The sequence below is a fragment of the Diorhabda carinulata genome, chromosome 1, assembly GCF_026250575.1.
Source record: "Diorhabda carinulata isolate Delta chromosome 1, icDioCari1.1, whole genome shotgun sequence".
Lineage (NCBI taxonomy): Eukaryota > Metazoa > Arthropoda > Insecta > Coleoptera > Chrysomelidae > Diorhabda > Diorhabda carinulata.
In genome coordinates this window covers 8,198,266-8,486,623 of record NC_079460.1, presented here as the reverse complement: position 1 = coordinate 8,486,623, position 288,358 = coordinate 8,198,266, and the positions used below count along the sequence as shown (strand labels likewise).

General features: G+C 30.0%; 3 protein-coding genes across 4 annotated transcripts; 1 reads left to right on the top strand and 2 right to left on the bottom strand.

Moving 5' to 3' along the window:
• Positions 1-28,803: 28,803 nt before the first annotated feature.
• LOC130904096 (transcriptional adapter 3) lies at positions 28,804-32,441 on the top strand. 2 transcript variants are annotated; one of them, XM_057816668.1, is made up of 8 exons: positions 28,804-28,820; positions 28,883-29,088; positions 29,400-29,569; positions 29,891-30,028; positions 30,091-30,269; positions 31,078-31,199; positions 31,389-31,510; positions 32,018-32,441. In XM_057816668.1, the coding sequence occupies exons 2-8, from the start codon at positions 28,896-28,898 to the stop codon at positions 32,375-32,377; spliced, it is 1,284 nt and encodes a 427-aa protein (XP_057672651.1). In that variant the 5' UTR covers positions 28,804-28,820; positions 28,883-28,895; the 3' UTR covers positions 32,378-32,441. The 2 variants fall into 2 exon arrangements, with proteins under 2 accessions (XP_057672651.1, XP_057672642.1); XM_057816659.1 differs by lacking the exon at positions 28,804-28,820 and having other exon boundaries at positions 28,841-29,088.
• Positions 32,442-37,745: 5,304 nt separating this feature from the next.
• LOC130895282 (arfaptin-2) lies at positions 37,746-44,768 on the bottom strand. The gene is made up of 4 exons (XM_057802508.1): positions 44,238-44,768; positions 43,491-43,600; positions 42,814-43,191; positions 37,746-42,440 (listed from the first exon to the last, which is right to left on the bottom strand). The coding sequence occupies exons 1-4, from the start codon at positions 44,566-44,568 to the stop codon at positions 42,288-42,290; spliced, it is 972 nt and encodes a 323-aa protein (XP_057658491.1). The 5' UTR covers positions 44,569-44,768; the 3' UTR covers positions 37,746-42,287.
• A 2,712-nt stretch (positions 44,769-47,480) lies between these two features.
• LOC130897629 (uncharacterized) lies at positions 47,481-240,970 on the bottom strand. Its single transcript, XM_057806581.1, has 3 exons — positions 240,380-240,970; positions 59,576-59,679; positions 47,481-48,448 (listed from the first exon to the last, which is right to left on the bottom strand). Exons 1-3 carry the CDS (start codon positions 240,672-240,674, stop codon positions 47,663-47,665), a joined length of 1,185 nt encoding a protein of 394 aa, XP_057662564.1. The 5' UTR covers positions 240,675-240,970; the 3' UTR covers positions 47,481-47,662.
• Positions 240,971-288,358: the final 47,388 nt, after the last annotated feature.

Genomic DNA, 288,358 nt, shown 5'->3' with positions numbered 1-288,358 from the left:
TAAAATTCTTATTACTTGTGGACAATTTTTTGAAATGGGAGTTACATATTGCGACATACATATTTAAAAAATTAAGTTTCTCCTGTTTTCCGCTGACATCAGTTTCCAACGAACTGGATCCACCTTCTTAACAGTTTATTATGCCCTTATTGAGCCGCATCTCTGATATGCCCTTCCCTTCTGGGATATGTGCGACTTCAAACTACAAAAGAGAGTTGTTAGATATTTACTCGAACTAAATAGCAGGGGTCACTGCAGGAACTTCTTTAATAGCTTAAAACTTCTGACTCTTCCTTCCTTATTCATCTTTGAATCCGTTTCTCCAATTCGTAAACACGCTACTCCAATTTCAAAGAGGTCGTTGCACGGCTATGTACTTAGGAACGTGGATCATGACCTTGACCTACCTACTCCACGTTCAGAATACGTTTATAAATCCACCAATATATCAAAACAATTGTTGGGTAATTCTAAGGATAAAATACCATATATGGAAAAGAGTGATATATATGAAATTAGCTGTGATTATTGTGACGGAAAGTATATTGGTCAGACTAAGAGATCCGTTATTGTGCGGTTTAAAGAGCACATAGCCCATTTAAAATATGGAAGGACAGAAAAATCGTGTATTGTAAAATTGTTAAAAAATGAATCCAATAATAAATTGTTGGATGCGTTTGAAAGCATTGAAATTGCTAAATGTAAAAAAAGCTTGAATGGGAACATACAGCCCACTCTATAGTTTAGTAGTCAAGGAATAAATGTGAATAAATTTTCTTGGGAGAAGGTTTATCGGTGAGAAAATTCAGTATAGAACAGGTAAGTCAAGTTATTAGGTTTTAATTTACTTTCAGGCTCTGAAGACGATTGCTTGGTTGTCAAAACGTGTGTCAGATAGTGTAATTATGAGTGTACTAGTAGTGTAAACAGTGTGTTCAGTATGAGTGTCACCAATGGTTCCAGAAATTCAAAATTAGTTATTAATCTTAATGCAAAACAATTCAACCAGCAGTATAAATGACAAACCTCGTATATTAGTCCTTTTCCATCATGGTATTATTGGTTACCATTTTATGATCATAATAAGATGAAATAGACAAGGGAAAATTTTCCTAATATTTAATAATCTATATGCTATATAAAACATTGATTCATGTAGAAGAATTTTAATTTCGTATTTTTGAATAGTTTTTCATGTATGATATATCTTAGTGATTTATATGATAACAATATGAAATTATGATATAATAAAATTAGAGTAGAATTTTGTGGCGAAACCGACATAAAATGTTCTTTAGAAGGTATTGACCGCTAAAAACTTGTCTCAAAACACTTTTAATTAAATTATTTATTAAATGAAACTGTAAAAAGTTGTTTCTTTAATTTAATACAGCTCTGTTTTATCAATGAACGCAGTACAATTGAAATGGGTTATTGCCCTCGAACACAATATTTATCACCCATTCCGTAAGTGCATTTTCACAGACACCCAATAATTTTATTTTCCGACGAAGGTAATTAATATCACATTATATAATTGCTTTTTTTGACATGTTTCTGAAAATAAAAATTTTACGTGTTGTAGTTTGCTGTGTGGGTTCCAATTATACACTCCATTTAATGCTATGAATATTTTCCTAAACCTAATATTCATACTGCCACCAACTAATTTTGACTCAAAATAGGGCCCGCCTTAAAGTGTTTTCTTATTTGATTAATCATCAACAAATACCTATTTGTAAAGTAAATATTAACTCGCAATGCTATGTCAGACCTTGTCATTTGATATTTTTCTTATCTTTGTTGAATAGACCATAGGAATAGAAAATTTTTAATATTCTGTGTTAGAAATATTCCTGATTTCTTTCAAATGATAGAGGGTGGTTCATAATTAATGGTGGTTTCAAATGTTTACAATAATCACACAGAAAGGGAGCCTTCAGATTCGAAGTATAACCCTCGTAATCTATGTTTCAGCAAGTTCTTCAAGACATTGGAAAAACCATTTTTAGATTTAGATTCAAAGACTTGTCGCAGTGCATTTTCAATACCATTGGATTCAAATTTATCCTACGCAAGAATCTCGCCATGGATCTGAATCAACTGTAATTTGGCGAGCAATTGTGTGTGTGTGTGTGTGTGTGTGGTTAAGCATTATCTTGTTGTTAAAGAACCATATTTCGGTTAACTAAACCTGGATAAAACCTCATACATTCTAATCAGCTGTCCACTATATACCCCAGCTCGATCATAAGCAAAGATTACAAAGTACAATAAATCTTCATAATTGCAGATTTTCCAACCGAATCGACCTCTCTTTGCGACGGGTGGCTCTAGTAACTTCCTTTGTCTGAGCACTGATTTTCCATGTTCGGTTTGTTTAGATAAATCCATTTTTCATCGCAAGTAATATTGCGTCTAATAAAATAATCATCTTTTGTCAGCACAAGGAGCTATTTATATATTTCTTCACGACGATTCGCTTGAATCTCGGTTAATTCGTATGGAACTATTTTTTTTAAGATTTAAATGGCAAATATTGATATCTTTAAAAGGCCCAAGGGAGTCCAATAATCAGCGAGTGTTGGTGTTAGGTTGGTACTGCTTCTCCACTATTAAAACGATTAAAACAACGTTGTACTGATTGCTCATTAATTGGGTCGTTTCCTCCAATTTCCCATATGTTCCTTGCTGGCTGCTTTGACTTTTGTTTCAAATAATGTCTTAACAATACACGAATTTCATATTTATCTTATTCCACACTATTTATTATAAAAACGTACTGCATCATCAATAAACAAAAAGAAAATTATTAAAGTAAAGCACTTTCACTCTTTATAGGATTAGAGACTAGTCTTAACAAGTTACAACATGTTTAAATTGAGGCGTACGAATTTTCACATATAAAAACTGATATTACTTATGTACACCCTCTTTATTTACTGATTTCTCACTATTTCTACTATTAGATATGAGACTCTGAAATTCAATAATTTTCGTTCTATTTGTTACTTTTGAATTTATTCCAATGGGATTATCATTTTCACTTCGTTTTGTAGGTTTTTCTAGTTCTTCTATCGGGTCTTTTTTTTCGTAAATTCTCCCTGTAAGTCTTTTGTTTGCTATTCTGTGTTTATCTACTAATTTTCTTTTTCAAGACTTTATTAATACTGATTTTGTTTTCATTAAAGAATGTTAATTTCTCAATTTTCACCAATAATCTGTTTTCTTTCAATTTAGTTCTTTAAGAAAAATCATGAATCCAAATAATTTAAGTTTATGAATAAATGGAGATTCTTCATATTTCGCACTTTTTACTTAATGATTGCATAGAAATTCTTTCATATCTAGATTTTACACCTAAATAATTTCAATTGTATACGTATCCCTACTATGTAGAAAGGAGGAGCTTTATTTTTATATGCAGAGAAGCTGAAATCTACGTACTTCTATTCTTTTTAATAGAACTAGTTGTATCCAATCATAAAACCGGCATTTGTTTACTTTTTAACTGCCGATGAAAGGTGAAAATAATTAGTTATACAAATAAGAAATGAGATTTTAAGCGTTTCTCAACTGTTGATGGTACTCTCGCCGTTAAAAGGAATAAAAGATTCAATGTGTGTTTAAGGGTGTTCAACTAGTGGCAAGTTAAGATAGTTTGAATAATAATTATTCTAATTAACAAGTTCAACACAAACTAAGCATATTATTGTAAACGAAGGGTGAATAAATTTTCTTAATTTGAGGAAAACCGAGATTTTGACTTCTCTGCACAATTTAGCAATACGGGAATTTTTTGTTCATAGGAAATTCTTCCTACAATTTCATTAATCGTGATATCGTGCTAGTTATTAAAAAGTCATGCAATTTTTAGTTAACATGAAGGGTGCACTAGTTTGTTACAAATAGTTCAATCAACCTGGCACGGAAATCAAAAAATGATCGAAATACTAAGTGTATTTTCGCACTGAATTTGAATTTCTGCAAGCAAAATGTTTCCAGAGTAGTGAAAACTGCACAAAATACCGTGAAATTTTGCGCATTTCGAAAACAACGAGGTATTTTAAAGAAATGAAAGTTTTAGATCGTTAATTCGACCAAAAAGCAGAAAATGGATGGAGATGTGCAAGATTCGGTAGACTCTACTTAGTCTGTCTTAAAATTAAAAAAATGTGTGTTTTTTTTGAAAAAATTATTTTTTTAAATGTATATAATAAAAAGAATAACAAAAAATTTATCTTTTTTTATGTCATCTTAGCATATTTTATGCTACAGAACGAATTATTTTTTTTAACATGTATTGTTATGGGAAAACGCGTTTCACATAACAAACTTGCTCCTGGAACGAATTAAGTTCGTTGTGTGAGGTACCACTGTATAGTATAATGATATTGCTCAAAAAATTAATATCTGAAACAGTTTGTTTCAATATTTCAAGAAAAATCAAGACTGGAAATGATTTATATCTAGTTACTGAGAAAAATGTGAAAGTTCTATATAGCTATAATTATTCACAATCAGTGATTATTTGGGTTAAAGAATCAGCTTTATAATCAAATGCATTCATGGTTAAGAAATGAAGAGATACAGCCTACAGAATCGGGTGTATATCGAGTAATTCAAATTCGTAAGCAAAAATTTACGTAATGGAATATAGCTCTATACCTCTGTAACACATCTCAATATAGCTCTAAGAAAATGTTATGATAATGCTCATATTTTTGCATAAATTGCAATGATAGTAGTCGCATCAATATAGTTAGAACTAGAGATGATTCCAACGATGGCGTCTTCAATTATAACGAATTCTATGTGGAGACCCAAAATTCTCATTGAACCTAAAATGTTGCTGGTAACGAAAATGTTGCTTAAACCGAAAATGCCACCATGAACAATGAGGACGATATCGATGTTTTGACTTCGCTGATGAATAATTAAATTGTATTAATCTAATTGCTTGAATTAAAAAAAATCTGGAATTATTCAAAATAATTACATATCAAATGATTATTTAATAAAATAACTGCAAAATCAGTCAATGATAGATCATTTAAATATAGAAATTGACGATTTATAACTTTCATGTAAAACTTTTTGAGATTACGCATAATTTTCGGGATAAACATGAAAACTTTCACATTTTATGGCAATTTTACGACTACATTTGAAAGTGAAATTTACAGTTCCAGGTTGAACGATTTCTGAGCCAGACTGATTGGACTAATTTATCAAACGAGGAAGCATCGATCGAGGATATTGAATAATATATATTTCTAGACATTTCTAAATACGTGAGAACATGCTTTCGAGATGACAAGGATGCCAGACATCTTCTGAAAGTATGGGATCTGCTATGAGTTTGATAGGAAAGAAAATGATAAATGAAAAATTTCACTTGCCAAGGAATACGAAATTCGGATAATGAATTTGACTAGCATTGAACCACCAACGATTGGATGCAATTTAGTCGATTGGGACTATTACTAAGCTGTAAGACTGCTTTTTGATAGTGATTCTAAAATATTTTCCCATGTATTTGCACGATGTAAACAGTATTACTTAAATGAAAATATATTGATAGTGTTTTCATCAAACATCAATTTTTATCATCTCGTTTTGTGGTTATTAATTTTATTTTGTGTGTATTTAATAAGTAATATGGAAACAACACCAGTTTCAATTTTTTGAAATGAATGATTTAGTTTAAAGTTCAACATTACATTGGATGCACTGATTTCTCACATTTTAAGCGGAAGTCCAATTAGGTACTAATAATTAATTTTGAGTAACATACAAATTATATTTTTGAGTTTTCCGATACACTGGACGACTCTGTAAATTAGACAGTTATTGCAAGACGGTAGTTTGTTTATAAATATACCTACTAGTCAATAACACAATTTAACGACGGTAAAAACCGTGGGAATTGCGCGATTATGCAGTACTGTCACTGATGTCATTCCCATAAAAATATCACGTATATATCTGTGGTTGTATAAATGATTTTAAATTTCGTTAATGAGACCAATGTACACAGAAAAAATATTTTGTTATATATGTGGAAGTTCAATACATGGTTGTAATGCTGTAATGTAGAATACAAGGTTACATAAAGCTAAAAAAAATGTTTTGCCCCAAGCGTATAATAACTCTAATTACCGTAATTCAGATCATAGAAATATTATATTATCCAAATACGCCATCCAAGAATTCTTGGTTTCAATCAGTAAATAAAGTGCGTCCGCAAAAATATTTATGCACGTGTCAGTCTTAACAAACTTCACATAAAGTCTCAGCTTGCTGCTTAGATTTTATTATAGTAGAGCTCAAACGACCATTGGGTCAAAGTTTTTACAAAAATGTCTCAAATTGAGTTGCGCGCTATTATGACATTCTGGACTTACGAAGGAACACTGACACAAATCAAAAACAGAATGGAGGCTATTTACAGTAACTCGTATCTATTCAACAAATAAAATTACAAAAGTAGCAGGTAGAATGTAAGCGATTTTTAGCGCTTTGCCGCGTGCACCAAAGATGTTTAATCTAATTAATTAGTAGCAGGTGATGAACCTATGGTTTTTTACTTTAATTCGACATTGAAAAGAGATTCATTCCATCCAGTTGTGTCTAAACATAATCAAAAAAGTGCGGCAAAGTCAGACGAGGTGTTCGCTTGCTTCATGACAATGCAACAGCACACTGCTTCGCTTTCCAAAGCATACAAGAATGTGGTTTCACAGAGATGGAGCACCCAGCATATAGCTCTGATGTGGCCCACTATTTTTTATTAACAAAACTGAAGGCCAAGTTAAGATTTAACACTGACGATGAAATTAAACAGGCGGTGTAGGAACATTTTGTCTTCAAAAATGCGTCATATTTTTATAGTGGCATAGAAGTTAGTCAGAAGTTCTGAAAAGTGTGTGAAAATAAAGGGAGAATATATTGAAAAATAATATTCACATTTTTTTATTAACGACCTTTCTTTCTGTGTTTGGCTAAGAACTAATGGACCGCACGTATATTAATATATAAATTTTTTTCTTCATATTACAATACATCATAAGTGCCTTCTACTCCTTCCAATATGATTTGCTTCAAAATACTCATTTAAGAGATACCATATCGTAGACGTTTAGCCAAGAAGAACTTGTCTGCCTATTTCAATAACGATCTTCATACGAATTGCTTCCAAGGGCTTACAAAATATTGAGATCATTGCCCAATTGAAATTTTGTTATATTTTTATCTTTTTACGAGAGAGCTCTTTCCAAAAAATTCAATAAATAATATCCAATTTCCCATAGTTATTCCAAAGGATAAAATTAAAACTTTTAATCTATAGATCTCTTTTTTATTACAGACAAGTTTTCTACTGGAGCTCTTAATCATGAAAAATCAAGTGTGATATCTTGTTTTTAATGACTAATTATAGAGAAATGGGGCGTCATTTCATTTGATCAAGTTGGTGTCAATTTATGTTCAAATTACTAAGCTTCAGTTGTTAATTTTTCAATTTACATTGACAAGTATCAATAAACTGTCAAACAACTATCTTGATAATATACTTTAAAACTATGAATATGTTAAATGCATCTGAAAAATTTAAAGTTGATGTTTGTTTAATTCAAAATGCATTTCTATTACAAAATATCGTATAACACAATGTTGAATAATTTCAAAACCTTGACTCTCCATTAGTATAAGAATCCATTATTTTTATTGTGAAAAAAATTATAGAACAAATATTTAGTATTGAGAAATGTTGACAACGCCATTGGAGTCACTAATTCATTTCTCACAATTATTAATTTTACGAATCCCATTTCATGGTGACCGGTACTTTCTTGATGTGTTTTATTGGCAATCACGCCATTACTGTTTCCTCTTAATTACTGGCAGAGTGAAGATATCACAACAAACGAATAACGATGCTAATGGTTGAAAGAGTAGAGACGTAACTAACATGGGTACTTGAGATATTACACCTCTAACAGTTTAACAGGGTAATTAAATTAATATGAGAATATCTGTTTTCCCTTTTTGTATTCTTACAAACATAGCCGTCGCATTAGTAATTTAGAAGATACTTTCTGAATAAAAAAAATTTGGCCAATTTTAACTTCAAGAAATAAAAGATGAATTTATTATTTCTCCCGATGGAACCGTAGCATGATTTAAAAATTTTGAGTTTTTAAGTCCAATTCTTTAGTTCTACCATCATAAAAATTCACACATACATGTTATATCATTTTCGGTGCTGTATTTCTTCATATTTTTTCAACTCCTACTTCTTAAAAATCCAAATCACGGAATCAGGAGATGAGCTGTCGCAACCAATATTTACATGGTGGCTCGATCATTTCTTCAGTAATATTATCCAATTTACACATTTTCTCTTCTTATTCTAACCACCGTCATTCCACGATTTTTTTGCAATTTCATCAATTTCTTATTGTTTTAATTTCTCTTTAGGAAGGGAACACAAAGAATACCGAACTTTTCTAACAGAACCGGAATGGAACTTAATATTCTTTGAATTTAGCCATTTCTGTAAATATTTTTTGACTACTTTAACAGAACAGCTTGAACTCTCGATGCGTACCATTGTTAATCTACACACCTTTTCTGATGGTGGATTTAAACCAGTACATAAATTATTTAAGAAAGCCTACCTTCGTCTTATAACAGTTTCATCTTGCCAAAATATATTTGTATGTCCCTCGTTGATCCATGTTTCATCTAAATGAAATATATTTTATATATTACAATATCGCTTCTTTCAATTGAAATACCCTTAAATGCTTTTTTCAAAGAAAAAATATGTTTTTTACAGTTTTTGTAGTGTGCTTGGATTCATTTCAGGATAATCCTTATCTCGAACCGAGGTAGGAAATCTGTCTACTGTCGGAAATTCTTTTCTATTTGAAATTTTGGTTTTCCTGGATATTTACGTTCTGTTTGGATCTCGCCACATTTCTCTTCTTCAATAACTTCTTAAATCGTAAATTTTCGAACATCAAACGTACTACTGTACACTGTGTTATCAATACTTTTCCATAAATGTTGGTATAAAAAATTAAATCATTGCTAATTGGTGAGAAGGCTTACCAGGGAACTGAGATGGTCAAATTCGGTAATTACTATAGATTATATACCTCTTATACTTGAAAGTTTAAGATTTTTGAAAACAAAAAACAAGGAATTCAATTGTCTAAGATATTGAAACAATTTTCTTGTGTTGTTATTGTTTAAACTACCGTTATATGTGAAGTTGTTAAGACATTTCTGTACCAACGTGATCAAGATAATAAAAGTCAAAATCGTCTTTGGTCCAGTGCCGGGGTGAAATAATTTCTTATTTATTAGCTTGTTAACTAAAAGCAAAAAGCAGTTACAGTTGAAATCGCACAGCTAATCTTTAAATCCGTCATTGCAATCACTTAATATTTCAATTTTAGTACTTTAGGATAAATATCATTGAAAATTGTATTATAGAAACACAAATTCATTCAATCCAATTCAATAAATTTTCTATTCCTGTTCATCTACATCTACTGATTATGACGTTAACATCAACACTTTGTCCAACTTATAATGTATACATACTAAATTCATATGACACAAGCAACTATTTTCGGCTTTTACAGTTTTATGTTGTAATCTATCTGTATTGAGCGCATCGACTTAAGTTTTAAATAGGTAACTATCGTTAAACAGGCTCGTCGGAGTTACAGGTTTCCCTGTAATTTGGTAAACTTTTTCATCGGTCAAGTGGCTGACGAGCGCGAATAAAGCGACAGCTGCTGTATCTGGCCTTCTATCTACTCACTATGTAATTTGTATATCAAACTTTATAAGATCCCTTAAATACACGAAAGCGAAACATCCCCACTGAAAATTTCCCAATCGAAAAAAAAAATATTTCTATATCAACTCATCCCGTTTAATATATTCCTTTCCTGCTAAAAAAGTCCACCTCAAGCATGTCGTTCTTTGTAAGGACTGCATACCTAGGATATGTACACAACTGCCTTTCTGGGTACTTACAAATTTGTTTTAGTTTGAAGATTAGCGTAAATGCTTAAAATAAAAAACATATTGTGATTTTGAAATACATCGTATATACTGTGGAAGTGAAAAACTGACTTCATTTGTGTGTTTGTCTCCGAATAATAAATATAGTACAGTACCTATCGATATTCCTAGAAATATTCAGTAAAATATATTAAAATTTCTTATTTTTCGAGCAAATGAGCTTCAAAATTGAAAGTCATAGTTAAAGTCTTCACTTTGAATCCCCACGTGTAACTGCTGAATGAATATTCAAATATATTAAAAAATCTGCTCTCTCATGCTCAGGATCCAATGTATGATATAGACTATGAAATGAATACATTTGAAAATTATTCAAACAAACCCACTAAATAAATTTTAAACTTTAAATTCCAAGTGATCCTAGTTGCGGTACTTTCTTAAGAAAATCAAATTGATGCATGTTTCACCATATGGAATTAGTGATTTATTTCAGTATTGTGGTTATATAAGTTGGTTCGAAATGGGTGTTCTCAATCAAAAACAGATTTATAGTTTAACCAAAAGATGGCGATATTAAGTCCAAATATATATATATATATATATATATATATATATATATATATATATATATATATATATATATATAATATGGAAACAATGGAAAAATTAGTTATACCAATGGCATTGGAGTTTTGATCTCATTTATTATATTATATCATTAATTTAATATACATAATTATGTATATGAATTTTATCGCTTAATAATTTATGAAAAAATGCGGTGATGATCACGTGATTACTGTTATTAGGCTAAAAAATGTGAAATTTTGCAACTTTGTCATTATATAATATTTCTAATTAAAAAAACTTTATTTTCCGAATTTCGGATTTTTTGAAAAATAAATTATTTATAAGAGCCTTTAGCCGAATGAGGTTTCAAATTGTGAAATAGCTTCGATATCTCCATGAATCGTTAACGCGGCATACAACCCAATAGCTAGTAGATCGAATATAATTAGGGACTAAATAGTCAACTCAATTTTTCTCGAAAAATAGATGCTGATGGTGACAATGTTGAAAAGTATTGGCTACATATATGGACAGAAATGTAGAGAAAAGCAGTTCCTATAGGAACTATTACTTATTATCAATTATTAGCTGAAAAAGCCACTATTAAATAATATTGAAACTAATTGTCATAGATGTTAACAAACAATGTGATGAAATTGAAATTATTAAAAATAAAATTTGGTTCGACAAAAAACATTTCAGTTAGTTATCCCATTACATTTCAATTTAAACATCTGCTTTTCATGAATGAACCAATCATATTTGCGTTTTTGTTTTCAATAAGTGTCTTTTAGTTTCAGTCTCAATGTTATGAAGTCATTATCATTCATACGAAACTATTGTACAGTATTAATGTTCCATCTACAATATATTCGGGCTATGTTTTCAAAATCAATTGTGCTGGACCCTGATCTGTCCGGTCGTGTGATATTGAATAAGAAAATAAAATCCATCATTCCACTTCTGTAAATGTACAAGTTTGATTTCAGTAATTTCAGTAGTTATTGTGTTGAGTCTTTAGCGGTAAGAGAAAAATGTTAAATAGTTGAAGAAGTTGACATATCAGCAAATTATCCAATTAGCTAAATAACAATTCGGAATTTATTTATCGGTTGCCTTCACAATACCACTAAAAATCCATTCATTCTCTATCTCGTGGCCTCAAAAGTTGACGTCTCGGGTATCCGATTAAATATTTTTATAAGTATCCATTACATATATTATGAGAATACCTCATTTATGCTGGATCGACCTCCAAAGTATACAAATTTTTTTTTATTCATACAATTTATCACCGGACGTTAGTAAACATAATTTGAAAATAATTGACAAATATCGACAGATCAGTGCCCTTTTTATAAATGTCAATAACGTTAAATAGGAGATTCATGGCGATTATACAGAGTGATTCCTATGGAGTAAGTGATGTTTTATTAAGACACTCGGTATGTATGTAACGGAATGTTTGAACTTGATTTTTGAGTACTCAAAATATCGGATCTATTTCAAATTTCGCGCCCTTTTTAAAACCGATGACTATATAATAAATTAACTGATTCTGAAATTAAATAAATCCCAAGCTGTATTTATCGGAATCTCAAAACTCGATCTTGGTCTATTCTTTTGAAATAATTTGGAATTTCAGACAGTCATAAAATATATATACAAAAATATAATAATTTCTCGAATATATTGTAAAAAATGATAGTTTAAAAAACACGCTTCAATAGTAAACCAAACTAAAACTAACAAATATTGGTAGAGTGATTAATAAAAGATATCATTTCAATGTAAAAATGCGTGGGTACATTGATATAAATATTTTATGTTAATTGTTACTGATATGAGTAGAATCATCATAAAATTATCTCAGAAAGCACCCCAAGCTTCTCTACTTTAAAATGATATCTTTCTCTAATTATTCTACCCTTATATGAAGTGTTAAATATATTTTCCAATTTGTAGTTTGGTTTCCTAAAAAAAGTTTATTTTTAGTTTTCGAAACTATTTTTTTTTTGACCTAAACAGAAATTGATTAACAATTTTAAATGGTAAATATTATTGATTGTCATTTGTCATTTAGTTTGTTGAGAGTGTTCTCATTCAACTCTTGTGAATTTTGCGATGTCTGTAATAGGTAAAATTATGGATTGGAGCTATCCTTGAGAAAATAAGTAACATAATAAAAGTCAAATAAATGTGATAACGCTAAAATGAAAAATCAATTCAAACAGCACGGGTACAAAATGGACATCAAGGAGTATAGGCTCGTCAAAACAATATTGGAAACTAAGAGGAAATATATTTTCAACTAAAAAAAAATACGTGAGGAAACAGCTTTGTCCGACGGTTGTAATGTCTTTAACTATTAGTAACAATTCCATTGAAGTGAGTAATTGTAGTTAGTTCTCTCAAACGCCTAATTGAGATGATATTGGTAACTGTTTGTATTTTAAAGTTCTCCATATCGTTGTCGGAAATATTTTCATTCTTTGTTTGTTAAAATATTTTTAAGCATTTCAATAATCTTTTTCAAAAGAATGCTCATTGAACAACTAATCGTCGTGAAATTGTGACAATTAGGGAAATAAATTTTACATGAGAAATAATCAAAATTAATAGTTGGAAAGAGTTTGGATGACAATTTATTTTAGATAAATTTAACTCAGATTTTTGAAAATATATAGATATTATCACAATCTTAAAAAATCAATGAGTATTTTTTTTCTTCCAATTTTTGAAATTCAAATACATGTTTCTGGCTCTGAACTATTATCAAAATAAATTGTTAATCTTTTAGGAACAATTATTATAAATACATATTTTGGGAATTTACTATTAGTTATTAATTATACACACTCTATTTATTCTACCTTTTATCATCCTGTACAAATAAATGTTACAGGAGAATCTAACATATTGTTTTTAATGGTAAACGTTATAAACATCATTAAATTGTATAGAAGCCAAAATGAATACTTATCTTATATCTTCTACTTCAATACTAATTTCATTACTTTCTGCTTAAAAACAAGTTTTTGATTGAAAATTTCATCCGCTTGTTTAAATAAATATCTGACCTCCTTCAAACTTTCATATAATGTTGATTTTTAGTACATAAGAGTATAGGAAACATCTTATATATCCTTAATTAACCCATACACTGAGAATATTAGTTTCATATGCTACGGTTTTTTTAGAAATGTATTTTTTACAAATTCGTTAGTTTGCCAACAATTTATTCTTGATAAAAATCCTGAAATATCTCGAATTTTAATTTCGATATTTTTTGTGCGACAAAATTATAACGTAACCATTTTGAATACGGTGACGTAATTGTTGATTTATTTAAATTTAATAGTAGACTTTGATACTCAGGTTAAAAAGAAATTAAATCCACTCAAATGGTTATTAAACTGCAATAAGAAATAAATTAATACATACAAAAGCTAAATTGAATAATCAATTTCCATCCGCCGCGCCGGTTTGTTATCAATGAGCAAATCGACATATTCTTTCACATTATCATAACATCTATTCTATGAACTTCGTCTCTAATTTGGTCTTATCTAAAACTTAGAGTTCTGATTTATCTAAATAACTTTCCATGGAAAAAAATCTAGAAACCACTCTATTGGTTCACGTCCACAAATCCACCTCCAAGTAAAGTTTAGAAACCCCTGATCTTATCATTCACCTCCAAGTAAAATTTAGAAACTCCTGATCTAATCATCTATCTCCAAGAAAAGCGCCGGATCAACAACTCAACGTAACCATATACTATCAGCGACAAATCAGGATTGTTGGCGTTTGGAAATATATTGGCGAGGACTGATATAACTTGATACCCTCAAAATGTCATAGAACTGCATTTGTTCAGGATTCAAATAAATTTTATACCAGTTGTAGTTTTCGTTTTTTAGAATGCGTAATACAGTTGAAATATGCTTGTGTTCGTTGCAATTTGACACGAAATATTATGACTCCCCCTGAAATTGTATAAATAACCGCACAAATCTGTTAGAATTTCATTGCCATCGATGTCAAGGGAACGATATCCTATTTTGAGATTGTGCTATTTTGATGAGCTCTGTATCAAATAAAAATCCAGTTGCGTGTAGTCCATATCATCGCTTACGTTCTAACACCTTATCGATTTTTGAATCATTCGATAGAGAATCGAAAGAAGCCCCTCTGGACAAAGAATCAGTTAATGTCCTAATCAGTGACAACATTGAAACATTTCTTCAAACAGCTTCTGATGAATTCTATTTGTTAACAAGGGTTTGTAAACATAATGTGCAACTTTAATCATTCTATCTAAAACTTACATTTTTAGATAGCTCTTATTTTTGGAATTGGTGGATGTATGCGGAAAGGTGAAAAAACTATGACACTGATATCACTAAAAATTTTTATATGATTTGTATAAAATATATCAATCTACGACCTAGAGTATTGCCTGACAAAGATGATAGATTCGGTGGTTGTCGGAAAAATATCGTGTTCAACACGTGTTGAAAATTCGATTTCACACTTGTTTGCTTAAAACTCTCGTCTACGAGTCGGGGCTCAATTCTGCAAAATCGTGTGAAATCTTCCATTTTCAACACTTTTTATACAATAAACTATTAAACAATATTCATGCATTAAACTATGGTCAGATTGAAAAAATGCTACATAAGAAAAATGGACTTGTAATGGTTCATATGTATAGAAGTTATAAATGATAAAAAAACCCAATACTATTTAAGCAAACTTTATAATATTATCTTATGAATTTCAATGCGATTAATTTGAGATTAACATTGCTTGATATAATTATACAGTTATCAATGTCATAGTTTATATCAAAACAGACATTATTTTACTTATTGTGCGTTAAAAAATCGTAATTTCACTTCTCTGGTATGTAGACCATATTAACAATTTTAGGTTAAATATGCCGAACACTCAACACATCAAACATATGTTTAATAAAAAACACTTATCGACATCAAACACTTGAAACCTCACAAAATTGTGATGAAAATATCCGATTTTGTGTGCTGTTTTATTGAAAATGGAATAATATTTTAGTATTAAAGTGTACCATTTGATTCAATTTTAGATATGAATATTATTTGTTAATTTAATATAAATGTGAAGTTGTTACGTTGCGTGTGAGAATAATTCAATTTGACAGTGATATAAAATAATGTAATATTGATGTATAAAATTCCTCTATGCACAAAGATATCCAGAAAATTAGTTTGTTTCAGCACATAGAGTTAATCATCCAATCTATGGGTTGTTGTTTGGAGCTGCGTAGATGCTAGCGCCTCTACGATTTAATTTGTTATAAGTTAATACCAAATATAAACAGTACAGAAGTTTTGTGGGTAACTCTAAAGGACAGATTTGTATTAAAATTATTTTAAAAATATCAGTTTTAGTAAGAAATCGTGAAGCTTTAACTCTGATTTAAATTATTCAACAGAAGCTCAGGTTATTGCCGGCCGATTGAAGTGAAATTGCAATCTTTTAAAGGGTACTTGTTTTCTTTGTATGCAAAGTAGATGACAGAGTAAAAATGCAAAGGATGGCTTGTTCTTGTGATCACAAGAAGGTGGGAAGTGTACACATATCTCAGCAATTCTAATAAAATCATATAGATGTAAAATTGTTTCATTGCTGTAAGGAGTAAGCTTGCTAGATTAATGGAACTGGGGATTCAACAAAAACCTTTTTTCTGTCAATTTGTTTCTTTTGGAATTTACAATCTCGAATGAATATTCCATTGTAATGCACCATCATGAAAAGAATCATATTCAGAGAAATGCAGAAAACTCTGATGTATTACGACTGCTAGGAACGTAAGGTCCTACGATAAGATTTTTGGCCCTGTTTGCGAGAACGGTTCATGGAGAATACGGAGTAATGCTGAGCCAAGACAGATGTATAGCGAGCCAGATTTGATGGCGTTCATCTGGGAGGCGTATTTGAGGTGGCTCGGGCACGGGAAGAGGACATTCTGATCGATACTTCCGACTTCGACAAAGAGATTTATGAAAAATAATAAACATAAAATTACATATCGGAACATCCAATTTGCATAAATACCCGTACCTCCCAGCAGTAATATTACACATCCAATGCTTATTAACAGCGAGTATCAGCAAGTAGTCAATCGAGTACCTCCTCTGTTTTTTGACTTTTGTCCAGGTACCTAATAAAACCTCATCTTACTCATTCTCATTTAAATCATCCTGTTATGTATTCGGAACTCTCAAAAACAATGGAAATTGTTTAAAGAAAATACGAGAGTTTTTCATTAAAAGCTGACCACGAAGAGCAGCTTTGAAACTTAAAAGTTAAAAATAGTAAATAAAAAACGGTTGGTTCAAAGTGAAAAATTTTTTTTCATAAGGCCCAGCTTTATAAGCGCTGGTGTCTTATGAAAATTTTTATCAAAGCCATGAATAAGGATGGAGATGGCTTTCATTACCTAAAAACACAAAATCCTCGAATCCGCGATGCGAAATTGAGAGGAGTTACCTTTATAGGTCCCGAAATACGAGAGTTAGAAAAAACTCAAATTTTGAAATTAAGCTGGATGAAGTTAAAAAGGGGCATGGACCGTTTTCATAGAAGTTTGTCATTTTCTTGGAAACCAGAAAAGTAAAAATTAGAAGGAAATTATCCAAGAATTTATGTCTTTTTATAAAGGTTTAAAATGTAACATTTCACTTAAAATTTATTTTGTGGACTCTCAATTACAATTAGATTTCTTGCCAGAAAATTTTGAGGGTGTATCTGATTAACACGTGAAAGATTTTATCAAGAGCATATCGCAAATTTAGAGGCGTTACAACGGAAAATGGTCGGGATCAGTGCTTCCGATGTTTCTTGGTCCATTAGAACATATAACATGAGAAAAACTACGGAGTGAAATGATATAAATCATATGTAATTACATTGTCTTGCGGTTTTTAACACTTTTATTTAATTTTTAGAACAAAAAATTAACCCAAAACAAACCAGTTGCTTTAGAAAATGTATGGAATATTTATAGAAAAGAATTATAGATTGAAACGTACAATAGATGTTATTAAATCCTATCCAAGGGACGCTATAATTCTTCTATAAATCAATTTTGACATTTACGATTGGAATTCCGTAAACTAAATTCTATTATCAATATTATATGACAAATTACCAATTCCACTATTTATGTAACAATTTAAATCCAATCTGGTAAATATTTATATCATAACAATTTACATTTCTAATAGTTATTTCTTATAAATACGATTGTAAATATCTACAAGCAGTGAATTAAGTAACATATTCAATGAATTATTTCTATTCTAGTAAATTCAGCGAAATTTTGTTTAATTTATTTCCTCAATAAATGAAATTTAAATTTTTTGATATTATCCCCGAGATGGTATTTTTGTTTTATAAGTAAACTAACACAGACCTACAAAACTTTCATCACAGAACTGTTTCAATTGAATCAACAATACGGATAAAAAGTTGACATCAAAGTGCCAACAGTAACCGCAAATAAAAATCCAAGATCCACAGTAATTCAATATTGGTCAGGTAGAGAAATCTGATGGATAGACACTCTTGTCACTCTGTTGTAAAGTTTCGAAATTCACTGTTCCCACACTATAAAAAATATTAGGTCTAGACGGGGTATATTGATTTGAGATTAACTCTTTTTTATTAACTGTGTGATTTATTAAGGTGGTTTGAGGGTTAGGTGATTTGTTAATCAGATTCGGTTATAGATACACTAACTCAGTATACGTGAGAAGGAAAAAGTACATCTTGCCATTAAAATTTTAATAAGACATTAATTAAAGACAGATTTCAAACTAAGATAATCTAAAGGGCACCTGCTTTGTTGTAAATTTTATTAGCTTCGTTATTACTGTAGACAGTTATAAAAAGTTGATCGAACGATGTTTGATATATACTTTAAACATCTAACTACATTCATATTATGTAATAATAGACAAGTGAATAGATTGAATTTATTGTTCCAATGATTGAATATTCTCAATTAAAGATATGGGAATCGATAATATTAAAAACTACATTAATATCATCACACACAAACAACAACTCAAGATTTATATATTTTTTCTACTATATAAATGTGAGGGATGAAAAGAGAAACAGTATATTAAAAATATTACACTTCAGGCCATTTTGTATTATAAAAACAAATTCCAAAAAAATTCTGCGTGTTTGTCAATAGCAAAAAGAGTCAACTGATATTTCTGCAGAATAACGTCACCGACCAAACACTTCTCCAACTGACTAAACCTTTAGTTAATACAATCTTTGTGTCCTAAAATGATTTAGTAATGCCACAATTTATTATTATCGTCTTTCACTGAAGTTCTTATAATTTTAGAACAAGTTAAGAATAAATATAAAATCACAACAAGACCTGCTTTCAATTTAAAAAATTGTAATGCTGTAATGCCTTAAGATTTGCATTTTGACTAATATGTAGAAATCGCCTAAATTTATCTACAAATATATCATTAAAATTTATATTAGTTGATTATATAAGCATTGAAGTAACTGTATAACCTTAAATCAACATTATTTCTTAAAGGGCTGCTCTAATATCACCATTTTGGCAAATATAACTCAATTTATTACCGGTCGCAGACTAACGTTGCGGACTAGTTTGTCGTTTAAATGCTTACAGATCCATCGAATAGCTAGGAATATCTCGAGCTGGAAAGTAATATGGTAATATTATTATTTAATATCCTTATCAATGATATAGTTGATGATCTTAAAGTTAATTATTAACTATATGTTTTCGATTGTTGTGTAAAATTGAGGATATAACTTTTTATATCTGATCTTTAACTTACCAAAGACGTATTAAGAAATTGAGAAACTGTTTTTGAACGCCAAATGATGTTTTCTTAGAGACATTCTGACATTCATGTGGTATCACTCCCATATAGCTCAGATTTGGCACTCAGTTTCTATTTCCTGCTTCCTAAGCTGAAGTAGCAGGCGGTGCTCTTTAGACAAAAATGTGAAAACAATCCCCGAAACATATTTAATAAACAAGGACAAAATTTCTTCCAATATGGATTAGAATAGTTGATTCTGCATTCTGAGACATTTCTAAATGGATTTGGTGATTATGTCGGAAAGTGATGCCTTTTCATTTTTTTCTATATTTTATCGTAAGACCTCAACATTACATCAAAAAAAAATCTGTGAAACCTTACGTAATATTTGGTTGGATGCATCTACCGGATCAATAAATTTATCTACCGATTTCTAAAAAGACAACTTGATTATATAAATCACTACTATATTTAAACAGATTAAAATAATTAATAGTTTGTCCCTCCATTCGCAATCTAACAGCGTTGTGGGTCACATAATCTGACAACTTCCCCTGTATTCTGTGTATAAATATTGGCAAACTCATAATTTGTATTAAAAACGCAATTTTATTTAAATCAAGTCTATGAACCGTTTTATGAGAGAATAAGTTCATCAAATTTCAAAGAAAAGCTAATCCTCAATTAATTTACTATATTTCCCTCGATCTGCTCGACATATAATTCAAGAGATCCTTCGATTAGAATGTAACCAGAAACGTTTTTGCTTGATTTATTTGGTGAATTCCTTTGCAGCTGCTAATATTTTCATAAAAGTTGTAAATTAAGATAATGTCATGAATTTAAATTTCAATTACATAAAATATTACAACATATATACACATAGAATAAATACTTACTACCAGTCACATACCTACGTGCCTACTTGCAACATTACTTTCACAAGTGGAAACATCTTCGGATAAGTTAAGAGATGGAGAATAAATGTCTCTAATAACATAAGATATCCTCGATTCCAATCAACAATTTACAATAAATATATTCAAAGGATTTTTTAGGTGTGTTAGTACATAGTTAAATTTTAACAAACCTAAAAACGATATCGTTGTTTTGGAAATCAGGATTAAAATCAACAGACTCTTCTCAAGATCGTATGTTCCTGGTTTGTAAAAGACATAACTGTAGCATTTGTGCCCAAAGTCTCAATGTATATTTTATTACCTAACCATTAATTCCATTTCTCTACTAGGTATCGTTGAAAATGAATTTTTCTTTCTTTATGATACAAATGTGATATTTTGTTAATTTATTCTACTGGATCTTTATGCAGAAAATTTCTCATTTCAATTAATATCAGTAGCCTCTCTATTCAATATAAATATTGTATGATAGAAAACGGCTGTTTATGAACATTAACGATTTAATTATAATGAACCAATACTGGACAAATAATTCCAAGTTACTACTCGGTTGAGTCCACAGAAACTCAACCACCTGAACAATCAACCAAGCAAGAAATAACACTTAGACCCATCTCTAATGAGACCATCATATTGTATCTTCTACTACGCCATAGTACCGGTAAGTGTCTTCCTCCTGCCTCGCTGATGATCTAATACGTTTAGCGGTAAACTTCAGCTATTCATATCGACATACATTCCAGCGAACATTCTTTGTTTTTATTACATGTAAAATCAACTGATATTCATAGGTAAGACTTCTTACGATACAAATGAATCATAGTGCTGTTAAGTTCTTTCCAATACAGGGTGATTTATTTAAGAATGAATTATCCACTCTTGATAATCCTTAGATGTGTAAATGATGATCCGCAGTTGCCAAATTTCAAGAGAATCAAATTTTACACATTATCAACATCATTAAATTATAAATACTCAATACGCGTGGTAGGAATATGCTATTTAGACAAAAACGAAATAGTGATAGGACGAAGGGAATATCTCAAAAAGTCGAAGTCATATAGAAAACAGTACTGGATATACGAGACAAGCTTTCTTGGTCTATTACACTATTACCTAGTTGTACAAAATTCATCAGGTAGATGTTGTTGTAAATTATTATATTTTACCACTCAAGCTTATTTTTATATTCTTTATGCTAAATAATATATATAAAAATGATATACAGTTTGACAGTTTATCGATTCAGTATCCCAAAGCAAATTATTATATGGAAAATGCAATCTATCATTTCCATAGTTTAATTTCAATAGTTTTAGTATTGGGATTCATCTCAGACGACTTGCTCATAGAAAACATCCTTATATAATGAGAACAGTTACCGAATGTAAACTGGATCAAACCCAAATCAATCTCAAAAAATTTATTTACATACAAAACGATAAAATTTGTATTTTTTATTTTTGTATCATTATACAAATATTAATAGTTTCCTTATACCTACCCTTTTTCAGTATTTTCCGTTTTGGGCTCTGTTCTATTTATTTTGCTTATCTTATTTTCTCGCTATGATGGTTAGGGCCTAACAAAATTAACTGTTATCAGTCAATTCCATTTATTTACCATTCAAAATATATTTTATTTTCTAATACTTTCTGTTTTTATGAGATGTATTAGCGCACACATTTCTATAAATTTCTTCATTCTCGTGATCCTTTCAATTCTGTTGTTATATTCATCTATACACTTTATTGTACAATTTTCGTATCTTTATTTATTATTATATGCTATTTGAGAAAGTTCCCGTTGGATGGAGAAGTATTTAGTGCAGAAATCTTGGCACAATCGAATTTTTTTGTTGTAAAACAGTCTTTTGAAGGACCTATCCAGTGAATTTCCATACCATAGCTTTTCTGAAAACTCACTATAATACATCAAGGTATTAATCTCATTCTAAGCTTTTTTCCTGAATGAACTTCCAAGGTAGTAAAATCTGATGTGAATGCAGATAACAATGCCTTTCCCCAAATAGTTCATTTAGCCTTCCAGAACGACTGTGTTGCTATTTGTGGTCTCTCTTTGTGGTAGACACTGCAATATGATTAATTTTATTTTTGAATTTTCAACATTTTCTGTCGAAATGTTTTTTTATGAAACGTCTATCTTCACAACAGAAAACTATAATTTATATTATTGTGAGTTTCCTATCGTACCATTCAAATAAAGCAGATTATTTACCGTCCAAAACAATGAATTTCCTCAAGTTTACTTAGTCAAAGTGAAGCTTGCTTTATAATAAAAAGAATAATATTAATGATAAACGAAAAAAATACGTTTCTCTACATACAGGTATAATGTGATTATTCTTACATACCATATATATTTAACAATATCAGCTCTGCTCCAACAACCATTGTTTCTAGTGATTGAACATATTAAAGCTAATCAATATAATAAATATCTGACTATTTTTCAACAATATCCCCTAAAGAAAGGAGCACTTCCTTGACCAGTGTCAATCGTAATAATAATGGAAATATTTGATAACGAAATATGAATATTTTCAGACAAAATTTTTAGAGGAAATATTCATTTGATAGTATTACACTGAATTTATCCCAAGATGCGCTTTATCACGAGAATAATCTTCCCTTGAAAAAGTCAAAGTTCTAACGAGCTAATTATTATATGCCTATAAATAACAATAAAATAATAAGACATCGGTTTTGCAGAACGTAGCTTGTGTTTACGACTAATCGTTTTATATTCATAGCCAGAGTACAGAGGTATCCTTTAAAGTAGAGAGTAAGTAAAGCCTCAATTTAAATTTTTATACAATTCAGTTTCCCGGATACTACAATTTCGATATAATTTTTCAATGATAACTACTTCAAGGGTTTAAAACTGTTCGATAGATAGAAATTGTTAATCGACGTTAATTTGAAGTTCTTACAGATAATCGAAACTATTATAATATGAATTTTTTCGAATGGGAGTTGTTTTCACCCCTAATAAATAGAAATCACAAGCTTTTTTTTACCGTCATTGACTGGACAACAATTAATGGGCGTCGATACACAAAACTCTTCTTCGTTCACTCTGTATTATATATCAAGAGAGTAATTTGATGTATGTGAATTACGTCTATGAAATAAATTAAATATTTTGATTATTATTGATAAAGCTTTTTCTTTGAAAATCGAGTTACACAATATTTAATTTGTATTGTGACACTTTAGAAAAATATACTTTCTACGACTGATAATAAACACTTTCATCCATACTCTCGCAAATATTTGTCAACCAAATGAATTTTCAATACATATTAAACAGAGGAATTAAACAGTGTTCCGGATCCACACACAGGTATGGACTAATACCAAGAGGCATATAAGGATGTCTGAAGATTTTATTAATTATAACAATTTACTTCATAACAGGTGTTTTTTGGAAATATGGTTTAACATGGAAGAAAAGCATGCACAGATGAAGTAAACTATAACAATTTATGTAACAATTTATTCCAACTTTTTCGATTCGACATCTAAGATACAATAATAGGAAAAAATCTAGTTACTCTTGGTTTAACAACAAACGAAACATCGCTCAGTTCAACTGATTGATTGTAAAACTTTCGAATAATATTTTCGTTTTTTTTTTAGTAAATCTAACAACTTATATATAATCTTATTAATTCGTGATTTTTGTTCCCACCATTTATTCGTATTGAAGTTTTTTATTTCTCTTTATTCATTGCAGTCATGATGTACTGGCAACAGCCTTGCATAATGATAAACAATATGCAAGATTTATCAGAATATGGAATATTTGCACCTTGCAATAAGTTCAATACATTCTAGATGTTGTTTTCTAAATTCACTTACAAGTATTTGAATTGAAATTTTGGGATGTTTATTCTATTGTATACATGATATAATTATAAGTAACTTATGCTTATGTTCTATAGTGGAAAAGAATCTTTTTCGAAAGAAACGTATAATAAAATATAGTATATAGATATAGTATCCTACAATTTTTGCAAAATTTCCCAATATTTTTTAATACTTCATATACGATCAACTAATACGAGCACACTTCATTAAATTTTCTATTCTTTCTATTCGACACTGATTCGTCGGTGAGGTGTGGTTATATATGTCGTAACCTTAACGCCTTTATCAACACAGCATTTGTTTTTTAATGACTTTTAGTACAAACAACATTATAATAAAAAATAACCCCATGATGATGATGATGAGAGTCGTCAAAAATTCTTACGAAAAGTGTTACTACTCTAGTTAGTCATAACAAAGGATATTCGCGAATATCCGAGAATGGCAATGGAAGTAAGATATTTCCGATAAATTCAGAGTGCCGTCTAGTCGTTTCCAGTTAGTCTTGAGAATTAATTCTATATGAGGAAAAGTTGCAAATCCAAACCCGCTAAAAAGGAATAAAAAGGAAATTTAAAATTAAAACTTTATTGCCAAAAACCTTTGATTTTAATTGCTTTTTTCGTGCCTTGTATAATAGATTCCAGATGTTCAATAATTGTTATTGAACATTTATCAACGATTTGCCCGTTCACACGAATTTTAGACTAAAGTTTATTACCAATAAGCTATTGATATGTTAAAATGCCGAAAAGTATAACCGCAAGGCTGAATAACCGTATTAGGGAAATTTACCATTTACCCACTGGTCTACCAGGGTAGAAAGGATCTTATCATTACTTTCGAGTAGCTCTAGTGGTGCTTGCCATCTGAAGATGCCTGTGGATCTACCGTGGTAGAATCGGTAAAATTCAGGTCAGCGACCTTTCTTCTATGCCCTGGATTGTGTATAAGTCAAATTGCTCTCTTCTGTATTGAATCCATCATCTTCTGAGTAAGCTTGGGAACCGAGCTCCAAATGTACGAGCAATACTCCAAAGATGGACGAATCTGGGCTTTGTAGAGAATTAGAAGCTGTTGCAGGTTGTATAGTTTTTTGGTATTAAAGAGGGTTAACCCGATAATAGTATCCGAAAATTCCAATAGTAAATTATTTTGTTTCAAATACGGCTCTGTTATGTTGTTCAAATAAATCACATATTCAAATATTGTACATGTCTGTGTATGATTAACCGTTATCAATTTGAGATCAAATTTGAAGCTAGTTCTTTTAAATTCAGAATAGTTTTCTCTAATCGCACGGTATTTAGATACACGCATTTTAAATAACAGAAAATATGCAAAGATCATTATATGTTAATAACTGGCTGCCAGGATCTATAATTTGTAATTTAAATTAAGTAGGTTTATACCTTTCATTAACTAAATTTGGTCTTTATATACAGCATCAATACAATAAGTAGTTCCTTAGCTTCGGTAATTTTCGCACCCTTGGAAATTTAGCTGCGAATATAAGAGACACATTTATCACAACAGAATAAAAAATAAATGGCTCTATCTACCTTTTATCACTACAAATAAAATTAGTGACTAAATGAGATACTCATCAGTACTCATCATGTTTTTTAAAAAATTCAACTATATATCAAAAATCTATATATCAAAACTTTGAAAAATTAATCAATTAGTAATATACAACAATTATGTTTTAAAAATCTATTTATAATTATTTCTCTAAATAATATCATAGGAAAAATCATATAGCAAAAAATATTTCTATGCATTATAAACATGTTAGAATAGTGCATCAAAATACAACTAACAGGGGATTTCTCATTCCAGCAAGAGTTCCAAATTCGGATAAGAGCGCGTAGCATAGTGGCCTAAGATATGAATGCTGGAAAGGCCTTCTGTTACGAGTGCTTCATCCTTTTTTCGCTGTTTCGGCTCCTATTCACAATATTTATTCATAGAAAAATTGTTAAAAATATGCATTAGGGAAATTACACCGTATCGTAGGCGGTCGGTTGGTAGCACTGATTCATATTTGACAGTTGACTTTGAAAATATTATTTGAATCATATATGCAATACTACACAGTATAAGCCAGTAGCGACACTTCCCAATGACCTGCGCCATTTTAGTGGTTGTTTTCAGAGCGAAATTTAAACGCACGGGTATTAAATATAAGAAATGTAGTAAAGGTTTTGTAAAAAGCAACATGTATCTAATTTTACTTGTATTTATGATAAGTATTCCAATAGAAGGTAAAGAATAAAACAATTGTAATTGGATAAACGATAATTTTGGTAATTTAGATAGATAGTTATTCCAAATTTAATAGGAATTGTGAAATTCCAAAAATAAGTACGTTGATATTTGTTATACAGAAAATGTGAGATAAATTATTAAATAATAATTCAGAGGAAAATAGGAGCATTAAAGTAATAATGTAAGTAGATATAATAATAAGAATTCTCCTCGTACTTTAGCAATATAATCAATAAACACAATTTTTAAAGTCTGTGTTAACTTCTTACACATTAACTTATTTATTCAATCTTAACACTAAACCCTAACTACTATAAAATAATTAAAACAAAACAGTTTCAGCTAACAAATCACCTTATGCCACACTTTTTGTTTACAAACATCGCCATTATGCTGGATGTGCAAATTCTCACATACGTGCAAATCTTTTTCTCGAGTGTCGCTAATGGATATTTCTATGCTGTGACTTCTATGTGGAATAGGAAAGAATGTTCCACTATTAACATTCTGATATATACTATTTTCTCTTTTGTTCCAGATACCTCGTTCAGGTTGCACATGCTTGAGAATGCGCAGAACCGAGCTGGACCCTCGGAAGATAGAGAAAGCGTTATCATTCTGTCTTCCTTAAACGGAACAGCTTCCACTTACGGAAACTGTCCATATAGAAGAATTACATATATGATTTGAATTCAAAATTTTGCTTTAGTCAGAAAAAAACTCATCATGAAGCGGAATGTAGGGCGAAGAACTTCAATTTACGTCACCAAAATTGCGAAGCGTGGTCTCCATTCATTTTATGGGATTTTCAGGTTAGGTCATTCCAAGAAATTTCTTCACTGTAAATATGTATGTTATCCCATATTTCACGACTAAAAAACATTAATGTCAATGGAGGAGATGTTCAAAAGTGGCTGATCCAATCGCAAGCATGATTCGTTCTTTCAAGCCAACTGTGTTGAGGGGTTTAGTTTGGAAAAATTTTGGCCAGGTACTGCTGGACATTGATTTGGTAATGGGGCTGTGCTTCATCTTGATTAAACTATTGTATTCACAGGATCAGGATTCAAGTTTGCCAAAGTTGATATAAAATTATTTTGGAGCAGTTCTAAATATTTATCTGCCCTCAAATTGCCATCAATAAAAAATGGGGCTAACAAATTCTGCTACATTAATTTTTTCAGAATATTTCCCAAAACGCTCTCAATTATTTATTAACGAATTTATTCTACTTGGCCGTTCCATACTGTATTATTTCAATATCTGTATGATTTCAAAACTTTGTGGAATAATTAAAAAACTTCAAATATACAACAATTATGTTTGAAAAATCTATTCATTCCTCTGAAAATGTCTTAGAAAAAATTATTCTATAAACAAATATTTCTAGTCAATAGAACATGGTTAAAAGTAATTTCTATAGTTCAGAGAGTGACATCTGTTAGCCACGGATCGAATTGGTAATAAACTACTGTTGCGATATAATATTACAGATGTTTGTCGTCTTAGTATTAGTTCAAACAAATATTTAGTAACTAGATGGTATACTTTATGGATTAGTGAATTATATTTTACGCATAATATTCTGGTTTGTGAATGAACCAATTATAAAATGCACTTGACAATTAGTTCAAATTATAGGTTGGTTATTTTATATTTTAACTTCACGATTCTGTTAACAAAATAAGACATTTCAGACAATAGATAGTAGAAAATCTTAGAATTGTGTTAGAATTGCACAGTTTGGTCTCCCAGAAACTTGTTACATATTATGATCGCTTCATTATAAATATGTGAATTGTCAAGTGTTATATTGATCAAATTTCAAATATTAGTTTGCGCTTTTTTCTTCCCAATGGGTTGTTAATAGTTGTTCACATATTGATAGTTCCTGAGAAAAATCAAATATTTAAAGCATATAGTACATCTGGGAAACTTTTATTGCAGTTGATCGCTCTAATTTCGAAGGTTACATCTAATTTTTCTGTGTGTTTTGATTCCAAATATCAGATGGTTGTAGAGTCCTTACAAACATAAATGGATTGAACCATGTATCACATAATCACACACAAATAAAAATATGAATCATTCTAAAAGCACAGAACTGTGGTAAACCTCTATGAATATAACTTATCTATATGTAAAACTCTCGAATGCACAGTTTGTTCAGAGAGAAACTTTTTACATAACGTAACATCATAATTTGTCATATGTCAATTGATAGTTGGTTACACTGCTTATACTTAAAGGTTTGGTTTGGGTTTTTCTTTTTTAGCGATTTGGTTTTAAATAGTTGTTCACATGGTTTTAGGATCCTAAGGAAGATGAATGGATCAAAGCGTGTAGCACATACGACACCAAAGAATAATGTCCGATACAGTGGGAAGTTGAAAGATATACTACAGTCTTCAACATCAAGACATAAATCTGAAGGAAAAGTTGTGGAACCTGACCTATTGAATATTCCAGTTATTAAACAAAGTGAAAATGCAAAACTGCTACCAAAATATACTTCAAGTAAAAGATTCATTTATGTAGCTTGCAATTTATACATTTTAAAAATTACAGAATTAATTGAAACTTTTGTTCTTTTGTCAGTGTATACAAACAAATGAATGGTAAAATTGAAGTTTTAATACAAAATAAGTGGCATATTTGTTTTGCATTTGTGATAAATTAGTGTTTGAACATTTAGAAGGATTATTAATTTAAACTGAACGTTTACATTATTCATGTTTGAAAAGTAGAAATAGGAATAACAAAAAATGAACTGATATATTTTCAAATGCAATAATTTGTTTTTATTCAGTACATAAATTGTTTTTCAGTTTTGGCTAAAACAGGAGAAGACAGTGTTTCTATGGATGATTTGGATTTATTACAACAAGATTTAGAAAAACTTTTGTCTACTAGTGCAGTTAGAATTAGATATTTACTTGCTGAAATAGGGGAAATTGATAAAAATGATGAAAGTCATGAGAGAAAAGCACATGTTAAAGTAGGTAATTGAAATATACGGAAGGTCATCTCATAAATAACATAGTTATATTTTTTCTTAATCTCATTAATTCTTTTCAAGCAAATGAAGATACATTGGATAATCTTGTACTATGAAGAGCTTATGTCATTGGATAAACTTAATGTATAATATAATGTATATTCACAAGATTAGGGCACCAAAACTAACATCAAAACATTCATAGACTCCAATTTATTATGTGACTTTTTGGTTATCTTTTGTGGTATTGACATTCTAACAAAATATCTACATATCAATTTTTAAGTATTCTGCAAGTATGCTAATTCTAGTTTTTTTCAGACTTCCTTAAAAAGGAAAAGGATAGATGAAAAACCTAAGTTCAAGGATTTTAAAGTTACTTTACCAAAAAATAATTCAGATAAATTCTGGGCTTCAATTGAACCTTTCTGTGTCAGTGTCACCAAAGATGATGTTGCTGTAAGTTGATGCTATTTATGGTATTTACATTAATAAGAAATTTAATATATCTTCCATTGTAGTTTTTAGATTGTATAATTAAAGAATTCTCTAGAGAAATTGATATAAAAATTCCCGAAATTGGTGAGCATTATGCGAATGGATGGTCAGAAGATATAATGAATGATGAGCAAAACCTAGGAAAATCACATAATAAGAAGACTGCTACCACAAATGAAATCAAGAAAAGTGGATTGAACGCGTAAGCATTCTAATTTGTTTTAAGATCCATCATTTTTATATTGAATATTGTCCTTATCTATAGTACAGAAGTGTTTATGTTCAAATTAGATGTATGTATTAGAATAATCCACAATTTTTTTCCAGGTTTTTAAAGAAGTTATTTCTCAAGTATTGATATTGTTTAATTAGTTGATAGAATATAGCATTTTGTTTCTTAAATAATTATTAAAAAATATTCTTTATCTATATACTCCTAGGTTGGCACATCCCCATAAGTTTATATTGTATGTAAGGTACCTATTACCTTTGCTTAAACTGGTGTTTTTAAGTCAATTTTTTAAAACTAAATTGATGGGTTGAGTGAAGTTTTCTCTGTTCACTTATTCAAGACACCAAATTATATTTAAAACCCGGCATAATGGATTTTTATTTTGTCCATGAAATATTTATCAATTCCTATTACCCAATCAGTTACTATTCACTTAATTACTCAAACCTTCTGTTCATAGCTGCTGTTTATTTTGAGAACATTGACATTTTTTGGCATTTTAAGAAAATTCTTTTGAAATTATTTGAAATGTTGTTGATATCATCATTTTTATTATTGAGTATATTCAATACAAATTGAATATTGGTTTTCTAATTCTTGCACTTTCTATAAATGCTATAGTTTATAGACAACCATGTTTTGGACATTAATGGTAGAGAAAGTCAAATATACCCAAATATATTGAATGAAATATATAAAAAATGATAAGTATCTTGATGTATAACTTATTCATTATTTTCATTCTGCTTTTATCAAATTTTTGTTAATTTTGTTTTAGGTTGGTAGAAACTTTTTCCATTCCACAAACTCAAAGGCTTTTAGCAGGTCTTTTAGAAGAAAAAGTATTGACAAATCACCCAAAAAATGGAGAAAATGGTATTAAGATCCATAAACTGAGATGTAAGTTTGAAAATTTTTGTGTTGATATATTTTTCTTTTGGGTATAATTTGATGAAATGTGTGTTTATATAGAAATATTTCATTTTGGTCTGAGGGATATAAATTTTTCCAAACAATATGCAATAGTCATGTAGTCAAAATAATAAGAAGTACAGGTATTTATATTAAACAAATGTATTTGCTTTTTAGCATCCGATTTTTCAAAATTGAAATCTTCAACAGGTGGCCAAAAAATAGGCACATGTTTAGATAGGAGATTGAAAAAGGAACTCGTGGAACAAGGTATTCTTACTATAGAAGATTTAACTATGGTAAGCAATCTATGATGACTGAAGTTAAGACCAAAATTTTAAGTCCACAGCTAACTTTGATGTTTCACTGAGAAAGTTCCTGATTTGATGATGGCAAATGAGCTAAGAAGCATACATTTCTTTGGTTACTTAGTGTATTGTTTTTCCCCTTGGATAGTATTTATTACAGTCTAATAATTACAAAATTTTAAGAGTGGCTTCTTATATTTGTTAATTTCTTCCATTTCCTATTAGTTATTCATTTTTAATAGAATTTAACTATAAGGAAATGAAATAAATTAACAATTGTGTAAGAAACTTGACTTAGTTTAGTATGAAATTATGGAGCATCTTCATAAAGATTGTGGACACAAAGGAAGACAATATTTGCTAAGTGAATAATGGGTGGTAATAAGGTTGTGAATGAAGGAAATAGGGGAGATTTCTATGACAAATATAATGTTTAGTAATGACAAAGTTGAAAGCTCACTTCTATAATCCTCAATATATACTCATTATTTTTTGTAGAATGCACCAGAAGATGAAATATTGAGTGAAATTAAGAAATGCCAACAAGAACTGACCACTGTAAATGAGTATAACTTAGAAGAATTGAACAAATTAAGGTCCCTCGTATTAAATGATTTACATTCCAATGAAGTAAAGGAACAACTAGAAGAAGTAGACAAAGAAGTATTGGATTTGTACAACCAAATTGTAGTAACGCGGAAAACAGCACAGCAAGAAGAAGGGGATGATTTTGATAAAACAATATTTTCTGAACAAATAAAGAAAGAGTTTGAAACTCAAACTGATGCCTTATTAAAACAACAAATAGAACTTAATAAAAATATTAACGGTCTTACAGATATGCAACTGATTTATTGATGGTTGAATTCAATATAATTCGGTAATATTTCAATTTTTGATTTGTAGATTCCCTGATTAAAAAGTACACTTTTCATATGTGATAATTTGAAGTCTCTCCGTGTTATTGGGTTTCATATATTCTTGCTGTTGTCTTTGCATGCAACTAATGTAGTTTCACTCATTAAGAATATTTCTATTGATATTTTCTATTCTCTCCTACTACTTTAATGGAAGATTTGTTTTAAGCATTTTCATATTTGCTTATATAAATCTTAGGTGTTCTCGTTTTAGTACAAAGAAAAGTTTTCAGAATTGGTTTCTGGATATAATGAAGCTATCTGCACATTTATTCATTATGATAGAATCTGGTGGGAAATGCTGTGTGTACAAAATTGCACTTAGTAGAAACTAGTTTTGTATTGAACATCCCACATTATCCAACTGAAGTTTTCTATTCTTGCCAATTGTACTTATGTAAAGGAAATTGAAAAATATTCAACAATCTATTTTGAACATTTTTCTGCTTCTAAAATTAAAAGAAACATTTCATTCACATTATGCCCATTGCACTAGAGCTAAAAGATTAATAATAGTCCTGAATTATTGTTTTAAAATATTTATTAATAGGGAATTTACAAAACATAGTGTTACAGAGTAGATTGTCAAATTATATTGAAGATATGATTTTCTCAATTTATAACATAATCTTGCATGCATTATTTAATTATTATATCAAGCTGTTCTCCGGTATTGGTTGGAAATTTTTTTGCATTTTGATATTATCAAAGATTGTTGATAGTGACTTATCTAGCACGAAATCAATTTGACAGTCTTTTAAGAATATTCATAGCCTTTATAGTGTATTGTATAAAGTATATTAGATTTTTTAGACTATTGATTATTTCTACATCGATAGTTTACCTACAATCAAGGAAAATTATATTTTTTTAATTATTAATCTTATTTAGAATGTAAGGCATTCATAATTTTGCTGAATATGTCCAAAGAGAGCACAACTGCACTTTATATTATTATTATTTTATTACCAAGCAGTGGAATGTTTAGAAGGAAAAGTATTTTTTTATTCTTGATTTAGCAATAGGCATTATTATACACTTTTTTTTTAATTCTATTGAGACAAATTCTATTTGTCCGAATAAACTATTTATGTATGTAGTAAAATAAATAATGAACTGGATTTGTGAACTTTTAAAAAAGTTTTCCAAATACTTTGGATATAATTTTAAAAAGGATGGATGCTTGGATATTAAATGTTCACATAATCTAAGATATGATTTTCATTCTTATTTTTTTCAGTATTTATATATCTTTATTTACACTATACTTGAATTATATTATTTCATTTCACAAATTTATGATATTGATAAATTTGACGAACTACTCAATTTATCAAATTAAAAATATATATATTCATATATTTGAAAGGCTACAAATATAAATTCTGTGATATTTTGTTGACTGTTCTCAGAAAGAATATAGAGAATGTTTTACTGTAGATCACTTTTTTATCTAATCCAGACTACTATAGATTATTTTGTTGCACCTCTACAGCATTTTACTTTGTAGGTAACAAATTTTGAAACAGTGAGTCGTATCTATAAATAGGCATGAATTGTATGTGTACTTTAAATTATAATTTTGTCCAAAAGCTCTCTGAAACAGAAAACAATTTTTGGAAGTTCTTTCAGTACTAAGAATAGTATAACAAAGAACTTTTCCGAATTTTACATTGTTTTTATAGTGAGCAGTGGACAATTGACACCAATTTATATATATAATATATATATATATATATATATATATATATATATATATATATATATATATATATATATACATACAATCAGTAACCATACACGTAATCAAAAGGGCAGTTTTATGAATTTATGGATAGTCTATGAATCAAAATAGTTGATATATTGAATTATAGAATTTACACCTTGTCTATTCACACCATTATAATGTAACTTTTTAATTAAGCCTGCTATTATTTATTTACATAATTAATAGTTTTGATCGCGGATAAATCACAAGTGAAATTAGTATTTTAATCTTGTGGCCATTTACAAACTATTCATTTTATTAAATTAGGTAGTCATTCTTCATGTGGAGTGGTTATTGTGACGAAAAAATGGTTTATATTATAAGTAATTTGATGACAATTATGTTTATTAAATTTAGATTGTTATCAATCTATTTATTGATTTTAGAAAAATATATATACCAAGGGACAGCTTGAATCAATATATATATATATATATATATATATATATATATATATATATATATATATATATATAGATTATTTATAAACTTTTTACATATTTTTTCTATTTACAATCCAAAATCTTTATATCCATGGAAAATATTTTAAAAAGTCACAAAACTTGTTTAATTAATATTGATGTTTTTTACGTATTATATGTATTAATTAGATCAATTTTTAAAGTGAGCAAAATGTTAATCTAAGGTACTATCATACTCTCATATTTTTTTTAGTATTGGGGAAAAATAATAATAAATTATTGATTAATAAATTTAGTTGTTGAAAAAACAAATAAAAATCAACATTTTGTGTTTTTTTTTGAATGTTTAGCTACTACATAAAAGTAGAATTGAAAATTTTGTTTGACTTAAAAAAATTGCCGACTTACTATATTTTATTTCATTTTTTTATATGTAATTACACTTTCAAAATAATCTTTACATCAAACGATGACAATACTAAATGAATATGAATGTGATTGCCTTTTTGAAAGACTTGAAATTATTTTTTCACTGAATTTGTTTTTGAGATTCAACTTGTATATTTGTTAAAACACAATATGCTACAGGTAAAGATAGATTTATGGTAAAAATTAGGTTTACCCGAATAAACTAGATAATACGTAGAAAACGTGGGTAAAGTAAGAAATATAAACGAAATACAGACTATTTAGGATATTTTAGACATTATCCGGGAAAGACGCGTTCCAGTCATTTTCATTTGGTTAAAGTTGGTAACAAAAACAACAATGTTTGAAAATTACTCATTTATATATATATATATATATATATATATATATATATATATATATATATATATATTTGATTCTCAAAACGCTTAATATTTCTATCAAGCGTCAATTTGAAGTTGATGAATCTATCACACCGCAATTTTCTGATTGTTTCTAATTTCTAAACTAATTGATACCCAGATGATGAATACTCAAGTATTCAAAAGCTCGGAAAATATATTAATTTTAGTCCCACTTTAGTGTTTAATATTGCCAATGTTGAACCGCGTTGGAATTTTGAAAATTCTCGACGTTACGGCTCTCACTTTGGAGCCATTACGAAGAGAAGGGTGGGGATAGGGTGGTTATTCGTTCATTGGTAAAAAATGAACCGATTATGAGCGTTTTCCTACTGGTATTGTGGTAGAATTAAACGCCAAACTAACTTTAATATATTCCGGGCTTTCGAATACTTATATATTCATAGATTGGGACTGAAATTATGGTTAAGTTCATTCAGAAATAATAAGAATTCTCAACTTTTATACTGTACTTGACCATAATTTCAGTCCCAGATGATTAATAAATAAGTATTCAAAAGTTCAGAAATTTATTAGAGTACACAAATAATAGTAATAAAGATAATTATTGTGGGGTTGTAGCAATAATCAAATCTATAATTATGTCGGCTATAATGTTGAAAGGTGTTTTCTGAACAATATGAATTTTATATTATAGAACTTTTCACAACGAATTCCAATTAATCAAATCCCGATTATTAATACATAGTTGATAGATAGGAATACACTTCGATATTTTGCCACAACCCACAATAATCAAATGTATATATATATTTATATATAATTGTTTCTTGAATTGGGTTTCAATAATCCTAAATGCACTTAATCATAGATTTGATGGAAATCTGTATATAAATATATAATTATTTATATAATTTATTTTATATAGTACGTCCATATGGCAAGAAATTAATTTATTATTTAAATAAACAATAATCTGTTTATTTGAAACCGATTTCAATAAAACATGATTATTTTGAGTGATGTCTATAGTTGTTTGAGCATACACCTCTTCTTTCGATTTGCCAATGTGTCATAAGTTGGTGTAAATTAGTAGAGAGTGAACATAAATACAAGAGTTAGTTATGCTAATTAATTGATGATGAATACAAATATTCTTGAACCAAACCAAAATAAAGAAAATTCACATAATTCGAATCATTTTCCATTCTCGACTTAACTATGGCTGATTCTGGTGTTTAGATCGCTGATATTTTCAAATCTGTTAAACGTTAGATTTCAAATAACCTCATAAAAAGAAGTCTAATGACTTAAGATCGGGTGGGTCGTTCCACAATTCCCATTTGTTCTGATCATAGATTTGGAAATGTTCTGTCCACAAACTGCCACATTTATATAAATAATGAAGGGGTACTCCAAGTGTTAAGACCATATTTCTATAAATTTCTTGTAATTTGAATCAGGATAAGTTTGATATAATTGGGAATTTGGAAAAAATCCGGATACAAAATTCCTTTGTTGTTTTCGAGAAAACATGGACCAATAATTGTTATTTATCACTATACAAAATCAAATATTGTGTTTTGCTTATTAAATGTCCGTTTTACTATTAAAAGATATGGTCATTATCTGGGTGTATTCCCTGAAATAGTATGTTTCCCATTTGGTGGGTTGCTGTCTAGAGCCAACACCAATTTATTTATTTTTTTTAGTCTAGGGTATTTCAACGAAACAATTTAATAGGGACATATAAATAAACCAAACTAAATTTTACTTTGATATTTGAAAGTTTCACATCAAATTTTAGAAAAATGACATGAAATACTTTTAAACTGTTTCGCCCGATATAGTTAGGATTAGTTATAAAAATGAATTCACCTTTCATTGTTTATTCAGCTAATAATAAACTTTTGAGATACTTTAAGGACGCACTATATAAAGTTATTTATAACTTGCAAACTGCGGATTAGGTAAACTTTGAATAAAATGAAGTTTTTCATATAATGTTGATGTTTTATTGCCTATAAGTATTCTGTATACGAAATACTTCCCAAATAAAGAAAACTGGGAAATATTCGAACTATATACTATAATGACACAAGTACTTATTCAGTTCCATATATCATTGTTTTTTTTCTGATGCATGTAGTCTTCGTTTATCCTATTTAGTACCCGTTTACTCCATTTACCTAACAGCTGTTCTCTGCAGATATTTATATACGTGCTTCTACCCATTATCATTCTAAATTTGTATATTTTCCATTATCCACTGGTTATAGTTGTCTCGTTATTGATTTCAAATTTGAATAATGAATTAAGACAACGAAAAATTGCAAATTATATATTATAAAAAACATTTTACATTGCTGGTGAATATTTTAACATAAAATTATTAAACATTAACGTTAAGTTTAATGACTAGATAGTTAATGCTTATATGGTTTTACAATGGCGTAACCAAAGGTTTTTTGAAAGAAACTAAAACAGTATATTAATTTACTAAGTGTTAACAGATACATATTTTACATAACTACTTATTTTCATAACGTTCATATTTAAAACTTTAAGAATGAAAAATGTCCACTATCTCTAAATTTGTTTCAATTATAAAAAAGCTATGATTTGATTCAAATAAAAATGAAGAGAGTGGGATTTCTTTTTTTATTTTCTTAAAGTAAAACTTTTTCCTTATGGCAGCTAATAAATAATTGCACACACATTGTGAAGAATGAAGTTAACGAAATAGATGTCATCACATGTTTATACAAGATTAACTAAAGTGCGGATACATTAACAAGAAAGGAATAATTTGATACTATTGGATGATCCTTGTATTAGGTATTGGAGACCATCGTATGGTGATTCTTGGCAAGAAAAAAATATATCTTATTCTTAAAAGGAAACACAAAAAACTCAATGTATATAGCAGAGCAACAATTTTTTCTTTGTAAAATTGTAGAACGAATTTAACCACTTATGATCTAATATTTCTCACACATTATTATAACCACAGTATATTAATAGGTACTCTCACAAGGCATTATGCTTATGATCGCAATTTTATATTTAATAATTAGCATTTCTTAGTAAAACTTGATTGAGGTTCATCAATTTAAAGTGAAAACTGCCACAATTGGACTTTTTAACTATGTAGAATACTTTCATATTTACAAATATTTATAATAATATCGCACTCCTACTTCAATAGTGCCATAGCCTAAAAAAATTTAAAATTGACATGTTCCGTACATTGTGTACTTTAAGGATGTCTACAGGATTTAATAGTGCCATGTTATTAGTACTAACAGATTCGGCGTGAGGCGCTAAGTGTCACTATTACAATAAGTTACTGTATCAACCATGAACAAAAATAAAAAATCAAAGATGTAGTGCAATATTCCACACTGTTTTTATAATAAAAAGGATCTTCAGACGCAGATCAGCATAAAAGGAATACAAGTTTTATTTTCAAATATAAAAATTGTAAGATACGAAAAGGTAAAACCTTTTTCTTTTCAAGTGAATACCTCATATGATAGTGAAGACTTCCAAGAGGTGATTATAAAAAAGAGGAAGAAAAAATGATTAATTTGGTTCTGATCCCGGCCTAAAAAGCCAAAGGTTGAGGCAAACAAAAAGAAAAACTTATTATCTTTATTTGAAGCCAGTCTGATTCCCAAGTCGTACTTTCCTATTTTTAAGAAATTAATTTTAATCTAAAATCCTCGTTCCGTGTTGCTCAATATTATTTTGTTTTTTGATTACGGAGTTTAAAAACAACCTTTGTGGGCGAGTTTTAGCTTAAACATTTTTGGGTTTGTTATTTTCTTACATTAAATTAAATTACAAATAGAGTCATATTTCGTTCTATTCGCCGTAAGTCCTAACTCAACAAGTTTAAATAAAACATATAGTCTTTTCAAAACTATAATTACTTTCATCAAACAAAAATATGTGGTTAAATTTGGTTCTATAAATTTGAATGGTCCCTAGTATGTAGGTTTCAAATTTTCTTGTTGAGTTTTTATATTACATTCATTGTAACAAGGGAAAGTTAAACAGCAAATGATTTCCATATTTCAGTTGGATATGTTCTGTATGAACTCATTATAATACAAAATTTACAAATTAACAAGCAATTTACATAAAATACACTCTCAAAAAAATAATTTATTTAACTAAAGCTTCAATGAATTTAAGGAATTAAGGTTAATTTTGTTTCTGTCCAATATTTCTACTTAAAGTCTATGAATACACATACTTTTTGCTATTGTGAAAGACATTTAAATTTACTAATGTTGGGCAAAACCACAATTTTTCCACAGAAGAGTGTGCTGTTATTGTAATTGTAGAAGGCTTCTCGTAAGTACTAATGCAAATCAAGACCAATTTCAAGGATTAGAAAAAACGTTCATATTTACTTTGTTTAATAATATTCTGAGGCGCTATCATAAAAAAAAATAATATGAAATGGATCTAAGAGTTCGATTTGAGGTCTGTTAACCCCAGGCACACCAAATACCTCAACTACAATTTACTTGGAGTAGAAAAACCACTAGTAGTTTAATTTAATGTTTTCAAATGAAACCAAATTTTGTCTATTTGGTAATGATATACAAAGGTTCTGTACCATATGGTCATGGTGAAGAAATTGTCTTCATACTCTTTAGTATATTGTTGATGTATTAGAACCAGCTGTATCTATCATTTTCAATGCGAGAAAATTGTTTTTGTGCTTAAAATTACCTCAAGAGATTGAAATCGGCTCCGATCTCAATGTAATAGATTCTTTTTGGGATATAATTGATAGTCTCTTATGGCTTTATTAAATCCGCCATAAAATTTACAAGACCTATCTTTTAGATCGCAATATGGAATTCGTTTCCAATAAAATGAAAGTAGAAATGAAATTCGATTAACATTTTTGTTCCAAATTCCTTTTTGTCATTTTTTGGTTAAATCAATGTATTTCCTACAATATTAGTTGAAGTTAAAAAATATATTTCTATATATATATTTTAATTCCACCTTCATAGTAATTTTTTGCTCATATTAAAAGCAATATTTAATTGTTTTATGGTTAAATTCATCAGGGCCGGTATTCTCGGGTCCTCGCTTGGAGCGATATTGATGTCATTGAATGCAAGGGGATCAAAATTTATTGTTGTTTCGATTCTCTTGCCCTCTCCTCGCAATAGGAACGCTTTCCCCAAAGAGAAGAGCTTTATTTCACTCTCATTCGCATGTAAATAGAAAATTCTAATTTATCATTTTAATGAAACAGTATCCTAATAATGTTATAATTGTATATAAATCATTTATAATTGGAGTCATAAGGAATTGTAGTAATGTATATTGGACTAAGAACTAAAAGAAGCTAAAGAAATTGTTGCAGAGCCCCATTGAATTGTTTTAAGAGACCCTCTACCAATACAATTCAGTGATGACCAATTTAAAAAAATATTTTGGCTAACCAAAGACACTTTCAAATGTTTTGACACAATAAGAATATATCTGGCCGAACATATAAAAACTACCATAGGAAGAACTGTTTTACATTTTATTTGGTTTTAATTTATATAAACTTATTACCAATATGTAGCTGCTAGGTATTTAACATAATATTGATATACCATTAAAAGTTGTTAATGCTTTATAAATGTTAAAAAATGAAATGATTTCATTTAGTTATTGGCAGCATTGAAGTTTTTTGGTACTAACAACTACCAGCAAGATGTAGGTAATAATTATTGTTTGGGTCTCTCCCAATCATCAGTGAGTCTATGCTTTCACAAAATTATTGAGGTATTCAATAGACATGTATCTGGGATAATTAGATGAATTGACTGCACTCATGTTGCTCTATTTCACAGCTCAAAAACTGCTACTATAAAAAATGGTTGTAGATTAGAATAGAATTATTTGCGTTTAATTGGCAGCACAAGTACCGAACTAGAAACTATTTTGACAAAATATGCTTATATCCGGTGTTGCCATAACTAGTCGCTCGTGTTACAAATTTGCTAGCAGATGGGCACATGAGAATATAAAGATTCCATATCGCTACCAATTAAATCACTCCTTTTGGTAATTGCTAGCTTGTGACAGGGGTGACTTAAGAATACTGGCCCAGGAAGTGTATGTATACATATATAAAATAATAAAATATTGCTTATTAATAATTTTGTAGATCACACAAGCACTTCTTTCTATAGCATTTTTCAACCTATAGATATTACTGATGCTGCTATTTAAATATTGAATTTTGTTAAAAATCTGCATTTCATATTTAATAATGTTGAAAAAATGAATTGTATACAAAGTGAAATATAAATTAATCAAGTAAGGAAAAGTGATAGAGTAAAAATGCATCCCAGTTGTTTGAGATACATTTTTATTTAAATATTGTTGCTACGATTTTTTCATTATTCAATGAATCCGAAAGTTTTTATTTTCAAATTTCCTGTATTAACTATTGTATATATAATTTAGAATGATTATTGTGAGGAAAATATTTAAACCTAGTAGAGAGTCATATGAAAGTATAGTAAAGGATGTACAATTGTCTAAGAAAAGTGTTCCTCTTAAACTTTCTTTAATCCAATGTATATAGCAAGTACAATGTCCACTGCTTGATAGACAAAAATGGCATTTGTCTGAAATTCTGCATATTCTTACACATTCACTAGCTATACCTCAGTCTTTTATATAATGAAGTTTTTCAATATTACATAATTTCTATATGTTGTACTTTACCTACAAAAGGGTTCTTTAGTAAAAAAGCATTGTCAGTAATTTGATTAAATAATTATGAGTGAAATATTCAAAACGACTGAGGTTACGCCTATTGTTTCTGTTATTAAAATAAATCTACTGTTCTAGCCATGAAGGAAATGTCGAGTTAGGAGTCTTAACTTTGATATTGAACTGTTTCAATGTCGCTTCCAAGGCTTGCTGGTTTCCAGAAAAATATGCTGAGATGGCATTGTGGAAAAGTAGCAACTGCTTGTGCATCACTTTAATCTAAAAAAAAGTTGTATGTAACTCAAGTATCAAATGCTTGTCAGCAATTAGTTTGCAAAATAATTTACTTCAAGAGTAAGGAGACATTGATGGGTCCACAGTCCCACTATAGAAACAAAAATAATGTCACATGATGGATAATGAGAGTTAGAATGTCATTTCCCCTTTATAAGACAGTGACTTGATTACAGAATATTTTAAGTTTTGCATTTAGAACAATTAGACAAGGTAACTATTATGATTTTCAAATTAAAACTCAAATAATATATTATTCCAAAAGTTCTTAAGAGGTATAGTTTTTACACTGTAAATGTTATTTTGGATTTCATATTATATGAATTTATTATTATAAGAGAAAATAATCACTACATACTCTATTCTCATCCAAAAATTTCAGTTTAATTGTAACTTCGGCTCTGAGTTTCATGAACTGTTGTCTATGTACTTCATAATTTTGTTGAGCCTCTTCCAGTCCTATTGTTCCATCTGGTTTAGTGGAAAGAGATTCTAAATCTGTGCGATAAGCATCATATTCAATTCTTGAAGCTTCATATTGTCTTATACTTTGAAGGGTATCTTCGATAGTTTTGTTACATAATGTGTTTACTGAAGATATAAAAAAATTGAGAGCACCTAGGAGAGTTTCACCATTTTTTGTGAGATTCCTTTGAGTTTCACAGTTATATAAAAATTCTTCTTGAAGCTCTGGGGACTTCTGAGCAAGATCAGAAAATGCTTCACCCAAGGCATGCTGCAAAATAAATGAGAAATATTTAAAGCATTTAAATAGATTGATTCCATTCACACTGAAAATTACAGAATAAGAATTAATTATGAAGTCAGTAGAAATGGTTACTAGATTAGCCAATTGAAAATTGTTTTGAGTGACAGTCAATAAGCTTCTAATAGGTATGTTGTTTTGTAATGACAAATTGAAACTTCACAATACCAAAAAGAAATTTATAATTTTTAATTATTTCCAAAGGAAATCTTGATGGAATTGATAAAATTAATTATATAAATTTACTTATTTGTAAGCAAGTACTTTACCTGAGTTTGCACAACATGATAAAAATGGTTAGTTAATATTCTTGTTAATCGAAGAATATTAATATATTTTTTCTGAGTGTCTTTCAATTGTTCTATTCGATTTTCCAATTCTGAAACAATAAGAATGTCAATTATTTTTATGTATCACAAAAAATAGTTATATTATATGGGAGACAATGTTATTTTTATCATTATATGTTAATTTAATCGTTTTTGGTCAGAATAAATTTTTTTAATTGAAAATATCTATTTAAATAATGTGAACAATGCATTGGTAGACAAAAATACACTAAAAGTTGTTATATGTGGCTGCTTAATTTTACTTAGTACTGAATTTCATTTTATCAATTACACTATCATATCTTTATATGAGTAGATAAATGAAAATATAAATAAAATAAAATATAAATGTAAACCAACTTCCTGTTTTCTTTAATAACTGATATTTTAGTAGGCATTTGAAAAAAAAAGTAATATTAAAAATGGAACAAATGATGTTATTGAATTGAAGATATTTGATTAACAAATCACATACCTATGAAACATTTATGAATCATGAAATGAAATTTTTGTACTGTACAAAAATTGATTACTAAATATATATTATTTATATATTAGTATATAAATAACAAATCTCAAATAAATATCAATTATCAAAAAGTAACCAGCTAAAGGCTTGAAACTGAAGATAGTTAGATATAATTAATAACTTAATTTTGGCTCCCTTTTAAGGAAATATATAATTACCTGCATCAACTGTTCTAGAAGATTTTCCTAATTTTTCAAACATGATCTGTTTTGTACATTTGTAAGTAGATATGGACCAGTTTTTCAGGTTTTCTATCCGTGATGAATTGTTTCTGAACAAAGTTGAATCATCATTTGATATAGGAGAATTGAGTATTGATGGAGGATTGCTACCAGTAGATAAGCTCGTTGGGGCAGATCGAGGTAAATTAGAGTTACTTGAAGATGATGGCAATGTATTTGTTTTGTTCTCATTTGGTGGCGTATCTTTTAACATATCATGAATACTGGTTCTTTCACCATTTGCTATTGGGCTACTAATTTGCGACATTTCTATAAAACGCTTACCGCTTCTAATCTATATTATAATTATAGATAGATGCAATGTTATACTATAAATCACATTTGATCACAACACTTCGTTTTATAGAGGTATCAGTCTAATTTTTCACATTAACCTTGTATTTTCATTACAACTTCCAGCTACAATTCAAGTGATAACAATGACATTTGATGTTTCCAATAAACTTCGAATATAACTACGTGCTCCCATCTATTGTCGGATTTCTACATTATGTGAACATTTATAAGATATTTAATTACCTGAACAGTTTTTAAATTAATTTTAAATAAAAGTTTCTACTCACCTCAATATTCTAAGTATGTATATAAATCCAAGTTATTTAATAATTTAACGAATAATAAATAGTAAGACGTAGAAATCTAATTTATCTGAAAACTAGTTTTAATGTATCTAACACAGATGACTCTGGTAGATATTTATATATTTTAAAATTAAAAACTGGCATCAGAGATACGAAGATTATAGATTTTTGTTTTCAACATAATATAAAATAATGTATATTTATTCTCTCCCTATCTGCTTTTTTAATAAAAATTATCGATTTTCGCAGGGCTAATGTTTCCAAAAGTTCTTAAAATCTTCGTAGGCTGCTTAATTGATTCTGAATTGATTATTATACTGGTGACCATAATATGGAGCAGTCTATATCGGTTGTTGGTGGGTAGAAGTAAGGAGAACAACCTCTGTTATATGAAAAAGTGCCCATCGAAATGTTTTCAATAAGGGCAACGCCATATTTTCATCAGGGTAAATTTTAAAGGAAGCGCCAAATAATATTTATGCTATGGACAACTTTTTGTATACCGCAATTTTTTGAAATTTCCAATATTGTACTATAATATTAAATTTTTTAAGTCGGTATACTTCAATTCATCTACAATTGCTACATTCATACCAAACCTCTTTTTTACACCAGCACCATTTTGGAAGGCTTTTGAGCGTATCACTTTTTGAACATTTCTCCCATATGAAATATTTATCCTCCATAATCGGTAGAAATAAAACTATAAATTACTAGATTCTTCTAAGTACTTCAGTTCATACAAATGTGGTGGTACTGAGTAAAGAAATTAAATGAAGGACGAAGATACAGGAAAATCAAAAACTAAATATATGGATAAAACGAAAGATGAAATGAAGAACTGAATAAAATAGTATGTTAATTATAAATAATGTACAAATATTCAAACCAGTAATAAATCGACATTAAACTGAAACACGGGCAATTTAGTTTTATAATATACTGGTAAATTCCTATTTACCCTTATTTCTGATCGAAACCAATATAATAGAAATTATACAGGATGTTATTAATGTATAAAGTTATTTTATATTCCACTGCTATTAGCATATAAAACTTTTCAAACGATTACGGCTTAACATGCACAAGAAATTGTTAGACGGTCTATAAATCTATTTGTGGTTTTGTTCAATGTAGTTCTGTATCATGTGTAAATCGAGATCTTCTATACAATAAAATCTCAATAAAATTCAGTTAATTGAATTGCGTATTCTTGTTTTTGTTTATTGGCTTTGGAAGCCATCAATCAGTTAAATTCTTTTTTTGTGGCTGTTGAGGTAACACATCAACTAAGAACCTCCCTTTAACATGATTTCCAATTGAAGTTAGTGATATTTTATTTGTTATTGTTACTCATTTGCTACTTATTTTTCACCTTTTACGTTTGAGTATATATACAATTATTCAAAAGCTATTTTGTCGGACAAATTTTTTTCGGATTTCTAGTCATATTACCTACCGAATGCAAAAGCAGCAGTTTCGGAAAAAGTCATAGATAAAAAGTTTGTTGGGCTCACCGAAAGGGAGCTATATATGTGTAAAGTTTCAAGTATTATTAATCATTAAGTAGGAAGGTTTTTCTATTGTGAACTATAATTATTGGTGAAAGTGAAACTAATTTTCATACGACGGAAAGCATTTTTGAAGAGAGATATTTCAATCGCCCTATTTCGAGAGAGATTTTAGATAAGTTTCAACAAACAGGTAGTGGACATGATGCCAAACGATAGGGTCGACCAAATATAGGTATTGATAAACCAATTGATATAGTTGCAGAAATTGTACTAAGCCCTTCTTTTTTCACACTACAAGTAAGATCTACCTGTGTCAGTCATAGCAGAGTACCCAGGGTGTTGACCAAAACCAAATTTCACCCATACAAATTAAAAATAGTGCATCAATTTTCAGGTGACGACCCCGACTGGATTCTGTAATTCTGTGAAAATAATATGTCCACTACAATTCTCCAACAGACAATTTGTTTTAGTTTCGAAAGTAACTTTCTCCTTATTAGAAATGTTAATAATCAAAAACCACATAGTCGTGTCTCTTTTTTTGAATTTTAATTTAATCGGTGAAGTATATCTCGAGATGTTGGAAAATACAATTGAAACGTCAATTTTTCAAATTCTGGAAGATGGTGCATACTATTACTTTGCGGTAAGACATTATCTAGATGAGGAATATCCCTTTAGATGGATTGGACGACGCGGTTCAATAGATTCAGTCACTGTACCTAACACCTTAAGACTTTTTTGTTTTTGGTTTTAGTTGCTTGGTGACCGATGCCTATTACTTCACCTGTTGCCACTAGTAGAAAAGCTTACAATAGTACATTTTCGCGCTACAAATTTCATCAGTCTAAGTATCTCCGTTCAAAAGAAAATAGGGGACTTAGAAGCACTGTATATTCTCCACGTGTATAACAAATTTCTTTAAATTCAGTTTTGTTAAGCTTGAAAAAATTGTATCTTTTGTCATTTAATAATGTTCTTTGAAAAAACCTAATTTCATATTTTCAAATTCTCTACAGAGAGGATGAGTCTATTACCTAGGAAAGAATCTAGTAAAACTCCAATTGAATATTTTATCTCTTACTTTAATAGAAACATGTGACTCAGTCTTCATTAACACAGAAGGAAAATTAAAATGAGAAAAGTCAAAGCTCTATACAATGAGGTATATTGACTTACAGATAATTATTTACATTTACGTACAATAAATAAGAGAATAAATAAAAAAAAGAGAAAGAAGCGCGAGTCAGTCAGATTCTATATTGGGATGATTGATGTGTTTAGCATCGGAGACAGCCATAGATATGTCAGGAAGTGCAGTGGAGTCGTCCCATTCCCCGTGAGTATATCCATCTAATGCGTAGTCCTCATCATTAGTGGTATCTTCAGACGGTGTGGTAGTTGGTGTGGTGGTAGGAGTAGTAGTAGTAGGTGTGGTAGTAGGTGTCATAGTTGTGGTGGTTGTCTCAGTATCGATTCTTTTTCTAACGCCTTTTTTCATCTTCTTTTTCCTTTTCGGATCACTCACTAAAGGTTTGTCACTATTTAACTTATTTTGTTTCTTTTTATTGTTCACATTTCTTTGGCACAGTTCACTGTCTTTATCATCGTCACACTTATGAATATTTCGATTTTGCGCCTTATGTTTCGAAACATTTAGTCTTTTTTGACAAAATTCGGGGTCGTTTTCGTCATTCGAACATTTTCGTTTCTTCTTACGTTTCCTTTTTTTCGGACAACGCTGGTGAGAAGGATGTATTTTTTGGTTTGTATGTGTTATGGGGGGACACACATGGCCGTGGTGCCTCATTGGATGCAGTTCTGGGGCTACATTTCTTGTGAGTACTAGAGTATATGATGATAGTTTTCCCAGCGGTTTTCGAGCTCGTAGGACCACCTTCCTGGATTGACCCCGTTGGTTCAGGGCCAGATAAAAAGTCCTCTTTTCATTTGAGTATTTACTGGAAGAGTATGTATTGTAGTTAGATTGTTCGATGGTCTCATTGAAAACGCATTCGTCTCCAAACTCTCTCTGAAACAAATAAATAGAATAGGTTAGTTTCAAAAAACTTTCAAACATAATTTGTAAAATATTCTAAAAGCAGTAAACTTGAAGAAAGGCCTCTAGGTAATAGTAAATTGTGAGAATACTTAGACACCTATATTCTGACCCATCAAACCTTTTAAAAAAATTGAACATTTAGAGTATTTTTGAGAAGATGCAAAGAAAATAGGTCAATGCAAAAGAGAATTTATAGGATATTTATTGGAAAATGCGCCTATTTGCTAAAAGTCCTGGAATAAAGTAATTTTTTATTCCTTCAAACCGCCCACGTATATTTCTTTTCTTCCAAGTTTTATTAATAACGAATTAATTTATGTAACTCTGAACATATTGTTGACCCTCTCTCTTGTAGGTCACCAGCCAAGTCTCTTAGATATAGTTACTCATATCCCTTAAAAATATGGCTGAACGATTGTTAGGGTTAGAGGACTCTATCGGATATATTACCGCCTAAAGTATTCAGTGCCAATTCAGTAACAATAACTTTAATTTTCAAAGCCGAATTGCATTGAAATTAGCTGTAACTCATTCGATTAAAAATGTTCCAAGTCCGTATTGTTATTTAACTTTCTGAGGATACGTATCCTGTAGTTTTAAATATGTAGGCGTTTAAGGAGGTACATACTCGTATTTTCTTGGTTAATTTAAAAGGTGTCACGTCACTATTATGACATGGTATGTACGTGTAAAATAAACTTTTATTAGGTACCGACTGAGAAGGGGTCCGGTATCTCAAATTGGTTGCCCTTATAAGGTATAAAATACCTCCTCAAGTATTTTGACGTAGGTACATTGTCTCCTTACATACAGCGGGACCGACTTACTATTGGGAATGATTTCGTTTTATGTGGTACACATAATTTGAAAGTTTTGTCTATACCTAATAAAAAATTTTATATATGATGCTGTTTTTTAAATCACCACTTTTGGAATAAGGAATCATATTACTAAATTAAAATTATGCGTTTTCTCTACTACTACTATTCAAACTAGTAGTAATTGGCGCTTCATTTTATTAATAGGTATGATATCGTTTCTGTAAAACTCATAGATTAGATAAAAAGTGTTATTATTCTAATGTAAACATTGAGCACAATAAGCTGTTACGATGAGAGGTTGGCTTATAAAACACTTCTTCCAAATGATGTATTATTCACTCCTAGATATGCGAAAAGTGTTGATAGTAACTCATGAGATTATGCATATTTCTAGAAACAAATTAAATGACTTTTGTACCGCCATTTGGAAGAATCTTTATAGCTTTTTGCATATTTTTTATAGCTTCTGATGTATGTATTATCATTTCGAAGAATTATACTGTCAAAACTTGGAAAGTATGAGGCCTTTCTTCTGGTCAAAATTTGTATTTGAATTTGGATGCTGATCATTGGAATCACATATTGATTGGTTAATGGTTTAATTGATTCAAATTGTGAGATAATGTTAATGTCAAAGGAGAACTCGTTTTGCCTTTGATTCTTGCCGTTAACTATTAAGGAGGAATTTCTCGATCTGTTGGTGATATTCATATTGAACACACGTTACAGTTAGACCAACACTTACAATTACACTGTCTGTCGTACGTTTTGATAACCAAGTTATCGTCTTCAGAGAGAGTTTACCTTATGGGATGCGCGTCAGATAGTGTAATTGTGATTGTTGGTGTTGTGGTATTGTATAAAGTGGGTTCAGTATTGTTACCTATAGTAAATATAATTGATCAACTAAATGCAAATTTCCGAATATAATGACAATAACCAATTACCAATTCACTAAGTTCACTTTCGGTTTCCACGTAGTAATCAAAACGTGTCGCAGATATTGAAAAATATAATGTTGGTGTAATGACGCGAAGTGTGCTCGGTTAAATTCTATTCTACAATTTTTTTGGAGTAGTTTTCTCCAAATGATTGTCGAATTCTTTCCGAAAAATGAGTTTATTTAATGAAACTCAAGTATGCATCGTCGATATCCTATTATGACGCGGTTAATGAAACAGAAAATATGTGAAACTCTTTTATAGCTTTTAGAATATATTTGCCCAACTTATAATTAATTTATTATAAAATTTTCAAAGAATTGTTGCATTTCCGTGGTACTCTGATGCTTAAACAATCGTTTACAGTTTCGTGACAGGTAGACATGAACGACGAGTTTAAGTCATTGTTTTCATTTCAAAAAAATTTCGATACCCCTTTAAACGGGGTTTTAAATGAACAATTCCTGATAACTAAAGGAATGTACGTTTGTATATGAAATTAATTTCAGGTCGCCCTGTATATTTAAAGACAACTGTTTTTATTTTTTGTAAATCGGCGTGGAGATAGCCTTTTAGAAACGTAAGTAGATGTAATTGTCCATATTACTACTAGCATTAGATATTCATATTCATGCTGAATTGAAACATCGGGTTCTCATTTATGGCGTTATGTTATTCTTATCTGGGAATCTGCAATAGCACTAAAAATAAAACTTGTCAAAGAAAATCACTATCCCGCTGTCTGTAAATTACAAGGAGGAATGTATAATGGGGGTTGAATCTTTGATCTTATCTATATGTATGTATGTATATAGATATGTTCTCTTTGTGCGACATGGTATAACTTTATCCACTATAGGAGGCGATACTGATATCTATCACAAATCTCATTCTACAACAGATTGTGTACAAAAAGATAGTTGAGTGTGGTAACTTTATTTATTAGAATTCAAATCGACTGTGAAGAAGATAATTCTTTCTCACTTACTCTTTAAATGTTATAGTTAATTATTTGTTAATAGGTAGTTTAGTAGAATGAAGATTGGAAAAAAATTAATCAAGTTAACTGAGCAAAATAGAATAGTTCTTTTGGATTCTCTCTTTTATTGGAAACAAAAGTATTGAAGAGAAATAAGAAATAATATTCTCTTATTACATCACCTACCAATAAGTTGTTGTTAATTTTTATTTAGTATGAAAATTAATAAAGACTGACCCAAATGAAGAGGAAGGAGAAAGCGGTAAGGACATTAAATGTATTAACAACGATGATAATCAACTAATTGTAAGTAATTTTTCGATATTTAATTTATTTATTTACTAGTTGTTGCTCGTGGCTTGCTCGTATAATCTAGTATAATCCTCAGAGACAATATTAAAAAAATTACTGGAGTACAGGTAATCTTAGTTTATGTATAGTTTAGAAAAATAATATGTATCTAATAATTATTCTTAAATATTTCACTCCTTTTAATGAGTAGTGTCGAAAAATTATAAAGTATATTACATATTTTTTCGCAATAATAAATTAATAAATTTTTTGAAATCGCTACTAACAAAAGTCACGAAGTTTTATATAAATTTCTATACCCTGTTTTGCACGGTTTGGTTAACTTTTCCACAAATATTTCTTAATGCGTACTTACATTTGTAACGACACATTGGAGCAGTAAATGTTGCTAAATTATTTGGAGAAGAATAGTACTGACCGCGGGAACAGATTTTACTAAGATGTTGATGTTCTTCATACCCGTAAGTTATACAGGCCTGACTATAAAATAAAATTCGATAGTATCAATCTTGAGCCCATTTACTACATTGGGTTATAAATTGAAATTGATGAAGTTTTCATAAACAACTTTATCTATTTTCTCCACAAAGGGGGTAGAATTATAAAAATACTAATAAATGTGTTTATTATTTTTCAATTTCTAGCCTAGACATAAAAATGTAAGTATCTACCCTCCGATGGTTGAATTTTTAAAAGAGCTGAAATACTTATTATTTTGTGATCTTAAACCTAAAATTCTAAGATCTTAATTTAAAAACTGACGGATTTCCTAGTGTAAAAGGAACCCACAATTTTCATGATTGTATCTTTATTATTTTAGTCGGTGTGACGACAAATCAGTCAGTTAGTTAGTTAGGATATGTTCTTTTATATATTTAGAAAAAAAATATATTTTAAATATTACGTTTTTTTGTGCAGTTTGAATAACATTAAAATCTCATGAATGAAAACTACACGACTTTTTTTGTTATAGCTAATATCTCGATTCTTTTGATATAGATTGTATTACATTGATAATAACTTTGGAGGCAAAGAACTTTATAAACTCCTTTAGATAAATTTGGGAAATCATCTAGCCAGGATAGTGTTGTGAATTTTCGAATTCAGCTGCAGAATTTTCCAGTTCAAATTTCATTTTGTTCTTATAAATTCTTTGTTGTCAGACAGTTGTTGGTTTAAATTTATTTTGTGGTGCATAAACTATCAACGGCATCGGTATAATTTCTTGCATTTCATCCAGTTCGTTAAACAAACTGAAGAAATAATTAATAATCAAATATTTCAATATTTCATGTAATACCTACCATAAATTAACAAAATCATTAGTTTGTAGCCAGATACCTCTGATATTACTAATATTTAATTCAATTTGCATACAAATCAGTGAATCTTGTGAAAAATATTCTCTTTATATTCTTCAACTATATAGAATTAACTTTATTTAATAAAACGAAATGGATAATTTTTATTTGCTCATCAAAACTGAGAGTGTAACAAGTTGGTAATAGAGCTTCAAGATAAAAACAGTATAATGCAAATAACATTGTGTAAAAAAGGTAAAAATAATCTTCAAAATCTTTACAATCTTAAAGCGAAACACTCTGAGTTAAAAATATGAAATATCCCAATTATCTCGGAAGCTCATTATGTTCTAGAATAAAGAGGCAACAATGTAAATACCACCATAATACTGGTCCTTGTTACGAAACCTTTTTAGATCAAAATTTATAAAAATCGTACCACCGGTTAAATTGGACCAAAAAATAAGAGTGAAGTTACATAAATTCCCACCAAGCTGAAAATCAGTGAAATTGTCTAAAATATAATTAAAAATAAAATATTTCCCTATCCACCCCATGTATGGGAAAATTTTTATTCAAGGTCAAGGTCAAAAAATGGGTTTTTCGCGATTTTCACGGTAAGTTTTAACATAAAAATACCTTAGACGTATCAATACTTTTTTTCCTACGAGGCACCGTTTCTGAGATATAACGATTCAAAAAGTTGTAAAAGTTATAATCGTCATATGCATGAGTACGCCACGTAACTGAAAAAACTATTTTCTTTCTTTCTCAAAACCAGGAAAAGCTCAACATCAATCGGAAATCTATTTATCTAATTATGCAATGTGTCAAAATCATGTACTATTTTTACAGTCAATAACTGGCTGTGAAACGACATCTGCATTTTACAGGAAGGGTAAATAACAGTTTTCAAGATGTTAAAAAAAAGATTTAGTTCAATATGCTAAGTTTTTGTAAACAATAATTCTAATCGACTAGAAGTTATTACCAACGGCATTCGGTTTCTTCTTTCTATGTACAGAACTCCTAATAAAACTACCTACTTAGATAAGTATCGATGTGTGTGTATGTTATGACGATTACAACTTTTACAACTTTTTGAATCAATTATATCTCAGAAACAGTGGCTCGTACGAAAAAAAAAAGTATTCATACACTTTTTGTAGATAATTTTATGATCTATAATTTTTGTCAAAGGTATTTTTATGATAAAACTCACCGTTTTGCTGGAAATTGCGAATATACTAATTTTTTTGACGTTTGACTTGAATAAAATGTTTTCCATACACGGAAATAATGGGGAACTTTCAAGTTTCACAGTTGATTATATCAGTGAACACCTTCACTGATTTTCAGCTTAGGAAAAATTTATATAACTTCTAATGTCTAAATTGACCGGACTACAAGCCGTTTTCGAGAGAGTTTGAGGCATTCCGTACTGTGTATATTATTCCCTTCATATATTCATATATTCCCTTATGTTGGCTAACTTCATTTAATCCAAATTACAACTGACCCATATATTTTGTTATTTCAGTTCCAAAAAAACTACATTTAATCAACTTATTATAATGCGTTATTTCACTTTGATATATATGTTTTATTTTAATTCAGTTTAGTATATTTATATTTATCAAATTTCGCAAAAAAATTGAGCAATAAGGATTTGAATCCTATATAAGTGAGAGAAGGGCAAGGCAAGGAAATGAGAGATTTTTATCTTTCCAGCGAGACCAATTTATGAGATAATTCTGATAATCTTAAGCTCTGTGGATCTTTATTGTTGGTTTATGTGACAGTTCGGTCTCGATATAAGAGGATTGAGTCTCGAATGGGAATGATACGGCCTAAAGAAGAATCGACGAAAGACAACGGACAATTTACATGAAACAAGCGTTAGGCGGTATCGTTCTATTTTTTTCATGGAAGTGTTTGAGGGCAAGCCGGTCATGAGGATTTCTGATCATTAATTACTATATCAGACAAGAATTTCATTGTTTCTAACATCCTGAACACATTTCGGATCTAGAATAATATATTTCAACATTGTTTTCCTTTAAGAATAAATGAAGGTAGTAAACATTTTACTTTTTATTGAGATAATTATGTGTTAATTTTATTAGTCAACCACCGATAACACCACACATTTTTGGAATGCACAATGATTAAATATCGCACGTGAAAAGTTTTCGGTCAAACTTATTGTAGGTCAAATAAAGTGTTAATCGAAAATCGCGAACTTGTGATTACCTAATATACTCAATAAGGAAAAAATATTATTACTAAAAAGTGCAAAATAATTTTTGTCATTAGACAAATTACTGATGTGAAAATAAATTATTATTATAGCGTGGGGTGCTATGTGTGTCAGTTTTGAACAACTTTGTGTTTGGTAACCAATAGATCTGAATCTGAATCAGAGTTCGGAGTTGTCCGAACGATTTTTTCGATTAATGAAATTAAATTATTCTCACTTTTTAGTTTGATTATTCCAAAAAGTTTTAATTTTTCCAAACTATAATTTATTCATTACTTTTTAGTGTAACCAGCTATAAAAGCATGTTATAAAATCTATTCTTTAGTTTGATTATTGCTAGAAGTACAGTTTTTATTTTTTTTAAACTATAATTTATTTTTGTGTTTTTAGTATAACTCTAAAAGCGACCTGGTCTGGACCAATCAACAGATCAAACTTCAATCATTCTCAGAATAAAATTTTTCGGTAGATGTAAAGATTGAGATCTTGACACTATAAAAGTTTTTTCGAAAGGTTAATAAAAATCGGAAATAACTTCTAGTTTTTCGCGTATTATCCTTTTCCTGTTAGTACAAATTTCACAAATGCAGCGTCACCCACCATTTTTTAACCCTGAAATGAACAATCCATGGTCGCAAGTTAATGCAAGGCTTCCCTGCCTTCTGCCGGGAAAATTCTCATACTGTTTTTGTTCTTCTGGATTCATGAATAATTATTTTTTTCAAATTAATTCCCATTAGATCGATGGTTTATTTTGTCTAAAAATCTATCAAATTTTCCTCGATTTTCCCATAAAAGAATATATTTTTTTTGTCATTCCACTCAGTTTTATTAGATTATTACTTAGTTTGGTGGATTCATGGTTATTTTCATTAATGTCTTATAAATCATTTCATTATATTAATTGAACAAATCTGAGCCCGTTAAATTGTTCAATTAAACGGTAATTATTATTATTTGAATTGATCTATGTATAAATATTTCTCCATAACGTCTATTTTAACAGAAACAAAGGCGGGTGGCCCTTTTAATGTCTCATATTTCATCCTCACCTTTCTTGCAGTCGTAATATATGTTAAATTATCTAATTGCCCTTCACGTTCCATGACTAAAAACTATTTATACGCTCGAGCTATTAAAAATATGTAAATGTAGGTACTAGTAAATATAATCTTATGAAATAATGTCTATAGTCAGTAGTTACAATGTATTTTTTATAATAACCAAAAATATCTTTTGATTTTGGGCTATATACAGGTTGTTAAAAATATTTCTACGGACGATTAATATAAATTTATTCTGTAAATTCTATTAATGACATTCATACGAGAATTAGCAATATTGTAACTGCTAAATACTTGGAACTAACACACTTTGTGTTTCAAATGCGTAAATAGAAACTTTCGAACGAACTTTATTGAGTTTCAGGATACGTTTCGAAATAGTATGAAAGTTGTGGATAACTAAACAACTATGATTTTTTCTTAAGCCTCACTCAGTACCTTTCAACAATAAATACCGAAAGTCTCAAGAAGAATTAGAATTTTTGTAGAGTATGTCAAGTGGAAATTGAAATAATCGAGTTTGTAACCCTTTAAACCCAAAAAATGGAATATTTAATAAAATTAGGGTGCAACCTATTAGTGTTTATAGGCAATTCGATTAAATGGAATGAGGTAGTACATGACAAGCTCTCTCAAGATATACTTAAATATTTGAGTAATTATCGATAATTATTTTTTATTATAGATACCAGAGCCACTCTGTATATTATGAGATGTCATCAAACTGAAGGAATTAGGAATTTATCAAGAGAAAATCTGCGCGCTATGATCATCTAAGATTCCTTTGTACAAGTGAACAAAAGTTTATTGAACGATTGCAAGGCGAATTTGGTAAAGAAAGTCCTTCATGAGTCACTGTGTTCCGCTGATTAATGTGAATTAAAAAGTGGATAGATATCTCCTGGTAATGAGACACGTGCTGGTATGTTCTGTTCTTCAATTACTGTTTAAAACATTCAGAAAAGTATGATCGAAGAAGACCTAATATTTACCTATAACATGATTGAGGCAACTCTTGATTTTTTTATCCATAACAGTAAATTCAATTTTACATGGTAATCTTCATGTGAAATAAAATGATACTTGTTGCGTGTCACGTATGCTCAACGATTTTCAAAACGTAAAGCTAGTAAGAATCGCGCGAGAAACGTTAGAAATGTTAATTAATGGTGGAAACCGAATTTTTTTTAATAGTAACAGGTGACGACACATACATACACCACCAAATTTAACATGCAGTTCTTGGAACAGTTAATATTCACGGGTTAATGTTGCATCACGATAATGCATCGTCCCACACTGCACAGCAGGCAATTGAATTTTCGCATGAAAATAATATATAAGCCTAATTTTGCCAAGTGTGATTTCTGCTTATTCTTTAAACTAAGAAACATTTACGTGGTCGACATTTCACGGCGTAAAATTAGATAGATTAAAGAAGAAGCATTTAAGCTGTGGCTACAAAAGTTCGTTAACGTTGGTGGTGAGTATGGACATAAATAAAATCATTTTCCTAAAAAGTTTTGTTTTATCCTCAAAATAGCGTCACATGTGTCTAAAAAAATCTATTTTATAACCCCCAAATGTATTCATCAACTTACGCCAGCACAAAAATAAAAACTATACTACTATTTTATTTGGATGGAAACAGTTGTAAGAAATATCTAAAAACTATCGTCTCAATATCTCAATAAAGTGGAACATGGTCGCAGACCCATGAATCATCCCTTATAATCCCCTATAATACCCCAATTAATAACAGTCACAACAGATCGGTAGATATTTAATGGGATCTTTTAAAAGGTGGCGACAGCCAAATTAATCGCACAAGGACTTGTATAATTATTAACAATTTTTCAAATGATTTATAGAACAAAGCGTTCAGAAATTTTTTCACACCCAAAAGAAAATAATAAAAAGAATTTAAAAGCTCTATATATTAGAAAAAAAAAACAAATTATGGAAAATATACTTATTACATCAGAAAGCTAGAAGGAAAAAAACTAACAAACATATATAATGCTCCGATGACAGGAAACAAGAAAGGAAAGAAGGAAACAAGACACGAAGGAAACGTTGAACAAATTGAGCTGGGAAATACTGAAACACCGAGCTCAACAAGAGAATTTGAAGTATTTCGAAGAAAAGCGATGAGATTAAGCATATAGAAAAAATATACTAGAGGAATTAAAAAAGAACAAAAAAAGTTAAATGGGATAGCTGATGAAGATATTGAAATGGATGTTAGTGATTACTCCATAGCTAACACGTTTTGCGTTGTCATAGATAGACTCAGATTCGAATTAGCAATTCGATATCGATTTTAGCTTGAAATTTTTATTTCGTATGAAATTGAGTGACTATTAACTATCGACTTTAAGTGAAGAAATGCTTCATACTTTAGTTGATTTATGTGCGGAGTCAGACCTAAAGAACCATTTTTCATATGACAATGTAATTGATGATTTTGTAGTTACATTGTGTAATTATATTTTTATATTATTAAATATGTTTTGACGTTAATCCTCGCAATTTACTTATCTGCGGCAATAAGAAGAAATCATTGGGTACCAAATAAGGACTGTATGATAGATGACCCATCAATTCGATGTTTTGACTGTTCAAAAACGTTTGTTTGAGATGATATGTGAAAGCTCGTATTGTTGTGGTGAAGAATGATCCGTTTTCTACAAATGGTTTTCCTGATTTTATTGAACATTTCCTGCACACACATGCTGGTGTGCCATTCAGAACTGATCGTTCTAGATTGGTCTAATGTTTCGGGCGCGAACAACTTATTTTGGTTTTGGCTCGTCTTGAAATGCCCATACAGTCGATTGTTGTTAATTGTCGTATTCATATGAATAGATCCATGATTCGTCACCTGTCATGATCTTATAGACGTTTTTTGAAGCATACGATTATCAAATTATGCGGTATCCAAGGAGAGCAAATTTTTTTGCAGCTAAATGTTTATGCAATATTGAATGTATGCGAGTAAAACTAACGCCCAAGTATACCTCGATATGACGGTATGTCACATGATGATCTTGCATCATCGATCTTTTCTGACATAACAGCCGATTTTGGACGACCTTCACGAAATTCATCCTGTACCGAAGTGTGACCATGATTAAATAATGTCTTCTAGCAGTTCTTTTCTATGAAGATAACTGAGAGTTTCACACAGTTTTCAAATGATAAAAGTGAGATTTTTTTATTGTAATTTGAATAATTGTGAACTAAGGTGTCGAATTTTAGAGGTTAGTGAGGCGGCGGAAGATTATTAATCTATAGATGGCCGATCTGTAAATTCGTCACTACTACTTGGTATCTGTTTTTGAAGAACAGTAAAACTATTTGTGAACTGCTAATTATATTGAAAAAATTGAAATAAATTTTGTGGTAATTATACTTACCGATCCGTAAAGCAATCCACATCTAGCCATGCACAAATACTGACAGGTAGCTACTCCTTGAATCTTCATTTGGCCGATACCAACTGTCGTTCGCTGTAGTATCGCTGAAATTAAAAAGGTTCTGGTCAAATATCTGGCTATAATCATGGTATTACACACAAAAAATTCTTAAAAATGAATTTATTGAAAAAGGCATGCTATTGTCGAAGCCTCTTTAGATTATTTCACTGCTGGCACAACTGACTTTATCATTTCTCATTTAGCTTGTTTAAAGCTACAAGATTTTCTACAGAAAATTCATCCTCGGCAAACTGGAAACAATTCCAAACTTACATTCATGAAATCCTCTGTAACTAGGTCTGAAACATGAATTTATGAGTTATAGAAAACAAATATGTTCTTATATCGCTGTCGAAGGATGTGCTTACCAGTTCTTGCGCTTAAAGAACCCAATTATCAAAAGTCCTACTGATTTACCATAAAATTTTTTGGAAAACTACAGCTTATAGTGTGCAGAATAAATTTGGGTTGAAATTCAAGTACCCTAAACTGGATGTACATTGCTAATTTGAGACCTATCATAAGGAGATATTATTTGGAATAGCAGAACCAACCAATGCAGGAATGAATGGGATGGAAACACCAGATAGGAAGAAAATATCATCGAATGGTACACATACGGTTCGTAAACAAAGCAAGAAAGTGGGATTGAAGTGCACGTTACCAAACACTCTATGAGTATGTAAGAAGTCACAAGCATATTTTAAAAATAATTTACTGAATTTGGGAAATCCACTCAATTCAGATCAAGAAAGGAAGAAATATGAATGCAGAGTTAATAATCATATCTGTTATCCAAGTAACCATTAAAGCGCTGAGTTCTTAAGACTACTCGACTAACTAGGCAGGGTACACTGGAGTAGAAGGAAATGAGATGATAAACTAGTAAAAAAGGGGACCTAAACATTTTTATGGGGGGCCAGAACCATTGTGTCAAATTATCACCGATATAAAAAAACGAAGAAAGTATTGGAATAGAAGGAGAACAGAGTAGAGCTGAGACAATCGAATACACTACCGGGAAACTCTGACTAGAAGCGAACGGAAGAATGCATTAGCCGGAGGAAATCTGTATTAATAATTTCGACGGGAGATTGCCGACTGAATGAACATCACAAGAAGGGCAAGCCGGTAGAAGAAGACGACTACTGAAATAAAGAAACTATTAGTTTCACAATCAGTCTTCTGAAACTGAATAGAAAAAGGGTCACAATGGATGTTTCAGTGGATTCGTACCACCTCAAGGATACATACATTTATAAAAAATCGGCCAATCTCAGATAGAGACTATTTCTATAGGTTTATGTTTATATGTTAATATGCTTCAATACGTTGTTTACTTTAGATTTTAAACTAATACGAATACCAACAAAGCCTGTCGCGATTCCAAGACACTGAAAAAAATGCGATAATTGATGAACCCTAATATTGATCACAAATTTTTATTACTAAATATTATTTTGATAAATTAACGAAAATAATAAGCTCAAGTATTCTAAAATTTGTAATGAGGCATCCCTGTACACTTACAGTTAAAGCTTCCATCATTTTTTATGTACAAATATATTTTTATAATCAAAAATAATATACAAAGTACTATCTTCATCTACAAAATAAAAAAAAATCATTATTGCTTTTATTTATTTTCTTAAAATTTATCACATGTATCTTAGAGTTTAATCCAACAAACTTTGACATGAACTTGTGTTCTAACTAAAACAAAACGAATTTACGAAAGATTTATAGTTCTAAGTTGTAGTATATTATTATTTATTATCTATAATTTATTAATTATCATATTTCCGAGGTCATCGTAGACAGAAACTGCCGAAAAGTGAAATAATAATTAGTTATTGGTTTTTTAAGAACGCCAGTGAAACTATTCAAACTAACACTCATTTTTCACTGATACTAGTATATTGTTCAACGACTGATAATCTACACAATATTTCACTACTAATGTTTTTGACGCTGGTGACACAATACTAATAATATCGATTCAATTTATACTGCCAACTGTCACTTAACTTATTGTAATGATCAAGTTTGCACTAAAGTTATTATTAATAATTTATGCTGCCTTTTGCATTATATAATAGCCTAAGTGATATGATAAAATGATCTTTTCCATATTTGGATTTTAATTACAAATTTAAATCTTGTCCTTTGACATCTAGTTATATAAATGATTATTCCTGACTTGTAGTTACTGTTCTTTGTTAGTTACTTTTTATATTGTGTTCTTAAATCTACAATCAACAGAGATGTTATATATTTTATACGTCTCTTGAAGTAAATTCTTGTATTATTCAGACAAGACGCTTTGACAAGATAAGTTAAGTAGATATATTCATACAGAAAGTACATATGCATAACTAGTGGAATTATGTCTCCCTTATTTCAAAAAACTAGAGCTATAAACTAACGCTTCACTGCAGTGTTTGCTTCGCATTCAATAGTAGTGGGATTGAAGCTTAAAATAGTTTGAATATCTATACAAAATTCACAAAAAAATTGACAATTATTTGCGAATAGCAATATTATTGAAGATAAATTGTTAGTGCTAATCGTACTTTCATACTTTTTGTAAGAAAATTATGATAATAGTTGACAATAAGTTGTAGACTAAGGGGTAAGTCAGAAAAGTACCCGTACAAAGAAGACAGACAAAAAATACATCGGGTGCATCCTTTTTTACGAGAAAGATTTTTAGTAAGGAACATTTGAAGCATTATTGGGTGATTTCAGAAATGTGAAACGACGTTTTCCAATGTTCTTTTGTTCATATATTTAAGGTTAAAATGTTTCAATTTTGTAATAAATTATTTAAGCATAGTTTTAGATTAACATAGGGATGTTTTATTACAATATTAAATCCAACTCTAAGGGTCCATTTTACACAAACCTATAAGCTGACTGTTTGCGGTAATCCTAGTGGCAGAAGGGAGGCATATTCATTAATAATATATCTGATTCAGGGGTTTAGACGACTCTTTCTTTCGGACAAAACGTCCGTCTGAAAACTTCGATACCTTATTTTTATAAGATCTGTTACTTGGAATGGGTCTGAAAACGATGTCGGGTTCAAATTTTGAAATGATTGGGCACGTCATAACATAAATTTTGCAATTTACCGGACGTCATAATAGCGTTGATATGAATTTTTACATGTGTAATATTTTTACTCTGCCCTCATTACTTCTTGGGTAGCGTCAATTGCTTGCTTACGTCACCTGCGCCGATCGAGATCCGCCCGACAAGCTACAGCAGCATCCATATCACGTTGTTCTGTTTCACCATACTATCGCGTCGTATTAGTTATATTTTTTGTTAGGATGTCGAAGCCTGGATCTACAAAGGTTCTTTATAAATATTGTATTGTATCAAAATGTCGCAACACCACAATTACTGCACCAAATAAATTATTTTTAAGTATTCCTAAGGGAGAAAAATGATGGAAAAAATTATGTGATTATGTAATGAAAAAGGACAGTAAAATGCATACTGTTCTATCAAGTACAGGTAATCGTTTTTGTTGTGAAGATCATTTCGAGTTAAATAGGTACTTTAATTTTTTGATTAGTATATTCAAAATTTAAACCATCCGATCTAGGATAGCTTGATGTATTATTGTAAAAATAGTGTAGTAGCTTTAAGGTGTTACTTTTATTTTGTTTTTTATTGCATTGGCGTTGGGTCTAGACGGGATCTACCCTAAATATTGTTAAAAAAGGGGCACCACCGGTTTTTCAGAAATAATAATTTTTCAAATTCTCGTTTAACATAAAACAGATTTCACCCCTAGAGTATTTTAATTATTTAATGATGAGAATCAGGTACTTTTTTACTCGAACACCATAAGTCTAACAAAGGCATTGCAAGGGAATTTATTTTGGGTAAGTTATATGAAGAACCTCGAAAAAACTCTGCTCCATTTTCATCATTATATCCACTCTTTATCGTCAAAATAGTACTTTAGCCAGTAGCATTTTGTCAAATAGGCCGGCCGCCTGGCGCTATAAAATATATACCGACTTTGTAAGTTAATACTAATTCTATCGACCACCATTATTCTGTTGTATTTCTTTCCGTTGAAAAACCATAAACTTTTTTTTTAATTTTCCAAGCCCATTGTACTACCTCTGGCATATTAGTCTATTTTAGACAATTTGGGACAACAGACGGACTTCGTAGATACTCATGGTGATGTAAGATGTAAATGTAAAATTACCAGTTGGGATGTTTCTACAAATAAATTCGTAGAAACTTCCTGTATTAATCTATTTTTTTAGTAAACTATTAATTTTATTTTATTAACTCCGAATTTTCCAATATTGAGTGGCTCAGGTACAGTATTAATACTTTTCATTTTTTCTGCACCTGTTGCCGTATTATAAATAAAATTGCAATAACATCAAAGATTGACTATATACATTGAATGTAGTTTGGTTTGTTAGTTCTATGTATTTTGTATGCAATCGATAAGAAGTGGTTTGTATCTCTTAAAACTTCAAAGACCACCCGGTTTAACGGCAACATATCGTGCTGCTAGTATTTTGATTAGGTTGCCCTGGAAAGGTTATAAATAGAGATGTTATTGGATTTATTGTCCCTTTTTTAGATTGCCGTGTTGGGTCTCGAAGGAAATTTTTTTATCTTGAATAAATTAATTTTTTGTTATCTGTAATAATTATAATAAATAAAGATAATAGGATATTTGTAAACTGAACTTCTCTAAATAGAAGCAGTTTTTGTGTGATAAATTTGGGGCTAATTGATTTTTTGGTGACAATAAAAATAAAATGTTATGACAGATTTACGTATATTTCACCGATATGAAATGGCAGGAAATAATTTAGAGACTATTTTAATAAAAAATAATGATTATTCTTGATATATTTATCATATTTCACTGTGTTAACAAAATAATATGTATGATTAGGTTAGTTACATGTAGGATTTTGAAATAGTTTGGCTAAGATTGTAGACAATGTTAATTTTGGATATCTTTCGAATCTAATCAAAATAGATTCCATCGCGTATTAATGATTTTCTAGATAATAAAGCTTATTTTAATAAAGGACATAAGAAAACACAATTTTGCATTGTTAAGAAATGGCAGAGACACACATAACGTTAAATCAGTTTATCCCTTTCTCTTCGTAGTTATTTACCTAAATAGACTTAACTACAGTTTATACTTTATTTTCATTAGACAAGGAAACATAGTATGCTAGAATACAACATTCATCAGTGTCGTTGGATATATCATAGTAAATAAAAGTAGAAATATTTTCTTTTTCTTTCTTTGTAAATAATTTGGTACTTTAAAAAATTATGAAATAAAGCACCACTTGTTTGATTTGAAAACATTTTCAGGCATAAAACCAACATGTGAAAAATCAAAATCACTTAAGTCACTTTTTTTCATAATAGCTCTCAAAATTTGGTCTTTTATGATATTGTATTTTGAAAATATACCATTTTAAGAAATATTATAAACACAAAACACAACTTTGACTTTATTAGTTCCCAAGTAGGAAATTGAGCTACTTTCAAATCATTTCAATCACACATTACTAATAAATTTAAATTTGTACCATTTTATGTACAATGTCGAATAGTAGTTCAGGTTCAGATCCCCAGACGTCAATTCTCATGATCCATGATCCATCTAAATATAGGTGATGTGGACCTATTATATACTCAAATTTCAATCTCCAATGAAGAATAAAGCGGGGCTGATAAAAAATAATCATATATTCATTTGGAAAATTAAATAGTAATTTTATTCTTGTTGATGGATCTGCCACATATTTTTACCAATATTAAGAGTCTAAAGAACAATAATTCATATGTCTTAAAATTATTGTATTATTTTTAATAAAATCTACTATAGTGGTGTGATACAGGTTTCCTAAAATGGTCCTTCTAGTTTGAAGACAGGGTATAGTCCGTACTTCATAATGGAACACCAGCATAATAACTTCGAGTAAAGAGAAAGTAGGAATATAAGTGCGCAAATTCAAAACAGCAAAATCGTGCAATTATTTCGTTGCAAAAGTAGCTGAAGTGTAACTTTTTCCAAAAAGATGATAGTTTGGATATATTACATATATTACACAAAGAATATGTTTATAAATTGCTATGTCGGATAGAAGTATGAATGTGAGTTTTTCACTTATTATGCACCGTACTATTGTCTACTGACATTTTTCCGAATGTTTTATGTACTTTCGCACAATATATATAATGTGTTTTCCAATAAGAGGTGTTATTTTGAACAGCCCGCTATTTCGGTAAATGTCACTTTTGAAGCTGTCATTTTTTGACATTTGACAAATAAAAACTACGCTATTAATGAAAATGGAACGGTATACGCTTCAACAACGCATTGAAATTATTAAAATTCATTATAAAAATGGTGAAAATTTGGCAGTGATGGTTCGTAAAACTAAAACATTTTTGGGTCGACGTGAAGCACCTTCTCGGACCGCAATACAGAAATTGGTGGAAAAATTTGAGCTGTTGGGACAAGTTATTGATGTGAAGAATAAAATCCATGCACGTCGCTCAAGAACAAATGAGAATATTGCTGCTATAGCCCAAAGTGTTGAAGAAAACCCAGGTTTGTCCATTTCTCGTCGTTCTTTGGAATTAGCCATTCCACAAACGTCATTACACCATATTTTGCATAAAGACTTGAGTCTTAAGGCCTATAAAGTTCAGTTAACACAGGAACTCAAGCCGGCTGATCATCAACAACGTCGTGTCTTTGCTGATTGGGTCCTTGAAGTGCATGAAAATGATCCGGAATTTCATCGAAAAATCATTTTAACTGATGAGGCCCATTTCCACCTTGGTGGTTACGTCAATAAACAAAATTGTCGAATCTGGCTCGGAAAACCCAAGAGTTATTGTTGAAAATCCTCTCCATCCTCAACGCGTGACTGTTTGGTGCGGTTTTTAGTCTGGCGGTGTCATTGAACCTTACTTTTTCGAAAATGAGGCTGGAGCAACAGTTACGGTGAATGGATTGCGCTATCGAGAGATGATTAATGATTTTTTATAGCCGGAATTGGCTATATTGATTTGGACAACGTTTACTTTCAACAAGACCGTGTTATCTCTCAAAGAAGTGATCACAATCAGCCACCGAGATCTTGTGATTTAACACCTTGCGACTTTTTTCTTTGGGGCCACGTGAAAGATAAGGTCTACGCCAACAGTCCAGCATCGATTCAAGACCTCAAAGATGGAAAATTTCATGAAAAGGATATGGTCCTGTAAGCGCAGTCGTGACGGTCATTTGGATGATGTTGTTCTCCATTATTAACGGCATACCTTACTCTTTATAATGAAATAAACATCCGATCATTTATCTCTATATATATATATTTATCTTTATATATATATATATATATATATACATATATATATATATATATACATATATATATACATATATATATATATACATATATATATATACATATATATATATTTAGAATACATACATATTTTAATTCTTTACTTAATCATGATAATCAGTTTGATAACAAAAACAATGAAACAAATAAAGACTTGTTATTGGAAGCAGTATTTGAATGAATATATTTGTAATTATTGCGATATTCTCTTTTGCTTTTCAAGGTACGCACTTCTTCCTTGCTGCCAATACATAATGAGATATAGTATTTTTTTCTTTTTTCTTGGTATTCACTTTCATTTTCTCAATCTCAATAGTGCTGTGACCTTCCATCTCCAATTGAAAATTGTTTTCGCCTTGAATCTAATAAGTGATTACGTTGGGTGTACGTCTTGAGCCGCATGGAAAAATATTGCTATAAAGTATTGCTTCTTTCTAAGCTATTGAATTCCTATGTGAATCAACATATTTCATAGATATTGTTATGGTATTACTATTGATTAGTGTAATGAACTCATGAGTTAGTTCAATCATGTAATACTGTGATAATTTTCAAATGTCTAGTTTTTATCCATTTTTAGGATCCCAATTTGCTTTTACTGTATTATTATTTTTGAATGTACCAGAGGGATTTGACATAAGAATCACTTATTAATATAAAAGTTTGTTTACTGTAAAGTATCATTGTTAAGTAAATTGAAACAAATAGTGTAAGCATTGATAATAACTATACAATTTGATTGTTGATAAATTTAGATATATCTGACTACATCCATACGTTTTAAAAACGGGGAATTTACAAGAATAACAGCAAATTTCTTTATTTAACTTCATGAAGACATACAACTTTATTACTCATATGTGTTAGAGCTAATTGGAAAATTTCGCCAAAAAGGTCAGTATTTAATAAAAAACATGAAAATAGTGCTAGTACCGAATAGGGAGAAGTGAAGCACTTTTAGTTAATATTGATACAAATCTTATAGCAAATACAAGGAAGTTGCTCAAATAATCTGGTTTATCATAGACTACCGTTCGTAGGATTTTAAAACATCATAAATTTCATTCTTGCGAAATACATTTGGCACAGAAAATAAAAGAAGATATAAATACAGACAATTTGGTTTTTAGGATGAATGTCCCTTCCTTTGTAAATGGAAGATTCACGGTTATGAATCAATTCTTAAAGGAAATTATTGATCCCGCTTTTTCAAAAATATAATCTAAAACGGTAATAAGTACTTAGAAGATGACCTCTTGTTCCAACAAGACGGAACATCTTTACATTATACTAAAGCTGTAAGGTAATATCTAACTATCGATTTCTTAAGCAACTGATTGAAAAGGGTAGTTTTATTCAATGACCTGCAAGTTTTCTCGATTCAATGCACGGAATTTTCTTCTAAGATAGTCAATTTTCGTTACATTTCAATTAATTGTCCTCTCTATGTTTCATCATTCAGTAAATTCTAATGGATATTGCCAAATATCGGAGTGGACTGTTCTCGGTGACTAGCTTTGTATATTACGATCAATAGACTCACTTAATTTCTTCAATATCAGTTGAAATATACGCCATGTAATCCATAAATATCAATGAGTTGCAATTTCAAGTAAGACAACCTGTTTGATCGTTTGCATGATAAAGTCATTGTAATACAACACTTGTTTGAACTCTTACAAGTTTATGTTTGAACTTGACACACAATGTAAGCAGAAAGCGAAATTACTCTTTTTATGATTTACATATGTTACAACTGTTATTGTTAAAGAAATTGATTTAACAATCACCACTCGTTTTTGGTCAAAATAATTTTGTTTGACTGGTTTACGAAGTACGTTTCATAAAGTATATTTACATATGTAGGTATGTTTGACAGGTTAATATATGTAAGCAGAACTCGTTAAAGTATTAGAGAAGTTTTAAAAGCAACTTTAAAGAAGCGTAAAGTCGGAGAAATATATTTCGTCTTGCTAATCTATAGGTGGAAGAGTAAACTGGGAATATGTTCTAATATTTTGTCGTAGAACAGTCGATCGATGTATCTTGACTAAAATTAGAATTCAACAACACTGTTCACCTATATTTAGATTGTTCACGTCCATGTTACTTGTTCTAACCAAATTGACATCGACTGGGGGTCTGAACCTGAAATATTGATATGACACACTTTATAAAATACTGGTAAATTTTAATTATTTCAATTCATACTGCTTGCTACCTCAGAACAACCAATAAATTTTCAAATTTATCCTTTTATTCATAATTATCCCCAAAGATATAGCATCACAAAAAATATATTTTAAGAATTATTATACAAAAAAAATAAATTTGGAAATTAGTTGTTATGTTATATAGGCGATAATCCGTTAACTATAACAAAAATAATATGAATAAAACGTGTTACCATTCATTAATAAGGTGGAAATTTGAAAGAAATATGTTACTTATATTTCTAAATACATCATTGCATACAAAAATAGCCAATTAAAATGTTACATATTGGATAATTAGAGATAATTCTAATGATTTTTTTTACTTGATATTCATAACAAATAGATTTTAGTTAATTTAGTGTTGTTTGTACCCAGCAGCCATCTATTAAAACGTGTTTATGAGGGTTTGGGAGCAAATACACGACATTAATAGATTCGCGATATGATACACAACATTTATTAAAAGGCATTTTAAAAACTTGAAAACAACTAACAATTTAATCAGAAAAACACGAGCACAACACAACGATAATAAACATCAAATTTTAAATTATCAATGTCATATTTACCAACTTGATCTTTATGCTGGCAGAAAATTAATTAACCTTGAGTCATCTGTGTGAAACGTCTATAAATTAAATTAAATGTTCAAAATGACCCCCACTCACATCTTGACAATAGCCGAGGCGATTTTGGAATTCTTTTATATTTTGTATGACCTCAGGTGTTATTTTGTTAACGCTAAAATTGAAATTATTCCATACATATGGACCGCATTGTATATCCTAATCTTGTATGTAATTGATGAGTTTCATATTGGTTTGTAGTAAATTGAAAGAATTCAAAGTCTAATTTATTATTACTCATTTGCCCATCACATTATCTATAAATGAAATGCTTCTATAATGATGTCTGTGTCTCTAAATATTCATAGTTGTCTGCCTAGATATTCTTATTAGAGATATTTAATAATTATTCGATTTACGAATACTGTATTATTCGAAAGCTGGGCTGTTAGAACATAATAAATAGAAGTGGATTCGTGTATCTCTCTGCTGGTAGTACGCGCCTACTGATTTCTTCAAAACACCAAAATTAGAATGTTATTTCATTTTATTATTTATTTTAGACTCCTTCTGGGTCCAACGTCTCATAAAATCAATTTTATCGATACGTCAGAGGCAAAACTTTCATTTCGTACGTTATTATGGAACACGATAATATTCGAATTACCATAATTACATATTACATTTTGGGCATAGGGGCATTGGTTGTCTTGGCTAATAAATTTACCAAGAAATGAAATAGAAATTTTCAAATCTTGATATCTATAGTACAACTTTAACATTACAGTCACACATTTGTTTTGTATAATCTCAAACAGCGTGGATCCTTCTGTTCGTATTATTTTATTGCATAACTCAGTCCATGTTTTTTTTTAAATAATAGAATTTCTATTATTTATTGATACACGAATGTCAGTTAATATAGATATATGTTGAGAAATAATTTTCGTGCATACGTTAAGAAACTCTGACTCAGCCATTTTTGACGTTTAGTTCCTGTTTGCTAACAATATAAGTGAGTGAGTTATAAATATTTTTCAGGAAGAAACTTAGTATCGAGCTGTTAGTTAATGTTTTTTTTTAAATACAAAACGCCTACGCAAACTCAAAACTGAGTTAGACACTGTCTACCGAGGTAGACAAAAACTGCAACCACCAACGATATTATTGAAAACGTTCGACAAATGGTACTCGACGAACATCGAATTTCCAGGTCTTAGATGAAATCAGGATCCACCATTATAATCCTGAAACTAGAAAACAGTCAAGACAGCGGATTGCAAAAGACGAACCTCCTCCGAAAAAGGCAAAAAAGGTTCCATCGGCCAATAACGGCATGCTGACTGCAAAAGTAAAATAAACATTGAAAACGAATTCTAACTGACTGGGATAGCTCCGCTCAAAATTATTGAGTAATAACGATGCAATATCACTGTATATTATCATATGACAATCAAATTCAGTCAAGAAAGGAATCCTTTTGAATGTTATCATTCAACGAGAGTAATATCAACAATTCTTTCACTTTGAGGTTTTTAGAAATTGTATTCAAATACAATTCACGAAACAAATCTCAAACAATAGAAAGTTCTAGTTTATGTATGGGATAAACAGAGTTATTATGAGATTTAACTTAGATATAATATTAACGGTACAAATATATTTTGCATATTTTCATCGTTTTTATGATTAGATCGTACCAAAATGACATTTCATACTTCCTCTACTCTTCAACTAAAGAATTTCGTAGATGATACGCCAATTTAAATTATGAGAGTTTTGAACCGTAATATAAGATATGGATACAATATTGAGTGTGGGCTTAACAGGATGTAAATTTGTTTTAGTACCATCAACATGCATATAAAACATCATGTAATGATACAAATGGGTGCCCTCACATTACGGCGTTAACTTTAACAAGTATGTTGGCACCATAAAAGTCGAAGTACAACAAAGACAAGGATCTAAAATATTTCACATGTCTATCTAGTGACTGATAATTTTGATATGGTTATGGATGATGTTACAAACTTTTATCTTTGTATGTTTACTGAAATCAGCTAGTGAACATGATAGCTTTTTTTGGTTGCTATATATTTTAGTCAAGCAGCTCGAGCTTTTAATCAAATCATTAGTAGTCATAAATGTTATTAACAGCACTAAATTTTTACGGTGGTTTGGTGCCATGAAAAATACATTCTAATTAAGATGAGAAACATTTAATCAAATATAAACAAATCTCTAGATGTTTGTCTCTACCAATAATACTTTGCAAGAATCAGTAATAATGTTTCATCCATACGAGATAAAGTTATATCATGAAATGGCAGATACATTGATGGCTTAGCATTTAATGTTTTTTCTGCAATGGAAAACGCAATATTTGTCAGAAGAGGGAGGGAATGGAAAGTATTTCGAAAGAAATTTTTTTCATAACTCGAAACTGCCTCAACCACAAATATCATGAAAATTAAAATTAGGATGGAATGTGGTCTTGCTCTGATTATAAGTAAACACGAGTCGAACATCGAATAATTTAGGTAGAGTTAAAAAATTTTGGGTAGAGAACTCTGAAAACCTACCTTTTAATTTGTAATGATCATTCAATATAGTGATAATCAACAGGTATAGTGAAAAAACGAAAGTCCTATTAGTCAGTTTCTTATATATATTAATTGCACACATAATAGGAAAAACTTAATATCTATATATTTTTGTTGTGGAGTGATCGACATTCCAACACGATAATTGAGCATTCTGGATTGAATTTCGTCTTGCTAAGTTGTTTTCTTTAAAGAATCAACATCAAAGCTTGCTTATGTTTTTTGTTTTGATATATCGTTTGTTTCTTTTTTGGTTACTAGTTCTGCACATTAACGCGAACTGATGATTTATTGTATGATTTTCTGCTAATTTATTATGTTCAACATATTTATAATGATAAAATTTGATTGTAATAGTTTATAAAAAGGTTGTTTACATGATATATTACTAATTAATTATACCTACCTATCTTCTACAATCGAAGTATCTATTCGAATACTTAATCACTTGTTTTTATATACAGGGTCTTATATACAGGGACTTAATGCAAAAAGTTCGGGAGTGAGAAGATGACTTGAAAATAATGCTGTGACATAAAAAAAGTGTTCTGATAGTTATAGGCCTATAAAGTTGCGAAATCAGAACTTATATTTAAGTATATTTTCTAAATTATACATTCGAACATTGTGAAATTTTAATGGATAATTACGCATGTTCATGTAGTGTGTTTGATGAAATAAATATTTCTACACTACTATCTGAAGGCCAGGGGCGGATCTTGCCCAATGGCTAACAATCTGTAACTTCTACAGGGACAACCTGTACAATCTAAAAATAGCAAAAATGAATTTTTCAATTTAATAAAAAGGTACTATTTTCTTAACTCGATAACATTTCAGGTTAAAGAGATATTTTGATTTTTAGATCGTTATACATGCCAAGGAAACCGTTCGCCATAAAGAGACATTCTGAAGAAAATGGATGAATTTCTGAAGCGGGCAGATATATGTGGTACTATGTAACTTACTACATATTTAGAAGGTACAAAGTCCATAATCTTTTTTCCGATTTTGTTATGATTGCGTGTTTTTTGTCAAGTCTTTGTCGAATCATGTGATTCCTTAAAAAATTATATTTCAAGCATTGGTACACTTGAAAATACTTCATCAAATTGAATAATTTCGAAATATATTTTCTTTAAATTTTGATTCGATGAAATTTTAACTATATTTTTTCATCACTAATATAGAACAAGTACAACTCGAACTAACTAAAAGTATCATCACTTGTTTTGTAAGAAATTTGTCAAACTTTTACAATGTGTCGGGTATAACTCCTTTTTTTAAGTCTCCTGTTACCTTTATATAAAGGAAATCCATAAATATTAAATTTGTTTTTGCTTGTTTTTACCACAATGTATGATTTCTAAAGCAGCTTAAAATCTCCTACTGTTTCCGACTAGCAATAAGGAATGCAATAAAAAAACTTGTAAGCATTTTTGGCCATAATTTAAAAAATGAGGTATATCTTGTATACTTTTCTCAGGACTAATTTTTCAAAAAACTAAATAAACTTCAACAGTGCTGTGCTCGATTATATATTACAATCTCTATGTTGTAACCCGTGATGCAGTTGAATTCAGTTATAAAATAAGTTTTTTATGAATACATTATGAAAATCCTAGTATCGCTGTTGCCAAACTAAACAAACTGAACTTCATTAGTTTTTTACAGATTGTAATGAGTTTGATGCTGATTCATTAGTACATAATTTTGGATTAGAAACTATTTAATTATGAAAAACTTTATTAATTATTTTCACTTTCACCCTACAAATTTTCTACTCCCATTAATGGTTCTTATATTCATCAGAAAATAATTTTATTTTGTTATTGAAAATATAAATGCATGTCTGCTGTATGTACACAGTATAAACTGTCATAAGATTAAATCTTAAAAACTATCTTCTACAACAGTAAGGCCGTGAAACAACAGCTACTATCCTCATAATTCTGGGTTTGAGAATGGAAATTATTTCATTAAATAAAGTGGACTGTGATTAGTTAAGAATTTTAGCCTATATCGAAAATTTTCTCATAAGTGTTTATTACTAGTTCATGACGCTAATTATGGGTTCGTAATTATGTATCAGAACTCCGTTTACCAGATTATGAAGGAATATTTTTGGTGACGCTTCTCCCTCTGAAAATCATATTTAGGTTTTCTAATGACAGATTACCACCTTCCACTTTTCTGTTAAGTTATCCTGAATATTGGGATGAGATGAGGAGCTATTTTTGCTTTTTCATTATAGTGCATACACTTTGCTTCTGAATGATCTCCAATGATACCAGGTATAGTATAAGTTTTGATTCGTCGAATCAGATATCCAGTGTTCAAATTGTATTCCATTGAACACTGTGTGAAGTATTCTCTACTTTTGATTTTTATGCTTTTTAACGAACAAAACTTTGAAACATAGATTTTTCATCGTCGACGATAAAAGCTTCTTTATCGATAGTTAAAGGCTTTTGTTCATTTGACATTCAGTAATTATCCATATCCTTCAATACAAAGATTTCTGATTATTTGTTCAGTGGAATGAACTACATACGAATTATATGCTCTAAAGTATCCATTAAACGGATGATCTTTGTTTTTGTTTTTAAGATAGCGTGTTCATATTTTGGTTCCTCCTATCTTACATGAAACCTATAATCAAAAATCCATAATTTTGGAATATAATGGGATATACTTGATATGAAATAATGAAGCTGTGTTGTCAGTGTTAGTCAATTGGGTCCCCCAAGCGCTTGATAAAGTATATGTTTTTACACACCCTTATCTGTAAATAAATTGCATTCTAAGAATATTTTGATTTGTAGAAACCTGCCCGAGTAGTGAAAAATTCGGAATTGATGTTTTCATCGAAAAATAATCATTACATACTAAACTACTACAGGTATGTAGGCTATTTAATCTGTGTATCTTCCTCAGTTCATTCAACCAAACATTATCATATTACTTTGCTTGAAGTATAATGGATTTTTTTTAATAATAAGTGATTTACTATTCATATCGAAAGTGTATAAAATATGTGATAATGAAAAACAGAGGAGGTCCTAGAAAAACTTGATGATATAAATACTAGAGAAGAGAAAGAATGTGTAATTGAAGTTTTTATAAATGAAAAGTTTGAACATGTCATATAAAATCCCAATTAACACCACTGAATTGGAGAAAATAGCGTTGATACAAACATTTGGATAGAAAATTAATATTGTCACTCTTCTCCAGGACAATTCAATATCCTTGACTGGAACGCGAGCTTAACCTGCAAAGTAAAATTGCAAGAGATAGTAGACCTCCCAAAGTGTTCACAACAACTAAGGCACTGTACAGATACCCATAAAAATTAATTATTTCAATGGATTATGAAGTTCAAATTGCTTCCATATCCAGTACATTTTCCAACAATTTTTTTTCAGAATCGAAAAAATACTTCAGTGAAATAATTGCCAATCACATGAAGAAGTCATTCCTGAAGTCCATGAAAAATTGTTCTATGAAAATTCCATAGATAAAGCATCGAACTGATCGTATCAGGATTGAAGGAGATTATCTTGTCGAATACAACGGAATTTTATCAATTTTTTATTTACTAAATATTTATTAATAGATATTATTTTTTCATTAAGGGTACATAATCAATATTACTTCTGAAATTTTGTTCTTCACTTTATTTGCCGGTACTTCCACTTTCGGTTCACATCGTTTTTATTAGCTGTGGAAATATATTTACAATCTAATAGAGTTTCTTTTCAGCTATTCATTTCTCACCCAGAATTCACATATTACTGTTTCTTTAACCTATACTTATATCACTTTTTGAGCTCTGATAAAATTCTTCGGATTGTTATAAAGTATGCGGCAACCTTGCCTACCATTCTAAAGTTGAATTATCAAAGGGCTTATTTCATCTTATAATTTACCAGTGATGTCTCTTTTAGATAGTAATAATTCGGGAATAAAGTTGTAGTACCGCGGCACGGGCATCTTGAAAGGAGGTACTATATCATGTCATCTTAAATAAAATATGATCTTTAACATAATAGTATCCATAATGAAATATTTCATTAGGGCTTTTTGGTGGGCTAGATATCAAATAAAATCATATTTGTGGTTATGTATTACGATGAAATTAGAAATTTACATAGAATGATATGGAGCAAGAAAAAAAGTGAATATGGAAAATTCGAGTACTGAAAAACAGTCTCATGTCAATTGCTGGTAGTCTACTCAATTAGAGTATTGTTTAATTTGGTTAAACTTCCATTATTCTGACAGTAGATTTATTGAAACAAGAAAAAAAAAATGCCTAGATTCTGTACCATATATAGTGTGTGAGTCACAAAGTAGATAATCGAAATCAGCGCTTTCGGATATCGATTTTTTCCACTCTTGCACCACTGTGCGGCGCGGCGTTATTTTAACATGAATCCTACGTTCAAGTATCCCAATCGTCTATTTAAACAAGTTTGTCCACTTTTTGGGAATATCTTTCAAGACGAGATATTTTCCGAACGTATTTCCATTTTCCAATCTCTCTCACTACTTGGAAACATTTTTCAAAGCTTCTTTGGCGTTTTAAAACTTAAAAGAATACTTAATGTTGATGTGATGTTCATGGTCCATATTTCAAAACAAGTTATTATTATTATTATTATTATTATTATTATTATTATTATTATTATTATTATTATTATTATTATTATTATTATTATTACTATTATTATTATTATTATTATTATTATTATTATTATTATTATTACTTATCCTACTAAAGTAGCTATAGTGAAACATCAACAAGCCAAAACGGATTAAAATTTGTTGTTTGTTGTTGTTGCAAGGTAAATTACTGCTATTAAAATTAAATCTAGGTTATATTGGAATTTGAATATTTTCATCATTATCAATACGCATTTTTACTTCAATAAATTATGTTTCCTGTATTTAATTCAAATTTGTATTATTAAGAACTGAAAAAAATTTAGAATCATTAAAAATATTGCTTACCAGAAGTATAGAACTATAATACATCTATAATTTTTAACGATGTTTTGTAGTCATTATAAGAGTAAATAAATAATATTTAAGATGTGTTGTTCGTAATTGCTGATAGTGCTGTCAAATCTGCCCATTAGATTCCCTTGATCACCATGGGTGGGGAAACCCCGGCTTAAATGAGCTGGAACATTTATACTAGATCATACGAGCATCAATAGTATTATTAAACGTTATTTAGGTAACTTCAGAAATATCAATTTTTTTCTTTTTAAATCATTTATCAAAAGTGATGCGAATACAATAGACTATCTAGAGGTAAAAATGCGATGTTATTGAAATTAAATTAACAAAATTTTATGGAGATGGAAATTTATTGGAAAAAAAAATATTCGTACGAAGGTAGATGATTTTAAATCATATTGTTTTGACTAATGACTTCGGCTAATTCTTACGCATACCTAGAATTGCATCTCAGGTATTATTGTTATGTTTATTATGTGTGTTCTGTGTATTCAATTGGAAGTTCAAGCACCCAAGATATCTTTAGCTTTAAATTTTGTATTTGCCACAGAAAAAGTAGAAAGTTAGCAGAAATATAATATATTCCTGCTCACATTTACTATAAGTTGATTTCGAGATTATCGTCTCCTACATACAAGTGCAAGTAAATATCTTTGCTGAAACTATTTACTGCTATCTTTTATGATAACTTTTCTATTTCTTAGTTTTGAAAATGTTCAGTATGTATTTACTTAATTAGTTTGACTGTGTATATTTAAATAATTTGTTTATTGTTTAAAAGCTACGTCAGGTGCTAGACTAGATTTCCAAGGTAAATTAAAAGCTGTGCAAGTTTTGCAACTTCGCAATCATTTGGAAGTCTTATAGGGACTGCTAAATGCCCATGTTATACTAAGTTCGAATCAAAGAAGAGTATATCTTAGAAGCAATTGAACTTAAAATATTTACCTTGCTGTAATATATAAAGAATATTTTTATCTCTTCGACACCTAGGTGTCCCTAAATTTAAAAATACGTAATACAGGTAGTCATGCATCCCTACATTTCTATCCATTACCCCTGACTAACCGATATCTAACCTAAGAACGTCCAATTAAGCTTTATTTGAGAACTCCAAAAAACCTTTCTTTTATAACCTAATAATGATAAATGAATAATAATAAATAAACAAATGTTATGCAATTAACTTAATCCTTTCCGATATACCTAGTAGCACGTTTTAGGAAAAACCAGCTTACCAATATACTCCCTCCCTCCTAGTACACGAGACCAGACAAAACGTTAAATCTAACTGTAAGCTCACTCTTTCTTGGGACAGCGAAGCGAGCAGATCTACTCGCTCCTAGAGATTCGGAACGCACGCCTACGTGAAATTTTACGTTTTATATATATTTATGTTTATATTGTTAGTTAGTATATTTTTGTATATAGTAAGTGTCAGTTATTATCAAAATTGTATTTTTGTGGTACCTCTTCAAGATTCTTGACCCTAAGACTCAAACCTGTGGTTTTATAAAGGTTTGCTTTTATATGTATATGTAGAATGTTCTGTTTTCAACTTTTACTAACTTGAAATTAATTACTTTTTGCATTTAATCAACTTTCACTTAGTCCAGTATGTCAACTTCATTTACTTTTTCAGAAATACTACTAATACTAAAAGACAAAAATACATGTTTCATTCCAGTAATTTGAATCCTTTTTGGTCAGTTCTATTCTTATTCAATTGCGATTATATTCTTTGAATTTGAGTATCACCTCTTTTAAAAATAAGATATATATTTTTTTAACAAAATTTAATTCGCAATTCACAGGTAAAATATAGTTCAAAGACTATAGATACAGGTATGTGAGTCTCGTTAATAAAATGGTCCAATAGTTATGTAATTTATATGATCTAGGCTACACAAACTTATTTTAGTAGGTGACATTCCGATTCATCAACAATAAGATGGATGCTATGCGTTCAGAATACGATCCATTTGATACTGTTCCAAGCCGGAAACTAGGAAACTATTTTTTTTAAAGACAATACATATAATTTTTTCAATATAGGTTAACTCATTTAGTATTTCATTGATATTATCGATTAATCATCTAAATATGGACATGATGTACTTATTATTTATAGCACTTTATCAAATGTTATTTATACAAGTGATAATTAGCACATACTTTTGAAATATATTCGGGAGGTTTTGAGTTGAAACAGACATTAACGTTTTTGTAAATTCAACAAAAAAACGCTTGAAACACATTTCATTATGTTATACAATTAGAGTGTGTAGTACCTAGTTGAAAATTACTATTTTCAGAAATTAATCATTTTTAAGGTAATTTAATTGTGTTCGTTATCAGTCTTACTCTCTTCAATTACTTATTGATAAAATGTTATTTCACTTAGACAATATTTCAACTAAAATTCATACAAGGAATCATTAGGAATACTACATGTATCATTTTAGGACTGATAATATAAGTTACCACCAGGAAAGTGGAATGAATATTTGCAGAGGAGCACAACTAGTGAATAAATGAAAAATATATAATAACTTCTATTGATTCTAAAAATTTTATCATAATAAATTTGGGATATATATATATATATATATATATATATATATATATATATATATATATATATATATATATATATAAAATCTTATGATTCATATCTCACATTAAAAGAGAGTAGTGTAGGTAAAAGTTAGAATATTTCGATATTAGATACTATTACTAAAGATACAGGCATCTAAGTTTAAGTACTACAAGTATTAAGTAATATAAGTTGAATTTTAAGTTTCAACTTAAATTTGAAAACACATGGAAAACCATATATTATTATTTTTATCTGTATCACTACAAATAGAAATAACTGGAAACCTAATGTTATGATGCAGCAAGTGATAGTCATAAATAAAATTCAATACTTGTTTAGAATTGAGTAAACGAGTCTTAAAAATAACATATCGCACCCATTCATTCAAAAGACACAAAAAAATCGTTTATCCATATTAAAAAATAAATATTATAGAAGATGATAACTTGGGCTTCATTTTTTATAATTATTATGACTAACATATGTAGCAAAAAGATATTAAGATAAACATGCTGGGAGAATTGATTTGTATAATGTTTATTAGATATAACTGGTATGATTGAATTCCGTAGTTGTTCTTAACCGTTGAAATAGTTAGAGAATGCAGTAAATATTCTTTTTAGTTGATATAATTGCCGTAATGATATGGTTAGAACAAGACGAGTAAGTTATGTAACTTCCGACGAAGATCTTGGTTACAGATTTGCTCCTATATTTCCATCATTTATATGAACGTGAATCTTGTTTATTTATTTTTTATTCACACCACAGTTTGTTTGTTCCCTTGTATTCAGTTGGGGAAAACGCAATTTCGGTTTTAATCATGTTTTCCGAAGAGAATATTTCAATATTAATTTTTAATCTTTAACATCATTGAGAAAAATTTGCGAAGCCCGGCACGAATTATGATGGTTTAAGGTCAGCGCTATACGGTGGATGTATCTGGATTCTCAACCACAACAACTTTCTCAATTTTGACGAGTGACTAAATATATATGCAGTCTAACGTTCTCGTGGTGGAGAAAACGCATTTTCTATTGATCAATTATGACCGTCCTACTTGTTGACAGTAGATAGTCGAATTAATAGGTTTAACCAGGTCATGATACATGCTTGGCAACTGTTTGTGAAACTTCTATGGATTTTAACCATGATCAGGATTGAATACCGTGAACCCACTTCTCATTGTCCGTACGCATTTGGCTCGATTTCGTTACGATTCGGCAGTGATTCACTAATAAAAACAGCCTATTAGATTTTTTGTCGTTAATTCATATGGAATATAAGTTTCGTGCTTATTTGGCTTCCAATTATGAATAAAAGATGTAGAATTGTTCTATAGTCAACGTGAGTTCCGTAGAGATGATGTGAGATAAATAGGTCTATATATCTCGAATTTTGACAAATTTCTCGCTTTTTGCAAAAGACCGAGGTTCATTTTTAAGATCGAGGCTTCTGGATCGAAATCTATATTGTTGATGCGAAATAGTTTTTGATTGACTGAGCGTATAACTTTGTTTATACTCAAGAATGTAAGGACTGTAAACTATAATATATCTAAAAGCATGGCAAAATTGAAAAAAAAAGCATTACTAGAGATATACAACCTTAACGCCATCTATTAGGCAAGCCTCGAGACACATTGTGTTACCTTTTTTCGTAATTTGGAAACTTAGTTAAGCAGTTAATCACCCTTTCATCTTGTTCTCTCAAATTATTAAGTTATTTTTAATCATTTCCAATCCAGAAAAAACTTTTTCACTTTTTCTATATTCAATTTTGATATTTTTCGTGTCTACTCCGTCGCCCCCAAAATTTGTTATTATTTTCAAGCTAGGACAACTATAGAGTAGATTTGGTATCGTCTCTTCTTCTACGTTACACATGTTGCAATAGTTGTCATCTAACTCCTTATTTTTGTAGTCTTGTGCCAACAGTATGTCCAGTGATCACTCCAATGGTCTCCTAGATTAAGTACTCCATGAATCTTATTACCTTCTTACTTTTTTCTTCATTGATCCTCTGGATATCGTACAATCATTTCTGTGTGATCATTGTTAGTAGCACTGTTACTGTCTATTTAGCATTCTCTCCTTCCCACTTTTAGTATCTAAGCTTACCTAAGTTTCCTACCACTTCATAGTATCCACGAACCCATCATTACCACTAATGATTTTGTCGTTATTCATGTTTTTTATAAAGTTGTCTGTATAGATTTTTTGTTTCTGTTCGATTCACCACATTCTGTTTATAATCTGACCGCTGAAGTATACTACATCTAGTTTGTATCACTTTCGGCTATTCAGTTTATTTCAAATCAAATCTTGTTCTGTTTTTTGTTACCAATCCATCTATGAAGATTGAGATTTCATTATCCTTCATGATAGATGTTCCATACTATTCTCTCTTGTTCTGTGGGAATGTTTTCTATTTTTCTCGTTTACTTGAAATCCGATTTTGTAAACTAATAAAAATTTTGGTGTCTATTTATCATTCCTAAGTATTCAGTTTCCTCTGTATAAATACAGTTCTTGTTCATTCAATTTTGGTGCCGCGAAATTATTTATTTTGTATTTTCTTGTTTTTTGTAATTTGGTCTTTTTAGGGTTGACTTCCAGTCCGTTATTTTCCGCCCACGAGGTTAACTTTTCTCATGCTTTTTTAATCTGAAATCAATACATCTTTGGTGAGTGAATTTTGGACAAATTTCTTAAAAAGAACAATCCTTACAACATATCATATTAATTACTGCCAACGTAGACAATTTTATGCGTTAATTTGAAAGTAACCTTGGCTAAAGCAGATCTGAGTGAATTATTAAATTTAACAAATTTGGAGTGACATAATGAAATTATTGATAATTGATTGAAAAATCAAAGCAATGAGCTATTATTATTTATTTCAATTTTACATCATTACGATTGTTCAGCATTGATTATATTCTTTAGTTGGCATTACTTATATTTTTACTATAAAACTACGAATCCTTGTAAAAAAAATTGTCAAATAATGTCTAGTTCGAATAAAAGTGAGAGCCAGCTGCTATTGAACAGAATACAAAACAAATACACAAAGATTCTTATTTATTTCAAATGTTGAGTATAGCTATACTTCATTCACTAATCGATTATCCTCAAAATCCATATCGAATTTCGACAAATTTCAAACAGTATTATTGGAATAATATGATTAATATGAAGCTATTTCTGAGATTGATCAGATAAATATATCCATTTTACTTAATATTCTTTTACTAATATATGACCATATTTTTTTGTATAATGTATAAGTTCTATAGCCGTCTATAGCTATCAATATCGAAGCTATTTTTCAATTCAAACAGAACAAATATTCCATTAGAAATACAACTGGAACAATAAACAGATATTGTATTTTAAATTTATGGGTCAACTTTACAGAGGTAGGGTATAAAAGAAAGTTTTAATACTATTAGAATAATCTGTAGTTTAATGTTCCTGCATTCATAAATAAATCATCCTGTAGTATGCGGTATGCATAATACTGTATAAAATTATTATGCAACTGATATTTTATACGTCACTTCTTCATGGGTATATTTTATATTACGATAGAAAAAATCTAGTGAGATTCTCTCTACATGTTCAACAAATGGTTTCAAAGACGAATCATCGATCATTTTTGTTCTCTATATATCAGTCAACTAAGGAATCTCTAAATCTTCTGCTTAGTGTTCAGCTGCGTATTTTAATTCCGTAAGTTTGTTCATGTAATAGGCAACGAACAGATCTATTAATAATAAATCAGTTGTCGCAAACTACTTCTTGTTTACTGTCTTCAGTAACTAAAGGTGGCGATAGTATAACGAGATTTCCGTTGTTCAAACAATATTAAACTTGTAATCACGCCTTTTCTTCATTTGAATTTAATTTATACAGGTAGTTATATGTTTTGATTTATAGAACAACTCTAATCTTGTTATCATGAATGGACGAATTATTGTTTTTAGAATATATTCAATAGCGTGTAGTAACAGCAGAGACAAACTAAAACACCTCTACTATTCCTACAGTGAAGTGCTATCCGTAATGCGGAGTCTTATCAACCCTACTGTAGTCACAGGTAGTGGACAAATTTCTTATTAGATTAGCAGCGGTGGATTCACAGTCCTAGACAATGTTAATGATATGGTATTGGTAGTGTGAGGCAAGAATAAAGACATTACATCTGCCAGAATTCAAATGTCTCTAAACAAAATTGAATATTGGGACGATGAACAGCAACTATCAATCAACCCCGGTAAAACAACACTAGCTCCATACACAATGGAGAAAAAACGAAACGAAACTATACATGAATCTATCTTTAATGAAGATCCATTGATAATTTTCAATGAAGTGAATTATCTGGATAAAAGACTCACTTGAAACAATCATCTGGACAGGATAATCTATAAAGCCACTGCGGCTATGTGGAGATGAGGACTATACCTAAGATCGTGTACTGGATATACCAAACGGTTCTTAAACATATGATTATAAACGCATTGCTTATTTGTTGACCGAAAACTGAACACTCATAGAAACTAAACATAATCAGAAGGCTTATTTGTTTGGGTATCACAGCGGCTATGTCAAAATGCCTCTCTACAGCATTTGAAGCGCTGCTAAGCTAGCCTTCTCTACTATATAGTGTTAATAATAATATTTAATGGCACCTACAGATAACCCAGATAAAAAAATTTATGCCAGGAAATCTGACATGTCACCTGAATCTATTTAAAAAGCAGCGATAAATCAATGGACCAAATACATAGCAATTAACATATTTTTCTCAGGATTTCATTATCCTTGAAGGCCCTTAAGGCTAGTAGACGTCTAAGCTAAAGTGAGAGTGTAAGCAAACTACAAAAGCACTAGTTAATAAAAACAAAGTAATCTTGACGTGGTAACCAGAGTATATGAGCTAAGTAACTTCTAAAGATATCCAGAAACAACATTAAACTGGTGCTTGGTCTTCTGACAGGACGCTGTCTCGTCAAATACCAGTTTAAAGCGATAAGCATGCCAGAGGACGACAACTACAGATTTTGGAGTCAGCAGAGCATCTCCTCTGCGAATGTCCTGCCCATTTCAGCCAAAGACTTTGGTACCTCGAATGAGTGATACTAGCATTGGAAAGTGGAGCAAAACAACCCAGAAAAATAATCATGTTTGGAAGAAGTTTACGTATTTTGGAGGCAGAATAATGAAATGCAGAGTAATGCACACAATATTTTTTCAGTTATAGGTACAGACTCCTCAAACAATCTACTACATTATAGAATATTTTAAATAACACCTAGAAATACACACAACGAAATACCGCTATTGAAATCGCATTGCATCCTGAAAACATTTTTCCTACGTTAATCAATCGAAATTATTGATGAATTAAAACATATACCATATAAGTTAGCACAGTCAAATTTCAATACCCTACACCAATAAGAGCAGTGTAGTGGTTACCTCAACATCAAAGCACGCCAACTCCTTGATCAAAATGTATTAGACTGAAAAACAATCAATAAAAACTTGATTCTATAGAGTTACCTTGTATAAGTCACGCTCTTGTAAAAGAAAAAAATAGGAGTTTTTATGTATGGAAAGATTTTAGATATATTAGAATTAATAATGCTATTCAACTTGCAGTCTACTCCGTAATTCTCATCATTTAAATATGTATCTTTTTCAATTTCTTAAATTCCTAAATAAAGTTGACATCAGATTTCATAATATTCGTCTTCCGTAGGTATGCGTTTAATGTTGTTTTACCTTCCAGCCAAATGGAATAAATTCGTTGATAAATAAATGAGGACGTGTAGAGAAAAACGCCTGGACACATCGATTTATATTTTTAAATTCGCATTTTTTCAGAAACAAAAAATTGTGTCTCATGTGACAGGGGACATATCAACTTATATATACTATATATTAGTAATTTTTTAGATTCTTCAAAAAAACGAAAATTATTTCATTTGAAAAATTCATTACGTTACAGTCAATACTTAGTTCCCATTTAACTCTTGATGTTGAGAAAGTAAGCAAAAAACATTTCAGCATTCCTTTTCACTAATATGAATTGAAAAAAAAATAGAAAGAAAAGTTTTCCTATTTTCGTTTTTGCCTGCATGTAAGAAATGACCAATGTCAATTCTATTGTCATTTGGATTTCGTTAACTGTACGTAATAATATCAGAAAAATGGTTCATCATCAACAGAAATGCACAAACTAGTCTACAAATGATTGGTTATGGAGATGGCACACTGACACAAATGAAAGTTGCTCGGTTATTTCACGAAAAATGTCCACTGATATCCCAAATAAAAATTAACAAAATAGAAATTTATTTTTGCGAGATTGGTCATGTAAGACAGATGGAATACGATTTCGACAAGACAACGTATTTTTGTATGCAAATGATGGCAATGCTAGATAATAATGTGATTCAATTTGAAGATGTTTTGTTTTATGATGATAGAACATTTATACTTCACGCTCATGTTAATTGTCGTTATTTGTCTAATGAGAAACGAACATACGAAATATCCTGAAAAACTTAATGTTTGGGCAGGAATTGTTGGAAATCATATCGTAGGTTTCTTTTTCATTGATGCTAACTTGAATGGAGATAAATATTTAGAATTGCCCAAAAATAATATCGTAACTTTGATAAACTTATATTCTGATTCAGCAAATCCAAAAGTTTCTGTGTGTGGTTTCAGCACCTTACCCTATACCACCGTTCACGTCCAGCAGTACGTGAACCAAATTTGTCTAAATGGGTAAACAGAGAATGAAATCGTTCAACTGATTTGAAAATTCGTAACACGCCCGAGATGTTCAGTAAGGTTAGGGGATATTTCTATATCAGGATAGCATGTTATCAAGATGTTCGTGGTGAGAATTCTAGACATCTTCAATATTTACGTTTTTTTTACATTATTAAAAAATAATCAGTATTATATTTCTACTGAAATGTGGCGAATTTGTGAAATAAAATAATTTTCTTATAATAATGTTTGTAATAAATCAGAAAAAATTTAATTGTGTCTAGAATTTTCTGGAGAATCCAAAAAATAATACAAAGGATTGCATTTGAAATAAGGAAGATATATTGGCCACTGAATCATGTCACAATCCTTATATTTTTTGTTTTTTTAAACAATCCGCAATTGAAAATACAAATCGACGTATCCAAGCGTTTTTCCAGCATGCCCTCATTTATTTATTAACGAAATTATTCCATTTAGCTGTTTCACACCGTAATAATACTCGTATATCTTCTGATTTAAATGACACAAGAATGTTCCTATCCATATTTATTCCTAAATCGCCACAACACAAACGTTACATACAATAATTTACAAGGAATTAATTAGGTACTATTAAGAGAATGATTTCGATAGATCTATAGATTTAATAATAATCATTTGGAAACGGATGATATTAGCTTTTAGATCGCTAACTGTTGATTAGAATGATGCTCATAAATTAGTTTGATCAACACACTTTCCGAAATTTAAAATATAATGTATTAATAGAGATTAAACAGATTCTTCTAATGGATATATTGCACAATATATGTATAACTGAAATTTCATCGAATATCTAGTACATATGAACATTCTCTCTTTTTCAGCAATTTTCCTATTTACATATCACTAGTAGTCACATGGTCGTTAAATCTTGTATCATTTTATCATATTCTGATTATTAGATAAAAACGTCATATGAGTTCTTGTACCACAAGAGGTATTTTTATTTCTTAGTACATCTCATCAGGAGGTATGTGAGCCATTTTCTTGACGAGCAGTCTCTTCAACATATCTATCAAACTATTTAATATTGAAACGATAGATATAAATAAGATATGATTATACACTCAAAGTAACTATGGTCTATCAAATTGAAAAAGAAATGAGCCAAATGCATTGTAGGTACATGAAAATTATCGAAATTAACTGCTACATATGCTATGTTTGATATTAGACGAGTACATTTTTTTTATTGTGAAGTTATGACTCATTGTACTTCTTCAAAACCATTTTGTTTGCTTCTGTTTATAAGGAATATTTACTATCGTTGCTACTATTCAAGTGCATTTGTAATGTAGCGTTTTAAACATGTAGCAAAGGCTCCACGCCAGCATTCTTGGAACATTGGGACACGCCAAGTAATTCTTTGACTGTGTCGAATCAAGTTCCTTGAACAAACATTACGATTTTCCTAAATCAATGTCGTAAAATATACAATCTGCAAATACATTCAAAATGTACAAAAAACGCGTCCATAATCTTATTGCATACCTTGGAATTGTATGGCCACAAACACCGTACAAAAATAGATGGTTTGGAGAGCATAATTGACGAATTATACTTAACCATCTATTGCAAAATTAGCGACTAGAGCCAATAACTTGGATGGTTTGATAATGTCTCAAATATTTCAGCTCAAGTGGAACGAACGCGGGTATTCCACCTGGCAATAATATATTTACTATGTTTTGTTAATATTTTTGAATAAAATTTTAAAGCATTTATAGAAACTGTACTATAATTCATTTCTATTGATAAAATATGGTAGGTATGGATACATCAAAAATGATAACAGAAAGTTGCAGCTCTAGCAGAACTACTATGATAGGAGGCAGTCAAATTTCATGTGAAAGCCTACTTTTACTTCAATTATCACTGTATAAAAGTCGTTATATGTAGGTGAATCGATACTTTATGACTATAGTGTAATAAAAAACTTATGGAATTTAATCACAGATATACACATGACAAATTTTATGATCAACAGTTGCTGACATATCGAATAATTTTATTGTTAAGTAGATCCTTTAAAAGTTGTAAATAAATTAATTTTTTATTGTTACTAATACTGCCGCGATTAGGTTTCCTCTTATGATCTAAATAACATCTACCGTATATTCTTTAAAATCCGATGATTCTGAGATCTTACCCGCTTCAAGGATTAATTCTAAAACTACTTAAAAAGAACATAAAAATCTACTTATTACTGTTTGGGAAGTATTAAACGAAAATTAATTTCTCAATCATCGTCGTTAACCGTACAGTGTCGTGCTGATATGTGCTTCAATAGACAAATTGATTATTATATAAAGTAGAACTTAACAACTGAATAATGATAGTTATTACTTACGAAATTCAATTGCCATTCGAGCGACAATGGTAATAGATGTAAATTATATATAAATTAATTTCAGAGCGGTCTCCAGACTATGGGAGTGACTATAAATTTAATATCAATAATAATCTTAATCAAATGTTTTTTTATCACAAAATTTCTGATTGTAGGTTTTTGAGGTATGAAAACTTACGTTTTTAGGTTTTCCACTTATGAGGATAGTTTGATACAAGAGGTTGACGCTTTCCCTACGGTGATTATATTTCTGATATTATCCGTCAAAAAATTACATAACTATCAGATTTATTTTTAATATCATCCTGAAAGTGTTACGTTCAATGGGATTCTGTGTAAGCGATTCTCTGCTTTTACGTGTGGCCTTGTAAAACGAATGATGCTGAAGGTTCGGAACTGTTATTTACTACTAATCTAAAAACGATTAATATAATCTTTCTCCTTGTACTCAGCGATCGCCAAATAAAATTAATTGAAATTGTTGATGAAAAAAATTTCTCAATAATATTTTGTATCGACGGTTACATATGAAAAAGGTACCTGCCAGGGGGGGGGCGGTTGCTTAGTGCTAATTAAAAACTCAATTGCATAGAAAAATTATGTCTTCATCATCTTCTAACGTAATCCAAGTGAGTTTTTTCGTTGATATATTACAGTCGGACAAGAAGACCAAAGCCAATGTGTTTTGGAATTTCAAAAATTCAATCTTTATTGATTATTTGTAAAAAAGAAGAGATTTTAACTGGCAATATTTTACGTCTTTGCTAATATGTCACATCATATTCAGAAACATAACAAAATGCATCGATATGAAGCGTTTTCAGACCAGTGTGGTGATTAAGGTGATAGCAGAAACAAACACGTATTTTTAGCTGGAGTGTGTAGTGTTGAATAGAGATTTTATTCAATTGAGATTTTTTATATCTTACTTTAAAGTTCAGTATTAATTTCACGGATGCAAATTAAACTTATGGATCCAGAAAGGAGTTAGTGACAACGTTATTTGAAGTATTAAGAAATACTATATGAGACTGTAAAGAAATTGTTGAGAATTTGTCTGAGCATTCAACAGCCGTTTTTATAAAGTTCTGATAATCACCATAATTCTTCAAAGATTTTACGACGTTAATCTACAGGTACTGTAGAGTGTTGAGTGTAATTAAATGGTGTTTTAGATGATACTGTTTCAGCTTATCAGGTCATGCAGTCTTTCGACAGGAAATAAACTCCTTCAAAGTTAATTATTGCATAAAACAGTAGATAATTGCTTTATATCTCATATGCGCAATGAAATAAGTCATAAATTCTTTTATGAAACAAACAATGCATCTAATCTCACGATTAACCGACATTTTACATTTAACCTAATCTACTAAGTACATTAGTGTCATAAATATTCTCAATGGTTCACTTAAGAAATTGACGTTTATGTGTCCTTGTGGCTATTGAACTGGGTTTAGCTAGTTTTCACTTTTTAAACAAGTTCAAGAGGCTTGGTGCGGACTGTATCTTGATTATTGAGTAGCTGAAACACTTCGTTCTATATGTGGTCATAGAGTCTTCGTGACCTTATAAAAATATCTTCCTGAATTTTTCCACGTAGAAGAATATGACAAGTCGTCTAGTATAAAACGATCATTTGGATTGTTTGTAGTTCTGGGTTGAAATATGTGGTATTATTGATATTATGACCTATATCATTTCAATCTTAACGAAAAAAATTTTGGAAAAACTATACCATGTACTAATTCGATTTGGATTATGAACATGGTAGAAATTCGTCTTACATAGTATAGTTTCAACAACAAAATTGTCAGTTGAAGCTTCGGGATTGTAACTATGACATAAAAACATAAAATTTCTTTCATAACCAAGTGAACATTCTATAATCTATACCTGTATGTACACAAACGTACACACATATTTGGTTCATTAAATCAATAATTACAAATAAACATCAATTAGACAAATACATTTCTAAAAAACGTAACAGCCATCAGGGCTCTCAGAAATCCTCTCTCTCATTCGCTGAAAAACCTCATGATACGTGCCACATTTAAATATGTCATCTTGTTTTTATTTTCAGTCTATTCTCTTCCTTTTCTTATTTTTGTCGAATAGGTTTTCGGTAACTGGAGTTCCGCTATAATTTTGTGCTTTTTTTCTGCAATAACTATAATATGCTTTGATACGGGAAAAACCTTTTAGGACGTTACAAGAGGTTGGTGGTCTGGAGAGCAAGTTTTAGTCGTTGAAAACGTCAAATTCATGATGGAATAGTTCTTCTATTAGTATAGGTGTAGTCAAAGCTGTTTCTAGACTAGCCTCTTGATTCAATAGATACAAACTTGTTGCCCTGAGGCCACTTATAATATTATTATGAGTCAGAGAGATATTTAACCAAATAATATTAAAATGTATCTTTTACTCTGAATAAATGTTAAAACTTAGCGCTCGAATGATAAACCGATATCTTCCTCTTTCTACCGTTTGTAAAGCTGACACTTTCATTCCAAAGTTTTCATTTGTGTGGCATTATTTTATTAAAAAAACAATAAACATCTGTTATCACTTGAATGCAAATATTTATATTCTCAAAGTAACAAATTTGCTTAATAGAAGCTGGTTTTGAATTTGCAATCATAATCAATTAATGCCCTTTGTTACGACACTGTCAAAATATGACTCACACTTACATCCACGGCTTTTTTTATTCAATCAACGATATAAGCAGGTAGTTATACTAATGCATTTTTAAATTGATCGAATAAAATCCTTCTCCCCGATAATCATTAAAAAAAATAGGGATACCGATAATTAGAATTAAATTAGTTTCCGATGCATAAACATATAGGCAAATATGCTAATATAGGATAAATATTAATTCCAAAGATACTTTAGATCAGATTCATCTTTGCAATGAGTTCTCTGAAAATTTTTCGATCTCAAAATGAAGATACGGTACGCTTATCTATCAGTATAAGTTGAGAAATATATCCAGGCATGCGTTGAGTGATTATCACTAAAATTTTTGTCATTTTGAAATTTCAGTTTCTGTTGGACAATCTAATAAGTCAATCGTGGTGAAGATTTTTTCCGAAAATGAAAAAATGTTGTGTATCGAACTCTGATTGAATATTTGTTTTCAAAAGGCAATACGCCTACGCCAAATGAAAAGAGTTGATTACGGGGACTTTACGATCGTCAACTTTTGGACAGCTGAATTCGATCGTGGTCGTATCAGCTTGACTGACGGTGACCGTTTAGGACAGCCAAAATTGCGACAACCAGACATATCATTGGAAGAAGTTGATCAAATTAAAGTGATATATATACCAGGCTATCAGTATTTCAAGAAACGACATTTACGATATTCTTATTGAAGGATTATGTTCACTTTGTACCAAAAGTGCATTCGATTGAATATTTCGCAGGCTTTATTGGTGCGGTTTATGTAAAATGATTCGAATTCTTTGCATCGGGTCATTACTGAAAGGAAGAAACAGTCAAGAGAGTGAAAAGATCTCCTAAAAAGCAATGACGGTTGAATCGGCTGAAAAACTGTTGGGCAATTTTTGTGATAGTTATGAGATTGTGTTAGTAGATTATCTCCAAAAAGTTGAAACAATAACAGAAGATTATTACGCATCAATGTTTTTAAAGAGACAAATTGCACAAAAGCGCATTTAAAGAAAAAGAAAGGGAAAATTTTTTCCGTCTCCGAACCTTAAAATTTCATTTGCAGTCAAGAGATTTTCTTGAGACGAGATTGTTATCGCATACTTAATAAACGCCTATTTGGAGGAGAACGACTGCAATTATTATTTGGAAGGATTGAAAAGGTTAGAGTATTTTTGTACTAAGTGTATGAACCTAAAAATAATTATGGAACACCGAATGACTTGTTCCTTTAATAGGTTGGAAACTTTTCAGACAACCATCGTATATCCATTCACATCGAATTATTAGATCCATTTAAACAACATTTTTCTATTCCCATATTTTATGTCAATAAACAGTGACAGTATGTAATTTTTCATAATAACTGATATGTGTGATATCCAAAACCAAAACACCTGTCCAGTGCTAGTATGATGACACACTAATAGGAGAAAAGTACCATTTCCTCCACTTATGACTGTTAATTTGTAATGTGCTGCATATGTTACTCCTCATTTCGATGTGTATTAAAATTATATACGGTACTTATTCTCTTATGGAATTTTTATATCGTAAGCAATTATTAATTAGAATTTATTGTAAATGAAATAGATCGTTAGCAAAACACATCTTTTTATTAAGCAAATTTTTCTAAGTGGGCGCTTCGATCCGGTTTGATTGTGCGTGACACGCGCTACACGCCTGTTATGAATGGCCCTGACAATATCGTTGCCTAAAGGCTATCTTTGAATATAGGTAGACATTATCTACCAGATTCACTACAATCCACTAGAAAATTGCATGTATGTTCCGACTTTAATAATACGAAAAATGAAAAATACGAGTCAGACTATAATTAATTTGATGGGTGGTCCAGATTAAACTAGAATCTCTCTGTTTAATCCTTCCAGTCGTTAAAATACCCAGATAAATGATTATATACGCTATGTTCTTATGATAAAGTAGATTATAAGTTATTGATAATTGAGTCACCTCTATTGTGTGGTTATATAAGATAAAGTGCTCAAAATTCTTGAAAGATATTCCTCGAAAAATGGAAAGAACTTGTCTGACATATTATCCAATTAGAATGATTAACAAATAAGAAAAAAATCCTGGATATGTTGCGATAATAAGTAATGCAAGTATCCCCTAATTTTTTTTAGAATCTGCTTTTAAAAAGCATATATTGCTCTTATGTGGAAAATGATATTATTTTTATTTATTTATATTAAAAACAAGGTCTACATCAACGACTATTACTGACTGTATCGGGAGTATCATTAGGCAATTTTAACTACTACTCACTAAGTAGATGAAAACGTAGAGAATTATATTGACAGGTGACAATTGCGAACAATTGTGGGTTCTATTTACTCATTATAGGTTATCGGGTTAATTTACTTATAATTTCAATATTCGGATATTAATTGGGAATCAATTTTCGTTCACACATGATACGATATTTTCTAGTATAGTATGTCTTGGGTAAATGCGATCAACTGACGGTTTGTTTTGTTTATTTTTCGTATTGGTTTGATGGTTCTTGAGGCCTGGAATTTTTGTACGTTTTTTTCTTTACGAGAGAAAAACAGGTTTTTACTATAGAAATTTGTTGTAAAATAAATCAATAAATCAACACATGGAAATAAAGTGATAAAAGTAAAAGGTTTTTGCTGATTGAGTTTTAAATTTGGAATTTCCACATAAAATAAAAAATAAAATCTCGTTCTTAGTTAGCATCTGATTTCAGCTGATGGGTTATCTACCTGATCCACGTACCACAAGAGCAAAACAAAACCTTCAAAATCATTCCAAATAGTGGAGCTATCAATGCCGAGGTATATAGTGAATAGATGATGCAAATGTATGAGGTTTTATCTAAAAAATATCGAAGTTTAGTCGAAAACGGATTTTCTCACAACAAGAAAATGCTAAACCACATACTGCGAAAGTTACGCGGAGTAAGAGCGAAGAACTTGGTGGTCTTTAACTCTTTACCACATTCATTCATTCAGATTAATGACGAAATTTTTACTTGGGAAAAAATTTGATCCAAAGAAGATGTTTAATATGCAGTGCAATAATTTTTTGCATCCAAAGAATGGTTTCATCAAGTTCTCAAAGAGCTTACTATACGTTGTGTTAAAACCATAGAATATGATGAGGTATACTTCGAATATTAAAGTTCATTTATTGAAAAAAATGACTATTGGAAACCGACATTATTAATGAGAGACATTCTCTAAAAGAGCGAGTATTTATTAATCAATTGATCTGTAAAGTGATGAAAGATCCTCTGTTTAAAACTCTGTTATCCATCAATCAAAAAGTCATTCAAAAAAAGAAGATCGAAAATTATGTGGCTGACTTATTAAAAATTTATTTAAGTATTAGTGATCAATAGGAGGAGCGTTTTCATCAAGATTCAAAGAACGTCATCAGGGATTTTAGGATGAAAGTATGTATATAGGGGATTACTGTTGGCCGATAATGTAAGAAAGACCAAAATTTTCTAAAATCAAACAAAAAATTTTTATTATTCTATCTGATTAACTATTACGTAAATAAACAATAATTAATAACTTTCAGCTGAAGTATGAAAATCGTGTAAACTGGTGTTATTGTTTTGATTTACATCTTCGACTTTCTTCGTTATGATTTGAAGAGTTTAGAAAGAATTAACTACCCGCCGGTATCCTTAACGATCAATTAAAAAATTGCTCAAGTGGCCCCCTCTCTTCTTTATATATTGCAGACCACACATTAATAATAAGAACTTTAGCTTCAAGCTTTACAACCACTTCCGCTTTCAAATGTAATAATATTTTTAACAATTGAATATTGCTTAATATTCTAATTGAATTATATCTAATTGAATATCTGAAATATATAAAAATTAGGTAGAAATTAGGTAGAAAGAATAATTCTAAACTAGGATGTGAATAATTTGATAGTTATAGAAAGCATTCTAAACATATATTCACTCTCATGATGATTAACTACTATAATGGATAATTGTGATCTAAATAGATAATTGTAGTCATACTACTTATACTAAGATCGTATTAAACACAATTAAATTTCATTTGAGGTTTCTACTAAGTCGAACAAATTTTTCAAATAAATCGAATTATTTTTGACTGTCTAAAAATTATTATTCCATTAAAATTTCTTACTATTATCACTGGTTGAACGTAACATCACAATATGTAAAATCTGCTTTCATTTAAACAGTAAGATGAAAGCCTTCTATATGTAAATGTAAAGTCTCGTTTGTTTAACATCAGTTTTAATTAAATTGAACATACAAGTTACATGAGAGATCTGAAACTTTTCCTGGGCCTCAACATGATATATAATATTATTTATATATTTCAAATTATCATTATATAAAAATTAACAAAGTCGTTCCATTATAATTTATTTATATTTGCAAAAATTATTAATCAGATTTTCATATGCAGAGCAAGTGGATTTATATCCACTATTATTATATAAGAGAGAGTTATTCTCATTTAAACGAAACAAGCATTAACGATACTTTATTTTGAAACTAATCAGCAATTTCTTAGTACATATTACGTGATATGGCTGACAAAAAATAAATGTACCACTCTCATTTCATTGTCTCGACGAAACGAAGAGTATTCATAGCATAAGCCATTAAAAATGTGTCTTTATTTGTATTCATCTTTTTGTGAAGCATACACTTTGATGCCAAATAACTTCACGACGACTTCAGGTCCTTACAAAATTAGATTACGTTCTATTTTCTAACAATTTCTTTTCAAAAATTTCATCAGTGCCAACTGACTGATATTAGGTTATATACAATGTGTATTCAGACTAATTCCGTCTGTCCAGCTTTTAAATGACAAGATGGAATCGAAAGACATTTATAGATAACAATATTAATTCAGATGATATCAGTCATCAGATCTTAAAAAATGACATTACGAGCCAATATCACTATTTGTGAATTAACACGCTATAGAAAAATTATTATATTTTATAAAATGTGATGGGCTCAAACAAACATATAATCGTTTATATATATATATATATATATATATATATATATATATATATATATATATATATATATATATATAATTTTTGGGTTTATCAGTTTAGGTTTATATTTGAAAGCACTCAATTCACCTCACCTACATCCTTTGAGTGAATTGCTTCATATCAGCAGTTAGTTAAGCCATAATGCTGTCAACAGTACCTTGCTACTTTTTCACTCGGCTAAACCAATCCACGAAAAAGAATTTATGAAATTATGATTTATTAAATATAGAAGAATATTAGCTTGAATGTGACGGGTAAGAGCACCTTATATACAGAATTTTGTATAATATGAATTTCCTAGTTAGTTGGTTACATCTAAATTGATATGTACTAACTTTCCAAAGTGCATTGATATATTGAAAAATCTGTTTTATTGTTTTATTTCGTAATATGAACAATTTCAAAATTTGAACTATAATGATGATAGGTGTATAATCTTCAGGATTACCACTTTTTAACACGCTTATATTACCTTTACCTGTTTGTGGGTTTGTTTGTTTGTGAGCTTGTTTTTGGTAACTTTTCTTTGGACTAAGAGCAACTGGCTTACTTAATAAAAATTTCGTTCGACAGAGGATTCTAACCTCCGATCTCCGTGTTGGCACTTCAACAACATCAAACTAAAAAGTTGAAAATGATTTTTAAAATAAGCTTAAAACGATAATGAATGAAAAATACTAGTATTATTGTGAAAAAAGCGTGGGGCACTTTGTTCCCTATTTTTCGTTAATACAGTACCTGACGCTATTTTCACAATAGTACTAGTATTTTTCATTTATTATTGTTTTAAGCTTATAAAAATTATCTCTAATTTTTGAGTATGATGTGCTTTAGAAGCATGTTTTTTTATTTTTTTTTCAAAGTATATTTATTTAAAATGCATCAGAGAAATTTGCTTATCATGATTGTACGCCTCTGATAAAAACCAATCAGCCATTGTAAAGATATATTGAGAACTCATTTTATAAAAGGTTCCATTTGAGTAGGAATTCAAGACATTTGGTCCAAATATAAATAAAGTTTCAGTTAAATACGATACGAGGAGTCATTGTCACTTACATTAATAGACTACTCAAAAATTACTAAAAATAAATATTGTCATCGATGTAACTGAAGCACATTAGTAGATTTCGGCGATATAAATATTTGAGGTTTCAAGAGCTGCCGAATGGCGTTTATTTTGCATAATTCAAAGGGAGTAACGTCCTCTTTAATTTGTCCAATTACTTCCTCTTTACTAGAGTATTTGCGCTGTAATTAGATGCTGTATTAGTTAGGCAATAACAAGCGCACATAGATACGGGAATATGTGACAATTTTATTAGAGTAATAAAAAAAAATTATTCTTCAATTTACTTCATATAAAAGAACATCTTTTGTTTGGTCTGTTCATTCAGTTGGTAATTCTTATTGATTTTTATATTTGGTTACAATATTTCCAACAGACGATGTAAGTTGTGAAATCGATATAATTTAAATTTCAATACATTTTTCAACATAATTTCTGCACATTGAATCTGAAACAAAATTATTGGATAGAAATAGGAAGTTTATGCAGTTAAGACAAATATAATGATGTTTTATAAAATGGACAATAATAATTTTCTATATCACTCTATGCAAATTATCACTATATTTAATTTGTATATTAGAGAGTGGCTATTTATATTTCTGGTCTAATTAACACTTACTTTATTGTTTGGATCAAGTTTCTTTTTCCTTTTCCCATCCCAACTGAGTTGGTTCCTAAATATGACTTTTGTACACAAAACGACCACTTCTGCCGCTGAAACTCGTTTACCACGAAGTTTCTTTTTAGAACGCAGCAACAAAAATAAGCCATTGGTTACCAGGCGTGTTTGCTGCAATCGACCTTTTCGCTGGTTGAAAAATTGATTGCTAGAGCACCGGTGTTATGATAAACAATTGAACGTTTTTCGAATTTCTATAAGATCCATGATTCGTCATCTCATAAAATATTTCATTCATGAGTCGAATCGTGTCTTCTTTTAAGCATTGATCAGGTTATATCCATGTTATTGATATAATCTCACTGATTTGAAGACCAAATGTGGTATGTGTTGATGCTAGCAATTTTAATGTTCAAAGATGCTTCAATCTTACGGTATGCTACGAGATGATTTTCGAAATTTCAAGAGAGAGAGAGAAAGAATCTTTGTCATTGGTGGATATTTTGACATAAAAGCCATAATAAAATTACCATATTGTTAAAATTTTTCAGCTTGTATATATTTAATAGATTATTTATTACTTTTTTAAATAAATTGGACACACTAACAAAATAAACATATTTTAAAAAAGATTTATCTCACACATAAATTTATGTAAGTGGAAGGTATCAAGACAAATTATATAATTATGCAGGTATTTAAAATTGCAAATTAGATAAACTTAAGCGAAAACAAAAAACGATAGAAATCAGCAACAATCGCCGGCGACGGTCGAAATTCTATAAATAGTGTTATGTCATTATTTATGCAGAACATTTAATTTTAGCAACTGGAAGTCGCGTGGAAGATAGTCTGTGTTGTGTCTGAATGAAATCGTCTCACTTTTCCTCATAAAACACTCATAAAAATGTTCTCTTCCAAACAGCTGTCGTAATCTAGACGCTACAAGAATATCTAGTACACATAGAAAACAGTTGATATAATTATTTTTACACTAGGACCACTAGCTTAGAAATTCATGTATAGGAATAATTGTGTGAAATTATGGCAAATAAAACTTTATAAGAAGATTATTATGATATATTTTACACTAGAAAGAGTTGAGGAGAAAAAAAACTTGAGGAGACCACTGTGGACGTCTTTTCAAAGACTCCAAACAATCTAACACATAGAATTGAGTTATTAGAACAATATGACCAAACTATGTCTGTAGAGAATATATTATGCTTTCATTGCTCTAGAGCTTTTTCTTGAAAAAGCTTCATAAAAGAAGGTATCAAATGAATAAAAAAGAATAAAGCTTTACTATGTTCGAATTTGTGGAGCCGTTGGTGAAAGTCATATAGTAAACACACTCTACTAACACTCCAACAATACTCACAATTACACTATCTAACGAATTTTTTCTCTTCATAGGCTGAAGGCTGTAATTGTTTAATTGTGTTTGTTGGTGTATTGGACAATAATGCATACTTGAAAGAGTGATCATTCTATAGTGCGAATAGAAATACCTGTGATAAGACTGTGAATAATCATTTCGGTCCCACTTTTTCTAGGCCAAGAAAAAGTACTTAAGTATAGTAAAAGAACTATTGTGAAGAATTATCTATTTATATGTTTGGTTCCATATTGATCATGTCATATAATAAAAACAAGAAATTGATTACAAAAATAATAACGAAATTGAATTTCGAAAATCGATTTTGCTAAACTATAAATTGATTACTTATTTTTCCATTGATTATTTGTTAGAAACCATATAACTAAAATACCTATGCTAATATAAATTAACGATCAATTATAAATTATTTTCATCATGATAACACTTAATGAGACATAATACTATTAAAAGCGTGAATTTCTGATTCATTGTTAGAAATATTCGAATTTTAATGACTTTATCTTTAATTGATAATAAATCGAATAAAAAATTCATAATAATAGAAAATCGCTATCCAATGCAAATATATTATAATAAATAAATTTTCAGACACAAAACATATTTCACACCGTTTCATATTTGATGCCATTGGTATTACCAGTATATATATTTAAATAAGGAACACTATTCGATGTATGAGAAGGTATTTTCATCATAATGAGCAATATATTTAGAATACTTGGTGAATATTTTCAATTATTGAATTTGAACCACGTTGTCAATAAGTGATACAGTTTTTTTACGGAATTACAAATAAATTCCAAAGTAAAGTTGATAATATAATAAGTGAAATATTTTGTTGAAAATTCCTCAATACCTTATTCATAATTCTTCCAATTGACAGCAGTAATATTTTTTCAAAAGTTCTTCTAATTTTTACAGAGTAAAAGAATACAACAAGTGGTGATGAAGTTCAAGTTTGATCAGTAAAGAAATATTGTCAGTCGTGTTTATTGGCTCACTTAGAACCTTGAGGTTAATGTTTCTAATATAATAGTTATGTTAATGTGTGAATTCTGACTGTCTGAGTTAAAAAGCCACAACCAGCTAACACTTATTTAATGAAGATCTTATGAACACTTCTATTTGCTTGCGAGATATTTCAAATGAACAAGAATTCGCTAGTAAATTGTTGGACGGAATTCATAAAAATCTGCAATTAGTTACGCCATTTCAATAAAGTGTCTCTTCGTAATTCGCTCTCATTAGATATTACAGACAAGATGATAACTTTCTGCTTACGATGACAAGCTTATAATTCCTAATAATCTAACCTAATAATCACTATTATTGGATACATTATTTTAATAAGCAAGTATGATGTAACAGAAATATATAAATGAAAATAGAAGATTAATAAATTGTTAGTGTATACATTTCTGTTGCAATACACGTATCATATGAGAATATATTTTTTAAACAAACGAAAAATTGAATCAACATAACATGAAATTGTTCCTCAGCTTACGATGCTGACATAATACAAATTAGATATCATACAAAATAATATGTGAGCTTGAAATGAAAAAATTAAAAAGTTATGGAAAAGAATATCTGCAAAATAATAATCATAAGGGATCATAAGTTAATTGGAGCTAACATTTTTCTACTGAAGTGAAAAAATTCGTAACCTTCCAATCAGTAAAATATTTGCACATTACCAAATTAAGTCGCTTGTAATTTTTAGTTGATTATCATGTAGTAGCTTATTTGACAGTAGCTTACTGGATGAAAAGTAGTAGTACAAACGTTTATTTATTTATTCAATAGTTTTCCAAGAAACGTTTGATTATGTTTGAATACTTTCAGTAAGTATTTTCAATAAATAATGACAATTTATGATAATTTTCTAAGCGGTTTCGTTGGCATGTACAACGATTTAAAAACCTACATAGCTCGTAAGCTATAAATTTTATCGGGTTAAGCAAATAGTACCTTTTTGTTAGAAGATCGATTGAAAAAATCATTTTTGCTATCTATAGACTGTACAGGGTCCTTGACGACGAGCTAAATCGATATGCATATGGGAAAGTACTGGGACTTGTGTTCTGAAAATTTGCTTGCATGGGTTTTCCGAAATGTTCGTTTCAGCTAAAATAATTTCAGTTTTCTGAAATTTCCAGTTGTACCAGACTTCGTTATTTTAAACGGAATTCAATATAACCTTATATAAGGCATCGTATGCCTGAAGTCCACCATTTTTTAAATACTTTAATTTTTTGACACATGCAGTTTAAGTGAGTCAGGTCTAATATTATTGGGATATGGACAAATAACACTTACAGCTTTTAAAATATGTGGAAACCTTGACAAAAATTTATATAGGGTGTTCAGAAAGTGGTGCCGATTTTCGCTATCTAAAAACGTCGAAAACTTAATTTTTTCAAATAGAAACCCCCATTTTTCTCTTCACCATTGGATTCTACGCTTCAAATTAAGGGGACTCAGTTAGAAAATTCATATATCTCAAATTAACGGTTTTTGTAGAAACTTGAAAAAACTGAAATTTTCATGGTTTTTAATTGTCGGTTGTCTGGAGCGACCAAAAAAAAACAAACAAAAAATGAAAACAGCTTGACGTTTAAGCGTTGCAAAAGTGTTCATCATGTCCCGTTTAGGATTTATTGATGAATATTATTTCAGTTTGCTGGTAAAATACGGGGAATGTGATAGGGTTACTAAACGAGCACACGATGGACTTTAGGCATACTATGTTTCATATAAAGTTATATTGAAATTTCTCGTAGATTCCAAATATAATTTCCAAATTCCGGTATAACCGGAAGTTTCAGAAAACTGAAATTATTTTATCTGAAACGAACATTTCGGAAAACCCATGCAAGCAAATTTTCAGAACACTAGTCGCAGTACTTTCTCATATATACAAATCGATTCAACTCGTCGTGAAGGACCCTGTCCATGTTGTCCCTGTAATAGTTTCGGATTGTTTACTATGGGAATGAGCTGCTTCTGGCATTCAGATAGTAGTGTGGAATTATTTATTCCGTGAAAAACACTACATGGACATACATAATCATCCATTAAAAATGCATTTTGTTCGAATGTATCATTTAGAAAATATACTTTGATATAAGTTCTGATTTCGCAGCTTAGAACTCAGAAACGAGGGGTCATATGAGAAAATTTCTTTCATGTCACAGCACTATTTTCATGTCATCTACTCCGGTTCCGGAACACCCTGTATAAGTAATAGTTTAATTATTATTGGCTTTGTATTAATAAGAATTATATCTAGCATTTCCCAAGAAAAAGTTGGCGAGTGACATCATTCATTTAAACTATAACGGTCAACATAAAAGACATTTTATTGTCACTTATGGTTGGGTCAATCAGTTGCTGTTTTCACGATTTATAAAGTCATGCGCGACATTTACGATCATAAAAGGGTTCAACATTTGTTGTTGAAAACACTAATCAATTAAAATGATTTTTACAGACGATATCATGGGAGACATTAAAAAAGAGCGCATATAACTAACTTTCTTGAAAGCGGCTTTTCTATATTATAATTGATAATAGAGATATTACGAACATTTAACTAGTGATTAATCTTCGGACTGACGTTAACCTATCTAACGGTGGCTACAGTTTGAAAAAAGAAAATAGAATGAAATGTTACGGTTACATGTCATATTATGAGAAAATGTTAGTTTTTTCTAATTTATTGTCAAAATTATTTGCTACAATACTTATAAATGTAAAAAGCAGGAAAATATAAGTATTCAAAATGCTGAATGCAAATTTCAAATTTAAAATGTAAATAAAAATTTCTTTCAACATCATATGGTTGTAAGCATTCATGCTTTGGAGTCTTCATCAAGAAGTGTAGTAATAAACATAATAATACATCTAAAATATTCAGATCAGCTAATTCTCTTAATGTGAATGGCAGAAAAGGAAAAACCAAATTCAAAGAACTGAGGTACATAGAAAACCACTGAATTGCTGATGACGTTGCGAAAAATGTGCATTTTTCATAATTGTAACATAAAATTTGAAAAAAACTAATTAAATTAATTAAGAAATGATGAATTAGAAACGTTACAGAGTAATTGAGTTTTTATACATTATTCTGATGTTCAACGAAATATTCAGGAAATGGGTGAAAGGCATTAAGGATGCATAGAATAAGAAGGGTTTTAAATTCAAAAATAAATGTGGTCATAAGTTTCACGACTTTAGATGAGTTTTCTAAGAATTCCTCTCAACTACCGCAAACACTGGTGTACTCGTCACCTGAAAAGCCCTCTTCCCCCACAATTTCGATATATAGTCATGTTATATTGTTGTGAATTATATACTGTTGGTATAATTTAAGGAAATCATTGAATGTTATAGAAAATAGAGAGGTTGCTTATGAATATTTATAATATTATTTCCCATGTGGTTTATGGATTCTTTATTGTTTGTAATTTGATTTTCCTCATATGATTCATTTGCACATGATTTTTGGCATATTTGTGCAAATGAATCATTTGCACAAATATGCCAAAAATCATTTAAAAAAATGTATGTTGATTTATCAATAATCAGAATTGTTAACCAATCTAAATTAACAAAATACTGATCAGATCAAACGCATCCTGTTTCAGAAGCTTCTTTTCTCTTAACTAAGACTAATTGAATAAAATGAGGAAATGAGAATAAAATTGGCAATAATTCCTATCATATTTTATAGTCGGTATTATTTCTTCTTCAGTTGAGTCTAGCGAAAACTTAATAACTATTAGATAAATTACTGAACTTAATTAAGTATGTATTGACGCAAATTGATGTAAATATTATACATTATTCTTGCTCAAGCTATAATTGATATCAATAATTGTTGATAAATGTTAAAATAGAACAAATTAATCATCTGAAAGATCAAAACGAACTATATAAATCATTTACAATGCCTTTTCAATTACTTTGTTAAATTTTATAGCTCTTTTACGGCCTATATAATAGCCAAAAGTTAACGAAAAACGTCAATAAAATAATTTAGAAAGAATCATGAAATGGAACGAAAAAATATTTGTTCATATATGTATATTGTTGATTAATTAAAATTGTAAATAACAATTATACGCTATATACCTAATTATTCGTACAATTCGGACAATGTAATAAAATTTATTTATTTAGCGATAAATTTAAAGAGCTTTTTTTAGAAAATAATAAGCATATTTAGCCCTCTTTATGAAAAGTTGAAAATTAGCATTTTGATTGGATGATTGGATGATACTAATGATTGATAATATCGACTGGTTGTCCAGACTATAACCGTAACTGTTTACCTTCGATGACAGATGAATAATACATAATAACTCAATTCAAAGAATGCATTCGATGCAAACGCCTAGGTGTAAGAATGAAATTTGTCGATGTGACTGTGTTAGAATAACAGAGGAGAAGAGGAAACACTCATAATAGATTCTTATTGAAGGCAGCATTTAGTATCTTGCAGAGAGGACTCTAAAAACAATCACAATGTGGACAAAGTTAATCTACTTACAATCCCTCTTAACATGCTCATATGTGTAAATTCTCTTTAATATGACGAAAAACAGACACTGGCTATTTTATAGATTTAAAAATATGATATATATGATGGTTCTTATCATCCCTAACAGATTGAATATCAGATGTTAAACTGTTTATTCAAACCTGCCTATTGTTGGCAACATGCCTGTTATATTAAATTGATTTTTCATTGAACGTCTACATGTAGCACTTTGTAAATGTCATCTAGGTAAACTTGAGCCGAAATCTTAAAAAAGTTTTTCCATAAGAAAATTGTTGAAAAAGAACTAATATTAAAAACTTAAAATAATAAATATATATGTCAATAATAATATACTGTGAATTACATTTGATAATAATGTAATGTTTTTTTTTATTTATTTATATTGGTGGGGTGAATTTATAAACACTGACTCAAAAAGTCTAGAAAATAAAGAAATAAAAAAATAAATATATAGACTTTCCTAGAAGTTATTTCAGAACAAACAATGTGAACAAATCGCTTACTATGATAAAAAATTATATAAAAATTACATTAAATAAGCCGCGAATTCCCTATATCTTAGAATCATAACCGAAAAGGGCCAGATTCATGTCGGAGAAGAATTCATAACAATAAGATAATGGGTGAGACTATTATTTCTGCTATTTAGTATGGGTCTTAAATCACGAATGACACTTTCATTTATTTATGTGATTACAATTAAATAAAAATTATTTGGGTTAAATAAATTTGATTATTGTTAAACAAACTTGAATTTTGGTTTATATATTTATTTTGTTAACGTATCTAAAACAAATATTTACCCGCAATGAGATTCACATGTCGCAAAAACTAAACTGATAAAATACCTTCAAAAACTCCAATTAAATACTTTTTATGAAGACATTACAACGCAAATTTAGCAAAATTAGCATTATTTATTAGTTCCTTTGTTATATTATAAACTGTTGAGTTTGTGGGGAAGCTAATATAAGTGACAATTATTAGTATTATATTAAAACTAATTTCCCCAGTGATTTTTTTTACCTTCCTTCATTTCTTTCTCTTTTTTTTTATAATTTCTATAAGAAAGGATATTCCATCATAGCTTTTCACATTTCATTAATACACAATTGTGTTCACGATAAATGGATGGTACATTTTTATCTTTTAATGCCGTTTTGAAACTGGTTGGTGCTTTGTCCTATGAATTTCCTCTACTATTGAATTCATGAATCTTATTTGCGTTTATATACATGTAGCTCTTGTTGCTCAATTTAGACACTTTAACCCAGTTATTTTTGAGATACTGAGTAGACGCATTCTTTCTCAAAATATGTCACATTTTGACTGAAAATATTGTCACTCCAGTATAAGTTTTCAGTAAATAATTTCCTTCCAAGTTTATAGTTTAATCTGTTTGATTTATTTTCAAAAAAATTAAATTTCTCACCACACATGAAAGCTCTGTATAATTTGTTATAGATCGCTTATTATGGGTCACTCGGTATATCTAATATGAAAATAATTCAAATTTATTCCAAAAAAATCTTTATGCATTAGTCGCTAAGATATTAACCATGCGAAAAATCTTCTCACGCCGTCTATGTGAAAGGAATTATATTACGTAATCCTGAGATAAAATGTTATTAACATTTAATAGTAAAAGGTACAGAAGGAATTCCGCGAGCAAAGTTCGATAAACAAATTAACGGTCACGCAAAAGTAGCGATAAATAAAACTTGCGTATCAGCAGTGATTCAGAAGGTCGAATTAGAAAATTGGCGAATGCTACGTGAGTTTTGTCTCGTCCGCACAGTGCAAAACTTGATTTGTACGAAGTCGTACTGTCGTGTCGGTTACGCAAAGCTAACGAAGCACGTGGTTAAGAGAACACAGTCAGGGCCGTGTCTAACAAGTTACTTGTCGCTTTGGGAAAAATATATTCTGATGTACATATTTATATTTAGTGGAATTTGTTGCGATATGATAATGGAAATTTTAAGTAATTAATTTTTACTGCCTATTGTTCTCACGCAAAGTGACTTCATATTTATTTGAAGATAGTGACGAAAAAATATTGCTCATCATCAAGTTTCTCTAATGGTCGATAAATATTAAATTGCTATATTCCAATACTTATGTCTAATTAGCAAATTATGTTATTATCAATGCGATTACTAGGTACTTTTATCTGATCTATATTACTAAGAAACTGATAATGGGGTAGTGAATATTCATACGATCAACGTGCTAGAATCCTTTGTAATTATAGTTATTACTCTTCCCATCCAAACGTGGTCAAAATATTAAAAAAATCATATCTTGCCCAGGAACCATGGAAGTAAGCTGAACGCTACCATCATAACAACATCCACAATTACACTGGACAGTAACCTCGCCTTCAGTCTATGAAGAGATAACTTATCGAAATGCTCGTCAGACAGTGTAATTGTGAGTGTTGGTGTAAAGGTGGTGTAATGGTAGTGTAAACAGTATGTTTAGTATGAATATCACCAACGGCTCCATGAATTCCAACCTAACCGTGGAATTGATTGGAAATATAAAAAGTGGGCAATTTTTTCACGTTTATGAAAATTATAAGTGAGAAATCACAATTTTCACATCAACAGATATTATTCCTGATATATAACGTGTGTTTTATCTGGTATAGGCCGTCATTGTACGAGTTGGGAGTTTAGAGCACCACATACAACTCGACAACAGTGCATTTTTTGTTGCAGGTTAGAGCTTTCTCTTTCCTCACGGCAATAAAAAATATAATGAAAGGTTTGAGAACTTAATATAATTTCAAAGCTCAAATTCGATCTTGAACATCTTACAGGCCATACTTTATAATCACTACTATAAATCCACCTATTATTAGTTAATTGTCTTTCCCATATGATTTTCCTTGTAATTTGCAAAAATAGAAATGCATCAATTTTGAATTAGAGCCCATCAATATTCCTCATTATACCCGAATTCATTCTACTTTAACATATTTTTAGCCGAGTTCGCATTTAAATAAAATCATTTTCATAATACAAGTTTCCATTGACCTCAGAGTGACTGTTGGCAACACTTTTGCAGTGGTGATTATGTTGATAGTCTGTCCAAATTTTAGACAATTCAGACAGTTTAGTTTTAATACCCATATAAAATAAACTGTTATCGTTGTTAGGCAAATATTGACAAAAAAAAAATTCCAATTATTTTTTCCGTGGAACAACAATTGAAAACCCGAGGAAAAAAACCCAAAAATTATTCTAAAGTGCTCCGTCCCATGGAATGATTTATAAGTGGTTCTCTGCTTGTGAAAGTGGCCATTTGCACACGAATGAAGCTAAAAGTCCGGGAGGGTTAATGACTGCAATTACTCCAAAATTGGTTGATGAATCGTTGTCGTTGCAGTTAGTGACTATCAAAAAAACATGAGATGGCCAGTTAAAGCAAATATTTCAACCAAATGAGTATACAATATTTTACATAAGCGCTTTCATATGAAAAAGTAAGCAAGGGGGTCCTTGAGTGTTGAAACGTGCTGAAAAGCTCACATGAAAAATGTAAAGGATTATTAGGATATCTCAAATATTAATCTAAGTGAATTTTTGACACCAAAGAGAAAACGACTCCATATATTGAAGAAAAGAGTTTTGTTCCATAACAACAATTCCTGCCTATTCTTCCACTATTGTTGCAGAAAAATTAACAGAGCTACATTACGATTTAGTGCCTCATTCGCCATATTCACCTGATCTGGCTCTCTTCGATTACTTATGATTCCAAACAAAAAAAATGGTTAGATAAAAAGCCATTTCAGACAAATGAAGGGTTGATGGAAGTCAAATGAGTATTGTGCGGAAATATTGTAAATAAATTCAAACTCACTAGAGTGTGTGTAGTGGAAAGAATATGAAGTTGAAATATAAAATACTTATTCCTTACATTAAAGTGAAGTCGATCTCTCATCAAACCGCCCTCGTATTGTGATATATACCTTCGAACTGTATTTTCAAAAAGTCTTGAATTATATGAAATACAGTCGTCATTTGATGAGTGTCTTAGAAAGTAGTAATGGATAGGAAGTAATATGAGTTAAAAATTAAAATTATTTCTTCAAAAGCATTCACCTCAAAAAAAAGTTTTTTCTTTGGAAAGTAATTCGATATGACCATACTTTAATAATCAATTCTCCTTGGTTCGAGTTAATGTAATATAATGCGGACGATTAATTTATAATATAATATAGAATATTGATTAATTAGTGTACTAATTAGCATATGGTAGAGTTTTTGTTTTATTATTTTTGATAAAGTTCGCGTTGATAAAAATGTTATTCATATTTCAAATCTGTGGTTTGAGAATGCCTGTTTTCCAATTTGAAGAGATGCAAACAGATTGTGTCAGTTATATAAAAACTTGGTAACCGTGTTATCTTGGAAGATTTTATTTGTTACTTAAGTAACATATTTTTCTGTTTTTTTTACGATAATTTCTATATAAATTCTCCCCTTAGATGTTTTTTTTTTATTTTTATCATTATTAAGAGAATATACGACAATTTTCAAAAGATATTTTAGATATATTCATTTTAACATTTTTTGAGTTGTGGACAACATTTAGCTGGCCATATCTCTGTCTGGGAACTAGCATCAAAACAAAAACCTGTCCGTTTTCTTGGTACAACCACTGCGCACTCAAACAAGTCAAGTTATTAAGCTCAACTAAATAATCAGCCAAATGAATGAGTAGTAGCAACAAAGACAACAACAACAACAACATTATTCCCTGTTTATAAAGAGTTATTACTGGATAGTGTGAATTTGATATTTACATCTTCCAGAGATGGAGATACAAATCCCAGGGAATAACATAACTTGTTTCCATATGGCATGCTATCTGTTCTGATTCACTTAGACCACAGAAGTCAGGAAGTTGCCGCCCCTGGAAGATAGAGGCAATTTATTGAATGATATTTTACCAGCTTGGATTCTCACAACGAACCGAAAAGTATGAAGGTGGTTAAAAATATAGACTAATTTGATTAGATGGAAGGGAAATTAGAATATAATAATAGCAAATGTTGAAGTAATAGTTTGGATTTATACTATGTACTAGTTAAATCAATAGTTGTAGAGTGTTGGGTTGAACTTTGCTTCTGTTGCCGTCTTCTATTATTGGTTTCCCAGTGTGTTTAAACAGGATTCATATATCTCTTTCAACATAATCTCTTTTCTATTAATGTTCGATAAAATAATACCTTATCTTAATAATATGTTCAATTTTGTTTTTCTCAGATGTTAAGTGATTGTTTATTGAGTATAAGAATAAAGTCACGTACAACAGGTATTTTAATTTTTGAATACATTCCAAGTACTTACAGACATATGACTGAATAGCATACAAAAACGATTCAAAGCACGAGATTATACAATATGACGAATTGGTTATTTGGCTGGCTGCCAATTTCATGTCTCATTTACTTGTCAGAATGTGCTCAAGACATATTCAACTCGGATTAAACTTACTAGCATGTCATTACAAAATTTTATATCTAAATAAATAGTGTTCTAATCGATTAACTGAAAACCAAATTTGGAAATACAATGGTCAAAGAATAACTATGCCAGTTTCATTATATAATACAGAATAAGATATAAAATTCTGATTCAAATATAACAATTTTTTTTAATACCGTGATACCAAATATTTACAGTTTAATTTGAAGAATATATTTGAGGAAAACTCAAATTGTTAGTTTTGAATTTGTATGTATATACTCGTATTTACACACGATTGATCAGTAACTAGGAATCATTATGATGATTATAAAGCTTACATTCATGTCGCATCCTTTTCTTCGTTACTTTAAAAAGTCTTTACTCACATATCCTTATCTCACCTTGTCGACGAAATATTTTTATTATTTATGATACTACTGATTAGAGCCTTAATTTTTGATCGGGCGAATATAGCATACATCCAGTTCTACCAGTCACTTATCACGTTGAAAAATAATCTGTCTTGTCAAAATAAATTGAAGCTAATTTAGAAATGTTAGTTTTCTAAAAAAGTCCTAATTGCATGTTTGCTATTAGGTTCTCGACTTCAGTTGACATGTAATAACATATAATTTTTTGCTAAATATTCATAGGGTGCCAAATCTAACACGACGGCCTTGTTTTAAATTACAGACCGCGCTTCTAAACTCTTTGTTCAAGATATGTAACCCGCCTAACTGACTATTATTAATCTATCATGTATGTTATAAAAATACTCACAATTTTCGACGTTTAAATCAGTCGCTTGAATTTAAAGTTGTTTATTTATATTATTCATTGACGCATCAAATGCTGAATGTTGTCTCAATTCAGTGATGAGAGAACAAGTTTAATTTTGCAGTGGTCTTAGCAAAATTTTGTATTTGCGAATACATGTTTTAAGTTGAAAAAAATGAGGAGATGAGTGATTTTTGGCCAAAAAATTGTAACGTTCAGATCAGGTTTGGACCAGCTTACCAATGTTATTGATCGATTCGTCATTATTCTAGAATGTGTACTTGTACACCTTTGAATATTCAAACACCGTGTAGGTGTAGCGAGGTTGTAGAATCTCTTTGGAGAATCAAAAGTCCATTATATTTGTTACTTGAATATGTTTCTTCAATATGGCTTAAACAACTAAGAAGATTTCAGTGACTATGTTCCCTGAGTTGTCTGATACCTATCTCATACAATATAATGTTATCATTGTATGAAAAATACCGGGAAACATGAATTGTTAGAATGAATAAGTTTAATCTATGCTTTAAAAATGTTTATAATGATAGAATTGAAGAAATTATTTAAAAAAACCAACTAACAGAAAAATATTGCATCCTGACAAATAAAAGATACAGGAAAATGTTTTCGAAGAAGGCAGCTGAGCAGCGATGTTGTAATTGTAAATCCATAAGAACACACTTTGGCATGTATTTCTTGAAATAAGTTATAAGCGTAGCATACAGGAAGATAATGGGATTTATTGAGAATGGAATGGTGAAAAGTGGGGGGTTACACAATAGATGTAAGTATTTGCATGGTTGGTATATGAGTGAAACCAAGACTAAATATTCAAGAGAGGACGAAGACGAATACCTACATTATCCTGGTCTGCTCTTTACTAGTTAATATTTTGGTCCCATGTTACCTCAACAAATACTTTATTATTTTTAAATTAATCTGATAATATTTTGGTTGATACATTGCGAATATCAGGAACTTCATATTCTACTAAAGGGATTAGGTTTGGTTTTGATATTCTAGTTTTTATTTTTGTTAATATTTTTTTCTTATACACGCTACTCAAAATGTTTAACAATTTTGCAAAAAATATCTCGAATTCGTACATATTTATTGAAATAATTAAACCATTTCTAAAATAAGTTTTCATTGATGATTAGGAAGCAATGAGCTGTAATATTTGACTTTGTCAATAACTTTAAACCTCACATACTATAATTGATTAAAATTCAATTTTTATTATACTATGATATATATATTACTCCTATTACTTCAATGTCTTTTAAAATACAAATAATTGGCACGTAGGAATTTCCTGTTGTTTCAGTTCAACAGCCAATTTCTACGGCAATGGTCCGTTTTATCTGTTGGATCAGACAATAAACTACCTAAAATGTCGGAAGACAATATCAACAAAAGTTAATATAAGTACTGCAAATATTTGGATAGATTTTGTTACACTTTGTAGATATTCGATTATTTTTTCAAGTTTTTCATTTCGTAAACTGTGGAATTTGAAAGCGTAATGAATTGGAAAGGATTCAATGAACTTTGTAGGTGTTATTTTAACCATTTTTAAATACATTGAACTCCTCAGTAATTTTGCGCTATTTCCTTGATATTTTTGATTGAAATTCATTATTGTTTAGTCAGTGAATATGTTTTGTTGTTAATATATCCTGGCGTAACTTTCATATTCATATTTCCAATAATGTAATTAACTCAGATTAGAGTTACAACAATTGAGATCATCCCTACATTCATTTATCGAGAGATAAATGATGTGTACAAGGAAATTGGATATAACATTATATTTCAATAATGATTTAAATTTTTTCAGTGAAATTTAATGAGATATTAAGAAGGGATATACTTAACGCGTTTTCGTATATTTGTAGTGGGGCCTGAATAAATAACTACGAATGGAATTCGTCCACAAAGAAATATAAACATTCAACAGAATCAATATTATTATAAGTACATAGATACTTTCCTGATAAAAATATCAAAGTGATACAGTTACTTCGTGACTCTACCAGGAAGACAGATTAGAAAGGATCAAATCTCACGACTAGGTGTTGTGTAGAAAGAAAGGAATGTATTATTTGGTTAGTAAAAAGTAAAATAGTGCGAGGTTGACAGAAACATAAGCTGAAAAAATTTTTTAAAGGATTTGTAATTACATTATTATCGTCACTTTTGGTCTAACAGAACCTCCTAATACAATTTTGTATTACAAAAGTGTATAAGCTTTTGAGTGATTGATTTATGATAAAATACATCATACAAGAAAGTATGTTCTGCATAAAGACAATGAGAGATAAATTTTATTTAATCAACATATTGGCAATTACTGCCTCTGTCATTCTGCACCATTCATTTGTATCTTAAGTTAAATTGATGAGAAACTGTGCTTATAAACGAATTGGAATTATATTTTAAATCCATATAAATTAGTTGGCCATTATTATTTTCTAGTTCACAACTTGAATCCATTGTATATTCTTGTATTAGCATTTTTACCAATATGGGATTCACAAAACAAAAAAGTTTTGTTACTATCAAAGTAAATAAAGTGAGAGGAGAGCTCTAATTAATGATTTGAATATACTATGCATCCTCGTATTGCAATATTATAACCCTTACGTATGCATTATTATCCATAAAATTTCGGCATATTTGATTGATACACCTTTTATTAAATCGGTTGTAGACGAGACATGTATTAACAATTTAATAAAAAATGATTAAGTACATGGATTATTTTTATGATTGGAGAGATTATGCAAATTATTTGCTGTTATAATGTCCATGGACTGAGTGAATGATTTTGTATACTATTTTTCCGATTAAACGTAATTAAATTGTAATATCTGATTTGAATAATATACATGAATGTGATGATTTATCCCCCTTATATAAATTTTTTAAAAATTTGAGTATTTTCAATATATTGTAACCGACTGAGTAGTTGATGATTTTTAGTTCTAAAGGCGGTATGAAGAAGCTTGTTATCTAAACCAGAGAAATTTGCTTGATGAACAAGTATTAAGAAATAATGGAAGCATTTTTAATTCTCGATAGAAGTCAATTTTTTTATCTTTAGAAGTAAGGTACTTTTGTAGTTGTAAACGAAATTTGTGAACCTAAAGAAACACTCCATAAATTTGACACGTTATGTAAAACTGAGAAAATTGATAAAAACAATAGCAGGGATTAACACAATATATAGGAAAGGAAATATAAAGGAAAAAAAGACCAAAAACCAAGAAAAGATAGAATGATGTTCTAAGAACCGATAGTAAAATATTCATAATAGCTAGCGTAACATAAACGAGATAACTGAAAATCAAGACTAAGAATAACAAGGAAAGAGAAAGTTATAAGCTAAGAAATGAGAAAAAAAGTTCTGTTTGGATGCCAATGATTCTTGATGAATTATACAGTGAAATCCCACAAAACTCCCTGATGTTTTCTGTTTTAATTTAGCTACAATGCCCGAATGTTTGCCAGCCATGGCAGGAGCGCCATCCGCAGTTGTGCTGCTAGGTATATTCCAGTCGAGTTCATATTCTGCTATCAAATGCTCAGTTACACAATAAATATCATTTGCTGTTATAGTACCTGTCAATGGAACGCATTTTAATGATTCTTCAGTTATTCCAAAGTTACTGTTAATGCCTCATATAAAAACAGAAAGTTGAGCTGTATCAGTGTAACAGCCAGTGAAAAGTTTGTAAATTCCTTAATTTTCTCCTTCAGTTGAAGAACCGAATTTTGGATAAAACATTTATTCTTGAAATAACAGTGTTTCTTGAAAGCGTAATATTTTGAATTATTGACTTTTGAGATGGAAATGAAGCATCGGCAACTTTCAACTTAGAGTCTTTAATAAAATCACCATCAGTGAAAGGTTTTGATCTTTTCGCGACTTCTAATGCAATAATAAAACTTGATTTCAGGGCATCCTCGCTCTCTGTATTAGCTTTAGTAAACATCGATGGTTGACCTTGAAGTTTAGGTTTTAAAGATGACAATATGTCGATTTTTATTTTTTCAGTGTAACAATAGAATTTTCACTTATCATTCGTATCATAGTGTCTCTTCAAATTAAACTCCTTACAAACAGCAACTGTTCGATTACAATTCAAACACAGTGATTTACCTTTCCATTCTATGAAAAAATATGCAATTTTCTATTTAGACTGAAAAACTCTACTCTCACTATTAATTTTACGTTACATTATGCCAAAATCGTAACAATTATGGAATTCGACACAACAATTATGGATATCGCGCACGACACAAACAAATGCCCCATCTCTTCACAATCACTACTTCGTAGTACAATAAAATCCCTCTCTAACCTCTAATCGCTTTGATTACTCGACTCAACTAACTCACGTCGCGTCGACGCACTCGTTTTATACGGTTAAGGAAGGTTCTAGTCTAGATTCGAAGCGCGTGGAAGATTCTATCGTTCTCGACTAAAATAAAAGGATATTTCCGCTCGCTGCTAAGAGATGGCGGTACTATCTTCCTCTCTCGTTTGTCTAGGTACGTGCTTAAATTACATCCGTAGACTTGAGAGTACGAGTATTTGAAACATTCGTAGAGAAATCGAATGAAATCTAAGAGCTCTAAAGAACATGATTCTTTTTTCTGTGACACATTGCGATCGCGGGCCTTATTGAAACGGCCCAGGTGCCGGAAGCGGCCCGTGGGCCATATCTTTGACATGACTGATATAAAGGATTGTTTTCAAATATAAAATTTACAAATATTGAAGCTCATTTATACCACTGTCGATTTGGATAATTTTCAATAACGTCATTCGGAAGAACTAATTTAGGATTGCGACAGGATGCCAAGTAAAATAAGATTAGATATAACCAACTGCATTAATAGAAAGCAAAATAAAATAAAAATATATAGTTCAAAGCTGTCTTGATTGTGATAAAAGTTTCTCAGAGAATAGTTATTACATATTATTTATTTTTCTCCAAAATAAATGAATGAATCTTGTATTGATAGACCATCTGCCTTTAAATACGGAGTTCTCTTATTTCTGCCAATTAAAATAACCAAACAACATTTCCGCAGGTTGAAATCGTTTCTAAATTATTCTTATTTATTACCTATTTGTATAAGATCTTGCGTACGTGCTAAAACAATAACCTTTAAATTTAATGGTGTTTATTGATGATTTATTAATTTTGATTTACGCCTTCTATGAAAATAAAGAATGGGTTTTATTAAAATTTTACTAAATTGCAGAAACGATATTACGAGGGATATTCAAAGAAAAGGGCGAAACAAGAAAATTGGAACTACCTTGCAACGGGGTTTTTAATAAACTCAATTTTCATGAAAGAAAATAAATCCAGATACAATACATCTCGTAACTTATATAAAATTATTTGCCATCAAATATGTAGAAAACAATTACGTTTGTGCTAACCGAAGATATTTAAATAATAAGAAATAAATGGAACAATTATGAAACAATTAAGAGCCGCATCATTTATATCGATTCTGGCGATTGCTGCTAAATTTTTGTACGTATTTAGATTTATTACTATATTCGTCTCCGAATTACTTTTAACTAGTTTATTTAATGTCGAGTTTGGACTTATTCTACGTTCACTTACTCACGAAGGATATATACATATTATATTTTTTTGCAAAATTCTCAGAAAATATTTACTTGAAAAGATAGTGAGATTTTGTCGCTAAATCTACACCACTACCTTCTTTACTTACGTACGCGGAAATTGGGTGCCCTTTAATATTTTTTCTGCGATTTTGTTAGTATTTTTCTTAAGGGATAGAACAGGGGATGTGAATTTTGTATTCTGTGGACAAACGCTAAAATGAGAATCGAGTTCTCACAAAAACCATTGAATGATTAGATCAGAGGTGTTGAAATATTGTGAAAACTATGTGCCTTGGTCAGCATCAACGTCTTCAATAAAATTTAACCTTGTCCAGGTAATGAAAATAGTGATTCAATATAGTCCTTCTAATATGAAGGAAATATTCGCTGAAATATTTGTGTATAATAATTCAGACATTCAGCAGATTCTATTGAACAATCACTATTCATAAGATACGACACAGATCAAATTTTCTTTATTTTCGAAGCTCATTATAACTTCAAGGTACTTGTTTACAATTGATAGAATACAGCAGTATGTATGGAAGAGAGTGGGCAATGAATAAGGTGTGAACTTCTGAATATCTTGATCAAAGAATGTTATACATGTATTAAAGTGACCGATTTACAATGTGCTTTTTACCATACTAAAAAATTTTGTACGCTTTACCCCCAATTAAAAAATTATCAACATAAGAATTGAATATTGATTGATAACAAATTCCAAGAGAAAATAGAAAGATAATTCCAAAAAACCGAATAAGTACGAAATTGATATCGATTTTTTTCTATTACAATTGATTTAAGATTATTTGAAATAATTACCTGTAAAGTGATTGATTAAACTAAAGTTGATTACTTACCTGAAACAAAAAAAATAAATTAATAAATTGGAAATATATCTTGAATTTTTTAAAAGTTCTTTCTGAATACGAGATTTATTTGTCAAATGAACAGATTAAAATTTCCAAACCCATTAATTTGGTTTGGTTTATTTGAATGAATTGCTCCTAATTTAAGTTGTTACTTTCATCCTATTTCCCTTCTAGCAAGTGCTGCGTGTGATAATTACAGAGGTGGCTGCACGCATTGGTCACAGGCATAATCAACTCCTAAGGTATATAAGAAGTATAATTAACTAAACGGGAAAAAAACTCGAAATATCTAAATTAAACAGCTAGTTAGAATTTTATGCCTTCAAACCAAAGGCAAATGATATATACATGGCTTGATCTAAAAGTATCCGTTCATTGCATTTTGTTGTTGTTTAAAATGTCGGAAATTTGCTTAAATAACATTTTGAAACTTCAAGAAAAAAAGCACCTCAAACTCGAAGCAACTAGAGATGTGGTGACTGTTTTCTTTGGTACCACGTTCAAGTACTAAAGAGATTGCGTGACTTAGCCAGAAAAAAGCGGTCACTGTATTGGACAAGTAACGATTAGCTACTTCAGCGCATTCATCTATACTTATATAGCAATATGTAACGAAGCATCAAGTCGTTGGTTTGAAAATTCTGCTCACAGGGTACCAATTCGATGACAAAGACACAGCTGGAACTAATGCGATAACTTACCGAACATCAACATGTAATTTGAATGGTATTAAATAGTGAGATCAGTAGGAATATTCTATCTATTATAATATAACATGAACCTTTTAAGTTCATATCAATAAGTACTAAAATCAAAGTTATACTTGAACGTATATGTTAAAGATTCATCTTATTTATAATCAAAATAGTTTGGTTTGGTATTAGCTTCAAGTTGTTTATTTAAGCAATAGCGTGAAATTATTCAGTTAAAAAATGGTACAAGTTTCGTGTTCTACTGGATTGATTGAAAAACATTTGTTATTGATTATTCTTGTCATTCATGGAATAGGGTAAAGCAATCAAATCAGTTTAGCTTTAGTGTTGATAGTTTGTCCCTCCATATATTGAAATCGCATATCTTATAATTATAAGAAAGATCACTACGATTTAAGATGATTAGTATTGGAATCAATCGTCGACACTAATGCTAGTTGTTTGATTAGGTCACCAATCAAAATAGGAGAATGTGTTGATTTTATGATATCAAAAGCACTTGCGAATAGGACCAGATTACGCGATAAAACGCAAATATCGTATGAGATCTACTTTAAAACAAGACCCTGTAAGTCATTTTTGCTATAAATTATTTGTTGGCCTACATTGATAACGAGTTAATGTAACAAAAACAATCAATATTCCATTCATTCTCTAGCTTCAATGTCTAGACTATAATATATTATAGTTTATATTCGCTTGAGTGTATAAAGTAGAAATGAATGTATGATCTGAAATCCTCGACAATGTGACATACCATATGAGAGGAGCACTATGAAATTAAGGAGACTAAAATATTCCAAGCATAAAAAAGTATATCGACTCAACCTTATACTGTATATACCTTGTATGTACTCAGTGATATTAAAAGTGTTACATAGAGAAGAAATAGAATAACGACCTTGATTTTTATTGTCATGTGATAACCTCAAATCGATAATGATATGATAACATTTGCAGAAATTCTATAAACATGAACTCAGAAAAGCATTTAATGATGAATTTGGCGATTATACTCCTGTATATATGCATCGACGAAAGATGGTGATGGATGTCTGCTTGGGGCACAATTTCTCGCCATCATATCTCACAAAAGTTTGATGGGATTCAAATGTGTTGATCAGGAAGATCAGGGCAAATCATTAACGCCGACTTCTTGGAGAAGCTCTATAGTTCGACTTGCAAGTTATGAACGTCCATCGTGCTGTTGAAAAAGGACTTTTGGATGCCCATTTAGATAGGGCAGTGAAGTGATTTGTATGGTTTGATAAGAACAAATGACCCTATTTATACTGCCTCGAATAAACAAGGCTCCAAGACAGCATATGTTTCAACATCGAACCCACTGTCACGTCACTCTCACCAACAGTGGCCTACCTTTCTTCATATGTATTTAAATTTAATTGATATTCGTCGTTGAATATGATATTACGCAATTATGCCTTCGTACTATGCATCAGATCAAATGTGTTGATGGCAATGGTCCGCAATCAAAGGAAATACTTATGTTTGACCATCATTGAAATATTATTTTCATCAAAATCGCTATTATGGTGATAATTTTCACGTTTTCCAATGCTTAATATAAGTAGACAAACTTGTAACAACCAGCAATATCTGCATTATTTGGTATTTGTAAAATATAAGGAATAAGTTGTTATGTGTTATTATATCCTGTGCTAAATATCATATTGTCAGAAAATCAAATCAAGAATTTATTCCTTCTGTAACACTCATAATGACACTGAGTGTTCCAATGAATATGGACTTTCCTTGAGCAATAAAATAAGTTTAATTTATCATTTACACTATTATACCACGCATGGTTTCTAAATATTATTATAAAATAGGTTTCTCAATTGCTCCAAGAGCTTATTTTGAATCAAAAAACATCATAGTCAAACAAACTATAGTGTAAATTGAATGTTTTCCTATTTGCACATTCAAATACTAAAGCACAAATAATGTCAGTTTTTATTGAGTAAAAGAAATGAAAACCTGTATCTACTATTTAAGTTGAACTGATTATTGCCATATAATCTATCTACATTCTACAAGATCAAAGAAAGAAACACATACAAATAGAATTAACAACTAGAACATGAATAGTAAAAAAAACTAGCATCAGGTGAGAATGTCTTAAAAACAGTATGAAATTCATCTATCGTTATTTTATTTATGTATAGGAAATTGAATGTTATTCCACGGTTTGTTACAAATACTAATCGAAAGTTTATCAATAAAGTATATATTTAAATAATTGTTTTCTGGCTAAATTTCAGATAAAGATTGGTACTTATAAATTTATACAGAATGTTTCTGAATAAATGTGGAAAAATTCAGAAGGTGCAACTTTCCTGTGTTTCTAGATATCACCCCCTAAAAGGTCGTCAGTGAAATTAAGTTTCCTTTTTTATTTTACAGTTTTCCTTAAATAATCAGAGAGTATTAGAGAAGAAGCTAATAGATGACGGAAATAAATCTTAATCGACTGAGGCAAATATAAGGACTTTTCAAAAACTACAATTGAGTTAACCGGATCAGGATCTAAACTAACTCAGACCACGGTCATAGTTGTAGTTTTATGATAGGATCCTTTTTACCCTAGTAGACCAGTGGTAAATGCGATCATTTGTCTAAGGTTTCATTTGTCTAAGGTTTTTTGAAATAATTTATTTCTCTTATATTATTGTCTACTATTAATTAACATAAACAGCGTAATTAATACGTTCCTGAGCTTTGCGGTTTTTATAATTTTCTGCATTTCAATATAAAAATAGATTATTGGTATTTGCTTTAGTCTATCAATGATTGGAAAAATCATTAATAACCACTCAACAATTATTAATCAATCGGCTCTTAGGTGATCTACCTAAACCGAAAAGCACTATAGTATGATTAATGTCAATATTGGGATATAAAAACAAAGTTGCCAGATTCGTGTTCTAAAATTTCTGTATAACGTTCCTAAAACTAGTTTGGAAAATATTAAAGCTACATATCAGAAATTTATTAGTTTTCATTAAGCCGCTTAGAATTGTTGGAAAAATAAAGAGTATGACATATTTATGTTACTATATTTGATTAAATAAATTTTGAGAACCGGTAACATGCTGGTATTCACAAGCTAGGTACTGATATAGCAAAAGTATTGTAGTTGTCTGACTAAATATTCTGCATTGATGCAAACCAAGTCGGTTATTTATTTATACGGTCCATTTGGATTCAAATATATACAGCGTCAATTCTATTGCAAGTAGTTTTTATTATCACTATTAGTACAACGATGACTAAGTTTCATAAATATAATTTCTACCAATTTCATCCAAGTAAACACAAGGGCACCATTATACAAACAGAAGACCGATATATCTAGATAAAACTTGGTTCTTTACACATGATTTTGTCAAATTTACGAGTATTTTTAGTTTTAGTAGTTTTTAACGTGGAAACGATTCTACTTCGAAAGAATCTGACAATTAGAATTAGGTATCAAATTCTTTTAAATAAGTTTATGTTAAGTGTCGTAGAAAAACGCTTTCTTCCTCACACATTTATAATAGGTACCGTAATTTTTAAAGAAAAAAAATAATAAAAGTAAGAAGCAAATATACTAGATTTTTACGATAGCAAATTTGGTAAGTAAATAATAATTACATGGAGAAATTTAGATATATTGATATTTCAGTAATGTAGGAGTGCACGTCTCTGTAGTCATGAGTAAACTGGCACGGCGCCGTGAATGTGTATGATACGTGTGAACGCCACGTGAACGAGCCGTTAACCCTTTTTGCTTTTCAAAATACCGACTCTGATGAGGAATAGGCGTGAGTGCGTGAAACCATCCACACTTACGGTCACGCGGAGCTTTACGACACTAATGTGGAGCCGCTATAGGTTAAAATTCCAAGATTTATAAATATTTTAAAATAAACAGGGAATATGAGTGATAATCACTCGTTTAAATGTATAAAAACAATTGATATTTCAGAAATTTCGTAATCTTCACTTAAAATATAAGAGGCAAAAATTTAATTTTACTCACCATTTCTGAAGAATCTATTGGGAGGAAGAGGGATAAGTAAATTTTCTTATAGGAAAAATTAATCATGATATATATGAATAGATAGCCCGATCATAAATATCAAAATAAAAATAAAATCAAAATAGAAGTCTGTAACAAGAAAAATTTATTTTTCCTCAGTTTTTATATCTCGAAAATATGTAGCAGTCATCTTGAAATTATTCGTAGCTGGATTAAAATTTACAAAATAGAACTATGAATTTTACTTAAATTATCCATTGATAACTCCTTTTTATTTATGTGAATCGTTTCTCAAATTTATCTTTTCCGTGTATTTTATTCCATTTCAAGAATTTTTGAATCTTTATAATTTAATGTATGTTTTTTCAGATATTTCGTGGTTCACTGATTTTTTTATTTTTTTATCATATTGATGACCTTTCAGTTTATTTTCTAAATACTGACATGTCTGCCCTATGTAGACAACGTCACAATTATGACAAGGTACTTGATATATAATATTACTTCTTCTGTTTTGGGGTGTGTTAGATTTTAGTTTAGTGAAATATTTTGGTAATGTATCTATTTAGATAATGTATTATGTCCTTCATGACTTATAGAAATAATATATTTATTGAAATAATTCGATAGTTGCTGGGAAAGTCCTTATGAAAACATTCAATTATAAAGAAGGCTATCAATGATAAAAAAAAATGAATAATTTAAAAAAAAAAATCGTAGTTCCATTTTATAAATTTTAATACAACTACGAATAATTTGAAGGTGATTGAAACATATTTTTTATAAAGACAGAAATTGTTTAATTTCTTTATTAAGGCTACAAAAATTAACACAATTAAGTTGTTGCAGTTGAGTTCCATGGAAAAATGTGAATGTGAAAACATGAATTTTGGTTTTGATTTATTTTATATGTATACCATTTCTGTTATTTCGTTTCAAGTTCAACTAATGTCATATCGGACTAGTTTTTTTAAGTAATATTAATATTTGTTTTTTGTTTTTAAGAAACACTTTTGCCAGCATTACTGATGTTTTCAGCGCGAAAGATAATATTTTAAATTTTATGAATTTTGGTATGATTATTCCATTTTTGAATTTGAATATGTATTGTTTGGTTGGGATTTGTTTTTTTCTGAAGTCATTGAGTAATTCCCAGTTACACAATCCCCGTTTTTCGTGTTATTTTTTTGTTGAAAATTTTTGATCGTGTGGGAGAGAAACAATTTGCCACCTTTGCTAATTTTTTTGATATTGTGATAATGCTTATGTTGAAATAACGAGAATGTTTCTTATATTGTATTAAATTGATATTTTATGAAAAAATTTTGCAGTGTTAGTATTGATGTTTGTAATAACGAATCTTATCGACTCATTTTCATGCACTGTGCAAAGTAATACAATTTGAATGTGTGAAATTATTTGTAAACGACTGAATAATCGCAACAACCTAATTAGTACATGACGATATGAAGCTACTGAATACATCACTTCTACTGTGGGCTGGTTTCCAAGATCAAATGTCAACTATATATTTCTATTATAAATGTAAACTTCCTGTACCAACTCAATTGCTTATTTATAATAAATTCTATGATAGAAAGTATATTGCATCGTGCAACAAATTGAAGAATTCCAATTTTCGGTTTATACATTGAAAAAAGAATGAATTGTATATTAAAGAGTTATTATGGTGATATAAAATGAAGAAAATGAAAAGAGGCATCTAAATAATGCATCGTATATATGCTGACTTTCTTAAGAGTGTTCATAACATGCCATGTTACGTTTTTTTTCCAATATTTTTTTATTTAATTAGAAATAAAAGAAATTTATTTTCAATCTCCTACATAAATTCAATTCTGATTTTGAGTACACTTGGAATTAGATTACTTAGTTTTTTTCTTTAGATATAATTTCATACTATGTTTATTCACTCTTCAGCTATTTTTCACAGATTACAATCATTTTTTTATAATTTCAACTTCATAACATTGTACGTTAGTATCCATGACAATGAATTCTAACTTTACTCACTAACTACTTTACTAACTTTTTCAAGCTAATTATTAGAAAGTAATAGTTACTTTGGGATCAATATTCCCTTATTTTCTATACCTATATGTTCACAATATACTTTTTTAAATATATTATAACCAGTATCCATTATTTAAATCATCCTTAAAGACCAATTGTACCAAGAATCAAGCCAAAAATTAAATTTTCCATTGTTTAGTGCATTTTGAATAAAGAATGGTATTGAAAAAATGTTTTACTCATTAGGTCCTTTCCATCTACAAACTCCCAGGCAACAACATAATAATACATATATGTATTCCAATTATTATGTGGTGATGTATCCTTAGACTCGCTGGTAAGTTGAAATTTTCGAATATATTCTTCTTCTTTGCTTTCCAGGTGTAGTAGTTAAAAAATATTCGAAACGAAATAAGTGTTCTACGTGTATCATATTATTTTATATCTTGCGATTATAGATTCGTTTTTTCAATAAAACTTTTTGTGTGTGAAACTTTGTTTTTTTTGGTTATATTTATACTTATACTTATAGAGTATAAGTTCATTTTAAACCTGATCTGCTCTATTTACTAATTCATCTTCCAATTATTCCTCCCCGAATAATCTTGAATAGAAAATATAAATACAGTATGTTCACTATATAACTGAAATCCACTACTTGAGAAAGAATCTCCAATCGGGGATTCACGTTTTAGAGCTCATAAAAAATTACAGAAGCCAACGCATGAAAGTAGGTGACGCGAAAAGCTCCACCTCCATATTAAAGTTGGATGTTTCACAAGCAAAAGTATTGGGTACAATTTTCTTCTGGTAAAGATTGGGAAGAAGTTAAACTCACCGCAGAGTCAGCTTTGTGAGAGTCAAGTTTATGGTTAAATAATAATCTACTTTTAATTATCTTTTAACGTATAAAAAGCAATATGCATTACTTTTAGCTCAACTATCATTAAACAATCTAATAACTTTGACATTAGATTGCTTACCAATGACTGTCAAAGAATAAAATAGTAATTGCTAATTAATAAATAAGGTTTCCAAAATAAACTATCTAGATGTGATATTTTCGTCGCTTTGTCTACTTTTCTTTAAGTGCGAAACATCTTGCTCTCATACATCATTGTTTTATGCATCGTGTCCTCATTTTATTATTATCATTATTATTACTGCATTATTATTTTGAGTATGTACCAAAATGAAAGATAATTCACTGTTGAATGGAATTATAAAAAAATCATTGAAAAGAAAGCATTTTTTCATTTAAATCTAACAGAATAATAATAATATTATTGATGAATGATATCCACCCAAAACTCAAAGGGCTGAATATAAAAAATAGAGAAAGCTTTACATTATGTATAAATATTTTTTATCTACTATAACTATATCCATATCACAGATAAATTGAACAATAATTATTACAGCCAAAATATCTGGATAAAAATAATAATTCGTATTATTTACTATATTATATACATTATTATATAAAATATTATATCAATCTCATGTCCATAAAAATGTTTATCAACTTTATCCCATACCATTATATTTCAAAGAAAAGCAAAATGCTTACAATTAGTTAATCAGATTTTGTATAATTGTTTATCAATCAAATTCACTATTTAGGGATATGTGTACCGTATTTGTATCAGAGCACATTGTTTATCACAACGACAAGCTCATAATGTAAATTATGAACTGTTGAATTTTATCTACGATTATATAACTCATCTATAAAATCCTAATTTTACATTAAGTAGTAGCCTTCACACAAAAGGTAAATGTACGATAATACGTGTGATAACATGCTGCTATTTGCTTACCCTACGTAATTGTTACGTCGAGGTGTGTAGTTTTCCAAATCTCTACTAATTAGGTTGATAGAATGCACTATCAACAATTCAAAACAGACGGATCAGCTGACGACAGTCTCATGATCTAATACATTGCAGGAAAAATATTTTTTTCTTTATTTTAAACAAAAAAATGCCAAAGATTTGAGTATAATCCGAAAATGGAAAGTTTGGTCAATTTATCAAGAATGTACTATTTAAAACATGAGAATGTCTTTAGTCAATAAGTTACATTTCTCCAATACAACATTAATCGAAATCATTTTAAGCATTTGATGAGCACAAAATGATTTATAAACTGGAACAAAGCTTTCATGCGTAGAGTGAGAAGCACTTTATATTTTTGGTAAGGAACATTTTATGAGGAATTTTTATACCTAGATCACATATAGAATAATGAAAATGTTACTTTATTCTAATATTTTTTGTACTTGCTTCGTGATTAATATTTTATTGCTCAGTTCTGTGCTCTTGATACAATAATACATACATAGTAATTAGCTCTATTGATGCTAGTTTTCTATTAAAAATTGAACATAGTTGAATATTTTGATTTTTAAGAATAATGTTTTACAATAAAATAGATACTCAATGTTTAAATCTAGTAAATTGGGAAAATACAACCCTTTTACCCTTCAATGTCATCAAAATAATTCAATTTAGAATTCTGTATATAGGAAAATTGATTAACTTTATACATAAATTGAATGAGCTGCTAAGTTTTCCATGATATAATCCAAGCAAATGATATGTGTTAGGTAGAAATAATGTGTAAATGTTTGACAGTTTCAAGTGTTGCAGCGTGTTGACAAACTTCACAGCGTGGTTGTTGAATGTACTCATGTTTTAAAGGGAGAATCGATTGTGTCCTAGTTAATATCTTTGCTGATTTGAAGGAATTTTTATTACCGAGAATTGTTGCCATTCTAAGTGATATCACCGTATCACATCTTTTGTTATCGATTGCGTCAGCTTTCATCATTCATTCTGTCCCTTTCTATATAAACTCCAATTGATTTTACCATATACAATAATATAGAAAAATGCTTTTCTCCTCAATACACTTCACCAAAAATGTATAGCATCACTTGAAAAAAGTGCAAATTATTCTATAAATACGGTTTATTTAAATTATAAATATTTTTTCCCTCAATATTTTCAATATTAATATAAATATATGTTGTTAAGATTTCCGTATTTCATGGCTCTAGAAACATAGTACTAAACATAAGAATATCTATTTTCTGAAGAGAATGATTCTCTTCCCATCAGTACTAATTTAGTATGAACGAAAAGCATGACCGAGCCTCATCAACCCTTCGTCTAAGTTCTTATGTTACATGGAAAATCAGGCTCGCTGTTTCGTCTATAAACAAATGAACAAATATTAGACGCGCTGTATGATTTAGCCTAGTCATGTTCTATATTGCAGTCATGTGTCTTTGACGCAAAAGGGTTGAAAATTGAGAGTCGGTAAGCGTAGTTGGCCTCAGACGGCTTCTTTTATAAAGTCTCTCTGTAATTGCACGTTATACTTTTGATTGATGATATATCTTTGACTTTATCCACTTTTATTAAGAGAGATTATTCTACTACTACTACTACTTGGGCTAGGATCAAATATAGAGTGGTATCGATACAACGCTCCTTATTCAAAATCATACACCTCACTTGTTATTAAATATGAATATTAGTAATTTTATATGAGATTGACATAAAAAAAGTTGAAAATATTTGTTTTAAGTGAAATAGTCACTTTTTTTATCATGCTACTTTTATATATATATATATATATATATATATATATATATATATATATATATATATATATATACATGAATTGTAAGAAAAGTCATTGGAGACTCAATCAAAGAAAACTTAAGAACTGCTAGAGCTTATTCTGATTACCTAATGTTGATTTTAAACTTGGAAAAGTATGTTAGGATGTGGAAAATGATATTTATGTTCATAAATTATGATTATTCCAATTATTTCAACGCCAACAATTTGTAACCAACTATTCGGCCTATACAAATGATAAGGTAAACTTTTTTCACCTGAGACTTGATACTTACTCTAATTAAAAACGTTAAAATAAGATTAACACAACTAACATGTTGAGCAATTCCAACGTTATAATCATTCTTTATCTCTCGTCTCAATTTATTCAGAATCTCTGTTATCGTGCCAAGTTTCGTGAATGTGTGAATGCTTATTTTAATCTTCACTTGTCATTTAAGCATATCCAGGATACCAGCTTAAGCAAGGCAATAACATTGTGTGTTATTTCTATAAAGAATATATTAATTCTCTTTCAATATGACCTCTAGTGTGAAAGTGAACGTTGAGAGATGATCACCTTGACATACTCAGTGTATGTAACAGTTGTTTGTTTGGTGTCCATTGAGTGAAAGGATGTTGGATCTTTTCAGGATATTTTCTCCCTCTGGAACTTCGTTTCTACTACATTGTGTATCATATTAGGCCTTAAACATAACCTGAAAAACTTGATCATAATGACAGTGAAGATGGTTTGTTGTTGTTAGTTTAGGTCACTGGTTAATCTCCCTCACAATAAGACATTCAAGAGCATGGAATAAGGACACTTAGATGGTTCCTTTTTCGATTCTCGGGAGGAGCATTGAATTAAATCTCCTTGAACACTCAACCATATGATTATATTTATTTAGTTCCGTTTTTATTAGTTTTTTTCATAGCCTCTGTTGATTCTAGTTCTTGAAATGTGCTTTCTTTGATTTCTTTGGGCGTCTTTTTTTCTCATCTAACTTTCTAGTTTGTCAAATTATTTCTGCTGTTGCTATTTACGCTAGAGACGTATTCAAGCTATCAAAGTTGTTGCTTTTGAATCCTTTTAGTACGGGTGCAAGCTTTGGTATTTCAATTAAGTTGCTATTTGTATCTGTATTTGCGTATATCACTTTCCAAGTTACAAACTCCGATATTATAAACTCCGATATGAAATTTTTAAGAAAACGTGTTGATAATGTGATTCATAAAATGCGTATACATTAGCGGACTGATCTTATATCCTCATTGTATTTGTTATTCCAACAAACCCCCACAAATCGTAGTAAACCAACAAACAATTCTTTAAACATTAAGTTATCATTATATCTCTGTAGCATAAGTAGAATGTTAGACATTATATTTTCTCTGTCACCGACGTCGACACCGACGTTTTTAATTAGATCTACGAATACAAAAAGCGGAGCGTGAAAAAAAAACCAACAGAAAGTTGTTCCAGGCAAGCGTATTGCGCAATCTATTGAATCAACTGAATCTATAAATTTCAGAAGTTTTGAGAGTTGTTCAATGAAAAATGAAAAATCCTAACAAATATTTGTATTGTATATTGTTTTCTCATTTAAGGTTTTACATCTATTTTTCGCCTCTGATCAGTTAGAATAGAATAGTAAGAGAAATTTGTCTCAGTTTCAGCGAAAACTAAATACCTTATTCGTTTATTAAATGCCAAACCAACTATTACAGAACGTAGAGAACTACAAAATGCCGTTATAGTTATAATTAGTACACTAAGAGCATTTTAGAGAAAAAAATTATTTTTGGTTTCCTGTATAGATAAAATTTCTTTTGGAACAGAAAGTATGAATTAATAAATCTCTTCCAAAACAGAGTATAAACACACTTTGTCGCTAGTCTCGAGATAGATAATTTATAGTTTGTTCGAAGGAAAAAAATTTCGACATGAATTTATTTCAGTAAAAAGTAGAATTTCGTTTGCACTTACAAATTTGGTGTTAGAATTTGAGTCATTTTTACATATGAATTATTTTTCTCATTTACATAATTTATTACAAAGATTTTCTGATCTTGAATAGCTGTTATTGATTCCAAACTACTATATATAGAATATTTATATAAAATGTACTCAAAATATACGTCCAAAACAAGTTAATCATACTGTCTCCATTGATTGACTGCAAATCGACTTTGAATACAAGAATAATGCCCACAAAAAATTAATGTGAAGATAGGTATTACTGAAAATACAATATTTGTATCTAATAATGCGTCATTGCCAACAAAATGTATTTAGTTCCAGCAGAATTATGTGCAATATTCTAAAGTGGAAATCAATTACCAGAATAATCGTTCCTTATCCACATCGATTTTTATGTGGGGATCATTTCGAAAGCGATTGTTTATTAGCTAAAAGGTAATATAATGAATAAAGTAAGAAATTGAATATCTATCAGTACAATGGAGATTACTAATAGCTCTATCTAGTTGAGCGATACGTTTGGTCTTCTTCCCTAAGGCAAGCTAAAAGTAGCGTAGTAGTAACAATTCAGTCATAAGTGTAACACTGCTTGAGGTAGAGCTTTTCCAGTGTTCGCTCTATTCTATAATACCCATTGTCAAATTAATAAAGGATTTTACGTAATATAACTTTTCTAATTATGTAAATAATTAATATACTTATGTGAATCATTGATTCAGCTGCAAAGTAATGATTCAATTTCATTATGCTGATTAAGTCACACAATTTAGACTTATGAATACACTTTGCTTGATTAAATTATAATACTACCCATTTAAATATTCATAACTTACAACTGATTGCTATTTGGATGTCTTTGGTGTTCTTCTGGCCCAATTTAAGGTTTCGTATTTCTTACTATAAATTAGGACGTAACATAACAATGAAGGTATATTTAAATTGAGGACACAAATACATGCTTCATGCTTAAAATATAATCCAGCCCAGATTGATATCAGTGTGAGTTAATTTTAATACCGTTACTATTTTAAGAGACTATCATTTACTTTACTGACATCATTTTGGAACGAATCATTCTACCTTGATTTCGATACTTTCAATACTGATAATTACTATCATAATTTGATATAATAGTGTATAGAAAGTATAAAGTTAACGTTATATTGACCACGGAATACGGAAAAGGTAGGTAAATTAGATTATTCAACTATGAATAAGTTGAATACTAACTGTTTCGTCTAACCTTCAGATTTGTATAGGTCCTATTAATTAAACACTTGTAATCTGTAACAGCTTTTAGAGATTTCTACAGTAGTCTAATTGGCTTGGTGAAATGTGGTGCCACTCACATACCAAGCACGATTGGAAAATATTGTATTACTACTTTTCCTAGAATCAAATTTCCAAAGCTTAGAGTAGGATCACTATTACAATATCCACCATTAACCGTATAAATTATACTGGATTGTCTAATATGAACTTTCTAATGTTATGTATTACATAAAATCAAGATGGAATTAATTCATTCAGTCCATCAGTCATCAACTGTGATAATTACGTAAAGGACTGCATTTCTTTACGGGACTCGTCATACAACTAAACGTCTTTATGGAAATAAAATAATGGAGTCATAATCATTGCAAGGTACTTGATATGTAATATTACTCCTTTTGTTTTCGATTTAATTTTTGAAACGTATGTGTCCTTTATGAGTTATAATGATATCATATTTATTGAAATTTTTGTTCCTTAATTGTTTACAGTATCTGTTTATCCTTTTTATAAATATGTTATTCATAATCATTTCATAAACTTATAATAACTAATCTTTTTTGTGACGTATGAAAGAATAATCTAAGATCAAGACAAATTATCAACAAAAACATTTAAATTGTCTAAGAAATAAGAAGCTAAAGAAGCAAAATGGAAAAGAGATGAATGAAAGAAATGTCAAGTGCTTTGTCTGTACTATTAGTACATCGAAGCAAACGTACAGGTGTAATTAATACTCTTATGTTTTATCTTAAGAAACGAAAAATGTTTATTCAACATATATATTACGTGACATAATTGCACTTTTAAGATAGTTTGAAATACTTTCAAAAATCAATAATTTTTATGTAATCAATTGTAATAACACACAAAAATACAAAAACTAATTTTCCATAATATACGAGTATATAATATCAATAGATGTAATGGTCATAAAATGGTTATAAATAACTATTGGTACATATTTATGTTACTGAATTACTGATATTTAAACATCAAAATGATTTACTACATTGACTTCATGCTACTGGTAACGAGTATATCACATTGTGTGAGTTTTGAATTGTTTTCCATATATAATGGCAACTATAAAATTCAATTGATGGAAATGTAAACGTGAAGGACATACATTTTTTATTTATGTTAAAAAAGGGAAGAATATGTGAATATTTTTATCGTTCGTTCAAATACAATTAAAGCATTCGTATTTTACTACGTCCATGAAAAACAAACCTACAATTAAATGGAATCTTCGAAATTTTCAAGTATACAATTGACCATGGGTTACGTAGAGAGTATCTTAAAATCGATATCTTGCAGATACCCAATATAAAAATATTGAGAAATGTAATTATCTTTTGGTCAGATTTTCAAACATGCATATTTAAAAGAATAATCTTGGTTATGTTTAACATATCAGCGTATTCAAATCATCTGTAGAAACCCGCCAATACGACGTCTTTACCTGAATTATTATCGAATTGACGCGAATCCATGAATTTACTGGTTGTCAGTTTTATAATACTATTCTCATGGAGTATGTGCAAAATAAAAGATGTTACGTATGAAATGAAAGCATGTTTGCCTAGGCTAACGAGATATTTAAAAATAAATACTAGATTGTAAATCTATATATTTCATTGGTATTCTAAAATTTGATTCTTTTTTTTTTGGTCTGTAAAAACTTGTTTTAGTGTTTATAGAATTTTACAATACATAACCATTAGTGCTTAGTATTGCTGATAAACCACAAATTATCGAAGACCAAGATTCATGTAATATTATAAAGATGTAAGAAATGTTATTTTTATGGAAGCATCAGAGCTATAGTTGCAATCATTAATGGATACTGTTGTCACAAAGATGAAAAATGAAGCATCTGTAGCTAGTTATTTTCTCTCATAAGTAGTTATTCGACATTAATAATAACCATTACGAATTGAGCAAATGAATCAGATTATTGAAATAAAATTGCTTTGTTTATATTCTTATTGGTTAATTTACATAGAATAATAGAAACTTTGTATTAAAATATGTAAAAGTCGTTTATAACGATTCTTTTGTTAATATAATAATAATATAAAGAGTACTGAAACATCGTCAACTAGTTTATTGCTTTAAGTTTAAATATTCAGTTCAAATCGATTTCGATATGTTTTATATAATCATAAGTTATTTCTAGAGTGAATGTATATTTTCACCTTTCAATTTTCCTCCAAATTACAAAATATTACAAAATTTATGGATTTCCAAATTATAACACGTTTGAAGGTTAGTTTTTGATATGAGCAATAATCTTCCAATCAAGTATTCATAGGTGATTATTTAAATTTTCAACTTACTCTGACAATGATTTCGTAAAAATGAGTGTTGTGTGAACGCGTGCCAACATTGCAAAAACTGCCCACTCAATTGATTATTCAATATATTTATAATCTGTCCAATACTCTATATCATAGACGTGTGAACTTTTTCAATCATTAAAGCTTTGGGAAAAAATTTATTTCTAATAAGAACCAGAAACATTGTAGTCATATGTACATATATATAGAGAGAAAGGCACTATATGAAAATAATTGTTTTCAATATTTTTCCTTTCGTACACCAGTTAAACTTTATTGATGAATCTATATTATTAAAAAGGACAATCAGATCTTAGTACAAACATAAATACTGTTTAAGGAATAATATCTCGTTCAAACTAAAATATCTGGTGACAAATGTGCAACTACATAGAAATTAATTGCGCATTCCATATTGACGTCTTCTGAAGCATCTAGCCCCACTGCACCTTACCCAATGAATATAAAAAAGTATGTTTTCTACAGCTATAAGACAAAACTGCTGTATCTTTACTGCTTTTGATAAATCAAAGAGGGTTCATTGTATTTCTTCAATTTCATTTCCTTTCCTTCTGAATACACTGTTTACACCAGCACTACACCAACACCCACAATTACACTGTCTGACGCGCGTTCCGATAACCAAGTTATCGTCTTGGTGGGAATCTTCACATTTATTTCTTGACTACTAAACTATAGAGTGGGCTGTAAGGAATTGGCCTTTTGTGAAATCTACTCTTACATATAGCAATTTCAATGCTTTCAAAAGCACCCAACAATTTAATATTAGATACATTTTTAAACAATTTAATACCTTTCAATCCTCTTTATACAAAAGGATTGGAAGGAATATTCAGCAGAGTGGGTTTTAACTTGATTTATAAATCCAACAATACATTAGAACAATTGTTGGGCAATCCTAAGGATGAAATGAAAAGAGTGATATGTATGAAATTAGCTGTGGTGATTGTGACGAAAAGTATATTGGGCAGATTAAGAGATCCGTTATTGACTAGTTTAAAGAGCACATAGCTCATTGAAATATAGACGGACCGGAAAATCAGGTATTGCCTATGACACTGCTAGTTACAATCATGACATAAATATTAATAATGTAAAATTGTCAAAAAATGTATGTGATAATAAATTGTTGGATGCTTTTGAAAGCATTGAAATTGCTATATGTAAGAGTAGATTACACAAAGGGCCAATTCCTTACAGCCAACTCTATAGTTTGGTAGTCAAGGAATGAATGTGAAGATTCCCGTCAAGGAGTTTTTTATTACTACTAAGAACGCCTGAATCAGAAATCAAACAGAAAAGTTTTTTTTTTTATTTTAGAGATGAAAACGAATGGATACTAGGGAGATACGAGAGTTCATGTTTAAAATATGTAGAGGTATCAAAAAGAGAGAATGTATGGTCATAGGCAAACAATATAGAAAGATATTAAAAAGAACTGTTTATTGAAACTAGAAAATCTCTAGAAACACGTAGGGAAAATTATGAATTTATAGTATCCAGCTTTTGCCTATTGCTTTATTGTATTTATGTTGGCTGGATTTCTTTGTAAATCTGCCACTTTCCACAGAAAGCTTGTGTAGTCATTAATATTTTTTTCAACTCCCATATATTCCAGGCTTATTAACATAAGTGTTTCATCAGCTATATTCGATTAAATCAAACATGGCATATGTCTAACAATTTCAGGTTTAATTCTTTAGGTATTATATCGACCACCTACATTCATACAATTTGCTTTGTAGTCTAAGTAAATATGAGATTTTATACAAGCACTTTTTTATCAAAGCTCAGCCAACACGTACACCAAATTAGGAATTCGAACCCGACAAATTGTTCAAACACTGATATAGTTAATAGTTGAAAATTTGCTACGTTGGAATTAATTTGTATTCAAAATTCCGGATGCTTGTTAGCAATTATTCTATAACAGCTGATCAAACAAATTTGCAAGATAAATTTACTCCAATGCTCTCATTTTTTATTGACGAGATTATTCCTAAAACAGGCAGCGATATTTTGTCGAAACAAAAACAAAATAAAATTACTTACTACGGGTTTTTTAATGCGTTTATTAATATTATCAATAACGAAAATTGATTCGAAAGTAGATGCTATTGAATAATTTCCGTTCTCGCTTTTTGTTGATAAAATAAAACATTCAATTTCTAGAGACATACGAGTATATACAAAACACAAAATAATGTACGAGATAATATTTCTCATGTTGACGTTATCCTTTTATTGCAAGACGACAAAGTTAAGAATAATAAATGAAATTATGTGTATTATTCCCAAATGACGTAATTATATTTTTGACTTATTGTGATAAAATGAAAGCTCGCAGCTATAATTTAGACGAAGAATAGTTGATTATAAAGTGTCGCTGTTGGTAGTAGTTGTTATGCGGCGATTTTTACTTACTTCGGAATAAATCTTGAAATTATACTAGCCTTAAGGTAGTAAATTACATACGTCTGGTTTGTGACTTGTAAACAAATTTATAGGTATTATGGCTTGTTATGTTTAATATTGTCCGATAGACACTGAAGAGACAGAGGTATAAGTAGTTTGCTGTTCGGAGGTTTATGAAGGCCAGTACTTACTATCTTGTATTGGTGTTGTCTGTCGCACCTTGATCCTCATTCGCAGAGGCGCCACACTTGAATAATTATAAAATGTATATAAACATATGAATATTAATGATTTACACTTTAGCGTATGTAGTCTACATATTTCACGGTGGCACTCTGATTCTAATACATTATTGCTCCAGAATTAATACTACTCTTCAATTAATTAATAATATGAAATATATTGAAAAGCAAGCTTCAGACAACGGATTAAAAATCTTTCTAGTCTAGTCCAGAAATTTTACTACAATTCGCAAACTACAGACACTAAATATAATTTTATACCCATCTAACATAAAGCACCTTTATCCAAAAGGTATTTAACATGAGAAGTTTTACATTACATTTTTCAAAGGGTCAAAAGTTTGCTTATGACGTCATAGTCGAGATATTTGACGTTATATTTTTTAAAACACATTTTGGCTACTATGCATATGAGATTTTTACTTAACTTAATTTGAAAAAAATTTCGTTACTTTACTCAAGAGCTGCTCTTGCTTTTTGACTTTTTTCTCGAGCTTTATGCTGGAAAACTGAAATTACAATTTTAAAAATAGCGGATTAAAGTCTCAAAACTTTGAACCATAAGCTCGCATGCAAACAACAAAACCTTGGAATAGATCAATCAAGGATCAAGCCATCTAAGAAAAGATCGAAGCCCAGTCAGTTATCACAAAATTAAACAAATATATAAATACTTCAATTGTCTACCGATATCTCAACAAAAAAGAAATTGGTTTCTAAATTCATGATTTTAGAGAACAAAAGAGTAATGACCCATAAATGACCACAACATAACCCGATATTGTGACGTATTTTTTCTGTAAGAAGATATTCACAGCCTATCCTGATAGGTCATGTTCTTTTCTGTAGTTTCACTTAATACGCAGTTTATCATTTAATACTCATTAAAAATGATTCAATTGTATTCAAAATGATTGTATTGGTTCAACAAAATATTCAAAATAGAGAGGGATTTTCAAATTACAAAATTAAATCTTCAAAAAAGACTTTATGTTAGACAAAGTAAGAGATGATAATTTCATATGCTTCCAATATGTAACACGAATGGAAACTTCTGGGTGGTTGGTCCATTGCGAAAACTCGGAAATTTGAATATTTTATGTTTCTATCCTAATTTGAAAAAAAATTTAACTACTCTCACCATATTTTATGACTGAAAACTGATAAATATAGATGAAGTGAAAGAATTGAGATTCTTTTAGATAATAATTTGATATTCTATCCAAATTTTGTCTAGGATTTTCGGTTTAACTCAACTAAAGCTTGGTTTATGTAGCCAAAATTAAAACTAATAACTTGCAATTAAAATTAAACTAAAATTTTTAGATGTAAATCTTTTGGTTTATGCCCTAAAATGAGGATAATTATAAATTACTCGTGAACCAATAGAAATTCCCCGTACAAGTCCTTTTTGTCCCACAAATGTGGAAAGCTCATAACACTATCAGCGTTTCATCGTTCATTGCTGACTTTCAGACAACGCTTTTTCTTATTTTTTTTATATCAGTTTAAAAAATAAATAATCAAATTAGTTTCTATATTTTGAAATATAGTCGGATTATGAATAATAGCGCAAAGTGCTTATTTTAATAAAACTTATTTCAATCGTTACGACATTGACTTATCTACTCTCTTACGAGTTAGTTGTCGCCTACATATTCGGAGTAAATATTTGTGAAATGTTAAAAACTTTAAATAACGAGGTATAATTGAAGTTCAATTATCCCCGTAAGTAAATCTTGTAACAAGTTGTAAGTACGGTTTTGAATCGGAGCTGGTTTTTTAACTGTCAATGATAAGTTGTTTTACTTCTGAAGATTATAGCTACAGATCAACTACTTACAATGATTAATCTAATTCTGAACAGTGATTATAATAAAAACCATGTTGAGAAATTATGAAGAGTGGGCAATGAGTTATTGACGTATTCAAGTTCATTTTTAATAATATATAACATTAAGTCACACGTCGTGCGGTCCCATTAATTTCAATAGTTGATAACAGTGAAAGTAGTCATAAAAATTATTATTAATGGTTTATTTGAAACAGGGAAGGACAATTTGAGTTACTCCAAAACAAATTATTTTCCGATTTTACAACAATAAACTGTTTCTTTTATTGTTATGTTTTATGTTATGCATAGGTGACATTATATATTATGAGATACGAGTCTCCACTACTTAAAGCGTAAAGCCAGTTATATTTTGGAATGTTCTCAAGATTGATAAATTGAATAAGGAATAAACAGATATCACACGTAGTCAAATAAGCCAACTAGAATGAATATTCAATGACTGTTACATGATTTTCACGTAAAACATCAAGTGCTAGTTTGTGACGATGCATTATGACCCGTGAATATTCACTGTTTTTTCAGTTTTATACCAACAAACTTTCAGTGATCCTGTATTACAAAGAAAACTTCGTATATAACTTTCTGGATAGACTTTGCTTTTACGCCATTGTTGATATTAGTAAATCTTCATGAATCTATACACGGCTCTCCTGGCGGGTAGGAATTTCCTAAAAGGGTTAGTGTGTTTTATCAACTGTGACTATTCGAGAAAGTATTTGATGTAAATCATTATCGAACATTTGTAACGATTTCCGTGTGATTTTTACTCGCTTCGCTTTATGAAATCGTTAAGCGTATGTGGCACCCAACGAGTAACAATTTTTTGTCACATGAAGATGATCATGTAAAGCTACATTTACTGTTCAGGATTCAACCCCAAATGTCACCCTAAGCACTTAATACATGCATCTTGGATCTTCTTCGACCATACATCTCACTCTCTCTATATTTCCAAAGGTAACTGATGAACAAGGCCTACCAGCACTTCATACATCAAAAAGCGATATCCGTCCTTTCCGTTATTCCAACGACATACAGTTGCTCGTGAATGATTTCCATCACCAAAAACAATGTTGCCAACTCGAACTCCTCAATTTAGTGGCATCTCAAAAGATACAGAGTGTCCCTTCTTCAAAGTGTCTGGAGGTAAATTTTTATTTTTATTACTTTTTGAAAATTTTCCACTTTCTGTTTCACTGGTAACTAATTTTTAGTCTGTATCAAATTTTTTTGATAGTTTAGCCTTACCACCTAAATATATTTTCTAACAGGTTATTTATTGAGATAAACTACAAAATGAGAAGATATATTCAAGAAAAAAATATATGGAAATATAAGAGTAGTAAGAAATCGGTCAACATTATTTTAAAATCTATCGTTTGTGAAAGAGCAAGTTGGGTGGTTGATTTTTTGAGAAATATTCTCATTCTTTACCATGTTTAAATTTATGATTGCAATTTAGTAAATTCTCCCATTTTTACTCAATTTTAAAAAATATGCCTATCCTGAATTTCCGTAGTTATATTTTTCTCGGTACTCCTTGTATGAAATGAAACATTGCTCTATATTAACTTTGACATTATCTACGACTAACTTTTATCATATAAACTTTCACTTCAAATATGGTGTTATCAGCTAGTTTAAAAGATAATTTGTTTTCCACTATCTCACTAGTCAACTCATTTTCGAAAGATGTAGGTATTATTAGATAATCTTGAAGTGAATTACCATTAACACTTCTAGATTGATAAATACCCTCGTAAATTGGGAGTTCATATTTGAATTAGGTTCTGTAGTATTGCCACCTGCAGAGGTTGTCTTAAATCTATTATATCCAAATAAATTGCGTGTATTGTTTTCAACAGTTTCTGTTTTGTTGATTAATGAACTTGACAAATTGAAAACAACAATTTCCTGTTGACGTGAAGATAAAAATCTTGATGATAACAAATTGTTTTATAATATATTGTCTAATTCCATGTTAATTGTATACTAGAATAAGTTACAAAATATATTAAATAATTATTTCGTAAACTTGATAACTGTGTCATATGAGGCTGTATTGGAGTTTATATGCAGACATTACCGAGTACGAAAAGTGGAAAATTGACCCTCATATGGTTTCTTCCGACAATACATTAAAACAATTTACTTTGACTGAATATTGTACATTATCTCAATAAATATAACATCAAACGTGCAATCTATAATAAATTTGTTAATATGAAGCATTTCTCTTTGTTATTGCGAGCTACTAGATATGTGTATGCTGACCAACATAATTTTTTTTCGAAAATGTAATTCCATATTCTTCGAATCATATATAAAGGAAATTACCTATTCACTTTAAGCAACATTCAGACTGTTGTTTGATAATATCTCTGGAATAATGGATCAATTCTTTATTTATTTTCTGCTCTACAAACTGAGAGGAATTACAGAAGTTTCGGAGTGGATATTTTTCACTTAAATATTCTTCACGAAATTATGTATACAACTGCAAAATATTCTTTTCTCTTGATGGTGACAAAATAAAAGTAAATTCGTTCCTAGAAATGAATGAGCTAGGTACTTTTTTATCGAATTTCAAATAAATATGAAATTAGTCATTAGCAATCACCATGCATATCGAAAATAGTGAATAATGCAAAAAGTGAAGCTTAGACAAATCAATACAGACAGAAATATAAATATAAATACTCCACAATGTGGCAGGATATTTGAAAGGAGCTCCGAAGCCAATCGACACACTTTCAACAAAGACTAACTCTTCTACAGGCGCCTCGCATACACAGTATAGCAATTCTTCACTGATGCGAAGTCTCTCCACAAATTCAAGATTTGTTGGCGGTGGTTCACGGTCAAAGGAAGTACTAATCAGGCACTGTATGTAAAAAAAAGCAAGAGCTCGAATGCGGGAATATAGTCTAAGCATAGCTATAGGTCTACATTTCCAACTTATCTTTCAATAATTTGACGAATTTTAGCTAAACGGTCTCACAGAACTAATTCCTTGTAGTTTCTATCTAGATATTCGATACTTCACGTGGGCTTTCATGAACGGGTTTTTTCCGAAAAAAATTTTTTTTTCAATATGTTCAAAGATAAAACGTGGGTTTTGTTATTACAAAAATGTTCTAAATATTGTTATGCCAAAAAAAACAAAGTCAACTAATTATCTGTTTTGATTTTTAACTTCCTAATGTCACTTTATATATACAAGTGGATTATTAGATTTAACAGAACAAAAATTATAAAATTCTTCCATTTTAATAAATTATTTCTTCAAAAGCCGTTGAAGTTTTTGATAATCCATCTCCGAAAGCAATAAAGAAGCATTTTACTCATTTGTTATTTTTATTGTGGTTAAATAACACTGATTTTAAGACATCGCCAAAAGACTACAGATTATTATTTTGAATTTAAATTTCTTCTGTTTCAAGATTGAATAATTCAAAATAGACAATAAAATGAAGTCATCACTTTATTCATACATGTAGTAAAGATGGTAACATATTTGAATATATTCAATTTGCAAAAGCTGTAAATGTTACAATGTTATGGAAAAACAAATTACTTTGTTTATGTTGTATGCGTCTTGCATTTTTAGACCTCCTTTATAGGTGTGAGTTAGAGTACAATAAATGACCACGTAAAAGCTACTATAGTAAGAATAAGCACCAGCGAAATTAATGATATTGAACACAACAATTATGTTTTCAAGTACATATTTTGTAGTAAAAGTAAATCATGTTGCAGTTATTTCGGGTGAATAAATAGTGTTAATGCAAAGTCAGTTATTTTCTTACATACGAGTACGTATAGTTAATTAGCAAAGATAATTTATTGTGTATGTATTCAATAAGAAACGGATACATACGGCCTCAAACAGCTTCCATATTCCAAAAACTTGTAAAGATAAGAGATCTCACAAAGACACAGCAAATAATATCTACTAAACAACAAATTTATATGACTATTTATGGTTTTTTTGTTAAAAAAGAATCCACAATCTCTGATTATACATTTTTTTTGTTTTATTTTTTGGCATTGCATATAAATTTCTACGACAATATAGAAAAATTTGGAATAGCAATGATAGTATTATGTAATAGCCTATATAACTATACAAATTCTTTAGTGATTACTACATTTGAAAATATGATTAAGTTGCTAAAATATAGAATAAGAAAATTACTATATTCGACTATTTTCAGTCACCGATTCCTTAAACTGTATTGCGTTATCAAGATATAACTAGTAAGAGTTTTCAACAAAAAAACTTATGAATTTTGTTATTTCCAAAAATTGATATATTTTGCTCTACTGGTCCGTCAATTTCCAATAAATTTCTCGGTAGATGAATTAGAAGAAAAGGACCTGAAGAGTGGTCACCTAATTTAGATTCTGTAGATTTTTTTTCCAGGGATTTCCACGATCTTATTGACAAATTTTTAAAGAATTATAGAGGATTATGACGAGAATTCAAAAATATGTTGATAGAGGTATCCATAGATCTTCCATTTAATCTAAATTTTTTGAGTGGATGACTGTGTAGGGTGGCGGGTTGATGGTAGTGAAGTATATAAGTAGTATGGTGAAATGTATCCTTCATGAAAATAAGGTCGAAGTATTTCAACACTTTTTCAGGTTCAAAATCAAGTTATCATCTCTGTTGTTATTTAAAGTGGATAAGTTTCGATGGACCATCGTATATCCCTGTGTTAATCGTCAATTTATGGGCACGTTTCTCTAATTTTGTATTTAATAACAATCGAAAGATCCATATTTTGTTGATTTATAATAGTAGCATAATTTTTTTCAAAAATTATGATAAAGACATTAGAGTAAAAACAAGTCACTATTGAAATATGTAATGAAATGACTCAATGACATTACACCTATAGCAAATGAAAACATAATTGAACTTTGGTACAGTACCTGAAATTACCTTAAATATTTTCCTTTAAAATAACAAGCCCTCAAGTGTGATTTTCAACGTCGCGTATAAAAAAATTTATAGTTACGTGAAGTTGATATTTCACAGATGGTCGTTAGAAAACATATTTCACTCCAACTGTACTGTCACAGCTATACGCTATTCCTGAAGGAATGCTTATTTTCGGTGATTAAAATTTTTGGTTGTTTATTTTTTGCGTAAACAATATTCAGGAAGTATTTTTAGATAATTACAAAAGCTTTATAGATCGTTCTAATGAAAGATCAACCAATCAAACAAAACTAAAATAATAATAACACCCACTTCCCTTCAATGATGAATTAATTAATTAGTACATCAAAATAATTTTTGAAATAAAAACCGCTACACACTAATATCTCTAATATAAATTGAATTACATTCCACCGGAAATCTTGATAATTTCATTTAGGTTTGTATTTTTGAATACATGTTTTTTGTACAAATATTTTTATTTTTAGTGAGCTTCATAATATATTCTATTACATAGGCAGCTTTTTAATTTTAATTGTGAATCAGCAATTGAACTGATTGGAGACACACGTTGGCTAGTGGACCGCATATGTGCATTTCTCCTCCTATTGATTAAATTTATTAAATTGTTATTAAAAAATTTTTAATTTTAATGCATTTGTGTAGTGTTGGTCAATTGTAACAAAGATAAACTCCAAAAATCTGGTACGATATTCTGTAAAAGTCTATTTTGTACTATGTTAGAATGGATTGAATTATTCTTTCATTTGTACATTAAGCACGCATTTAAAATCTAATGAACTCGGCGGTTTAACATCAGTTAAAAAGACACAATTACATCATGTGAAGATACCCACCTGGAATCGAATCCAACTTTAATTACAGAAGTGTTAATTGCAATGAAATGATTCCTATTCACCTATTAATTATTAAGTTCAATACACTCATTAGATTGAGTAAGTTTAGCAGATGTCTGTTATAATTTTAAATCTGATTGTTATTTTTAAATGATTTGGCAAAGTATACATAACTTGAATAGTGCAAGTGATTGTGTTAATAGTGCTTTAACAATTAATATATTTCCGTTTCCTCTTTCAACCCGTATTGCAATATATTTCATCATAATTTCCAAGTTTATTTTGATTTCAAAAATTTGTTAGGAAATTAATGTTACGAGGGAAAAGCTTAGAAGCAGCAGTATATTCACATCTAACGCATTATAGATGACAGTTATATCGCGACTTGAAAATAAATTATTAATATTTAACTATAAGCATTATTCAATTTTGTATATATAAAGCCTTATAATATAAATGGTCCATTATTTTATGTTTATCCTTAAAATATAGACCCACCTTTTTATATCCTTGATACCCGAAAACTTCGATTGGAATACATTTTCAATATCTTCTTCATGATATTGCGAGTTTTATCGATTTTCATTTTTATTCGCTTCTGTACTTTAAATATAGGAACAATTTCTTACTTACTTTCAAACCTTAAAGGACGAGCGTTGCCATTTGGCAACAAAAACACGACACTGTAATCAGCTCTTGTTTGTGAACTTATTTTCTAAGAGATGACGCTGCGAACTTTCTTTTAGACCTGTTTGTAATTTACCGCACGTAGTTTGTTTTAGTATATCGCATGTTTGTGACTAGTAGGGGTGTTTATGTTACTGAGTTGAGAGTTACTGCTAAAAATATGAACTCCCAGCTAGTGTAAGTATTATAAAGTATGCTACAAGGTTGTTCTATAAGATCATAATTTAAAACTTATATTTTTAAATGAGTATATTATCTTTATTGTTAATAAAATTATTGCACGCTCTTAGTAAATTGTTGAATACATGATCTAAACTTCCATGTTACCTTATGCCATCACGGTTTTTTTCATGCCATATTTTTTATAGCTAATAATTATATTTTTGTGTTGTTTACTCACATAGTTTTATTTTTTAAATGTAATACACGCGTCACTGACAGAATATTTTTTGTTCCAGAGGTGGTTTGACTTTTGAAGAGGCTTTGCAGATAGCCTATAGTGATGATCTGCAGGTGGATAAGATTTACATTGAGCCGGATGGCGGTGGTATTAGCGAGGAAGATTCTAGAGAGGTGGACGGCGGCGGTCTAGTCGAAAATTATCGATAAATTAATTGAGAGCTCCCGCACAACTGGTAGTCACTCCGAACGAAAGTAAGCAAGAAGTTGAAAAGTATACAAACATACACAAGCAAGAATCTCAAACACTTGAGAATAATACGCGCAAAATAAAGGAGTTCCACAACATTAACCTAGATGTTTTCGAATGGACGCAGAGTGACGTGGACGCTCTAGAAAAGGCATTTCCTCCTAGTAATTACGAAAAATTCAAATGTTTGACTCCTACCGAAGTTTTTGAGTTATTTTTTTATAACAACATTTTTGAATTCTTGGTTGTTGTGACAGAGCGGTATGCCTAGCAAAAAATGTTCCGCCTTTAAATCTCACAACTTATGAAATGGAAACATTCTTAGCCATTTTTATCTTATCAAGATATAATTCTTTGCCTGGCAAGAAATTTTAACATGCTAGTAAAAGATGTATGCGCAAGGACCAATTCTTAACCATTTTTAAATATTTGCATTACGCAAATAACGATAATTTGAGTCAAATAAAAATTTATTTTACACTTTGTGTATTTTGGTCGGCACTCTTGTAAAAATTTATCAGAAGGATACTTATAAATTCGGACATAAAATATGGAGTGTTGATACAAAGAGCGGTTACTTTGTAAACTTCTCTGTATATCAAAGAGTCGACCCCTATATTGATGTTAATTCGCCAGTTTTTGGAAGGTTCGCATCTTCTTTTATATCGATTATAGAAGAGTTGCCAGAATATTAAAGAAAACTCCGTTATTCTTAATTTTTTGAAAATCTGTTTACTGGGTTTAATCTGTATCATTTAAAGCAAATGGGATATTCAGCCAACGGTACAATAGGGGAAAACAGAATTCCAAAAAGTTGCCCTTTAGCATCAAAGGTTATTTTGAAGAAAAGGCCAAGAGACATATGCCTCAGGATCTTCAAATATAACTAGTAAGCTCTTGTATTTTCAATTTAAGTTAATTCGAAATGATCAGAAGTGCATTCTCTTAATTTTGGGTGATAAAAACCCTTCAAATCAAAATAGTAGATCTTTTATTTTCACACAAAAAGTTAATCTCTATTATCTTTATATAGCAAGTTCGTGTGGCTAGAGCTAAAGCCATCACTATTAAAGCTTTAAGAAATCGCAATTTTCTGCAAAATTGCGTTTTTTCGAAAATAAAATATGATTTAAGAACAATATGAACTTGATTATAACGAAATATCTTTTATTGTTTATAACAAAGTTATAACAAATTGACATTTTGGTTTTAACCATTGCTCAATGGAAATTTTTTTTGATGTTCCAAAGCATTTAGCAAATAGTATTACAAGTGATATCCTTATTTAGCAAAGTGGTTGAGAATTGAATTTGTTATATTAAATATCTAATATTAAAATTCTCAATTTTTGAATATGATCAAAAATCACAATCCCTTAAGCTGCAGCTACCCCAACTTTGTAAACATCAGTAGCAACAGGAGTTTCAAAACACAATTTTTGTGTAAAATTAAAGTTTATCTGATTACTTTATATCTTTCTAATGGTGTGCCACTCATAACACACGTATAATACCTATTCGAAAATAAAGAGTTGGAGAAATTCAAGAGATTGTGTATGTATGTATTGTAAAAATGTGTCACACATAGAACAATTTAAAAATCTAGTGAATATTCCCATATATCACGGCGTACTATTTTATGTCACCTTCAATTTTTAACGTGAAGGTACAGTTTTTCTCTCTATGTATTTATAGTGTGGATATATTTTGATTTATTAGCTCGATTACGCTAACTTAAGTTTATTTTGTAGGTGGGCGGATATAATCTATTAATCCACGTCTATTTTATGGGTGAATAATACTATTGTGTTTTATTATGCGATGAGAGTTGAAATGCAAGTTAAACAACCATGAACAGTTTTATTACACCTTATTTAGTTAAAAATCGAATGATCTCTAGAAGAACAGGGAATTGATCTTCATATAATTATCAAGGGAGATATGCTAGCATAGGACATTAAAAATATATCAAAATCAATTTGAATTTTATTGAGAGTGCTAACAAGCGTCAATATATCAATGATAATAAACGAATAAAAGTGAAACGCAGCTCTACAGGTTTGAAACACGAAATCAACGAGTTGATCATGTCGGAAACACTGGCAACTTAACTTAACAGCCAATTAAATATTTTATAAAATATTAGTACAGGTACAATTTTATAACCGGTACCTCGTATATTAGAATTTTCAAGAATTATTACTTATAACAGATAATACTTTCGATCTATAAAAGTTTCAATATTTAAGTTATAAGCTTGTTATGGCGCAATAGAATCAATAGAACGCTGTATGATAATATGTATCAGTTGATAATGTTTCAGAGTTATAAGCTTCGTTCGCGGTAGATAATTTGGAAGCGTTCCGAATGTATTTTGATTATTTTCTGGACGAGTCAAATACGCACAAACGATTTATGAACATCTAAAATTGTAATTTGAATCAAAAAGTAGCTAGGAAAATGAAATGTTTATAATTAACTGGCCGAAGTTTTATTCTTGATATTTGTAAATATAAAGTCAACTACCACGTTTTTAAATACAATTATTTTGAAAACCACATAAGTTATTTCGTGAAAAAATATCACAAAAAGGTGGCAAAAAAATCAATAATTTCAAATGTTCTACCAAACAACAAAATTTATATAGGATATTTCAAGAAAGCGATTCATCAAGTGAATAATTAACAATCCCCATCTACCAATGTATATAGATGCGTATGAAATAAACCTTATGATGTTAAAAGATTCATAATATTATATTAACCTATTTCTAACATCCCAAGAATTGAAACTAGAACTGGAACACACATTGTGAGAAAAATAGGATAAAAGATGTTTTGATTTTAATCAAATTATATTTAACGGTTATGATCAGGGTATCCGACTACATCATTTTATGAACATAATTCATTCAGTAACTACTAATTCTATTTGATCTAGTTCATCAGTGTTTTTTCGACCACTTAAATATAATGGTTCATCTGAAATACGTCAAAATTTATCTTTCTTTTAAAAACTATCAAAAAAAACTAATTTTGAAACAGAAGAGACCTAAAATCAACAATATTTGGATGCATTTATATATATATATATATATATATATATATATATATATATATATATTTAAAACAGAAATCAATCAATTATAGAAAATTTTATTAGTAATTTTACTATATAATTTTGTTGATTCTGAGATCCACCATAAGGATACTATCTTACTCTGAAAAGCTATTATGTTTTAAGAAGAATGATATTATACTGACACATTTCCTCTAAATCAACAACTTATTTAATTTATTTAAAATAAGAGGTTTGAGTGCTCTAGATTCCAGCATAAATGCAAAATACTTGTGAATCTTCAGATTCAGATTGTTATTAAATAATAATAAACAATTCCGTATAGTTACTATCCAAGTAAAATTGTGAAATTATAAGTCTCTTCATAAATTTTCTCAATTGTCTAATTTCTTGAATTATGATATGAACTCTTACACATTGATCAGTAATTTTAGCCATCATATGTTTAACAAAACAATAGTAGTTTCACAAAAAACATTTACGGCGTAGAAAACTTACACAAAAAACATTCACAATCAATCGAACAGAATAGTGATACTTTCTCCAAAATTAACAATAACATAAAACCAGAATGGTATAGAAAACCAACTTAGTACTCAGGATCTTTAAACTTCAATTCACATCATCGTATATTACAAAAAATATAAGTATGAGTTTGCTTAGCTGTTTAAAAAAAATGATAGATAAGGTATTCAAGAAAATGATTTAAGTGATGGCTCCTACATATTTCTGGAATGTAACAGTAACGAAAAATTATTTTTCCTGGTTAAAATAGATTTTTATTTTGATATTCATTTTGTAGTTGTTTATTGACTGCAAATTGTCAATGTCAAGTCATATTGTCATAAAGACCGAAATAGATCGAAACATTAATTTTCACCTGTTTTTAAAATTAATTTTCTATTAAAAGATACCTCTATTTCAATGGAAATAACAAAAATTTATAATATGTCACTTATAACATAAATTTTAAAGTTCGTTATTGCCGATAATTTCTTAACGGGTGATTCCAAAATTACCATTATTATAAATGACCATCTATCTTTAAAATAATAAATGTATTGTTAATAGAGATACCAAATAAATTTAATGAGATAATAGTCCAAATTATATTAATTTACTGATCTAGCTAAGCTTACTCCATAGACCAGGAAAGCAAAACCGATAATATATGTATATTCCCTTTCTTATCTACCATATTGTAGGGGTTTCTTTGGTATTACTTTACCATTAATTCAATAATGATTGTTAGAGTAAGTTGTGTGTAAGTTCTAATACTGTATAATAAACAGAATTCGATTTGTATTGTGAATGATTACCAGCAGCTGCATTACTAATTCCTACCTCTGAAATAGTTGTGTTATGGCAATAGCAATAACGTTTGGTATATCACATGTGCAATTGTTAGAATACGAAGAACAGTTCTTTGTGATTGGACACCAAAGCTTTAGCAGAACAAGTTCAAGTTAATGTATTAACCTATATCATATATCCATTATTAAAAACGTTTACATGAGACATTATATGGGCTTCATCAATTAAATAATGTTTTGAATCACCTATGCATCATTGGTATACCAAAAAACTTACTTAATTTTAATATTCCATGAAATTTCTATGGGATGTATATTACTAATTCTTCAGGTTCAAGCTAAGTCTTCGAAAACAGAAAACTTGATTTGGTTAGATCCGATTTCAATACGTTTATTGCAAGACCAATAACTCTAAATATGAAACTTGAGTATAAAGTAAAAAAAAATTGAATATCATTCATTTTAAACTGATTCTATCATAAACCGACGATAAACCTTTTGACTTGACTACTATATATCTGTTGCTCTTTCCAATAGATATCAGTAAATAATTGAACACTTCAGTCTTTAATATATTTAATAATAAACAAAGTAATCACTAACATTATTGACATATAATATAGAATTAAAAAGTTTCAGATTATATATTATATAATGTTTATGTAATGAATGGATGTTTATAGTTATTTTCTTGTAATTGAAGTCATTCATCGCTTAACGTTCCCATTCATCCGATTTTTCAGGTTTTATTTAGTTCTGGCGAATAGCAGTATATTGAAAACTAAAGCAGTCTTTGGTTGGTCATAATTTGTAAGCTTTTATATTATTTTCCATTTGTACACATCGTATTAATAATTTTGAGACCATATGGCATAAGTTCCAAAAATCCTTCAGCAAATATGAAATATTCAGCTCATTATGGCAATTGTTTACATTACATAAAACCAGTTAGGGATAAGATATAAGAAGTTAACAAAAAATATGGATTAAAAATTTGAAAGAAGCACATGAGAAGAAAAAATGAAATGAGAAGAAATGAAATAATTAATTATATATCATAACCCTCAATTAAACCTCACGGTAATCTGGCTATTAATGATAATAACTTATTAATGTATTTATTGAATAAAATGCAATGTGTATATTTTCAGGTTTATTAAAATTTTGGATATCATTGGAAATTTGTCGATAAATCCAAAAAGATAACGAGAAATATATAACAGGGTAATCTTACGACAAAAACATTTGCTTATATAGTAACGTGGCAAATAAGCCATCTGCAAAAGTGGAGTATTATTTGCTTTTGACATAACAAAATGTAATTAAATATTGCCAGAAATAAATTAATAAAGAACATATCAATGACTCGAATAAATAATCATATTGATCACTGATAATGCGAATGAAAAAAATATGTGCCCTGCTAGATATAGGTCATGCTATATAGGTATAATAAATAACATTTTGACAATGCTATACGTGTCTAGTGTTTAAAGTAGATTATGTTGCAATATTTTAAAATAATTTTGTCCTATTTTTTTATGTCCGCTTTTAATAATAGCCCATGAACCGTTAACACTGAAATTCCTGTTATAGCAGAATCCAAAAATTTTTATTTAAATAAATTGAACATTATAATTATAAGAATTAATTAAGCTCGGTATACATGGATTCCTATTGCCGAAACAATGTAAAAAATGTAAAAATTCTCCATTCATTATATCTTAAGATACTACTTGAGCAAAGCTGATCAGATCAGAAACTCAGAACAGAGTAACCTTGAGTACAGGGCATTCAGAGTCCATATTTTATATTCGATACGTAATCGTGTCCTCATTAGAATTAATAAGAATATTTGATAAAAATGAGTGAGAAAATCGAAGGATGCTGTAGTTATCTTTCAATATTTCAAATCTATACGCATTTGACAGTAAGATATCACTGTTGACATAATCAGAATGTAAATAGACAAATAGGCAAGAAATTTTTTATCCGAAAAATATCTGTGAAAGTATTGAATTTTTATTGTTTTAAGTATCAAAAACCACAATAAGATCTGATATTTTTAGAAACGATAGACTTTGACGATATTGTCATAATTAGTTCAGAAAAATATCATAATAATTACTTCTTGATCCTTCAATTAAAATATAACGGTAATAAAGCAGATCAGATATTATTGAATAAAAGGTATTTCGATTTGCTCTAACAGTCTATGTTTTAACTAAGAAATGTCTCATTACTTATGTTCTCTCTATAACTTTTCTTAATCACATATAAATAATATTGTTAAACAAGTATTGATTTCAAATGATTGATACAATCAAATCAACGTAATTATAAGTATAAATTAGTTTTTTCACATATCTCCAACGTTTAACACATATTACTTTTACAGACAAGAACATAAATGCAATGCAAATATTTATTGAGAAGAGTTATCACAACGTATTAACATATTATTGTGTAAATATTAATAAAAAGAGCCTCTGTGTGAAGAAAAATCACGGTTAAGCGGTCTTTGTAAACATATCGTTATTGATATTTGTACTGAACAAATTTACACAGATCTTAGAAGAAAGTAGCCTCTTGGTGAATTACTAAAAAACGGAAAGACTGCTTAACGTCTTATTCAAGTGTTTGGCGCTTATCTGAAGATTAGCGGTGACAAATCTACTAAATCAAATATTTTGTATAAATTTTATCATAATTTTAAAAATGAATTGAATATATATATATGTATATATATATATATATATATGTATATATATATATATATATATATATATATATATATATATATATAAACAATGAATCTACCATAAATCTTTAAATACCATGGCACACTAATACAACATGGAAGATTGGAATAAAAGATAAACGAGAGGACTTGAGGATTATCAACGCAAATAAGACATAGTCCAAAAAGGGAATACCAAAACAAATAAAAACAAAAATATATAAAAAAGGAGCCATAACCCCATTGATATATGGATCAGAAACATAAATACTTACGAGGAAATAAAAAAACAAAAAACACAAAATTCAGAAATGAGCTTTGTACGAAAAGTACATTATTCATTAAGATACGACATAATAAGGAATAAATAAGAGAAAATTTGGAGAAAATTCAATCGATTCAAAACAAAATCGGAGAAGGAGCTGGACAGAAAACGAGGAATAAGATGGTAGATCAATCCAACAAAAGACACAGGAGAGAAAAGATTTTCCCACCAACAAACCTTGGCCCGCCAAGGAGTTTTTTCCCGCTGGAATTAATTTTTGGCGGGAGGTGGCTTATTGGTGGGAAAATTTAGTATAAAACAGGTAAGTCAAGTTATTTTAGTTCTTTAGATCTTAGTTTACCTTCAGTCACAAAATGAGATAGGAAAATACTTTTGTTTTCTAAATGTTAGCCACGCCAATGTAAAAATCAAATCACAAAACTTTAAACTATTACATTATTGTTACAATAATTAAGCTACCCTGTTTCGTGAGTTTTGAATATACTTTTCAAAAAATGGAAGTACCTATTTACCTCGAATACTTAAAAATACTTTATTTGATGCAGTACAATTTTTATAACGAACCGTTGTCGATTCAGACGTCGACATCCTAACAAAATTTACAACTACGCGGGATAGAATGGTAAAACAAAACCACGTGGCGTGGATGTTTCTGTAGCTTGTCGGACGAAACTCTATCGGCGCTGGTGATGTAAGCAAGCGATTGGCGCGTTGCAAGAAGAATGAGGGCGTACTAAAATTATTACACTTTTAAAAATTTTTATCAACTCTATTATGAGTGCCAGAGAGGTAAATTGCAAAATTTATGTTGTGGCGTGTCAAAATTTAGAAATTTATACCCGACATCGTTTTCAGACCAATTGATTTACTTTATGTAGTGCTAGAACTAGTTTAAAGGTACTTGGTTAGATTACCTACCATTTTTAAAATGTTTTCGGTATTTTACGTTGAGAATGAAAATTTATAGGCATCGGTCACCATTAACTAATGTTGCTCAACCATTTTATTTTTATAATGAGGAAATTAATTGTAAATGAGATATTAAGATTTAACTGTATAGAAGGCTTATATCAACGTGTGTGTTTTGAAATTATACGGTTAATTGTGGCGTAAATTTTACAGATATGTTATTTTTTCACTCATTCTCAGTTTCTCAAAGCACCGCATCATTAAAACTAGACAGAAAGCAGGACCGCAACTATATATATATATATATATATATATATATATATATATATATATATATATATATATATATATATATATATATATATATATATATATATATATATATATATATATATATATATATATATATATATATGTATATATATATATCGGAGAGGATTAAGTGCATCGTAAGCTATTAGGTCATTAAGGAGGTTATAAAAGAAAGGTAACTTGGATAGAGGGATTATTGTTTGATTGAGGAAGTTTTTTGGAGAAATGTGTACATGTATTATGTATTTTTTGCGAGGGCAAATGGCGTGGTCACAACAAATATTATTTTTTACGTGCAGGAACCGTGTCTGTTAGTTCCCTATTGATGCAAAAAATAAGCCAAATTAGTTAAGCCATATACGCCATAATAATCCTATTTCGTTTTAATTCGATTGTTTATTGTATTTAAGTTTAAAAAAAGGGTTTGATAGAAAGATGTTTCAGGACACATAAGTAAATGTTGTCTTCATTCACCAAAATCAGATATACCAAAGTATTTATTTTGGATAATATTATACACTAATGAACTAATTAAGTATTTAAAAGCATTCTCTATCACAGCTCTTCAAATATATGTTTACCAACATTGAAACAAAAATATTATTCTGGAAACCGGCCCTGTAAACCTGAAGAAGTTCATGTTCTATAACACAACAAAAATTATCATGATCAAATGTTTCTCTAGTTAACTAATTACAATTCACAAAACAGAGTAGGCTGACTGGATGTTTTCGTTTGAGAAAGTATCAGCGTAATCAGTGTTTAAATTTTTAATGCATAAAAAAAGTCTTTATCACCGAACATCAATTGGTGGGCACAGGTAGTATATCCGCCCAATTGATGTTTTCAAATCTTAATTAGAGCTCATTTATGATCAATCACCGCTGATAAAGTTATCTACTGCCCTACATTTTCATTAGAAATAATTTTTTACTGTTTATGATCATTAAAATATGATAAATTGTTATACCCTGCATACCACATTACATAACTCCGTAATATTCTGAAGAATATTCTTGTTTAATTTGAAAACTGAATTTTATTGGCTCATTACAAATAAAGTCTGTTGAGTTGAAAGAAAAAATAATGGTTTCGTTCAACTAATGGGTACTGTAAATCATAATTTGTTTTACACAACCAAAAGGAACTTGAACTTTGAAGAAATAGTAGTTAAGATGTGACTAAAAGATAAAATAAATAAAAACAAGTTTTGTGAAAAATAAAGAATACAGACATAAATGTGTGAGTACCGATAAATTAGCGAAATACAAATGACAAAACTCTCAATTTGACTCCAATTTCAAAAAATGTAGATAACACTCATATTGGGAACACCAGTGCACATACGAGTAATGTATCCCTCTGGGCTCATTATTCATGCAAACCACTTCAAGTGAACACCTTATTACATGATTATTCTTCACAACAAAAATGCTAGTGGCATTGCAGTTAATAAAAATATTTTAATTCATGTGATGTTCGACTGAAGTCTTGACTATTTTTTAAATGTTTAGCACCCCTACAAGATACTATCCAACTCTATAAATGTCTAAACTTTGTTACAATTATGGCAAGGAATATTATAAACAACATTCGATTTTTCTAAATTAATTGTCTGTGTTTCAATTCTAGTATAAATGGCAAAAATTGCTATTCTTGATGTTAACATTTCCACATATGGAATTTTTTAAAAAAGAAAGCTCGTAGACTATTATCTCTGTGAAACCCGTAAGCAATCCGTTGAAACATAATTTTTTGCTTGTTTTTGGTTTGGCTCTTTTCACTTGAAAGAATAATCGGTATCAATCATAAATCGTCGTTAATTAGATTTAACCCAATTGAATACATTATTATGGTTGTACAAATGCAAAACATTTAATCAAATTACTTAATTTCTTCTTCTATTCTGGAACCCAGCCATTGTTGTTCTAAGTTTTCCAGGTACTCTTAACACCTTATTGCGCATCGAATTTGAATATTGATTGATTTGAATCAAATTAATTTAATTTTAACAAAGAAAAGGACAATTCTAAATTATTATTGTTTAATATATATATATATATATATATATATATATATATATATATATATATATATTAGGTCGCTTCAGTTTTAAAATTAGTTTTTTAATAATTTTTGGAAGATAAAATTTGACGTTTCGACTTTTATTCAAGTCTTTATCAAAATATGATATAGACACTGACAATTTGCGCATTTATATTAATCAATAGATCACCTACATCAAAATAAGAATAACATCAAAATAGAAAATGTTCTAATAAGAAAAATTAATCTTTCCTTAGTCCTTACATCTTAAATATATAGATAAATAAATAACATTACTCGATTAATCAAATTATTTGGTGTTTTATTAGAATCCCCAAAATAGAGCTATAAATTTCATCTCATTTGAATTTATGCTTTTTTGATATTTCATGGTTCGTTAGCACTGTTTTATTTTTTTATCGTATTGACAACCTTTTAGTTTATTTTCTAAATATTGACAGGTCTGCCCTATTTAGAACATCTTCTATTTTGATTTTATTCTTATTTTGATATTTATATGCGTTTTTGTAGTGGAATTTTGGTTATATATTCTTAATAATTATAAACTTTCGAATACTTTTGTATTGATCGAACAATAATTATAAAAATTACTTACAATCATAATGCACTTGACCATAATATGAATACATAATCATTCAAAATCTCAGAAATATATTATAAATAATATATATAAATATATATATATATATATATATATATATATATATATATATAAATAATATATATATATATATATATATATATTTCAAGTTGGTAAACATAGAATCTAGAACATTTCAACTATTAAAAAGTACTAAAAAACAAGAGGGAATTGAATTATTCAAAATAGAAACAGTTCAAAACAATCTCACCACAAAGTAAAAAATACAGACAATGAGAAACTTTATAATAAAGCTTTTATTGTGTATGTTTGATAAACATACATTATAATGGTTTTGATCATAAAAGTAGTGGTTTTTTTCGAAAGTTCTTTGAAAAGTAGGATAGAAAGATGTCGGTATACAATTCACATTGGTATACATTTGTAGTACTAATTCAAACTTGACTTATCGTAATAATTGGGAATTGGAATATTTTTAAAATAAGTAAAGCTGTTTGGGAAAGGTATTTGCTATTTCCCAGTGTACCTTTGCATGACTAAACGTTGTCATAAATAACAAATAAAAAAATAAATATACATACTTTGATATTTATGACCTGTTTGTAATTACAATATGCAATAGTCAATTTTCTCTTAAGATAACATGACAGAAAATAAGAATTCTATCAAAAATGAATTCAGAATAGACTTAAACCAATTAATATGCTTGTTTAACGTAAAATATTTCATTATTCAAACTTCTTATAATTACGAAGCAAGGTGGCGAATGACATATTTATGAATATTTACTCTTTATAGATTATTTATGTATGTATATTTCAATTTTTGACAAGCCCATAATAATTGAGGGACCAACAACTTAACACGCCAACCTATAAAGTTTTTTCAACGCTGAAGAGAGCAAAGCGTATGGGTATGAATATAGAATTGAAACGTGTTTAAGATTAGGTAAAATACTACAGCGAATAATGTAAATGAGAAGAAAGAATGGAAATTTATAAAACGAACCTAATCGCTAAAATAAATATTATCAATAAGACGATGGCCTAAGGTTGGAAAGTTTACTTCTTATTTTGAATTGAAACGAATATTTGACAAATAAGTGTTATGAAGTCTATTACAAGGATAAGTGTCGATCTTTTTTGGCGGTTCATTCAGATAAATAGCTGAAATTGATAAACTAAAACCCACTCCTCATCTTTTATTGGTGCTTTTACTAATTAGTATATTTTGAAACGGACGGTCATAAGACAAAGTGTTTCCTATGATAAATATAATTTTAGGTAGTTTGGTTAGGTTTTTTTTCCCAGTGGCGGATTTCCACTAATCTGATGAGTGGTTGTGGATTGCTTTGTATACTTTACAGTATTTTGGAATTCGTAGCGATGGAAAATGTAAGTATGTGTATGTTTAATTTATTGGTGAGTTTTATCGCTTTTTCCGTGAGTTTTTTACGTATATTATGCGCTTCTTTGCTGTCTCCTAATATTAGTTTTCAATTCATTCTAGAACACGTTGACATCTTCTATTACCAAAATTGGTTTATTTCTATTTTGTTTTTATTTTCATATTTAGGACGTTTTTCGATTTGTGCCAAAATTCCAATTTCTTGTCGTAGTATTTTATAGCTGTACCAGCATTGGCTGGATTAAACATTCTAAAAACCTGCATTCGAAACAAGTGTAAATGCTATCTACTAAAGGCATCTACAATGTCCGTCTATCCATTAGTATTTTTGTATGTATGTATATTTAGATTCTCTGATTGAGAAATGTATTGTTTATTCTTAATTCGTTTGATGTGCATAACCTGATCATGAGATCACCATTACAATTTATTATGTCCTCGTTAATTTTCTTTTATTCCCGGTATAATGTCATTTCCAAACCACGTATTTAATTCTCCAAGAATAATCGTCGTTTCGTTAGACATTCAACGGTGTCCTTTAGTTGGTCGTAAAAACCTTCTTTTTCGTCTGGTGCGTATACCGATGTTACGTTATCTTTTGTTTGCTAGTATAAATTGAAATGAGGAAAGGTTGTTTTTGACACCACTGTAGTCGTTTTAAATTGTTTTTTTATTTATTTTTTTTTCATCGCCGAATCAATATCGCACCAATAATTGTACGTTTCTGTGGGTAATTTAATTCTTAGTTGGAGTGAGAACCGGCAGCATTAGTACCAGCAACAATACGGGACAAATATTTCAATTTATTTTGTTATGTACAAAAATAATAATAATGTTCAGAATAATAGAATTATAATTTCATTTCGTTCAATTTATGGATAGAAGCACATTTTAGTATAATTTCGTTATTTATTTGTGAAAAAATTAATTACCTAAGTCGAATGGATATGTGCAGATGTCAGGAATCACATAATTTATTTTGAAATGTCTTTGAACTTATTAAAATTTGAATTTTCTACATATCAATCAGCAACACTAAATCCTCAGCAAATAACTTGTTTAAATACCGTTTCTGTTCTGATATTTAGATAAATTATGACTGAAGCCAAGACCTCACAAAACAACAGGAACAACGTTAGTTACTTTAAAAACCATCGCATAAAAAAAGGCACCACGTGTAGTCATTAATGCTCACTAATATTGACGTTCTATATTTATGACATATACCTGGAGAGAACCATATATTGTTCCACATTATAGAATTTTACGAGCAGTTTTTATTAATATTTCAAGTTGAAGTACTAAATTTAAAACTCTGATATAAACCAACATATAACAAAAAATTGTTTTGAGAATACAAACATTACGCTTCCCTTTGATCAGTTCATTTACCAATACCGAATTTGAGCAAAATTTTTGTCCTTAAATTTAGTTTTTCTGCTCGAGTATGATTTTAGGTGACTATTGAACACGTTATTCCAGTACTGTAGATTATGACCACATTTATTTCGATATTGTAGGAATTGAATATTTGAAGGATTCTTTGGCACTTAATCATGTTAAGTTGTTGTTCTATATTTAGTTAACACCTATATTTTGTCTTTTAAGCAACCAATGCACCAAATCTGGCTTGGCGAAGGTAGGATGTTAAAAATGACAATATGATACGAGATGTTTTTGTTTTTAGTTAAGCTGAGGTATCATAAACTTCCGCACAAAACTATTATAGGGTTTCATAACTAAATCCTCTCTTGATTTCGACACTTCCAGAAACGCCTGTGAATGTTGTTTCTTCTGCACTTGAAGTCTTATGGAGTTTGTCGATATGGATCCCTAGCCCACTCGTTGTTAGCAAGAACTTTTGTTTACATTTGAAAACATTTTTAGTTTTTCCTTATTTCCGAATCTCGGCTCCAGCTTTCTAACAAAAGCACTAACATTATCACTGATATGCATCACATGTGTGTTTTCGCTTTGGAATTGTAAATTCAAGATACTCAATTTTGTCACAAAACTAAAGTAGAACTGACCACAAACTCTAATGGCAGCAGCGTGTTGTTGTACACGTGTATTTAGTGGTGGGCAAAATCTTTTATAATATCAGAAACAAATGTAATTCACATTTGAAATTCTCATAGTGATAGGAAGTGATGAGAATCTACGATATTCTTCGTAGATAGCATAGAGCAGATGAAAAACATCCATTCTGGTTCAACGCTTTATATAAAATATATAGTAGAGCGGCAAGTCAAAGGTTCATATAGTGAGTTTAACTTTATTTTAAATGAAAGTGGTGGTTGTAAATTGAAGAAACGAATTTTTGGGATTAACTAAAAACATTTTCAGATTCGGTCCTGTCAATCGAAAATTAAAGAGCGGGTTGGTGACTTCAGTCGCGCATTTAAGAGTCTACAGACGAATATAACCAGACAAGTTACATTTTGTCAAATATCCCTTTAATAAAAAACACTCACCAGTACCTAACACAATACATGTTTATAAATTAGTTCATATAAACAAGACCTTGATTTTTTTAAAATATCTTAAGATTTCTAGTGCAAGGAAGTTGTCTACTTTTAGTCTACTAGTACTCTAAACTAAGATTTTCTCGATGGAATCTATTAATATGAATTTTTATTGAATAAAAAATAAATTTCAGATTTGGATTCCCTCGCGTTATATCATGTTTTTAACCTTATGGCATACTAAATTCAGAATAAAGTGGAAATTGTACCAATCGAGGGCTTCAGGTGTCAAAAGTCAAAATGCTGGAACACTGCCTATTTTATTCCATAGGTCTTTAGATTTGCGAATAAAAAAATAGTCGGACAGGGCTATATGGTGAGCGCTCATTCTATTTGAAGCCACATTCATGAACAGTAGTCTTGGAAAGCGAAGCAGTGTGGACTGAAGAATTGTCATGAAGCAAGCGCACACCTAAATTGATTTTGCCGCACCTTTTTTGATAATGTTTGACGCCACTGCCGGTAATGTTTGATTTCTTAAAACCATCCTCGCGGCAAAGCTATAAAAATCACGATTTACACGACGCTACGCTGAGAATTCAAGACACCTACCTTGCTCCAATTGTTGTTATATTTGGATACTCATGCAAGATCCAGAACAATTGTTTTGCAAACACAATTTCTTTGGTTTTTAAGAGCCGATTATTTAGAACAATTTCTTCCACTAATTTAATGTTTTCTGGATTATTCACCCTCACAGGACCTCCCGCAAGTGTATCATCTAATGATTCTCGTCCCCATCGAGACAATGTCTTAAAAATGTTGGACACTAGTCACTGTAAACAATCTTAATTCTGGTTTTGATTTGTGTTGGTGTTAATCCTTCGGTCGTTCGAGCTCTACTATAATGTAATAGATCGAAGCAGCAAGTTGAAACTTCGTGTAAAGCTTGATGAGACTTGTAACTGGCGCGTGCATAAAGAGTTTTGCGAACGCCCCCTTTATTTACTATATGAGGTAAAGAACTTATGGACCGCACTATGTAATTCAATAGCGTGTGATGGGAAGCACTGTTTGAATTCTTCTCAATCTTTTCGTATGAATATTGATAAGTTTTATCCAACATCAGTTTCACAGTTGATATTATATTAATGTACATTGTTTTGAAATACTTTATGATAGTCGGATTCCTGATTTAATAAAAAACTTGGTTTTATTATAGTGTAATCAAAAATGAATGTCGTACGTAGGTCGTAGGTGATTTTTTGTGATTGTTAAATTTGTGAGTAATGCAAATTAAAAGTTTTTAAAAAAATACTTTATGATAGTCGGATTCTTGGTTAAATAGATAACGTCCACATGGTTTCATTATAGTATACTCTTAAAAGAATGTCGTACGTAGGTCGTAGGTGATTTTTTGTGATTGTTAAATTTGTGAATAATGCAAGTAAACAGTTATTACACTAATGAAATATTTGATAAACATCTAAACTATTACTTTAAGATATTTATCATACAAAAGTCGTTTACGAAAATTAAATATTTACTAAAAGTATTTATTCAGTATATGAATATTTAGTACAGAGGCAAATGTTACTCAGGAGAAGTCATGAATGCATTTTCAACAGTGCATAAATTGATATGGTTTTCGTACCGTTATGTATCTGAAATTGGGTGATCTTAATTACTTATACGCTATCAACACAAGGGTATTAATAATGAGTGAGAGATAATAAATAATAACGATTACTACTTGTCACAAGCGGTCATGGATAATGACGACAATCTTCCTTGTTAACCAATGAAAGATCATAATTGACTGATATAAAAATTAATAGCGGCTCTTTTTATCCGCACTGCAACCATGACTTTTATTCAAAAGTGAGATAGTGGAATAAGGAATTGGTAACTTGCTTTGAAAGAGTTATGTAATATACGATTCAAATATAACTTATTTATAGTTTATAAAATTAGTTGAAAAATATATTCGAACTCTCACTACCAATAGAAACCGAAAGAAATTGATCTATTTGTTTTATTGATAAGTTGTTTTGGCTACAGTATAATTTATTGTTATTGCGTCTATATGATATTTGTGAACGTCTGCATGTATAATATATAATCTGTATGTGTGCCTGGGTTTTTGGGAGGTTTTTGATCAAATACTTGATTCTAAAATCTCGATTGAAACATTTTCAGCATAAATTGCAAATAACTCCTCCAAATATTTTTAATTCGGTAAAATATAGCATTAAATTTAATAATATCCACACTTCATTTCACATTGTAGTATATTCATCATCATTACAAATATCTTACATAATATATTAATACCAAGAGAACCAAGAGAAGTTAATCATCTAAAAAGACTTCGTTGGATGGGGCATATAGCCAGAATGGACGAAGACAGTTGGGTGAAAAGATCTTTGTTAAGGGGAGAAGAAGCGAAAGGAAAAAAGGGCGTCAACGGAAAAAATTTATAGAAGCATGTAGAGAAGATTTAGAAAGAATAGCGAACTGGCGTGAGGCAGGCATGAACAGAAATAGAAGAAGGAAAGCAGTAGAGCGACTCGAATTTGAATATTGATTTTTGAATCAAATGAATTTAATTTCAACAAAGGAAAGGACAAGTCTAAATTATTATTATCTAAATAATGTAGTCAATATTACCTAAATGAATAATTGTGAAATTCCCGCTGATGCTAATGTAGCACCACCTTTATTTAACACATTTCGACGTATACTTTTTCTTATACACATATAATTCCCCTTACCTCTACCATCCACACATTCATTGAACAAGACCAAAAAAATCCAAGTGATTTAATAATTATTTGACTCTAACATTCCAGTTAAATAAAATGTATTCATTATTTGCACAATATGCAATGATTAGTTATCGAAAGGTAAAGTTTATATGACATTAGTATAATGCCAAAGGAGTCAAAGAAATTGCTTTTGTATTCATATCATTAAACAGTGTCCAGCATTAATGATATTAAACGTAGCCTTTTTATGTCAGGCACTAAAACTGTATTATCTCTCAAAAAATACACATCACATCAATAGTATTTTATTCTCAAATAAAAATAAGTAGTATACAGTGCCTCCATGATTATGTAGTTTAACGGTGATTAACGTTATATGCAAATAATACAGAGAATGGCCAAGGACTAAAAAAAGGTGCATTATGTATTTCATTTTAAATCGTTAAACATAGCTAGAACGTTATCTCACAAAATAAAATGACAAAAATAATTTTGTAGCAAATACGCTTAATAGAATAAAATAAAGTTCAAGTCCTTTTTTTAGGTCGGCCATTCTTTTATAATCTACGTAGATCATCTACGTTTCTATTTCAAACTGTGTACTTTCATTTCCGTTTTTTTTTTGTTACGAAATTATTATAAAAAATGCTCTACTCTCTGAAATTATGATGGATACCAAAAAATTTAGTTTCAATAGATAATTACTTTTTTCTATATTGAAGACAATTTGCAGGGCAAATTCCATATATATTTATTGGATTTATCTGAATCGAATAATATTTCTACGATAAAGTTTTACAGCAATATGTGTATTCTCGAGCTGCTTTATTATTTAGAAAGTATTTGTGTACGAGAAAAGTACACCAACAGTCAACTTACCACTACTATATAACAGAAGGAGCAATTGTACCAAAGGGGGTTTCAAGTTACTGCTCAATATCAATAGGCGTATTGACAGGATTTTCCATTTTTAGATTTAAAATCTGTATTAAAACGCTCATCAGTGTCGAGATGGCACGTTCGAATGAACAGAGACAATTGAAATTCCATAGACGTTCATTAAATCGTTCAATTAATTTGTGCTATTGGTTATGAATTTGAAATTGAATTGGTAAACGGTATGGCTGTATTAATAATTAACATTAATAAAAATAACTTATTTGTGTTCATACCAAAATAAAAACTTCGAGATAAGTAGCTTGAACTTGCAACGCTGGATCATACGGGATATTTTCAAATATAACATTCTTTTCTTCACATTCCTTAGTTGTTAGTTTGTTCGTTTGAGTATGAATGAATTCGCAAACTGGGAACACAATTTTGAGTCAAATTTTGATGTACTCATAAAACTCATATCCTTTTTAAATTTGAGAAAATTACTTAAAATGGTTATTTTTGTTTGTTCCAAATATTCTAGTTTGATAGAAAAGCTCATTTAAACCATAATAATTAACTGAAATTAGCATCATAATTTCCACGTGAAGATCAATATTTTTTCCACAGATACATACTATTGACGCTTTGTAGTGAGCTTTTTACATTTGACAATTAATATTTATCATATATTTAGGATAATTTTCCTTTTAGGTGAGGTCAATTTATTAAACTGATGTAAAGCAAGGAAATAATGTTTAAACCATCCATTTTCATCAATTGGTATTTTTCGAAGTAAATAGGAGCAGGAGCAGAACTTGTAGAGCCTTAGAAAAAAAATTAAGTAAGAAATATAGATGTTCGAATTGTATTCCGCACCTGCATCTAAGCTACAACGAACCTCAATTGTTAGCTCAAATTCAAAGTATTTAAATATATATAAATATATAAAATACTGTGCTTTAAATTGATGAATGTGAATGTAACAAGTACATTACAGTTAATTTTTGAAATCCAGTTAATCTCAGTATAACCCTTTTTAATATATAAAACAATTTATTCAACGGGCTTGGAGAATTTTTAAAAAGTCAATTTTTTATGAAATAAAAAAACTTAATTCTACAAGAATAATGATATTTACTTCAAGTCGATAGGATTAGTATTAACAAACTTACAAAGTTTACAAGTGTTGATATATTTTATACTACCATTGATCCGTTGCAAACAGGTACTACGTCATCAGCGCCGATTGTGTAGGAGAGCGGCCGGCCTGTTTGACAAAATGCCTAAAGTGCTAGTTTGATAATAAAGAGTGATTTTTTCGTTGTTCTTTAGACAAATTACCCAAAATATATTCCGTTGCAATGGCTACTTATTTTGCCACAAATAACGATTTTATGACTGTTAAAATCAGCGGGATGAACCAGATAAACAGACAGATCGATAGAATGACATATTCATGAGACAAAGACAAGAAGATTTTATTTGCAAGGGACCTTTCGATTTTGGGATGTTAATGAGCTAATATATTATAATTAATTTAGGTCAAATTCGTCTTCGATTTTGTTGGAGTTGTGGTGTTCGAGTGAAAAAGTGTCTGATTTTCAACAAAAAATAAATAGAATAAGATTGTTTTCTTAATTTAATTTAGTTAATGCCTGATAACTAACCAAAAGGTGTCAACCAATAAAATCAATAGAAAATTAAGTGTAATAGAAGTTGTCATGAAAGTCATGAAAATCAGACCGATTCTCTAGGGTCCAATTTGCTACATATTAAAGTGAATTTCAAAAAAATCAGTTCTGAATAACCGGTGGTGTCCCTTCTTTAACAATATTCAGGCTAGATCCCGTCTGGATGCCATGCCAATGCAAAAAAAAACAAAAACAAAATCAAAAATAACACCTTAAAACTACTACATTATTGTTACAATAATACATCAAGCTATCCGGTATAGTAAGTTTCAAATTTTGAATATGCTATATTTTACCTCGGAATAATCTTCACAACAATACCGATTACTTGTATTTGATAAAATAGTATTTATTTTACTGTCCTTTTTCACTGCTTCACACCATTTTTTCCGTAATTTTCTTTCTTGGGGATACTTAAAAATATTTGATGCAGTAATAGTAGTGTTAATACGTTTTGGTAAAATACAATATTTAGAACGACTCGTCGTCTATTTAGGCTTCGAAGTACTAACAAAAAATACAACTAATACGACGCGATAAGATGGTAAAACAAAACAACGTGGTATGGTTAGCTCCTATAGCTAATGCCATAAGTAAACGATTGGCGCGTTGCAAGAAGAAATGGGTAGGATCAAAAATATTATATTAAAAAATTTACATCAATGCTTTTATAATATAATCACCTTCAGCTCAAATCAGGCATTAGTCGGCACGCCTCATTGCTACGGAAAAATCAGATGTTGAAAAGACGTGTAATTGCAGTGACATCACCTCCATATGATGGGCAAGTATAAAGAACTCCAGCACCAAATGTGGTTAAAAAAGACAATGGAGGGTAGCTAATATTATATATGGGTAAATCGAAATGTGATTGAAGTTTGCCATGATTCATGAATTTCAATTCTTTCTACAAAACTTACATCATGACATTTTATAGGAGATCTGTCGTATGTTTTGCACTACAAAAAGATCAACCATATTTGTTATATAATCTTATTCTTTTTTTTTCAACTGCTGTCCCTATTGTCATCCAGATTATTTATAATTGGTTTAAATTATATGATCTGAAGTAACAAATTCTTTTAATTTGAATACCGTTAAATTTTTTCAATGATCACTTGTTATGATAATATTGTTCAAATATACAACCGTCATGTGGTTTTGAATATCCAGTCTCATATCATTTAAGCCTATGGCCATATGTAATTGGCTTGCATTGTCCAGTAAAATCACGTCATTCTAAGAAATTTTTGATTAACGACATTTATAGAACTGTTCTATCTCTGTAACTTTCAATCATGATGTTAGGTAGTTTTTCTAGCAGTTTTTTTTTTCATTTATACCTGTTATTACCTATTCGTAAAGACTACTTTGAAGATTTATATAATTATTGGGAATATTAATATTCATTGTTATATAATATCGATAGTCTAAATATTATAGCTTTATTACAACTTCATTTACAATTAGTTGACTCTATTATGGGCGATTCGAAGTTCAATTATTATTTCTAAACTCATTGGACAAAATTTTATTTTTTTTTCTGAGTAAAACTACAAAGTTGATATTCATGTACTCGCAAAGGACTAAGCACGGCGTTTTTTCAGTATTCCTGTTACATTATACGGGGGTGAAATTAGCAACCATCATTAGATATCAAAACTTATTTTCGACATGAAGTTTTATAAAATAAAAATATAACTTAGAATTCTTGTTTTCTTTAAAAATATTCCTTATGTTTAATTTTTTTCCCTAAACCAATAGCTGCAGAGAAAAAAACACCATTATTTATAATCTTTTTTATAAATTCAGTGGAAAACACTGGAGATGTCAAATCTGACACGATTCATAATAAATGCTGGAAATAAGCACCCCTAGCCAAAATACATAAATGTAGCTTACGTGTCATGGATTGCTGTACTCGTTCAAAGATTTGAGGTGTTTTTCTTATGGTGTCACACGATATTTGAATACGATTGCAAATCGTTGATATCAACTATGGCTGTCGTGTGCCTATTGATTCAAAATAACCTCATAAACAAAAATCACAAGGATTTAACTCTTGAGATCGAGGATGTCAATAGTGTGGCCCTCCTCGACTAATCCAACGGTTGGGATATGTTGCATCTAAATGTTGCCTAGCAGTCCGACTGAAGTGTATTGGAGCACCATTATTCATGAACCATATGTTTTGTCTCATATTGAGCGTGATGTCTTTAAGTAGTTCATAGAGATCATTTTCGAGAAAAGAGTAAGTAAGAAATTTCATTTCGTGGCTGAGGTGGTTCTTTCCAGCATTTACTATGAATCGTATTAATTTTTATATCTTTACTTTTTTCCGTTCAATTGATTAAAAAAATTATAAATGATAGTGTTTATTTCTTTTCTTCAGTTATTGGCTTGGGAAAAATTAAAGATAACAAATATTTTTAAATAGAAAAGTATTTTAAGCTATAATTTTATTTCATAAAACTTCATCTTTAAAAAAACATTGATATGAAATAAAGTAGGGTTAGCCTTTTGTGAGTGCACGAAATTTACAGAATGTCAAGTTTCTAGCATTACTGAAATTAAAAAAAAATAAAAATTTAAATTTTGGTCACCACTTTATAAGTGAGAAATCTCAAAAAAGAGTGGGCTGAGGAAATTTTGTTATAAGGAATACCCGTCTTAATTTCACGCGAACAATCAACTCCTTAGTTTTGTAGCATGAATTTAGACTCTGCATATTGGTGAAAAGACTTACAAGATATCCTATATCATTATTAAAACAGTTTTGCAATAGTTAAATTCGGGGTTGGTATTGGATTTATCTTTTTAATAATTAAAAAAAAAATATTATAAAGAGGAACATGGTGAAAGGTAGTTGTTAATATCTGATATAATTTTGTTAATTGAAAGGCGTCCAGATTTTCCATTCTATTACTTCACGGATTTCAAATTCATTGAACAATTGAGCTAGTATTCGTTATGTATTCTACAACTCTGATTGAATTTTTTCGGTTCAGAATATGAAATGTTTCTATTATAGAATCGATATAATTACATAGGAAGTAATATTATAAAAACGAAAGCACGCGTTGATGAATAGATATAAGCTGAACATGTAATCATAGCTATTTCCATTGGAAATCAATTAAACTATTTTCAAATCTCTTGTAATGATTGACATGAAAGTAAAGACAAGTTATTTTATACCAAACAGTCGTTATAATGATCCGTTCAGTGAAAGTTCGTATAAATGTAATAAAGCATACCCACAATATATCTTTTTAATTATTTTAACTTATTGATTATCAATTGACAAATCAAAGATAATGCTAATAAACATAATAGACATAAATATTGTTATACATAAATGAAGTAAGCGATTTATATAAAGCTTTTGTGTAATTATGATTATATATGAAAATTTAAATGACAATAATTCGCCTTTTGTAATTCGAGAACGAAATAATAAAGCTTGTGATGCAGTTATTACCAATAATCTATGAATAATCACTTAATGTAGTTTGTATGATTACATGGAGTCTAGGTATTCCGCTCAACTCTAAAACACTTAAATCCTAACCATTAGTGTCGAATGAAATCAAAAAACAATCAATCAAACACTTATCTAAATATATTCAGACTATCTTCCTTTCAGGATGAGAAGGAAGCTTTGTTAAAACTAGTAGGAACATGTTTATGTAAAAAAAAACAAAACAAATTGATTTCATTTTCATATTACAATGTTATCAAAAGCTCTCGACTCATTGACTTACCGAGAAATATTATCCACAATAAATAACCATACTGAAGAAAAAAGGTACCTAGTTCAAATAAAAATTGATTGCTAATCTAGGGTTACCCAAAAATACTTTTAAACGACGGTAGTGCTGAAAACGAGTATATTAATATAAGATTTATCTTTATCTTTCATCAGTTCGGTATTAATGACATATAAATACCAGTGAAAACTGAACGACCAGCAAATATTAGTTCATTTTGAAAATATACAGGTTCATTATAAAAGTCGTAACTAAATTTGAAATGTATCAATGGAACAATTCTCTTTTTATATCATCAGTAACTTTTGGATGAACTGGCCTGATATCAAATGAAACTGTGTCTTACAATGATTCACAAGGATGTATTATTCCTGAAAGCAATGCAAATTATCGGCAAATTACTGAGTTCGAGAATAGGCGAATTTTTGGTCAACAATAAACAGGACTGTCGATTACATCTTCGAATATTATTAAGTACAACAACAAGAAAGCCGAACGTGAAGAGCAAAATAACGAGTAAGTAGATTGGAATTCTTCATATCGTTCTCAGTTAGTGTTATTTTTAATATTGGATTATCGAATGAATTAAAGTGATACCAAAAACAACTAGCGTAGAACTAGGAATAGAAAAATGTTATTCATGATGATATAGCAAGAGAGAGAGAGAGAGGGGACGAGGTAGGCGTCGCTACCCAACACTTTATGCTGAGTGGTATAAGATGTCGTTGCTTAAGGTAACCTTGAAAATCCAATTTTTCAGCAGGGTCATATATATCCAGACAAACCTTGGACTAATTCCTATCTAATTATGAATATGTCTAGACGCACTAGATGCTGTATGTGAAATTAATAAGCTTCAAAACACTAATGGAATTGGTTAGCAGTACCTTATTACTCTCACCCATTTAGATTCAAATTTCAAACTGATCTGTATACTATTACAGAAACTGTACGGGTTTACATGTCACTGAGTACATAATGCTTATTCTACTATCTAAACGATTGAATTTTACTAAAATTTTTAAGTCTTATATGCAAATTTAACGAGCAGTGACTATTTCTAACAAAGGTCTGGTTCTTCATTACAAATACTTAGAACATTTGAAATATTTAAAATTGGACAGACCATTTTTATGTGAAAATAAAATCACTTGGTTTTCTACACTCTTGTGTCCATTTTTGGTACCCAACATGTACACAATTTCCGATAGGTTTATCACAATTTCGTGCAGACCAATTTGAGAAACTTGAAGAAACCTGTACCCGATTATTTTGGTTAATATTTTCCACCAAACCGTGAGCAATAACAGAAGAATGTTCACTGTCCACTTCCTTGTGCAAATTGTTACAACCTCTATCGACCAACTATTTCACTACTCTGCATAGATCTTACAATGAATATCGATAGCTTTCATGTCTTCAGCGGATACGCACCAATGAAAATGGTCATTCTGGCGTTTGTGCGTTGCCGACTGATGTAGGTAGACAGCACTAATCCGCGTAACATCGAATACAATGAGAGGAGCGTTATATTTCAAACTCGTACATACTTAAAAAAACTTACCTCGTATTATTACTGATATTTAATTGAAAAAATAGATATGTATTTTTAAAATCTCGTTATAGAAAGTAATACACATTATCAGGTACTCATAATCAAGTACAACATCATTCACATAAACTAGATCACTACCCGACAGAAGATTTATCAAGAAAGATCAACAAGCAGATTTTTTAAGTACCTGTCTGATAGAAAATCGGTTAACAAATATGAACGAAAGACTGATTTATTCGATTTGAGGAACAATAGAAGTTCGGTTTGGTACCTATTGTTATTCAAGAAATGATTTTACTTTTTACGTGTTTCAGTAACATATTTTTTATAGTATCGTTTATTTTAAAGAATAAATTTCACAAATTTGCAGGGTAGTATGAGGTGAACTGTACAATTCAAACTGTATATTTCGTGTATTGACTTATATCCCTTCAAAAAAATATTATTTAACTGTTTTTCCTACCTTATAAAAATGATAACATAGTAACAAGTGGCCCATTATTAGGAAGAAGCAATTGATGAAAGCGCTAATAAACCACAACGTTGTTTTGATAATATAGAATGATTTATACAATTTTTAGCTATTGATCTTCGTCAGTTGTCTGTAAATTAAATGCGATGGAGCTTATTTAGATTCAACTGAAAGGATATAGATCACAATTTAATATTTAGAATTGATTATGTTTGGTAACTTTGAGAGTAGTTCAAAAATTAGACAACAAAATTGGTAGATAATAGCTACAGAACACTATAAATCGAGAAAATATGTAGGGGAGAATATTCATATTTAATATTAAATTATTAATTAAATTATTCAATGTCCAGCTTCTGATTATACAATCTAAAATTTAACCCTCATTTATATTTTATACAAGATGATCAAGCTAGAATACCAGAAAAACATGGAAATGTGTATGTATGTGCTTGTGAAAATCTATTTTAAAGAAACTCAATATAAGGCTTATTATTGTGTTTACTTCCAGTTAGTTTGTTATTAAATAATATTGACATGGGGTTTTTCACCATTATTTTTTGCTGACTTGAATTTTGGGCACATAAATCCATATCTTCCAGTTATTGAAATTAATTTTAAAATAAAAGCTATTGTTAAAGAGAGAAAATTATTTATTCCTCTCAATGGCAGCAACACACGTGAAAGACATTACTTTAACAGATACTTATGACCTTGGCATGAAGAAAGCTTTATTTATAGCTATAAATATGAACTAATGTTGAAAGTACAAAAGGCTTAACAAATTTGTTGTTACTTCATTGACTTGAGATTGAATTGAAATTAGGATTAATTTTTATTTGTTTTGAACTACTTACGCTTAATCATTATTCGAAATTAAATGAATAATTAATTAATTTGTAAATTATTTACGTGCTTGCAGGCTTTTGTTTAGAGGCAAATTTCTACAACACCATTTATTTTAACTCAATAAAAGGTTATTCGTTTTTCAACTAAAAATAATCATGCAATTTAAAACAAAATTAAAAAAATAATTTGCTCCAGTGCCGTAAAAAATAGCGGATAAAAGTGACAACTAACTCTGACAGCGCGCCACTGGTTAAATTATTTATGTCAAAATATTACTTGCAGCCGCTGGATGTTGGAGTTTATGGGCCCTTCAAGAATTACTTAAGCTGAACACAGACAGCGTGGATGCATAACAACCACGGGAAAACGATGACCATGTACGACATTCCAGGGATCGTTAAGGATTCTTTGCCATTAGCAATGAATCCTTCTAATATAATAAATAAAATAAAATAAAAATTAAGATTTTGCCCCATCTTATATTACGGATCAGCCAAATCCTGCAAGCAAAGAATCTGAAACAGATATGAACATTACTGTCTCCAGCTTGACAACAGATCTTCCTAATTCATACGATAAGTGTTCCTTAGATATAAGTATCAGTTGGAAAATTGTAATCCAGAAACTTCAGTTTTACCTGGGGGACAAACGAACCGACTCTTGGACCTTCTGGTATTCAAAAGCAAAATGATTTCCCTCCATCTAAAATAAGGCCTTACCCGAAAGCTCCACCATGAAAATTGACTAACCGCCGTCAACGTAAAAGAAAATGCTGTGTTCTCACATACACGCCAGAGAAGAACGAGTTACAAAACGAATACGAAGAAAAGTTGAATAAGACAAAGAAAACACAAGAGACTAAGAAGGGTAAAGGAAAAGGCATTGATGACAAAAGATCGAGGGAAAACAGATAAGATAAAAATAGAAAATAAAAGACAAGGAATAGAAAAAGTGAAAAAGAAAGTTTTAAATTCTGATTCGGAATCTGAGCCCGAGGAATGGTTTTGTTTAGCTTGTGGGGAAACGTATTAAAAATCAAACGAGGAGTGGATACAATGCATTATATGTAAGATGTGGGCACATGTGAAATATGCAACAGGAAATAAGATATCATTTGTTTGTCTCAATTGTGATTCTGATGAAGACTTATTGCATATTTTACCTACGTCAATCAAAAGACTGATTATTTAAGAAATTGATATTTTGCTACTGGCTGTGAGCCTAAAGTTCCTTTATAGTTTAAGAAAGACCATGTTTTTGACAATATTTTATTATTGTCATATTAGATTAAGAATAAAACATAAAAGTCTAAGTTTGTTAAAACGTACCTAAAGTTTATTATGCTAAATAAATCAAAAGTCTGATAATTGAAGCAGTTAAGATTATAAATGGCTGTAAGGCTAAAATGTCTTAATAGTTCAAGTAAAAAAACAACAAACATGTTACATATTTGTTTATTTTTGAATATTTTCTTTTAGATTAAAAATTTGACTTAAAGTGTCTAAGCCTGTTTTAACGTTTGTAAAGTTTCTTATGCTAAATATGCCAAATGAATCTTCATAAAATATAAAACTCGTTTTACATTCCTAATGTTAAAATTTGCCCCAAGCCTGTTACAACTAGCTCCAATCACGGGGTAAGTTGTGAAGCTCTTCAGTTTTTTTTTTCAAAGCCGTTACTACTAAAAATCATTGCAGGTTTGATCAAAAGTTTATTTGAGATCGATAGTTGAATAGTTGTTAATTGGAATAGTACTGCTAGATTTCATGAATACGAAACAAGTAAGCTTCATAGCCAAAAAGTGACGAATTGTTACAACTAACTCCCCGCTCCCTTACTCACTTATCTATATGTTTGTAACTAAAGATAATTAATAGGTCCTCCTTAAAAATTTTTGTAATTCATCCAATCCTATTGTCTATCACAATTATTTGAAAGATGCACTGTCATAGAATAAAAAATATCGTAGATATCACCAGATTAGGCAATTGGGTGGTCCATGGTAGTACGGTATATTACGTTCTATAAACACGATACTGTTCAACTGTTTGCTGCCTTCTGTATTCGATTGTCCATTAATCTTACACTTTTATAGCTAATGATTTCTGGGGGAGTGTAAGTACTTTTTTAGTGTCGAGAATGCTGGAACTGACATTTGAGATATTTGAGAAGTATTTATTTAGATTTTATATCTTCAAAGGGATACTTCCATAAATCATTTAAATATAATACAACCAAAGTCTTGTAGATACGTAACTATAACCTACTAGCAACGAAACTACATTGAATAGTATAATGAATAGTAAATAAAAGAACTAAACAGTAACCAATAATAATAAAAAGGTAGAAAAAAATACCCAGTTGATACGATTACGCAGTGAGAAGGAAATTCAACCACGAGGATGAATATGGAATTAGAAGAGAAAATTTTTATCAGGATGAAGTAGTGAAACTTCTAGAAGGAACTATAGCTTTCATAAGGGGCAGCAATTTAAGAATTTATAAAGCCTTCACTAACATATCAAAACATGCGAAATGATCCCATGAACCATCAAATTCGACTTAATAAATTTAAATAGATACTCGCATTTCGGTAGTAAAAATATATAATAAAGTATTGATATAATTATATTTATCATAGGAACACTGGACAACTAAATTGTTTGTTGTAATATAATTGAACGTATTGATGTTGGTTATGCAACGGAAACGGAACGTACAATGAGAATGAACGTTAACGCGATGTACCCAAAGGGGGAACGTCCTCATTGAATACTAAACAAATGAACTCTTTATTTAAGTAGTTTTTACTTTTCCAAAATTGACATAACATATGTATAATTTCATTTTAAATAATAAATACTTTATCGATACAACTTATCCATACTATTTGTTATAAGGAACAAGCAAACGGCAATTTAACGAGCACTATTTGGCATTTAATAGAAATTGGTGCAACTATAAATATACCAAGATCTCGGTTACCCAGCATTTCTGCAATTGAATGTTGTTTCCTTTTTCTCAATAGCATTAAACAAAATCCCTGTATACATTTGAAATGAGAATTTAATGGGTTATTGTGGTATTTATATTTATTTTGCGTTATCGCTTTAGAAGTGGATCTATATCTACGAGGGGTCCTAAAAATGATTACCTATACTTGTTTAAATTTTAATGAAAATTACATTTCATGCTGGAGTAAAAACTACTTGACAAGTCAATTGTGAAAATGAAAAGTAGGACAAAACTAAAATATATATTGAACACGCGCTTAAGCAAGAACAGAATTATGAAAAATATGATCTTACACACATTTGAACACACTAATTCTCACACTGTGAGGACAGTGGATATCTGAATGGCGGAAAGTATATTTGTAGTGTCATCTCAACCTTTCAATTTCCTAATAATAAGCGTCCACATTTTTGGGTCATATTCATATTTGGATGGTCTATATCCTACTAAGATTACTCAATCCATGCCACCTCTGTGTCATTTCAGAGAAACACTTACAGTGTTTTTATTATTTTATCAAATGTGTCTCACTTATAGTCGATTGGGAAAAAATCCAGGGGTATAAAAGATCAAAGTAGGAAATGAATTTGAGCCTGGTGGTAGTGGTTCAGGATTTGTCTTGCCGACCGTTATCTCCGTTATTTAATTGCAAAGATTTTTTAGTCTAGGTGAGGAATGAGATGAAGTTCTAATATCTTTGAATGAATAAATGTGCAGTGATACCACTCCCCGTGAAGACTAGAGTTAAACTAAACAATTAAGCACACTATAACTCCAAGAGCGCGATGTTCAAATTTCTATACAAAAACTTGATAGTTACAAATTTCAACTCATCTCCTTTTCACCCCCTCTCTTCTACTATTCATATCTAGGTGTGATTTATCACTGAAAGGGGTATTGCTGCCTTTCCTGATTTCATGCTTGTAGCACAAATGAAGATAAATTCCTGGACTTAAGGTAACTAGGATCAAAATAAAAAATTTAATATTTTTTCATCTGTCTATGAACGCTTCGCATTCCAAGGGCCCTTCCATATTCTAAGAAACACTTAGTTGCTTTTGCCCTTGTTGATGAGAAATGATATTTCCAAGCTAATAACTGCAGTTCCCGAAACTGTATAACAACAGTATCCACACTCCTGTTTATTCTACCAACAACCATTTACCAAATAACAAAAATCACGTGGTTTGACGCGAGTTTCAATAATCAAGTTACCGACTTCAGAGACTGAAGCTTAACTAAATAAGCTGCCAGTAATTTACATTTTTTCGCACTCTACGCATAATAAACACCTGCAAATATTGTACTGCAAAGTTGCAAACCACTGTCCTCTAATGAATACTGGTATTAGAATGCATCGGTTCGTCTAATGCATTTGATATCTTTAAATGAAAACTGATATGCTTAACTGATACTGCTCAAAGTTTAACCTCATATTAACACTATCTATGTCACAGAATATATTTTTAAATAAAGAATACAGTATACAAATAATTTATTTTTTGTAATTTGGATGGCTGAGTAAAATAGATCGTTGGAAAATACGATTTGTTCATTCTAAATAGTAAGATACTTTTTAAAAGAAAATTTGTGTAGTTGACACGACAAGAAGTACGGTAAAATAAGATGATCTCTTAACTGAACTATATTTTAAATAAATTCCTGGATGTTTTAATTAAAAATTATCTTTCAAAATGTTATGACAATAATGATAATAAATAGAGTTATATTTGACCGAACAAGTAGTCCAAATTGATTCATATCGACATCGACATTGACATAGAGTCAATGGCCAGTCTTATTGAACCAATAAATTACCTAGTTTCCATACTAATTATATAGGAAGTGAATTAGAATCAATCGCAATTTTTGGAACATTAATAGCATATTTAATTAATTCGATCTCCTCAATTCGATAAAATTGTAGTGGCGGTAAATAAATTAATTTGCTAAGCCATTTTTCATAGTCTTTAAATCACTGTACAATTCCTCACGACATAAATACTGGTTGCCAAATTAGTGAACCGTGAAGCCATTGCTAATTTTTAGTGGTAAAAAGGCACATTTCATTGCCATTGTTCGCATGGTGATTGCAAAGTCGGTAGTCGGTTGAAAACCGGACACGAATACTTTTACCATGTATTGCTTAGCTTAAAGTTGACCCGGCAAGTGCTTTTCGCCTAATATATGAATTACGAGGCTATGAATATGGGTTTTTGAAGTAACTATTTCATTGGTTGATAATTTTCATACTTTTATTATAATAAGATTTCGAAAAAAGTAATATTTCCTTCAAAAATAAAACCAATTGATTCAAGTAGAAAAATAATACTCTATTGTGGTACACACCACAAAAACATTTTCAAGTATTTTAATACAAATATCTATTAACGTCTTCAAAATAGGCTGCTTTCAAGTCAATACAAGCATGTTAACGCTTAATACAATTTTTCCATACACTTATGAGTTTCTGCTGGGATGGCGTCAAATACCTTAAGCAAATTACTTTTTATCATTTCAATAGACGTATGGCGCGTTCTCGAATGCGATTTCTTGAGTGTTGAGAAGAAGATAAAGTCACAGGGAGCCAAATCTGACGTATACGGTGACTGAGCGATGAAAAAATCAATAACAATAATTTTGGAATGTGACGGCGCCTTATCGAAGTAAATCCACGGATTTTGTGCTCATAAAACGCTAGTTGTCATTGAATTACCTCACGTAAACCCCACAAACCGGCGAACTATTACTCTTTATCGACAATTTGACTCTCTGAAATTAATGAATTCATAGGGAACCACACCACGATAATCGAAAAAGAAACGTTTACCATCACCTTGATTTTAGATCGACTTTGACGTGTTTTTGCGGCTGAAACTCATGAGCTAGATTGGGAAAAAGTTCCTATGTCTCGTTACAAGTAATGATGATTTAGGGTCCTCAGCTACGTTTTAAAGCAGATTTTTCCCACCTTAATTCGATGTTTTCTTTGCGAAAGATTCAGGACTTTGGTACGAGTCTAACATAGACATGCATTAACCATAATATGGTGAGTCGATCCATCAGATTTGTTGAGAGCCTTTGATATCTCTCTGATGATGATTACACGACACAACATATTGTTGAAATTACTTTGTAGAACAATTCTGAACCCGAATTCTGATTCTGCACAGAAAATTGCTTCAAGGTAAAATAACTGTTTTTCAAAAATAAATACTCCCTTCATACAAATCCTTGAAGTTTAATCAATTCGAATTAATAAAATAATCGAGTTTCATAGAAATGTGGAATAGAGGTAGTTCCTAGCATGAATATATGGGCATAATTGATATATATTTATATTAAATTAATATTATAAGTAAAAATTCAAAAATATATTAATCCATGTTCTATGTGAACTAGATCGTAGCATTAGTGCTAATATGTTTAGAAAAAAAATTATTCCGAACATATAAATTAAAATTGTTAAACTAGTGTCAATGACGCCCACCATGTCCTAATGAACCTATACATAATACAGCTATTAATTTTAATGTTTTGGTGATTTTATTTTTAAATAAAAGAGTTTGATGATTTAGTCTTTAATTTAAGTGAGTATTTAAGGATAATTAATTCTTTTCATGGCAACTCTTTTGTATATATTACATAAATTACTTTTTTTTCAAATTGACGCGTCAAAATAGAAAGCCATAATAATTAGGAAAATGTGAGGTAATTTTTGAAGAACATTAAAGTAAGCCGTCTGCGTAGACTTTAGAAAAGCTATAAAATATATACATAAACTGTTACTAAGCAGGGCCAAGCACGTACCAGTGCATGAACATATAATATGTTAATTATTAGTAATTAAATGGAATAAACATTGGAAATTACCATATTGATAGTAATTCAGTGATAAAATTATCGGTAGTTTTTATATAATCATTTTTTTCCAGATATTGGAGATTTGTGGAACATACTTTTTTTACATCTTTTTGAAGATTTCCCAATATATTTCGAATTATAAGAGCTAACAGCTCATATAGCAAATCTACTTTTTTAAATATTGGAATATTTTTATGAAGATATTTCTACCAAAAGTTTTTGCTTTGAAAAATTGGTATAATTTGAGTATTGTTTTGTGAGAAAATATACTTCTTGAAGACTTTTTGAGGACCAGATAGAAATAATAACATATTTTTCTATTAAAAAGGGCACTCTATTTATTAGTATATACTAATTGAAAGTGGCATATTATTCATTTCATATGAAATAGAGTTGGAATAATTCTTGAATACTATCCAGCAGACTTTTTTGGTTGGTACTCAACCTGCTTTCTGTGAGATGTAATTCTCTCAATTCATCTTCGGAAATTTCTTTTTATTCGAGTTTTTGAGAATTTCTCCCATTTTATATGAATCATTCACACATATGAAATTCTTTTGATAATTGCTAATATCTCCAAATTTTATTTTCGTTATATTCTTTTATACACAAATATAAGCGTTTGTTAATCTTTATTCACTTGTTTTATATAATTATTTTCTCCTGATGATGATGTTTCCTACATAGTTTAAAAAAGAAGTATTCAGTTTCATACCTAGCTAATGAATAAAAATTTTATCTCTGTTTCGTGACTTTTATTCATGTAAACCCTATATACTCAATTTTTTTCGTAGATATATCTCTGAATTATGTGATAAATATCGCAGTCCAAAGTTTCAGCTTCACTTTATACAAGGCAATATTGAATAATCAAACCTGTAGGTATAGATGAGATAACATAACATAGAAATACTATTTCCAAGAAAAATTGAAAATATATAGAAGCTGTTATAAAAATATGTGGGAAAAGTCGTGGAATTTGCATTTTTTTAAAAGTTAATCAGGTAAAAACATAAATGATATAACAAAAAATATTTGAGCAAAAATTAGGCATTAAATAGTATTAAAAAAGAACACATATGTGCGTGCGTCTGTAATTAATTATATTTCATTGCAAAATTATCTGGAATAGGAACTCTTATACATAAACTAAAAAGAAAAATTTGATAATTTTCAATATCATTGAGATAATTTCGAAATTTGGCCAACAAATTTCATATCTACGTATGAAGTTCATTCACCTCTAACGTGAAATGTAATTCTATTTTTATCAAATATAATTTTAATGCCATTTGATTAGGAAAACACACAATCGCGAACACTATGTAAACATGGTTAACAAATCGCGAAACTCTATTGAAGCTTTTTAAAATGAATAGCGAAATATATCGGGTATCATTAATCTTGCTGCCTTTTGTTATTCGATAAATTTATTATCACAAAATATAGACGGACACATCTTCCTATTAAGTTTTGTTTTCAATTAAATTCTGAATTTTCTCAAAAAAATAACTACTATTCTATCTAAGTGCCTTCACATCTTTCAGAGACAAACACATGCAAACAACCAAAGTATGTCCAAAATAATAACGGCAAACCGACAACAAAATATTCCTGTGTATGCCTGCCACTCTTCTTTACGTTTAAACTGAAATCGTATCAGACAAATTGATATATTATACGACTGAGTTTATTTAAGAAAATGGATTAAATGTGGGCAGATCGTCCTTAAAGGAATAACCTAGCTTCAAGAGATCGAAGGTGATATGAACCGTGGTGATAGGTGTAGAATGCATTAAATTGCGACTTGATGAATCAATCATTGTGAACAAAAAGAAGGCTATAAAAACTATTATTATATTATTGTCTTTCGTAAAGTTCGCAGCTTTAAGATTAACTTAATTGTATTTTAAAAAATGAACTTTTTTCTTTTTGTAGAGCCCACTGTCCCATTATCGAATGAGTTGAGTGATTATTAAATATGTTTATGTGGTTTTTAAAGAACAAACTTCTATCTTCTGAATTCTATCCAATTCTACTTTTATGGTATTCACGGAATATATTAATATGTTCTCAACACCCTAATAATATATCAAATCAATAACTACTGGGCGGTGAAGTGATCAATTAATTTATTAAGGGTGTTGTCGGAAGCTAATCTCCCCATAATATGATAGCTTTTATGCTAACCTCATATTATCATGGAACGCGTAAAAAAGAACAACACTAAAGCCCAGTTAATATAATAATTATATGAAGCTGGTTACCTTTACGTATCGAATATTACTATCTACGAGTATATGAGATTCATTTTTTAAGCGAATTTAAAACACTTAATATGACAATTATGACAAATATCTTTCTAAAAGAACAGCAATAGATCATATTTTTTCATCTATGCACAAGTATTGTTGTGACGAATAGTTGTAAGCAACATTAGCGTAGAGAATATTTCTAAAATTCGTCTGCTTATCAGATAAATAAATAAGAATACGGATACAATCGAATGGTTGAATTTAATATTAGACAGTAATTATTCATCACAAATTAGACACTATTTAAATGGTGAGATAAAAACTAATTAATCTATGCAATATATTGAATTTATATTTGTGCCCAATTAGATTTAAAACAAGTGCGTTTTTATTATATAGCAACCCAAAATTCCAACCTGCATATTATTCATTAAATAATGTTCAATCAATTAGATACAGTGATATAATTTATTTTAAATTCTTAATTCAAATTCTAGTAAATCAAGCTTGAGGATCTATCGATATAAAAGCCGATGATAAATAAGTTGATAATTCAACTTTAATTAATGGGAAAAATTCTCCCAGTGGGTACGTTTCCAATAACTAAAACATAATTTACAACAGCTCCAATTCTTTGTTAGTAAGATGCATTGAATCGTTCAAATACTTTAGTATAATATCAAAGTGTAAAAATAGCTATTAAACGAGGTAACTATTTACAGAAACATGATCTTCTATCTCAGGAATAATTCGTGGTTTTGTTATGGTTAATTAAAAATGTGATGAGATAAAAGAGACCACTACCGACGCGTTGGAACATATTAAAAGACTCAAAATTATATCAAATATCAACAGATGTGCGAATTTTGTCAATTATTCATGGTAGTATTCGTAGAATTATTATTTCTAGAATATATCTAACATTATTATTAATGTTAATATGAAATTATTATAAATTAGATTCAAGGCAATATTCAACATTAGACAATCTAGTGTCAAAAATAAATAGATTTGGTAGGTACCCAGGTACTTTTCAATATATACATTTTTATAGGTTACGTCGTTATAAGCAAAGTTGTATTTCATAAATTAGGTAAGATTAGTTGGTCACTGATGACGTTCAATTTCTTTTAGAGAATTAAGACAACTGAAAATAACTACAGCTAACGCGTATTTTTAGAAACAACGTATATTATCAATAATGATCAATATATTAATAAAAAAAACTGATAACGTTGGTTTAATCTATATTTTTTCTAAAAGCAGGCGTGTTTTGTAGTTGCTTTCAGTTGTGGAAACTTTGGCAGAATAATAATCCTTATAATGACATTCATAGAAAACGTGTTGGGAAAACGAGCATCTGTCAGGGTATAATTTGCTGTCACTTTTATTAAAGATAATTGGATTGATGAGGGATCTCTTAGACTGGCTAATGCAGTTTTTATCCAATTCAAGCAAAAAAATTTCATTAATTATATTATGTTGGTGTTTTATCTTCAATTATAGTAAAGACATACTATGTATATTTTTAATACCAATATAATTTCGTATTATGAAAAAATTGCGTGCATCTGATTGCAGCGGCTATTTTTGAACCGTATTCCTGGTTACTTTTTTGGTATTGCTGATTGTCACATAAAACATGAACAGTGTTATCATCCAAGACATCAATGATTGCTGGTTTGTCAGCATAGACAATTGACTTTACGTGGCCCCAATAATGAGAGGTGTCAAATCGCACGCACTCGATAGGTATTTTCCTCGACATTAACTTATCGCAAAATTTTGATTTTAATTAGCAGATATTTTCGATCGCCGTATGGAACGAAATAACATCCTATTGATACCACATCTGGCGCGGTTGTGATCTCCATAGATGATAACGGAATCTTCGGCTTCATTTTTGAAGAAATAAGGTCCAATCATGCTAGCAGCGTATGAGCTTCACTAAGCGGTGCTTTTTTTTGATGTTTTTATAGACTATTATTGATTGGTTACATTTTTATTCATTAACAAACCAATTATTTGAGAGTGGCACATTTTCCAACTGCTCTATTCCTAAATCAATGAAGGACCGACTCTATGTAGATCCAGTGGGGTCAATTTCAGCCAGAGCCATCTTATAGTGCCTAAAGCACAAAATTTTCCACGGACTAAACTCAAATTTTTACGATCGATGAAGAATGAATACTGTATCTTCGATTAGAGTGGCAATATTATCTTCATTGTGCACATTCCTTCGACGTGTTGATATTATTACATAGTTAAGACAGCTTGTTCAAATTGACGATTATGTGCGCTAGAAAAATCACGTTGTTGGCTATAATTAAACGAATTAGAAACAGATTTTTCTGAATACATTCTGGATAATTTTGTATCGTTTGACAAGAATCAATAAATTCATGACGATTTGTCATAGAATGTCAAAATGTCAAAAAGTAGCGCAATATGATAATTAGATCGACAGTAAACCTATTAATAAGTTCTATCCGTATTAATTTTCAATATTGTGTTCAAGTTCAAAACCCTACATTAATATTCGGTTATATAACATCTAATAACAACAAGAAAACTTCAATAGAAGACTTATCTATACATTTTCTTGTACATTATTATTATATTCAAGAAATCATGATTTCACGGCCTCGAATATACCATTACTATTTTGATAAAAATTTTACTGCCACGCAACTTGAAATTTTTTTTGGATGTTACTAAAGAAATCCTTAACAAAGATATGACATGATATGGCAGTTTTAGCAATTAGTTACTTGTATATACACGTCTGTTGAAACAAATCAAATTCTAAAAACGTATACACCCAAATTTTAGGAGCTACATAGTTAAAATAATCATACCAAACTTATAACCAAAGTAGGGAGTGTATCAGTAGATCAGTAATTTTTTTATGTGCAACCCACTTAAATATTATATATATATTAGTTTATCGACTGATATATGTAATTTCTCACATTCAGTTTCATAAATTTCAAATAATATTTGGTGTATGTGGTTAACCAAGTACTCATTGACCTATAATACATTTTTGTTTTTAGTTGTTTAAGAAATTTATGATTGATTTTGCGAAAAATATGGTGTTGCTTAAACTAGATTGCATACGTTTTCATAATCGAATCAAATTGAAAAATTACTATTGGTACTAACTATTTTCACAAACTACAATTGTTAAACCACATCATCATACCTTGGTAAACTATTTCAAATTACTGCAATTTATTGTTTATCATAAACATTATTGAAAGTGTAGCGTTAGATATTTGTTTGTAGTGGAATAAATTCCCCAAATTCTAATAAGATGAAACTGGGTTTCTTGTTAATCTCGTCAAGAATATCATTCATCCATTCATATAAGGAAACTTTCTTCAAAAATTTTGTAGCTTTTGTTTTTTTTGATGTTAGAATCATTTTTGTCTTATCTCATGTCATTTTGAACAAGTTACTTTCTTACTTTATATATTATATAAATAACCGTTTTAATGTGGAAATTGTTCACATTTTGATAAATAACTGTATAAAGAATCATCAAGAAAAATCAAAATTGATCTAATCAAAAACAAGTTCCGATTTTATTCCCCTCAAATCAAAAACTATTCAAAATTAAATATCAAACCTAAAATATCTCAGCCAGAACAAGGAACTTGCATGAAAAGCATGATAGAGAGGAAAACACAAAAAATATGTAAAGGTAGCGATGATCGGTCACTTCATATCGCCAATCGTAACGGGCTGTAACATCTGGTTAATTATCATTAATAGTATTCACGAATAATATTAATGTTTAAATTAGCGATTAATTTAATGGATTATTTTGAGTATCAACTATCATCTATTGACAGTAAGAATAATACAACTAATAATGATTTGCTCTATTCATTGTAACAACGTTTTCCATGGTGTTGGGTTGGCAGAATGAATTTACCGTCAAATAAATTTTTTGTTCGAATTTATTGGATGACAATCAAAAGTTCATGAAAAGTTTTTTAGAGCAATATTGTAGAAACTAGAAAGTGAAACCGGTCATGCAACACAGTTATCAATGAATGAAAATTCTAGAAAGAATAATAACGAGATGATCGCAACGTCTAACGAATAAATAAATTATATTAATTGACTCGATACGCATTACCTCAGAAAATTAATTATTTGATTGAATATGGTAACTGTTAAGGTCAGTAGCCCATTGTCCGAGTCCAATAAATATATAATTATTGTTTTTGTATGGAAATTACATTTAAAAATTAAGCTGACTCAATGTTAACTTAAATATTTATTAATGAAATGTCCGTAGATTCTCAGCGATGGACTTTTCAAAAACAGCATTATTGTCTAACATCAATATTCAAATTCCATGTTTAATAAAACTTGTTTTATATTTACATATACATACTGCAAACGATGAATGAAATAAACGTTTACACTAGTGTATAGCATTATCCTTTCGACCTTGCATAAATGCTGTGATATACGTAACGAGTCAATGACATAATAACGGTAGCATTTGAGATTACCATGATGCGATTCGATGAATAATACGCTTCGATAGGTGTTAAAGGTTATGTTATTTTTATTTGTACGCTATCTAGTTCATTTGATTAAGCACAAATTACCGCTTGCTCTTTACTGTCTCAACTTTCTAACATTAGCGTGTCTAAATATGATACAAGCTATTTAAAAAGCAGTGCTGAAATCGTCGCTCGTTCGTTTTTTGTTGTACATTGAAAGTCTTAATATAAAGTCAATTCTGATAACAGTTTATAAAAAGCTGTTTCGAATGTACCATTCATTATACAGAATTTCCCAATGAAAAGCTCCCGCTCAAAATATCTAAGGAGGTAATAACATTATAAAACAGTGGTGAGATAAGACTATCTTAACAGTAATTTCTATTGATAAATTTGATATAATGAAAAATCATAGACGATTTAAAAAATATTATATTGAAACGTATTCAATTATAACAGTAAACTATGTTCCCATTAAAATCAAGGCCGGTACTCTTCACTACTTTTTTACAAAGTTATTATCTACATGATTATTTAGAAATAGTAATTTGTTTGGTACACCGTGTAGAGTTCCTAAGGTAAATTCCATAACGAAGATCACAAACTAACTTCTACCCCTATCTCAACAACAATTGACATACTAGGTTTTGTATTTCAACGTTCGAAAATGTTACTTTCAAATATATCAAATTTTCTTTTAATCTCTCAACTACATAATATATTAACTATTGAGATAAATTATTTTTCGAGAATTTCTCTTGGTGGTCTTTTAAATTTTATCAGTATAATTCTGCTACTGCCATTGTCCCTGTTTTAAAAACCTTTTGCTTTATATAACGTGAGAACTGGTTTCGTAAAGTTGATTACCGGTGAAGAGAAATGGATGTGAAATTGAGATACAAAATTATTTTTAGAATGGATCGTACCAGAGGCAAAACAATCATAACTTATAATGCTCTAGAATCAATAAGATTCGAACATATTGGAAATTAGGAGATATTTTTCTTATGACTACTAGATATACTAAATTAATTACTGAAGGCCCTCAACAAATGACAAATCTGACGTTGCCACATCTTGAAACATTCATCTTGGTCAAAAATTGGAATTAAATCGTAAATATTTTCGTGCGATGATTTTCTATTACTTCGACGTGAATTAAACCAACAGTAGTGTGTTGATCAGCTCGCTGTGACTTCTAGTGATGAAGCACTATCTCGAATCTCAAACCATCGTGTTTGGCTGGTTTTCCTGATTCAATCGTAGTCGCATTTCGCTACAGGATAAATTTCGTGAAGTTCGTCAAAAATCAGGTGCTGTACCAGAAAACATGGATGCTGTGCGTAAACTAATACTGCAACATCGCCATACCGTGAGATTGAAGTATACTTGGGCATTAGTTCCACTCGCATACATTCAATATTGCATAAATATTTGGCTGTCAAAAATATTTGTTCGTGGTGGATACCGCATAATTTACAATCGCTCAAAAAAAGCTTGTGTCGATGAGTGCGAAGGAAAACTGAAGAAGTTCAATCGCGAGACTTATACGATTGTGATAGGTGGAATATCATAGATCTATGCATATGAACCCAAAACTAAACAACAATCGACTGTATGGGTCTTTGAAGATGAAACAAATTCAACAAATGTTGTTCTCCCACGAAGCACTTAGAACCAAATGGTCGACTGTTTTATCGGAATACCTGAACATTCTCGCCATCGTTTCATTAAAGCAACATCGAACGGTTAATTATAACTGGTGCACTAGCATTTTCTTGCAAAAACCAATCGCAGAAGACAAATCATCCATCACCACGACATTTCGAACTCTCACTCATCAATTCGAACAAAAACGTTTGTGAACAGTCAAAACATCGAATTGATAGATCATCTGCCATCCGCCGCACAGTACTTGTTTGGTACACAATGATTTCTTTTTATTTTGCGAGATCAACGTTATTCTACGCCTGAAGATGCGGTTGATGCGTTGAAATCACACGTTTAGCAGGTACCTTAATCGGAATGGAAAAAATGCTTCCACAATTGGTTCAAATGCATGTAAAAGTATATTGATCTCAATAAGGAATATTTAGAGAAAAAACCATATCCAATTATAAATAACTATTTTCATTTGTGTATTTCATAAATGTAGTAGCAACCCTCGAACATGCATATTCATAATTTAATTTATAACTTCAATCCACTTTGTTCTTAAAATATATCAGTTCAAAAGAGGTAATGTCAACAACTCATCAACCAATTATTTCACATGTCTAAATAATTTGTAAGCATATAAACCACGTAAATATATCTAAATTAGGTTAAAGCACCATTGTAGTAAATATATTTATCTTTGTTACGTCAGCAGAATTTCGCAAATATATTAGAGAAAATGCAAAGTATTCAATTATACTTATATGTTTTTAGCTGAGTCTTATATTGTAGGATACAAGTACTCATACATTAGAGCTAATTGTCAGGTAATATCTAGAATAGGAGTCCTCCTACATACATTTACGCAATATGTTTTGCTCCAACCATTGGCAGTAGATTGATAAAAAGTTGGTTTGAATAAGAATTTTCAACTCAATTTCGATTCGGCGAGTTTCCTACCATAAATTAGAATTTTTTTGTACTTATATTGTTGTTTGCAATAACATTTCCAGTTTTTTGACGAATTTGTATTTAGATTCTTAATTTAACTGCAAAAATCGATGTTCCAACCCTTGTTTAGATTGTATAATTAGATTCTCTCTTGCCAATTAATATTTTTATTAATTTCTTTAATGATTCTTTCTATTTAGCTTGTAACAATTGTTAAATAAACTAAGAGAAATGTTTTGAACGACAGAACTCATAATAAATCACTTTCAAGAATATTGTGAATGTGAACTCCGTATAAAACATTGTTTAGAATTTACATGACAGTTTAAATAAAATGTTCCCAATCATAGACATGTGTAGGCAGTTACTAGCAGGAACAGTAGAAATAAGTTTTGCTAACAGCTGGATAACCAGCTAAATTGACCGTTTTGCTTATATCAGTAATTTATTACAGATCACCCTCACAAATTCGCCATGTAACTTCCAACACACTCAAAAACAATTAGAGAAGCCCGTTGAAATGATCAAGGGGAGATAGCTTTAGAAAATTCTTTGTACTCAGAAATCTCTTAGATAAATTAGATGTTATTCAGGGTTTTAACCCTAACAGTTAGTAGCAGTAATAAATTGCACAAAGTTTTATGTTTTATGACAGTTTCTCTAAGTGATGTTGAACATTAAATCATAAGTCAAAACCAGAATATCTAGGGTATTTTCTCTTATTATTATCTCATCAGTCAAAATATTAAATTGATTATTCCTTAAATAGAGCAGCAACTTATTTTTCAATCTGGTCCTACATATTTAGGATAAAATATGGAGTTAAAAAATCATAATTTATAGTTATGTTTAATTCACAGAGTTGGTGGGCATCTAGATAATTATATAAAAAAAATGTTGTTAAAATTAAATATAATCTATAGGGAACAAAGTTTCAATAATAAATATCTTAGATTTACAATATTTAATATCAATACTGGCATAAGTCAAAAAACAATAATAAGCGAGTAATAAGAGTTTGAAATTATGTACAATTTTTACTTACTTACCAACTTTATTTCTTACTTTCCGGCTGATAACTTAAAAACTGACAAAGTTACCGCAATTACAACTATTTACTTGACATTATTTGAGATATAATTTTTAAGTTTTTTAGCACCAATAATAAAATAAAGGAGATTTTCTAATTTTTTGGGCGGACATCATTAATGATATAATATAATAAATAAATAAAAAATAAAAATAAATGGGTTTCATTCTAAAAGTTTCTAAATAACGAATATGTGAATTAGAAATTATCAAAATACATAAATCTCTCAACATCATTTTTGCTTCACTAACCAGTGCATATGACGAATAAACCTTATTATGCTTGAATGTCATCTTTATTTAAGTATTAAGGATTTCTTTGAGAAATAATTATAATAAGTGCATCAATTTCAGATTTTCTGCTGATACGGTACTGTGGTCGTTTGTATTTCCCGCATTAATACATAATTGAATTTTGGATTAAATAAGGGTAAGGTCCAAGCATCCCATGCGGTATCTTGAGGGTTATTTGTGCTACGTTCTTAAATGAACAATGGAATAATATCTGCAGGGAATTTAATCAGTTGCATTTTTCAAGAATAAAAAGGGTTAACTAAGAGAATTAGAATCAAATTTGATTGCACTTATTCCAAGCATCGTCATTTGTCTGAGAACAGGTGTTTTTCAGAAATTTCATTCGATTTAACTTAAGATTACGATGGGAGAATAGAAGATTTATGTGTAAGTGAAAGAAGCCACGTACTCGTCAAGTTAGTGTACTGCATTTTTTAAATAAAAATTAAAAAAGGAGCTTCCGGCATAGTTGAATGCATCATATCGACTCAATAATTCAATTACTTGAATATTTAGTCCAAGTTAAGAATAATTATAATTGTTTTGTTGCCGAGACCAGCTTGAGCAATTAAATTAATGCAAATCTCATTAGTTTAAAACGAAGATGCCCAACCAAGCACAATCTTCTTCAGCAGATATGTGTTGTATTCGTTCAATGCTATTTTCATAAATTATTGATTGTTATGATTACCATCACGATAATGTGTTGTCAATTCTTTATTGCCTCACTCCAATTTTTTAAGCATATCTCCTTGATATTGATTGATGTTTTTCAAGATATTGTATCCCTTTTTTCTTTAAAATAAATGGGGATAACTGAAGACATCATATATACTCGTATGATTCAATTAGTTTAAATAAATATTCAATATTCAATCAAAATATTTATTCATTGACGTGCGTTCCATAAGATGTCAATAATTTAAATATTCCAATAAATATTCAGCGCTGCCTTTCAATCTAATAAAAGTGTCGTCAATTTCAACTGCATGTTAAAAATAACTATTAATTTTGACCTTGACGCTTGTCAAAATTAGTTATATACCTAGTCCAAATACCAAAATGTTGAAAGATCTATAAATCTAGGCAATGTAAACATATAATTTTATGTGATTCAAACACCATTTCGCTACCAAAGTTCAACGACTTCCAATAAACTGTCAAAACACCGAATCTTGATTGATTCAGAGACACAAATATACCGACTTTCAAAAGAATTTCTCACTATTTTTATTTCATTTATTTTATTCAGTTATGATGCAAGAAGTCAAGGTAAGTAGGTTACGAACTGTTCTTCACCGCATTTTAAATAAAAAATATTTACGCCTTTACCAGATTAATAATTAGAAAATTAATTGTTATTTTAAATTTCAATTCTCTTTAATTGTAGAACGAAATTTTATGAATATAAACGTTTTAACCGATATATTCATAATTTATTTGTGAAATTCAATTGATATTACGGCAATATATAACATAGAGAGATTTTTATTGATTTTCTGTAACTAGTCGCATTTTATTTTACAGAAAATGAGTTAGAGCTACTTTTTCTTACATACAAGAAAAAGTACATTACAACATATTGCGGCAAAATATGGTGACATTCAAAGTCATCTCTACATATGATATTGAGCTGTATATGAATTCCATTTTATTATATGTCATGTTTTTATTCTTGTGCATTATTTTTCTCAGTTCAAAACTTTTTTATACATATTCAACAAAATGATAAATCGTTTGTGGACGCAAAAAAATAATTATAATATTAGTAGTAGTAGTAGAATATTAGTATATTGAAGAAACGACCAACCAACCAACATTCATAGTTATCCTATTCATGTCTAAAAACGAATATAGGCAATTTAGCTATAAAGTAAATAGATAATTCTATATTTGGTGACCACTTTTATGGGATTAATTATCAGCTTCAAACTTATCATGAATAGCTGATACTGACACACAAATAACTAAAGCTAAGTTTGCAATGAGCAAACTATACCCTTTCATCTGCCGACAAAACAAACTTTCTCCCTGTAATAAAATTTTCTAATACAAACAAATCTTTATGTCAATACTTAGATATGGCCCACCTCAATATTACACGGCAATACAATATATTGCAAATGTTACAAAATAAGTATCTTGATACATATTTTTACTTATTTATTTATACATCTTCGTAATACATGGCTCCGTGAAAATGCTTAAGTATATAATTTCATGTAATTCGTCGTCGAACATCTTGTTCATTCTTACAAATACCGTTTCCACAGATATACGCAGAGAGCGATAATAACATGCCAAGAAGTTTTATAGATCTTTGCTATTGAGTACTCATCAAAAAGTATAAAGCAGAAGATGGAAGAAATAAAACCGACAATTAAAACAGTACAGTGTCTAGCTACAAATTAATTAATAACAGCTAAGCAAATCTTAATTGATATAATTATAATTAATCAAATCTATCTCTGTTGGTGAAAGACACTGAATTATTGGAGTATACCAATATTAATATTGAATACAAGAATTTTTGCCAAACACAAAACCGAGTTTTGATTCAATTATTATAAACATAAAGTAACATAAATCTCATGCAATTTATACGTTGATATTATGAAAAATTATGAAAGATATAAATCAGATGCCGACTTGCTAAACATCACCTTACACTAAGTATCACAACAGGTGTAGCCGCCTACTCTACTTGGTAATAAATACAGAAGTTGGCTTTACAATAGATTCATATTATGTAATTTGGTCGAATCTTTCACATAATAATGTATAATGTATAATGTACAGATAATCAGTAGATTAGTTTACAAATTTATGGTGAATGAGATAAAATCTAATGCTAAGTATTTTAAGAAAATTTCGAACATCCATAGTGTTTTTGACAACTTGTCGACTAAAATCATTATCAAAAGTCTATTCAAAGATTGGTTAATCAATGCACCAGTTACAAGAAAAGTCTGGAAAGTATAGTAGATTTATAATTGGTTAAATTGCATACAATGCGAATGTAGATATTTGAATTTTGATCTGAATTTGTTGACGCACAACGTATAATGGCCGATTCATAAACTTGACTTTCGGTTTGGTGTTGCCGTTGATGTTTGCTGTTACAATATTGCCGTTTGACGTCGCAGTTTGCCGATCGGTCTGCCATTGGTGACTTTCAACATAAACGATTTTTATTTTTTCCCGTCGGCCATTCGTAGAAACTTTCGTAGCAATATAAAAGAGTCGAACGTCAAACCGCAAACGTCACCCGCGAACGGCAGCTTCAAACGGAATGAAAAGTTTATGAATCGGCATTCACATGATGTATTATGGGTTTTTATCAACCAATTCATTTTTTCTCACTAAAAGTATTTATGTCTTATCAAAAATCCGTCATGTTGGTATGATTACTATAAAAGTTCGTCAAAAATACTTTTTAATATTCTATCGGATATTACACTACAATTATATAGAAAATCGAGTACTTTGATAAAACATGACATGAATTGATCCAAATAAGTCGTATATATTTTTGTCAATAATTTGGAGTAATTTTGATGATTTTTATGTTTTCGAACAAATATATTTCTGTTATAATTTGGACTACTGACTCAAACTCCACGTGCAATATGGAATTATGATAGGACTAGGTCTAGAAATCGCCGTTGTACTTATTTTAAACAAATGACTATTGTTTTTTTCAGTATTATCGATTACTAACTTATTGATTGACTCATATAACAGTTATACCATTGAACACCCATATAATATGGTCACAAAAATATCATTTGGTAATAATTCCTTGAGAGAAGTGACTGACATAACATTATAAAAAATAGAAACAGATTCACCGAAAGAAACTTTGGGGGGTGTGTGGATCATTACCGGTATACAGTATACAGAATTACTGGATTTAATATAAGTCATATCTGTCAACGTATTGGTAATTGCTTCAATGACATTGTCTTGTTTACGATTTATATAAATTTTATTAAATAATATCCATATTACAGTAGAACCCCGGTTATCCGTGCATCGATTATCCGTGTTCGCGATTATCCGTGGTGCGAGGAGAATAGTAAAAAAAAAAAATCAGGGCGCCCGACTTTTGAGATGGAATACCCATTTCTTTCCTTGCTCAATACCACCCTTTGGAGTAATAAATTATTGAAGATTTGTTGGGTAAAAAATAAACACCTTGAATTTATTCGTATGTACGTAATTATTAAAAATATGCACCCATTCATTACAAGAATTATCCGTATCGGAGGAGAGAAATTATGTAAAATAAAATATTAAACTTTAAATGTGTACATATATGTAATTAAGGTTTCAGACGCCTGACCTATTATTGATTCTGAGAAGCGTTTATGCCTAAGTAGAAAGAGTTGCAAAGCCTGAATTGCTAATTCATTCCAGCAAATGGTTTGTGTTGATTATTATTGATTCTGAGAAGAGTTTATGACCAAGTAGAAAAATTCGCAAAGCCTGAATTGCTAATTCATTCCAGCAAATGGTTTTTGTTGATTTTCCCCCTACTCAAACCTCACTTTTGTTCACTTTCAGTGTTTCAGTAGCTTCTGATTAGTTTTCACCTACTGATCGGTTGGCTAGTTTCTTTGTTTATTGACTATGGCTTCAAAACGTAAGCGTGTCGTGCTTTCTTTGGAACAAAAAGTGTTCATTATTAACCGTGTCTTAGATCGCGGTGAGAGTGTAAGAAAAGTGGCGGGTGAGTTTGGTGTGGGAGAGCAGACAGTGCGTGATTTAATTAAACGAAAGGATGAAATTTTGCGGTTCATATCTTCAGCTGATTCCACATCTCTGCTAGCGTCAGGAAGAAAAACAATGAGGAAGTCAACATTATCTGACATGGAATCAGCTTTGTTTGAATGGTTTAAACAAAAACGTGCTGAAGGGATTCCTATCTCAGGATGGTTTGTGAAAAAGCTAAGTGGTTTCACGAAAGGTTGAATATTGATGAACCATTTGGAGCTTCACAGGGTTGGTTATTTAGATTTAAAAACCGGCATGGGATTAGACAATTAGACATTCAAGGCGAAAGTCTAAGTGGCGATTTAACAGCTGCTACAGTTTTCAATGAGGAATTTGGTTCATTGATCTCAAAATTAAGCTCCTGGACATAAATCTAGTAAGGAAAGGCTCACTGTCATGACATGTTCAAATGCATCGGGTACACACAAGCTAAAACTAACAGTGATCGGGAAAGCTAAAAAACCACGATCGTTGAAAGGAACAGACGTGAAAAGACTTCCGTGTAACTATTACAGCCATCCAAAAGCTTGGATGAATCAGGCTATTTTCAAAGAATGGTTTTTTCAAGATTTCGTGCCATCTGTGAAGAAATTTCAGGAAGAAAATGGACTTCCAAAGAAAGCTGTTCTCCTACTTGACAACGCTCCTAGTCACCCATCAGAATCTACCCTGAAAACCGAGGATGGGCTAATTTTTGTCACCTACCTTCCTCCTAACGTCACATCATTGATACAACCAATGGACCAGGGCGTCATTTCTTCCTTAAAACGGAGGTATAAAAAGATTTTTCTCCGTTTCCTTCTCCAAGAAAATTGTGTCGATTCAATGAAGGACCTCCTCAAAATGTGGACAATAAAAGATGCCATTTTTGCTGTTTGTGATGCATGGGAAAACTTGCCATCGAGTACATTAAGACTTTGCTGGGCAAAAATTTTGGACCAAGAATATGGGGAAGAAGACAACATGGATGAGCACGATGATGTACAAACTTGCCTTGAACTGTCTAGATCTATTCCAGATTTCATCAATGTTGACCGAAACGATATTGTTGATTGGCTGCAAAAAGATGAAAATGAGGAGGGGTTTGAAATCCAAACCGATAGTGACATTGTAGCGCATTATCTTAGTAGTGATACACCATCTACTTCTCAACTGCCTGATTCGGAGGAGATTGATAGTGACACTGACAATTGTTTTGGTCCGACAAAAGAGAAAATTCAACCAACAAAAGCAATGGAAGCAATTGATATTCTTCTGAATTTTTGCGAGCAGGAAAATTTTGATTTAAACGACGTCATCAGTCTCAGAAAAATCAGGACCGAGGTGAGAAAAGTTATTGCCAACCGTAAAAAACAAAAACTGATAACATCTTATTTTCGACCTATGTAAATTCACTCCCCGATGTATTTTTCATTCTTTTTGATTTTTTAATTACTAAGAATGCATTCGATTTATGTTTTCTTTTGTATTTTGTACATAAATATAAACTGTTGTTAGAGAAAATATGTTACGTATTTACTTACAATAGCGTCTAGTAAAATATTACTATCTCCGGGAATATCTCTAATTGGTGTTAATTATGTTTGTACATGCTTATAATTGATAATTTTGATGTATTGATTTACATTTCTACAAAAATTGATGTTCAATAAATTTTTTCTCGATTAACCGTGGTTTTCATTTATCCGTGTAAGGGGGACCCCACCATTACCCCGGATAATGGGGGTTCTACTGTATCTATTATTCTATTACATTCTTTATCATCAAGGACATTATTCACCAAATTTTTGTACTATACTTAAGCAATATATGATGTATGTAACAATATGTTGAATACCCCAGCCATTTTCCATCTAAAAGATACCATATCTCACATATAGTTATAATGAGGGGTACAAACACGCCATATCAACATATCATCTTGTTTTAATGGAGAAGGAACGTCATGAATTGATAATTTCATTTCGATAATCCGTGTTGAAAATAACGAAACAACACACCATTATAACCTTCAATCCAACGCTGTAATCTAATAAGATTTATTTCTTCGTTGAATCATATGCTTCCAGCACTCGTTATCCCAAATATTTACATTACTTAACTATTAACAACGTAACACATCAATATCGTGCTATGGTATTGACAATAGCATGCTTAAATTTAGCATTATTTATTAATATTTATTTTATCAGTCGTATCATCATGTTGTAAGAAACAATCATTGAATCATTAGAAGAAAATTTTTGAATTAAATGCGAATTCTTACAAAATACGACTCAAACAATTTATAGTTCATACAAGTAACTCCCAAATGTCGCTGAACTCTGTGGTGCGTTAATGTGTACAGGTGTTTAGAGTTTTATTATGAGAAGCTAAAAAATTATGTAGCGCGAATAACTATCGTAAAAACAAATGTGAAACATCGGAATTCGAAAACAACATATTAGTTGCATTAGAAACCTAGTTGAAGGAGCTAGAATTAGAAAACAAAGTGTCGTATGGAAATTATTTAAGATTGTGTGTGATTGACAAAACAACGTGAAAGATTATCTTGTGTATGTGTATTTTTATTGATTCATTTAGTGTGAATTTTCCATTTTCCATAACACCTGATAGTCAGTAAAATTTTTTTTCAAGATGTGTTATCTGTTATCAGCACACCCATTCATAAATTGACGTAGCAATTCGAATATTTTATATTCGATTATTCATTAAAACTGCAGCTATGACTATTAACAATCCCTTAACCCTTCATAAAATGATTCTAATCGTATTAATTCTGGTTCGAATATTCTAATGCTATCAACTGATTCTCTTGAGAATCTTACGCAGCTACATGCCCACCACTCCCAAAAAATCATATATATGTTAATTGAATTTTCATCACAATGAAACAAGTTCGCATTTCATAGAATTTATCATTTATAGTCAAATTGAAATTGTAGATATTTGCCAATACACAAGTCACTTGGGGCCAGATCTGGATTATATGATGGATGAGGAATTCATTAAAAGTGTGATTAGTTCAATTCAACCATTATTGCCATCGACTTGTGAATTGAATAGGTGAAAAAGTGTTTTTTGTTTTCGAAAAATGAGACCGTTTGGTTTAAGTTGATCTCATGATAGCTGAGAGATGCTTTCTATATAAAATAGGAGGCAGGTTAGCCGGTAATAGAGGAATGGCAAGAGAAAGAACATACAAAAAGTGGCAGGAGAGGTGGGATAGTCTGGAGACGAAGGCCCAGTGGACAAAAACCTTGATAAGAGATGTAAGAAGCTGGGTCATGTGCAAACATAGAACCACTTCTTACTACATCACGCAGGTTCTGACGGGACATGGTTCTTTCGGTACCTTTACGAAAAGAATCCGTAAGACCGGGGATGACACATGTAAAACATGTGGGCAAAAGGACGACCCGGCCCATGTCCTCTACGAATGTGTGAGATGGGGTGAGGAGAGAACCAGACTAAAAGACCAACTAGGATATGACTTGCCAATGGCAACCGAGATCATAGGAAAAATGCTCGAGGATAAGGAAACCTGGAATGCGGTAACGACGTACATGACCGTAGTAATGACCAAAAAGGAAAAAGAGAATAGAAACACCCAAGGATAAATAGATAAGGAAGAGGATTTATAGGGTGGTGCGCCGATGTAATGATGTTGTTGTCCTCCGGGCTCACGCAATTCCCAGGAATGCAGAAACAAGGAGGGTGGTTTAGTGGGTGAGAGTCCCACACAAACTCACAGCATTACACCCGCCCGCTGTGAGGACGACATTAGCTTCCAAAAAGGTTGATATAGTGTAAGTGATCTTGATTGATTGATGGAAAAATAGTTGACGCTTCTTACATGTTGTGAGTAAATTATAGCACCGGGTAATGAAATTCATCATATCTTTATCAATAATTTCTGTGGATGATTAGGATATTCAGAATATGATTTTCCCAATATGCGAATTTTAATTAAATTTTACAACTGATGTATTCAACTGATATTTTTTCCAAGTTCAAAGTGATATAAAAATTTTCGAATACTATTGAAATATATATGATTTATTTAATCTTTCAGCATTCATTTTTACACAACTGATCTCAGGCTCTCTGTCCTAAATATTGTTATTTACTTTGTCGACAGCCTGTCTAATTCTATACCTATACCTATATCGGCTTATTTTTTCCACGTTACTCTATATTCTAAAATGAAGTTTTTCACCTGTAGGTCAAGATAAATTAGATTTATAATAGAAATAGTTTTATAGATGATGTACAAATATTTATCCACTTTTCGTTTATATTCGAAGATGATTTATATTAGGTCAAACAAAATAAAGCAGATGAAGATAATGAAGATGAGATAGAGATGTGTCATTCGCCACAGATGTTCTACGTGTAGATCACGTTAAATTGGATCAAAATTAGAATAAATTTTCTGATAATACAGATACAACAAAAACAATAGAGAATGTTATATGAGATCAATTATTTATGGCGTAAAAACAAGATGACCATATAATCTCTTTAACTTTAGGAAGAGTTTATGAAACAATTATAACTATTAAATTGTGAACCTACACGGGTGTACAGTCTAGTATGAAGTTGTGTGATTCAAGCCCAATGTAGGTACCTATGTCTACTCATGGGTTGGAATTGGAAAACGAAGAAGCTACTAGTGAAGGATATTTAGGATGAAAATATTGTTCTTGGACTTCAAAAGGAAATTACAAGAAATATTGATCAACTCTGACTTTGTAAACTAGTGATGTTTTTCTCAGTTTCTCGAGTAAGTGTTACGTAAAATGCATTCACATAACTTATTTTTCTTGTAGTGAGTTTAGCTTATGGTTTTCTGTTGCTAGTAATAAAAAACACATTTAAATAATATTAGGACGCATGAAAGTAAAATCGCTCTATTATAAATATATCAAATGTAGTTTATCAGTTTAATTTTAGTTTTTTTCCATAATCTATTTGTTTTTATTACTTCAGTTCAGTTGCTTTATATATTTAGACGGTTGTACTAACACGGTCTCTTCCTTCTTAGCTCAGTTTTAATTTTTCATGTTATCGATTCATTCTTCTATATGCACTATAAGATAAAAATAAATTTATGTATTATTTAACCAGATGAGCTTGTGATTTGAGAGGATTATGGATAGGATTCCTTTAGTTCTTTATGTCGTCTACCGACGTATGAAATTGCTCATGGCTGATTAAGTACAACGGCAATCCTTAGCCGTCATGTGTACAAAAAAGCTCTTGATTAATTTGGAATATGGCGATTAAAGCTGCAATATACTTTTTATTAAAAGAGTATTCAATATAATATGAAATTAACGGTGAGCTGATACGTGAGCAAAGAAACAATCAGAGCATATTACTAAACGGAAAATTAAAATAAAGACATTCAGGTTGAAAGTGGCAGTAGATAGAAAAGATTATAATATATCTTTTATTTCACGTTCTTGCTATTCAAATCTGTAGTAAAATTCCTATTAGATATTTTTCTGTACAGGTTTCAAATATTTGAAATTTTTTTTGTTTTGTTTATTGGGAAGCCACTATATATGAACTATATATTATTTACATTAATATCTATAATTGATACTAGATCCAGATAAATTCATTTAACCGAATAATTAGAGAGATACATTATCTCAAAGGGGTAAATAAGAAACATTATTTTTTCAAATATACCTATACTTCAGACTACGCCATCAATATTCTAAAAGTGATTATAAAACAACGAGATAATTAGTTTTATGACATTACATATTTCATCCCATATGTTAGATAGTCAATTGATAAGTAATCACTATTTAACGTAATTTCCGAAATTAATTGACTGTAAATGATCAATCAAGCTTGCCACTAAATTGTACCATTATCTATTTTATGTATTGAATAAATGCAATGATTACAGCAACATACATAAGAGAACGGTTCGATGTCCCGCAGAATACGCGTTTTTCTGTAATCGCTTTCCACCTATCCATTCCATTTAATTTTTAGAACAAACAACAACTCAAATATAGCCACATCAGTTTAACAGTGGGGGTCAGCCAATACATAGAAAAGCCATGAACATTATGGGCCAAAAAATTATTTTTGCTTGCGTGTATCACTTTCATTTCTAGTATATTCAAGTTTGACATATCGATTCAACAATTAACTTGGATTACGTTTGAAGACGGGCCAACATTCATTTAAATTTCGGATGCGAGCAAACGATGCGACCACCTTGCACATCGCCATTTCATATGTAAGCTTTCAGCAAATACAAATACGGATTAGAATGTTAGAAAAATTAAAGAGAAGTCTTGGATAAAGTTATTTTTTATCGTTTAAAGATAATACAATAAAATGATAAGCTCACACTTACACAATCAATAACGTCTTAAACAATGTCGATTTCTAAAATATACGAAAATAATTTTTAAGACTTTTCGGATCTTGATTTCTATTACTGGGTAAAACTTGTGTGACATATCAGAAGTAACAACACGGCATAATCTACTTGACCTCTTTTTTTAAAATCTAGAACACATTTGCAATTGCCCGACATACCTAATCAAGTTTATATCTCTATGTTGTTCTTACAATTGATGTATAGGCAATAACATGTCAACAAGCTGAAGGCAATAAAGTTTTTCATTGTAACAGTATATCGCGATGTACTTACAGGGCTGCCAGTCATATTTATTTTGGTATCCGTATAAAAAATTCAATGAAACAATAGTTTGTTTTATTAAATAATATTTATGATCGAAACTAATTTTATTGATTTTCAAAATATTCCCCAATAAGATTCATCCAATTCTCCTTGTGTTTCGGAGCACTTTTTTTTCAGTTTAAATTCGTACAACATGCAGATTGTTCTTGATATGCGAAATCAAATGGGTACCAAATTGATTAGGTTAGGTATGAGGCCGTATGGTAGAGAGCCCTTCAAAATGATATCCTGAATTGTTAAAAACTTTTCGAGTAGTTTATGAAATTAGAATGTCTTGATGAAGAAAGGTTGGCCTATTCTTACAGTAAAAGACGTTTGGTTCATTAACAAAGCATTAGGTAGCGATTTTTTTCATATTTAATTCTAATCCATGGGTTATGCTATAAAGTAACTGGTTTGAATCAAAACCATCTTCAGAAATTAAATATCTAACGAAACCAGTCGTTTTTAAAAATTATATTGATAATAGGATTGTTAGAATAATTGTACAATAATTTGAGAAAACTCTGAAAAATTCAAATAACATAACTAATGATGAAGAAGCACCAACATACTCTTTACGTCGATAAATTATGCGGGAAACTGTGTGTTTCACCTTATTTGGTATAAACCATTATCATTTGCACCTGCTGAGAGCGGCGTACAAACTGAATTTACTGACATGAAAATTGGGCAAACAAAAAAATATTCATTACCAACAAAAAATTGATTTGTATGAAATTATTTGTAAAAGTAAACGAGTCAAAAAGTAATTATATTGATATGTTGAATATAGGACAGAAAAGGAGAAACTAAAAGTATTAGATAGTAGGAATATTAAATGAGGATATGAATTTAAGAAAGCGGTAGCAAACTTTGAAAAAAGCTTAGCGAGAGATCAAAATAGTCATTGTGATTTTAGACTATAATAAAATGTTCCAAAATAGAATGTGAACAATACAAAAAACAGAGGTTTCAAAACAATTTAATGAAGCTTCCTTATTTGGATTAAGGAACATTGACGAAAATATAGTGGAAGAAAGGCAAGTCGGGGTGGCAAACAAAACGGGGTACTTTTCTTAAATCAAAAACCAATTGACGACCAATAACAATCGTTTTTGTACCTGACGCCAAGGTTGAACCAAGACTGTTATTAGTAACCGAAGTCACTGGATGACACTTCCACATTTTTAGGTGTAAAGTCAAAAAAAGTATATTTGACGGTTTTCTAAGCTCTTTTTTCTATCATTTATAACATAAAAATAAGAATATTTCAGATTATAAATAAATTTGTTCATATTGATCAAGGATTACGAAATCAAGTTTTTAATTCAATCGAGCTTGAGAGGGCAGGCAGGGGTAGATCTTGCAGAAATAATTTATAAGACACTATTGATGTTTTAGGATAATGGAGACTTACGAAAGGAAAACGAATAAGTTTGAACGAAAATGCTGAAGCTGCAATTAAAATTAAGGTTCCGTTAGGTTCTAAATTACAAGTTATGCGATTATATATTAGATATGGAGAGTATATTTTACGAGCTAACAACAAAATATCTGAAAATTTTAGTGTACAGACTAGCAAATAAAAATAATAAACATAAATATATATAATAAATAAGTTATCTAACGATTCTAGGACATTCAAAAACAACAAGCGATATAAGATTTTCAAATAAGTATCAGAATAGTTATGGACTCAGTCAGTACCTAAATGTGAAATTTATTCAGAAGAATGTACGCAGGAGTTGATAGCAAATTCCGATAAAGCATCAAAGCAGTCACACAACAACGTATAACTGATAAACGGAGAATATATGATAAGTTGTAAACACGGTATTTTTTAATGTTTGCAATAAATATAGTTTGCAGTTTTATAACCACCCCAACAATTAATGACTGCAGTGTTTTATAATGTGTACGTTTGCTCCCTGTAGATACGCTTATGGTTGGAATAGCGATTATCTGCATGTCTCAATGAGCAGAATATCTGTTGTAATTCAGATAACTTGTTGTGATTGTGAATACAGGTATTAACGAGTTCCTGCCGAGTTAAGTGATTTTTGTCACTTACATTTCTGCAGTTGGATTTTCAAGACATCATTAATACCTGCAGAATAAAGAGTGACGGCTTCGAATCACAGACAGACGAACAAAAAATATGTATTTTTATTCAAAAGAGAAAATTATTTTGCCCAGGTACTCAATTCACTTCATAATTTACTAATGATGAAACAAATGATAAAATCCAAATTTGTTTAGCATTGGTTACGTTTGAGATAATATTATTATTTGAGGACACATCAGATGATTGATGAAAATATTCGTATGAGAATCCGAGTAATTCTTTGATTGATAGTAGTTCCCCTTGTATGCTAATCTCTTTTCTTTGTCTGAAGGTGTACTTGACTCTCTTGATTAATATCTATTATATTAATTATATTATATTATTAATATCTATTATATTAATATCTAATATTAATGGAGAATATCTCCACTGCATAGAAACATGGGAAAAAGGATCCAAATTTGTCACAGGAATTTGGGCTGATTATCTACTACAGGGAAGATTGTGACCTACATCCGTATAAGATCCAGCTGGTAGCTGGTTGACCTTATTTCTTTAAAACTTCTCGAGTTACAGTCAATTGATTAATCGACAATTAGTTTAGAGTGACCAAGATCTTGTGATTTCACATCTCATATTATTTCCTGTGAAAACCACTTGAAGTGAAGCACTGGGTCAACCATTATTTAGACGAAAGGCATACCTCATAATCGTGAATGCTCAAAATCAAAAATTTTTTGGTTAAAATTTAATTCATGTTTTACAGCTCAAATTTTTATTGGGCTCTAAAAATACATATAGTATTCATTTATTCCCAATAGACGAAAAAATAATCAATAATTATCAATACAATTTTCATTTCAATCACGTAACCCATTACAGCATTCAGTTTCATGTTATATTTGGAATAACAGTGAAAGTAATATAATTTTTTCTTTTAAAATTGTAAATCAGTTCGCAATCCAAAAGCTACTCGTGCAAATAAAATAATTATCTTTAAATTCGTACTTAACTAAAAATACCATGTACAGACTTTTTTAAGACCGTCAAAATAAATGTGAGTCACAACATGAATACCAATAATTATACCAAGACTGCACTTTTTCGTGTGAAACCGCTGAATAACTAAATCGTTGATTTGAATCGTGGCCCACAGTTTCCCAACAAAGCAATTTCAGATGAATTGAAATATTCAGAACCAAGTAAAAATAATTGATAGTAACTCGACCGTTGAAATCTTGGTTGAAAATAAGTAACCTTCTTAATTTCAAGAGAACTGAATTTATAGTCATATATTTTGATAAGAAGAATCCACTCCATTCCAGTTAACAGCTTTCTGTAAAGTGCTTTCTGTATCCATGTAATTAAATTTTACCAATTAATTAATATTGGGTAAAAGTATATCGATGGTAAACAGTTATTATCAAATTTCTGTTAATTATTCACATTTTCTATATATTCTTTAGTAACTTCAATATAAATCGGAAAAAGAACGTTATTTTATGTGGTTATTGGAAGTATTCCATTTAAAACAAAGGTAACAAAACAACAGGTGACAATTATAGATGTATCGACACACGCTATAATATCTGCGGTGAGATTCGAGCAATATCGGACTCGATTCTACCAGTTCACAAAATTTTCAGTTTAGAATAAATTCAGACCACGTATCACGCATATCCAATGGAATTACATTCGCTTTTAATAGACTACAAGCAAGTCTATGATAGATTAGATCTCATATGAATGTATCAAGCTAAGAGTAATGTAGACAAGCCAAAAAAAGATATGTAAAAATGATATTGAATATGATAAAAAGTCATTATATAAAACAGGTTTGAGATTAAATAAAGTATAGTTTAAGATAAAATACTATTAACAGGAGGCATATTCACTAAAAATCACCTATGCCCAGCATTCGCTGACGAATTAACTTTCATTTAAAGAACAAAAAAGTAAGCACAGATAGTAACAAGAATATTTGAAAATGAAACATAGAACGAATACAGTAAGCTCAGGTTAGAGAAAATAAGAATACTGAAGATTGTATTACACAGAAAGCCGTTTAGAAAAAACTCAATAAAAAATAAGGTAAAAACGAAAGAAAAAGTTTTGGAAAACTGAACAACTACGATATAAACGTCATATACAGGAAGAAAAAAAAACGAAAAAGAGGGATATAGAGAAGAACAGTAGAAATATTTTTGACAAAAAATTAAGTACCTACTATTATCTAGGCGAAGTTGAGAAATATATATTTATGTATATATTACATTTCCATTATAAATTCCTATAAAAAATTCCAATTGGAATCAGTACATTATTTGTCTTTCATAACTGCTGATTTTCATGATATCGTTATTAATAGCCAATCGATTTTTAACCTGTCTTTAAATCTGGTTTTATAGCTGGACATAAGAAATCAATTACTGAAGTTGCATTCAACTAGTCGTACATCAATTCCACAGGTACTTGTCTGATTGTTTCATTTTTGTATACCTAGTAAATAAATACTTGTCCAAACATGGTGTTGGATTTGTACAAAAATACTAATTAAATTATTAATATCTTATTCCTAGTTTTTGTTTTCACTTCCAAATGAAACAGTATTATTGAAAAACACAGTCTGAAACATAACCTGGACACCTTGAACGAATGACTAACAGATACGAAATAGAATAATGACTAAACTGAATTTGTCAATATTGTTTGATTAACATAAAGAATTATATGATGACTTACATCAACTCTTAAGTTAAAAACATAAGTTGGAAACTATAGATATAACATTTTATAAATTCAATAAAATGACTTAGTTATTGATAAAATTACTCAATATATGATCATAACATAAAATTAGCTTAAGATTTTTAAATAACAGAATAAGTCAAATTGATAAGTCTTTAAAACATTATGTATGTATATCCAGACAATTTTATGCCTTCAAAATAGAATCAATAACGTCATAATGTTCAAACTACGAACAATTAACATATCAATTGAAAAATGTTTTCACGAATTTAACCAGCAAAATATAATGTCTGGGCATTTCTACGATATACTTCTAAACACGGATTAGATGAAGAAAAATTTTTAATTTTTAGTAATAATGATAGAATGATAATGATAAACCTGCTACTGTCGTCAAAGTAATTGCTAAATTTGAACAAACGTATATTCAACTATACTCATATGAGTTAATTTTTAAAGAGTATTTCTCAAATACTTTGACGATCGCATCGTAACGTCATCATTATTTCGTTCGTTATCAATTTTAATGTATGTAGTCATAGTATATTCGATTTCTTCACAATAAACATTATGGTTGTGAAGGTGGCAAATTTATTATACAACCAAGCCACTGAAATCTACTAGCACATTATTTATGATGCGTGAAGTCGAAAAAAAAATATTTCTTTGGGATGATTACATCAGAAATACAGTCTCTCGCACAGTAAAACAAGATATTATATAAAAACAATAAACGTAATTCAATATTTCTATACTTCATCTGTATCAATGTGGTTCATAAATTTTAGACAAACAGTTGTACTTTCTATTGATTAAGTTTAGTCAAGCAAATCGCTATTTTACGCACTGTCATATTGAAAATACATTTAGTCAAAATAGAAAAGAAAGATTCTAGCTAATAAAATTTAACAGCGCATTTACAGTTTAAATTTCGAACGAGTAAGAAATATATGAAAAAAAAACTAAGTACATGAAATATTGAATTATTGTAGCGCAGAAGACGTGATTATTGAAAATGAGTAAGGATTTTCAAAAAAACATATTTTTTATATTCATTATAACTCCTTAACCCTTTATACATACCAGCAAATGAGAAATTAAGGAATTCACAATTGAAAAAGATGAGCCATGGAGATAAGCTGTAATATTATTTATTCTATCGTTAAACCACCTAGTAAGAAATTTGAGTAGAGGAAATTTGATAAAAATCCCAGGATTAGTAAGTGCAAACGAAGACAACATACTCGTAATTATTAAAAAGGAAAACGTGGAAGGTATGTATGAAGGAGCTGATAACAAAGCAAGAATAAATGAAAGAGGTAAAAGAGATGAAAGAGGAGCTTAAAAAGGTATATTTGAAAGAAGAAATCACATAGAATAAAATGACTAGGTTATTCGTACAGTGTAGGTGAAAACACGTTGCCAACCGGTTTAAAGAAGTAGAGGACGACATGATTAGAATAAGAATTGAGCGATGAAAAGAAAATACATAGGAATGGAAAGTAAATTTACTATAGAGGAAAATGGAAAAACCCGTTTATTATTGGTGAAAATTACGACCACACTAAAGTATTAATGCATTTTATTACAACATTACCCCATATCAGATTTTCAATCAATTAAAATTCATCAAACTTAATTTTACCATAATCAGATTTTTAGATCATAAAAGCTTGGCAATGTCTAAAATAACAATCCAAATAGTTATTTTGAAACAAATATGGAGGATAAAAAGAATAAGAACATATACGGTTTTGATAAACATGTTTTAATGAATTCTCATGAATAAGCAATAAGAGGAATTATGAATTCTGATTAGCTCCTGAATTATAAAAAATTCATAAACCACCACTCTAAAAAGGGAGAGTAAGAAAATTTTTAATGAAATATAGAGAGAGAAAATTGTATGAAGAAAGTAAAAACCACATAAAAAACAATGTAAAGAAGCATAAGAATTTAGAATAAATACGGTGAGTAAGGAAAAATATTTTGGTGAGAAGAGTGAAATTGGAAACAAAAGATTCAAATTTAATGGTGCCGCTAGTCACTAAACAAAGATAATGATGAGTTACAGAATATATAACATAATATTTTATACTGAATGATTTATATATAGCCTTATTTAGAATCATTCACTGCTAAGCGATGATTTTCACTTAAAGAGTTTTGATAATATGCCGTTCTTGTTTAGAAATCCTGCATGTAACTTACAGTAATGCAAATTTTTTTGATGATAACAGTAACAGTAGTTACGAGAAACTGAATACTACTGCTTAGCAGTTTCTATGGGTATTAAAATTTATTATCATTTGTTCGTAGTTTCCATGGTTGTAAATTTATATAATATTCATTTCCAAAGTGTGTTACCGTTCTATACTTTCCTTTAATAGAGGTGGAATGCTGAATTGTGTGGTGTAGAAATATTGTTATTGAATAAATCATTGATAATATTCTTAAATATATGTTGGATATCGAATAAATGTCGTTAACTCCATGATTCCATGCTCTCTGCACCTATTTACTAATGAGTCGAAAAAAGTTAATAGTATATTACGTGTTATAAACCATCTTTCTTTACTTCATTATAAATATTTTCGAGATTTGCTTTCCTTCATCTCACTTATTAATTACTTGTTTAAATTAAAATCCGGTTTTATTGCATAACAGAAGTTAATAATTCTGTAGTAAGATGACAAAAGCAGATTTGTCAGAATTTGGCAGTTTTGAGTTTTTATACCTTCTGACCAAATTTTTTTTTGCTTCTGAAGGTGGCAAAATGAGATGAGTCACTATTTCCTATAAAGTAAAGTATAATGTTGACATTGTATTTTTTTAAGTTGGCAAAGTAAAATATGTTATGACATATGTAATCACTAGGTGAGAATCTGTTAACAATTTTAATTTTGGTAGCTGGCAAAACACGATATGTTGTTTCATTATGGTTTGGCATCAGAAGCTTTAACCAAAATTACTCCATTTGAAATTGGCCATTCTGTATATCTTCTAATATTTTGTTTTGCGCACGTGTTATATCATTTGATATTCTTATTTCGAAAATGGCAAACGGAGAAGCAGATGGAGTTTACGAGAGTGAAAGGGGAGGCAAAGCAGAAGCTGAAGAAGATCATACCAAACGGATACTTCATTTACAACGGATGTTACCCTCATCGTATTTAGCAACAAACGTGGTTTATAAGAAACGTGTGTTATCTGTATACAATCTAACCATTCAGGACTGTATTGCTTCCACTGATACTTCGAGCTGTTTCATATGAATTGAAGCGATTAGTGGCAGAGGTTTCTAACAAAGTTCTTTCCGTGTATTTAAAAAAATTAAGAGTTTACTCGATACCGTTCACCACATTATGACATATTCCGACACTTGAGACTTTTAAGTCTTGTTTCTTCTACTATTCAGCCTCTTGAGAAGTGAATGTCCAGTTTTCGTACCAACTTCTGGGAGGTCAAGCAGGAGATGACAAAACAGGAATTTTAGTATGGCTTCAATATTTTTTATACCATTCAAAACACAGCAATCGAGGTAATTTATCCGAATTGTTTGCTCCCGGGACACATCCGTTTGTAATATTTATTCGGATGTTGCAATGCAAAAATATAGTGGACATTACCCAGAAAGATTTCTTAGCATTTTTCACTTCATTGAAAAATAATATTTTAATGAAAAGAACTCTCGACACTAATGGTGAAAAGGTAAACTTGTTTAATATAAAGTGGATGAGATTTGCAAAAGACATTGAAACAATGTTCTTTCTTAGTAGAGTCAGTACAGAATCAAAGATATATATTTTTCCATGCAATAATAATGTATATAGGGTAGTTGAATTTTGAATTAGGAGTTAGGAGGCCGTGAAATCCCAATTTCTAATGTGTAAAATTAATATACGTCCAATTATTTTTCTTTTAGCTCTTCTTTATATACCGATTTGTTATTGAAAACTACTTCTTATATACCATTATAAAGTCCAAAAGGTATCTAGAAACCTCAGTTGCCATTTGATAGCTCCCATTGTACCTACCTATTTACCCGGAAATGAAGCATCAAAATAGAAACAGGTCTTGTGAAATGTGTAGACGTAAACTTTTGTAAAAACTAGATGTTTCTGTTATGGATATTAACCTATTAAAGGTTAGGAAACTAATTAAACACTTTGCATCATGATCATCATCGTCATATAACTCCCAGTGGAGCACTTGTTGGTGTTTCATCGGCTGTAGTAAAACAAACATTTCTTCAAGAGTTTGATTGAAAAATATTGATCTTATGACTTAAAATCAACAAGATTGATACAGAAAAACATAAGAAAAGGTTCAAGAAGTGAAAAGTTACGTAACATACTTTTGTGTTTTTGCTCCATCTCCATATCCAATTATTTGTAAACTTTCGGTCTATTGCATTTCAGTTATATATACCATTTTGAAGAGTCTGCACCCTGAAGCCTCATTCATTCCATATTTTTATCAGAATTTTTTTTCAGATAAAATTGCAAGACACCTTGTATATGATATTAAGTTTGAATCTAGGAAGGTCTTTTTGTAACTGTAACTACATGAATGGTGTGTCAAATTCTAATACTATAATTATTCTAACAGTAATTCAAAATAGATTTTATCAATTGGCAAACGATGAGTTGATGTTTTTCCATGATAAAATGATCGATTGATTAATGAGTACTGGTTAGTTTGCCACACGCAGTAGTATTTAAAAATGAGTATTAGGTTTGATACGCATAATGAAGTTTCTCTGCTTTACGACATCAAAAATTACCAATGGAGTGTAACGTAAGAGTGCAATAAACTCTTTCCCAAAATTAAATTCTAGTCCCTTCGTAGCTTGAGACAAGATGAGACATGTGAGGCACGCTGTTCAACTTGGCGGTAAAAACTTCAAACACAGATGCTGGCATAAATACCATTTCTACAAAACTTGCCACTTCGCACAAGAATAAAGACGTAATCAAGTACATGAGACATGCGAGACTGCATTAGGCGGTTCAAGTCATGCAGATTGATGAAGAGTCAATTCCGAAATGAATCTTCAATACCAAACAAGCCGGAAAAAAATTAAGCTGATATGGTTGACTGCGTCAGAGGAGATGCTAGGTTTCTTGAAATAGATATTTTATAACCACTGGAAGAAATTATCAGAGATAGCTAATATTCAAGAATTGATTGTCGTGTTGAGAATGTTAATGATATCTTGAGCTCACGTTAATTTCTATGTACTAATATAGTTTCATAGATACAGGGTGTTTTTAAATTCATCCGATAAAATTCAGCAGGTATATATATATATATATATATATATATATATATATATATATATATATATATTTACATAATACAAAATATTTGACTGAACAACAGTACCGATTTACAAATTTTCAAATAATAAGCTAAAAATTCAGAGTCTTGTCAAATATTACTTTGTGTGTAGAGTTAGCATAATAAGTATTTGTCCTTCAGTATCTAAAATTTATTTGGATGCTTGGATAGTGATCCAGAGGAATATTGTACAGTTACTTTTTTAGAGCATCAATAGGATGAGAGCTATTCAAAACTAAACAGTGGGATGTCATAAATTCCAAATTTCATCGACATTTTTGTGTGTGTGGTAGAATGAGCAAAAATATGTAGAAATAAATTACTTCATTACTAGTGGACATAATAGTTGTTTCAGTATTGTCTTTCCTGATTATTTCTCATTCTATTATTCCTTTTGTTCCTATTTTTAATTTTGTTTACATTAACCATGCAAGGGTAATTAGCAAGTAATTAAGGTTACACTCTAGATTTTCCTAGTTAGTTTGTAGCCTTTTAGGTAGTTTATAAGTTTCTTTTGGTTTTCTTAAAGTAGCTCCTCCCTTGAATGTGGTAGGTTCGTTCGTTGTCATATTTTATGCAGTCAATTAAGAGGTTTTCAATAGTTAACTCACTATTGCACATTTCGCACATTGGTTTCTGTTTATCAGTAGGGGTAGTCATGTGTGATGCGACTTTGACCGATTCGTAGACAAGGAACGATGATAACTGCTCATTTCTATTTGTTATTGGAGTCACAGTCGTGATAGTTTTAACCGATTTTATGAGTTGTTGTTGATTGTGGTTTGCATATGAACAGTATAATTTCAACTTATCAAAAACTCCATGATATTAAAAGGGAAAATCGTATAATTCAGAACAGAACGTAAGGATAATACACCTTTTTCTATTATTGTAAAAGAATATAATACATCCGTATATTTAAAGAAATTTTTCCATATTCATATAAATTTAATACGGTTAAACATCGATCAAATTATAATAAAATTTTAGCGATATAATTATTTGAAAAAACTCCAAGTAAAGAAATGAAGATTCTTTAATGAAAGATTTTTTGGGAAATTTGAATTGCTTTTACGACAAATGCATTTAAAGCTTGTCGAAGTCGCCGACAAATTTGACTCTCTATCGTAACCACTTTTTTGTTCAGTACTGCATTCTCGGTGTAAGTTTATAAATCATTATTTACAAATTATCATCGATAAAAGTTGAAATACGAACAGCTTCTTTACGTAAAGGGGCAATCGATACAGTATATATTAAATAATTAACCCAAGTATGTTGAACCCAATTTCTAAAAATAAAACTTACAACGTAATTAGTTTTTTCATTATTATTGAGCTAACAACTTCACATTCAAAAATAAACATAACAGGTTAAAGTGAACTAAATCGCAAACAAAAAAGAAAATCCCAATTCTATAATTAGTCTCATACTTGTCTCAAGTCCAAGAAATACATAAAGCTGAATTGTTGTAGGCTATTTCCCTGTACCTTTTATTTTTGACATAGTCACCAGAACTCATCTATTCATTATTCGTCCACGAGTAAAGTTTCTATTATTCTTATTTTCCAAGACTATTCTCAGCCTTTTCAAGTTACGTCACAAATGAAAGACTATTTTCAAATTCCTTTTTTTTTGGATTTTATATATATGAACTTTATAAGCTACATCTTATTTCTCAATATACCGGCAAATTGTTACTTTTGATGTATATGTGCCGAGTGGAAAATACTGTAAACTTTTTTATTGAAAACAACTAAAGGTTACATAAAATTTTGATCAATAGCCTTCAAAGTACTGCCTTAGACCGGCAATATACAGGTACTTATCCTAACGTTGAATCTAGGAATTGAAGCATTTTGGATATGCTATATCGAGGCCTTCTCATTTTCAAAAATGACCACATATTCTCATTTTTGGGAGTTTGAGAAGAGTCAGGATGAATAAGACGTCGACATAACTATTCGCAAAATTTTCAGTACTCCTTTTTAAAATTGATCAACTTGACGGATTCTACTCGCACTGTACTAACAAAGTGACAAAAATAATTACCAAAACCATTGGTTTCCTATTTGGAACTTTTGCCTTATGATTATAGCCATAGTCCCAAATTTTATCAATTAAATCTGAATCTGCGATGTTTTAGTTCTATGACAATTGCTGTTTCTGTTTCTCGACTTTAGCCAATCGCCTGCGTCTGTTTGGACACATTTTGTCAAAAATTTTAAGATTTTATAAATGCATTCATAAAGTAGGTCTTCTGACAAAACATCAAACGCGCACAAAAAAATTATTAGTATAAAAAAATTTATTGAAGAATAATATATCTCACACGTGTGTGTAAATGTACAATGTGGATACAAAAGTAAATGAAAATTCCAAAACAAATATATTTTACTACAAATAAAATATAATATGAACATTAGCAATACTGAAAACACATTTTTATTTTGATTGGTAGACCTGCCGTCTGAAAATATTCTGTTAATGGTTAAAAGTTTACTTATTAAAATTTTTGGTTGATCTGATATTTTTAATAGATGTTGAGCAGTAATTGAAAATTATCCACTTCTCTTAATAACATGACGGTTAAAGGTAGAACGTCATTCGATCAGTAAATATGAGGATTTTATTTTGCAATTATCACCTATTTCTATAGAAGTGATTATATCAAAACCAGGTCTATACAAAATTGATATTTATTGGATAATCATAATTTGTGAGATATTCTAGTTGTACAATTCTTTGTTTTGGGAAATTTAAACTTATTCGCAATTATGGAAAGTATTTAAGTTATCAATAAAATGTGAAATGATACAAAGATCGGCATAAGTCAGGCAACACTCTCGAAAAATCGGAATAAGTCCGTCACCGCTCATAAGTTTGGCAACGCTGTCCAAAAAGATCAAAACAAAGCATGTTTGCACTTCATACAGTTGTGTCTGTGTCATGGTAACACGTGCCTCTCGAGTAGACGCATTTTTAGAATGATACAAGTGAACGTTTTAAGAAAAAGTTTTTTTTGTTATGTTGTATCTGCGTATGAACGCGGATTACGAAACTATGTTTACCGAATTTCAAAACTTTCCGAGCTCGCCGCTACGACGACATTATTGAAAATATACCAGAAATTCTTAGAAAGGGGCTCCGTTGCCGACACGTCGCTTTCTGGATAATACCTGAATGTTCATTTTTGAAAATAGATAGGCAGACGAGGAATTTGTTGAGTGGTCCGCACGGTCATGTTACCTGATATCCTGTGTTTCTTCTTGTGTAGTGCCTTATCAATGACCACGTTTCTGCAAAAGGACCACGCACTCTTCCCGACCTCAGCTTGACATGCTTCGCCGGACCTGCCTTTGAGAAACGTTGCCGTGAATACATTGATTAAAATGAGTATCAATTTGAACATTTACAGCAATCATTTTTCGAATCTCTTCTGTAAATCCTCTCAATAAATTAATTTAGGCTCTGCCTTTTTTTCTGTTAATGCAAATTTGTTGCCTGACTTATACCGACCTCTCTATAGGTAACAGCGTTTAGCGAGAAGATATTGTTTGAGTAACATTCAATTGTTGTTAAGAGAATAAATTTAGAAAACACTATATCTTGCCTCGGTGATAATAAACTAATTAAAAAATTCTTATAATCTTTACTAATAACGATTTGTAATTACCAATATCACTATAAAAAATACATTACCTTCTCGGCCTTGTTTTGATAGCCTGACCCTGGTCTACTTACATTCTGTGTAACTTGTATATACTTTTGAATATATAAGTTATTATTCAAATCTTGAATACTGGAGAAATAAAGATTGATAGAATCTAATATAGTTCTCTTTTCTAAGTTTCAAATAACTTTCAAATTTCTTAATAGTAACGAAACAAAATATAAAGAAAATTTTTTCGAAATTATTAGTAAATGAATATATTATGAGCACAATTATCACATAAAATCAATTAACGCAGCAAAATACTTAATAAAGTACCTTTATTATTTAAAAATAGGTATCCATGTGACAAAGAAATCCCTCTCTATTCATTATTATCAACAATTTGTTAACATAAAAGTTTGTATTATTTTCGGCCTCGAAGATACGATTAATTCTCTATTAAAAATTGTAAAAATAACCATAATTAAATAAGTTACGATTCATATAAAGCTTAGATTCTAAGGTCTTTGGTCATTCTTACTGTACTTGATTGATTAAGTCTTAGTATGCACGAGACGTGGATGAAAAAGTTTGTTTTCCAACCTTTTAATGCTAAGTACTAAGCAGTCATCAAACTGCTGAGCTCATTGTCTATTAAATATAACATTGTGTAAGATACCAAAAGAACTGATTCAGATATGAATCTCCTAAATATACATAAATAAACACAGAATACGGAGTGCTGCGAAAACCGTGATGCGGTTATTGATAAAAGCTAATAGAATACTTCAGCACTCAAGCAAGAGAAAGAGCTATAGATAGTAGAGCAAGCAAGTTGTTTCATTTTAGTTGCCATATAAAGTAATAACACATGTCAATATATATAAACATACCTATATCCAGGTCGATTCCGAGTGAATCCAGATTTGCTATTATTTCTTAAGGTGAAATTTTAGTGCTATAAACGAAATTATTTTTATCAAGTGATGTGCAGAAACGATCAATATTCATCAAAAAAATATTGCCGACATTTTACTCAAAATTTTCAACTTCATTTGGGAATTATCAATAAAAAAGACATTAATATTGATATCATAAATAAAAAATTACAGACCTTCCGCAAACTGCGGTAATTCTTCTCGAACACCATAAATCATCAACACTCATGAATTTTCATACACCCGATCACATGCGAAACAGCTACTGGACTTTGTGACCTTCAACAGCTTAGAATAAAACGAGAAATCAGAAGCTGAATAAGAATTGAGTTATAAATACTTTCTCTCACACAAAATCAATAAACGCGTGAAAAACTAATTATCAAAAACAAATATTTACATTAATTAAGTTCAAAGACCCCAACAGTAAATAGTTGTACCAAAATTGGACTAGATTTTATGAAATCAATATAACTACCAGGAAACCGAGATGACCACTGAAGCCAAACTGTTGATGGGACTGGAAATATTAATGATCGTGATTGAGTAAGTAAATCCACTACATCGCATTTTGTAACAGTCACGGACAATCAATATACCTGTACTTATCTGGAGCAATTGGAACAATTAAACAATTTCGTAATAGAGAACCATAAAAGATAATATGATGCGAAAATAATTATTATTATTGAAAAAAAGGTGAAACCAGTCATTCTGTAGGAAATTTGTAAATAAATAATAAAAACTGCAATCCCGAGCAATAATAGGTAAAAATTTATTAATCAAATTGGTAGTCTTTCACCTTTCTATAATTGAAGATTCAAGTTCAATATTTTTGAGGCTCCGAGATCTCATTACTTTTCAAAATTTTCTATTATCTTCAGCACAATCTAAGCCTGTTGAATTTGTATCCATTTTTATTTTTCTAATAGTCCTAATTTATATTTTTTTATTTTATATTCAGCTACGCATTGATTATATGATAAGCTGGTTAATTTGGCTTAAAGTTTTTGTAATATCAATTACTTTTTCTAACTACCCCATTTTAGTGGATAGAAAACATCAGAGAAGTCAAGGATAGTGCTGAAATTGCACCTTCTCAAATTAAATCAATACCTAATGTATATACAATCCAACCCAAACACTTCATGTTCAAAGTATAGTTCTGCAGTTTCACAGAGAGTAGTTTTTGATAGAACGTTTCTATCAAATTCAATTTAAATATTGAATTTTGAATCCCATGAGATCAAAAAGTTTTACAAGCTTCAATAAATCAAAATCACTTAGTGGCTGAATGAATTACATTTAACATAATTTTCACATTTGCGAATAGATGAATTGAGGAACGAAAATTTATAAAGGGTTAGTTGAGTCTCCACCTTTTTAAATTTTCAGTTAAAGTTCACGTTAACAGGCCTATTAATATTAATTAACTTAAGATATAGCACTGAAATTTATTTAATAATCTGGTACCCTTAACAATGTTTTGCGAGAGTTTCAGTGGCTTGTTGAGCATTTAATTCGATTTAATTACATTATTATGAATAATATTATATGACATCAGAACTCGAACAGTAATGATGTCTTAAAAAACATGCCCCATTGAAAAATAGAATCGATGTATCCAAGTTAATAGAAATAGGCATTCTTTAATACAGAGGATAAAAAAGCAAAAAATAACTATCGAAACTCATGCTTATTATCAAAGTGACGCGTCCTATCCAATCCAATTCTATGATTGTGATTTCGTTCTTTCTAAATAATTACCTCGAAATATAAGCATTCATTGTGAGAGTCTCAAACTATGTTAATTGTTTGGAAATTGGCTATAACGGTATGCTGAACAGCTTTCTTAAGAATACCTCAATATATTGTCAAGAATAAGTCAGTCTAAATAGATTATCTAAAAAAATACGATTGATTTATTGAAATATTTAAACTACCTAGTCGTCCTAAATTTGAGTCTTGAGAACATAATATATGATAAATCTTAATCGTTTTTCCAAAATTTTACAAATGGTTTCACCTGTAGTAGCGGAGTTCCTTAAAACTTTCGGTAGAAGTGTCTTCTTAATCGACAGTTGGCATTTTTATAGCAGATTTGGCGATGATAAAATGTTTAGTAAACTGATTTCATTTATTGAACTTTCAACTGTTCAACCGTTAAAATTCGTTGACAGATGTGAGATTAGTTATAATAGGTTTTGTGACACGTCGTATCATTACATTACACAACATATTAAGTTAATCATGGTGGTTATTGAATAGATTTGCTGCTCTAAGTAGACGGCAAACTTATTACAATACTTAAAATTATTTATGACCAATTAATGGAAATAAGCATTTTTTTACAGATATAACTTCAAACTATTTTCAACCATAATATAGGAGCCAAACCTAACTTGTTAACCGAATTATCGCCCAGCAATACTCTCCGATAGTACGTTCAGGTGCTAAAATAAACTTAACTTATACTGAACCTAATAATAATACGACTACAGACATTATACTTATATATGTACACTATAGTGACTTCAAAATTGTATGTGCAAAGATTTTTGAACTACAATCTTGTGACCTTATTAAGCTCTCACTTTAGAATATAATTTAAAAGATAAACATAGGACTTTTCTTGAGCAGGATCGATCAACTATTAACAGGTTCATAATGTTTTGAGAGTCTGAAATTTTTAAAACTGCAACCTGGTCATATATCCAATATAAACACACTATTCCAAGTATCCAATCATTTGATGACGCACAATAATAGTTTTCATTTTTTATTTACATAAGTCGACATTTGTGTTCAAAAATATCAACTGCATGTTCATAGTAACTTGAGCTAGAAATTTAAAAAAGAGCAAACGTTGACAAGACGTCTCGTATAAGTAAAACAATTACTTCGATATATATGACTGACGTGGCCTACTTCCTGGTGCAACTCGACAGAGGCGCACTTATACTTAATCTCAAAATCGCTCCTGAAGATCAAGCGACGACTTCAATCAAGCTACTATCGCACCTAGACTAACATTAGAATCGCAAAATGTATATATATATATATTATAACTATTCTAAGAAATTGACCTTAATAATGTATTCTCACTCCTAGTAATTATCCTCATACTTTCGATGTCCTACAAAAGCTATAATTTATCATATATCTCAAATTCTTGAAAAATGTTGGAAATATATTAATATCTATTCAATGATATGAAAAAGTGAATTATCATTCCAATCAGCAGAAGATTGGAGAAACCAACTGATTTCAACTGCTCTACTTTATATCTTGTTTCTTTTCATAGCATTCGATAAGAGGTAACAAACCTAGTATCACTTTGAACTAGTATAACTATTTTTATCCCAATTCTAAGAGACTCGATTCGGCAGACGAACATTCTTTTATTGAATAAAATAGCGACTTCAGGCATTCTCCTGAGTTAATCCATTTATAGAGGGGGACTCACAAAGAATGTCGGTTTTCAATATTCGCTTTGATTATTACAACACCTCCTTTGGAATCAAAATTTTTCTCTCGTCATGTATCTGAATTAAAACTAATCTGACAATGCAAAGTCTGGATTAAATGCTGGATGTGGTAGCAGTTCAATTCCACTAAGTTATTCGATCTTATTCCGTCTTATTCCAAGGGAACCCGCTTTCGGTTAATTAAACATGAATATTTCTTCAGTAGAACCTAATACATTCGCATAAACTGTCCACTATATACCTCGGAATTAATAACTCCATTATTTGAAATGATACACTAAACCTTCATAATTCCACCAGACACACAACAAGACGACTTTCCGCTCTAATCGATCTCTCTTTGTGACGGGTTCTTTCTGTAACCGTTGATTTTCGATGTCCGGGTTTTTTCTATACATTCAATTTTTATCACAAGTAAAAATGCGTCTAATAAAACCATCATCTTTCGGCAGGGCAGGGAACTGTTTACATACCTATAATCGACGTTTTACTTGCATGTCGGTTAATACGTGAGGCACTATTCGAAAATTTTCATAAATCTTACTTCATGATTTGAATTGGCGATGTATGGAATCTTTAGGAGGTCCAAGGGAAACGGATATTCAGAAAGTGCTGGTACTAGCTTGGTTTTCTACCGCTCTCTTGTAACTTTTTTATTTCACGCAGGTAGACGACCTGAGCGAAAACGATCTTCAAGAGTCAAATATCCACTATTAAAACTATTATACCAACATAGTGCAGTTCGCTAAGTATGCAGTAAGCTGCCACGGCTGCTTTAAACTTTTGATTACAATAATATCTTAACAATACACGAATTGCATATCTATGGCATTCCATACCGCTTATTATAAAAAACCGCTGAGTTGTCAATAAAGAAAGAGAAAATGATCAAAAGTGAGTGAAGCAATTGTAATCTTCATATGATTAGAGACGGATATAAATTAAGACATAGGAATTTTCATGTATGAAAAATTACATATGAGATACCCTCTGTATAGTTATTAAAAGCACAAAATGAATTTTGCTTTCTCGAGTTCCCCAATATCCTCCATCTAATATGCCAATACACGAATGCAATTTAGAAAGTGAAGAAGGGATTGTAGTTGAAAATAAGAAGTACAAATAAAAATTATCTACATCTGAAAGAGTGACAAGAATTCCACTTTTTCAAAGTACTTACTCAACAAATTGACACACTTATCATAGGGCTGCGAAGCTTTTCATTTACAGCGTTGTTTCTGTAAATACACAACTACTAATACATTTTTAGGTTTTAGGTTGTTTGTCGATAAAACCGTAGTACAGACCAAACACAGAAACTGAAGGATTTTTCAATTTAAGCATCAAACATTTTAATTATGAATATAGTAAATTGATCTGTGCGCTTACATGTCACGTTTCTCAATTACTAAATAGTCCTTCTAATACGTAAATAAAAATTTCCGATTATTGTTTATTTGTAATTTTGCAGGGATTTTTCAATTTTCATGAGTACTATAAACTAGCAACCAAACTAATCGAATGGAGAGTCGAGATAGATGGGCGGATATTTTTCTGATATTCTTTAGAAAATAATAGTACTAATATCATGAGTTTTATTGCCTCGTATTTACCTTAAAAGTATCAATGAATCGTGTAAAGTGAAACACCAAATCATCAAATAATCCAGAACTTAATTAGGAGATAATTTCATATGAACCTCTCTAATGACCTGTGAACAAATTATAAAAAATAATGCTGCTAATCACGTTCTTTATATTACTGTCTATCTACTCACCTATTCGCAGTCAATAACTTCTATACAACCAAACGTTTCCACGCATAGTTTTTAATATGATGTAATCTATGATTACCATCTAGAGATCAAGCTAACGTAAATATTTTTTTATGAGTAGTGACCGAATTTACGCATTGCTTATCGGTAATTTTTAGTTATATTAGTATGGGTGAATATCAATAAAAATTAACAATGTTTAAATTGAACACAATTACGAGTAGAATCTGTTATAAACTGCTCTATTATGACAAAGGGTAGAACTAGAAACCGAACATACAGTCCCTAATAGTTCTCGATAATTTTGAAATTTGGACACCAAGACAACGATGTTATACAGAATATTGGCGATTTGCAATGATGAATTCTAAAAAATACTAATTCGAGGATTACTACTTAAGTTTTGAGATATGACAATACTAACGTGGATATGTTTAATCTGATACTACCATAATAAAGTTTGAAATTTATAACGGTGGAAGTATTCAGAACGTGTTGTCATACGACTTGGTTTCAAATAAATTCAAATAATTAAAGCATTCACGTTCTTCAAAAATTGGAATTAAATCAAAAGAATTTTCGTGTGATTATTTTCCTCAACTTTCGACGTAGATTAAACCAACAGCAGTGTGGTTAACTCGCTTCGAATTTTGCTGATGAAGCACCATCTCGCACTTTGCTACAAGTTGAATTTCGGCTGTTGCGCCACAAAACATCGATATTGTTAGTAAACTGATATTGCAAAATCATTATGTGATATACCGCGAGGCTGAAGCATGAGCAGAATTCAATCGCAATGCTTCAATAAACGTATATAAAATCGTTACAGAAGACGAATCATGTATCGACGATCGACTGTATGGTTTTTTCAAGGCGAGTCAAATCTAAGAAAAGTTGTCCTCCCACGAAGCACTTAGAACCAAATGGTCGACTGTTTTATCGGAATAACTGGTCATTCTCGCCACTGTTCCATTAGAGTAACAAGGAACGGTGAATTCTGAGTGGGGCACATTGGTTTGCCATAAGTGTCCGAAAAATTCAATAAAACTAATTGCAGGTGACGAATAATTCCCCCCCCCCACGACAATAAGAGCTCTCACACATCATTTTAAACAAAAATGTTATTGAACAGTTATTCTCTGCTTATAGTGGTATACAAGCCCATTGATTGTCGATAAAATGTCTTCTTATCGAATCATATTATTTTGGAAACCAAACAGCTTGGAAAATACCGCTCAAAATGTCAAATTTAATGCAAATACGTGATTTATGAGTGAATTTTATCGTTCCCCGCCATGATATTTGTGCCTCATTATTCAATTTAAACGAGGTTAAGAAGCTCAAAGCAGAACTGCGAGAGAATTTCTCTTAAAAAACTAGAGTTTTCGTATCATTGAACAACAATCGATTTTCATGTTTTAATTCTATCTACGACTTCCTCCCTCCAAAGTTAGTGATACACTTGTTTTCAATCGACAAAAAACAAAAAAAAAACATATTATATATTTTGAAGGAGAGATTTGAGTATTATATTTCGGAGTGTGACTAAATAAAAAATATTTAGTTTTTTATCCAATTTAAATCCAGTACGATATCAATGTCTTAATTGATTTTGCTAGCTTTTTAAATATTTCTTGTTTTATTGAAGAGTGAATAGGTTTCTTCAGTGGGGTTGCAGGGTTATCTTCTTTCTGTGTATCTAATTTCAAAAGTGTCTGGCCTATATAAATTGCATTACATTCTTAGCAATATTGTATATATTTTTAATTTTATGAAATATAAAATACTATTTTGATTTATTGAAACAATTCAATATTGATACTTAATAATAGTTTTTTAATGGATGAAAAATCAATATCTTGGAAAATAAAATTTGAAATACCCAATTAAAAAGTTAAGATAAAATACAATGATGAGGTTGAAGTGAAAAGTTGTTTGAGCAATATATTTATAGATACACTTATTTGTACAGAAATTCCAGAAGTTAAATAAAGAATATTTCACAGCCTACAGAGTAGAACAATCAGAAACTATGTCATATAAACGAAAAAAAAATACTCACAGATTAAACACCAATATTCGTTTCACTTTTATCTTATCGCTTAAATCAGAAATAAATATTTTTTCCATAAAGTGGTAACATTATTAAAATGATTTGCATGTTGAATCAACAACTATTGATGTTTTCATTGGAATCTTGTATAAATCTAAAATTCAATTCACTACAGGTCAATAACTCCAATTAGACGATTTCGGCTTTTTCATATATGTTTGATTATTCACAATTAACTGTGTCACATCCAATTAATGTTTATTATTATCTCCGTTATGATTGTCAATCGACTTAATATTATAATTACCTTCATCAATATTTAACAATTGCATGCTTTCTTAACGAGTAGAATCAGAAACATAAAATACCTATGATTTACTTATTGCATTCGTATGTTGAGTTAAGACGGAAAAGTCATACAATAATTTATAAATTGACCTGAATGGGTTCAGCCGGACTATGATAATTTTTTTCCGGTGATGATTAAATATTTGTAAATAAAACGATAATAGTCTTATGCAGTTTATCTTAACCTTGAGAAAATAATGAAAATATGTTTTTATTTGCAAATTTGTATTTTACTGATGTTCTTGTTGTACATATAAAAGTTCAATCATGATTATTAATTTTCAGAGAAAATATATACTCCACATGGAATAGATGAAAATCATCAGAAAACGCATTTTGTCTACCAGATGAAAGATTTGTTAGAAGATATAAATTTCACCCACAAAAACTATAATAGAAGAAAAATAATTCGCTATATTCATTTCGTATCATTTCTGAATTATTTCTCTTATATTCTTAAAAAATAACTTTTGATAGCCCTCATTAATAAACTTGCTGTATTTTGTAACACTTCAATACTCAAATGAGATTAAGACAGACGATATCTGAATATATTTTCGACATATTTCCTACCAAATAACGTTCTTGGCATGGAACAAAGTCGGAAGCAAATCTGTGGATATTCTTAACTATAGTTCATACAGTCATAAATTTGATTATGTTATTGTTCCAAATAATGTTCAGGATTGTTGGAATAAAATGGTGACGTTAATAAATCTGAATGGTTTCAAACGAATATTGCTGATGATATTATAACAATATTAAGATTAGAGTCTTGCCACGAACATTTTTTGATTAGATAGTCCTGTTAAGAAAAAATGAAAAAATCAAATTTGTATAAGATAGTAATCGTCTATCGTGATTCACTGCTTGGATTGCAACCTCGATTTTATATCGTTTCAAATATCAGTTATCATATATTTTATTACTAAAGGGTTGCATATTATACAGAGTGAGTTTTATATATGGAGCTCCCCAATTATCTCGGAAACGGCTTGTACGATTTTTATAAATTTTTGTGTACGGCCGGTATTATGGTGGTATCTACATTGTTGTCAGATCTTTCTTTTTCCGGACAAATAATGGACTTTGTTATTTCAAATGGATCAGCATATATATTTTGTGTATTTAGAAATACTAATTATTTTTCACGTAATATTCTCTATACCTAAATGCTATAACTTCGGAGTTATAGCATCTACAGTATCTCCACCAAAGTTACAATAAATATTGTACATTTAGATGGCTACGATTGAGTAAACTCGTTTAATTTCAATATTCTTTAATAATTTATGTGCTAATAAAAATCTCGTAACAAGGTATAGTGTCAATAAGTTAGTAAAAAGTTTAACGAAACTGTGCTGTAAAATATTTATCCAAATCAGAGCACAGAAAACTTATAACAACTGAATAAAAATCTTTAAATTTTTGTGTCATGTTACTAGTAAATCCACATTTGTGAAGTAGAAAAATTACAAATTTCACAAAACATACATTAAGGGCGATTACAGCAGATACTCAAAAGGTTGTTCATTTACTTCAATACAATAAGCCAGGCGCTTTTAAAACTTTGCAGTACATTCTGAAAAATCCCTGACTGTACAATTCTTCTTATCTATGAGGTAATCCCGTCTTTTAATTCCTGAATATTGGCAGGTTTTGTTTTATAAACGATGTTTTTTAAGTGACCTCACAGGAAATAGTATAAAGGATTCATGTCGGGTGATCGAGGAGGCCATTCAATAGAACCACGCCTTCCAATCCATCTTCTGGGAAACACATTATTTAGGTATTGCCTATCCACACACGCAACGTGATAGGGGGTACCATCTTTTTGTAGCCAAATTGTCGTTTAGGATATTGTAATTGTCGGAAAATTTCTAATAATGAAGTTTCTTAGAATGTAATTGAAAATAGTTATTTGGATTTGGAAATATCCGAGCTAACTCAGGTAAAATACTATTTCCCAATAAATCTAAATACACCGAACCATTTAAGTTACCCTCAATGAACAGGGAACAATGATTATTTCAGCCCATACATTCAGTTTTTTGGTTATATATTGAGTGTGGGATTCGCGCATCCAACGAGGATTGTTATGCGACCAGTATATTTTGATTTAATTTTTCCATCATTAGGTCTGCAAACTCAGGGTAATCCATTTGAAATAACAAAGTTCCTTATTTTTCCGGAAAATAGAAAAATCTGACAACAATGCAAATACCACCATAACACCGGCCGTATCACAAAAATTTCTAAAAATCGTACAAGCCATTTCCAAGATAACTGAGGCGTTCCATACATAAAACTCACTCTGTAGAAGTCTGCAGGTGAAAATGAATTTTCCGATTTTTAGAAATAGCATAATTCTGAACTCGAAGTCCTCATCAATTGTCTTCGGTAGTTTTCGCTTATATTATATTATAATGAATACTTGTTCTAATTTTGGTCACGAATATTTAAAAAGCGTGTTTGATAACGTTCACAAATATTCTTTATTTTTTATAATACTGTAATAATAATAATTCGTAAGTTATTAATGTTTTCACTGCCAATAATCTGTGATATTCTGAGATGTCAAAACACTGGGCTGAAAAATTATAGGGATGCAACTGCTATTTCAATTTCTGGCGTAAAATAAAGGGATACTGAATAAGCAACTTTTGATCAAATTAGACATTGAACAATCCGTCATTGAATAATACCATAACCGACTTTACAATACGGAATACTAAAACAAATTAGATAACCTCTTGGTATAGTCATAAACATATTGGTGTGGGGAAGATGAACTTTATTCATAACATCTCATAATAATAAGTGTGAACAACATTAATAAAATTCTTTCTCAAAGTGACAAATAAGTGTATATTTCTGATAAATTAAATTAAATAGTATTTAAACATTTTAAATATTATCAATTCATTAAAAATATACTACAACTTTTGATATTCTGTTGAATATCAAAGTATCAGAAATATTTAAGTGTTGAATGTTTGCGCCGATAATTATCAAAATAATTGACTTTACCAATAACTTGAAAGAACTTTCCTCTGAACGAACGACAGTTTATAGACATTTAAAAATAATTTAAAGAACAATTGTTTAAGATAGAAGGTATAAAGTTTAAATTAACGAACTTTTTGTCTATCAACATATGGGAACAGAAGTTTACAAGTAAATAAATGCAAAACAGTTGCAGCATTCGCAGAATACATATACGAGATGGTGATTAGATTTTAATCCAAGAAAAATTACAGAAAAAGTACAACACCATTTCACCTACTCAATTCTGGTCTGCTCATGTAATATTTACAAAAAAAAAAATAATGTACGAGGATGGTCACAGGAGTACCTATTCCAACAAAGAAAATCAAAAATTTCAGGAAAAAATGTATTTATTTCTCGACGTAATCTCCGTTTAGGTCCCCACAATTTTCCCAGCAATGTTCAAAAGTTCGATACCCTTTTTATAATAAGAATCGTCAAGCTCCTCAAAATAGCCATTAACTACCGACATCACTTCTTCGTTGTTGGAAAATCTTTGACCGCCGAGCCGTTTTCCAAATCTGGGAGCAGAAAATAATCCGAGAGGACTAAATCTGGCTAGGGTGCATGAGTTAGCGATTCAAGCTTCTATTCATTAATTTTGGCCATTCCAATAACGAATGTGTGAGCTGGTGCATGGTCTTGATGGAATAACACTTTCTTCTTAGTCAAATGCGGTCGTTTTTGCTTGATTTCTTTGCTCAAACGTTGCAAAAAGTTCGTATAATACTCACCTTTTTTCCTTTTTTAAGATAGTTAATTAAAATTATCCCAAGCGCATCCCAAAAAACTGAAGCCATTAGTGTGCCTGCTGATGAAAAGGTTTTTGCCTCTTTTGGAGCCGGTTCTCCCCTTTCAGTCCATTGTTTTGATTGTTCTATTGTTTCGGGTGTGAAGTGATAGACTCACGTTCCATCCATGGGTATGGAACGACGCAAAAATGCGACTTTATTTCTGTGAACATTGCCAAACACGCTGTTTTTGTTCCATTGTGAGAAAAAGGGGTACCCATTTTGCGCATAGCATTTCAGTTAATATGGAATGTACCTCACTTTTTGATATGCCTACTATGGTTGGTATCTCACGTTGGTATCTATTGTATTCAACATTTCTGAAGTCGTCCCCGCATTTGGTCGACCACTGCGATGCTGGTTTTCGCAAGTCGTTTACAACTTTTTCCACGTTTACAAATTCACTGAAAATGTTCACTCTTCATAGCTACCAAAAAAATTCTAAACAACGTGGCGTCTTCAAACTTGAAACATATGCTGTATAGATGGTGTACTTTTTCAAGCAAATATCGCCATCTCTAGGTCAGGCCAGGTATTACTGAGACCATCCTCGTAGATCTCGATATTCATATCATAGAAAAATAATCAGAATTTAATAAATTATTTGCAGAAGGTATGAGTCCATTTTTATTGGTATTTGAAATAGACGAAACCATAAAAATCGGTCAAGAACGGATGAATAAGTATATTGTCAAGATCACAAATGATGATGTTAGTTACTCAATTGAAATATATTAAAGTCTGAAACGCTATACTGGACGAACTTGAAATTGGTCAACATAGGAAAAGACTTGGAAAAATTAGAGAAACATTGGAAAAAGATGAAGGTAAAATTGGACAAAATGATGGAGATATCAAGAATTGGAAAAAGTTAGTAATCTCATCATCCTTTTCTAAATAGAATATATATACATAAGTAGGTTTGTTTCAAAATATCCTACGTTTCAAAAACCATTGAATATTTTTTCACTGCTCCAGTAGCCCACGGAAACTGAAGTCGAGTATTTAATGCAAAATGTATCACACCCAAAGACAGAATAATTTACATGTACGTTTATACATTATTCTTTTAAATTGTTTGCTTTCAATTCTCTTTTTTTATTCAACTAATTCATTTTAAACTTTGTTTATTAATACTTGACATATCAGTGAAGGTTAAATGAAAGCATAGATATGCTATAAATAATTAAACCTTACAACTGTTGGAATGAACTCTTATAGATGTGCATAAATCGTTTACATATTTTGGAAATATATCGCTAATCCAATTACTACAGTAACAATCGGAGACAATATTTCATTGCACTGAGCACTTTAGAGTACTTTATAATTCTTAAATCTGTGGTCTATATTAGTAGATCAAATAAGTCAGTATGTAGGATACACTTGATACTTTTTTGAAAACTGAAGTATTCTATGGTTTTGTTTATTGCCCAATTCATATTTATTTGGTTTTGCATGTTATCCAAAGGATAGGAGTGAACGTCTTGTAATATCTATTTTGTATAGAACTCAGTTCTCCCAATAATGTTTGATATAAGTCTGTGTAGCTCAGCTGATATTGGCTGCTTGAGTTACTTTCTTGCGCTTTGGTTTTCTACCAATCAAAAAATATCCAAATATAGTGCTTCTATCTTTTCAACTGATTCAATAAAAATCACTAAAAAAGCTTCCAAAAGTAGAAAATTAATTTGTTTTGTAATATGAAATAAGTATACAGTTTTTATATGTATGCCTTTCACTCACTCACATTCATAAGAGAGCATATAGTTTTTATTTATTTATGGACAACAATATTCATAAAATAATCGGGAATGAATACATGTAGTAGAAAAATATGATACATAAGAACAGCAAAAAATAATGAAGAAACAAAGTTCGTATCATATATTATACAGATAGAGATTTTGATTACCAACAACATTATATGTTATAACGTGCATTTATGTGCAGTAATAAATATAAAACAATATATTGAGTAAGCATTTCACAAAGTGGCCCATGATTACCGATTACATTGTATCACATTGTCCGTTTAGAATTGTAGTAAACTCTTGATGCACTCTATAGACGGTTTGGTAAAAAAATATAGCAGGGTTTAACTAATAACGGTAAACGATCTGGAGATCTTGATTACCACCCATTGAATCAATGAATTATATCCTAGTACATATTTTTACAGAAATATTAGAGTAATCTGTGGTACCAAAAAGACCTCGACAGACAAGCGACTATAGTGTCACAATCATGGTTATCGGACATCACTCAATTATACTTCTTTGTGGTTCACCTCACGAAATTATGAAATAATAAATACAGCAATGTACTCTGACGAAAAATTATAATAAAATAATAAATATATAAAATTTCACAATAACAGACTCAGACTCGATATTTCTACTTGTTAATCTTAATAATTCAATTTATTTTACAAAATTATAGCTACAAAATCATTAACAGTTTTTTTGTAATTGAAAATAATTCGCAAATAATTTTTATTCTTATATAAAGAAAAAGACGAAAACCATAAAATTGGAACTGGAAACCTTTATTTCAATCTTTTGACCGCTTTCGATCTATTGGGTTCTATTCAGGACGAAGTTTGCAATTACAATTGCGAGCCATAAATAAAGAGGTTAATCGGCGTTACGTTTTTTGGAGGAAGAACGTTCAAGCCTCTATTTAAGAATTGGTAGTGCACATTATTATTAAAAAAATCAGCCATGTTTGAACAGGGAAATATTCATTTGAAAATGATGACAAAACCTTTGGACAACTCAGATATCTAGAAAAATTGTCTTATTAAGAAATAAGAAAGTGAATGACTACAGGGAAATTGGAAAGCAAATAATAATAAGAGGCAACGATGTTGGTTGACGGTTTACATAGAAATTCAATTTTTTTATAATTTATTATTTCCATTTTACTTAATCTAAATTATACTGAACTTTCTTCTGAATCAATAGTCCGTTTACGGTAATTTTGTCCAATACATTTTTTCAATCCAGATTTCCATCCAACTTTTCTTCTTCCTCTAGTTATTTATTCACAACTTATGCCGATTTATCTCTTCTACTTTGAATTTTTTTTCTTTCAAACAATCTATATAATCTTTTCACGTAATTTTACTGATAAATTATCTTGATTTTAGGTCTCTATCTTTCAGATTTTGAAAAAACAAATCCCATAAAGGAATCTATGAAATTTATCTTCACCCTTAACCACCCAATTCATAAAAATTTAATGTCATTCATAATCGAACGAATAAATATTCAACATCATTTATAACGACCTAACCTAATTCAACCTTTAAGAATTGAATGGCATCATCTAACCAATGAAAATTAACAACAATTTCTGTAACAACCAGAATGAATAAGCTTAATATGTCTATCAAGTGTGAATTTGAATATTGATTGGATGAATTTAATGATTTTCAAGAGAAATAACAAAATTTAGACCACCGCAATTCTCAACTAATTAATGTTAGTAATTTTTATTGTTGTTAAACTTTTATAGATATTTTCAAATTGATGAATAAACAGGTATTCGGAAGCTTCGAAATATATTAGAATTAGTACATTTTGGTGTTTTATTTTGCCACAATCCCACTACGATAACTCATAAGCTTGCTGTAAAAGCCTTTATTCTTATCCACATGCAAATATAAGCTACTTCCAAACCATCTCAAGAACTTGTATGTATTTAAAAATTCTCTTTTTCTTGTATTTGTAGTTGTAGTAGAAATGGTTCACATACTACGAACTACGAATAATTTAACTGATGGCCACTACATATTTTTTAAATGTAGCAACTAAGGAAAAATAATTTTTTGTGGTTAAAACAAAATTTTATTTTGATGTTCATATTGTGCGTGATTTATTGATTAATATAATTATGTAGGTAAATTGTCAATGCCAAATCATATTTTGAAAAGACCGAAATAGATCGACCGAAACGTCAATTTTCATCAGTTTTTTGAAACTAATTCCTATCAAAAGAGAACTTAAGCAACACGATTTATGAAGAAAAACATATAAAATGTCTTAGAAATAGAACCCATAGAGTTCTACATAATATAGCAATAATTCTTTTCTTTAATTAATAAACTGAAAACTAGTTTCTGTCGAGTGGAACATAAACAAAATAATAATGACGATTCTATTGACATTTTTGACACTCATAATTTATTGTTTCAATTCAAATATTTTAATGCCGATCATTCGAGAACAATTCATTCAAACATGTTTCCTGTATTCAAAAGAATAGGAGAAAATATATATTCTATTTCTGTAACACTTATATATATTCTTAAAGTTTACAATCAATTACGTATGTTAAACATCTATTAAAGATTTGAGTACTGTGTCATATATATTTTTCTTTCAAATTGGTCCTTAGGTCCACCATCATGCTCGTAGAGATGACATTCTATTAAATAATAGTAATAAGTGCAACAACTGAATATTGAATTGTAACAAAAAGGTAAAAGTTTTTCTATAAACAGATTTCACACGACTAAAAATCAATCTATTTTATGTTTAGATGAAATATAGGTTGCAAATTTGTATGAAATAATAAATTATAGATTTGTGAAGCAGTTTTTCGAAAAATATATACCACACTATTATTTTTATAGATACAGTTGACACAGGGTACTAATTCGTTTCCGACTTTCAATTTCACTTTCTTGTTATTAAGATGGTTTTCAGTTGATGCAGTTTTCCCGCGCCCTGATTTGGATAAATCTTTTACTGAACCAGTTTCGTTAAACTCTTTTATTAATTTACTGACTGTAGATTTTGTTACGGGATTTCTGCTAGGATATAGGTTGTTAAAGATATTACACGTTTCTTGTAAATATATTATTTTAACTACGACGTAGATAACGCAAATGTAGCTATAACTCCGAAATTGTAGCATTTAGGCATAGGGAACATTACATAAAAAATAATAAGTATTTCTCAAGTAACAAAGTTCATTATTTTTTCGAAAAAAAGAAAGATCTGACAACAATGTAGATACCACCATAATACCGGCCGAATAACAAGACAGAGATCATTGAGTCGTTCCACTCTGTATATTTTATCTCATGTCCTAGTAAGCCGCGCCTCTCCCTACAACACTATCAGTTTGGATTAAGGAGTGTAGAGGTATCAAGAAGTGGAAAGATTTTAAAAAGAGTTCCAAAAATTAGGGTAGAATAGGGTAGTAAATTAAAATCTTATTTGAAAGTCACAACTATATTAACAAAACTATTAATATACAAATTCAGTCGAAAATTGTAAGTAAAATATACAATACAGAGGTCGGCATAAGTCAGACAACGATCTCGAAAAATTTGGTGTGTGTGCCTGGGATTTATGGATCCTAACCCAGAACAAGATTTTGATCGTTAGTTATTTTGTGATATTCATTGTAAACCAATATAAATATAAATTTTTAACATTCTTAATGGGAAATCCCATAACTATGGACGATTACGTAGACGCCTCAAACAGCCTCGTTAACCCTCTGGAACGAATTATTCATGGGGAACCACACCGCGATAATCAAAGAAAACGTTAAGCATTACATTGATTTTCAACCGTAATTTTTGGATCTTTGTTCGGTCAAGTAGTCTGGACTTTTATTTAATACAATATTTGTAAATTTTGGACGAGAAATCAGGATTGGTAAGATTTTTATTCATATTACATAATTATATTTAAAAGTTGCTATAATATAATAGTCGGGATTGTGTTAGTTTGAATAATTTGTTTCAAATTTCTATTATTATATTCTGCATGTACGTGTTAAAAGCCACTATACTTAACTAGGTAAAGGTTGATAACTTCTCAACAGGTGCTTACTTTACACTTTTAATAAATACGATAACGATGTCATACGAAAAATTTATCTTATTGACGTTTGAAAATAATAGGCTCTTCTGATACATCTATCCTATGTTTCCCCTTGTCGTTCGAATTGTAACAACTTTTTCATTGATATATTCGCGTTTGTATATAAATAGATATGTTTCCTGGCATCGCACATACTTTGGTCAATTATTGGCTTGTGTAGTGTACTCGTACTTATGCTAACGTAGAAGTAATCATTTACAATACAAATATTTCTGATACTCTAAAACTATTACGTACGATATTTTCTATCATTCATCATTCTACCAAAGATTATTTGTTTGAATTTCAATAATAACCTCAAAACAAGATTTACATTACCCCAGGCTTATATAAACGCACGAAAATGTTAAAAAAACTGACAAGTTCGAGTCGGACTCGCCCATCGAGAGTATGTACAAATTTCATACACTTAGAAAAAAGTAGACATTAATTTTTTTTAATTTTTTTTCCCAAGTATTTCGCATCAACCATGTTGGTTACCTATAGCGATGGATTTGGTATTATAATCACAAAATGTTAATTAAAAACGTATTTAACAGATACTTATAGATATTCACATCTCAATTTTTTCCTAGTAGAATTTTCATGATGTCATTTGAAAAATTACATTTTTGTCTAGTATATAGTATATGTCTCAAAGTATGTTATCGGTTACAATTTGCACCCATAGGTTTGTTACTTCTACATAGTAAATATTCGTGCGTAATTTTAGTGTGACCTATTCTTAGTCTAGTTACTATTACTCGTTTTGGGCGATGACTGCATATTCGCGGCCACTGTTCAACACTTTTCTTTATTTGTTTTATTTTTTGAAATGATCTTTTCTACTCAGATTGCCACTGAAGATTAATTTTCATTTCGATATATGCTTTCACGTCACTATATACCGCACTATTTATTATATGTACATGACTGCAAACCGTAGCGTCTTTTGCGTGTTTGTCAGCATCTTCATTTCCTTGTATTCCTTGAGGGCACCCACAAAAATCTGACATTTAAGTTGTTGTGTACTAAATACAATAGTTTCTTGATTTGTAGTTCAAGAGGAGGGTTGTTGGCATAGATATTTTTTAAGAAGCTCAAGGCATTGAAGGAGTCTGTTATATTCACAGTTTTTTATATTGATTGAATTTCAATCAAAGCTTGTAGGATAGCATATATTTTCAAGGGAGTTTCAAGGGAGGTTTATGAAAGGTGATAATAGCAGCTTCAACTCCATTAGGGGATTTGAATGCATCAGTGTATATTTTATGGAAGTTAGAATACACGGTCAGTTTCGAGTTAAACTTCTGATATATTATGGAGGCTGGCATTTCTGCCTTGTTAAAGATATTCAAACTTCTGTCAATAAAAAAGTAAAAAGTTTGTTTGTCATTCTTGGTCTCATATATCATGAAATTAATGGAAAATTTGTTTAAACCCGTGAAAATTAAGACTTTTCATACGATACACCACATGATATGCTCAATTTGATGTAGAACTTTTGGATTTTTAGATTCTTCTTGAAGTATAATTCGCTATTACTTATCAAATATCGTAGTTCTAGCTCAATGGATTCCGCTGAGAGTGTCTAAATATAAATTATTTGCAGCAGTAATGGACGTATCTTTTTTTACGTTAATTCAGATTTTTCCACATCTCCAATGAACACTTGATTATACATACACATTTCAAGTTGATCTTCCACGCGTTCTCGAGATAAAGGGTTTCGAGGCACTATTGGCAAAAAATGATCCTATCATTGTTTCATTCTATCCTTTCAAGGTATAAAACTCTATGATTAGATTTATTCAAGAGGAATACCGGAAATTAATTTATATTTTGAAAAAACATCAAAATCATTGAAGGTCGAATCAAAGAAATCTCCAATTAGAAATAGAAACAAAATTATTGGAATAAAAGTAGAACAAATCTGTGATTTGAAAACGTATTGAACACAAACTTTTTTCTAGCATTACAAACTAGCCTCAATAAGTGCCCTTAATTATGTAATAAGTTGATTGCAATTGATTATTGACTGTGGTTACCTCATACATTGTATGCAGAAATGAATATCTGCTCAAGGTCTCCAAACTATTTTTTTTTTAATTTTCAGACCATATGAACCTCATATGAACTGTAATATTGAGAATTTTCAAATCAACGAAAAATATTTCATCTCGTTCTAGCTAGTATCCACTTTCCATGGTTGATACAAATAAGGCAATATTAATATGAATCACAGTTCAAATCAAGTGACACTATGCACCTAATAAATACAGCCGGTAGTAATTATGTGTTTAATCAAATTTGCATGAACGCATTCCAATTATTTGTCATAGTAAGCGAATATTAAATTGTATTAATCTAAGAAAATAATAATTAATAGTAGTTTATCAGTATTGCTTGAAGCTATTACTATTTAAAGTAATAAAAGAATGCCCTTTTACTTTTTACTAGACTGAAACCGATTGAGTAAATATTTAATGATTTTATTATATTTAGTTAAAAGTATCTCAGAAAAAACTATTATGTTAAATTATCCGTGATTGCATTAAAATTTATACATTTATACAATACACGCTATAAATTTTATTGTTTAGATTTTTTTATCATTGACTTCTTTCTCGTTCAAATTTATGTGATCTAGAAAATCTCTTTTTCTTGTATTTTATTCCGTTTTTTTATATTTTTGATTGTATGTTTTTTTTGATGTCTCAATCAATAAGCTTTATATTTCTACCAAGCGTCAATTTGAATACTAATTTTTGAATTTGAATAATTTCAAAATTTTTTTAGAAGAAAATTGCAATTATAAACTAATTAATTCACTGATGATGAATACATAAGTATTCGAAATATAGGATATATATTGGAAATTGTACACTTTGGTGTTTAATTTTACTACAATCCTACTACGAAATCGTTCATAAACTAGCTGGCAAAGAATTCGTTTCGATTCATATCCTTTAATTTCTTATTTCTTAGACATTTTGATATGTTCCTAAATCGTCTTGATTTTGGGGATCTTTTATAAAAAAAAACTTAATTCTAAATCAAGACGATTTAGATATATGTGGCAATCGAAGCAAATCATTATTCATAATCTAACCACTAACAATTCACTGTTATTTATAATGACTTAACAGAAGTTATCTTAAAATGTAAGTATTAAAAAGCAATTTAAATATCAACAAGAATCAACAAACCACATATTTTTGTCACGTGTCATTTTGAATATCGATTTCTGAATAGTATGAATTTAATACTTTTCAAAATAAAAAAAATTAAGACACCTCAATTCTTAATTCATTATTTTTAATATTTTTATATATAACAGTTTCACATCGTACATTAACCGATGATGAATAAATAAGTATTCGAAAGCTTGGAATATATATTAAAAATATTACAGAATATAAATTAAAACGAGTACAGGGAACAAAAATTCGTATTCGTAAAATTGTCCAACAGAAAATTAAGTCTTTTAATTAACCATTTAGGGGTGTATGTTTAAAAGAGTTTACATAGAGCAGAATTGTATCAGCTTTAGACAATGATGTATATAGCTCCTAAATACCCTGTATATACATTTTCTTGATAAATGTTCTAGTTTTATACATATTTTAAAAAATCATTTTTTTTTCAAAAATCGTTTTGGGCCAGTTCTTCTATATTTTATTATTATCATTATTTTCTTATTTTCAGTGGTTGATTACGAATGATTTATTAACGTCTTATATGATTTTTCATTTATCGATTATTTCTTCTCGAAAGTAATACTTGTAATTCCTAATTATGAGCATTATTTTTTGGTATCGTTAAGGTAGTTCCACTTATTGGACTGTAAAGTAACTCTAATACGAGTATAAATATGTGAAGAAGAATAGTATTTTGCGAATCCATATTTCGTAGATTCAATGTTATCTGTAGTGTTTTGTCAAACATCTGTTTCAGAGATGAATGCCCATTTTTTCAATGGCAATGTTGATATATGAAATTCTCACTACTGGATATAAACAAAGCTGTATATTTTTCGACTTCGAGGAGATACAAAATTCATGTAAGAAGTTATTGTTTGAGCTTCTATTCTTAGAATTGTCTTCAAAAGTCCTTAATTTTTTTAAGAAAACTTGATTTACAAGTTGTGCCCTAATATTATCCATTTCTCTCATAACTCACGAGCTGTAAACTCAAAATTGTCCAAACCGCTAGCTATTTTTTTTAAAATTGAGTATAAAGACATCGTTAACGCTCCAATGCAAAATTCAAAAAGCTATTTTACCATGAGTATAATTTAAAAAAAATGGTTACTTCTTTGAAGATAATTTAGTTATTTGCATAACTTCCTATTTATCAAATATTGACGATATAAGTTGATGGAACTTAATTCAATTATAAATATTAACATTTACTTTTATTTCTACAATTTTATACTTCACTGCTTCTTGTAGATAAAAATAGGGTTAAAGAAAACCGAAAAATATATATTTAAACATTTAGGCAAATTTCCAAATACTTTTTTAAATATACTTTTTTCCACATTTCAGCAACTGACTAATAAAAAAGTGATCGGATTGAATTATACCTTCTGTTCTAGTTTGAACAATTATCTAGGAAGTAAGATTATTACCGATAGTTCTTGAAATAAATAAATAAATGAAATAAAATAAATTCAATATTCACATTTATCGTCGGTGAGCTGTGATATGATAACTTCTAAATAGAAGTTTATTAATTTAAAAAGCCCATTAATTTAGGATCAGCGGAAGTTTTAAACATTGCTGACACAGTTAATGCTATTTCCCTATAAACACTGAAAGTAAAATGATTCTGAGAACCGGTGTAATTTAACGGTTTAATTTCAAATTCCTTTGGCAATGATAATAATTATAATGAAGACAAACATGACATTATTTATTTCCTACTGCTTTAAACATATTAGCATAATTTATACAGATTCTTTACGAACGAAAAATTTTGTTGATAAAAACGCATACAAATTTCAAGTTTGGGTTAGAATTTTCTCATCTTTCGAATGTGAACAGTTATTTCGTTAGATTTCATACAATATTACTCCAAATCCATAATAAAAAAATTTTCTGGTGAGAGTAATTCTTTCCCATTCACGTTAAAAATTTCGCTTGCACAACGGGGTATACTTTTAAATATAAGATTGACAAATTGCACATCAACTTGCACTTTACACCGAGGCGATATAAAAATGTTGTGAAATGGAGAAACTATGTTTTGTCTGTTGATAAACAGGTGAAAATAATTAAAATAAAAGAAGTATTGGAAGAAAATTCTTTTTTTTTTACTACGAAATAATTTTATATAGATAATTTAAAATCCGATATATTGTTGACACAATATTTTTTTTTGTTTATAAAATTCCATATAAGTATTAACGTTAACAAATATCTATTCTTTTGAAAAAATCTAAAACCGCTATATATGATTTCATATATATTATTTAGAAATTTTTAGTGATATTTTTTTTGTAGAATTTTTATAATTTCAGAAATAGATGAATAGAGTGAAAATTACGAGTTAATTCTGAATTGATAAATTTTTATTCTGCAAATATTCTAGTGAATATTTGATCTGGGAGTTGAAAAATAATTACTATTTCATATGTAATTTGTTGTTAATTGCAGAAAATATCTATTCAATTTTTCGCAAATGTGAATAATTTAAGAATTGAATAAATAAGAGTGGAGTGATTATTTCATATATATTCAACTGGCAAAATAAAAAAAATAATATTAGAAATATTTGGGACTCACAATAAGCACTGGTGTCGTCAGTGGTGCCATTCACAGTTCCGTCAGGTAGGATTTGTAAATGTCTATTCTTAATAAACATTTGTATTTTTCTGGCAGTGCCAGTGACGTGAGAGAGATTGGTGCTCCTTTCGCTGCGGGCCGCCTGATCCTCCAGCGATGAGTCTTCAGATGAAGCTGAAGCTGAATTATCTGGTCGAAAAGGTTTAAAGTTGGTGTTAGGATCAGCAGCTGGAGCGGCGTACATGAAACCACAAATTGAAGCAGCTAGCAGTCCCAGAAGCAGCGTCTTCACCATGACTGGGACATAGTGTCGCACTGTTTGCTCACTGTCACTGCCGGCCCCGGTGCCGACCGTGGATCCTTAGCACCGCCACAACACACGTTGACGTTATCATGATCTCTCTAATACATGCGTGCTACTTGTTCGACGGTCGCGAACACACTACTAAAACTAATACTGAACTGAACCCAACAGACAATGCCGTGTGTATGTGCCGATACGATACTGGCGCGATCTCTCTATACCGATGCCGTCGTAGTCGTATGCCGGCCTATGCCCGATGATGCTTTGGCTTTAGCCGTGCTTCGGATCTGCTTTACTTTCCTGCTGGCAGCCGCCGAGACGCCTTAAGACGTCCCTATTCTTACACCTTAGATGACGACGGCGACAGCTCGCGGTCACCGAATATCTCGTGTACACATTTTCCCCACTTCCATGATGCCAAAACGTCGAACGTGATGATTATGAATTCTTTTCTTATTAAACCGATTAATATTCATCGTAAAAAATTATTTCGCGAGAACTACTGACTAGAAAAGTTTGCGTCAGTTATTCCTATTATATACATAGTATCATTTTCATTTAATCCATTTTATTAATTGAGAGATTGCGATGTGATATAATTCACGTAGACATGCATAAAATACTCCATGCTATATTTAAAGGAGTATTTATTATTCATATTTAATCTTATTTGAATCAATAAAAATGAATTTGATTTTCTTAATTAATTAATGGGAACGCATTATTATAAAAGTCTTCATTTATACAGAGTCTGAAATTTTTAATTTATAAAGATAACTTACTTTTAAATCGTTGGCTCTTCTTCGAACGAAAAACGATAGGTACTAGTGATATTTGTGTTTATATTATAATATGATATACCATTACTTTCGAAATTTTTATGCATAAAAAAATTTAAAAAAACATGTGTACGTAAATTTGCCTAACGTTGTAAAGTGGACAAGAAGAAAATCAAATACAGAAATATGAAATATTTGATATTTTCATTCAAATTAAATAAGATCAGAACAGTATGATAGTAAACACAGAGCGTGAATATTAGAAATATTATTAAGTTATAAATACAGATATGAAAGTTTTTATTATTATTATTATTATGCATCTCTTAGAAGCACTGACTGATTTATTTTTTCAGATTATTCTTTGTTTGTAAGTATGTATTGTTTGCATCTAAGTATGGTATTTCTAATCATTTCTCTACTCGATTTGTTTCCTAGTTTTATTGTGAACCTAGTAGTGTTACAGTTAATTTAGTTATTATTGTTTTTTGTGAACTTTGCCTTCTTCGTTTCACACCGCTCTACACTAATCTCGCACTTTTGGAATTTTTCTTTTATCTTTTTTCCCTCTTCTAATATCACTAAATATTGATCTTTTTTTGCGTCTCTTCTGATTAAAGATTATTTTTTTTGTGAAAACAAATAAAAATTTGAGATTTCCTCATATTTTTCTCTCAATCAAACTATGACTTGACACTGAAAATTTGCATATTTATATATCATGATAAAAATAAAATCATAATAAAAATCTGTTTTCACATGAAAAAATTAATTCCTCATTAGTTTTCACATCTCAAAAATATTGCATTAAAATTTACAAGATAGAGTTATAAATTTTACTTAAATAATTTAGGTATTTTTTATCATTGATAGCTTTCTCGTTCTTATGTATGTTAACCATTGCAATAAATTCTCTTTTGAATTTATTTTTTTTTATATATCATGGTTCGTTAATGGAGTTTTATTTTTTATCGTATATATGACCTTTTAGTCTATTTTCTAACTACTGAGATGTCTGCCCTATCTAGACAGCGTCATAATCAGAACAAGTACTTGATATATATTTTATTTATGACTTATACTAATATCATATTCATAAAATTTGATAGTTGTTGGAAAAGTCTTGTACATGTGGCAAGGAAAAATGTTTTATGTTTTTGGCCTGTTTTGTTACTTATTTGATTATGTTTATCATTTTTTCCTGATAATCATTTTCATTCAATGCTTTTTAATAGCTAAGAATCTAAATTCAGGATCTGACAGTTGGATAGATCTGTCAACCAAATTATTATCACTGATTTTTTTTTGTGACAGGATGACACGAATTGAAGTTTAAATATCTTGAGGACAAAGTTGGTTTCGTATACTATTCTGTTCTTATGTTATTGTTAATTTTATATAATGTGACGTCAAGACAATTAATTCTATTATTTTGTTCGATTACAATTGTGAATTGTGAAAGTTTTTTTTTGATAAGAATTGAATTTTATGATCTCTTTCATATGATTTTGTTGATAAATTGTGATTATGATTTTAGGTATCTATCAATTCAAATTTCGTGTTATAATTTTGACGTTTCGACAACTTTAAGTCTTTAGCAAAATATGACTTGACATTAACACTGTCATATTATTACATAATATTGCATCAATATCTCTAAGTTCTACATACAATATTTGCTTTATTTATACTGAATTTTCAGCTCACTATACCTATTGTAGATATATTTATCCGTACGTTAAATCGACATTAACTAAAACACATCTTTCGATCAGATTGTGTCATTGTATGTCTTATTTTTTTTTCATTTCCATTTCCTTCACATCAGCGTCATGGTATTTTAATCTGTTTAAATAATATTGTCTCTCAATATTTATTTGAAATTGCTATTAATTAGCTAAAAACTGTCTTTTTTCAAATACCTATGCGAAAATTTGAACATGTATATGATGTTGAATGTTTTTATACTTAATCATAGAAAAAAAATGTAAACCATCAATTTTGATATTACATAATTCGATGAATCGGAAATCTACGGGATAGATCACTATGTATCTGGAAATCTTTTATGTAATATAGCGTTAACCAGAAATGATCATATTAATGAATTTTACAGCTTTTAGTATTGCTGCTAGACAGACAAATATTTAATGAAACGGTGTCTCCATAAAAAGAATGGAGTGAAGTTGAATTTTATTATTTTCTTACGAAATACACTAAAACAAATCATCTTACAAAAATTGTGATCCAAAAATCTGGCACTAGTCTACGCTAAGGAAATTTCATCAAACTTGTGTAAAAAATGCTATGAATATGATAGTCATAATGATACTTTGTATTGTATTTGTATTGAAAATGAGAAAATGATCACATATATTTTATTCCACTCACTTCTGTCTTCATTTGATAAAAGCATGAGATAATTGTTATATAAGTTTAGGCTTGAAAGGATTTAGTACCGCGTTCATAACTGTATATGAGACTTGGGTTACCACGATGATCCAGAACTAAAACAATTGGGGCGAATCTGGTACTTCGAATAAGGGGCCAAAAACAGGTCAAGAATAAAACACATTAACATGTGGAGCATTTTATAAAGGCTTATAAGGATTTAGTACGACGTTCTCACTATGATCCCATACTACCTATTGAGTTTTGGGAAAAAGTTTGATCACTTTTGATATTGTATGGCGTTCAAAATGGTACGAACTAATTCTTGGAGCAGAAATATTTGAGCTAAGCAGCAAAATACTATAATTTTCATCTACTGTTTTTTGTGCAAATGAATGTTTTTCAAAACGGATCGAATGGGAAACTTCACAGACTCTAGCATCGTTGGTGATATTTGTATTGGACTCAGTTTACTACTGCTATACAAAACACTGTCTCAAGCGCGTTTTGATAACCAAGGTATCATTTTCAGAAAACAAAGCTTACATAATTCGTCCTACATATATTTTCCGTACTGAAAAGAATTTCAGCAGATGAACTTACTTCAGAGATGAAATTTCATATTTGATTCCCATGAAATGAAATATAAGATGAACTGTGAAGAATAGGCTAGTTGTTTCTTTCTAATCTATTCTTATATTCACTTAAATACTTTCAAATGAATCTAATAATATGTTATTAGATATTTTCCACTTGTCCTCTACTTTGTATGATTATAATTGATAACATGCTGGGCAATACACGATCATCATAGTCTTAATGAGCTAGGATATAAGCAGATCTTTCAATCGAGACAATCAATCAATACAGAAAAATTGGTAGTAAACAGCGTGTTAGATCTAACTGCTTTTCGCATCACTCTTAGCTTTGCTGCAATTTTTGAGAATAAAATTTGAAATCCTTTGTTCGATTGATTTTGATTAATGTCAAATACACTAATAACAATCAAGTTCAGCTAGAAAAATAATTTCGACTCCTTTTCGAAGGAAGATCATCATGACTAACTAATTGCATGTTTCCTTTATTAACTAATGTATTTCACCTTCTATCTTTCAAAAACTTCTCATTGATCTTTCAAAAGTATAATCAGGGGTAGAGTAATGAACAAGTAGCACTTCATACAAAATATGTTTCTAAAATTTAAGTATAAAAGAAGACTAGGTTAATTCAAGTGGAATGCTCAAGTAGCGATATGTAACTATCGCCTTCGCCATTTTATATACATTCAAAAACAATACTATAAAAATGTGAATATATGTATGGAAAGATTATATTCGATTAATAAAATATGTACTAATTGGTTACATAATCAGCCCAATCAGATATGTCAATTATAACTAATTATTGGTAATCTTTTGAAACAATTGTCTTTACAGAATATCTCCAGCAACATAGGTCGAAATATTATCGGTGTTCACAATTTCATAAAGTATACTGATCACTTTTATTTTTCAAATTTCACTTCCCAAATATTTTTAGACGCCGAAGTATATTGGTCTAATTGATCATTTGTATGTGCATAACCAATATCCAGTGGTTTTAGTGAGTGTTGAGTATTTATTATTTAGTTCTTGAGTTCTGTCTCCTTTTGCTATAATTACTTTATCCTTTTACTACCTCCTTAACTTGTTTGAGGTCTTTTTGATTATTTGTTTGATATTGAGCTACTTAATGAATATTTATCTACTTCTTGATCTAGATACTTAATTTTGATTGATGAGTTCTATCATTTAATTTATTCATCTTGTTTTTAACTCTCACTGTTCTGGTATTTTTCAATGCTGAAATTTTCCAAGATTTATTATCTATTATTCATAGTGAATTTTATTATATTTGCCTTTCTCACTACTACTTGCAAATATTCCCATACCTATGTTCCCGCACTCATCCAGGATTATATTACTCTAATATCCACAATCATGACGGTGAACTGTGCCATTTAACATAAACGTGGCTTCCTCTGAAAATAGTATTTAACTTGTAAAATAATAGTCTGCATACACCTTTTGATTCTCAAAATTCGATTCTCCCGTCAAAATCTTGTTCAGATAATTCTTCGACTAACGTAACTTTATAAGGGTGGAATTTCTAAATAATGTTATTGACGGATCCTACACTAACATCACGTTGTTGTTTTCCGAATGGATGTACAAGGATTTTCTAGAAAACTTTTCATAACGTTCATCATTAGTTATGGCCTTCCGTCAGTCACTATATTTTTATTCCAGTTTTAAATTCATAAAATTTTTGTACACGCATCATATCTATTAGTTTTTACAGTAATACCCAGCCGGTGTCTTCTAAATTCAATGATTCTAGAGATAAGAATGATACATACCAAATAACTCACAAATCATCTGTCAATATACCTACAAATAAAGTGACAAATAAATTTACTTTTGTCCAAAATTATGGCAAGGATTGAATAGTATTATTCCATATAACTAAAATTATTATTCAATTTTATATGGTAATGCATGGTAACACTTGATAAAACTTGCATATTAAGATGATATATTGGATGATAATAGTAGATGAAGAAAATAAAAATTTTACAAGAATAATTTCACAAAATATTTCGTATAAGCATGTGCAAAACTTGTGCAGTTTTCTGAACTATTAGTACTCATTTCCGGTTAATGAAATCTTTTCTAGAAAATATATAAATGATATATTAAACAAAATACAACCAGAAAGAAAATGGGAAGAATTGGAAATTTAGATGTGATGAAAGGGGCAAAAGTTTCCGCAGCCAATTTTAATCATATTAATTACTCGTTACAATACTAAATTATTTTTTTTAAGTTTGGCACCTTCCAACATAGTTCCTATGTATCCTATAAACAATTACTGTGTGCGAGAAAAATTTCAATTAAAGACTGAACGTTGACCTCGTTCCTATTAAATAAAATAAAACAATGAAATTCTCTCTTGTACCGTAAAAAATTAAGGATTTTGACCTCCCGTGAACTCTCTTAGTAGGAAGTTTTCCAGAAAATTTGTTACGGAACAAAGTTGGGAATTCCGGTTTAGATTCTAAGGTTACTCTTTCTAATTTAGAATTCACGAGACAAGGGAACTACTCTTTGATTAAATATAAATGTTATTGATTAAATTACAAGTTAACAATTATGACAGTATTATTATTAATGTTCGGATGAAAGTGATTCAAAGCTATTATGAGTTTGTTAATCAGTATTTTATTAATATCTGTTTTCAATTAGATATCTTCGAGCAAGGACAATTTAAAATAAGATACATAGAGGCTTAACACTTTACCTACAAGAATTCTTCTCATTTTTGTAACTAAGCAGTGGTATGGGGCAGTAACCAGTCTTACTCTTCGATTTGACTAATAAAAAAAGATTCACCTTAGCTGCCGTTATTTCTTAAAATGCATTAAAAATTATAACTTATCGAATGCGCCAATATAATATCCATATTTCTATACATTATTCGAGATATTCGATTGTCACATACTGATACAGTGGAGGCCAACAAAACTAAAATGTATCAGCAGATATAATATAAGCAAAACTTTCACGTTCCAAGTCATAAACCACAAAAGTCAAAAGTGTAAAGGATTAGTAATCTGGTATAGTCAAGCGGTGGTTACAAATTTCCTACAGACCATTCCGGTGAATCCTTGAACATTAAAATTAATTCAACACTTTCGCCGCATTAAGGATCTATTACTTACGTTAAAGATGTCACGTTTGCTTCTAAGGAAAATGTAAGCTAAACACGAAATCGAATCAATTAAAACATTTTAATGTCTGAATTTATAATTGAAATGAAGGAAAAAATAGTTCAAGATATAGAAAAAATTCAACTCAGAAACGAATTATTACATTTGATTTTTTGTTGTGAATTGGATCAATGTCATAAAATGTTCATTAGCCATAGAAAAACGTGATTATTATTTGTAGCAAATATTTCGATTTGTTATCGTTGAATATATCAAAATTATGATAAACCTAATCGTAATATGACTGTCTCATTACAGAAGGATTATAAGGGGATTTAATTTCCTATACTATCATTAATCACATGGTAAAACTTTCAAATAAAGTGAGTAGGTAAGGCTGTACAGGAAGGAAGTATTAGGAAGAACAATATATTGTTGTGTCCGGCAATGAGCTCATATATAGGGATGGATTACATTCATGTCTTCAAGGCAATCCTTAATTTTTGGAGATCCTAAAGCACTTAATTAGCCTTATTAAATCACTCATTCAAAATCCATAATATTAAGCAGTATTAGAGTTCAACTTAATAAAGTCATGAGAAAACATAACCTGTACGTAGTGCGTACGATGTGAAATTCATTAATAATATTAAAGATTATTAATTAATTCAGTTTCGACTGTTTCTTATGGTGAAGATTCGGTTGGTATAAATTTTTCTAGGTGTCTAAGAATTACATAGAAAAACAGATTACAATCTACTATCAAGTTGCTTATAAAAATTTATAAAAAAGCTTCTGGTGCGGGGAACAGAACTAAGCTGAAATTAGCAATATCTCACCAATTATCTCTACATCCAAGCATAGCCAAAATAAGGAAAAAAGTTTAGAAGGAGGACGGAAACAAGACTGGAGTGTTTTTAAAAGTCAAAGCATCTGTCAGAAGAAATTTGAGCAATGTAGGTAACAAGCGAAATATATCATGTCAAAAAAATCAAGCACTGAAGATGTATTGTAATATTGCTCGTCAGACGACGAGGAAGTTTTTGAAGATAAAATACTCATCCCTGAAAATTTTGATATTAGAAATTTCATCTTATGAAGTTTCCACTTACTTCCACTTCCACTATCAAATTTCGCACCGTAAAAGAAATACAAGTAGTTTTTTGTTTTCTACTGTTGGAGATATTTTGATAGTACAAAGAAAAAACATTATAGTTTCATTGGCCATTAGCATATTCACGTAATAACTTTGATGTGAGAATACGTTTTGCATTTAATCACCAGTTTTTTCAGATTTCACTTCTAAATGCAAATAATAAATGAAGCACTGTCCCCTAGACATTTAAATTCGTGGTCAAAAACATAATTGGAGTCTAAATAATTTCTATGGAGAAATATTCAGGTAAACTACTTATTTCAACTACCAAATTTGACTAAAATTCCGAATATCTCCCGAGGAATAATTATTCTGCTTAAAACGCCGGAAACTATACCAAAAAGGCTTTTGCATATTCTACAAAATAAACCCATTTTTATGAATTCGTGCAATACTCGTATTTCTTCACTTGACTTTTATGGTGATGGTGAATTTATGTTAAATATTTTTGTATATAAAGTCCTGAAGTTTAAAATGATGATTCGATTTCAAAAATCCTGATGTGTGTAATTGATTTATGGATGATTCATATCCATCTCTGAGGAGAGAAATGTTTACAATATCGAGAATAAAATCGGAAAATATTGTGGTTAAATTTATATCTTTACCATATTTTCAATCATTTCATCATAATAAATGAAAATTTCATTCTAAATTTGTTGCTACAAGTTTACACGAATAATCCGGATTAATTTAATATCGCTACAATGAATATAACTAGACTACTACTATTGGTATTACTGAAAACCAAAGTATTGAAAATAATGCTGGAATGGAGATACCAATATTACAATCACTATATCTCTTGAAATGAGATTGCTAGAATATATTATTGAATTACCAGTCTCATATCTTTAAGGCTTTCTGTATCTATAAGATGTCGACTTGGAGTTGATGTGAATCGCTATTGACAGTATTACATATGAAAGGACATCATATCTGAAATAAATTTCGTATAATTGAAGATAATCCAATAATGGGCTTTCTAGGGGAATTTGAGTGGAAATGTAGAGGATTTTCTTGTGCAATGAAGTTTATAAAATTTTAAATGTTCATTTCCATTTCCGTAGTGTTAGAAAATGTTGTTATTGAATAAGGCTGATATGTGAAGTATTATTCCCAATGAAATTAATATTATTCGCAACCAAAACTGGAAAATTATAATGATTGGAATATTTGCGAATGTTCTTGAAGTTAGGTATCTAGTTACCAAAGAGGAAACAGCAGAAATCTGTAGTAAATAAAAGGAAGGAAAAAAAACTGAAAATTAATAAAAGTAATGAAAGACTGAATAATCTTCTAGCAATGGACCTTAATTGGAATTGTTGGGAAATAGAAATTTGTAATATACGGAAAAAAATTTATATACTTCATAGGAAGAATGAGGAAGGATGAACATATGATGAGCAAGCTTCTGTGGAATCATTAAAGAGATATAGAGCTCTCACTCAAAACAATCTAATATCTTTATGGAAAAATAAATATCATTCGTTGTTTTCTTGATAAAAAACCTTTCCACATATAAAAAAAGGAGCTAGTGAATATCATCAAATTAAAGGAGCTCCGCAATTTTACTCATTAGTTTCAGCTAATAGTATTGGTTTGAGTTAAGAAGAAGCAAAACAAAACTCCACTTTAAAAATAAGAGTTTCTTGCAGGAGGAAATGCATAAAGGGTATTGGTGACAATCAAGAATGTTGAGTGAAGGGTTCTGAATCGACATTGTACTGCCCAATCGCTCCTCTAAAAGTATATTTAAAAAGTACTTGTCAGTAGAATAGTCATAAAAAGTTTAACGTTTATGATCTTTTAACACGCTCGCTTTTAATGCCAACTCTATACCTACTCGTGTTAGGTACTAATGTGTTTATATTTACCATATACAATATCTGCGATTTGTTGAGAAATTAAAATTTAACATGCAACACATTTCAAGTCTTGTCATCGCCTAGGTATAAACAACTAGTGAAATTTTTAATAACACCAATTAACAGCTGAGCTTCTTTTTTGTTTATTATAAAATGAAAATTGTTCTGTAAATGTATTAATAGTTATATTTTTCCACAAAAATGAAAAATTACAAACTTTCCGCTTGTCTAGCAAAATTTGTTTCGTTACATTTCACGCACTACATATAAACTATATATATACATATATATATATATATATATATATATATATATATATATATATATATATATATTAATAATCAAGCAATAATCCAAAGAATAATATATTTCTGAATATATAACAAATAATTAGGATATCCAAATCATTTTCAAGCTAATTAATTAGAGTTTAAACAACTAACCACGACTACGTTTAAATAAAGATAATAGTTCAATATTTGGTGCCACCTTCTATGTGACTTAACAAACGAGGCAATTAATATTGAACAGAAACGCGTAATTTAATCATAATTACAGCAGTGTAATATCCCTATTTCAGTCACGGTCTTGTTCCTAATTAAATATTCAAGGTGGTTGTGAATTCTAAAATAAGGGTACTGGTTCATAACAAATTCTCATAGATCTGAATAAGAAGAGAAGCGCAAACAGAGAATAAGTAGCTCAACTTTCCCAATATTTGCCTAACGGTTTTGATTGTGAAGTTCTTATTCTTGTGATAATTAATTTCATGTTACCTACCTCTCTTCTGTATTATTACCTTATACTTTGAATATTATAGGAATGTAACGATTACGTTGTATATCTGAGTTTAAATATATCATTAGCCTTCGGTGCTTAAAATGCTTAGATATAGAACAAGACAATGTGTCATGCAATATAAGACTCGATACCTTCATAAAAACTATGTGTGTATAAAACTAAGCTGATCTTTTGAGTACTTTTTGCATTTAAGTCGTAATTATAAGGAAAAAATATTATTACTTATAGCTTAAAAATTATACCCACATCAGCTGATTGTTTAAAGAATTGTCTATGACGAAACTTTTAGTTTTTAATGGTGAATCTACCCTAATATAGATTCGTTATTTTTGCAGCTAGATGATTTTAATTTGTTTAGCTTTATTATAGACAAAGGTGGATATTGAATCCTATTGAAAATAAGCAAAACTAAAGAAATGGGTTATTGGCAGTCACCATATAATTCCGAGAGCCTTCAATAATGTCAAACAATGTAAAATATCCATCATGAACAATATTTGGATCTAACAAGAAAATCTAAACAATTTTTCATATGTTGCATTGTTCCACGTCAAGCAGCCTAATAAAAGCCCAAGAAAAAATATTTTTTAATAAATAACAATAATTGTACATACATCTACATTCATCGAAAACCGTAGAATCTATCGAATTTCTACAAACGGATTTTTTTACGTCTAAAGAACAAAATAATTGAGAATAACTCTCACTCTAAATCGACTTTATATTAATATGAGCTGCACTAGGTGTCTCGATCTAATCACTTTGCGGATATGAAGTAGGTGAAAAAACAAGTTTCTCGATTCACTCCTCCAAGATTTGTACCAATATGAATGTGTCACAGTTGCAATTTCGCTATTATTTATTAAAGCCGTAGAAAAAGTATAGTGTATAACTCGCATGGAATGCTAATTTGCCACTCGTATAATTTGCAAAGTTCATACTCGTGGGAAATGACTATCATTCCATGCTCGATAAACAATACACTATTGTACAGAAGAAAAGTATGCGTTGTATGATAAATTTCAAGTCACATGACAAATTTATGAGCGCTTTTTGGACAATTTATATCAATAAATCGCAAAAATTACGCATTTGCCGAAAATGTCAAAAAAATATGTTCAAAATTGTCTGTGTAGGAGAACTATCATACTGAGAATACAGAATGCTGCCAATGTGTGAACAGCGAAACCTAATTTTTTCCCGGTATAGCAATTAGGATACTATTATCCAAGTTAAGGTGGTCAATAATTATTATGAGTATACGCCTTCAAAAAAAGCAGCAAAAATAATCTAGCAATGTTTTGCAGCTTCATTAGAGCGAAGCTGACTAACAAATTTGGATTTGTTAACATCTATATGGGCGTGATCCTAACTTCTTTAATTTGCAATTGATCGCTTAATCAGATGCTCTCTTAATCAGTTGTGTTTTTTTAATACAAGATGACTCTATTATCAGAGCATAGTAATTTTTGAATTAGCAAAAATACTCTTTGACGTCATCTGTTAGGAAGACTTTTTCCCAAACCTACTATTTTCATTGTTAATACAATAAGCCTAATATGCGTATATAAATAGAATTATTTGTAAAATTATCATGATTTTACTCATATAAGCTAGCTCCTAGTAAAATTAACATTTACGTTCAAGATATTGACACGTGTAGTATTAATCATATATTTACATTTCACTGGCGCCAAAATTTAAACGGATATACCTAATTTCTTAGTGCGGGCGAATTTGTTTATATAAATAGAAAAATTCACAAAAATTAGTAATTACTTGGTAAATTGTTTGTTGAAGTCGAAAAAACTTGGATTATTGGTTTCTATCTGACTTCTATCACGTAGTCACACAATCATGACGCAAATTGGAATACGGTACGTAATTTTTTTGCACCATATAATTAACCTCGGTGTTATTGATTCAGTGGTTATTAATATCGATTCCTTAGACTTCTTCCATTTTAAGATATGATATGTCATAGGAAAAGAATAATGTGTAAAAGCAAACTTGTGATACATGGTGAAAACATTCAACTGTATACAAGCGGATATAAATTGAATAATAAAGTAGAGACAATAATATGGCGCAAATGATTAATTAACTATTTCTGAAATATGTTGTGTAACACAAAATTGTACTATATTATAGAAAATGTGTGAAGTGAACATACTTTATTATATTTCTACTGTAGATGTTCTCAGAACATCACTTTCAACTTAATTCCGCACACTTTATCTTGGAATTGCTGCCTTTTCAAATAGTAATCGTCGATTTGTATTTCCAGTCGCGATTTCTGCTTACAATAGTAATATAAACTTGGTGTTCTGGTTTAAAGATATGTTAATTGTGTTAAATTGCTACACTGTAGTTTTGATAACTACTTTTACAGGGTGTGTGAAGCTGTACATTATTGGCAAATATATAATTTTTATTTCTTATATCAATAGTTCGTTTTCACTCACTTTTATGTCTTGAAGTACATTGTTGCTATAATCACGTAGAGTGACATGAAACTTAATCTCTCTTAGCTGGATGTTAACATGGACTCCGCTGAGAGTTTCTTCGAAGAGTATTGGTCCTTTCTATTGATTTCTCTCAATCCCGCATATTCATTAACATTGTCTGGGTGATTAGGACTTTGCCGTACCTCCACCGTGGATTTTCATTCGCTCAAACCCGACAGTTTTATTGGCTTACCATAAACAGCTAACATGTATATAGTTTCTTCAAAGTTTGCGAGAAGCAATTTATGTGCGGCGCACGTGACAAAGGAAAAATTCATAGGAAATCTAAATTTGAAATATTAGAAGGGCGCAATATAAGTAAATAAATTGTATGTTTTTACAGTTTTTGTTTAAATTTTTTTTCCCTATACACACAGGTTTTTTGTTTCATTATTCAACCTTACCCGTATAAAAAGTCAATATTCTCTTATTGGACCAATAATTTACAATGAGCTCAGTTGTAGTAAGGGTTAGATGTATTGAGGAGAATCTGTACTTTAGAATAGTATGTTGAATATCTTGTTACACGCTATTCACCATTTAAGTATACAATCACGTCCACTTTTGTGGTTATTATTTATATCTACATCAATAAAAACAAAAGATATTCTCAAGCATTATTTTTTTCTGTCAGGTTAATGTACCTATTGGCAATGGTTTCGATACAATGGTTGTTGACAACAATGCTGTCTTCAAAAATCTTTATAATAGAATGAGTTACAAAATCTTTTATCATTTTTAATAACTTTATTGTACCTCAGTGCTGCAATCAATGGCTTTCTAAATGAAAAAATAGCAAAAAATTAATCAATAACTCATTGTAATGGCAAATTTCAATTGAATTGCATGTGCATGTGAATAAGTTATTTAATTGGGTATATATATATATATATATATATATATATATATATATATATATATATATATATATATATACTTCCATAATTGGAGAAAAATTATCTGCTTGATGTTATTTCTATCCAAAAATCCATCTCCTTGTATTGTATAAGATTCACAAATTAACATATATTATGAGCTCTATGGACATAATTATAGTTACATTTAGATTATTATCAATAATAATTATCACAATTATCTCCTCCACTATATGTACTCGTATATATGTATGTCTAAAAGCAGCATACAGCAATTTTATATCCTAATGCTTTTCAATTTTGAAATTTATGAGCAGCATGTTCATTTCTAGGCAAAAATATAATGTGATGCGCTATAAATTCAATATGGAATATTTACATTGCAGTTAGACCAATCTGTTTTTTGTGAGAAGAAAACAGCTCCTGTGAATTTACATTTACATTACAATTAAAAGACCATAACTTTTGTAACTATCAATTTAATCCTATCCCTTCATTTCTCTAGATGACTAGTTTTCCTTCAATAATCTCAGGTCTTCAACCCTCTCTGTTGTGATTATGTTTACCACTGCATTATCATGTTTTCTGTTCGTGAATATAACAGATATTCAATAAATTATCTATCATTATCTAAGAATATATGAAACTTTCCATATTGTTTTCTTTCCATAAGTTTTTATCCCAAATTGTGTAATTAATATCGTAAACGTAAAGCTAATGTTAGATATATGAAAACAGTATTCTATGATATTTTGTGACCCAATCATTTTTGTCTGTACAAATAAAATATATTTTGAAAATATATATGCTTTACACTTGAGTCATCAGTTCGTCACTCACAGACCGGATCAACAACTAAGCAATTTACGAGGAAGGTGTCTGTTTTCTTATTTTTGTAGTTTCATTTGCTGTCACAAAGATATATTCCTATATTGTGTTCATGGAATAAATTCATAAATATTAATTTTGAAATTAAATTGAAGACAGAGATGTAAGCTCCCCGCCGATCGTAATTTAAGTTTCCCTTATAAACTTCACTTTTAGGTATTTCTATGACATTGTTTGTGATGAAAGTTATATCACTATAAGTGTCGACAAACTCGATACATAGATTGCTAGACATAATAGACCAGGGAACAAGTCGTTATACTTAATTTGTGAAAAAAATATCACAAAAATTGGTATTCATTGGAAAGGTATCATCTTAGTTTTAACTTAGGCTCGTAGGTCATCTGTTGTATGATCATTTTTCTTATACAAGAAGTCATCTCAACTCAAATATGATCACTTTACAGCATAAATTTTTTTGATGAAATTCAATCGAGTAAGTTTGGATTTTTCTGCGAATTATGAAAAAAGAGGTCAGGTACAACCAAAACCAGTAGAATTTGAGATATCTTTCGAATTGACAGTTTCTCAATAATATCTTGAACACGAAGTCACACATTTTTCATATTAAATTCAAGTAGGAATTTTTTGCTAACTAAGAGAGTCTCTTCGAAAGGTTTAGAAGAGTTGTAAATTGACTGAGCATCGACCACGAGATACAAAAGATTGTCAGATATATGAGGGAAGACATATACAATATCATTGAAAAATGGAATATTTTGAATAACTTTCGCGTTGGATCCAATTTTAAATGTTACAAAGCCCATTTTTTCTAAGTACAGAATGTGTACGCAAGAGCAATCTATTATAACGTTTTTGTTGACACACAAGAAACCTTCGGAGATACATCAGAAATTTTGTCCGAAAATTGTGCATTAAATTTAAACTGTCGTTCAAGATGAAGAGAAGAGTGATCTCATATTATTGTAATTAACTAACTGGTCCTAAAAATATCAATTAAACCGTCTTATCACAAAAGTATCATTAATCGATTTTCCATGAGGTCCACAGCTCAAACAACAAATGAAAATTGATATTTGTTATTAGATTGAACCCCAAATAAAATGAAATACGTCAATTATGAGACAAAATCACATCCAAAACCAAAATATCTATTTGCATACTTTGTCACCAAGTTAGATTCTGATAACTGTCTTTTGGGAAAAGCAAGTTCGGATTTCGATGTTATGGTTTCGCTACAATACAATCTGAGCAGTACTGTAAAAGTTTGAGTAAAATTAGAAAAACAATTTCACAAAAACCTCGAGGAAAGTTGACATTCAAAATTTTTTTCTTGCATGACGATTCCCGACATCAAACAATGAACTGCATCTGATAACTCTTCATTTCATTCGAAAGTGAGATTTTTGCCATCCGCTTTATAGTCGAATTTTCACAACTATTGTTTCTAATAATGAAGAACTGAGTAACACAGAACTTTGACGATGGCAAGGAGCCATGGAAGTGCGTCTCGCGTAGAGTGACAATGCAAAACTTTATGAGAGACTATGTAGTAGAAAAGTGGAATTTCTCCGCTGTTTACATGTAGATAATAATTTTTCCCTGCACTCTTAACAGCCTTCTTTACTCTCTGAATAGCCCTCGTACTTAGTTGCTTAAAGTATGATTTCCCAAATCTTGAGTTCCTATTACGATAAATCCAAAGCCTCACGCTTTACATCTTTTCATTGAAAATTACCACACGTCTTATTTCAAATGTCGTTGTTTTTGACTGTGTTTCTTAACACAAAATAATATGTATCACTGACATCAGCAGTCACTTCCCTGCTATAACTTTCAACATTTGAGCTTCGGTTAAATTCTGTGACATTTTTAAAAATTTATTTGGCAATAAATTTCAAGAGATGTCAAATAGTCGAATTCAACGAACATTCTCTTCATATTTTTGTTATGCAGACTGTCTCCCATTCGAAAGCCACCGATTTTCCATCGATATACTACTACAAGAGATTGGAAACTGTGGAGTTTTAAAAGTATCATTTGTATACTATTTTTCTTTATATTAGTAAACGGTCATAATATGGGTTATTCGGGTGGTTATTTTTCTGTATATCTAATTAGTGATAATGAAAAAAATATTCATATTCATTGATTGTATTTTCTCCGTACAGCTGAATCTCATATTAATCTGAACTATATTTTTAATAAGTGTGAAACTTAGTAGAGACCCTCTATTTGCCTTCGAAATAATATAATTTGTCCAGAATGTTACCCAATCTTCTAACCATTTTTCAGGAATCTGTTCCACTTGTCTCTGCGAATTATCTTTTATATCATACGAGAACAGGTTACTCATTAGTTATTTATTAGTTTCTGACGATTGTCTTGAGAAATACGTTAAACAATTGTTTAGAATAGTACAAATCGATTCGTGAGACACGGCGGCTTTTTTATTGAATTAACTCATTTCCTTAGAAAATTTCTGCCAATTTGCACAATACTTAGGAATCGGATTTTCTTCCATTTTCTAGCAATTTGTCAAATTTGACTAATTTATATTCTTTGTTTATTCCAAGTGACAAAACAATTTGTATTCTTGCAATGACTATTGAAGATATACACATTTATAAATGGTTATTGAACTTTTGATTTATTGCAAATTTTATAGGTATTTTTTTATTTGTTGAACATTAATCAACAATTGTAAAATGGAAGAATGACATAAAAGTTATTCTATTACTTTTTGATAACTTTGTGGTTTGATGTTTATGTTTATTTTTTCAAGTTTAACATTGTGAGAATATACTGGAAATTATTTCATTTTTATTTTGCTTGGGAGCATGTGGGTTTCCTGTAATGTATTTATGGAAAATATATAAGTCATATAAAAAGTATTTTCCGATTATTGCAGTTGATAGTGTTATGACGGCATTTCGAATGCCACTAGTTCAATTGAATCCCCTTAATACACGTTTCACAAATGGTATTTGGGTTGATATTTTTGAGAAGGGGTCATTGTTGCTATTTAAAGTGATGATAACAAATTAGTTGAATTTCTGAAAAATTACACTATGTGATTTTCACTATAGAAAATACCAAGAAATTAGTGCTGTTTACTATGAGGATGCTGTCACTAATCGCACATAATTGGTTCGAGAGTTTCCGATAATGAAACGGAATTAGGTTATGAAATCCAATAATATTTTGCAACTGCTCGAGATAAATCGTCAAAAAATCATTGGGCATTAATCATCAAACACATTAGAATCCGAATGAAATTCCGAAACCTGATCACCAGATTATACAAGCAAATTCAAAAGAAGCCCGGAGTTGGTCAATAAAGTGGGCGTTGGATTCCACTACCGATTTCAGGATACAAACATCATTGATGACTTGCCGAAGTCTTACTGAATTACACCATTTTTTGCCTTCTACTTAATTTCCTAAAAACAGCAAATAGATTTTCAGTGAAGTAATATGTTAATTGTGTACATTATAAGTAATATTTGCAACGATCATATAAATACGATTGTCCACTGGATTTGCTATATACCGTCTTTATATAGATATTTACTCAGACTAAACAGTAGGACTCACTGCTGGGACCTTTTAATATCAATGAAAATATTGACTTTTCCTTCCTTATTCATTTTTGAAACTGCTTGCGTTATCCGTAAGCACGCTTCTCCTATTTTAGAAAAGTCATTGCGCAGCTATCCATTCAAGAACACGGAGCATGACCTCATCTTTCTACTCCACGTTCACAGTGGCGGATTAAGCCAGGGGCTTGGGGTGGCTATAGCCCCGGGCCCCAGGTCCAAGAGGGCCCCATCATTTGTAAATCATTCTGTATTTTTTGATGTGTTGATACCACAAATCTAACGTATTGATATTATTTTGTGAATTTTTCCGGGTTTCCGGGGCCCCGTCATTACTTCAGCCCCGGGTCTTATAAATCTTAATCCGGCCCTGCACGTTCAGAATTAGATAAGCGCTAAATACTATACAATGCGAAAAAATGCACAATAATTTGCCTATAGAAATTAAAACTGAAACATCTTTCCCCGCTTCTCTCAAGAATTTAATGGCATATTTACTGTAAAGTGCCTTCTAAGTTGTAAACGGCTTGTATATCTAATTCTGTACTACATATTTTAGGTTTTTCATATATTTAATTTTATTATCTGGTTTATTCACATAATTAAATCTGTTTTGTTTTGTAAATGTATACATGTAATGTATATTACATATAAAAATGTTCACATAAATTTAAAAAAAAAATATCGTTACTTATTGTATTTTTCGTGTGTATACTTTATATTTAGATTTTATTTTCGTGGTGTATTTATGTAATTGTCCACAAATTGTAAACAAAAAATTGATAATAAAGCATTTCTCTTTATAAACTTTGAGTCAACGCAATTTAATTATTTACGAAAATATTCTTAATAGCTGAAAATTATTTTATTGTAAACTAAGGCGTTCCAACATCCATTTTATAAATTCTCATTGCTTGTTGTATCTGGTAATTGAACTTAACCTCCTCTATCAATTGAGTAAGAATACAAGAATTATTAATTTAGAGAATTTATGTAAATTTGCCGAACTAATATTCGGTATTTACCTTTGAAAGGTTTCCATTCCAATTTAACCGAAAAAACTATACATGCAAGTCATTGGGATCGTTTTCCATCGATAAAATTGGAAGAATATATTTTTACATTGACTTTAGACAGACTATAACCGTTAGATCTATTGCTACAAATTCTCCTCATTACCTGGTCTATGAAAAGCAATATTTCTTTCTATTGTCCACCTATGGTAGTGCTTTCAAAGTGAATTGTGATCAGATAATATAAATCAAAGCGATCGCTATTTAGTGGTTATTGTGCATTATCTTAGTAATGTGTCTTGAAAAATTAATCCCATCGTATTTCTAAGATGCAAATCACTTGACTTGGTAAATACCGAGTTGTTTTTACTTTTATTGCCACACCCAATAGAGTTTCCGATATATTTGTGAGTAATGTCGTCAGAAATAAATTGATATGAGGGTTTTCCGAATTAACACGATGCTGATCTAAATGTTCGAACGTGATCCGGATCACTTTCTCTGCCGTTCGGATATTGTAGGAAATAATCGAATAATAGCCATAAGATATTCTTATCCTAAGGCTGCACACATAAAGAAAGCAGATTATCCAGCATTCACTGAGAGCACTGAAAACCGGCGCCGGTTTTTCTGCTGGTGTGTGCACAAACGACGATTGCCTGCCAGTGACAAAGCCGATTTCATGGAGTTAGGATGTAGAGTTCATTCTCAGATGAAGAGTTTTTGCTACTGGTAAATGTGTTTTTACGAATACAAAGAGCCATGCACAGAATTTACATTGAAATTTCCACTGGAAACTCTAGCTTTCACTAATCTTCCAAAAAAAGGAGCGAATTAAAATATGGCCATTTTGACGTGTAATTAGGGGGTGCCGGTTCCCCCGCCCGGGCTTTGGGAATTTTTTCTAGCTCCACTGCAAAGTCATCCCGCAAATACTTATAATTCCTGTAAAAAATAACATTATTTGTTTTGGGTATTTAATGATTGGCACTTCGTTTAGGTCTCTAGCATTCTCTTTTCGAATGAGCCTCAACTGTAGGAAAAATTATATCTGAAACTGTAACGGCAATATGGGAAAATAGCTGAAAACTTTTATACTTTATGATACTTTTCCTACGTAATAGGTGCCATTGATGAGAAGCATATCCGTGTTATTTGCCCTAAAAATTCTGGATCTATGTTTTTAATTATAAAAAATATTTTTCTGTTATACTCCAAGGGATTGCAGATGCGAATTATAAACTAATAATTGTGATAGACATAGGCGGTTCCGGAAGGCAAATTGACGGCGAAACTTTTCAATTCTCTGACTTTTACCGACTACTAATTACAAAGGAAATCAATCTTATCTTTCTTCTTCTTATCTTCCAAGAACAAATACTAAAGTACCATATGTTTTTATCGGGGACGAAGCCTATCCACTTATGGAATTTTTACTTAAACCTTTTGGAGGAAGAAATTTGCCTATATATCAGGAATTTTTTAACAGCAGACTCTCTAGAGTTCGAAAAACAATAGAATGTTCTTTTGGAATATTAAATCAAAATGGCGTATCTTGTCCAAACCCATCGAAACATTATTAGGTCAAATGTGAATATCGGGTAAAACAGCTCGTAACTCATTGAGAGTTTGTGGAAGGAACGAACAGTTCTTTTGATACATTCGCAAACATGTTCCATGGGATTGAAATTTGGAGATTTGGCTGGTAATTTCAAATAATGTATATTCATCAAATACGTGAAATGGGTTCCTAAATTGTTCCTGTAATCCTCGACAATGCTTTTAACGATATCATTTTGATATCTCAGATAATTTATAGTGCCAAAGCATAGATACAACTCCATGCGACTACCCCGATTCAAATTCAAACCCATGCTTCCGCAACTTCATATGGATGAGCTTCTTGAACTCATCCTCTTGACACTGTCCAAACTTGTCTTGAATATTTATGAATACAGATTTCTAACTAATCTGTAAACATCACATTATTCCACTAAGAAGTCCATTTTAATCTGGCACTACACTAAAAGATTTTGGCAGTGTTCAACGTTAAGTGGTATAGCGCACTATGGTATCTGTGCCCAACACTATGTAGATGATCGACTGTTATATATTTAATAAGAATTCCACTTCCTCTTTCTAAATTAGCAGCTAATGCCGAGGCGGCTCTGGCTACATTACTTCATGTCGTGATAGTAATGAAGCAGTCTTGCTTCATGGGAGTAAACTTCACTCTTATAGTCCGAGTACTATTTCCCGAAATCTGCACAATTGAGCCAATCAATCAGACATTGCAACTCACTGAATCCATGTGTAACATCAAGTCAAGTCTGATAACATCCTGAAACATATCTAAAACTTTATTAGTGTCTCCTTCAGACAAGTGCATCGGTATCTTTTGAAAAATTGGTAGAATTCGAAATTACAAAATTTCAAAATGCATTAAATAAAACTATCACTTAAGTTCTTGAAACAAATTTGATAGATGTCATAATATTGGTTGAAATTTGACAGTGCCGCACCACATTGGTACGTTCCCTCTTATAAATTTTATTTGCAACATAAATGTAGTTTTTTCATATTTTTCATTATTTCTTTTTCCCTGTGTGTATTACAATAATGTCTGAATGGTATGAATTCCATTCTAGTTAAAAATATTGACACGTAGTCCATGGTAAATTCTGCCAATAAATTTATTAAAGTGTTAGAAATACCGCAGACGGCTGATACACTGATATGAATCTCTTTGTATTCAAATACTTATTTCTTAGATGGTCCCAGTTTTGAATTCCACAACCGTGTTTTTATTGTTTACAAATTTTTGGCGGTTAGCGATATATATTTCACATCTGATAGATGGCTTAGATATTTATAAATACAAAGAATGTTTTCCATTTTGCAATGCAATACACATATTATGATAAAATCACATATTTTCTAGCATGACTAAACCCAAAGAATGAATACTCAATCTAATAGAAACTCCTAAATATGGTCTCTGTTTATGCTGAAAGCAACACGCACAAACTTTCAGGACTGATTTTTCATAGTAGCAAACACTTACGCTGTAGCTGTCTTCTACTATTGCCACTTTATTGAGATCTCGCTTGCAGTTTCTATCCCAAAACGTGTATCTTTTATAACGTATTAATATTAAGAAGAAGTACCAAATAAGCTCATGATATAGTAGCATTTGTCTATTATGATAATGTAGTAACTATGGATAAACTGTTTGCAAGTGTAGTTAAATGACGAGAAACGGTCAGAGCATCCTTTATCCTAAAATACAGATAAAAATATGTAAGAGGACAAATTTGTTCAATCAAACAGGCAATTAGAGTAATGAAACAATTTGCGATGACATAGACCTGAAAAATGGGTTTTATCTTAACAACACGCCATGCCACAAGTGGTTTGCGATCTCATTCCTCACATTGACGAACCCATAACAGAGTAGATGACAGCCAGTTTGAAAAAGCCTTCCAGAAATGCTGGAATGAATGGACTACTAGCCAAGGAGAGTACTATGAATGAGGCTAATTAATTTTTTTTATTATGTTACAACTTCCCTACAAACATCAACTTTGAACTCTAATATTCATTGAATAACTTCACTTCTAGGTATTTATTCGTCAAGATAAAGGTACTTATTTTCTTGTACTGAAATTGGTAATCAAAAAGTAATCATTTCTAGCAATGGTAGGAAAAGATAATCAATATATTATAGATACATAAAATTATGCAATAAAGAACCTATTATTTTATTTCTAATTTTGTTTTCGTCATCCTTTTAGTGCTACAGTTTTCGAATCGATACGGATGATTTTGAAAAACTTCTTTAGCCGTTCTTGTGAACTGGATTTAAGTCAGCAGAGAATCAATTTTTAAAAATATCTATTCCTTATCAAATTTAAGCTCTTATCAAATTGGGATACATGCATTAATTTTGAGGTCAATGAACGATAAGTATCAAAATATGCACGTTACATTTTATTTTTGAGGTTTTTCATTCCATCAAGAATTTCAAATTCGGCCGGGGTACGAATGCTGGAATGGCTTTCTGTTAGAAGTTTTCTATATTATTTTCTCTGTTTTGACTTGTATTAACATTATTTATTTATTCACAAATTGTTCAAATTTGACAAAGGAAATAACACCGTAATGTAGGTGGTCAGTTGGTAGCACTGATTCATGTTAGACCGTTGACTTTGGAAACATTTGAATTCAAAAGTTTGCTTAAGTCAGAGAAAAAATTATCCTATAAGCGGAGTGTCGGGTGAAGAACTTTAATCTACACCACCAGAATTACGGGACGTGGCCTCTACCGCCATAAATAATTTACTTCTTCAGAAAGTGACTCATATTTCAATATATTAAACTATCCATTCATTCGAAGGTTAGGTCTTTTCAAGAAATTTCTTCAATGTAGATTTGTATGTTTTGTCCATATTTCATGACTACATTCAGTGTGCCTAAACTCTTTATTATTTATTGTAAATAATATGTGAAAATTGAAATAACTTCACACCACCATCACACATAATCGAATAATGCTTCGTCCAGTCAGTTATCAAAATGAAATTGTTATTCAGGGGCACCAACCCACTCGTTTACAAATGGAGTCCCTTCTTACACTTAAATGCGTGCGGGAGTAACGTTGTTCTAATTTGGAAACAGAGAAATATAATCCAGTTTTGATTTACAATTTGCTATATACTTCGTCGGAAATATTTATTGAAATAGCACGATAGAATATCGTCTATGATTTACTCCAAGAACATATTATCTTCTTTGAAAACCACATAATGGGGTCCTGTAATTCGAAAAACATGCCATGATCCTTGAATTTTTTAATATCGCTTCAGGTCATTCACGATGGTAAAATTCTCAGGTATATGTGACGAATTGTATACGGTTAATACCGTTTATTGTTTCCTCGAAATAATCATGATAGTCCGGGCCTCGGATTTGAGCTTACAAAGTAAAAAATTTCACACAAAGTGCAATAAAAATTGTTCATCAGAATATAATATATTTATGTTCTAGATCTCATTTCTCATTTCTGTAGATAGTTCTATAGATAGATCTTAAAAAAGTTTTTTAGATTGGTTTGAAAAATACTTCTTACTACGTGAAAGATAAAGAAATACCATATTGAAGGGCACTCATCTCATTGTTCATGTGTTGAACTTCTAGAAACAGCTGAAGCTAATGTTTTGTAATGCCTACCGCCGCATTGCACTCAATATTTGCAATCTCTCCACAGAGCTTTTTTGAGTTTCTCATAACCTTTTACTATCAAGCTTATAAATAATGGATGCACAGTCACCCTGGAAGAAAAATAGAACGGCTCCAATTTAGTGAACTTTCAACGAGAAGCTGGAGAAAGTCAGGGGCCGCGGTTACTGCAATCTTCGATTTCACAGCCACTAGAATATTTCCTTGGAGCGCCCATACTATACCCTATCCTGCTTTCTCTGTTTCTGATCACAGATGAAGTGCCATGCATATATTGAACCTCGATGTTCAATTCTAGTAGAACCTACTTCTTTTACATATTTGACACCAGGAAAACTCTTAGAACAGATTAAACCCTTACCGAAACTAGTCATTTCTGAAAAAATACGAGCAAAATCTATAGCTACCCTATTAATTTCGACATATTACGAGTGTAAAAGATAGATCAGCAAAGAAAACCAAACAGCTAAAAGATACGGCCTAGAAAAAAGATTCCAGTAAAAATAACTTTTCGAAAAAGAAAGCGCTTCCCTTCCAAGTTCAATGAGCATTATAATAAAGACGTCCAATACGAAAAAGCTGATTTTCTTTCTAAAGTGGATGAAATCTAATATTCAGGAAGAGGAGATTGCTTAAGATACCCAATGTGGGTTCACAAAAATTGCTCATATTTTCCAATCACTTGTCAATATTCTTGTAAAACAGCATTAAATGAGAATAAAAATTTAACCCAATACCATTTCAAGCCTTTTTCGAACAAGTAAAACACCGGAATCACTAACGAAGTGCTCAATAAATTTAAGAATGATTAGTCTATTATTTACGAAATATATTCCAGTTTGAAAAATGTTTCCAACCAAAGTGGTTGATCGTTGTTTTTATGGAGTTAGTAGGGATCAGAATTTATTTACTCTATTTATATCGGTACTCTAATGGTTTGTGTTATTTTTCTAATGCATCTCACTGTAAACATTTTACCAAGTATTGATATCATTAATTTACAACGGTTTTAATAGAAGTATTAAAATCACCTTTAAAAATAAACGATTTTGGCACGAATGTGATTTTATTTATTTATCATTTTAAAAATATTTTATCAACTGAACCGATTAAATCTATTTTTGTATATCAAAATCTTCAGTTTTTTCACTTATTCACTCTAAATAAAACAACTTGATACAATCTTTAGACTCTTTTATTGATTAAACACCTTAAAAACAGTGTAAATTAGCTATATAATCAAAGTAATTAAGCTTTTAATACCGGTTTATTTGAATAACTGTATGTAAAACTGTAAGTTTAACAAAATTCCTGAATCTTCTTTAACCTGTCTTTGAAGAAAAATACAGACACCAAAATTAGTGCATTTATGTATTGATTTCTCAATGGAAACATTCAAATTACAAAACCCAGATGCGATAAATAATTCATTTATTTATTATATAGGCGGATCGGATATTCTAAAATCAAAATACTGTGGAATTTAATTCATATGAACAAGCTCATAACTATGATAATTTCAATGTGGACCAGTTAGATAAAAATAAGGTAGGTGTACGGAAAATTTTTATCTATCGAGCTGAATGCTGGTCGTCCGAATGAAATATGTATAAAATATGTAAATATATGTAAAACACAAGCATAGACACATTTAAAATAAATAAAATTTGATCTTCAGTGAAATTACTTTCTAGTACAAAATTGTTAAGATTACATTAAATGTGATACTATGAGAAATACGAATAAAACTAATGAAAAAAGTACATTTTTTCGCTAATACAAAAAAAACCATATCATAAATTTCGATATCTTAGAGACATTATGAAAGGTTCTCCAAACAATACCAAACTGCTGTAATATACGGAATTTTTAAAGCATAAAAATAATATAAATTATGCACTATCTATGTGTGTTCGAATATGTGATAATCCGATTCTCATAGGCACTTTGAACATTCCAGAATATTCAATAACTGTGTAATGCAAGTACAAGTTACAGGGCTGACGATTACTATGATTCCAACTTTGACCACATATTTTCAAACTCTGGTTGCCTTCTCATCTTCACAGGATAGACGTACATTCCAACAAGTTACACTGTAGCTTCTTCTTTCTATATAGCAAGACCTTAAGAGGTGTCTTATCAACCGTAACTTGAGGGCCTGCTGCTAACACCAAGTCTACATTATGTTCTTCACTTCACTACAGAATAGAACCTTCTAGGTGTCTGATCTGGAGAGTTTTATACTTGCTGCTTTTGTTGGAAATGACGTGGCATCTTCTCCATTCCATATTAATTCTGGGATGGTCAACTTAATCGCTTCTAAATAGACTAGAGCAACAACGTTCAGTAGAACTCATATAGTGACATTCCACACAGTTTTTACATATACAGCCTCCGGATATTTTCACTTCACTTTTGTAACATTCAGTTATCAATTTCCATCAACTTCCACTTCCACCGCTACAAAAAATCTAATTTCTCCTTCGAATATTCTCGTAGGTTCTTGAACAACATCAAAATATTCGATAATTGACAGCACAATAATTTAGGGAGAAGAATTACTTATCGAGCCTGTCTATCATATGTTTCTAGTAATTCCATTTTGACCCCTTAAATTCACTCAATAGGATCATAGACAAAACCACCGGTGAACTACCATCTGAAGAGTATCGGAGAAACTTCCTAAAGCTCTTGTCGTTTCTGCAAGGAACCAAATAAAACCGCCGAGCACCTCCTCGGTGAGTGAGGTACTATCCATAGACAAAGGCACATACGTTCAAGCTTTCTAAAGCTAGAAGAGGTAAGCCGTACAGCCCCCAGGCAGGATCTTGGCAAAGTCGTTGCTACTGGACTGGTTAACAGTTCGTAGTACGCAAAAGATCAATAGATCAAAGGGTTAGTAGATTCAAGGCCTTTACGCCTTAGCTAATATAATCTAGTCATGAATACGTATGGTTCCAGTTATTGGATCTGGTAGATTAGCTGCAATTTAATTCGAAAACAATGAAAACACATTTATTTTGAATAAATGGGATAAAAAGAAAAAAAATGCTCAAGAACATAGACGATAACCATCCCTCATAAAATAGGGTACAGGCAATTCACTACATACAAACAGATCGGTTCGTCTAGAAAAAGACGGTGCACCGCTGAGATAAAGCAATCCGGTAGTAATTACAGGCTCTAGACAAAAAAACTGTGGTCTTTAATTGCAAAAACCAAACTTGTACTCGGAAATTGTTTATGTATTTATATATGTAGAAAAGGTTAATGACCTAAATATTGAAAGACTATTACAAACTTTGGAAATCAATGATAGATTTATTCTTCATTTGTTGTTTGATTTAAACTTATTTGCTCTATTATCAACTTTTTTTCAATGGCTTGTTTTACTCCCTTTATGTCTTGTAATTTTGGTTCAAAATGTTAATATTATTTCTTCATAACCCTTCCCTCAATTAATTGAGTCTTAACTATATAATCATTACCATCATAACAATATTTTCTTTAACAATTCTTTTCAAAACTGTGTATTCATTATAATATTAATGAAGAAGAGAAACGCGATTTTGATCTACAGAATTTGACTTTCATATGCAATCTACTAGGTATTAGAAAATCATTCCTTTTTTCTAAAAGTATGTACATTAAAATTAATTAACAGACATTGATGTTTTCTATCTTCCCCAAAATAATTAGTTACGAATATATTATAGACATATCACGATTACCCTCCACAGTTTCATCTGAAAAAACAGAGATAAGTGTCAGAATGTGGCCAGGATCAGATTTCAAAAGAATATGTAAATTGAATGTTTGTCCTTAACTATTGTACAAACCCCACCATCTAGGGGTCCGAGACCACCCTTCAATTCTGTTTCAGAAATGACTCAATTCAATTGTTCTGTTTAATTTGAAAAATCACCCAAGACACTGGTACATTATCAGAAATTTCCATTCAATTTAATAAAAAGTTTGGAACTTATTATTATTTTATACAGAATGTGCATATAAAATAGACGAAACAAGATTGTTTTCAGTGAAATTATATACATGGACAGCCATTCATTTTTGCGTCAGGTTCAAACACGATAAAAACAAATATTTATATCATGGAATTTTATAATGAATATTCATTTTATAGTTTCCCTTGTCCCCAATGACATATTCTACTGAGTATTTATTAAATTCATAATTTATATTAAAACCCGCACCTTCGACATATTGAAAAATGAAGATGAATCTTATCTAGAATATCTCATAATAGATTAATAGAAGAATTTCCATCTTAAAGATCAAACCTGGGTTCGGAAGAAATTATAGATTTTGATTCAGTTCTGAACAAAATTCTGAAGAGCTCAATAAGAGAAGCAAGATCTACAAAATAGATTTCTTCTGAGAAATATAGATATTTGTTAAAAATCGAATAATTAAGCAAAATACCAAATTTATGATTGAGGTATTAGGAGGAATAATTATATATTTTTTATAAGTGATTAAAAACTAATGATTGATTAGTTTTAAATAGGTGGACCACATTTTTTAATTGTAATTTGTTGAAATATCTAAATAGTAGTCTGGAAGCCTGATTGTTTTCTACTTATGGTAGTGTTATTGTAGAAATTAGATAGTATATCATTCCCGTATTCCTCAATTCGTCGCAAGGTTAATTTGAATGTGGCTACAAAATGTAGCTCACAAAATTTGGAAGTATTATTTAAAAAAAAACAATAAAAAATTATCCTTCTATGCTTTAAATGCTAATAATCATTTGTGGTTAATACCAAGTAATGCATTTTCAAACCATATAGAACTTTTTTTAAACAACTATATAAAGATGTAGCTATGTTTGAAAAGGCTCAGTATTTGACAAATCAAGAAATTAAGCAATTTTTCATTTCTTCTCGAGATTTTTATCTTCACTGGCAGCGTGAAAAAGTATAAATATTTCTAGGTAAAGCGGTTAATTGTCGGCCATATATTAAATGCGCCAAGTGACAAAATTAGGGGCTGGAAAGTAGCCAGGTTAGTTTATCATCGATTGCATCTAACAACCCTACAAAACAGGGTGATATAGTGTCTTAAATGTTAATTTGACAGTCTACGAAAATATAACAGCTTTTATAGAATAACAAATCATTTTGTAGAAGAGTATCTTAGTGAGGTAGTAAGATAAAGTAGGATGATTCAATGATTTATTCACAAGTCCAGTTAAATTTTGAATTATTTTAAATCAATAGCAGTGGAGTATCTCCAGACGGAATCAAGGGTTTCTGTATTCTATCTCTGTTCATTCAATGAAATAATATCATAACAAAACAGAAACTTTTAGATTTTGATATTGATAATATTTACAGATTGAGTTGCTTCGATATTGAGCAATAATTTAATACGAATCCTTAGAAAGCAATCTAGTCTTTTGCATCAAGGGCACTTTTAAGAAGCATTAGTTTCATTATCTGACATCATTACGGCGCACTGTCTATTTAAATTAACGTTTGATCATTATAGTTTTCATGTAACACTTCTTTGAATTCTTTACTTTTCAAATACAGCTCTATTCTAGTATGGGCAGAGAAGTTGTTATGAAATATATACAAATCGGTTGAAATCTATATGAAAATTTCTGTTGCATTCGAAACTATAAGCTAAAACTATGTTCGGACCAGTGTGGTATGTTACAATAACGGAGGAATAGTTGAAATTATAGCCAACACAAAATTAGCACCTGGATCTATTTTTCTAGTAAATAATCATATAATACATAATAAATAGAACTGATTTCCAGGTATGAGTCAGTTGACATTAGCTAGAGAATGATTTAAATACAAATAGAACCTTCATTGAAGAAAAAAAAAACCAGAAAAAACACTGTTCCCTCGGTGGTTTATTGAGTTCCTGAAGAAAAGTCTTGTTTTATGCGATTTAGCTCCAGTTAATCTCACGAAATTTTTCAGTTTATCATCCTACCCTTATTTTGTTCTATGTTTTCCCTATTTTCTGCCGTTTTCATTTGAAACAAAAAAACTTTACTGACATACTTTAAATTATAATGATTTTCTGGATAAGTATCCAGTCAGAGACATACATAACATATTAGAAGATATCGTCATTATACATATAAACTAATATATTCTATATATTTGTTCGATCAACATAATTAGTTATAGTATTACAAAGTCATTGTCAGCTATATTATGAGTGGTTTTTTTATTGGGAACGTGGCAATGAAGCACCAAAGTGGGCTAACTTTAATATATTTCCCGAGCTTTCGAATACTTATGTATTCATCGTCTGGGGAATAATTAATTAAGATTTTTGATATCATTAATGATTGTAAAAATTCCAAATATTCAAATTGAATATTGAATTTTGAATTCTATGAGCTTAAAAATGTTTACAAGCATTAATAATATCAAAAATCGCCGGAAATCTTAATTAATTATTTCCCAGACGATGAATATATAAGTATTCGAAAGCTCGGAAAATATATTGAAGTTAGTCCACTTTGGTGTTTCATTACCACGTTCCCAATAAAAAACCGTACATATATATATATATATATATATATATATATATATATATATATATATATACATATATATAAATATATGTACATACGTGTATAAATGTTCTTGATTTTAGGTCTCTTCTGTTTTAAAATTAGTTTTTTTAATAATTTTTGGAAGATAAAATTTCGTTTCGACTTTTCTTTATCAAAATATGATATTTACATGCATTTATATACCATAGTGAATCACTACTTTAAATTTGGAAGAACAAATAAATGTGTTTCCACTTCAATGATTAATCATTGGAAAATTTTCAAATAAATCACACAGGATACATCAAAAACCTTCAACCTCATTCCATTAATTCATACTTCACACATGCACAACAGTTGATGACTTTATACAAACGTGACAATTATTTTAGTGACCGAATTAAAATGACCATCATTCATAAATGATGAGTGAAACTAACTCTGTCTCTGATTATAATCATTAATTATTATTAATGCTTAGTTTACTACGGTTACGGTTGTCTTAATTTCCCAAATGAAGTGTCCAGAACGCCGTTCAACATTTTGATTAACACCCTTGATAGTATTTTCTTATTTTTTGACAAGGTGTTTTCTTGTTATCATAAGATAACTTTAGGACCATAAAGTATTGAACGTATGTTATAGTATTCTATAAACATATCAATTCTATGAATCTAATAGTGACATTTAGTTTCTTCTTTATTACACTTATTTCCTTCCGAATCCATATTTTTGGAATATCTATATGTAATTCCTTTATTTTCTATTCTATATCTGATGTTGAATTTCATAAATTCACTTTCAAATCATTTTACAATGCATTTGCATTCGTATTTATAATTTTCCATTTTTCATATAGAAATAAATATAAGTCACCATGTTTTTATCAGATTCATTCCTATTTATGTGTTTCATACAGTGCCTTCTTTGTTTGGCATATATTCATAAGGGGTGTCTCCTAGATAATGTCGGTTTAGATCGTTCATTTCACCCCAATTTCAGCAAGCTCTTTGCGGCCTTGGTAAATCCATTCTTTGGACAAAATGCAAAAAATAATCGCACTGCAATTTCCATATTTCCTTTGTATCCAAATTGTTTTCCACGCAAAAATTTCGCCATGGATTGTTGTAAAGAGCCTGCTTTCGGTTAACTAAACCTGAATATTTCTCCTCTCTTTAGAATGTCCAAAGGAGTCCTATAATAGACGACTGTTAGCAGGTACCAAAGTTAGGATTTTGATATAGATCTTAATCAATATTTTTATTGTGAAAAATACCTTTATTGTTGAACTTCTTAAGAGAGAGCATCTTCTAGTATTCTATGTAACGTCACTGGAGATGCTGACGGTGGTTTAAAGAAAATGGGAATATACATTCAAAATTCGAAACGTTCCGCTATTTAAACAGAATTTGAATCTGATATAGCACGGAAAAGAATTTATTTCTATTAGGCGCTCAATAATATATCATTTTGCTTTATGTTTAATGACTTAAATATCCGATATCATGAGAAAAATACGATTTATTCATTTCTTTTTATTTATCTCTTCGTCACTATTCCTAAAAACAAAGCGCTTTTTTATATAATGTCTCTTCTGACTATTTTCTTGATTTATATTTGAAACGGTCGTTCGAGCACCCTAGTTTATTTGGAATCTAAGCAATTTATAAAAAAATTAAGAAAATTATTTTAATGGTACACTCTGTGATATCATATCAGCTCAAATTTTAATGAAACAATATTCCAATATTAACTAAACTGCACTTTTAAAATCAATTGAATAACGATAACGACATTTATCCAATCAATAAAATATTATTCTCATATTCTTCCTCTGCAAAATGAAAACATATGTTTTGATGTAAAAACCGTGTTCCTTGCAAGTATGTTTAGAGCAAGATAATCAGCCGAATTTCTGGTCAAAACTCAACAAACCATATAAAACACCCACAGATTACCTTTTTGAGGGACCGAAATACTTATTTTTAGTCTATAGAAAATGTGAGAAGAATTTAGCACCAGTCGTTTCCTAAAAATTCGCACAAAAAAATAATTGGTTTCTCTGTTAGCGTGAATGTATAATTTTGTCTTTAGTGCTGATTGCTGATAAAAGAAATTATTATGATTAATACAAATTATGCATTTACTCGAACTATAGTCGGTAAGTTTTCAGCAAATAATAGTCGAGTTGAGTTGAGTTCAATAAACAGTTTTAGAAGGACTTCTCAAGGGTTCACTTTATTGTACATCTGGTTTCCCAGAACTCAAGCATTTAGTTGTCAATGTTAATTACACTGAGCAGAAATTTAAATTACAATTACGCATGTCAAATTATCATCCTAACAAACTTGATTATTTCTTTTTCATAAATTTTCTGCCGAACTTGGCTAGAAAACTCTCTGGGTAGAAATCGTGGAATGACTAGCAATTTTCGATACACTTTTTAAAATTGTCAAGTAAAGTTTGCCGTGTGGATTTTTGATTAGGTCTTAGTTTCAGTACTTAACTAAAGATAAGACCGATATTTTTTATTAAAATCGTCAACCTATTTACACGTGGAAAAGCGACCCGTACGAGTATCATCTCGTCTCCTTGTAAAACTTGACGCTTAAACCATTCAAAACACGTACACACCAGATATTCATTGCGGTAGATTTCATTAAAAAATTATTAGCTTCAGTTTCGATCTTTTCAAGTGTGTCACAAATCGACAATCTCGTTATTCATAAGTCATACCTCGTACATCTCTTTACATGCTGTTTATTAGTTTTGAAAAGGTCTGAGGCTTACAAATATCATACTCGTATGATTGTATTTTCACAACATATCATGTACTAGAATTGATATAACCACATTCAATGAATAATTAACTTTGAAAATATTAAATATATGTCTTTAACTCTAGGGATAGATGACATTATCCGTCTATATCATGTCCCCGAGAATGTTTAGTAGTTCAAAGTTGACGTTAAAAATACTTGACAATCTACAGGGTAGTTGAGTTGTCTATGTTTCAAAATAAAGACCTAATGAAAAAAGATTTTGGTCGACTGGACAAAAAATTTTTCAGAGCAGACAAATTTCGTTATCAAAGAAAGTTCGCAGTATTTTATAGCAAATTCACGATATGTAAAACAGAAACAACGTGTGAGGCCACGAAATAATGAGCAGTCAATATTAATTGAAAATGTAGCTGCGATACTCACATCCAACCTTATCATAAAATCGTTATAAATAACTTAACAGGAGCATTTCAAAATTCGATAGAGTGAATCCGGAAATAACTATAATTAAAAATATATTTTATTGTAATTTGTTTTATTGCTTTGAATCGTTTGATTTATGATCTACAAAAATATTCCTTGATATTATTTGTTTACCTCCTCTTTGTTTTTATCGAGCTTTCTCATAAACTCTAAACTCACCGATTTCCCCAATTTTTCTATTATATCTTTCTCGTGGATATTGTTATCGTGAGTGATTAAGATACTTTAAAAACCGCCATTAAATCTGAAAAAATTTGTATCTCAAATATGAATTCCTTCTCATAATAAGCAGCACAATTTAGAACAAGCTTTGTCTATATTACCTTTGAAATTTCTTGTAACTCGTTTCCCAACCCTTATGACAATCTATGGGCTTTTGTTATCCGAAACTTCAGCACTTATTGTTCGAAACAGGCACTGATGTAGGCGTTTCGTTGTCTTCTCAACATTACTGTAAATTAATTAAATGAACAAATACAAACATTCTTTATTCATAGCACTAATATTAATTGAACGGCTTGGCTTCAAAGTAAACTCTGTGTCAAGTTACAGGGCGTGATAGTTGGTTAGTAAAGATTCATATATTATTCATATACAGGGCATTTTGGAAATTTAATTTTATAGTTAGAATGATTGGAAACTTATCGTATTTCGTCTTTTTATAAATTATATTAGATTTATTACGAAACGTAGCGGGATATGCTTATCATTCTCTCAACTTATAAAATATTTACATAATTTTAGCCCAATAAAGACGTTTCTTTTGAAACATATGACACCACAGCTAACGAACAAAAGATAAATAGATAGATAGATATGCGTTTATTGACCTGTTCTGGCAAATATTAAAAAACAATTCTAGTACTTGGAATGCTATATAGAATATTCAGATTTGAATAGATTCCAATAAACTATTAGAGTATGTAATTAAAATTTTGATATTTGATTTTGATGTGACGCTTAAATCAATCGATGAATATGATTTCAGTTAATATTTGGTAATTTAATATCATTCATTCTAAGGTTTACAGTAATTATCACAATTATAAAATGATAATACGAATAAACAAACACATGTGGTGATCGGTTACCATAAACCATAAGCTATAGCTATTGGAATTTCATTTGGTTTGGGTTATGAAATTAAACACTTCAATAGTTGTTGTTGAATGTTTCATATATTAGAAAAAACTTAATTTCAAAAAGAATATTTCTCAGGCTACAGTTTACGGAAAGGTTCCCGTACATATCTTTACTACATAGTCTTAAACATCTAGAAATTTTAAGTATACAATCATAAAACAATGCTTCATGAATTCTTGGCAATAATCTTGAAAAGAATGTTGAGAAGTGTTGTAATATGTCATAAGACTTTATTTATTTGTTTTGTAGTGTTTTAGCCACCCCAATAACATGTTGCTCTCTACGCCGGTGCCTTTTCCTTCTACAGACGCCATGCGCTCAGAAACAATCTCGATTCGTAGCTGAATAAGATATTATGCTAGTCTGCTTCCCAGTGCTGCAATTCTTTGTATCAATCACATCAACCCAAACGTTGACGACAGTGTAGCTCAAAGGCGACGATATAGTATACGTATAATAAATGACAGATTCACCTTCTCCAAACCAGAGGACGCTAATTTGACGCTCATTTTTACACTTCGGTTGACCAGTTGACCTCCTTCATGTTCCTTTATCTTACCCTAAGCCACTAATTTACCCCCGTCAAAATTATAGCAATAATTCTGACATCTTTGAACTTAAGGTATTTTATTGTGCTTGATACTAGAAGATGACCTCACAATAACTAACAATATGATTTTCGTAAACAGAATTCTTCAGGATTTAATTCGTTTTGTGAATATGGTTACAGATAAGAAGTCGATATTCTCTGCTCTAAATATGGTCATAATTTTGCAAAAAAAATCTAATTCATGAATTCTCTTTTTGATTCTTCTTGACACTTCTAATATATATGATAATTTGGGGAAAAATGATATTTTCAAAATTGTTCAACACATCTGAATCTCTCTTAAAAATATTCTCTAAAATCGCCTGTATACGGAGTTATGTCACTATGGTATTTCACTTAGCCTTGGCTTATATACGCTGAATACGGATTACACTAAAATCAAGCATTCGAAATCGAATAAAAATGGTTTGTTATGGTACACAACAAAGCGATACACGCCGAGATCCTCTTCATGAAATGATCTGGCAATTTGTAACGTGATATTGTAGTGTTTTCGCTTTAAAAATGGACGTTTCGGGAAATTATAATAAGATTCTCATCACTAAGTAAATTATGGAAGTCATGTTAGTAATGCATCATAATATTCAAAAAATCTCACAGAGTTATGAAAATTACGCAAAGCTCTCTCTCTCTGATATGTCTGTTAGCTATTAAAAGGAGATTTGTACAATAACTACCCTCAATATCAACAGATATAACAACTTAGTTGACATAATTGTAATTGTCAAAAAATAGTAATATGTACAATTCTTAATTTCTGTCATTCTCTAGATAATGGTAGATATTTTTATCACTATTTCATAATATATTCTTTCATTCAAGTTTAGATTTCAACATATGTATGAAGTTCCCGTTAACATCCGTTTGACTTTTCCTTTATTTTAATGATACCTAAAAACACTTTTCAGCATTTTATATAATCTTAAACAGTGTTTCACTGTTGTTTGAAATTGTTTCAATGTTACTTGAACTTCTAAAACTAGTTTTATTTCATACGTTCACAATTTACGAGTCCGTTGGTTAAAGAGTAATCTGAAAGAAATTTTACTATATATATATATATATATATATATATATATATATATATATATATATATATATTTAAGATAACATTGCTAGAATAAAATTTATTCAATTCAAATATGCTTGAACATACGAAGATTTCTACGAAATTAGTAAGTGAAATTAGATTCATTAGCATATGATAACATATTCACATACCTAAAGTATTTTTCATTAATCTAGAATGATATTTTGGTTGTATAATATATCGCTACATGAGCCTTAGAAGTGGAGTATAATTACATAGATTATTTTGGAAGAATTTGTGGATATTCATAATCAAATAATTGTTATCAAAGAAAATGAGAGTAGTTAAAATAAACAATTAGAAAAATAGTTACAATATTGGAACGAAAAATATAAAATTTGATACTAAATATTTGATCACAACAACTGATGTGACAGTCCTATTGCCTTCTTACTCAAAAATGAATGAGGAGTATAAACTCAAAATTATTAGTTTTTGGTGTGAAATAAAACGGAGAAAACGTTCGGGTATTTGGCGAAATAATTCTAGACTTTGCATTAAGACAATGTTATATTTTGTTCGTAATCTATTCTGGTTGGAAAGTATGATATAATAGAATGAAACTTCATTTGTTAATGGAACAACGTTAACGTATTAATGTTTATACTGTGCTTCTGTGATCAGAAATTTATATTTAGTTACGTATAGGTTAAATATTCGCATGAAATAATTAAACCAAATCAAAACAATTCATTCTTTATATAGAGAATTGACACTAATTTAGTTTAACAAATAAGTTTTAATTGATCATGATTTTGGATTTGAGCATCATCAATTTTTATTCCATTTAATTAGTACCTACCTATATTACAAAGATTAATCAGCAATTCTTTTCAAATAAAATCTTAAAACTCGAGTGCTATACCAAGTTTGACCCACTCAGTTTTGTTCGTTCATCTTTCGTGCTTCATTACATAATATATTGTCTCATCTTTACCATATTTACTCCTAGCAATCTCTGTATGTCGCTGTTTCTTACTTTCTTACCTTACAGCATTGACAATAAGCAATACCTTGTTCTGGTATCTGTGCATAGTTTTAAGATATCTTGTCATATAGGTACCGTATGGCAACTCATGCTTTAAAACTTTTTAGTATATCAACAGTTTGCTTTAAGTTGGTAGCTTAGAGTTTCTATTTAAAAGTCACTAATATATAACTTTAGTTGTTTAAGCCTATAATCAAATTCTCAAAGCACTTTATCGAAAGCTTGATCACGTTCAAACATACCGATACAAATTGTTTCTTTGTATTCAGAATATTTTTTAGTTGACTTGATCACGAACGAATTCAAGATAATTTTCGAATCTTCAAAAGTATTTTTTTCAGTTTTTGGTAAAGTGATTCACCAGGTTCAAGGGTAATTATGATCTATGCTAATTTTCCAAAGATGGTTACATTTTTAAGTCTAAAAATAACATTGGATGAATACGCTACTTTGACTTTGCTGTGCTATTATTATATTCGCTCTCATTTATTCTTTTTGGTACTTTTTACGTTCCTAGTTCTATCAATTTGGTTGTTGATCAGTTCTGATGGAATTTCTGCTGTTTATTTTCTATTAGGTTGGAATATATTTTTTAAATGGTGGGCATATAATGGAGGTTGCTTCTAGCCCTTGTTACAATTTCGTTCCTAACGGTGGCCAATAATAATTGCCAATTTTAATAACATCTATAAAAATATTATTGATAAAATGTTTCCAATATTGAAAAATAAATAGACAAATAATATAAGCTAATAGAATTTTTTCTATAGCTGATTGTCATCGGTTAAAAAAAGCTTATAAAAAATCCATGTTAAATCAGTAGGATATCTTGATTTCATTTGTGTTCATGCGTAGAATAGAGATAAATAAAGATGCTGTTTAGGTAGTTAAACTTTACGACTTACCCCTATTGTGCGGCCTGTTACAAGATGTGTAAACCGACGATTTTTCTTCTTCTCCACCAACAACCCTTACTTTCTGCTTGTCTTAAAAAAAGGTGTGGCTGGAATTCATTATACTGTTTTAAAGAATATACGCATCCAACCCCAATCAAAATTAATTATTCACATAAATTCATTGCCCCAGGACTGGAATCATCTTTTTTAAGTACTTTGCGATGTAAAAGGGAGGAAAGACTTCGTTTCTATGAAATCAGATGTTCAAACCAATGAAATATTTGACAATGTTTGTAAATAAGAACTAGTTAACAGTGATCCAACAATGTGCCTATGATAGATTCATCACCAATGGATATCGGGTAAACCATAAAACCTACAAATAAACTTTTGGTTTTATTTTCATTACAGTTTACGATGATCCTTTCTTATTTTCAGCTAATTTTTTGCTAAGACGCGTGCTTTACATCTGTATCTAGCCTATTGTTTCTATGGTTCAATTTATTCTATTTAAAGACTGGTATTCGTCTCCAAACAATCTAAAATTTATCCTCTTTAAAGCCTAAAATAGTCGATACCGATAATTCTGCACAATTAATATATCTAACCCACCTCCACTCTTTCCTATTTTCAAATTCAATCACTAGCTGAACTGTCTAAACTATATCCGCTATTTATTATCACTCACAGCTTATTATGTAAGAAGGAAAGAACTTTATTGCCATCATAAAAAATAACATAACATAACTATAATGAAAAAAGTTTTTATTTGAATAAAAACAATGAAAAATAAACAAGATGGCAAATACCTATAGCAGAGCAACGAACGAGGAAGGGATTAAGTAGAGGGGGTAATGCAAATGAAATTAGAATAGAAACAGAACTGAAAGGCCAGCAAAACCAGCAAAATAAAATTTCCAGAAGGTAACCTTTCATCTGTTTTAGTGTTATTGCCTTATTTGCTTAATTCGAAGGTACTTTTCTATCTCCATAAAAAAGGTTTAAATGAGATGTTTCTATAGTTTTCTGCAAACTTATTCCATATTTGAACCGAGGAATATAAAAATTTTATAAATATTAAAACTAGATTTTTGAAAGCTAGTTTTGTGTTGTTAAGGTACTCTATGAAAGTTATTATCTATAGTATTTTTAGGATAGTTTAGCGTATAGGATAAATAAAATAAATAAGTAGATTGGCCGCTTTTTATTATTTCATGAAAAAACCAAACACGTGTCGCTCCCTGGGATTCTTCATGTTTAGAATTAAATTTATGTGGGGAGTTTGTCATTTTTAAATGTAGCCGGAAACTGCAACAGTTGTATACATATTATTATATATTTGAAACTAATTGATATTATTGATTATATAAAATTTTAAATTAGTGATTTGTGCATCACGAAAAAGCAAAATTATTGTTATCGTTTATAATAAGCAAATAGTGAAAATGAATATTCACATATTAAAATAATTAATTTAAATTCTTTACTTGGTAAATTGTAATAAAAAATAGACAATTTAGCATAATAAGACCTTTTAAACAAGCTTTAATTCTATCGAAATTCTTGCATTAAGTTTAGATCTCTTTTAGCCTTCTACGTTAGATGCTCATTGAAGGATTTCTTAGCCTTTTCCACCTTTTGATGAGAGAAAGTTCTTAGTAGATCGGTTACTTCGCGAGTGAATATCCTTTACGCTTTATTTCCATATTATGGTAAATATTTGTTTTTTTTTTTTGAAAAATTAACCTAAATTCTAAGAGGAAACTCCACGCAGATCCTAGTTAACTGATATTCATCTTTCATCGTTAAAATGCGGAAGTTGCTATACGGTTGAGAGTTTTAACACGTTGTAAAATGAGTTTTATTTTCTTAATCGGAAAATATTTCACTATATTTAAAAACTCGTTTTTCTTGATAGATTATCAACATTCTGAATATTATTAAAACTCATCGTTTGCTATTAAGAACAGTTAACCCAATAATAATTACCTGAACAGTGAACTTGGACTGTGTATAATTTTTAATTAAATGTTGTCCTCGTTTGTTTCAAATGTTTACTCAAGCATCCGCTCTCCTTAGCAAGATTATTTCATAGAGTACTTTAATGATAGTCCTACCCTGATTAAATAGCCGATAAGCTTATTTTGGGTTGCCTTAATGTTTAATCAACTGATTATTTAATGTTTTAAATTTAAGTGTCTGTCAGTTATTGTTGTACACTCTTGTTATCTTAGCGTATTAATTAATGATCTTTTGAGAATAATTTCTTTCACCAAAAACTGAACATCTTTGAACTGAATGCATTGTACGGGGCGTGGAAATTAATTTATTAAACATCATTCAAGCGGTAGACCATTATGTTAATAATTTAAGTATTGAATTGTTAAATAATAATAGCCAATTACAATTACACTTCCATATCAGAAATGAATAATAACAAATTCCAAATATAAAACACTACATTTGCAGGAATTAGAACCTATAAGAAAACACTTTCATGTAAATGTAGGAGCAACTTGAAATTCTGTTCATTCAATCATGATCACTAAGTAACATACAATATTTTTCTTTCTCATCCTTCCCTTGATTTCTTTGGTGTACAGATGTATTCATTTTTTAAACGTAAACTGTTGTCTCAAAATAGCAAATGATATTGTTATGCAATTTCATAGTTTTGTAGTCCTCGAAAGCCCACCTGGCCAATATGACATAAAATGTTTAGACAAATTTAGACGAATACATCGGTTTTTATCAGAATAGTATCTTTCTGTAAAATTTTAGCCCAAAATAATAGACTACTAGAGAATGAGTAGCAGTAGCTTATAGTAGTTGATACGAGGTACGATATAATCTTCAAGAATGGTGTTTGATAGGTTCATGAATTTGATGCGATAAGATGTGTTATTATTTGCATATATGATTATCTTCATGATAAATACTTGCGAAAATCTAGTATATCTTCAGCAATGAGCAATTATTATCGAATGAAATACCTCAAATTTGAATAAAACATACTTTAACATGATTTTATCACAGGAAAAAATAATAAACAGGAAGCAATCACTTTATTCGATAATAAAACGTGTTCCATCATCGGAACCTCATTTAATCCTTTTGTTGTCTATAGGGTGATAATGGCTATCGAGCTATTCTTTGTTTTTCTGCTACTTATACTTTTATATTGGAATCTAGCACTGAAGAAGGGTTTGTTTGCTTTAAAACTTATACGCTGTGAACCTAAGTAAGTGATTATTCTAATCAATCTTCTCATCTTATGACAGTATGGTCATTTTAAAATTATTATCCAAAACGTCTGTGAATATCATAAGTGATTAAGTATTTATTTGGAGATATGTGATGAAAAATAAATGAATTCTCCATTCTGCATAAATTTCTACTAAATCCTCTTTTCTTACCTATAACCAGGTTCAAAATTCAATGAGTATATTTTAATCCGCGAAACTATTATCAGGTAAGATCAAGAACGAGATGTCCACAAAATAGACATGGGAGCAGAAATCTGTTGATATACGTTCTATTTATTGGGGAAGTGAACTTATTCAGCTAGCAATAAGTAATAAAACAAAAGTAGAAAAGAAAATAATTAGTAACTCACTTTAATTACTTCTTGTGAATGAATAGAATGGCTCTGAATGGCTCCTATTAATTTCATTTGTTATTATAGATGATAGAATTAATATTCTATAAATATTCTCCCACTTATATGTTGTACAACATACTTTTAAAACATGTCGGTCCGACTTTCATCTATATTGGCCAGCTGTTAATTTTATTCGATTATGAATTCAAAAACTAAGCATTAACAGTCACAACACTCCGTCATTCAACTTTACTAAAACATGTAAATTGATTGATTGGGTTTCGCTTCTTTACATCTAATGTAACTCTAATAATTCATTATAGGATTTAGAAATTATACCAATTTTTTTGGAAAATTTCAGCTATTATTGAAGAAGCATTTAAACTCATTAAAAATTAAGAAAATTGCGTCTATTTATTCAGATGCTGTTTTTAGTATGTTCTTGTTTTCTTTAAGTATTGATGTTTATATTTTGATATGGCCATGATCCAATTGAATGTTAGTATAGTCTATTAATCACTTATTCAACTATATCCATTATAAAATATAGGATTGCACATTAAATCAGACAAAATATGCAGTTAATGACTTAAAAATCAATATACCTAATATAGGCAAGAATACAGAAAGAATACAAGCATAGACAGTTTAATACGAGAATACAGATCATAATTACAAAGGTAGAACTCCGAAATTACTGCTATTAAGGTAACATCGCAGAGAAATCAATTAATTAATACTAAATGGGTGGTGACAATTATCGAAGAGTAGTAAATATTGATGTCATTCGAGAACAAAAATATGTGATCAACGAAAAAATCAAACAATACAAAAAGAGAAAAGGCAACAATGAAATATAATTTAGATCATATAGACAATCGTGGAACATCAAGACATCAAATTATTATTATTTTTTTTAGAATGCACAATATTTTAACTTTATGAATTGAACACTTCCGTGAAAAATATTATAAGAAATGTACGTTTCAAAATGTTATGTCTATTAAAGGAAGAGAGGCTCAGCAGCCGAAGACACGCAATGGAAGACTGAAAGCTGATAAAAACCATTCGATTACAGTTCATAGGATTTGAATAGTAAGATCAAAAAACCTGACTTGGTAAAAAAGAAATATATTTATATTTAGAATGCTTGCCTGCAATAAATATCGTAACAATATACTTAAACTGAATTTTTCAAACCAGTATTGGATTAACTATAGGTAAATCGCCCTGTATTATTAGGAATAGTAAAATGGCAAAAACAAAATCTAACTCATTTTTCAATTGTGTAACGGAGTATCATCTCTTTTGGAAAATCAAGCAGCCGTTGAAAATTACGCTATTTATTACTATACGGTCTTGTTATTACAGATGTTTACAGGAAACTAGAAAAAAGGAAATCGATGAAATATATAACATATGAAACGAAATGTGAGTGATTGACGAATTACGAAATGTGTTTTTATCAACAGAATTGGACATGAAGAATGTTTATGAATATTTTCAACAAACAGTCTGTAAAGAAAAGAAATATTCCTAAACTTCGTCGTGTTTTAATTTTTTGAATAAAAAATGTGCCGCATTAACCTTGAAAGGTACTAAGAGTACACGGACCTAATCATAATTGTTAGTGTACTTCACCAACTAAAAATAAAAAACCACATGTTTTTCAATCGTAACTTTCGGCAACACAGACTACAGAAATATAGTTCAATAATTACGCCTTATTATTTGCGTGGTAATCTAGTAGGTAAAAGCTGTCATTTAAAAACTTATTTGATTTTGATTTGTCATTTGCCAGGTCTCAATATTCATTGATAACTTGTTATAAGAATTGTCATGTACGCCCCTGAAATTACTCTAAATAGCTAACTCCAGTGTCGTGATACTTATTCCAACCCAGTCGCAAAAATTGTATCATTTTTTTTTATAACTCCTAGTGGAACTTCAATCAGCCTAGTTGGCAATAAGCGTTTGTTACGACTTGTAGAGTTCACTCCTGTGTGTTATCACCTTGAAATTATAATTCTAAATTACGTTCAATCTATTTCTTAGCTGAATGAATTTAGCCTATCATTGTTTGAGTCCTTTACACAGGTTGAATTATTTCGCACTTAAACAAGATATGGTTTCCTTGAATGATCCTAAGGGGATGTCATGCTGAATCACCCTGTTGAGAAAAAAGTAAGGCACATCAACGTTGGCACATAACACTGTTTATACTGGCGGTGCCCTTTAGCTGAATCCCCAAGTCGAAATGAGTTTAAGGATAGAATTGTGCAGTAGAGCCTTATACAGTTATCTACGGTTAATAACTCAATATATATGACTTTATTTTAGTCCCAGTATTTGCATTTTGGAAAGATTTTATATTGATCGATAGATCACCTTCATCATGGATATCAAAAATATCAATCAAAACTTGAATACGATAATTCACTGGGAAGATTGTTTTTTTTGTTTTCTGGTATAATACGTTATAGTGTTAAATAAGAATTCATTCGAGTGAACTTTAGCTTCGAAAAGCACAAATTTTTTGGGTTTTACTTGGTTGGTTGTTGATAAGTACTTTTAAGTTGGTGATCATCTTGAAAATCTACGGTTTTTTTTAAATAATAAAAAAATGCAAAACTCTACGATCAATAATTTCCAAGAAACAGCACTTTGCATTCTTACCTGGCCACCTTGTAGTGGGGTATTTCATCATATTTAACACAAGTGGGAGAACTCTTAAAATTTACAAATGTACCCATTAACATAAAAATTCCTTATTTAACTACCCCACAGTTTGACAAATACAAGCTCACTTTTCCCCAAGGAACATCCATTAAGTTCTTAACAAGCTATTTAAAGTTCTAATTTATCTTTCCCTCAGGTGAGTTGTGAATAGTATATGAAATGAGTATCTATAAATACAATATTAGAATAATAATAGAACAAAGAATCTCCAAAGGTATTAAAATTAAGCAGCTTAAACAGCAGCTTTACATATTTGTAAAATTATTATAATAATCTTGAGAGGTAATTGAATATTTCAAGAGAAAAAAACAAATACCGATAGAAGTGAACAAATTGAAACTTTATTATTTTTCAACCTAATGTAATATTTTGCAGAAATCAATCATATTGTTAAACCCAGCGTTCAGTTAAGGTCTACCGAAATTAAAGACTGAATTTGGTATTGAGAGTGCCGAACAGTTTTGTCTTGTTATCCAGATTGAATCAATCAATTTAACATCAAGTTATCTGCGTCCATCGTACGTCTGAGGAAATGTAATTACAGTAAAGTGTCGATTATTCAAAACTTCGGTTAACTGAAAGAAAAATAGAGATCAAAAATCCAAATTCAACTGGTTGAGTTTATGAATCAATCGCAAGTAGTTGAAGATTATGATAATGCAAATATTGGCAAAGATTGGCTTGAAAGTGACCTTGAATATGAAGTGATGACGGACGATGACAAAGTCCAAAAAAAAACAGTGATGAGGATGAAGAGGAGGATTATAACATCGAGGTCATTGATGTTATAAAGGCCCTTATCACAATCAAGCTTTGTAATGTAAAGAGATCGCAATGCTGTGGTTAGACCAGCAAGAAGAATGTGATTCAGATCAATCGCTGTCTTTAAAACGAATGCGAGGTTTTGTAGCAATAAAATTGATTTAGAGCTTGAAAAAAAATCTATTCTCACAAAAATTAACTAATCAATCAATTATCGTACTATTCCCGTCAATGACTGGTTATTCTTAGTTTTTTTTTTGGACAATCTATAGAACATACGAGTATTTGATATAAGGTTGAGTATATTAAAAATATAACATTGCCAGATACTTTAAAGGATCTTAGCGATAAAAAGTTTCACTCATCTGTAATCATATATTCAACTATTTTTTAGCACTATGTTTAAGTTACACAATATCCTATGATTATAATTTGATATTTTTTATGTGCAATTCTAATTGCATTCATGAGATTAACTTGAGATTAAGATTCACTTCTTATCATCTCCATTTACGCTTTTATATATAACAAAGTAACATATATTCTGGACATCCCCATATGTTGTAACCGGCAGTGATAAATATTTACCTCTTCTTAATGGAAAATAATTTTTAACTTGAATTCTCACGATGACAGTTACCTTGTTTCTATATTGTAATGACGATAATCACCTTGAATCTGGTGTCATTAATAGTAATGAACCGAAAAATTTTCCACAAATGGTATTAAGATGTTTCAAAAAAGGGAATGTCGTTCTAAAATCTTGCAGCTAACTTGAGTGGTGTATAAGCTATTTGCTTTTCAACAGTTTATTTTAGAGATAATCAACTGAAAAATTCTGCGTAGTTGTCATATTTTACGGTTGTCTCTCAATGAAATTGCAACATTGTGTATATTTCTTAATCTTTACCAGGAACATTTTAATATATGATATACTCTGAAGTAAATATTTTGTTACTAACAAATTTTCAAAACTATTCTGATATTGTTAATTCAACATATAAACTGAACGATTCATGAACGTCTAGTTTGAGATGTTCTAATGCTTTATGGTATATCTAATCATTCAGACCAACCACCTCCTGTTTCTCTTGAATTTTAGTGGAAAGTGGTTGATAACCCAGTCTTTGTTATTAAATCTTCAGCTTAATTGTTACTTTTTGGGAATTTTTTGAGATAAATTTTACAGGAGACCTAGCTATGAGTGGT

What these genes read in the sequence shown, in the direction of transcription:
- LOC130904096 (XM_057816668.1), top strand. Translation starts at nt 28,896, where the DNA reads ATGAATGGATCAAAGCGTGTAGCACATACGACACCAAAGAATAATGTC. An exon ending in TCACCAAAGATGATGTTGCT is followed by an intron (nt 30,029 to 30,090) that starts GTAAGTTGATGC and finishes CTTCCATTGTAG; the next exon opens with TTTTTAGATTGTATAATTAA. An exon ending in CTATAGAAGATTTAACTATG is followed by an intron (nt 31,511 to 32,017) that starts GTAAGCAATCTA and finishes TATTTTTTGTAG; the next exon opens with AATGCACCAGAAGATGAAAT.
- LOC130895282 (XM_057802508.1), bottom strand. Translation starts at nt 44,568, where the DNA reads ATGTCGCAAATTAGTAGCCCAATAGCAAATGGTGAAAGAACCAGTATT. An exon ending in TTCTAGAACAGTTGATGCAG is followed by an intron (nt 43,601 to 44,237) that starts GTAATTATATAT and finishes TTATTGTTTCAG; the next exon opens with AATTGGAAAATCGAATAGAA. An exon ending in ATCATGTTGTGCAAACTCAG is followed by an intron (nt 43,192 to 43,490) that starts GTAAAGTACTTG and finishes TTTATTTTGCAG; the next exon opens with CATGCCTTGGGTGAAGCATT.
- LOC130897629 (XM_057806581.1), bottom strand. Translation starts at nt 240,674, where the DNA reads ATGGTGAAGACGCTGCTTCTGGGACTGCTAGCTGCTTCAATTTGTGGT. An exon ending in TGACGACACCAGTGCTTATT is followed by an intron (nt 59,680 to 240,379) that starts GTGAGTCCCAAA and finishes TTTTAATTTCAG; the next exon opens with CGATACTACAGCGAACGACA. An exon ending in GTGGATTGCTTTACGGATCG is followed by an intron (nt 48,449 to 59,575) that starts GTAAGTATAATT and finishes TATTTGTTTCAG; the next exon opens with AGAGAGTTTGGAGACGAATG.